This window comes from Phascolarctos cinereus, unplaced genomic scaffold, assembly GCF_003287225.1.
Source record: "Phascolarctos cinereus isolate Bilbo 61053 unplaced genomic scaffold, phaCin_HiC Scaffold_2;HRSCAF=192, whole genome shotgun sequence".
NCBI lineage: Eukaryota > Metazoa > Chordata > Mammalia > Diprotodontia > Phascolarctidae > Phascolarctos > Phascolarctos cinereus.
The window spans coordinates 58,852,037-59,111,643 of NW_027555625.1; the positions used below are offsets into that span (position 1 = coordinate 58,852,037).

The following is a 259,607-nucleotide window of genomic DNA, read 5'->3' on the forward strand; positions in this document are numbered from 1 at the left end:
AACTAAAGACATTTAACCTGGAAGAGAGAAGACTTGGCAGAAATATTGCAACTGTCTTCAAGAATCTGAAAAGCTGTCTCCTATGAGAGAAGTGAAACTTTTGTTTGTCTTTGGAGGACAGATTAAAAGCAGTTATGAATCAGTCAGCACTGATTACTCATCTACTATGTGTTGGACTAAGAGCTAAGTGCAGGAGAGACAAAGAGAGGCAAAACACAGTTTCTGCTCACAAAGATCTCCCCATCTAATGAGGGCACAACTTGGAAGCAACTATTACAATTGGGATGCAGACAGGACAAATCAGAGATAATTACAGAGGGAAAACACCAAGATGGAGGAGGATCAGGAAAGCCTTCTCACCAAAAGTGAGACGTTAGCTGAGATATGAAGGAAGCCAGGAAAGATAAGGAGAGAGATAAGAGGAGGGAGAATTCTGGAGAGCAATTTGGAACTATGCCCGAAGGACTATAAAACTGTGCATACTCTTTCATCCAGCAACACTACTACCAGATCTGCATTCCAAAGTGATCATAAAAAGGGGGAAAAGACCTACATATACAAAAAAAATTTATAGCAGTTCTATTTGTGGTGGCAAAGAATTGGAAATTGAGGGGATGGATGCCTACAAATTGGGGAATGGCTGAACAAGTTGTGGTATATGAGTGTGATGGAATACTATTGTGCAATAAGAAATGATGAAAAGGCGGATTTCAGAAAAAGCTGGAAAGACATGAACTGATGCTGAATGAAGTGAGCAGAACTAGGGAAACATCACACACAGTAACAACAATTTTGTATGGTGATCACTGTGAAAGCCTTAGCTATACTCAGTAATACAATGATCCAAGACTGAATCTGAAGGACTTATGATGGAAAATGCTATCTATATCCAGAGAAAGAACTATAGAGTCTGAATGGAGATCAAAGCATACTATTTTCTCTCTTTTTTTTCTTTCTCATGGTTTTTCCTTTTTGTTCTGATTCTTCTTTCACAACATGACTAATGTGGAAATATATTTAATATGATCATACATGTATATACTATATCAGATTGCTTGCCATCTTGGGAAGGGCAGAGGGGAGAGGGAGAAAAAAAATTGGAACTCAAAATCTTATAAAAGTAAATGTTGAAAACTGTCTTTGCATGTAATTGGAAAGAATAAAATGCTATTAAGTGGGGAGAGGGGAAGAGAAGAGGAGGGAGAGAGTTTCAGGCATAGAGGACAGACAATGAAAATGATATGATATCACAGGGTGATGTCTTAACTTGTGCATTAATCGGATTTAAGTGAGGCAGAGTCGCACAAAGTTGTCAGCCTCACTCTCTCTTTCTGAGTCATGGAAGTCCAGTGGTAAGGCAAAAGTCAAGATGTCTGGCTATGGCCCAGGATGCAGTGGGTGACCCTGTTGTTTGTGACATCTGACCAAGCTCTAAATGCTCCATAGCACCTGCTTCAGCTGAATTTGTGGTCATTGGAACAAATTGTTCTCATATGCCCATTCTGCCAGGGGAAGTCTTCACATGCTTGGAGTAGACATCCCCCTAACTCACTGATGGGTTTCCTTCAACCTGGTTTAACCCATCTGCTGAGACAGTTTCCTGGGGTGTACTTGGACAGCTCTTTGGAGCCACAGGTAAGAATTAGTTGCAGGTGGGCACCAAAGGTGGTCTGGAGATATAGTATCTTATGCAAGGAACAGCAAAGAGGACAGTGTCATTGGAACACACAGTATGTGGGGAGGGGGTGAGGTGTGTAAGGGGTAAGAATACTGGAAAAGGAGGAAGGGGCCAGGTTACTAAGGTCTTTGACTTTCAAACAGGATTTTGAGTTTGATCCTGGAGGTAATAGGGAGCCATTGGAGTTTATAGAATGAGAGTGTGACATCATAAGATGTGCATGAAGGAAGATCAGTTTGAGTGGAGAATGGACTGGAGTGGGGAGAAACTTGAGGCAGGGGGGGATTAACTTAGCAAGCTATTGCCGAGTCCAGGCACAAAGTGAAGAAGGCCTGCATCAGAGTGGTTATAGTGTCAGAAGAGAGAAGGGAGATAATAAAAGAGATGTTATAAAGATAGAAAACAACAGGATTTGCCAACTGATTGAATTACAAGGAATGATAAAGAATGAGGAGTCAAAGATAACACTTGGGTTTTGAGCCTGGGTAACTGGGAAGATAGCCCTGCCTCTAGATAGTAATAGGGAAATTAGGAAGAGGGGAGAATTTGGAGGAAAATGAGTCTAGTTTTTGGTGGCTAGGTGGTGTAGTAGATAGAATGCGGGGCCTGAAGTCAGGAAGACTCATTTTTGTGAGTTCAAATCTGGCCTCAGATACTTATTAGCTGTGTGACCCTGGACAAGTCACTTAACCCTGTTTGCCTCAGTAAAATGAGCTAGAGAAGGAAATGGCAAACTACTCCAGTATCTCTGTAAAGAAGACTCCAGATAGGGTCACAAAGAGTAGGACACAACTGAACACCAAGTTTAGTTTTGGACATATTGAATTTAAGATATTTACAGGATATCCAGATTGAGATATCTCAATCAGCAGTTGTAGATGTAAAAATGGAGATCAAGAGAGAGATTTAGGGCTAGATAAGTAGATCTGAAATCATCAGCACAGAGGTTGTAATTGAATCCAAGACAGCTGATGAGATCACCAAGTGAAATACAAAGAGAAGAGAAGAGGGCCCAGAACAGAGCCTGACAGCACCCTCACTGTGAACAGGTTGGATGAAGCTCCAGCAAAGGAGACAGAGAAGAGGAGATCAAAGAGCTAGGAGAAGAACGGGGAGAGGGCAGTGACATGAAAATCTGGAGAGAAGAAAATGATCTTCCTAGAGGAGAACAGGATGACCAACAGTGTCAAAGACTGAAGAAAGGTCGGGAAAGATAAGGATTGGGAACAGACCATTAGATTTGGCAATTAAGGGATCATTAGGAACTTCAGAGAGCAGTCTTGGTTGAATGATGAGGTCAGAAGATAGAGTGAAGAAGAATATGAGAGGAAAGAAAGTGAGGGCATCTATTGTGGACAGCCTTCTCAAGGTTAGCCCCAAAAGGGCAGAAGAGATGTGGGATGACAGTTATCAGGGATGGAAGGCTCAAGGGATGGTTTTTTTGAGGATGGAGGACACGTGGGCATGTATAAAAACAAACCACAGGGGCTTGTTAAATACAGAACCCCAGGAGCCTTCAGAAGATGGGAGGGTCCAATGCTCCTGATGCCTTTTATGGTCAAAACGGTTTTTATCCCCATAGAAATCAGAAACCGTCAGCCCAGGGCCTGCCAGGAAATAGTGGGCTGACCCTATAGCAGTTCCTTTTGCAAAACCTGAACTCTAGCACAGGCAGTAGGAAAGCTGCCAGAAGACAGGGAGAGATTGAAGATTAGTGAGAGTAAGGATGAGAGAGGGGATATCCACTGGAGAAAAGAGGATGGAATGGGGTCAAGTGGAATGTGCAGGCAGAGGGGTTGGCCTTGGCAAGGAGAAGAGTCACCTGTTCCTGTGAGATGGAGTGAAGGAGGAGACAGTGGTCAAAGGCATCTGGGTGATAAGCAATGAAGGGGGAGAGGAGAAGAGGGAACTCTCAGAAAATGGCCGCCATTTTGTCCAGTGAAATATGAGGCAAGGTTCTCACCTGAGAGAGGAGCCATGTTCTACCTGTGACATATTCTGGTTGTACGACCCTGGGAAAATCATTTAACCTCTCTGTGCTTTAGGCAATTATCTAAAACTATAATTTGCGGAGAAATGGGGCTCTGCATTAGGGTAGAGGGAGTTTCCTCACCTGAAAGTTCCTTACCCTAAAGAAATCTAGGGTCCAGTCCCTATTCCCATACAGCTCCTCCACTAATGTCCTGTTCTGAAATTTCTTCTTGGAGCAGAAGTGATCCTGAATTCTTGAAGACAATAGAGGCAAATACAGGACCTTTACCAATGTGTCCCACTGCACTGGAACTTTGATCGGAGCATAGTGGGTTTTACTGGAAAAACTCTGCCAATTTTACCTGTGCAACCAGAACCCCAACATAGCCCACACTGTGCCATGGCCTTTGGAGGAAAGGGAGCGGATGCCCTACAGCCCTGGCTTTTCTGCAGAGACAAATGCAATGTCTGTTGCAAAACCACAACTTCCTCTCCGACTTACATGTGACCTTGTAATCTCCTTCCAGCCTGTAGGCTTTTGAAAAAAACCATATATGGCAATCCCTTGACAAGCTAGCTAGGCAGGTAAGCAAGCCACCAGCTAAATGGTGGGATAGCTTAGAAGCAAACCACAGGGGCTTGTTAAATACACAACCCCGGGAGCCTTCAGAAGATGGGAGGGGACAATGCTCCTGATGCCTTTTATGGTCAAAATGGCTTTTGTCCCCATAGAAATGAGAAACTGTCAGCCCAGAGCCTGCCAGGAAACAGTGGGCTGAACCTATGGCAGTTTCTTTGCAAAAACCTGACCTCCAACAACACTGAAGTCAATGGGGTCATGATACTCCACCCCTATTTCAGCGAAACCTGCAAGTTCTAAGAGCCAAAACATAGTCACCATAAACTGTTTGTAAGGTCCTTCCACACCCTCACCCCAACTCAAGTGCCTAGTGCAGTACCTGGCACATTGCAGATGCTTAATAAATGTTTATAGATGGAGTCACTCACTAATGAGTGAGAGTTTCCAGGCCAGGCTCATTTGCACAACAGCAATCCTAGGAGCCGAGTGGTTCTATTTTCAGTAGTTATGTGGTCTGGGTAGAAAGAGATGCTGACTTTGGGGAAACTCAGTACAAAGTACCCTGATACTTTGACTACCACCGTGACCTTGGATGAGTCATATCACCACTCTTGGACTCAGTTTCCTCATCTGCAAACTGAGTGAGGTTGGCCCCAGTGGTCTTTGAGATGCCTTCTAGTTCCCCCCTCCACTCACGTATGCACACCGCCATCTGTCCCAGTAGACTGTAAGTTCTTTGGGAGGCAGACTCTGTTGTTCATCTCTGTGTCCCCGGTGATTTGCACCTAGTAGGGGGTAATAACTGTTCGATTTGTTGTTGACTAAGAAAGACAACAAAACACAAGTTTTTAAACTCCTGCTAGGTGCAAAGCTGTGTGGTCCCTGTCCTCAGGAAGCTTGCCATAACTATACAAATGAGTACTACGAAAGGTAGAGTGTGACAGAGGCTGAGGAAGAAGATCAAGACTGACGCCATCTCGGAGGAACCTTGACAGTTACAGCTGATGTGAGAAGAAGCATGTCCTTATGAAATCACAAATCACAAATGAGTCTTAGAATGTAAAATGTAGATATCACAAAATTAGAATGAAAACATAGGAACGGCAAAATGTCTAACATCTCCATTGCTTAATCTATTCCTTCTTTGAACTTATACAACTGTAAAGCCAAGGCATGGACAATTGGAGCAATTTGACTCTGTTTCCCCTTGTTTAAAATGAGTAAAATCTCTTGGCTAATAGACTTTTACTTGGTCTGTTTTTTTGTTTTAAACAGAGCAAAGGATCGATCTAGGAAAAGTACCATGGGAATATTTGTGGAGGAAAAGAGTGACTTCAGCTTGAGATGGGGGTGGGGGTGGGGAGAGAGGATCAAGGAGGGCTTCTCTGGAGAGGTCTCCCTGGAGCTCAGGGCTGACTGAGGAAAGGATTCTGAAAGGAGATGAGGAGGTAGTGCAACCTAGCTGTGTGGGGAACTGGTTAGATGTGGGCAGGGAATAAGGATGGGTGGTGTTCCATGGAGGCAGGTCCAGACAGAAGAGTCCAGGGGAAAGGTACAGACCAGTTTGGCTCTCTTTAGAGGGCCATCCATTAGAGTCAAGGAATGGGCAGAGGCTTGGAGATCATTCAGCCCAATTCATTCATTTTACAGATAAGGAACCCTAGATCTGGAGATGAATTTACTCACCCCAAGTCACACAGTTTTCTATCTCCTGGAGGATCTAGGATTTGGAATTCTAACCCAGTCCAAAGTTCTTTCCACTGTGTGTACAATTTAAAGAGGCATTAAAATTCAAGGGAATATGTAATCAGGCAGCAGTATAAAGTAGTTGTAATTCCTCACAGGGCTCTGCTTAAAATTCAGCAGGGGTCTTTAACCCTTTCGGCAGTGTGATGAAGCAGATGGACCCCACTTAGAATCATGCTTTTAAAGGCATAAAACAAAGTATATAGGATTACAAATGAAACTAATTATATTGAAATAATCATATTTAAATATGTATGTCTATATGTGTGTATATCTGCATGTGTATGTGTATATATATCTGTATGTATACACACATGTGTTTATATATGTGTATGTATGTATACACACACACACACACACACACACATTTAAACAAATTCTTGGTCCCTGATTAAAAACTCCTGACTTAGAGTTTGATGGGATCTGGCACAACACGATCTTTTTGATCCCCACAATTGTGACTGCAGGTCACAATGGAGAGGAGCGTTAGTGGAAATGAACTGCCTGAGGAGCTTGGGAAGGAAAAGATGGCCCAGAAGTTCAGTCCCAGGAGTGGGCAGAGAAAATAGGGGAATCTGTTCTGTCCTTGCTCCTTGGTGAAAGGTAGGTGAGGGTTAAATACAAGCGTGATTGGACACATACAGGACTTAGGTTATTTTGAGCACCAGCTGGTGAGAGCCTCTTATCCTGCTGAACTGAAGCTTTCCCGAGTCTTCCCTCACCCTCAGGCTCTCTCAAGCTCAGCTGATCGTCCCCTGAACAAGAATTTCTCCCTAAACTCTGAGATGCTACAGGGCATTTGGAGGGCCAATGGGACTTGAAAAGATGGGGAAAATAATTCACAGATAGAATGAATATAAAAAAAACAAAGCACATGTGGGCTGTAACTTGGATGTAGGAGGTCTGTATTCAAATCTTACCACTGCCATAATGAGCTGTGAAAGCAATGACAATTTACATCATTTCACAGTTTTCTCCATCTGTAAAGAAGGTAAGATTCTCTCCAAGGTCCCCTCTAGCTCTATGAGTCATCAGAAAGAATGATGGACTTGGAGTCAAAAGAGGACTGGGTTTGAATCCGGCTTCCAGCATGTTGTTGTTTAACTATGGGGTAAGCAGTCTTATTTTTCTCATCTGTAAAATGGGGATGACCATGCCTTGTAGTGAGAGACAGTGACTTTGTGCAGATCAGCTTTGGCATCAGGAAGATCTGGGTTCAAGTCCTGTCTCTGATGCATACTGGCCATGTGACCAGGTCACTTAAACTCTCAGCGTCCTGGGCCACTCTGACTATAAACTGTATGTTTCAAATGAATTGCTGATCTCATATTTCCCCAGCACTTTAAGGATTACAAGTTACAACAGCCCTGTGAGAGAGACAACGAAAAAAGCAATCAATCAACAAACTTTTATTTAACATCCATTACGTGCCATTTTACAAATAAGGAAACTGAGACTTAAATGCCTTATTTGCCCATGGGCACATTGCCAATTAGTGTGAGTCAGGTCAGCATTTGAACTCAGGTCTCTCCTACCCCTAAGCCCAACACTCTTTCCACTACAACGTTCTGTCCCTCTCTTTATGCATGGCCTTTGTACGTGAAGGTGGCCAAACTGAAACAAAGTCACCTGCCTGAGCCAGTACTGAAGGCAGGGACGGCAGGGAAGCAGAAATTCTCTAATACACATTCCCGCCACGCCCCTATTATTTTATTTTAAGCGCGTTACTGCCACCTCGTGGGCAAACGCCAAATTTAATGGCAGCCAATCTACTCCAAAGTCATCAGATCCAGACATGCATGCATTTCAAGTAGGGAAAATAACCAAGACTCTTCCTAGGTATCTTGTCTGGAACTGTTCTGGAAGGTGATGCCTTATGAAAGAGCCATAGGCTCCGAACCTCTTGGCATCTTATCAGTCTTTTCAGTTGCATGCTGCTCTTTGGGATTCCCTTTGGGATTTTCTTGGCAGAGATATAGGAGTGGTTTGCCATTTCCTTCTCCAGCTCATTTGACAGATGTGGAAACTGAGGCAAACAGGGTTAATTGACTTGCCCAGGGTCACACAGTGTGTCTGAGACTGGATTTGAATTCAGGTTTTCCTGACTCCAGGCCTGGAGCTCTATCCACTTCGTCACCAAGGTTACTTCTTAACATCCTAAATCATAGCAGATGACTCCCTGGCTCTTCTGCTTATAGGTTGTACATTTAGCCAAATAATTTTCCTTCAGTTTCCTTATCCGTAAAACTAGGGGACTGAAAAAAGATCTCTAAGAGTCCCTGAGAGCTCTAATGTTCCATATAGAAGCATTATGGGAAGTGATATGAACCTGAAGTCTCAGGAAACTAGGGTGCCTCTGATATGTATTAGTTTGTTAACTTGGGCAAGACATTTCACCTCAAATTCTTCACTGATAAGATGATGATGATGATGATGATGATGATGATGATGGTGGTGGTGGTGGTGATGGTGATGATGATGGTGGTGGTGATGATAATGATGATGATGGTGGTGGTGATGATGATGATGATGGTGGTGGTGATGATGATGGTGATGGTGGTGGTGATGATGATGGTGATGGTGATGATGATGATGGTGGTGGTGGTGATGGTGATGGTGGTGGTGGTGGTGATGGTGATGATGGTGGTGGTGCTGATGGTGATGGTGGTGGTGATGATGATGGTGATGGTGATGATGATGATGGTGATGGTGGTGGTGATGATGATGATGATGGTGGTGATGATGATGATGGTGGTGGTGGTGATGGTGATGGTGGTGATGATAATGATGATGATGATGATGATGGTGATGGTGATGGTGGTGGTGGTGGTGGTGATGGTGATGATGGTGGTGGTGCTGATGGTGATGGTGGTGGTGATGATGATGATGATGGTGGTGATGATGATGATGATGATGATGATGATAGTGGTGGTGATGATGATGGTGGTGGTGGTGATGGTGATGGTGGTGATGATAATGATGATGATGATGATGATGGTGATGGTGATGGTGATGATGGTGGTGGTGGCGATGATAATGATGATGATGGTGGTGGTGGTGATGGTGATGATGGTGGTGGTGGCGATGATAATGATGATGATGGTGGTGGTGATGATGATGATGATGGTGGTGGTGCTGATGGTGATGGTGGTGGTGATGATGATGATGATGGTGATGGTGGTGGTGATGATGATGGTGATGGTGGTGGTGATGATGATGGTGATGGTGATGATGATGATGGTGGTGGTGGTGATGGTGATATTTCTTATACTTACCTTATAGTACTGTTGTAAGGATTAAATGAGACAACATCTGTAAAATACTTTAAAAACTCTTCGTAGTTATATTCTAAGGCAGAGGTATCAAACATGCTGCCTGAGTGCTGCATGGAGCCTGCAACACTCCCAAGTAAAACCTGAACCAGACTAAACTGTAATTGGGAAATATTTAACAAAATAAACAAAAATACAATAGAACATAATGTGAATATGTAGTTTTCTAAGTCAAAATGCTGCCTGCAGGCATCCCTGTGAAGAGATTAGTGGTCCCCATTTCTATTTGAGTTTGACAGCACTCTTCTCAGACACCTTCAGCTTCACAGTTTGTTCTTTGGGTCCTGACAACTCTAAATTCTTTGATTCTACAGCATTTTATGCTTGCAATGTTCATTTGTGCTGGAGCCAGCTCCCACTGGCTCTAGAGAGCTGACTGCTAAATTTTCAGTCTGAGTATTCAAACCTTGGAAATCAACAAATGCAACGCACAAGGGTTTGCCTTGTATAGGACGGACAGAAGACTCTAGCATCCCACCCATTATAACAGCATGCAACAGGTACATAGGGAGGCATCTTAAAGAATCATCAGCCCCCTTCTCCTGCTATGGAGAAGGCCCTAAGAATATTGTAGCCAAGACTGGTGACGTCCTCCATTAATTGAAATATGGTAGCATTCTCACTCTCCAGGGATTGACATCAGGATGGATCATTTGGCCTGGAACCTCTCTTGCTGCTCCATATTCCTCGGGGTGTTTCAGTTTGTGCCTCAAGTCTTCTATTGTGTGAATGAAAATACACGGGCAATCGAGGCCTGTTGCTTTGTCCTAGGTTTGCATTACTGGCCAGTATCAGTCTTCTGAGAAAGCTTATTGGCTTCTGAGGCAGCTGCAACGAACTGGAGCATTTCTATTAGGATAAGTAGAAAGAAGGTAACTGTAATTCTGCTATGGCAAACAGTGCCCCCTCCATTTTCTTCATTTCAGACTGGCATAGAGGAGAGATGTTTAGAACTCATAAGGCATAGAGGTGCCACGCACCTACTGTGCAAGCTTGGGCAAATCATTGCTCCCCTCTAGCCTCAGCTCACAGCGGATAGAGTGCCTGCCCTATCATTTAGAGAAGGAAATGGCAAACCTGTCCAGCACCTTTGCCAAGAAAACCCCAAATGGGGTCACGAAGAGTCGGATACAATTGCATAAAGACTGAACAGTAACTGGTGGAGCTAGAGCCCAGGATCTGGAGTCGGGAGGACGTGAGTTCAAATCTGGCCTCAGATAAGTACTAGCTGGGTAAGTCATTTAACCTCTGTTTGCTGTTCCCCAAACACAACATTCCATCTTTTGCCTCCCTACAAAGCTCTCTCGGCATAGCTAGAGACCCATACCTGGCTGCATTTTTTTGCTTGCCTCATCCTAAAAGCATTGGTCAAGCACTTTTCACGTGCCAGGCACTGTGGCGGTCATGGAGGGGAAACAAAGATAAGAATTAGACAGTCCTTTCCCTTGAGTATCTTACATTATAATAGGGATACAACATATGCAAAGATAAGTAAATATAAACTGTAGACAAAGGTAATGTTAGTGCACATCTCCAATTTATGAGCATAGTCATTTGCATGTTGACTCCCCCCGTTAGATTATAACTCCCTGAAGGCAGGGACTCTTTTTCCTTTCTTTATATCCCTAGAGCTTAGCACAGTGCCTGGCACTGACTAAGAAATGTTTGTTGACTGATTGGTTGACAAAGTTGTTCCAGAAGAGATGAGGTCAAACTGGGGTGGAAGAGGGAAGCAGGCGAGGACCTGCATGTCTAGTTTGGTACTTGAGGAGAACCTTGAAGAACCCTAGGGAGTCTATGAGAAAGAGGTGAGGCAAAGGTTTATTCCAGGTATGGGAGACCGTCTGTTCAAAAGGTACAAAATGGAATATTGTTTAGAAGGAAGTTAGTATGTAGGCTGGTTTAGTCAGTCAGTCACTTAATAAGCATTTATTAATCACTTACTATGTGCCAGGCACTATGCTAAGTACTGAGGATACAAAGAAAAGCAAAAGATAGACCCTGATCCCATGGAGCTCACAATCTTATAGGGGACAGGGGGAAGGAAACATGCATTTATTAAGCACCTAGTGTGTTCCAGGCACTGGGCTAAGCACTGAAGATACAAAGAAAAGCAAAAGACAGTCCCTGCCCTCAAGAAGCTCCCAGTTTAATGGAGCTTGCAATCAACTATGTACAAACAAAACCTATAAATAATAAATTGGAAATAATCAACAGAGGGAAGGTAGTAACATTTAGGAGAACTGGGAGAGGCTTTTTGCAGAAGGTGAGACTTTAGCTGGGACTTGAAAGAAGCCAGGGAAACCAGGAGGCTGAGATGAGGAGGGACAGCATTCTGGGCATGGTGGTACAACCAGAGAAAATGCCCAGGGTCATGAAATGGAATGCCTGGTGGGAAGAATGCCAAATAGACCTTTGTCTCTGGATTGCAAAGTACCTGTAAGGTGGAGAAAATAAGGTGTCAAATGACTAGAAAGTGGGCAGTCTATGAAGGGCTTTAAAAATTGATCAAATGATTTTATATTTGATCCTGGAAGTGAAGAGTCACGGATCAGACCTGTGATTTAGGAAGATAATAATAATAGTAGTGGCTAACATTTATATAGCACTTACTATGTCCCAGGCACTGTGCTAAGGGCTTTCCTTGCAAATAAGTATCCAATTCTCACAACAACCCCAAGAAGCACGACATTATTATCCTTTCTTTTTTTTTACAGATGAGGGAAATGAGGCAAACAGAGTTTAAGGGTTTGCCCAGGGTTACAATAGCTAGTACATGTCTGAGGATGGATTCAAAATCAGCTCTCCTGACTCCAGGCCCTGGGCTCCAGCCACTGCTGAATCTGTTGTTGTTGAATCATATCAGTCCTGTCTGATTCTTCCTGACCCTCTTTGGCATTTTCTTGGCAAAGATACTGGAGTGGTTTGCCATTTCCCTTCTCTAGCTTATTTTACAGATGAGGAAACTGAGGCCAACAGGGTGAAGTGACTTGCCCAGGGTCACACAACTAGCAAATGTCTGAGGTCCATTTTGAACTCAGGTCTTCCTGACTCCAAGCCTGGTGCTCTAACCACTGTGCCGCCTAGCTGCCACTGGCCACATAGCTGCCTGTACTCAATTTCACCACTAATAGATGGACTGGAGTGGAGAGAGACTTGAGGCAGGAAGATTAATTAACAGGCTAATATAAAATCCAGGCATAAGGTGATAAGGACCTGCGCCAGGATAGTAAAATAAATAACCAGCGTCAGAGGACAGAAGTGTTATGAGAGACGTTACAAAGGCAGAAATGATTGGACATGGCAAGATATGGTGGCATAAGAGAGAGTGAAGAGTCAAGGATAAAACTTAGGTTGTGACTCTGGGTGACCAGCTGTGAGGATGGTGGTACCCTCAACAGTAATCGAGAAGTTAGGAAGACGAGAGAGAATTCAGTTTTGGACACAGGACATGCAGTTTGAGACATCCAATAGATAGCTGGAGGTGCAAGACTGGAGGTCAGATATATTTGGGCTGGATAATTAGATCTGAAAATCATCAGCGTAGAGATGATCACTGGATCCATGGGAGCTACAGAGATCACCTAGTGAAATAGAATAGAAGGAAAAGAGAATTGCGCCCTGGGGGATACCCACAGTTAGAGGGCCCAACCTGCATGAAGATATAGCAAAGGAGACTGAGGAGAAGCAGTCAGATAAGTAGTAGGGAAAGAACCAGGAAAGAGTAACGCCATAAAAAATCCAGAGAAGAGATCATCAAGTAGAAGACGGTGATTGACATTGTCAAAGGCAACAGAGAAGTCAAAAAAGATGAGGAATAAGAAAAGGCCGTTAGATCTGGCAATTAAAGGAGCATTGGTAACTTTGGAGAGGGAAGTTTTAGTTGAATGTTGATGTTGAAGGCCAGGGTATGAAGAGTTAAGAGTGAAAGAAGTGGCTTCATCTATCGTAGCCTGCCTTCTCTAGGAGTTTAGCCGCAAAAGATATGGGACAATGGCTAGCAGGGATGGACAGATCGAGTGGATATAAGGGGCAAGGAAGAGGGAGAAGTTCAGGATGACTCTGAGCTCACCTTGGGCTGATCAGCCACAGTCAGGCACACCAAAACTTGACTCTGACATAGTGATGTCATTTTGGCTCTCTTCGAGAATGAAGGACAATAAAGGTTGGGAATCTAGGTGAGTTGGAAAGTTAGTGGTGCCCTCAACAGGAAACAGGGAAAATAGAAACTGGGGAGGGGTTATAGAGAAAGTCAATGAATTGTTGTGGACATGTTGAGTTTACATGCCTGTAAGACATCCATTTGGAAATGTCCAACAGTTAGGTGGAGAAAGAACAGAACTGGATGAATGAATAAGTATTTATTTAGCACGTAAGATTTTGACAATTGTGCCAAGAGCTGGGAATATAGAAGCAAAACTGAGACAATTCCTACCCTCAATGGGCTTCTATTGTAATGAGGGAGACAATACACATATTGGAGAGGTTGCCAGTGTGAGGCATTATTTGGGGATTAAAGGAGCTAATCTATAACGGCAGCTGATTGATGAGCCTTTTCCTAAAACAATGGTAGTGCGTGTTACTTTTGAAAATTAAGGGGGCAGCTAGGTGGCTGCAGTGGATAGAGCACAGAGCACCGGCCCTGAAGTCAGGAGGACCTGAGTTCAAATCTGGCCTCAGACCAAACACTAGACACTTACTAGCTGTGGGACCCTGGGCAAGTCACTTAACCCCAACTGCCTAAAAAGAAAAAAAAAAGAAGAAAAAAAAAGAAAATTAAGGCAAGCCAGGAATTATATGAACACAATTACAAAACACTTTTCACACAAATGAAGTCAGATCTAAATAATTGGAAAAACATTAGTTGCTCATGGGTGGGTTGAGCTAATATAATAAAAATGACAATCCTACCTAAGCTAATTTACTTATTCAGTGCCATACCAATCAAACTACCAAAAAATTATTTTATAGAATTGGAAAAAATAATAACAAGAGTCATTTGGAAGAAAAGAAGGTCCAGAATATCAAGGGAATTAATGAAAAGAAATGCAGAGGAAGGTGGCCTAGCCATTCCAGATCTTAAATTGTATTATAAAGCAGCAATCATCAAAACTACTTGGTACTGGCTAAGAAATAGAGTGGTAGACCAGTGGAATAGGTTAAGTATGCAAGACACAGTAGTCAATGACTATAGTAATCTATTATTTGATAAACCCAAAGACCCCAGCTTCTGGAATAAGAACCCACTCTTTGACAAAAACTGCTGGGAAAACTGGAAAAGAGTATGGCAGAAACTAGGCATAGATCAAAATCTCACACCATATACCAAAATAAAGTCAAAATGGGTTCATGATTTAGATATAAAGGCTGATACTGTAAGCAAAGCCGGAGAGCAAGGAATAGTTTACCTATCAGATTTATGGAGAACAGAAGAATTCATGACCAAACAGGAGATAGAGAACATTACAAAAAGCAAAATGGATAACTTTGATTACATTAAATTGAAAAGTTTTTGCACAAACAAAGCCAATGCAACAAGATTAGAAGGAAGGTAGAAAATTGGGAAAGAATTTTTACAACCAGTCTCTCTGATAAGGGCCTCATTTCTAAAATATATAGAGAATTAAGTCAAATTTATAAAACACAAGTCATTCCCCAATTGATAAATGGTCAAAGGATATGAACAGGCAGTTCTCAGATGAAGAAATTAAAGCCATCTATAGTCATATGAAAAAATGCTCTAAATCACTATTGATTAGAGAAATGCAAATCAAAACAACTCTGAGGTACCACATCACACCTATCAGATTGGCCAACATGACAAAACAGGAAAATGATAAATGTTGGAGAAGATGTGGGAAAATTGGAACACTAATGCATTGTTGGTGGAGTTGTGAAATGATCCAACCATTTTGGAGAACAATTTGGAACTATGCCCAAAGGGCTATAAAAATGTGCATACCCTTTGACCCAGCAATAGCACTTCTAGGGCTATATCCCAAAGAGATCATACAAATGGGAAAAGGACCCACATGTACAAAAATATTTATAGCAGCTCTTTTTGTGGTGGCAAAGAATTGGAAATTGAGAGGATGTCCATCAATTGAGGAATGGCTGAACAAGTTGTGGTATATGAATGTAATGGAATACTATTGTGCTATAAGAAATGATGAACAGGCTGACTTCAGAAAAACCTGGAAAGACTTGTATGGTCTGATGCTGAGTGAAGTGAGCAGAACCAGGAGAACATTGTACACAATAACAGCCACATTGTACAATGACTAATATTGATAAACTTAACCCTATCCAGCAATACAAGAATGTAAGACATCTCAAAAGGCCTCATGTGGATGCTATCCACATCCAAAGAAAGAACTATGGAGTTTGAATGCCGACAGAAGCATGCTATTTGCTATTTTTTTTCTCCTGTTGAGTTTTGTTTCATCTTTCTGGTGGTTTCTCCTATTGGTTCTAATTCTTACTTATAACATCACTAATATGAAAATATGTTTAATAGGAATGTATATGTATAGCCTATATCAGATTGTGAGCCATCTTGAGGAGGGTGGTGGGGAAGGAGGGGGAGAAAAATTTTAAACTCAAAAGCATATGGAAGTGATTGTTGAAAAATTAAAATAAATTAATTAAAAAAAAGAAAATTAAGGTAAACTGAGAGACAATGGTCCAATCATGATCAATCAATTAGTTAGGCTAGCAGTAACCAAAGTGAAATGAGCAGAAGGAGAACATTATACACAGCAACAGCAATATTATATAATGAAGACCTGTGAATGACTTAGCTATTCTCAGCAATCCGATGTTCCAAGACAATCCCAAAGGGCTCATGATGAAAAATGCTATCCACCTCCAGAGAAAGAACTGATGTTGTCCAAATACAGGCTGCAGCACACTATTTTCCTTTCTTTTCTCTCTCTCTTCTTCCATCCTTCCTTTCTTCCTTTCCTCCTTCCTTTCCTCCTTCCTTCCTTCCTTCCTTCCTTCCTTCCTTCCTTCCTTCCTTCCTTCCTTCCTTCTTTCTTTCTTTCTTTCTTTCTTTCTTTCTTTCTTTCTTTCTTTCTTTCTTTTGTCAGGACGACTGGTGATGGCCCTGGCCTTTTTTTTTTTAATAATATTTTTTCCCAATTACACGTCAAGACAATTTTAGCATTATTCTTATAAGATTTTGAGTTCCAAATTTTTCTCCCTCCCTCTCTCCCCTCCCCTCTTCCTAAAATGGTAGGCAATTTGATATAGGTTATATATGTGCTTTCATGTAGAACATATTTCCATATTAGTCACAGTTGTGAAAGAAGAAACAGATCAAAAGGGGGAAAAAACAACAAAAAAGAATAAAGTAAAAAAAAGTATGCTTCAATCTGCATTCTAGGTCTATCAGTTCTTTATCTGGATATGGACAGCATTTTCCTTTGTTAGTCCTTTGTACTTGTCTTGGATCATTGTGCTACTGAGAAGAGCTGAATCATTCATAGTTGATCATTATACAGTGTTGCTGATACTGTGTACAATGTTTCCCTGGTTCTGCTCATTTCACCTTTCTTTCTTTTCTTTCTTTCTTTCTTTCTTTCTTTCTTTCTTTCTTTCTTTCTTTCTTTCTTCTTTCTTTCTTTCTTTCTTTCTTTCTTTCTTTCTTTCTTTCTTTCTTTCTTTCTTTCTTCCTTCCTTCCTTCCTTCCTTCCTTCCTCTTCCTTCCTTCCTTCCTTCCTTTCTTTCTTTTCTTTCTTTCTTTCTTTCTTTCTTTCTTTCTTTCTTCTTTCTTTCTTCTTTCTTCCTTCCTTCTTTCTTCTTCCTTCCTTTCTTCCTTTCTTTCTTTCTTTCTTTCTTCTTTCTTTCTTTCTTTCTTTCTTTCTTTCTTTCTTTCTTTCTTTCTTCCTTCTTCCTTCCTTCCTTCCTTCCTTCCTTCCTTCCTTTCTTTCTTTCTTTCTTTCTTTCTTTCTTTCTTCTTTCTTTCTTTCTTTCTCTTCTTCCTTCCTTTCTTCCTTCTTCCTTCCTTCCTTTCTTTCTTCTTCTTTCTTTCTTTCTTTCTTTCTTTCTTTCTTTCTTTCTTCTTTCTTTCTTTCTTTCTTTCTTCCTTCCTTCCTTCTCTTTCTTCCTTCCTTCCTTCCTTTCTTCCTTCCTTCCTTCCTTTCTTTCTTCCTTTCCTTTCTTTTCTTCCTTTCTTTCTTTCTTTCTTTCTTCTTTCTTTCTTTCTTTCTTCTTCCTTCCTTTCCTTCTTCCTTCTTCCTTCCTTCCTTCTTCCTTCCTTCCTTCCTTCCTTCCTTTCTTTCTTTCTTTCTTTTCTTTCTTTTCTTTCTTTCTTTCTTTCTTCCTTTTCCTTCCTTCCTTCCTTCCTTCCTTCCTTCCTTCCTTCCTTCCTTCCTTCCTTTCTTTCTTTCTTTCTTTCTTTCTTTCTTTCTTTCTTTCTTTCTTTCTTTCTTTCTTTCTTCTTTGTCTTTTCAAGTCTTCTTGCACAAAATGACTAATATGGAAATATTTTACAAGATTGCCCATGTACCACCTATATCAAATTGCTGTCTCAGGAAGGGGGGAAGGAGAAATAGGAATCTGGAATGCAAAACCTTACAAAAGAAAACAACAAATGTTTAAAAAATGGTTTTTACATGTAATTGGGGAGAAAAAATGTTATTTAAAAAAAGAAAGATCAAAAGCTTGAACTTAGATTTATGTAACTATATATATATATAGATCTTGGAGAAGTCCACATAGAAATAATATTTAAAGCCTTGGGAGAGGATGAGATCATCAAGAGAAAAGGTTTAGGGAGAAAAGAGGACCAGAGACAGAGCCCTGGGGAATGTCCACCATTGGAGAGGTGGGATGTGATGATGACGCAGCGGGGGACACTACGGAGTAGCTAGCTAGGTAGGTAGGAACAGAACCAAGAAAGGGCCATGTCACAAAAACCAGGGAAGAGGAAGCACGTAGGAAGGCAGAGGAAGGTCAGCAGAGTCAAATGCTACATAGAGAACAGGAAAGATAAGGACTGAGAAAAGGCCATCGGATATGGCACCAAAGGGATGACTTGGAGAAAGTCCTATCTGTGCATAGTGAAGAGGCCAGATTGCTAGAAGTTGAGAAGTGAGAAAAGGGGAGATTGATTCCAGAAATGTAAAAAGCTTTTTTTCCTAGGAATTTGGCTGTAGACAACACCCCCTTGATGTATAGTGAGCCTACTCCCACTAGGGGTAGCACACAGCTGCCCACCCATTAGGTTGTCCTAATGAAACCTAGCAATGCTCAGGGGTTTCCTAAAGAGGGGTAGGCTTTTGCTGAGGGTCATTTGATTGGTTTTACACCTCTGATGTCACAGTCAGTGGGCACCAGGGATTGGCAGAAGACCTTCCAGTATAAATTTCCAGATGTGAAGGGTTTCAGAAAAGAGAGGAGTGGCCTGCTTAGGGCAGAGACAGTCTGTGTCTCCCAAAAAGCTGAGTCCAGATACCAGAGGTTTTGCCAGACTGCCATGAGAATGTCTCCCATTTTCAGCTGAGGAAAAATCACAAAATTTTATAAGCTCTGGTTTTATCTGAACTCAGATTTTTAGGGGTGGAAGGGTCCTAGATAATTCGAATCCTCAATTCCATAGCTAAGGAAACTAAAGAAAAAAGTAAAATGACTTCTCCAAGGTGACACAGATACTAAGTAGGATACTGAGATGTGAATTCAGGTCCTTTAAATTAAAATTCAGTGCTTATAGCAGTATGCCTGTATTGTATAACCTTCCTAGACTTCAGTTTATTTATAAAATGAGAGGCTTAGACAGTCTAAGAGGTCCTTGAGCTCTACTAATTTCTTCAGTTGTAAAATGGGGATAATAATAGCACCTATTAACAGGATTGTTGTGAGGATTATATGAGATAATATCTATAAGTGTTTAGCACAGTGCCCGGAACATAATTTTTGTTGGTGTTGTTGTTGAGATCTTGTTTGGAGTTTTCTTGACAAAGATAATGGAGTGGCTTTGCCATTTCCTTCTCCAGGTCATTTTACAGATGAGAAAACTGAGGCAAATAGAGTGAAGTGACTTGCCCAGGGTCACACAGCTAGGAATGATCTGAAGTTAGATTTGAACTCAGGGAGATGAGTCTTCCGGACTCCAGGCCCTGTGCTCTATGCACTATGGCGCCATCTACCTTCCCCCTGGCACATTATAGATACTACCTTCCCTTCCCTTCCCTTCCCTTCCCTTCCCTTCCCTTCCCTTCCCTTCCCTTCCCTTCCCTTCCCTTCCCTTCCCTTCCCTTCCCTTCCCTTCCCTTGCCTTCCCTTGCCTTCCCTTCCCTCCTCCCTTCCCTTCCCTTCCCCCTTCCCTTCCCTTCCCTTCCCTTCCCTTCCCTTGCCTTCCCTTCCCTTCCCTTCCCTTGCCTTCCCTTGCCTTCCCTTGCCTTCCCTTCCCTTCCCTTGCCTTCCCTTGCCTTCCCTTCCCTTCCCTTCCCTTCCCTTCCCTTCTCCTTCCCTTCCCTTCCCTTCCCTTCCCTTCCCTCCTTCCCTTCCCTTCCCTTCCCTTCCCCTTCCCTTCCCTTCCCTTCCCTTCCCTTCCCTTCCCTTCCCTTCCCTTCCCTTCCCTTCCCTTCCCTTCCCTTCCCTTCCCTTCCCTTCCCTTCCCTTCCCTTCCCTTCCCTTGCCTTCCCTTGCCTTCCCTTCCCTGGATTATTTTCAAGTCTCCCATCCAGCCCAGACTAAATCTCCAAACCTCTCAGTGCCCCCAGGCAATTCTCTAAAACTAGAAGTTATGGAGAAGTTGGTGATTTGCATCAGTGGTTTCTACTCTGGGTAAACTCCCCACTAAAATGAACATCCCAGTCTAAAACAAACAAAAAGATTGTATTACAAATAAGATGTTCTACATAAGTGAATGTTCAGGAAAACTGAAGTTTACTTTTTAAGTACCAATCTTGAAAAAAATTAGTCATTTTCGAATGGAAATTTTTTTAGATGTATATTACACATTTCTATACCTCCTTAAATACAGTAAATTAAATATTTTTTTACTTTTTTTCCCTACCTCAAAATCATTGAGAAAGTGTGGTCAGACTGACCTTTCCCTAGAGCTAGGAAGGGGGACACTTTGTCAGAAATAGAGTGACTAATGAGTCCTAAAATATATCCACTAAGCACCAAATTAATTTGACCATTCGCCACACCTCCATCTTTACCTAGCTTTATTCAGGATTGGAATACTTAAAAGCACCTTGCAGGGTGGTTAGGTGGTGCAGTGCATAGAGTACTTGCCCTGGAGGACCTGAGTTCAAATATTACCTCAGACATTTTTTTTTAACTGTGTGACCCTGGGCAAGTCACAACTCTAATCCCTCCCCCACCTCAAAAAAAGAAAAACAAAACAAAACAAAACAAAACAAAAAAAAAACAAGCAAAACCCAGCATTTGGTCCTGTTTACCCTAGATCAGTGAATATTTAAAGGAAGTCATCTCTCTACACTCCTAAACAGAGCTATATATAATAGGGCAGAGCAACTGGGATTTAGGGCTCATAGCTTTATTATTTCAGCAGATAGAAACTACTGAGCTTCACACCTGTCAGCAAGAATAATTAGTTAAAGTAGGAAGCTCCCAGATAACCACCCTGTTGCCTTTATGGGCATGGTCCATGGGACCTCGTTGTGCCCAAATCTGAGGTTTTTTCCTTCTGACCCCAACTGAATTTGTTTTAGAACTTGATTTGAGTGTTCTGTTCATGTTTCCCTGGACTCTAATCTTGAGCATAAAAGATTTTCAGCCTCAATTTTCAGGAGTCACTTAAGTAAACTGTAATTTTGACATGGTTAATTCTTCTTCTTTTCTTCTTCTTCTTTTTTTTTAGTGAGGCAATTGGGGTTAAGTGACTTGCCCAGAGTCACACAGCTAGGAACTATTATGTGTCTGAGGCTGGATTTGAACTCTGGTCCTCCTGACTCCAGGGCCGGTGCTCTATCCACTGCACCACCTAGCTGCCCCATGGTTAATTCTTGGTTGTATTTCACATGTACTATGACATCACAAATCTGAACAAAAGGGACCCTGGGGACCGTTAAAGGTACAATTTTTCCATTCCTTTGTTTTAATATCAATATAACTGAGTTCCCTGTGATTATGACCTATGGCTCTTTTCCCTAAATACAAGCAGATCATTATAACCATAATTATGAATATCAATTGCTATGTGTTATAGTTATAAATAGAGAGAAAAAAAGAGGGAGGGAGAGGGAGAGAGAGAGAGAGACAGGGAGGGAGGGAGAAAGGGAGGAGAGACAGAGACAGAGACAAAGACAGACAGTATATATATGTATATACATACATACATATATGTATGTATATATATACATACATATATGTATGTATATATATACATACATATATGTATGTATATGTACGTGTGACTCTGTGTGTATGTGTATACAATAAGGCCTCTTCTGGCACTATTGAGGTATAAAAAACTGCCCTATACCAAATGGCTTAAACCTGATGAGCTTTGGGAGTTCTCTGGTTTGCTTTTCATAGTTGTTCTGTCTCTCCCAGTATCAGGTGTTATTTCTCTTTGCTCTTAGGTACTCTGTCTCTAGTAGACCCCTCTTCCTTTCTGATTTGCATAGACTGGCTGGGAATACAACTAATCAAGTTTATTAGAATTACAGCTATCCCTTCCACATTGAGGGGGTTAGGGACGAAGCACCCCTGTGCTCTGGAAAATCCTTGTAAAAGTTTTTGGCCCTCCCTTCGTACCAGAGAAGAAATCTGAATTATTATAGTGTTAAAAGATAAAATATGTTCATATTATACTATACATATATTTTATGCATTTCTGAGTTTCTAAACTTTTGCTTTCTTGTCTGCTGGCCTTCATGTGCCATCTGCGTCTTCTACAAAACTCCCCAATAATTCCCATTTAATTTCTTATGCTGACCCATGATGTATTAAAACTGCATTGGGGAAAGTCTTGATGAGGAATGGATGACTGTGTGTCAATTGGGACTTATAGGGACCTAGACACTTGTATTGGTAAAGTGTATCTTATAAAACACACAGACACTGGTTGCTCAGAGACTTTTTTATTTCTTTTCACGGATAATTTGAGTTTGCCAAGATAACCTTGAAGTTCTAAAATCCTATGATCTATAAGTATATCATACTTTATTATGTTATCATTGTTGTTCTGTTGTTTTCAGGCATGTCCTACTCTTCCCTTTTGGGGTTTCTAGGCAAAGATACTGGAGTAGTTTGCCATTTCCTTCTCCAGCTCATTACAGATGAGGAACTGAGGCAAACAGAATGAAGTGACTTGCCCAGGGTCACACAGCTGCTAAGTGTCTGAGGCCAGATTTCAACTCAGGAAGATAAGCCTTCCTGACTCCAGGTCCAGCACTCAATGCACGATGGAGCCACTGAGCTACCCACTGTATGATGTAATCTGTTTGTTCTTTTGTTTGTTTCTCCAACGACATCATACCAAAATGAGAAGAGAATTGACAGTAGAATCTAAAGACTTTGGTTTGAGGCCTAGATTTGCTACTTATTGTGTGTTTGGGTAAGTCATTTCCCCTTTCTGAGCCTTTATCTATGAAATAAGAATGCTTTCTTTTTGTGCTACATACTAGCTACAGAGTTACAGTGAAGAATTAACTTGGTAACTAAATATTTTCATTTAATTTCTAAACCATAAACCACTATATAAATATGCTATTATTATCACTACATTCTGCCTTATATTATTCAACTTTTTATTTGAAGCTTTATTCATCTCTCCCCAATCTAATCTAAGTGACACTGTAGTTTGGGACTTGTAGTCAGGAAGCTATGAGTTAAAATCCTTTCTTAGACACTTACTAGCTATGTGACTCTGGTCAAGTCATTAGACCTCTCTGAACCTCACTTTCTTCATCTGTAAAATGAAAGGGTTGGATTCAGTGGCCTCTAAGATTCTCTCTGGTTTTAAATTGATCATTCTATGAACCTGATGAAAGAGAGATTAGAGATCTAAAGTTCCAAGACTCTTAACCTTTTTTTGTTTTTGTATTACAGAATCCTTTGACAATCTGGAGAAGCTGATAGATTCCTTCTTGGAATCATGTTGTAAAATATATCAAATAAAATACATATAGTTATAAAGGAAATCAATTATACTGAAATGCAATTAACAAAGTATTAAATAACACAAATGTTACACACACACACACACACACAAAGTCCACGGACCCTAGATTAAGAACTCTGGTATTCTCATTCATTTCAACAAAATAAGGAACCTTAGGCCCAGAAAGGGAAGGTGAGTTATTAGATGTCACTGATGGGGTTAATGACATAGTTAGAAGCCTTCCTTGACAATTCTAACTCTTGGAGATCTCTTCTTTTGAAGTCCCTGAATTGGCAATCTAGTATATAGGACTTGAAATACAAAGTATATGATTTTGAGATTCTTTTAGGCTAAATGCTGGCACCCATTTTCACTCATCTTCTAATTTATTGTGTTAGGATAATATTATCTAAAGAGTAATTTTGTCTTATCTCTTAAGGTTAGAGGGTACACACCCTCTGGGTAAGTGTAGCAAAGAGAGGGCAAAAGAACTCTTTTTAAAATCAAATGAAAAGAAAGAACCTTCTATTATGCCTAGAAAGCAAATCCTTAAGAACTTTGGACCTGTTATTGTTTAAAACAATTTTTTCATTCACTCAAGTACTCTTTTGTGACTTGGCTTATTGTGATTAGGAAGCTGTAGGTATACTGGGAAATGTTTTTAACCATTAGCTTTCTGAAAAAAAATTTTTTTGGAGAGATATACTTTTAAGTTTAATCTATATTATTAATATTTTCTCTATCACTTTCTTAAGTCTAGATAACCAACAAAACAATAAATCAAGCTCTGACTTGTAATGTTTGATGATTTTGGAAATGTGAACACACACTAAAAATTTAGCAATCAGCTCTCAAGAGGCCATCCAAATTGACTGTTTGCTACACATCCCTAATTGGAGGTCACCTTAGTTTCTGGAAGAGGATTCCAGGAGATCTGGTAGCTCTGGCTGGCTGAAGTGGTAGTGATGGTGTATGGGCCCAAGCAGAGACTTTACCCCTCACCCCAAAAATAATTTGGGTCCTATTTGTCTACAAGCCCTAGAAAACCTAGGACTGCCCTTGAATTCTCTTACTAGGAAATCTCTAGCATTTGCCTAAGGCTATAATCCTATCAACTGGCTTTACATGATTTCCTATGCCCAATCTCCCAATTCTCTGTTACCCTTAACCTAGCCCAGCCTTCCATAGTCTTATTAACTCCAGATGCCCCCCACCTCCCACCCTTGATCCTATCTAGACCCCATTTTACCTCCCAGCCACTCCCATCAAGATCATCCCTAGACCCCTCCCATAGTCTTTCTGTATATAAGGTCCATCTCATCTCCATTAAGGTGCTCAAATTCTTATAATCTAGCCAATAGCTCACAAAAATGTTCAGGTTCTTTAAGAGTCTAGCCAATATGGTGGATCTTTAATAAACCTTGCCTTTGGCTGAAAGAAGGCTTGGATCAAATTCATTTGGGCAGGACCTGCATGTTGTGATTTTGGGGTCCCAGCACCCCTAAACCTCAGCAATAGATGTAGTATCTACAGTGTTGAAATCATAGATCCTTGAACTATGTTTAGGTGAGCTTTTCAAGTTGGCAAGGCTGATGAAGTCCCTCATGTTGTTATTGTGTAGGACAGCGACTTTAAATCAATTAAACTCAGAGACTTCTGAAGGTGGAAGAAAAGGTTACTTTTTATTATAATCTCGAGAGAAGGGGCATCTGCTCCCCTGGTGCACTTCCAGGAGGAGAGAGGCAAGGCACAGAAATCGAAATGAGATTATATATCCTAACGCAAACAAACCTCCACCCACCACTATCCCTTATTCCCATTGGCTGGGGAGGTGGGCTTACATTCTTAGGCACAAAAATTCAAAGACAAAGAACGAGGAAACAGGGTGTATCCAATACAAACATACATGTCCTTATTTAGTAAACCTAATGCTGACGTATCAGTGGTGCGGTGATCAGGAGGGGGTTTAGGGCCAAATTCCCATGAGTTAGGTAATTTCTGGGAAACTGAAATTTACTGCAATTTCCCCTCTCTAACCCCCTTCTCCCTTATCCCAGAGACAAGAAAAGGTGGGAAGCTTTAGAAGGGTAAGCAGTTCAGGTTGGGGGCAGGGCTATTCTTTCTGCTAAGCCTTAAAAAAAAAAAAACCAGGGTCTGAGCAGGGAAGGGATTTGAAAGCAACAGTCAAGAAATATTAACAAGAACTACTGATTCCCTGAGAAGGCTTCACTTTTGAGAGATCATCTCTCACATTATTGTTCAGTCTTGGCAAAGATATTGGAGTGGGTTGCCATTTCATTCTCCAGCTCATTTTACAAATGAGGAAACTGAGATGAAACAGTGTTAAGAGACTTGCCCAGGGTCACATAACTAGGAAGCGTCTGAGGCTAGATTTGAACTCTGGAAGATCAGTTTTCATGACTCCAGGCCTGGCACTCTATCCACCTACCTGCCCTTTATGTAATAAGAAAGCAAATTTTCACTATTTTTTATCGGTGACATTAAAAACATAACGATAATAATAAAATATCTTTTTGTAATATAGATTTACTAATGAAAAGAATGGATTTTTTAGGGGATATCATTTTGCTTAATTGAGGTTCAAAGTTAGTATTCCCTACCCTCAAAACTGATTTCAAATGTTCATCTGTTAATGCTGATCTGTAATGAGGTTTTAGGTATTTATCTTTGAAAATATCTTTTCATGCTGATATGTACTTCTAAATATTGATATCAGTCCAGGAGCATATGGTTCTGATCGAACATATTCACTGCTTGGAAGGCTTCTTGATATTTGCCATAACATAGTACATTAATTACATTGCAGATGAATCACTTCCTCTTGAAGTCAATGACTATTCAATCTTAGTCTTGAGGGCAGTTTTCCAAGTTCAGAAAAATGTCAATCGTAGCCCTGAGCTAAAAAAAAAAGTTGTAATTAAACTTTTGTTCCTCTAATTTTCTTGCTTTGATAAGTATTCACTGGTAATAAAAATAATCAAATGTCATGGTAAAGCAATGCACCTGGCACTCAAAATGCTGGCCAGTTATAACCATCACTGCAATTTGCCATGTGCCAAGCCGTCAGAAATGATTAGAAACCATGTATGGTCTCTGTCCCAACTACCAATTCTGCCATGGTAGAAACAAAAATGGCCAGACAAAAAGCAACCATAGATAATATGTGCTCAAATGAAACTTTATTTTTAAAACTATTTAAAATTATTTATTTTAACTATATTTTTTTAATTAAAAAAAATTTAGCTTGCAGGTCTGTAGGCCATAGTTAGCTGATCTGTGCTCAAAGGAGGGAACAAAATAGACCTTTGTATGACCACTAGAGGGCCCTCATTTTGTCCCCTGTGAGTGTAACAGAGCGTTAGAATTTTGCTTCCAGGAAGCCTGCTTCTGACTTGTCCTAAGCTATAGCAAATCACAACTTCCCTTGGAGAGTTTTCTAAGACTTGTCTACCAAGTTGTTGATGGTCTGGTCATAAAATGAAAAAGTCTAGTGTCCTTTAATTTGTTTTTGGTAAAAAAAAAAAAAAAGTCCTTCATTCTGGACCTCTTTCCTCCCTCTACTGGAATGGAAAACTTTTTGGTTAAACCTGTACATTGTAGAGATTTTTTTTTTAAATTCAGTTCCTATTCAAATCTGGCCTCAACTCCTGACACTTACTAGCTGTGTGACCTTGGGCAAGTCATATAACCCTGATTGCCTCACCAAAAAAATAAATAAAAATCAGTTCCTAATTAATAAGAGAAATGAACATCAAAATACCTTCAAGGTTTTCCCCAGTACCAAACAAGTTAGCAAAGATGACAAAAGATGGAAAGTCTATGTTGGAGGGGTTGTGGCAAGAAAGAGTACTAACTAATACCCTGTAGATTGAGCTGGGAAGCATCCCAATGATTCTGGAAAGCTGATTCTGGAATTCGAAATTATGTTGACAGAGTGATTAAAATATCTATACCCTATGATCCAGAGGGCCTATTGCTAGACTTGAGCTCAATGAAAAATCCCAGACAACCAAAATATTTATTGTAGCACTTTCTATAGCAACAAAACGATTGGAAACAAAATAATTTGTGATTGGTTTGTGATTGTGAATAAACAAATTCAATATGTGTGAGAAATGAATGAGTTAAGTTTCCACATAAGTAGATAAGAATTCAGCACAGAGACAGGCTAACTTCTCTGTCCAGGGAGAAGTGATAATTCTAGGCACATAATGTATGTTAGGGGTGGGGCATATAAGGAAGATTGTAACCCAGAAGGATTAGGACCAATCCTAATCCAGAAGGGAGGAGTTAGGCAATTACTAACTATAAAGATTGCCCTGGCTTCTTTTACCCCCTGCATTTCTTTCCTTCCAAGGAGGTGCACCTGCATCTCGAGAGAATCGAAATGACGCACTTCAACCTCTTTAATAAAAAGTCTTTGAGACACTAGTCTTCAGAATTGAGTCTGGAGTCATCTTTATAACATAATGGAAGATGATTATGACTAAGCAGCGAAGAATATAAAAGACAGACAGAAGCCAAGAGAAGTAAGCAGAAAAAGGAAAACAGTATCTAATGATTATAACAATGTAAAGGCAAATAGTAACAAGAATAAAAAACCCCTAAGCAGCTTTGAAAAACAATGTACCTCTCTCCCCTCTTTGCAGAGGTGGAGGACAATGGGTGTACAACATTGCATAGACTATCTCACACAGTTGATCTTGTTTAGTTTTGCTGGGCTCCTGGCACTGTCTGGTTCCCCACCACCCCCACGTCCCCCTCTTCCCACTTTTTTCTTTTTAGTTAAGGGGAGGTTCCATAAGTAGGGTGAGGGATAGATTTAGAAATACAGATGATGTAAAGACAAGATATGAATGAACATCTTAAAAGAGGCTAATTTCTAGAAGTACAATAGAAAGTGAGGTGAATTTGGAGCCAGAGAACTTGTGTTCAAATCCTGGTTCTGATGTGGTTTAGAGGTTCAGGGGTGCTGGGACCCCAAAATCACAACACGTGAGTCCTGCTTGAAAGAATTCAACCCAAGCCGTCTTTCAGCCAAGGGCAAGATTTATTAGAACATCCATCATATTAGGCAGACTCTTAAGGAGTCTGAACATTAGTAAACTATTGGCTAAATTATAAGAATCCCAGCAGCAGCTAGATTATAAGAATCTAAGCACCTTAATGGAGAGAAGATGGACCTTATATACAGAAAGCCTGTGGGAGGGATCTAGGAGAGGCCAAGTGGTCCATAGAATTACCAAGAGTGGGAAATGGCCTGGTGCCATAGGGAGGCAAGACAATGGAGGGGAGATTGGTGTAGTCACAATGAAAGGCTAGTTGATGGGATTATAGCCTCAGGCTAATGCCAGAGACTTGGCCTTGTGGGAAAGTCCAGGGTTTTCCTTTGTATAAAGTATATGTATATAGTAAAATATATTGGATTACAAAGGGAAAACATTGAAAGTTATCTATATGTATATATACACACATACATACACACATTATATATATGTATTTATACATACATAGCTACATGCATACATACATCCAATAAGTTCATGGGTCCTGGGTTCAGAATATTTAACCTAGACGATGTCTAAACAGTGAGATGGCTCAGTGGATAGACAGCTGGGCTTGGAGGCTGGAAGAGCTGAGTTTAAATTCACCCTCAGACACTTACTAGCTGTGTGACCCTGGGCTAATCACTTAACCTCAGTTTGCCTCAATTTCCTCAACTGTAAAATGGGGGGAAATAACAGCATCTACTCACCAGGGTTGCTGAATCTGACACTGATGGGGTACAGCTTGAGACCTTTGCCCCTCACCCCAAAAAGAATTTGGGTCCCATTTATCTACAGCCCCACAAAACCCTTAAACTTTCCTTGAAATCACTTAGTCAGAGGCTATAATTCACTCAACTGGCTTTCCTTATCTGTCTAGGCCCAATCTCCCAATTTCTTTATTATCTTGATTAAGTTTAGCCCTACATGCAGTCTATGGGGTGGATGACCCCATTCAGGCTCCCAGACACTCCCATTAGGATTCTCCCAGGACCCACCCCCAGTCACTCCAGATTCAAGATCCTCCCTAAACGCCTCCTCCTCTAGTACTAGCCACTCCCATCAACATGCCCCTTCTGCCAGGCACCCCGCCCAAGACACCCTAAAACTACTTGACTGCTCCCAGATCCCTCCTATAGTCTTTCTGTATATAAGATCCTTTGTAGCCACCATTTAGGGCCTGAGACTTCCTCATGCCCCCTTACAAAGCATCACAAATGTCCTTAAGAGTCTGGCCTATATGGTTCATCTTTAACAAACCTTGTCTTTGGCTGAAAGAAGGCTTGGGTCAAATTCTTTTGGGCAGGACCCACGGCATCCTGATTTTGGGGTCCCAGCACCCCTAACATCTGAACCTTAACAACACAAGATGATATTTGTATAGTACGGTGCCCGGCACAATGTGGGTGCTATATAAATCCTTATAATACACACACACACACACACACACACACACACACACACACACACACACACACACACACACACACTATAAATAGGTTACTCTGGATTGTAAGACCTAGGAGGTGAAGCACCCTATCAGTATGCCACAGAACGCCCAGCACGCAATTAGCTTTCAATAAACGTCAAATGACCTATAGAATCAAGGTCTCAAGGCTGGCATAGCTGTGCCTCGGGCAAAGGCTCTCCCTGTCTCATTTTAAACTGGAAGGACTCAATCTGCACGTGGGAAAATAAGGTAGAGACTACATTTCCCAGGAGGCTGTGCATCACCTCCCCTCCCTCCTTTCCCCATTGGACGAGCCCATTTGTGGCAGCAGCCTTTAGTAAAATAAATTTTAAAATAAACCAGGCTCCACCAGCTCCTATAATCTTTTAAAAGATGACCTCTCGTCACTCCACATATTTAGTTACTGGAGGACGGGGGCTAACAGAGTGGAAGGAGCCTCGCTGGAAATAGGCCATATCCTTCCTCCCCTCAAAATTTCTTCCTAGTGAGTCCTCCGTCCTGCCTTCCGTTACCAATCCAAGCCTAAACGCCCCGGCTCCCTCCCTACCTGCTGCTTGTTTGACCTATTAGGCCCATCCTCAGCACAGTTCCATTGGCTGGTCTCCCTCGGATCCCGCCTCCTATTCGTTTCCCCTCCAATGAGAGCGAAGGCCGTCCGTCAGAGGCGTCTCCAGGTAACGAGGGGCGGAGAGCATGGAGCGGTGTGCGGCTCGCGGAGTTTGTCCTGTCACGGTTGGAGGAGCGGCTTGTATGGGGCGAGGAGGGCCGCCGTGGCCCGGCGCCGCCGTCAGGGCCGGAAAACCTAACAACGGAATGCGGGCGCTGCCGGACGGGCCCGAGGACTCGGCTTGAGGCGAGTCGGCGGCTTCAGGTGGGCTCCTGAATTATGAACCTGGGACTTCTCCCCACCAACTCCTCGGGGTCGGGTTCTTGAATATTAATGAGACCTCATGATTATTCATTAGGGAGCCTGGAGGGGGTGGGGGAGATCTCTCAGAACCTGCGGTCTGGAAAGAGGGGTAGCCCCGGCCTTCCCTGCCCTTACCTATGGCGGGGAGGGGAAGGAGAGGCCCAGATCGGGTGAATGAACCAGAGCAGTCAGTCTGGTGCAATGGACAAAGGGGTAAATTTGGAATGAGGGAGAGGTCTTGGGTTCGAGTTCTGTGCCCTGGATCAAATCGCTTCGTCTAGAGGCACGTATTAAGGCAACAACTATTTAATAAGCGCCTACTATGATACAATAATAGCCAGTATTTATACTGCAGTTTAAGGTTTGCAAAGCGATTTGCAAAGATCATCTCAGTTTGATCCTCACAACTATCCTGGGAAGTGGATGCTTATAATTTTCCCCTTTTTATAGATAAGGAAACTTGAGGCCCAGGAAAGTTAAAGTGACTTGTGTTAGTTAATAAGTGTCCCGAGACCCAGGCCTAGTGGGTGAACTGTTTGCTTTACCAAATAATTTTAAAATATTTACTTTGTACATAGACTTTTGGATATTTTAAATCTTACTAAATTAAACTTTAAAAATTATTTAACATTATTATTTATTTATTTTTAACATTCTTTTTTTTTTTTTTAAAGTTTTGAGTTCCTCCCGTACTCATTGAGAAGGCAAGCAATATGATCTCAGGTATACTGTGAAATCATAGAGACTTTTAAGATGAAGTACCTGTATCACCTCTTGCAAAGGTTTGAGAATGCCAGCAAACCTCCTCTGATTATTTATGTTTAGTATGTTTAGAATGGTATACTGAGGATGTGGACAGGAAGTAAAATTAGGAGTCCCTTGTCCTAGAGATATAGAGATATAGGCTAAAAGATATTGCTAGAAGTAATTAGGGAGCAGGTAAAGATTAGTTTGGCAAGATGCTACCAGGAACAAGAAGAAGCATTTATCAAGTACTTATGTGCTAGGGGCTGAAGATGCAAAGACGACAGTGAAAAACAGCCTTCATCCTCAAAGAGCTTACACATTGTTGGGAGTATTGCATTTCTACAGGCAACTAAGTACGAGATAATTTCCAATAAATTGGAAACAGTTTGTAAAGTGGGTAATGTGAAATAGAGAATTTCAGTCACCCGGATTTGAAATCCCAGAAGCATCTCCACCATTTCTCTCTTTCTCGCTTCCCGTCTCTGTTCAGTCTATTGCCAGGTCTTGCCTGTTCTCCGTTGGCATCACTTTTCACCACTAGCTGTGCCTATTCAGCCCCTCTCTCTAGGCTCTCCCTTCTAATCCATTATCCATGCAGCTGTGGAATTGATGTTCTTCAGGTGCAGGTCTGTCCATGTCACTCACTCCCTTGCTCAGAATGCTTCGGTGACTATTTGCCTCCAAGATACTTTTCACAACCTTTCTCCAACCTGTCTTTCCCGGTTTATTTCATAGTACTCTCCTGAACAAACTCTCTTTTCCATCAGATTGACCTGTTTGCTCTTCCCATCAAAAGTGCTTTTGTTCCGGCTGTTCTGTGTGCCAGGAATGCTCCCCCACCCCCCACCTCCACCCCTCTGCCTCTTTGGAATCCTTTGGCCCATCCAAGGCTTGTGTCAGATGCCATCTCCTACATAGGGACTTCACCAGTCAAGGGGGATGGCCCTGCCCCCACACACAATTACTTTGTATTTACCTCTGTGTTTACTTTCCTGGATCCCTGTTCCTTCTTCCCAAGACGGTATAAGCACCTGAGGGAGGGCAGAGATGGCTTTAATTTTTATCTGTGTCCCCAGTGCCACAGTAAATACTTTAGAGAACGATGGCTTATTGAATTGTCGAAAAGGAGTATAATCCATCGCCCTTTCTCCTTCTCACCATCGATGAAAGCCAGTTAGTCAGTTGGTGCTCAGGAAAAGTTGACTTGTCCTGATAGTCATTTTAGGAAGTGATCTTCCCCTAAATTGCATAGCTATCAAATTGTTTGGAATTGAAGGTGTTGAATTTCCTGATAGAATATAAGATCCTGTCACTTTCCTTTTCCTCCTTGTTGCTTATTTACTTACTAATTTCTCTGAGCCTTTTCCCTCCTGGTAGATCACTCCATGATTCCTGCCCTACAGCCTCCAGAACAGCCAGTAGTCAGTCTGATATTTTGCTATTGTGACATACCTTGAAGCCTGCTGCTTTTGGAATTAATGCTGCAAGTACTTCCTTTTACACCTTACCCTGAGTCTCTGATGCTGCCTGGCGTGATGACAATTTCCCAATATCCTGGCACCTGTCCATTTGGTACTTATTTAAAATCTAGTTCACTCCGGAGGAAGCGTGGTGTGTGTGGTGGTCTGAGGAGACCTTGGATCCAATTTCACTTCTGCCTCAGAACCTCAGTATCCCAAGCTGTAAAATGAGGGAATCACATCCCATGACCTTGATGTTCCACCTTCTCAAGTTCTAAAAGTGTGATTTATTTTCGGCAGAAATGAAGAAACCTGTTTATATTATAACCAGTAGGCCAAGTCTTTGTTTAGGAAAACAGAATGCGTGGGAGGTGAAGCCCGAAGTTTTGTTGACTGGGGCTAACACCGTTTGAGTAGACGAGGCGCAGTTATTTTGAAATTTTGCAGGCCTTGCCTTGGACAGGACTCTCATTTAGATAGTGGCAGCTTGAGTCAGGAGGGACCTGGGTTTGAGTCTTTCTTTGGACATATCTGGTGCTGTGCCCAGTACCAGCAGTGACAAAATAAAATAATGAAGCATGTAGACTTACAATAAACCTTACAGCTTTTCACCTCTTTAAAAACTTTATGTAATATGTCCTTCTTTTGCTAGAGTCACTTGTTTTATATGATTTGACATTGAGTTCACAAGACTTTGACGTGCGTTCCTTAATTCTTTATCATGAAACCATGCTCATCACACTGGATATTAAGGGTACCTTTGACAAATAGTCCATTTCCCCAAGCTAGCCTTGATTATAACCTATTGGTTTTCAATGGGATTTAAATCAGGTGAGTTCCATGGCTATTGAAGCATATTTATCCCTATCTCTTGGAGAAATTGGTTAACCTTTGGTGACATGTAGGTAGGTTGCAATATTCTGTCTCCCTTTGGGAATGTTTATAATTCTGGAATAGTCTGTCAATATTGGAATTCATAATTCCTCAATAGAGATCACAGTTCCAGGCCCACTGAAAGTAAAAAGTTACCAGGGCCCCATTTTGGTTGGGTTTACAGTCTGAGGACGACGTCCAGCTTGTATTGGCTCACTTGGACTTTTTTATGAATACAATTTTGATAGACTTGAGTGAAAGTGTCCACTTTCCCATGCTCCAGTTTTTCTATTATATTGCCCGTGACAAGTTTTTTCCCCCCATAGTAGGGTTAGCACCTTTAAAAAAAAACCACATCAAAACCAAAAAACCTGGTATTCTCATCCTTGTGCCAACTTTAAGAAGCCCAGGCTTCATCTGTGGCAATGCCTCCAGCTGCCAGGGGCCTCCGAAGGCCTTGCTTGCTTTTTGAGCATTAATTAGATTGTTTATCTGCAAGGCTTCTTGTCACTTCTTGGTGGTTTTCCTTTCCTTTCTTTGTTGCAACTGATTCTTTTTTGTGGTGAGTTTGAAATCTTGAACTTGAATCCTTAAAACCCTTGACTTCTCCATACCAGCAGCTATGCAGTATTGTTCATGGTCAATGCTGTGTGCTTTTTAAGATCTAAGTCAAGCCAATAAGCATTCCCCCCCCCCTTAGGCAGTTGGGGTTAAGTGACTTGCCCAGGGTCACACAGCTAGTAAGTGTCAATTGTCTGAGGCTGGATTTGAACCCACGTCCTCTTGACTCCAAGGCCAGAGCTCTATCCACTGCACCACCTAGCTGCCCCTCAGCAAGCATTTTTTAAGCACCTCCTTTGTACCAGGTACTGTGCTAAGAGCTGGGGATACAAAGAGGGGCAAAAAAGGCAATCCTTGCTCTTAAGCTCACAATCTGACGGGGAGACGACATGCAAACACCCATGTACAAATAAGATAGGTACGGTATAAATTGGAGAGGACCACAAAAGGAAGCCACTAGCATGAAGGGGATTCGGGGAAGGTTTCTTATAGAAGGTGAGATTTGAGCTGGGACTTGAAGGAAGCCAGGAGATGGAGATGGAGATGGAGAAGAAGAGAGTTTGGAGCACAGGGACAGCCAGTGAGAATGCTCCCAGACCAGAGATGGATTGTTTTCCAGCACCAGCATGAAGGCCACTGTAACTGGATGTCACGGTGCTTGGCAGGGGAGGAAGGGGTAAGAAGACTAGAAAGGCAGGAAGGAAGGGATCGGGCTACAAAGGGATTTTATTTTTGATCATGAAGGCACCGGGAGCCGCTGGAGCTGATTGGCTGGAGGGCCGACACAGTCAGTCTTGTGCTTTAGGAAGGGCTGTTGGGTAGCAGAGTGGAAGATAACAAGTTGGGAAAGGCTGGAGGCAGGGAGACCATCCAGAAGGCAGTAGCTACACCTTTTGTGCTGTTTCTTTAGAGTGATGACATTATTAAAAACAGTAATAGAGAACAGTGAAACAAACACACACGTATGGCATGACTTCCAGCATTCAAGAACTAACTGAAGGTGGAGAAATCTGTTGAGTCTGCTTTCATCCAGTTAAGGTTGCCTGTTGTAAGTAGAAGCACACGTTCATGACCATTGTTGTCACAAAATGAAGCCATTTCAGGAAACGCCCGGCTTTCAAGGAGCCCAACATCTAATGTGGGAAACAGCTGAGTACAAACAAGATGAGTATAGTACAAATTTGGGAGTCATCTCAGAGGGAAGGCAGGACAATTGAAGAGGACCAGGAAAAGAAAGACTTCTTGCAGAAGGTGGGATTTTATCAGAGAAGAGAAGGAAGCCAGGAGGGGAAGAGGAGGAGGGAGTGGTTCTAACAGTAGAGGACGAAAATTCCCTGAGACTCTGGTCTGAGTCAAGAGGTGGAGATCTAATGTAAGGAAGAGCAAGGAGACCTTCACTGGCTGGAAGAGGAGGTGTCAGGGAATAGGGTAGAAGAGGGGGCCAGGTCACACAGGGCTTTGAATGTTAAACAGAGCATTGGGTGTTTGATCCTGGGGTAATAGGGAGCCACTGGAGTTGATGGAACTGGGGAAGGGGCTTGATGTGGTCAGACTTGCATTTCAGGAAGACTAATCTGACAGCTGAATGAAGGATGGTCTGAAGTGGAGAAAGCCCGGAGGCTGGTACATGCAAACGGGCAAGTGAAGGAGGAGGGGCTGCTCCAGGCTGGTAGCCACGTCAGGGGAGGGCAGGCTCATGTATTGGAGAGAGAGTTCTCCAATGATGGTATCCAGGTAGACTGTGCTCCACAGGTGGGCCATGAGGATCAGATGAGCACGGAATTGTGTGGGACTGAATAATTATACATAAGATACTTCGTAAACCTGAAAATGAATGAGTGTTAACTATGATTGTAGGGGGGAAGTAAGTTTCATTTAAACCTGATTAAAATCCTATTAATTTTATTACCTTGGAGCAGAGTTGAATTACTCAGATGGAAAGTGCCTCTTCTTAATGCCTGGCCCAGAGGGACCTGGGGCTGGTAGAGTTTTAGCTCAGCAGCAAAATCCTTGGCTCCAACTGAGCTTTCAAATAAATACCCTGTTGTCTGTGATGGGAGAAAGTATGAGCTGCCTCCTGACTTGACCCCCCACAAGGTCTCTCCTCTTTGTAGGTGAATGCCTGGCTGCCTCTAGTTTTTGTCTGTAGGAGCTGAATTTGACTCTGTATTCATGAGTCAGAATAATTTCTTCCATTTTGTAAGTTGGTCACAGTGGTAAACTAGGAAGCTTCTCCCATCTCCAGCCAATAAATATTATTGACCTCATTTCTCTACAGTTGTCTTATGTTAAATGACGATTTCATGTTTAGTGTCTCTGACCATGGGCAAGTCACCAAATCTCCCAGGCATCTGTTTCCTTATCTGTAAAGTGGAGGTTGGACTAAGTGTGGTCTTTTATAGTCCCTCCCAGCTCTAGAGCTATAATCTTGTTTAAAAAAATTTTTTTTCTGTCTTCCTCCTAACCCATCCCCTTCTGGGAAAAAAAAATGAAAAGAAACAAAGCCCCTGCAACAAATAGACACAATCAAACAAAACCACATTTATTCCTGCATCTGCATATCTAGTCTATCACCTGTCAGTCAGGGGGTGGGCAGCATTCTAAATCCAGTCCTGGAATCTCATTTGATCATTGCATTTCCCAGAGTTCTTAAGTCTTTCAAAACTTGTTTGGTTTTTATACTGTTGTCATACTATAAATTGTTCTAGCTCTGCTCCTTCACACTGACTAGCTCAAAGGAAAGTTCAAATGACAGCCTGTCCTTCCTTCTTCCTCATTTGTATAGACTTTTTGTTCATTTGTTTCGGTTTTGTCTGACTCTTTGTGACTCCATTTGGGATTTTTTTTTTTTTGGCACAGATACTGGAGTGGTTTTCCTTTTCCTTCTCTAGGTCATTTTACAGATGAGGAAACTAAGGTGAACAGGGTTAAGTGACTTGCTTAGGGTCACACAGGTAGTAAGTGTCTGAAGCTGGATTTGAACTCAGGTCTTCCTGACTCCAGGCCAAGCGCTCTATCTGCTGTGTCACCTAGCTGCCCACTTGGATCTTGGGCTGGAAAGACGACCCACTGTAGTTTGTCTTTCAGTATCCTTATCACTACTCAGTCTGCTGTTTTGAAGATCTTTGATGGGAGTAGTTGAAGGTGGGATGGAGCTGGGTCTTTCTCTTTTTCTGCCATCATGGCTAGTCTCTGCACTACAATCTCTTGGGGGAAAACTCCCACTCGATATCTACTTTAATCCTTCAGGATATCCATGATTTCAGATTGGGTGTTTGTTCCAACCGATCGAATTGTAGCCTATGGTGCATTTCATCCTGTGTAGCTCCAGCCCTTGTCTTCCCCTTCATTCTTCACTGGGTGAGCCCACTTACCCTACCTGTGGACCTTTCCTCGGCTTTCTTGGTGTTGTGTGACCAGCAGGCATTCTGTCCATTGGTTATCCCTTGCTCCATATGGATAGTGTATCGTATGTAATCCCTTGCCATGTGTATAATGAATTAAAAATATTTTTAAAAATTGAAGGGACTTCCTCAAGGAGAGTAAGATAATGTTTTGGATTGGGTCCATGAATGTGTTTATGTCATGCTTGGAGATGGAGGAGGCCTTTGCGGTCATTCCCCCTGCCCCCCCCATTTTACAGTTGAGGAAACTGAGGCCCTAAGATCATAACGCAGTAAGTGGCAGAGGCAAGATTTGAACTCAGATCCTTTCACTCTGACTCTAGCCCCCTTTCCACCATCCCACACAGAAGGTATGAGAGACTCAGTCATTTACCAGCTGTGAAATCTTCAGCCTTGACCTCTTGGAACTTCCATTTTCCATCCGTAAAATGAAAATAATATTTGCACTACATACTTCACAGACTTCTTGGGAAAGTGCTTTGTAGAATGACCCATTTAATCCTTTAATTAATTAATTAATTAGTTTTTAGTTTTCAGCATTCAGTTTTATCAGATTTTAAGTTCTTAAACTCCCCCCTTTTCCCTCCCCACGAGAGCATTCAATCTGATATAGGCCATACATGTATATTCATATTAAACATTTCCATATTAGTCGTGTTTTGAAAGAAGAATCAGAACAAAAGAGGAAAACCATGAGAAATAAAAAACAAAAGCAAAAAAAAGTTGATAGAAAATAGTGTGCTTTGATTTGCATTCAGACTCCATAGTTCTTTCTCGGGATGTGGAGAGCATTTTCCATCATGAGCCTTTTGGAGTTGTCATAGATCCTTGCATTGCTGAGAAGAGCCAAGTCTATTAAAATTGGTCATCGAATGATATTGCTGTTACTGTGTACAATGTTCTTCTGGTTTTGCTCACTTCACTCAGCATCACTTAATGCTCATCATTTCTGATGGAACAATAGTATTCCATTACATTCGTATACCACAACTTGTTCAGCCATTCCCCAGTTGATGGGCATCCCCTCAATTTCCAATTCTTGGCCCCCACAAAAAGAGCTGCTCTAAATATTTTTGTACATGTGGGTCCTTTTCCCTTTTTTATGATCTCTATGGAACAGACCTAGAAGTAGTATTGCTGGGTCAAAGGGTGTGCACAGGTTTATAGCCTTTTGGGCATGGTTCCAAATTGCTGAGCAACCCTGTTTATATAGCACTTTCAGTCACTCAACCAATAAACATTTATTAGTTACCTAGTATATGCCAGGCACTGTCTTAAGTGCTGAGGATATAAAAAGATAAAAAAGGCATTCCTGTCCCTCAGAGAGCTTATAATCTAATAGGAGACACAGCTTGCAAACGTGTATATGTGTGTGTGTGTGTAGCAAGCTAAATAGAGGAGAAATAGGAAATACTTAACAGAGGGAAGGCTTCCTGTAGAAGATAAAATTTTAGCTGGGACTTGAAGGAAGCCAGGGAGATCAGTAGTTGGAGCAGAGGAGGGGAACGTTTCAGGCGTGAGGGACAGCCAGAGAGAATGCCTCGAGCTGAGATCTGGCCAGAGGCTGGTGTGAGTGTATCGAAGAGTACTTGGTGGTGAGTAAGACATAAGAAAACTGGAAAGGTGGAAAGGGGCTAGGTTATAAAGGGCTTGGAATGCCAAACAGCATTTTGTGTTCTGTCCTGGTGACAATAGTTTCACTGGAGTTTATTGAGTGGGCCGGTGATATGGCCAGAAAATCACTTTAATGGCAGAATGGAGGATGGATTGGAGTGGGGAGAGACTTGAGTTAGGCAGACCCACTAGCAGGCTATTGTAGTAATAGAAGTGTGAGATGATGAGGATGGTGGTGGTGTCAGAGGAGAGGAAAGGGTATATTCAAGACATGTTGCAGAGGTGAAATCGAGAGGCCTTAGCAACAGAGTGGATAGGGACGGAGGTGACAGATAGTGAGAATGACTTGTACATTTTGAGCCTGAGAGACTGTGAGGATGGTGTTGCCCTCTACAGTAATAGGGAAAGTAGGGGATGGGGGTGGGTTTGGGCAAAAGGTAATGAGATCCAGTTTGAACATCAAAGACATCCACTTTGAGATGTCTAAAAGGCATTTGTAGATATGAGATTAGAGACCAGCAAGAGAGTTTTGGGAGAGATAGATTTTGAGAGTCATTAGCATAGAGATGGTGATTACATCCATGGGAGTTAATGAGATTGCCAACTGAAGTAGTATAGAGGGAGAAGTGAAGAGGATCTAGGACAGAGCCCTTAGGAATACCTATGGTTAGAGGGCATGGTCTGGAAGAAGATCCATCAAAAGAGACAGAAGGAGCAGTCAGGTAGGATGAAAGACATGAGAGAATGTTCTAAAAATCTAGAGAGAAGACAGTATCAAGGAGGAGAGGTGTCAGAGGCTACAGAGAGGTCAATGAGAATGAAGACAGGCCATTGGACTTGGTAAGTAAGAGATTAGTTTGGTAACTAAGAGAGCAGTTTCAGTCGAATAATAGGGTTGGAAGCCAGATTGTAAGAGATTAAGAAGAGAGTGAGAGGAAAGTTGAAGACATCTATAGTAGATGGTCTTTTCGAGTTATCTACAAAGAGCAGAAGAGATCTAGGATGGTAGTTATTGGTGATAGAAGATCCAGTGAGGGTTTTTGAGGATGGAGAAAACATGGGCTTGTGTGTAGGCAGTAAGAAATGAACTAGTAGACAAGGAGAGAGAGAAAATATGTGAAAGAATGGGGATGACAGAGGAGAAATTTTGTTGGAAGAGACAAAATGGAATGGGATCACTCTGATAAGGAGTAAGGCCACTTCATGTGAGACAGGTGTAAAAGAGGAGAGAGGGGCAGAAGATACCTGAGTGTTAAGTGGATGAGCTTCTCCCAACTCTTCCTCATATAAGGCAAGGTTCTCAGCTGGGAGAGTGGGGGGAGGAGAAGCCATGGAAGGTTTGAGGAAGGATAAAAAGGTTTAGGAGAGCTGCTGTGGAGAGTGGGATAGTGAATTGATGAGGGAGGTGTGATAGGCTTGCCTGGCAGCAGGGAGAGCGAGATTGTGTAACATAAATTTGTAGCGGATCCAGTCAGAATGGTCGTGTGATTTTCTCTGCCTTTGTTCGCCAGTACCTGTTTAGGCACTAAAGTTGAAAATGCTAAGAGTGATCCGAGGCTGAGGCTTGTCTGGGCATAGTCAGTGATATAAGGAGCCTAGGGATTCAAAGAGAAGATGTTGTAGAGTTGAATTGCTTCACTAAGGAGGCAAGATAAAGAAAAGAGGAGAGAATGGTTAGTGTAGGTGAGAAGGCTTGGGAGAGAATGGATGGGTTAAGAAATTGGAGGTTGCAGTGTAGACAAAAAGCAGAGTTTTGTAAGGGAAGGCAGATGGAGAAGTAAAAAGTTGATAGATTGTGGTGGGATGAGGCAGTTTCAGAATTCTTGAACAAAGAAGTGTGGTGCATTTGTGGGTGATGGCAAGATCGAGGGTGTGACCATATTTGTGTGTGCGACGGAGGTGAGGCTCGTGAGAAGTGGTTGAAGAACTAAACAGTTGGAGTATTTGAGGGAGAGTCAGTATGAATGTCAGTCTCCCAGTTTGAGGGCAGGGGAGAAAAATTGTGAGCTAGGTATTGAACTCATTGAGGAAGGGCGGGGAGTGACCTGGGAGTCCATAGCCAGCAGCTACCAGGATTTTGATTGGGTGGCAGATGTGAATCGAATGAACCTTGAAGAAAGAAAGGTTACTGAATGAAGGAGGAAGGAGGAGAATCTGGAAGTGGTAATGGGGAGCAAGGAGTATTCCAACTCCCCCGAGCTCAACCACTGAGCCAGGGAGAATGGGTAAAGATGCAGCTGATACTGGAAAGGGAGGCCAAGGAGGCCATGTCGTCACAGGGGAGCCAGGTTTCAGTAAGCTAGCAGATGGAAGGAATGGGAGAAGAAGAGATTTAAGATAAAGTGGAGCCGGTTGCCTATGGAACAGGCATTCCAGAGGTTACAGTGGAAGGGGGGGGTAGTGTTTGGTTGAAACTTTAGGGTTTGATTTAGGATTGAGGGGGATAAGAAAGAGAAATTGGGTGGTAGGGGGTGAGGAATGGGGTTTGGATGATGACCTACAGGTCAGAGTCACCCGGATGAGGGGCATGACCAGGTATGAGAGTGTTCATCGTCGAGTGGAGGCCACCACCTCTTCCCAGCAGAGCTTGGAGATGGGGTTGGAGGCAAGTTCAGTGAGATGGGAGGCCCTGCTTCACAAGTCGTCTCCCTCCAAAAGCTGAAGATTAGGTTGGAAAAGGGCATAGCTGGAGATGGACGTTGGACCTGCGCAATAGGAGAAAGAAGTCCCATTCCCCACCACCTTTCTTCTCCCCTCAGAGGATGGGTGCAGAGCAGAGGGAGGGCCTGAAGCCAGAGGGTAGCTTGCTGTTGTTTGCATTGGAGGTTCTCCACATTCCCATTGAGAGATTGGGCTGGCAGTAGGAGGTGGAGGTTGCTTTGTCCTGGCACAGATGGAAGTCGTTGCTTTGAGGTAGATGGAAGATGCCTTCCTTCAGGGAACGTGCTACACCCAGCAAGAGAGAAGGCCCAAGGCCTCCAGAGGTCTGAGCTCTTCTTACCCAAGGAAGCTGACTTTGAGGTGGCTCCAGGAAGAGGTAGACTCCCTGCACAGGGGGAGGGCATGTTAGGCAGATGGATAATGCCTTCCCTCCAGGGACACATTGCACCCAGAAGGAGACAAAAGGCACAAGGTGCTTGCCCCGTCTGAGGAGCTGTGCCTCCTTTTCTCACCCGAGGAGAGTGGCAGTAAGGCACAGCAGGAAGTGGACTTGAAAGTTTACAGATTACACTTACATTATGTGTATATACATATATATATGTATATATATATATATATATATATATATGTATATATATATATATGTATATATATATATATGTGTATATATATATATATACACACACACACACACACACACACACAAGTACATATGTTTATATACATATAAACACACATATAATGAAGGATGGACAGCTCTGGAGTCAAAAGACCTCAGTTCAAATCCTGTCCCTGAAATGCCCTGTGTGATTTTGGACGAGTGATTTAATTGCCCTGGGCCTCCATTTCCTTATCTGTAAAATGAAATTGGACTAAATGTTCCAGATCTCTGATCCTCTGGTTCCCCTTTATAAAACTAAGGCCTTTGCTTTAAGTCTGTTTTTTTCTTTCCTGCACCATTTTGGTTATTTTGGAGGAATTGCTTTTGTTCTGTCAGGGGAAGTTGGAATCAATTAGAAGATGTAACTCATTGAGAAGGGGCTAGAAGTGGTAGATTTAGGAATACAGAGATAATGGTATTGGTTCTGCTGAATGTCCAGGAGACCCTTATTCATTCTGCAAAGTCAGGAGTGAAGGCCCTTATAATTAACTTTGGAACTTGGTTGAGCTTCGGAGACTTTGCTTTCCCTATGGAAATTAGTTTGTATCCACTTTGTACATATGTTGTGTTGTGTGTGTGTGTGTGTGTGTGTGTGTGTGTGTTTCTGATAGAATATAAGCTTTTTTTTCTTTTTGGTGAAGCAATCAGGGTTAAGTGACTTGCTCAGGGTCACACAGCTAGTTAAGTGTCTGAGGCTGGATTTGAGCTCAGCTACTCCTGACTCCAGAGCCAGTGCTCTATCTATGGCACCCCCTTAGCTACTTCTTGAATGTAAGTTTTTTAAGGGCAAGTACTGTTTTGTTCTTTGTCTTAGTATCTCAAGCATCTAGCACAGTTCTTGGCACATAGTAGAGACTTACCAAATTCTTGTAGAATGAATGAAGAATAATTCATATCCGAGATTCTCTTCTGGGTGTTTCTAAGAATATTCATATTTATAAGTATTAGTGTATTAGTTATCACAGTTAGGTGGCACAGTGGAGAGTGCCTGAAGTCAGGAAGACTCATCTTTGTGAGTTCAAATCTGGCCTCAGACACTTATTAGCTTCGTGACCCTGGGCAGATCACTTAACCTTGTTTGCCTCAGTTTCCTCATCTGTAAAATGAGCTGGAGAAGGAAATGGCAAACTACTCTAGTATCTTTGCCATGGGGCCCTGAAGAGTTGGACACAATCCATGGGGCATCCAGGTGGCACAGTGGATAGAGTACTTGTCCTGGAGTCAGGAAAACCTGAGTTTAAATTTTCCTTCAGATACTTAACTGTCTGTGTGACCCTGGGCCAAAAAGCCACTTGACCTTGTTTGCCTCAGTTTCCTCATCTCTAAAATGAGCTGGAGAAGGAAATGGAAAACCTCTCCAGAATCTTTGCCAAGAAAACCCCAAATAGAATGATGAGGAGACAGAAATGACTGCAATGACTCAACAGCCACAGCAGTGCTAATTATCTTGTGACTCCCAGAGAAGTAGAATCTTTGGATGGTAAATTAGCTGAAAATTAGACTTGTCACAGCAAGGAGCACGGCACCTTGCTACGTTTAGGAGGGGGCTCGGTAAAAAGAGTACTTGTTATGTATTGTTGAATTTGCAAATTCACTGATTTTCTCACTGGAAAACTTGAAATTTTTTGCTGGTAATAAACCAACATTCCGTTTGTTAAAGTTCTGATTAAAACTTCTTAGTGATTTTATATGAATTGGCTCTCATTGAATTTTTGGTTTTCAGATAATAATGATATATTATTCTAAGTTCCCACTTAAAATAGAAAAATTGGGGCAGGTAGTATGTGTGGGGGGAATTTCTATTTCGAATGAGAAAACCTTATCTCTTTATCTTGAAGAAAAGTTAGATTACTTAGGAGGAAATTAAGGTATTTTCTTGGTATTAATAATTACTAATATTTTACTCTTGCTAGTAGTAATGATGTTTCCAGGTCATGCCTTTCCGTGAAGCCCTCAAATTATTTTAAAATTATTATAGCCTATGTATGGAGATGGCAGAATACATTAAAATATTGATAATCACCATCATGTCTGATTCTGCAGTACTCTTTCATCCTTCCCCAAACTACATGCAGTAACCTTTAAAATTAAAAAGCTCTCACACAAAATCAATATAGTTAGAATAGAGGGGCAGGGTGGGGGAAGCTAAGAATTGGGGGGAAATCATTGTATTTAATAACTTAAAAATCTTTAGGGAATTGTTACAAACCTTTTAAGATTACCATTCATTTAGAATCATATAATATTTCAGACTTGGAAGGAACCTTAGCAGCCACCACCCAGTCCTTCATTTTAGTAAAAGAATGTCTTTTGCAAAATATCTGAGAAGTGTTCATTCAACCTTTTCTGGTAGATTTCCAGTAAGGAGAGAACCCATTGTCTTCTGAGGTGATCCGTTTGAGTTTTGCATTGCTAGGAAGTTTTTCTTTGTAGCAAGTCTAAATTTGCTTCTAGTTCTGCCCTCTAGGGTCAGCCATATGAAACCAGGATGACATGGCCATACCTTTGATCCAAAGATCCCATTACTGGCAAGTACTGAAGGGAGATGAAAGAAGAAAAGAAAGGTCCCATATACACTAAAGTATTTTAGCATCACTTTTTGCAGTGGCAAGAAATTGTGACCAAAGTATATGCCTGTCATTTGGGAGATGGCTAAACACATTGTGGAACATGAATGTAATGGAATCTTAGAGCCCATTAGAAAGGATATGAAGAATTCAGAGAAGCATGGGAAGACTCAGATGAACAGATGCAGTCTTCACGCCATTGCCTGCCCATCCCCATGCTTGAGATAGTCCTTCTCTTTGTTTAAAATGTAGCTCAGTTTACTTACTACGTCAAGCATTTCCTGGTCTTCCCAACTACTAGTCACATCCATCTCAGACTTCTTTGTATCAGGCAACTAGGAGGTACCGTGAACATAGTGTTGGACTCTATGTCAGGAAGTCCTGAGTTCAAATACTACCTTAATATATTTACTAGCTGTATGACCCTGAGTAAATCACTTAACCTGATTCAATCTCAGTTTTTTTATCTGTAAAATGGGGTTAACAGTACCACCAACCTCACAGCGTTGTGAGCGTGAAATGAGATATGTAAAGCACTTTGTAAACCTTAAAGAGCCTGGTTCTAGTTGTTAACTACTTTGTGCTTTGTGTTTATTAGCCTTATATTTATGCAGCGTGTATTGTTAGGTGCACTTAGTTGACTCCCCAGTTAGATTCTAAGCTAACTGCAAATAGAAACTGTTTTTATTCTTTGTACTTCTGTCCCCAGTGCCTTGCACATAAAAGGCGCTTAATAAATACTGATTTATTTTAGAAATCAGAACCAGCAAAACAATACATGCCACTACAAAAATTTAAGCAAGAAAAGCTGAACACTGAGTAATTAAAGTGACTAAGCTTGTCCTTGGAGAGGAGTTGAGAAAGGCGCTTCCTTCCTTTCATTGGAGAATTTGGGGACAAGGGATAGGAATATGGCATATGTTGTTAGGTATGGTTGATAGGGTGGTTGATTTTACTGATCTGCTGCTTTCTTTTAAAATCTTTATTACAAGGGCTGGGCTTAACTGGGCCCAGGAGGGACGTACTCGAAAATGGATGCTATGTAAAAACAAAAGACATCACTGAAAAGTTAAGGTAAAATAAAAACGTGTTTAGTGATTTAGAATGACTGTACAAATTGTAGAATGTAAGCACTCCCCATAAGTAGGGTAAATATGAAGAATTTAGAGAAACTTTGGGAAGACTTCTATGAAGAGATACAAAATGAAGAAAGCAAAGCCGAAAGAATAATGCTCCTGATGACTGCAACAATGTACATTAAGTGTTCATCCAGAGGCAACAAAAGTTGGCTTTTTCTGACCAGTTAATGTTGAGATCTTGCCAGAAGTGAAGGGTGAGGCCCCGTTTTCTGTGAGCAGTCACTTGTTTTGGGGAAGTGGATTTTATAAAGGGCTTGTTTTGATGTTTGTTGGGAAGTATCTTGTTTCAAAATAAAACGTTAATAAATGTCTTAAAAGAAGTAAAACGCCAGATTTGCTGAAGTTAATAACATAATCACAGGGACTTTGAAGGCTAGTTGATCAATAATACTCTATTAAGCTCAGTACTGTGTGCTGTACATTGGGGATACAAAGAAAAGAAGCATGATGAGCCCTGCCCTCAAAGATCTTACAGTCTAAGCCGGGGAAGCACCGCAATGCTGGTCACTAATGGCCAACATGTATAGCACCTACTATGTAGCAGGTGCTGTGCTAAGCACTTTACGGTTATTTCAATTGATCCTCACAATAACCCTGGAGGAAGGTGTTATTATTACCCTCATTTAGTAGATGAGACTGAGGCAAACAGAGGTTAGGTGACTTGCCTGGGGCCACCCATCTAATAAATGTCTAAGGCAGGATATGAACTCAGATCTTTCTGACTCCAGGCTCAGTATGCTATCCATTGTACCACAACAAAATGCATAAACAGATGTGTCTATCTATGGGTACGTAAATAGATATAAATTAGACATAAAGTCATTTCAGGAGGAGTACACTTGCGACTGGTGAAATTGGGAAGTGCTTTGTGTAGGTGCTGGCATCCGAGCTGAGGTTAGATGGAAACTAGCCATTCTAAGAGGCAGAGGTGGAGGGGAGTGCCCTTCATGTGGGGGAGGCAGCCCAGGCCAAGGCCTGCAAGTAGGAGATGAATGGGGCTGCGTGGAGGTACAAAGAGAGAGAAGGCCAGTTTGGCCAAGGAAATCATTTAGAATCAGCCTGGAAGGGGAGGCGGGGCCAGGTTGTGAAGGGTTTTAAAGTCAAATCAAATTGCTCATATTTGATCTTAGAGGTAATGGGGAGCCAATGGAGTTTATCGCCACTCTAACCATTCATTGCATGGTTAGATCTGCGCAGCTGTGTAGAGGAGTGGGAGGGGAGACTAATTAGGAGGATACGTGTATTATAGCTGTTCGGTCAAGAGGTGATGAGGGTTTGGCCTAAGCTGTTGAGTCTATGAGTGGAAAAAAAGGTTAGAGATGTGAAGGGTCTTTGTGTACCTTGGAAAAGTCATTTCCCTTATCTGAGCCTCAGTTTACTTCTTTGTAAAGTGGGAATAATGGTACATGATATACACTACAGAGTTATGGTGGACATATGTCAAGTGCAGTGGAAGTGTAGGCTCTGATTATTATTTTTACTTTTGCATAGAAAATCAGGGTTTTAAAAGACATTTTTTTTTGCACAGACAAGAGCAATGCAACCAAGATTAGAAGAAAAGCAGAAAATTGGAGGAAAAATTTTTACAGCAGGCCTCATTTCTCAACTATATAGAGAACTGAGTCAAATTTATAGAAATAAGAGCCATTCCTCTATCAATAAATGGTCAAAGGATGTGAACAGGCAGTTTTCAGAAGAAATCAAAGCTATCTATAGTCATATGAAAAAATGCCTTAGGGGCAGTAGGTGGTGCAGTGGATAGAGCTCTGGCCTTGGAGTCAGGAGGACCTGAGTTCAAATGTGGCCTCGGACACATAACACTGACTAGCTGTGTGATCCTGGGAAAGTCACTTAAGCCCAATTGCCTCACCAAAAAAAGCAAAAAAAAAAAAATGCCCTAAATCACTATTGATTAGAGAAATGCAAATTGAAACAACTCTGAAGTACCGCTCCACACCTATCAGATTGGCTACTATGACAGAAAAGAAAAATGATAAATATTGGAGGGGACATGGGGAAAGTGGAGCTGTGAACTGATCCAACCATTCTGGAGAGCAATTTGGAGCTATGACCAAAGGGCAATCAAACTGTGCATACCCTTTGACCCCACAATACCACTACTGAGTCTGTATCCCAAAGTGACAAAAATAAAAGGGGAAGAAGGACCTATTTGTACCAAAAAAATACAGCTGCTGTTTTTGTAGTGGCAAAGAATTAGAAATTGAGGGGATGTCCATCATTAGGGAATGGCTGGATAAGTTGTGGTATATGGTTGTAATGGAATGTTATTGTGCTATAAGAAATGATGAACAGGATGATTTCAGAAAAACCTGGAAAGACTTACATGCTGAATAAAGTGAGCAGAGCCAGGAGAACATTGTACACAGTAACAGCAACATTGTGTGATGATCAGCTGTGAACGACTTAGCTATTCTCAGAAATACTATGATCTAAGACTGGAGCTGAAGGACTTATGATGAAAAATGCTATCCACGTCCAGAGAAAGAATTGATGGAGTCTGAATACAGATTGAAACATGCTATTTTTCATCTTATTTTTTTTGTGTGTATGTGTTTTTGGAGGGTGGTCTGTGTTTTCTTTTACAACATAACTAATATGGGAATATGTTTTGCACAACTGTACATGTATAACTTATAGTAAATTATTTACCATTTCAGGGAGGTGAAAGAAGGCAGGAAAGGAGAGGGAAAATTTGGAACACAAAATTTAAAAAAAATGAATGTTAAAAATTGTTTTTACATGTATTTGGGGAAAAAATAAAATATTATTTAAAAAAAAGACACGTTTCCTGTTGCCATCTTTTGTTTTTCCACAGGTAGATAGGCCATCCATCCTCTTTTTCACTGGAATGTCACATCAATGAACATCCCCCCCGCCCCGCTCCAGCCCCATTTGGTTTATCTGGTAAGGAGATTTTTTTCTTCATCTTTGCTAGTCTAGAAGTTACTTCTTGTCTTTGCTTGCAATCTCATCGTGCCTTGCCCCATGATTCAACTCCAGAAGATAGAGAGAAGTGGCATCACAGAGTCAAGTTTCTCTCCTTTTTTGGAAAGAAGGGGAAGGCGAGGAGATCAGTAAGCATTTATGTGGCACCTAGTCTGTGCCAGATGCTGTGTTTTATAAATACTATCTCATTTGATTTGATCTGTACAACAGCCCTGCAAGGAAGGTGCTGTTGTCATCCCCTTTTAACAGCTGAGGAAACGGAGACAAACAGAGGGTAAGTGACTTGCCCAAGGTCACACAGCAAGTAAATATTGGAGTCCTCACTTGAAGTCAGGTCTTCCTCCCTCCAGACTAGCTCTTTAATCACTGTACCACCTAGCTGCCTAAGTATTCCCCTTCTCCTTGTTTCTCTTTTTTATGTTTTAGTCATATACACCTACACACTTAGTCTTAATAATAACCACCCTCTAACTACAGATCTGCAGATGTATGTATATGCATTTTGGTCTGGCCCTGTGATTTCCTTGGTGTGGGGAGCTCTGACTGAATGAAGATTGGCCTCTCCTCTGTCATTTACAGTCTTGGAGAATTGTCTAGGGCTCTGAAGGCATGGATGACTTTTTGTGACTGTGGTCACACAGCTTGTGTGTTTCCAGCAGGACTTGAATCTAGGCCTTCCTGGCTTCAGGTCTGCCGAGAGAGAGAGAGAGAGAGAGAGAGAGAGAGAGAGAGAGAGAGAGAGAGAGAGAGTGTGTGTGTGTGTGTGTGTGTGTGTGTGTGTGTGTGAACCTTACTGGGTTTTTTTTTCCATTTCCCTCCCAAAAAAATCATTTTAATATAAAACTGCTTTCCAGTGATAGGTGGTTTTCTTAAATTATGTACCATGACCTTTAATTTGTACCATTTAGAAAACTGTCATTACACTGGTCTGATGCATTTTAGCAGCATTTCACTGCTGAAAATGACTATTTTCACCTTGGTTATATGAATAATTTTTATCTATTTCCAACTGTATGTCTTTCACTCCTTTTCCTTGTAGGATTCTGGCACAAGTAAAAAAAGATGGGGAATAAGCAAGCAAACTGCCGTCACAATTACTTCTCACAGTTTCTACCTGAAGAACAGGCTGAGATTGATGGATTGTTTGCTGCCATATCAGGGGGTTTGGAGACGCTGTCCTGTGGAAAGAGCAGAAAGTCTTTACCAATCCCTATCTCTTTGGAAATGTTAAAGGCAAGAATAAGAGATAACTTTGGGTATTCTGGAGTGGAGTTTTTCAGTTTAACGCATTGGTTTGTGCCATGCTCAGGCTGGAAGCGCTCGACCATGTGTGTGACCCAGCAGGGCAGTTGATATGTTTTGTGTTATATTCATACTGTGGACAGAGTTACTTTTGAATGTAAATATGTCCTATATCCTGGTAATTTCATATCAGTTCCAGTGAAATAACGAAGCAACATATTTTAAGACCCAACTTAGGAATAACTAAAATGCCATCATCCTGCTTCCTCATTTTAATCTCTGTGGGCCACAAGTTCCTCGTCTGTGCAGTGAGAGGACTGGGCTAGAATGACCTCTAAAGTCTCTTCCCCTTTAAATCTATGATCCTAGAACTAAACAACGATCGGCCTCTGTCATTTTAGGAAATTAGCCATTGACTGTTTTCAGTCTCTGCCTGGCCAAATGTGTGATATTTATTTACTCTGGTAAGCCTGAAGCCTGACTAGTAACTAAAATGCTTACGAAATATCAGCTTCTGGGTATTATGTATTTCTAAAACAGCATATTAAGATTGAATCAGTTTCTTAAATAATCATTTACTAATTGATATTTTTAAAACTGTCATATGACGGTAATGGTAAGTTGTGTATTATTAAATTTTGCCCCTTTGGTGTACAATGAGAAAGCAAACAAAATCTACTGAGAAAGATATATAGTAAATTAAATCCCAATCAAGAATGTGGCAAATAGAATAGAAAAATCAGAAGAAAAGATGGCTCTAAGGGAGTAAAGATTGTCCGTGTGTTGATTTCATTGGTGGTCATCTTTTATTCATATGGCTCTCACTTCATGGAAGGAGCAGTGTGTAGTATTACAGCAGTAATGGCACCATGTTCAGTATTCGGACACCAGATGCCAGAGTACAACATAGTCTCAGTCCAGGCTCTTGGCTCTCCTGAGTCGGATCCACTCCCTTTTGGGGTTTGTTTAGCTTCTTGGTGCCAACAAACCCAGAAGCCTGAGATTGTGATGACAGCAGTGACTGGGGAAGGTAGGTGGGTTGTAATCAGTAATAAAACAGGCCCATGTGATTTTAATCACTTTTGTAGCCCTTGGTAATATTGTAAGATTTTCTCATATGGCCTAGGTAATAGGTAAATTTAGCCACTTTGATAATTTGGTGAAACTAGGGTCTCATCACTGTAAATACTCACTCAGAAATAATAGATTAAAACCCATTTCTGCCATCTTCTCCTCTTTAATGTGATCACTCACAAATCTCAATGGGGTTCCCCACAACATATGGAGGATCTCCTTCCATATCTCTTGACATTGAGGGGATACCAGTAGAGCACAGGAGATATATGTTGTTTCTCCTTTGTTTTTAATTGCACCCATCTCCTTTTTGCATCATTCATCTGACTTCCTTTATGCTGCTTCTTTTGTTCAGCTGTTCACTAGGAATAGGATATAGCCTACTTCTGACCACCATGTACTTCTGACCTCTCTGTTGCCCTTAGGTCAACCCATAACTTTGGTGACTATAGTATTATATCACTAGCAGCCATACAGCATCGTTTGGAAGAATATTGATGTGAAGATGGGCCTTTGTTTCAAAGGCAAACTTGGGGTCATTAAAAATAGTGTAATTTCCCAAATGCAATCCAATCTGCTTTTCTCATCTTATTTGATCCTGGGCTCAGTTTATCATCCATCTTTAGTGTCCCTCCAAGATCTGCGGACTGATGAATGAACTCTATGGGCTGTCCATGCAACTGAATACCTTCTCTGGACAATAAACATTCTTCTTTTTTCTAGGAGAAAAAAGTAGATGGTAGGTGGAATTACTCTGAGTAATTATGGATCTCATTTAGGAGGCTTTGCAGTATTCTGGGGCTGTGTTGATCAATATGGTATCTTTTGTAAATAGGAAAATATAGAAGATTTCACCATCTATAGGGAACCCATTTTTGATTTGGACACTGCCATGACAATAGTAAGCATATTAAACAAATTCTCTTTTGGAAATAGTCAACAGTGAACACCATGGGCACTTGTATTCTCTGTGCTATTTTATTCTCTCATGCAATCATAATGATGTGGCCTGTCTTAGAATGCTGTTTATGAAACCCACCCGCTACCTTCTCATAACTTCTTTAAGGACAGGCAAAGTAAACATATAGGTCTGTAGTTGTTTATTTTCTCCATAGCCATTTTTAAGAAGCAGTAATAACATTGATTTTTTTTCTAACATTTTTGTATTTGATATTCTCCCCTGTATTGATTCTGCCATCAATCTCCTGTGTGTAGACATCTTCTAGTCTAACTGCTTTCCCATCTTACTTTTCTTTCATATCTTTTCTACTTCTCATCTACTCTCCAAATGTGGTGGCTCTACCATCATTAACCAAGAGGAAGGTTTGTCATAGAATCTTGATATAGCTTTTCCACTTTTAAATATTTGTCTTCTGACTTCTTCCAGTGTCATTTTTAAATGCTCTTGGGTTGATATAGTTTAATCGCGTCTCTCACCAAACTTTCTGTAAACTCGGTTTTTTTCCCTGTACTGCTTCTTAATTTTTTTACAGTATGAGATAATACTTTGTCCCAATCTCAGTTGATGAATGTTTACTAATTAGCACTGTGCTAATCTGCCAACATTTTCTTCCCTAAGACTTTATACACAGTTTTCTATCTTGCCTGCATAGCTTACTGCTTGGAAAAGGCAAGAAAATCAATTTCATTTTATCCGATACTTTGTCCTTGTCATGTCTAGTGCCTCTTGACTTTCTTCTTGAACAAAATGCTTTATAACAGGTAGTATGTGGTGCTTATATGTAGTTTATAAATCTTTGTCCTGTCTTTATTTCTTACACTGAACCAAGTTTTATCCACGCTTGCTACAGAAATGCAATTCAACAAGGAGTTAGCTGCCCACAATATTCACAAAGAAGTATTATGGGGAATATAAAAACAGTATCTCATCCTGTCCTCAAGGAGCTTAGAGTCCAACTAAGTAGATAGCTTTTGTAAGTGAAGGATTAGAGGGCTACATGAGGCAGAATAGACTTAAAGGCCAGAATAAAAATATCATGGAAAGTAAAAAAGGGAAAAGTTCAGAGTACCCTAAATGTGCTCTCTGGAAGAAATGGGACTTAAGCTGTCCCTGGAAAGATGAGAACTGTGAGAAGTGGGGCCATAGAGTCCATTTGCATTCTGTGGCCTCAGGTTAAGGAGGAGGGTCTCAGGGTCAGTGATGAGAAGTGGAAGGTACTTGTGGCCAGGTAGTAAGACAGATGAGGATGAACGATTCAGGAGTTTAAAGAGGACTTGGAAGGCCCAGAAAGGGAATTTAGACTTGATCTCATTGGTAAGGAGGAACTATTTCATGTTCTTGAGCAGGGATAATAATAGCATCTTATCTGATTTTAAAAGTTCTGTGAAATGACTTTATGGCAGTGGGAAGTTAATGTTATAAGACTATGTCATAAATGGAAGACCAGCCAAATACCCATCCATTACATTAGGGTTTTGAAATTTACATTGAAATTTAGTTTTACTGATGTTACTGGAGAATCACTTTTGGTCAGAGCAATTTATGTATACCTGTCAAATGAAAGTGGTTTTTATCAATCTTGATGCTATAAGCTATTTTGACATTTTTAAAAAATTTTCTTTTTTTCCCCTTCTCTTCACTCTAAATAGGCTTACCTTGGGGATGCCTTGCCGGAGAAAATGACAGTCAGGCTCTATGATGGAATGAGGAATATTGACCTGGTGGGGACTAACATGTGTCCTGCTGACTATGTCACCAAAGAGCAGTTTGTAATTTTGATGTCAAACCTGTTAAAAGGCAGCATAGGGGAGAAGAGCAACATAATCATGAAAATGTTACATGTGCCTGTTGAAAATGTGAAAGCAAGTCATATCCGACAGGTAAAAGAAAGATGAAGACCATTTCAGAGAAATGCCCATTTTCTTGTTTTATTATCTGACACAGAACCCCAAGCCATATGACTGTTTGGTTCAGGTCAGAACTCTAATGCTTTTGTCAAAACTTCTAGAGCAGTCTTGAAAATAAATTGGGAGGCTCAATTGTGATTTCAGAGTTAATCAGATCATCAGTCACCATATGAGTTTTGTCTGTCGCATGTGGTTTCGGTAGCAAATACAATAAAATCTCCCCCCCTCCACCAGTATGTAGGGTTGTAGTATGTAGCAATGGTGGGAGAATCTGCCTTGATGAGCTCACAGATTCATTAGAACAATGGTGTCAAATTCAGAGAGAAATCAGGGCCATTAAACTATACATCAGTACCATTACAGACCACATATTCACTTAGTTTGAAATGTGATGTTATATGTGTTTTATTGTCTTTTTAAAAAAATTTTGTTAAATATTTCCCAATTATATTTTAATCTGGTTTGGGCTGCCTTGAGTGGTGTGGCCTATGTGTTTGACCTCTCTGCATTAAGATATGGAGATTCATGCATTTGTTTTGTTAGAAGCTTTTTTCCCCCCAGATCAGAAAATGCTTAGTTATCAGGGAAAACAAAAAGTGAGATCTCAGATAGAGGTGTTAGTTTGTTTCATGGGACAGGAGAGTAGAGAAGACCATTTGAAGCTGAGGGGTGAGCACCTAAAAATTGAAATGGGTAGAAAAAAGGGAAGAGTTTGACAAAATTGGCCCTCGTTCCCTTTCGCTAAAACAAATGTATGCTTTTCCTTGTTGCTAAGGCTCAGTCAAGCAAGGTCATTGCCACTTATACTTGTCAATTAATTTTCTTTTGTATTTCTTCAGCCATTCTTCCTTTGCGGCTTCCCTTCTGTGTAAGCTACAGATTAATATGCACTATTTCAAATGTCCTTCTTCCTTCTGAAATTTCCTTTGTTCCTAGAAATTCACTTGTGATAATGTATTGTATGGTGTATCATACCCTGTCGGTCTCTAAAATCACAGTTGAGAGGGACCTTAAAGCTCACCTAGTTCCATCCCTTACTTGAAGCATGAACCTCTTTTAGAGTATCCCTGATAAATGATCATCTGGTTGAGCACCTATAGTAACAAGAAACTCACTATCTCTCAAGGTAGTCATTCCATTTTTGGATTTTTCTAATTGCTATATTTTATATCAAGCCCAGATCCTCTTCCATGTAACTTCTACCCATTAGTTTTAGTTTTCTCCATTGGAATCCTGTAGAATTGCCTTTTGTAAGTATCCCCTGAAATTTGCATGTGTCTTATCTTTTTCTTTGTATAGTTTATCAGGGTAATGTTATTGTTATTATTAATTACAAGGTTGTCATAATTTGAGAGACCCAATTAACATTAAGAGTTTCCGTAATAGCTGGGTTATAGTAGTTGGCAGTAGTGGGAAGCAAAGTTTCTTCTTGCTGTTTCTCATGCTGAAATGAAATTTATTCTTGGCCTACAGTGAAAATGTTATTAATGATCAAGTTTTGATCTTAAAGTTTACAGAGGATCTGATTACCTCGGTGGTACATGTGTTGGACTACAGAAATGAACTGAAAGGTTGGAATGTGAAGAAAACTCAAGATTTTAGCTCCGGTGTAAAGGAATTGGCTATTCAACTGTTCTCAGCACTGAAACGAGGTAAGTCCCCTTTTAGCCCCTGTCCTTAGAGATGTAAGTGGCTGGATACAGGGCGAAATCAGGCACTCACAAGGTCCCGTTAACTGAAGATTAGGAGAGGGGGCTATGTAAAATCATGAAATTGTCGAGTTGTAAGGGATCTGAGATCACAGCTATCACCCTAAATGTGGAGCACATCACTGATGTCCCCAGGCCTCACTTGAAGACCTTTTACCATCACTCCTTCCCATGTCAGCCTGTCTCATTTGGGCGCAACTCTGATTGTTAGGGAGTTTGGGGGAGGGGGGTTTCTTCCAGTTCTGCCCTCTGTGACCAACAAGTCTAATTCCTTTTTGTTGAAATGCTGGTAGCATCAAAGAAATCCTAGATATGAACTCAGTAGACTTAGATGTTAACATTTACTTTCCCCCTTTACTTTGACTAAAGTTGGTTTATAGTTCGGAAATGGGAGCTGAGGTGAGCCTGTTGTACAAATTGCTCAGAGGAGGAAATGCAATTTAGATATGTCTCTCTCTATTCAAAAAGTGTAGACCATCCTTTTATTTTATTTTATTTATTTAATTTTTTGGGTCAAGGCAATTGGGGTTAAGTGACCTGCCCAGGGTCACACAACTAGTAAGTGTCAAGTGTCTGGTCTGAGACTGGATTTGAACTCAGGTCCTCCTGACTCCGGGGCTGGTGGCTCTATTCACTGAGCCACCTAGCTACCCCCCTAGAACATCCTTTTAAAAGAAGGATCCTGGGAGGCAACATGGAGAACAGGATAGAGAACCTGGCTGGGAATCAAGATACCTGGGTTCAGATTCTGTCCCTGACCCATAAAGGCTCTTTCACCCTAGGAATTCTCAGTATTCTAGGCAGTTCTCTTAGGATTGTAAATTGCAGGATAGTTGTCGATCTGCATTGGTAGATGGAGTATCCCTTCCTTCCCTCCCTGGACTTCCCTGCCTCTTGCTCCCTAGCCCAGTGAAATCATAGGTATAGAATTTTTAAAAACAACAAAAAACAAAAATAACATTTAAAAAATGCAGCTGGCATAGTGGATAGAAAGCGGATCCTGAAGGCAGGAAGAGCTTGGTCCAAATTCTGCTACTGACATATACTGGGCAGAGTGACCCCAGGGTAAGTCACTTAACTTCTTAGTATTCCAATGACTGGATGGTGCAGTAGATAGAGCACTGAGCCTGGAGTCAGGAGTTCAAATCTGGCCTCACTCATTTACTAGCTGTGTGACCCTGGGCAAGTCACTTAACCTTTTGCCTCAGTTTCCTCATCTGTAAAATGAACTGGAGAAGGAAATGGAAAACTACTCTAGTATCTCTGCCAAGATAAACTCCAAATGGAGTCAAAAAGATTTAGACACGACTGAAATAACAACAACCCTAGTTAATAGCAGCAAAACTGTTGCTGATTTACGTTGGTCCAGGGATTTTCCCAACAAGAGGAATATTGGGTCTGACCCCAAATCTCATGTTTGGAACAAAACAAAAAGAAAGGTCATGCCTAGGATGTCAAGAAATGGGTAAGTAGAAAGGAAACTTTACACAGTAACATTGGTATCTTTTAGCAAATTATAATGAGCAAAGTCATACTCAGAAAAAGACATTTGTTCTATTAGAACAAGCTTGAAAAAATTCTTCTGCAAAATATGTAGTGTGTAATGGATCCTTGTATGTATTTTAGAGATCTCAGCATAGTATAGTGGAAAGAGGGTTGATGTGGAGTCAGAAGAACAGATTCCTAGCTCTGGCTTTGCCTCTGACACCTAAGGCTTCAGGGTTTTAACCTATAATTTTAAGAGATTTGAATCAGCTAACACATTTTGATTCTAGTATCATGGCACTGCTTCCCATTGTTGCTCCTTCTTCCCTCCTGCCTTCTACTGTCTTCCTTAATGCTAGACTATGAAGAGACCTTTTCCATATGGCAAGTACCAGTATTAACTGGAAGTTAAGGCTCTGAGTTCTACTCTTGGGTAATAATAATAATTAGCATTTATATAGTGCTTGAAAATTGGCAAAGTGCTTTGCATATTTTAATTAACTTGGTTTTGTTAACCATCTGATCCTAAGTAAATCACTTCTACTCTCTATGGGCTGATTTTCTATTCCATAAAATGAAAGGTTAGTGATGTGATAGAGTGGTAAGAGCCCCAGATTTGGAATCAGAAAACCTGTGCTAGGTGATGGAGCTACTGATCGACCAGTGCATGGTTCCTGCCCTCCTAGAGGACAGGCCAATAGGTGACATGACAGATATACCAAACAACTCTCATACAAAGTAGAAAGTAGAGGATTTGGGAGCCTTAGATTAGTAGTCTAATGGGAGGAAAGCTCACTCCCTCCTTGGTGTGCTCTGGGGAAAGGGAAGCAGGTAAATCATCTTCAGAAGCTAAGTCCTTTCCTATTCTCAGTCATACCTTTATCAGATCCTGATCTCACAAAAGGGTCAGAGGAACCCAGTGGTAATAAGATATAAATAAAGCTGAATCCCTTGTCAGGGTTGGGGTGGGGAAATGTAATATAGCACAGTTGTAGCTGAGTGCAATATTTCAGTCCTCTGGGAGCATAAATTTAAATAATAAATCGGTCAAGTTAAATAAAAACCTTATTGATGCTTGTGGACAGGTAGGTGTGTCATACATGTTCCAGGGCAGTGTTCCCAAAAATATCACCTGAAATATCTCCAGAATAGATTATGTTTGTCCGCAGACTCTTGGAGGTTAGGCAGGGCTGGCCTGGCTGCCATTTGTCTTTGTGTTTTTAGCCTTTCCCTTTAGCTCCCTTATTAGGTGTCCAGTATCTTCCAGCAGTCCGGAACCCCCCTTCCTATCAGAAGTAGAAACGACTTGATTTTCATCCATTTATGTTTGTTGGCTGATTTATATTTAAGTGTGAACAAGTTTCCAATAATGTTGCCTTAACCGTGGTTACTTTAGCCTTTTAGCTCCCTATTTTAGAATGAAAAGCTTTGTTTCTCCAAAAGACATTTCTGGCGTCAGCAAGTTGGCAGAAGTAAACTTCAGTGGGGCTAGATGAACCCTGAAATTACTCTGTGGAAAACCAGACCAGATCATAGGATTTAGAGCTGTAAAGAACCTTAGATATCACATGGGTTGGTCCTTTTTATTTAAGGTGACTGGAGTGGGAGGTGCAGAAGAAATGATCTCCAGGGTCTTTTCCTCCCTCTTCCCATGCCTCCTCTTGTGAGGTCAGTCAACCAGCAGCATTCATTAGCTGCCCGTTATGTGACTGACATTGTGCTAAGCACTGAGAATACAAAGGCAGAACTGAAACAATACCTGTGCTGGAAGAACTAACAGGATTCTGGGGAGATATCAGAGCCATGTCTGTGACCTAAGAGGTCATCTATTCCACCTCCTTTATTGTATAGATGAGGAAACTGAGGCCCGGAAGGAAGACGTGTCAAAGCCCAAGGTCATACGAGTAGATTAAATGGGTGAACTGGAATATGAACTTTGACTCCAAATAGCCTGTGTACCAGAGAAGTAGTGCTGGTGCTGCCCATTCTTTGAAACTGTCAGGGCAGAAGAGTTACTCATTCAGACTTCTTCCGGGGTGTGGAGTCTGTCTTGTTCTAACATTGGCAGATGCTTGGCAAACCCTTTCTTTCCAGACTTATCTCCACATCATTCCCTTCCTTACTTGAGACCTTCTACCTTAACCCATCTCTCTGCTCCCGTAGCTTTCAAATATCTGTCTTGATTAGCTGCATAGATTTTATATATATGTATATATATATATATATATATATATATGTATGTATATATATACACATACACACATATATATGTATATATACACACATACACACACATATATATATATACACACATACACACATATATATCTATATATATACACACATATATGTGTATATATACACACATACACATATATATGTATATATACACACACATATATATGTATATATACACACATACACATATATATGTATATACACACACACATATATGTATATATACACACATACACACACATATATGTATATATACACACATACACATGTATATATGTATATACACACATACACACATATATGTATATACACACACATACACATATATGTATATATACACACATATATGTATACACACATATATATATGTATATATACACACACATATATATGTATATACACACACATATATATGTATATATACACACACATATATATGTATATATACACACACACATATATATGTATATATACACACATACACACACATATATATGTATATATACACACATACACACATATATATGTATATATACACACATATATATGTATATATACACACACACATATATGTATATACACACATATATATGTATATATACACACATACACACACATATATATGTATAGACACACACATACACACATATATATGTATATATACACACATACACACACATATATGTATAGTATACCCATATACATGTATATGTATATATACACACATACACATGTATATGTATATATACACACATACACATGTATATGTATATATACACACATACACATGTATATGTATATATACACACATACACATGTATATATAATGTTCCCAGCACATTTAATATTATTTTAGTTGGTGTTTAAGATATCTTCATTCCAGAATCCCTTACCTTCCTTCTGATGTTCTAGAATTCATCTCTATCCCTTCTATATTATAATAATGCTGTTTATTACAGTATCATTAAATCTCAAAATCTTTGATAACAAAATTTGGCTACAAAGTGTGTTGAAACATGTCTTCTTTATAGAGAGACATATTTTTGGATTTGCATTTTAACCAGCAAAAGGTTAAAGCCAATAGAACAAGTTGTTAATTGTGGAATTTCATTTATCAGTAGGCCTTTGGGAGTGGTGTGTTTTGGCATCTGTTAAGGTGATATCATATAGGTGACTTCTTAATTCTACCCAATCCTAAGCCTGGCCCTGATCCACTGGTCACTTAAATTTCAAAATTATTTTTAGGGGCTTAGTTAGGAACCTAAACATCAATTAACACTGTCTCTGTTGGAACATCCGTAGCAGTCTATTTTTTCTTTTGTTAATCTGAGTATTTCATATTTTTGTGAGCATTCATCTGTTTCCTTACATGTAATGCATGTAATTGGGCAAAATAGTTTCTGATGATTTCATTTATTTCCTCTTTAATTTCTCCATTGTAAGTTCTCCTTTTTCATTTTAGGTATGAATAATTTGGTTCTCTTTTTTAAAATCAGGTTAGCTAATTATTTTATTATTTTTTAAAACTAGTTCCTAATTTTATTTATCAATTTAATGGTCTTTTTGCTTTCAATTTCATTAATCTCTTCTTAATTTTCAGAATTTCTAGTTTGACTCAGTTGGGTATTTTTAATCAAACATTAAAAACTACAGGCCCAGTTGATTACTTTGTTCTTTCTTTTGTTGCTGAAAGTGTTTAGAGACACAAATCTTCCCCTCAGAACTACTCTAGCTAACTACGTCTTTTCAGTTTGTTATGTTGTCTTATTGTCACCTGCTTTGATGAAATTTTTTAGTTTTTCTATAATTTGTTCTTTGACCAACCAGTTCTTTAGAATTATTTTAAATGATTTCTTTATGGGTATTTTATTGAATACTATTTTTATTGCATATGATCTGTAAATGATTTCCCTAGTATTTCTGCTTTTCTACATTTTTTGGCTGATGTCTTCATGTCCCAGTACATGGTCAGTTTTTTGTAAAGGTGCCATGTATAGCTGAGAAATACATAGATTTCTTTCTATTCCCATTCAGTAATTGCCAGAAATCTGTCATCTTTAATTTCTCTAATGTTCTCTTCAGGTCCTTAACGTCTATCTTGTTATCTTTTTGTTAGATTTGTCTGTGTCTGAAAGAGGTACTTTAAGGCCCCCACTATTACAATTTTACTGTCTATTTATTTCTTCCTCCAATTTGATTTACTTTTTCCTTAGTATTTAGATGCTATGGTATTAGGTGAATATGTATGAAGTATTAATATTAATTCATTATCTTTACTACTTTTTAGCATAATATAATTTCTGTAGTTATCTCTTTTTTTAACTTTTTCTATATTCACACTTATATGAAACTATGATTACTACTCCTTTTTGGAATTCAGCTGAAGCATAATAGATTTTGCTCTAGCTTCTTATTTAAATTTTGTAAATCTTTGTGTTTCTTGTAAACAAAATATTGTCAGATTCTGTTTTCTAACATGTTCTTCTGTCTTCAATTTTATGAGTGATTTCTTCCCGTTCTGCTCTGGGGTACACTATGTATATAGTGATGTAAATGCAAAATATTTTTAAAAAATTTTATTTTTATAATTAATTTACTTTTAGTTTTCAACATTCACTTCCATATTTTGAGTTTAAAATTTTTCTCTCCCTTCTCCTCCCCCTTTCCCAAGATGGCATGCAATCTGATATAGGCTCTACTTATACATTCATATTAAGCATATTTTCACATGAGTCATGATGTGAAGAATTAGAACTAATGGGAGGAACCACGAGAAAGAAGAAACAAAACAACAAAAGAAAAAGAGAGCAAATACTATGCTTCGATCTGCATTCAGACTCCACAGTTCTTTCTCTGGATGTGGATAGCATTTTCCATTGCGAGTCTTTTGAAGAGATCTTAGATCTTTGCATTGCTGAGAAGAGCTAAGTCTATCAAAGTCAGTCCTTGCATAGTGTGGCTGTTACTGTGTACAATGTTCTCCTGGTTCTGCTCATTTCACTTAGCATCAGTTCATATGAGTCTTTCCAGGTTTTTCTGAAGTATGCCTGTTCATCATTTCTTTTTTTTTTAAATTTTATTAATTTATTTTAATTTATCAACAATCACTTCCATATGCTTTTGAGCTGAAAATTTTTCTCGCCCTTCCTCCCCCCCCAACATGGCGCACAATCTGATATAGGCTTTACATTTACATTCCTATTAAACATATTTTCCAATTAGTGAAGTTGTACGTAAAAATTAAAATCAATAGGAGAAACCATCAGAAAGATGAAACAAAACTCAACAGAAGGTAAAAATAAGTGATAGCGATTCAACTTCCATAGTTCTTTCTTTGGATGTGGACAGCATTTTCCATCCCAAGGCCTCTGGAGATGTCTTAGATCCTTGTAATGCTGAGAAGGGTTCAGTTTAACAATATTAGTCTTCGCATAACATGGCTGTTATTGTGCACAAAGTCCTTTTGGTTCTGCTCACTTCACTCAGCATCAGACCACATAAGTCAGCCTGTTCATCATTTCTTATAGCACGATAGTATTCCATTACATTCATATACCACAACTTGCTCAGCCATTCCCCAATTGATGGGCATCCTCTCAATTTCCAATTCTTTGCCACCACAAAAAGAGCTGCTATGAATATTTTTGTACATAGGGGTCCTTTTCCCATTTGTTTGATCTCTTTGGGATATAGCCCTAGAAGTGCTATTGCTGGATCAAAGGGTATGCACATTTTTGTAGCCCTTTGGGCATAGTTCCAAATTGTTCTCCAAAATGGTTAGATCATTTCACAACTCCACCAACAATGTATTAGTGTTCCAATTTTCCCACATCTTCTCCAACATTTTTCATTTTCCTGTTTTGTCATGTTGGCCAATCTGATAGGTGTGATGTGGTACCTCAGAGTTGTTTTGATTTGCATTTCTCTAATCAATAACGATTTAGAGCATTTTTTCATATGACTATAGATGGCTTTAATTTCTTCATCTGAGAACTGTCTGTTCATATCCTTTGACCATTTATCAATTGGGGAATGGCTTGTGTTCTTATAAATTTGTCTTAATTCTCTATATATTTTAGAAATGAGGCCTTTATCAGAGAGACTGGTTGTAAAAATTCTTTCCCAATTTTCTACCTTCCTTCTAATCTTAGTTGCATTGGCTTTGTTTGTGCAAAAACTTTTCAATTTAATGTAATCAAAATTATCCATTTTGCTTTTCATAATGTTCTCTATCTCCTGTTTGGTCATGAATTCTTCTGTTCTCCATAGATCTGATAGGTAAACTATTCCTTGTTCTCCCAGTTTACTTATGGTATCAGCCTTTATATCTAAGTCATGAACCCATTTTGACTTTATTTTGGTATATGGTGTGAGATTTGGGTCTATGCCTAGTTTCTGCCATACTCTTTTCCAGTTTTCCCAGCAGTTTTTTTCAAAGAGTGGGTTCTTATCCCAGAAGCTGGGGTCTTTGGGTTTATCAAATAATAGATTACTATAGTCATTGACTACTGTGTCTTGCATATTTAACCTATTCCACTGATCCACCTCCCTATTTCTTAGCCAGTACCAAGCAGTTTTGATGATTGCTGCTTTATAATACAATTTAAGATCTGGAATTGCTAGGCCACCTTCCCCTGCATTTCTTTTCATTAGTTCCTTTGATATTCTGGACCTTTTGTTTTTCCAAATGAATCTTGTTATTATTTTTCTAACTCTATAAAATATTTTTTTGTTAGTTTGATTGGTATGGCACTGAATAAGTAAATTAGCTTAGGTAGGATTGTCATTTTTATTATATTAGCTGGCCTACCCATGAGCAACTGATGTTTTTCCAATTATTTAGATCTGATTTTATTTGTGTGAAAAGTGTTTTGTAATTGTGTTCATAGAGTTCCTGGGTTTGTTTCGGGAGGTAGACTCCTAAATATTTTATAATGTCTACAGTAAGTTTAAATGGGATTTCTCTTTCTATCTCTTGCTGTTGGGCTTTGTTGGTAATATATAGAAATGCTGATGATTTATGTGGGTTTATTTTATAGCCTGCAACTTTGCTAAAGTTGTTTATTATTTCAAGTAGTTTTTTACTTGATTCTCTAGGATTCTCTAAGTATATCATCATGTCATCTGCAAAGAGTGATAGCTTTGTTTCTTCTTTGCCTATTCTAATGCCTTCAATTTCTTTTTCTTCTCTTATTGCTAAAGCTAATTTCCAGTACAATATTGAATAACAGTGGTGATAATGGACATCCTTGTTTCACCCCGATCTTATTGGAAATGCTTCTAGCCTGTCCCCATTACATATAATGCTTGCTGAAGGTTTTAGATATGCTATTTATTATTTTAAGGAAGACTCCATTTATACCTATGCTTTCTAGTGTTTTTAATAGGAATGGGTGTTGTATTTTATCAAAAGCTTTTTCTGCATCTATTGAGATGATCATGTGGTTTCTGTTGGTTTTGTGTTGATATGCTCAATGATGCTGATAGTTTTCCTAATATTGAACCAACCCTGCATTCCTGGTATAAATCCTACCTGGTCATAGTGTATTATTCTTGTGATAAGTTGCTGTAATCTTTGCTATTTTGTTTAAAATTTTTGCATCTATATTCATTAGAGAAATTGGTCTATAATTTTCTTTCTCTATTTTGACTCTTCCTGGTTTAGGTATCAACACCATATTTGTATCATAAAAAGAATTTGGTAAGACTCCTTCTTCACCTATTTTCCCAAATAGTCTATATAGTATTGGAATTAATTGTTCTTTAAATGTTTGATAGAATTCGCATGTAAATCCATCTGGCCCTGGAGATTTTTTCCTAGGGAGTTCATCAATGGCTTGTTCAATTTTTTTTCTGAGATGGGGTTATTTAAGTATTTTACTTCCTCTTCGGTTAATCTGGGCAATTTATATTTTTGTAAATATGTATCCATTTCACTAAGATTGTCAAATTTGTTGGCATATAGTTGGGCAAAATAATTCCTAATTATTGTTTTAATTTCCTCTTCCTTGGTGGTAGCTTCACCCTTTTCATTCTTGATACTAGTAATTTGGTTTTCTTCTTTTTTTTAATTAAATTAACCAAAGGTTTATCTATTTTATTGTTTTTTCATAAAACCAGCTCTTAGTTTTATTTATTAGTTCAATAGTTTTCTTAATTTCAATTTTCTTAATTTTTCTTTTGGTTTTCAATATTTCTAATTTGGTGTTTAGTTGAGGATTTTTAATTTGTTCTTTTTCTATTTTTTTAGTTGTATGCCCAATTCATTAATCTCCTCTTTTTCTATTTTATTTATGTAAGCATTTAGAGATATAAAACTTCCCCTAAGAACTGCTTTCGCTGCATCCCATAGTTTTGGTATGTTGTCTCATTATTGTCATTCTCTTGAATGAAATTATTGATTGTTTCTATGATTTGTTGTTTGACCCAATCATTTTTTAGGATTAGATTATTTAGTTTCCAATTATTTTTTAGTCTATCTTTCCATGGCCCTTTATTACATATAATTTTTATTGCATCATGATCTGAAAAGGATGCATTTAATATTTCTGCCTTTCTGCATTGGATTGTGAGGTTTTTATGCCCTAGTACATGGTCAATTTTTGTGTATGTGCCATGTACTGTGAGAAAAAAGTATATTCCTTTCTATCCCCATTCAGTTTTCTCCAGAGGTCTATCATACCTAACTTTTCTAATGTTCTATTCACCTCCTTAACTTCTTTCTTGTTTATTTTGTGGTTAGATTTATCTAGTGCAGAGAGGGGAGGTTCAGGTCCCCCACTAGTATAGTTTTGCTGTCTATTTCTTCCTGTAACTCCCTGAACTTTCTCTAAGAATTTGGATGCTATACCATTTGGTGCATATATGTTTAGTAATGATATTACTTTATTGTCTATGGTGCCTTTTGACAGGATGTAGTTTCCTTCCTTATCTCTTTTGATTAGATTTATTTTTGCTTTTGCTTTGTCTGAGATCAGGATTGCTACCCCTGCTTTTTTTACTTCAGCTGAGCATAATATATTCTGCTCCAGCCTTTTACCTTTACCCTGTATGTGTCACTCTTTTTCAAATGTGTTTCCTGTAAACAACATATTGTAGGATTATAGTTTTTAATCCATTCTGCAATCTATTTCCATTTTATGGGAGAGTTCATCCCATTCACATTCACAGTTATGATTACTATCTGTCTTTTTCTCCATCCTTTTCCCCATTTATGCTTTTCTTTCTCCTTTTTCCTTTCCCCCTTCACTAGTGTTTTGCTTTTGACCGCCTCCTTCAGTCCCTCCCCTTTTATTATCTCTTTCCCTTTTCTTCCCCTTTACTCTTACTGCTTCTTCCCTCCCTTTTTCCCCCTCTCCCTTTTCTTTCCCCTTTTCCCTCCTACTGCCTATAGGGCAAGTTAGATTGCTATATCTAACTTATTATATTATGCCCTTCTTGAGCCAAATCTGATGAGAGTAAGGTTCAAACAATGCTCCCCCTTCTTTCCCTCTGCTGTAATAGGATTTTGTGTCTTTTCCTGTAATGTAATTTACCCTTGTCTGCCTCCTCCTTTCTCAGTACATTTTCTAAGATCAGATTGATCCACTTATTTGGATCCATTTAACCCACTTGATTAGATTTTTTTTATCATTACATCAAAGTCAACTAATATCCACCCTCTTTATGTATACTCCTTTAACAGGTGTAATAACAATACAGTTCTCAAGGGTTGCAAGTCTCATATTCCCTTGTAGGGTTTAAACAGCCTCCCCCCCCTTATTAACAACATATTGTATCTTTCTGTCCCATTTACCTTTTTAAGTCCTTCTTGAGTCCTGTACTTGAAGATCAAATTTTTTGTTGAGCTCTGGTCTTTTTATCAGGAAAGTTTGGAAGTCTCCTATTTCGTTGAATATCCACCTCCTCCCTTGAAAAATGATGCTCATTTTTGCTGGGTAATTGATCCTTGGCTGCATTCCAAGCTCCTTTGCCTTATGGAATATCATGTTCCACCCTGCGTCTTTTAATGTAGAAGCTGCAAGGTCCTGTGTAATCCTGACTGTGGTTCCATGATATTTAAATTGTTTCTATCTAGCTGCTTGCAGCACCTTCTCTTTCATCTGGTAATTTTTTAATTTTGCTATTATATTCCTTGGCATTGTCAATTTAGGATCTCTTTCAGGTGTTGATTGGTGGATTCTTTCTATGGTTATTTTCCCTTCTGGTTCTAGGACTTTTCTTTATGATTTCCTGAAAGATACTGTCCAAGCTCTTTTTTTCATCATGATTTTCAGGTAGTCCAATAATTTTTAAATTGTCTCTCCTGAATCATTTTCCAGGTCAGTTGTTTTACCAATGAGGTATTTTGCGTTTTCATCTATTTTTTCATTTTTTTGTTTCTGTTTGACTGATTCTTGCTGTCTCCATGTTAGAGGAACAAAGGACTTGGAATAGAATTACAACAAAAAAAATAACCTACCCAGCAAAACTAAGTACAGTCCTTTGGTAGAGGAGGGAAGGGGTGGGATGGATATTGAATGAAACAGAGGACTTTAAAGCATTCATGATGAAAAGACTGGTGCTGAATAAAAAATTTGACATTCAAACAGAAGATTCAAAGGAAGCATAAAAAGGTAAACAGGAAAGAGAAACCATAAGGGATTCAATAAGGTTGAATTGTTTACATTCCTATATGGAAAGATGATAATTGTAACTCTTGGAAACTTTATCATTATTAAGGCAGTTAAAAGTTTATATGGGTAGAAGGCATAGGTTTAGGTTGATTATGTTGAAATGATCTCCAAAAATAGAATAAAGTTGTGAGAAAAAGGAATGCACTGGGAGAAAGAGGAAGGGAGAGGTAGAATGGGGAAATTTTTCTCACATAGAAGAGGCATGCCTGGAAGAGTTTTTACAGTGGAGGAGGAAATGTGGGGGGGGGGTGGCAGCCAATGCTTGAACCTCATTTTCATTGGAATTAGTTCAAAGAGGGAAGAAAAAAACATATCCATAACACATACACATGCACACACTCAGTTGTGTATAAAAATGTAACTTACCCAATAGGGAAATAGGAGGAGAAGGGAGGGTTATGAAAGTGGATTAAGGGAAACCGTGGTGAGAAGCAAAATAGACTTTGAAGGAGGGACAGGATAAAAAGAGAGAGGAAGAAACAGAAGATAATGGGATGAAGGGAAATACACACTAATCATAACTGTGAATGTGAATGGGATGAGCTCACCCATAAAACCGAAATAGAGGGCAGAATGAATTAGAAAGCAGAACCCAGTGCTGAAAGACACAATGGAGTTAAAATAAAGGGCTGAAGCAGAATCTAAGATGCTTCAGCTCAAATAAAAAAGGCAGGGGTAGCAATCATGATTTCAGACAAAGCAAAAATAGACCTAATTAAAAATGGTAATCAGGGAAACTACATTTTGTAAAAGGTACCATAGATAATAAAATAATATCTAAAAATTTTACAGCAAGTTTCTGTGATAAAGACTTCATTTCTCAAATATATACTGAGTATAGAACTGAATCAAATTTATATAAATAAGAGCCATTCTTTAATTGATAAATGGTCAAAGGATATAAATAGGCAGTTTTCAGAAGAAATCAAAGCTATGTATAGTCATATGAAAAAATACTCCAAAACACTATTGATAAGAAAAACGCAAATTAAAACAACTCTGAGGTACCAACTCAGACTTATCAGAGATGACAAATCCTGGAGAGGATGAGGGAAAATAGGTGTAATGATGAACTATTAGTGGAGTTGTGAACTGATCCAACCATTCTGGAGAGCAATTTGGAACTGTGCCCAAAGGGCTATAAAATTATGCATACCCTTTGACTCAGCAGTACCATTACTAGGTCTGTACCTCAAAGAGATCAAAGAAAAAGGAAAAGCACCTATGTGTACAAATATATTTATAGCAGCTCTTTTTGTGGTGGCTAAGAATCGGAAACTGAGGGGATGCTCATCAGTGGGAGAATGACTGAACAGGTTATGACATATGATTGTTGAATTTACTTTTTTTTTCTTTTTTGGCTAGGCAGTGGGGCTAAGTGACTTGCCCAGGTCACATAGCTAGTAAGTGTTAAGTGCTTGAGGTCGGATTTGAACTCAGGTCCTCCTGAAGCCATGGCTGGTGCCCTGTCCGCTGTGCCACCTAGCTGTCCCTTTAATTTTGTTGAATTTACTTTTTTTTTTGTCATATTATTGTTGGAGTACTGTGGTCCTATAGGAAATGGCAAGGGAGATGGTTTCAGAAAAACAGAGTAAGACCTATAAGAACTGATACAAAGTGAAGTGAGCAGGACTGGGAGATCATTGTGCACAGTAACAGCAACATTGTAGTGATGATCAATTGTGAGAGACTTGGTTGCTCTGATCAATATGGTGATCCAAGACAATTCCAAAGGATTCATGATGAAAAATGCTATCTGCCTCTGGAGAGAGAACTGATGATCTCTGATTGCAAACTGAAGTATAATTTATTACGCTTTATTTTTCTTCCTTTATTTTTTTTGACAGTATGGCTAATATAGAAATATGTTTTGTGTGATTTCACGTTTATAATTAAGATCATATTGCTTGCCTTCTCAGTGGGTATTGTATGGAGTGGGAGGGAGAGAGAGACTTTGGAACTCAAAATAAAAGAGTGTTAAAAATAAAAAATTAAATTTTTTAAAAAATTAATGGAAACTGAGGGGGTAAATGATACGGTTCCCTTCTGCTGAAATTATATTTGAATATGGTCAAAAATTATTAATAAATTTTGACATGTTTTTCAGAATGTTGTGTTTGTAATGATTTGGGCATTTCTGTGTTGAGAAAGGGAGGAATGTGGCGGAAATACTGTTTCCTGGCTACTTGTTACCTACTTAAGCTGGGAGGGCCTACAAAATGTTAGGACTTCTAAGTTGCTTTGTGAACTGCCATAGTTCAGAAGGTAATTCACAGCATTTCAGGGGTATTTAAGGAAGTTTTTGTCTGAGATTTCTGCTAGTGTATGATTTGTCTTAACTTTCATTTTGTATTCCCCACCAGCCCAGGCACTGGGAGCCAGGAAACAATTCACCTTTATTCTTTTAAGAATTCTGAACAACCAACATAACATTTTGCATGCTTAGTGTTATATACTGATATTTATATTTTTATATATAAATAAAAGAACACTTTCTAATTGACTGCCAACTTCATTAGGATTTTTGAAATATGTATGCTATAGGGATTTCTCATTGAATAAAACCAGTATCCAAGTCAACAAAGCAGTATTCCTAGTGGCGTGGGAATCACCTTGGTATATGTAGAACTGCACCTCGCTACATTTGCCAAAATTGGTTCTGTCTCGTTTCCTTTTTAGCCCTAAAAAACTGGCTGTTTCTTTGTAACGGGATTCAGTTCTTTGGTTGAAATATTTTCATTGCACTATGAATAGTGTATAGCACAGTGGTTGGTGATTCCAGTAGGGTCACAAAGATAACTGAACTTTCAGTGTTTACATATAATCACTTATGTGAGTGTAAATTTGGTGCTCTTGGTGTAAATTAGGTACGACTCCCATTCTTGTAAGTAAAACTTAAGCTGTGGCTGGCTGAAACATTTCCATCCCTAACCATTTAATATATGTTAAACCGTTTAATATGCAAGACACCCATTAGAATAGAGCCTATTCAAAACTTTTGAAAATGATGATAATAATAATAATAATAATGATAATAAAAGCTTCTGGGTGTCTGATTCTGTGCCAAGCATTTTACAAGTGTTATGTCGTTTGACCCTCATGGCAACCCTGGCAGGGAGGTGCTATCACTGCCTCCGTTTTTGTTACTGAGTCATTTCAGTCATGTCTGACTTTTCTTAGCCCCATTTAGGTTTTTTTTGAAAAAAATACTGGAGTGATTTGCCATTTCCTTCTCCAGCTCATTTTATAGATGAGGAAATGAGGCAAGCAGGGTGAAGTGACTTGCCCAGAGATACACAGCTAGTAAGTGTCTAAGGCCAGGCCTGGCACTCTATTCATTGTGCCACCTAGCTGTCCCCATTTTACAGATAAGAAAACTGATGGTGTGAGGTAAATACTATCCTATAGTGGTAGGCTGGCTAATTGCCAGCATCAGGAAGAGAAATAGGTCTTAGATTTCTTCTGTGCCTGTGTGTGATTGTTCATACTCGGGGAGCACCTTGTTGGATTTGCTAAAATGAGGGAACACATTTCTATTAGAGTCTAAGATACAGTGATTGTTATTTCCTCTGCATGTATGTGTATTTGTATACTAATATTGCTTGTAGTTTCTTGGGAATAGAAATCATATATACAGTAGACAAAGTACCCCTTGGGTTGGAGACTGGAGTGTTTTGGTTTCTATATGGTAAAAACATTAAATTTGATAAAAACCTATTAGAGTCCCTTCATCATGTTTGGTTTTTTTTTTTGGGGGGGGGTATTTTTCCTCAAAGAAATGAACCTAATATGGCAGAAGACCTATTGGGATTTTGAGGAAAGCAATTGGACAAGTCCTGGAGAATGTAGGCACTTTCTTTCTGGAACTTTTTTTTTTAATAATCTAGTTTTAGTTTTAGTTTTCAGCATTAACTTCCATGAGATTTTGAGTTTAAAATTTTCCCCTCTCCCTCTTCCCTTTCCCCAAGATGGTCTGATAGAGGCTCTACTTATACATTCATATTAAGCATATTTTCACATTAATTATGAGGTAAAGAAGAATTAGAACTAATGGGAGGAACCACAAGATAGAAGAAACAGAACAAAACAATTAAAAAAAAAGAGAGAGCAAATAGTATACTTTGATCTGCATTCAGACTCCATAGTTCTTTCTCTGGATGTGGATAGCATTTTCCATCATGAGTCTTTTGGAATTGTCTTAGATCATTGCATTGATCAGAAGAGTCTAACAAACTCAGTTATTACACATTGTTGCTGTTACTGTGTATGATGTTCTCCTGGTTCTGCTCACTTCACTCAATATCAATTCATGCAAGTCTTTCCAGGTTTTTCTGAAGTCTGCCTACTCACTATTTCTTGTAGCACAATCATTACATTCATATACCACAACTTGTTCAGCATTCCCTCAATTTCCGATTCTTTGCCACCATAAAAAAGAGCTACTATAAATATTTTTGTACATTGGTTCCTTTTCCCATTTTTATTATTTCTTTGGGATACAGACCTAGAAGTAGTATTATTGCTGGGTCAAAGAGTATGCACAATTTTATAGCCCTTTGGGCGTAGTTCCAAATTGCTCCAGAATGGTTGGATCAGTTCACAACTCCACCAACAATGCATTAGTGTTCTAATTTTCCCATAACTTCTCCAACATTTATCATCTTCCTATTTTGTCACATTAACCAATCTGATAGGTATGATGTGGTACTTAGAGTCATTTTGATTTGTTTCTCTAATCAATAGTGATTTAGAGCATTTTTTCATATGACTGTAGATAGCTTTAATTTCTTCATCTGAAAAGTGCCTGTTTATATCCTTTGACCATTTATCAATTGGGGAATGACTTGTATCCTTATAAATTTTATTCAGTTCTCTATATAATATATTTTAGAAATGAGGCCTTTATCAGAGACACTGGCTGTAAAAATTGTTTCCCAACTTTCTGCTTTCCTTCTAATCTTGGTTGCATTGTCTTTATGCAAAAACTTTTCAACTTAACATAACCAAAGTCATCCATTTTGCATTTCATAATGTTGTCTATCTCTTGTTTGGTCATAAATTCTTACCTTCTACATAGATCTGACAGGTAAACTATTCCTTACTCTCTCTTTGCTTATAGTATCAGTCTTTATATCTAAATCATGTACCCATTTTGACTTTATCTTGGTATAGGGTGTAAGATATTGGTCTATGCCTACTTTCTGCCATACTGTTTTCCAGCAGCTGTTGTTAAATAGTGCGTTCTTATCCCAGAAGTTGGAGTCTTTAGATTTATCAGATAGTAGATTAGTATAGTCATCGACTGTTATATCTTGCATACCTAACCTATTCCACTGATCTACCACTCTATTTCTTAGACAGTACCAAGTAGTTTTGATGATTGCTGCTTTATAACATAATTTAAGATTTGGTACAGCTAGGCCACCTTCCCTTGCATTTCTTTTCATTAGTTCCCTTGATATTCTGGACCTTTTGTTCTTCCAGATGAATTTTGTTACTGTTTTTTCTAGCTCTATAAAATAATTTTTGGTAGTTTGATCGGTATGGCACTGAATAAGTAAATTAGCTTAGGTACGATTGTCATTTTTATTATATTAGGTCAGCCTACCCATAAGCAACTGATATTTTTCCAATTATTTAGATCTGACTTTGTGTGAAAAGTGTTTTGTAATTGTGTTCATATAGTTCCTGAGTTTGTTTTGGGAGATAGACTCCCAAATATTTTATAATGTCTTTAGTAACTTTGAATGGAATTTCTCTTTCTATTTCTTGCTGTTGGACTTTGTTAGTAATATATAAAAATGCTGGTGACTTATGTGGGTTTATTTTATATCTTGCAACTTTGCTAAATTTGTTTATTACTCCAAGTAATTTTTAATCGTTTCTCTAGGATTCTCTAATTATACCTTCATATCATCTGCAAAAAGTGATAGTTTTGTTTTTTCTTTGCCTATTCTAATTCCTTTGATTTCTTTTTCTTCTCTTATTGCATATAGATGCAAAAAATTTTAATAAAATATCAGCAAAGAGATTATAACAACTCATCTCAAGGATAATACACTATGACCAGGTAGTATTTTATACCAGGAATGCAGGACTGGTTCAATATTAGGAGAACTAATCAGTACAATTGACCGTATCAACAACAAAACTAACAGAAATCATATGATTATCTCAATAGATGCAGAAAAAGTATTTGATAAAATTCAACACTGTTAAAAACACTAAAGAGCATAGGAATAAATAGAGTCTTCCTTAAAATGATAGGTAGCATTGATCTAAAACCAACAGCAAGCATTGTAGGTAATGAGGATAAGCTAGAAGCATTTCCAATAAGATCGGGGGTGAGATAAGGATGTCCATTATTGTCACTGTTATTCATTATTCTCAATCAGTTAAAAACCTTCTGAATTCCAGGAGAAATGAGAAGTATTTAAAAAATAAAATTTAATTTGAAATCTAAAAACGTGAAGGGATTTCACAAAAAAACAATGAAATGGTTAGAAAGTGCTTGCAAAAATAACTAGATTTTTAAAGCTGCTGTGATAAAAATATAAACCTTATGTTTTCTTTGATTCTTTTAACTAAGACAATAAATCTAAATGAGAGACTGAATTGGTGTGTTATTGTATCTTAAAACTGTAGTTTGGTTTGGTCATGGTGGTTGTTTTGAGACTGGGCGTTCCTGTTTCTCCTGGGCTTGAGGCATAGCAACCATTTACAGTATTTATTGGAGTGGAAGCTTTGACCTGCTCCTATTTTTCTGACCTGAGCTGGTTTGCCCTCCTAGAGGTAGCTTGTCCTTTCTTTCCTGGGGTTCACCAAGTTTATGCTCTGGATGCAGTGTGGAAGCCCAGTCAGCATAGCCCGCTGTAGCTCAGAACTCCTGAACTCCAGCGATCATAAGTCTCGGCCTCCCCAGCCCCTGGGACTACAAGTGTGGACCATCATGCCTAGCAATACTCTAATTTTTATAAGAATAAAAAGTCTATCATAGAATGTAGAGTATCTGAAGTTCTTAAGGAAATGATAGACCAGTGGGCTAAACTTACCTGGTCATGATCTTACACTTTCTAGGTGCTAGTTGTTTTTAGTTATACCAATCAAGACTGAGGTAGCTTCCCCATGCCTGCTTTGCACATTCATCCAGCTCTTTGATACCAAGATGAAGAAGGCAGTGAAAGCTTAGAAGGGCAAGTCTAGGCTTGCTGCTTCCTCAGTTGCCTCAGTATGGGTGAGCTGCTGTCTTGCTGCTCCTACTTTCCTTCTCTGCAGATGAAGTGGCTGGATCTTCCAGGTGCTGTCCAGTTCTAACACTCCATGAAGTCCTCAGAAGTGACTTATGAAGCTATTTTCTTTTTTGTTTGATGACCTCAGACAAAGCAGCTGTTGGGTGCTGGTCCATGGGCCTTTGGGGTTTACTATGATACAGATTGTTCAAGGGTTGAGGGCGTGGGCTGCTGTGAAATTAAAAATATCACCATCATGTCTGTAATGGACTTTGCTGCAGAGAAGAAAAGTAGTTTAGAAGTTTGAATAATCTAGTAGGAAAATTTTGTGAAACTGAATGTCTTTGCCCTATATTTCTCTCCCCCCAGGCCCCTCAGATGAAGAGACAGACAAAGACAATTTGTGCTGTGACAACAGTTTGATCGAAGACTGGCTGCTTAAAGTGCCCCAGATCTCCACTTTCTTAAATGTGGTCATCAGGCGAGGATTCCTGGTTTTGCATTCTCACACAGAGCTGGCCAATTTCATCCCAGAATGTAAAGATGGCAAAGAATTCATGAGCCTCTTTAACATTCCTGCCATCATTTACATCAACTCTCACCTGCCTATAAAACTACAGTACACGTGGAAACGGATTTTTTCTTCTCAAATTCATGGCTGCAATTTTGCAAAATTTTGTGGGAATATTATAGACAAAGGTCCGTGCTTATTAGTGGTAAAGGACAGGGATGGTCACGTATTTGGTGGCTTTTCATCTCATTCCTGGGCAGTCAAGGGCCAGTTTCAAGGTAAGTCTGCACGTTGTCACAGTGAACCCTGTAATTGGAAATTTTCATCACATGGACATCTGTAGCCAGAAGGCTATGATCTTCTTCCTGCTGATTTTTCCTAGCATTTTGGGAGGCTAATAATACCTCATTTTTGTGTAGATCTTATGTCGCTTGTAGAGAAGTGAGGCCCTCTGTAGGGGGAGGACCAGGCTGCACAGCCTGTGGAGTCCCTTCTGATTGTAAAGGCTCTGAGCCTCGTAGGAACCCTTAGAGCGTAGGATGTAGGGCAGGTCAGTAGGGATTTTCTCCATTTTAGAGAGGAATAGAGAGAGGAGAATTTCCTTAGACTCACTTCTTCATCTTTCATGTTAGTTTTCAGTCATAGCTTAGTCGGTGCTTAATCCCACCGACACTCGTGATGCACCTGTGCTGGGTTTGAAGTGCTCCAGATCTTCCACCTTACTGGTAACATCATCAATCTTCTTCAGAACACTCCTCCATCCACCAGTGTGGCGGAAGAAAGGTGGAGGTCAGCTAGTATGTATTTGAATTCCTAGAAAAAAGTCCAGCAGAGGGTGACTTTACATTAAAGGTTACAGTAGGGCTGAGCATACTCTCTCTCTCTCTCTCTCTCTCTGTCACACACACACACACACACACACACACACATATGCACGCACACACACGCACGCACACACTATGAGTACTTATTGGAAGCCCACAGTCCAAGACAATAGCAGTATAGCCAGAACCACCTATCCTGCAAATGCTGAATTCAGAACCTTCTGAATCTTTCCCTTACTTGTCTGTAAGACAGAACTACTAAAAGAAACAGTGCTTCATCAGTGATAAATCATGAATAGGATTGCCTCTTGTTTTCTGGAATTTATATTTTGGGTAGATTCTGTTAATTGCGTACTCAGTGATACAAACATGTTTTAATTTTTGGCTATTTTTAGGGGACAGTAGATCCTTCCTGTTTACCATTTCCCCCAACATTGCAGTGTATACATACAGTGGATACAATGATCATTATATGTATTTGAATCATGGACAACAAACTATACCAAATGGATTGGTAAGTGACAATGAATTTGTAGAGTAATGGATTAAGTTCTCACCTCTCTGATGAGAGTCAACAGCTCATCCTCAATGAGAATCTCTCCTCACATTTCCTTGGTGCTTGGAGGTAACCCTGAGTTTTAAAAGGTGGCACTGGGGAAGTCTAAGCTTTGGCGGGTCTTGCCAGACTGGGAGGACCCCTGTCATAGGCCTGGGGACAAATGGTGTCTGCTGAGGACCAGCCTTGGGAAGCATGGAGGAAGTCCCCACTGGAGATGATGGCTAGTTTAGTTCTTTGAGCACTGATTGCCTGCTCTGGGCTCAGTGCTGGGAGTGCAGAAGCAAAAAAAAAAAGGAGTATTAGTTTGATGTCTATATTGGGGATGGGTTAGAGAAGGGGAAGATTTGAGGCAGTGATACCAATTAAAAGACTATTGCAGTAGGTAGGTGAGAGATGATGAGGTCTTGACCCAGGGAGTGGCCATATGAATGGAGTGAAAAGGACAGATTTAAGAGATGTAGAGGCATATACTGAATAGGAATTGGCAGCTAATTCGGTGTGGAGGGCCAGGGAGAGGGAAGAGTTGAGGATTATTCTAGCATCTCAAACCTCATTGATTGAAAAGGTTGCACCTTCAGCAGATGTAGGGAAGGTAGGGAAAGGAAGGAATTTCCAGGGGAAACTAGTTCTGTTTTGGACTTGTTGAGTTTGAGATACCTACGGGACGTGAAGTAGTTGTAGAAACGGTGCTTGGAAGAGGAGGGGGCCAGAGACAGAGAGATCTAGGCGTCATCTGCACAGAAAATGAGTTGGAGCTAATGAGAGCACTCAGAGTGTAGAGAGGAGAGGAGCCAGGGCAAAGCCTTTGGATATGCCCATGCATAGTGACTGAGACAGACATGATGTCCAGCAGCAGGACAACCCAGAAGAAGACAATAACAGGAAAGCCCAAGGAAGAGACAGTGTCTAGGACGAGTGTTCTTAACCTGGGGCTTATTCCCCTCACAACCCTCCAAGGAGCCTATGGAGAGATTTCAGGAAGTCTGTAAACTTGGGGTGGAAAAAAATTTACATTTTAATTTTCACTAACCTCTAACTGAAATTTAGCATTTCCTCTCATTATGAATTTTAAAAATTATTCTGGGTAAATGTCCATAGGTTTCACCAGACTTCCAAAGGGGTCTATTACACACAAAAAAGTTCATCCCTGAACTAGGGAGAGGTTAGGAAGAATGAGAACTGATAAAAGGCCATTGGATTTCTCAGCTAAGATGTTGTTGGTGACCTCTGAGAGAGATTTCAGTTGAGTAGTGGAATCAGAATCTAGATTATAGGGAATTGAAATATTAATGGAAGGTGAGAGAAGTGGAAGTGAGGAATTCAGACAGATTTTTCTAGGAGTTCAGTGAGGAGATATCAGGGGCAAATGAAGGTGTTTTGTTTTTGTCTTTTGAAGAATGGGAATGATCTGGGCATGTTTGTGGGCAGTAAGGAAGGAACCAGTTAGAGATTTTACAGATGAAGAAACTAGCCAGAGGGCTAAAGTCGCTGACCCAAAGTCACATACCTTGTTGGTGGCAGAGCTGAGAATGGAAGAAACCTATGTCTTCTGAATCCTTCTTCCAACCTCCCCCTTCCCAAATCCTGGCTAACTCTCACTTTGTATTTACTTTTCTATTTTCAAGTGTTAGAATGCTTCTGGTGAAGTAAGAAAACTGTGCTGCCTGGCTCCACTACAAATTTTTGGTCTGTAGCTGGATCCTTGGTTCTTTAGGACTTATTGACTGTCATATTCCCCATAATGGCTGTTCTATATCCTGTCTTCTCTCCTCCATACCCATTTAACCCTTCTATACTGTCTTGTATTATTCTCTGATTGTTTACAATACATAAGTATTATTTTTCCAAGTAGACTTGGGATTTAAGGGCATGATGGAGCCCACTTCTGCCTCTCCTCTTCACTGCCCCAGTTGAAAATGATCTTTGCTTTTTCTCTTTTCACATGTCTGTCATTATACTTTCCTTGGACTTCTGCATTATATATTCAGCCTTGCACCATAGTTATGGATGGATGGATGGATCTTGTTCCAAAGGAACAGACAGAGTCTTTCTTCATCGTTATAACCCTAGGGCTTGGTACAGTCAGTCTGTAAACATTTATTGTGCCAGGCACTGTGCTAAATGCTGGAGATAAGAAAGGCCAGTTCCTGTTCTCAATGAGCTCACTGTCAGTTGAGAGGAATCAATATGCAGACAACTATGTACAGACAAGATATATACAGGGTAAACTGGAGATAATCTGCAGGGGGAAGGCATTAGCATTAAGGGAGATTGTGAAAGACTTTTTGTAGAAGGTAAGATTTTATTGGAGACTTGAAGGAAGTCAGGGAAGCCAGGAGGTGGCGATGAGCATGCAAAGAATCCTGCAGGCATGGTGGCAGCTAGTAAAAATGCCTGGAGTCAGGAGGTAGTGGAGTATTTTGTTCAAGTAACAGTAAAGAGGACCAGGGCTATTGAGTTGCAAAGTATATGAAGAGAGTGAGGCATAAGGAGACTGGTAAAGTTGGGGGAGAAAGTGAGGTATGAAGGGCCTTGACTGTCTAACCCAAGGTTTTATGTTTTTATCCTAGAGGCCACAGGGAGCGACTGGAGGTTTTGGGATAAGGGATGACCTGGTGCTGAAAGATAAGACTTGCTTCAGTGAGGGTCCCATTGAAGTCACATAGCATAAATTTGTAGTGCATCCAGTCAGCACAGTTTTACAATTTTTCTTCAGTTTCCATTCAGCAGCACATAAGTAGGAGGGAAGGCAGCTGATTGAGGCTTAGCAGGGCAAGCTTGGTAATAGGATAAAGGAGTAAGGGACTCAAGAGAAGAGGGCAGTGTAGAGTTGAACTGGTTCACCAAGGGGTCAAAGTGGGGAAGGGAGGAGAGTAGGGGCAGTTTAGGGGTGATAGCCTAGGACAGAACTAAGGGCTTGAGGGACTGGAGGTAATGATAAGGATGAAGACTAGGGCAGAGGGAGTGCTGAAATAACAACATTGTGATCATAAAAGGGAATTTCAGAATTGCTGAACACAGAAGCTTTACATTTGTGGATAATGGCCACAGGTGGAGATTGTGACCATTTGTGTTTAGCCAAAGTGGTATGGAAGAATAGGTAATGGGAAATTAGTAAGTTGAGGAAGTGGGAGCTAAGGTATTTGAGGGATTATCAGTGTTTATATTAAAGTCCCCTAGTATGAGGGCAGGAGTTGGGAAAGAGAGAAGCATTGTAAGCCCAGGCACTGAACTCATTGAGGAAAGCGTGTCCTGGAGGTTTGTAGACAACAGCTGCCAGAATGTTGGGTGAGTGGCAGATAGGAATTAAATGAACCTCAAAGGACAATTTACTGAATAATGTTGGTAGAAAATGAGCTTGGAAATGGCAGTGGGAAGTAAGAAGTAATCCAAGTCCACTACCTCAGCCTACAAGTTGGGAGATCAGTCTCTGTCTCCCTTGCAGGTGGGAAGAGGCCAGCCTAGGCAGCTGGCATGCCACGGAATCATCACAGTGCTCTGCACATTGGAGGCACTTAAGTGGCTGATAAATTGAAAACAACCTCTGGTGCTCTTTGGTCCTGGTCTTACTTAAGATTATTGTACCTGTGATTTTGTCGGTTTGGATACTCCCTTTCCTAGAATGGATTGCAGTGTTTCAGCAGATGATCCTTCTGAGCCGTTGGACCTGAAAATCCTCCCCTTTGGCCAATGAGCTGCTGATGGGCCTTTTAGCCAGGCTGAATTTAGTCTATTGCCAGGCTCATTCTTGGCCCATTTCCAGTATGGCATAGCCTTTGAGAACCCAGGGTCATCTCCATGACATGAGGAAGCATTGCAGGAAGACTTCAGTAGAGACTCAGTATTATAAGTCTAGTTTTAAAAAGATCTAAATAGGTGCTGCTCTTTTCTTTTTTTAAATGATATTTTTTTTCTGAGTTTTGAGTTCTAAATTCTATTCCTCCGTCTCTGCCCTCCCTCTTCTCTGAGATAGTAAGCAATCTAATATAGGTTATACATGTGCAGTCATGTCATTTTGGGCAAGAAAACTTAAATAACAATAACAAAAAGAAAGTGAAAAATAGTATGCTTTGATCTGCACTGAGGTGACATCAGTTCTTTGGAGGGAAATAGCATTTTTCAACATGAGTCCTTTGGGATTGTCTTAAATCATTGTATTGCTGAAAACAGCAAAGTCATTTATACTTGTATGAATCGTACAATATTGTACTGTGTACAACATTTTCCTGGTTCTGCTCATTATATTTTGTATCAGGTTTTTCTAAAATCATCTTCTTTGTCATTTCTTATAGCATAATTATATTCCATTACAATCATATACCACAACTTGTTCAGCTATTCCCCAATTGATGGGTATCCCATCAATTTCCAATTCTTAGCCACCACAAAAGGAGCTGTTATAAATATCTTTGTACAAATAGATATCCTTTTCCCTTTTTAAAAAGTCTCTTTGGGATACAATAATATTTCTGGATGAAAGGGTATGCACAGTTTTATAGCCCTTTGGACATAGATCCAAATTGCTCTCCAGAATGGTTGGATTGGTTTACAACTCCATCAACAATGCATTAGTGTTCCAGTTTTCCCACATCCCCTCCAAAATTTGTCATTTTCCTTTTCTATTATATAAACCAGTCTGGTGGGCATGAGGTGATACCTCAAAGTTTTTTTTAATTTGCATTTCTCTAATCGATAGTGATTTAGAGCATTTTTTCCCATATGATGATAGATAACTTTGATTTCTTTGTCTGAGAACTGCCTTTTCATATCTTTTGACACTTACAAATTGGGGAATGACTTATAGTCTTATAAACTTGACTCAGTTCTCTATATATTTGAGAAATGAGGCCTTTGTCACAAATACTTGCTGTAAAAACTTCTCCGGTTTTTGGCTTTCCTTCTAATTTTGGTTGCATTGGTTTTGTTTGTGCAAAAACTTCTTATTTTTATGTAATCAAATCATCCATTTTATCTTTTATTATGCTTTCTACATCTTGTTTGGTCCTAAATTCTTCCTTTATCCATAGATATCATAGGTGAACCATTCATTCCATACTCTCCTAATTTGCTTATGGTATCATCCTTTATGTCTAGATCTGTACCCATTTTTACCTTATCTTGGTATACAGTGTAAGATGTTGCTCTATACCTAATTTCCGCCATACTGTTTTCCAGTTTTCCCAGCAGTTTTTGTCAAATAGTGAGTTTTTGTTCCAAAAGCTTAGATCTTTGGGTTTATTAAACACTAGATTACTATGGTCATTTACCACTGTGTGTTGTGTACCTAATCTATGCCACTGATCCACCACTCTATTTCTTAGCTGGTACCAGTTTGTTTTGATGATTACCATTTTATAAGTCATTGTTCTTTTCAGGGAAAGAATCACATGACCTAGGATTATGTTATTTTATGTTTTAAAACTAAGTAATAACGTGTCTTTCTGGGATGGATGGATTCACTTATGTGGATTTGCTTGCTATTCCATTTCATTTGCAGGGCATGGGAGGTCAGTTTGATTACTTTGGGCTTTGGATTGATTATGATTTTGGGAAAGGACACAGCAAAGCAAAACCTAGATGTTCTACTTATAACAGCCCTCAGCTATCAGCCAAGGAAAATTTCGAGTTCGATATCCTAGAGGTATGGGCAGTTGGAGATATTTGTGCAAATGAGAAGGTAAGTGACTAAAACTTTCCAAGCATGTAGCCATTGTCTTGAGCATATAACCATCACCCTATTTAACCAGTCTTTTTCCTTATTCCCTCCCTCTAATGTGTCCCCTGAAGCCAGGGATAAATTACTTTAAATCTTATAATACAGGTGCTTGGAAGGAGAGACCAAGGACTCATAGACTTTAGAGCTGGAAGCGATTTGGGGGATCATTAAACATCCTCATTTGAAAGATGAAGAAATGTTGACTTAGACCAGGGAAATGACTTGCCCCAAGGCACACAGGTTACTGAGCCCTGTTCTGAACAGGGGTCCTTCAGCTTTAAATACAGAGCTTTTCTGTTGTGCCTCATTATCTTTCAGTTATTCCTCAGCTTTTTCATGGCCTCTGCCCACCACATGGGGTATTCCCAGTGTTCAGACTCACTTCACTAATACAGATTCGCAACTTAAAGCCCCAGCTGCTCGAGGGTGGTGATAGCTTAAGTGGTCACACAAATAGAAGGTGGCAGAGACAGTGTTGAAGCCTGAAGGTCTTCTGACTCCAAGACTGTCCTGTGTTCATTTTGCCATGTTGATTTCTGGGGAAGTATTTATTCATACATATTTGGTTTGGGAGGCCACCTCCTAACTTAGGTCCATAAATTTATTTCTTTCTCTCCCTGAACTATCATTAGCTTTTAAAAGATCATTTTTATTCATTAAATATTTCCCAATTATGTGTAAAAATTTTATTAATAATAATTTTTTAAAAATATTGAGCTCCAAATTCTCTCCCTCCCTCCCACTTCTCCCTCCTAGAGAAGGCAAGCAATTTGATATCAATTATATATGTAAATTCATGCAAAACATATTTCCATATTATCCATGTTGCAAAAGAAAACACAAACCAAATAAAATAATAAAAATAAAGTTTAAAAAAAGTATGCCTCAGTCTACATTCAGAGTTAATCAGTTCTCTCTCTCTGGAGGTAGATAGCATTTTTCATCATGGGTCCTTTAGAATTGTTTTGGATCATAATTTTGCTCAGAATAGTGAGTCTTTCGCAGTTGTAACATCCTTACAATATTGCTGTTACTGTTTACAATGTTCTCCTGCTTCTCCTCACTTCACTTTGCCTGAGTTCGTATAAATCTTTCCAGGTTTTTCTGAAACCACTGTGCTTGTCATTTCTTGTAGCTCAGTAGTTTTCCATCACAATCATATACCACGAGTTGTTCAGCCATTCTCCAATTGATGGGCATCCCTTCAATTTCCAATTCTTTGCCACCACAGAAAGAGCTGCTTTAGATATTTTTATACAAATAGGTCCTTTTCCTTTTTCTTTGAACTCTGTGGGATACAGATACAGTGGTGGTACTGCTGAGTCAGAGGGTATGCACAATTTTATAGCCTTTTGGACATAGTTCCTAATGGTTCTCCAGAATGGGGGACTAGTTCACAACTCCACCATCAGTGCATTAGTGTCCTAATTTTTCCACATCCTCTCCAGCATTTATCATTTTTTTTCCTGTCATGTGAGCCAATCTGACAGGTGTGAGTTATCTCAGAGTTGATTTAATTTGCATTTCTCTAATCACTAGTGATTTAGAGCATTTTTTCATGTGGCTATTGATAGCTTTGATTTCTTCTTCTGAAAACTTCTGGCTGAAAAGTCATATCCTTTGACTGTTTATCAACTGAGGAATGGTTTTTATTTTTATAAATTTGGTTCCATTCTCTGTGTATTTGAGAACTTAGATTTTTATCAGAGAGACCTGCTGTAAATTTTCTCCAGTTTCCTGTTTTCCTTCTAATTTTCTCTGCATTAGTTTTGTTTGTGCAAAATCTTTAATTTCATGCAATCAAAATTATCTGTTTTATTTCCCGTGATCCTTTCTGTATCTTGTTTGGTCACAACTCTTTATCCATAAATCTGACAGGTATATTTTTCCATGCACCCCTAATTTACTTATATCACCCTTTATGTCTAAATCATTTGTCCATTTTGACCTTATCTTGGTATACAATGTGAAATATTGGTCTATACCTAGTTTCCATTAAACTGTTTTCAAGTTTTCCCAGCAATTTTTTGTCATATGTTGAGTTCTTACCCCCAGAAGCTTGGATCTTTGGATTTATTAAAGTAGACCATCATCAGCTTTCAAAGGAGCAACCCAAACCTGCCTTTACTTAGGCCCCTTTTTTCTTTAATCAGATTTTCCTTGATCAGTTCTACTTGTAATTTTAGCCTGTGTAGCCCTAGCAGACTGAGATAGCAATCTGATGGTAGATTCTAATTTAGTTTTCATGGCTTCCAAGTTCCATAGAAAAGTTCATGGTTTTTTCCAGTAGACTGCACCTTCTCTCCAGCAGGGCAGGATGGGGTCTTCTGACAGACTTTCTCTGAAAACTCAAAGCTAGGTTTTTAATGATGACTTATTATTTACAATGTTATTAGAATAAGAAGGGAAAACCAGATTATCTAGTCCATTTTCTTTCCTTTATGGCAATAATATAGTTAAGCCTATTTTAATAAGCTTGAGAATTATTAATAGGTTGGCTTTTGTCCATTCTAAGCTATTAATTACATGCATCTCTGTTTGGGTGTTGCAAACATATTTAATCCTCTGCTTTTTCCTTAGTCATCCAATAAGAAGACTGTTCTGGACAGTAACATTGAGGCACATTGCTTGTTAGAAATGGTTGGGAAAAGTCGTTTTAGTGATGGACTTCGAGATCCGTGTGACGATGAGGAAACAGATGAATAAGGTGCCATCTTCAGCTGCATGTTCTTCATAATTGGGATCTGATCATCCTGGGACTAAGTTTTTACCCCCCTCTATCCTAATTTCAATATGTAATGAAACCCTCCCCACTGGCACCATATCTAGGTTCAACTAACTCTCTGGGATGGGGCAAGAAGGCTGTTGGCTGGATGAGTGAAACAATGCCCTTTGTGTCTCCTCTCTATAGCCTATTGTTATTTCAGAAATTTCTAATAGAGATCTTAATTATTCAAGTAATCAGGGAAAGTCTCTCATAAATAGGCTACATTTAAGTGTTTGAGTATAAAATAAGTCCACTAGATGCTAAGATTTTGACATTTCAGCTAAAAAATATTTGACGTCAATCCACGCTTTCCAACATTGGATCAGTGTTGCAAGCACAGTTTGCATTTCTAGAGTATCTTTACTGAGGGATAACATCAAGGTGATTGATGTTACTAAACAAAATGTTATAGAAGCTCCTTTAACCTAAGCTGTCATTACTTAGAGACTCAGAATATTAGATCCTGAAGGGACCTTAAAGTTCAGGGAATCCAACCTTTGGTTTCTTTTATAGTAATAATATATTAGGTTTGTATTAATCAGCCTTTTTATACCTTTTTTTATTTTCATGTCTTTTTCATTTTCCAGATGGAAAAACTGAAGCCTAGATAATGGAAATGCCAATGGGGCAAAATACTGCATTGTAATAAACTGGTAATGTAGACACAGGTGTAGAACAATTTGGTACCTTGCTGTAATGTGACTCACAGTGGCATGAAATTACACTATTGCAGAGGGTCTGTTTTGTATTTCACCTAAGGGATTTAATTACTAGAAGCACCCGTAGAACTTCCCTAAAGTTGGGCTCAGTTATCACTAATAGGTCCTAGACATAGTTTTCTACAGATGTGTACATTGCTGAACTGTGATTTAAAAGCCATCTCTATGGGTTTATAGAGGACATTCCTCATAGCAGCCCTGTAACAGATACTGGAGTATAAGCATTCTCATTTCTATTTTACCACTAAGGAAACTGAGGCTTATGGAGGTGAAATGATCCTAGATTCTGTGGCTGATAAATGGAGGTTGAGCTGAAGTCCAGTGTTTGGACTCCCAGTCCCTGTCCTCAGTATCCAAAACTTATCCTCTTTCTGGCTCTAAGATTGGCCTTCATTCTAACCATCTTTTTGCAGGGGTCTGGGTATTGGTGTTAGTATCAGAAGAATGAGAATTTAGGCCAAGATGGTCAATTAGGGGCAGTCATCCAGATGAATTCTCCTAACATTCCCCTCTGAACAACTTTAAAATAACTCATCAAATTAAATTTTGGAGCAGCAGAGCCATCAAAATGGGGTTGAAGTGAGACAGTTTTCTGGCCTAAGAAACTTAGGAGGTCAGTAAGAGAGGTCTGTGACACTAGGGTTGAGGCCTGTCTGGAGCCCGCTTGTGCATCATCTGCAACAGTGGCTACAGCAGTTCTGAGAGCTGTCAGCCCAGAGATGGTAAGGGAGTCAGACAGCTGGTCAGAAAGAGATTACAGGGGACCCTTTGCTGGCACTGGGTGCAGCTATCACTGATTGGCAACTCTATTGCCCATACATAGTTTTAAGTTGCAGTTTTACAGCAGAGAGGAGTGCTGTGGAAGGGAACAGGGGCCCTGGTCATAGTTCCAAATCAAAGAGGAGTGCTAGCACTTAGAGCTGTAGGGGACTAGGAGCTCTTCCTGGGTAAAGACCAGAGCATAGTTCAGGCGAGCAGTGATCATACCTCACCCTAAAGCACACCACCTTAGAAGCACCCAAAACTCGCAGTTCCCCAGAACTAGCTCTGAAAACAGCAGCACAAAAAGAGCCTGAAGCTAGGCACAGCACCTCCTCACCCCCAGTGAACAGAGCCCAATTTTGACGTAAAGTTCAAAGTCAAGAAATAGGCTGGAAAAATGAGGGGAAAAAAAATGGGCCATAAAAAGCTACCACATGGGCAGGGAAGAATGAGACATAAACTCAGAAGAAGGCAGTAATGTGAAAACAGCTACCCAAAAAAAAGGGCCTCAAAGAAAAATCCTAATTGGATCTAAACCCAACAAGAATTCTAGGAAGAGCTAAGAGTGGTAGGGGGAAAATTGGGAAAAGAAATGAGAGTGATGCAAGAAAATTATGAAAAGAGAAGGAACAGATTGGTAAAAGAGGCACAAGAAAATACTAAAGAAAATAACACCTTAAAAAAGCAGAATTGGCCAAATGGGAAAAGAGGTACCAAATATCACTGAAAAAAATAATTCCTTAAAAATTAAAATTGGGCAAGGGGAAGCTCCATGAGACATCAAGAAACAATAAAACAAAGTCAAAAGAATGAAAATACATAAGAAAATTTGAAATATCTCATTGGAAAAATAATTGACCTAGAAAATAGATTGAGGAGAGATAATTTAAGAATTATTGGACTACCTAAAAGCCATGAATCAAGGAAATAGCCTAGATATTATATTTCAAGAATTTATCCAAGAAAACTGCCCTGATATCTTAGATCCAGAGGGCAAAATAGAAATTGAAAGGATCCATTGATCACCTCCTGAAAGAGATCCCAAAATGAAAACTCCCAGAAATAATATAGCCAAATTCCAGAGTTCCCAGGTGAGTGAGAAAACATTTTAAGCAGCCAGAAAGAAACAATTAAAATATCATGGAGCCACAGTTAGAATCACAAAAGATTTAGCAGCTTCCATGTTAAAGGATTGGCAGAAGGCTTAGAATACAATCAAGAATAACCTACCTAGCAAAACTGAATGTAATCTTTCTGGAGAAAAATGGATATTTAATGAAACAGGAGACTTTCAAGCACTCCTAATAAAAAGACCAAAGCTGAATAAAAAATTTGACATTCAAATAGAAGACTCAAGAGAAGCATAAAAAGGTAAACATGAAAGAATAATCATAAGAGACTCAATAAAATTAACCTGTTTACATTCCTACATGGGAAGAGGATACATGTAATTCCTAAGAACTTTGTCATTATTAGGGTAGTTAAAAATAGTTTACATAGATAGAAGGTATGGGTATGAGTCAATTATTAGTGGAATGATCTAAAAAATGAAAAAATAAGAAAGAGGGATGCACTAGAAGGGGGAAGGGAGGTAGAATGGGAGAGATTTTCTCACAAAAGAGGTGTGCAAGGAAGAACTTTTACAATGGAGGGAAAAAATGGGGGGGGGTTTGAAGGGCTGGTGGGCAATGCTTGAACCTCACTTATTAGAGGGAAGAATATACATACATACATACATACATACATACATACATACATACACAGATGCACACTCAGTTGTGTGACTTATCCAATAGAGAAATAGGAGGGGAAAGGAATAAGAGAAAGGGGAAAAGTGATAAAAGGGAGGGCAGATTAAGAGAGGCAGTGTGGGCAGGGAGAGAGACAAGAAAATGGGATGGAGGGAAATACATAGTCATCATAAATGTGATGTGAGTGGCATGAGCTCACCCATAAAACAGAAGCAGATGGCAGAATGGATTAGAAACCAGAATCCAACAATATGTTGTTCACAAGAGACACACTTGAAACAGAAAGATACACCCAGAGTTAAAATAAAAGGTTGGAGCAGAATCTCATATGCTTCAGCTAAAGTAAAAAAGGCAAGGGTAGCAATCATGATCTCAGACAAAGCAAAAGTAGGCCTAATTAAAAGAGGTAATCAGAGATATTACATGCTAAAAGGTACTATGATCAAGGGGCAACTAAGTGGCACAGTGGATAGAGTGCCAAGCCTGGAATCAGGAAGACTCTTCTTCATGAGTTCAAATCCAGCCTCAGACACTTACTAGCTGTGTGACCCTAGACAAGTCACTTAACCCTGTTTGCCTCAGTTTCTCATCTGTAAAATGAGCTGGAGAAGGAAATGGCAAACCAGTTCATTGTCTCTGCCAAGAAAACCCCAAATGGGGTCACAGAGAGTTGGACACATTGAAAAATTACTAAATGAGTATAGACAGTGAAGTAATATCTATATTTTTACAGCACGCTTCTCTGACAAAGGCCACATTTTTCCTTTTTTTAAAATTTATTTTTAGTTCTCAACATTCAATTTTATAAGATTCTGAGTTCTAAATTTTCTTCCACTCCCTCCTTTCCAAGATGGCATGCAGTCTGATATAGGCTGTACATGTATGATCATATTAAACATATTTCCACATTAGTCATGTTGTAAAGAAGAATCAGAACCAAAGGGAAAAACCATGAGAAAACAAAAAACAAATAAAAGAGGAAATAATATGTTTCGATCTGCATTCAGACTCCATAGTTCTTTCTCTGGATGTGGGTAGCATTTTCCATCATGAGTCTTTTGGAATTGTCTTAAATCATTGCATTGATCAGAAGAGTTAAGTCTAACAAACTCAGTTATTACCATTGTTGCTGTTACTGTGCATGGTGTTCTCCTGGTTCTGCTCACTTCACTCAACATCAGTTCATGCAAGTCTTTCCAGGTTTTTCTGAAGTCTGTCTACTCACTGTTTCTTATGGAACAATAGTATTCCATTACGTTCGTATAGCACAACTTGTTCAGCCATTCCCCAATTAATGAGCATCCCCTCAATTTCCAATTCTTTGCCACCACAAGAAGAGCTGCTATAAATTTTTTTTTGTATATGTGGGTCCTTTTCTCCTTTTTATGATCTCTCTGGAATATAGACCTCATAGTGCTATTGCTGGATCAAAGGGTGTGCACAATTTCATAACCCTTTGGGCAAAGTTCCAAATTGTTCTCCAGAATGGTTGAATTAGTTCACCACTCCATCAACAATGGATTAGGGTTCCAATTTTCCCACATATCCAACATTTATCATTTTCCTGTTTTATCACATTAGCCAATCAGATAGTTGTGATGTGATACCTCAGAATCGTTTTAATTTGCATTTCTCTAACTGACTATAATATCATATGACTATAGATAGCTCTAATTTCTTTTTCCCAAAGCTGTCTCTGCATATCCTTTGGCCATTTATCAATTGAAGAATGACTTGTATTTTTATAGATTTGACTCAGTTCTCTATTTTAGAAATGAGGTCTGTGTCAGAGACACCTCCTGTAAAAATTGTTTCCCAGCTTTCTGCTTCCCTTCTAATCTTGGTTGCATTGGCTTTGTTTGTGCAAAAATTTTTCAATTTAGTGTAACCAAAGTCATCCATTTTGCATTTCATAATGTTATCCATCTCTTGTTTGTTTATAAATTCTTCCCTTCTCCATAGATCTAACAGGTAAACTATTCCTTGATCTCCTAATTTGCTTATAGTTTCACCCTTTATGTGGAAATCATGTACCCATTTTGACCTTATCTTAGTATGGGGTGTAAGATGTTGGTCTATGCCTAGTTTCTGCCATACTGTTTTCCAGTTTTTCCAGCAGTTTTTTGTCAAATAGTTCTTATCCCAGAAGCTAGAGTCTTTGGGTTTATCAAACAGTAGATTACTATAGTCATTGACTACTGTGTCTTGTGTACCTAACCTATTCCACTGATCCATCACTCTGTTTCTTAGCCAGTACCAAGTAGTTTTGATGATTGCTGCTTTAAAATAGTTTTATATCTGTTATGGCTAAGCCTCATTTTTCAAATAAAAATAAAAGCCATTCTTCAACTGATAAATGGTCAAAGGATATATAAACAGGCAACTTTGAAAAGAAATCAAAGCTCTTTATAGTCATATGAAAAAATGCTATAATCGCTATTGATTAGAGAGAGGCAAATTAAAACAGCTCTGAAATTCCACCTCACACCTATCAGAAATGACATGCTGGAGGGGATGAGGGAAAAATAGGGACATTAATGGTTTACTGATAGAGTAGTGAACTGGGCCAACTGTTCTGGAAAACAATTTGGAACTATGCCCAAAGGACCATAAAACTGCATATCTTTTGATCCAGCAATACCACTACTAGGTCTGTATCCCAAAAAGGTAAAAGAAAGAGAAAAAGACCTGTTTGTACAAAAATGTTTATAGCAGATCTTTTTGTGGTGGCAAAGAATTGGAAATGGAGGGGATGATTCTCAATTGGAGAATGGCTAAACAAGTTGTGCATGTGATTGTGATGGAGTACTATTGTGCCATGGGAAATGACAAGGTGGGTGGGTTCAGAAAAACATGGCAAGACTAATGTGGATTGATGCAAAGTGAAAGAAGAACCAGGAGATCCTTGTGCCCAATAACAGCAGTGTTGTGATGATCAACTATGAAAGACTTGGCTACTCTGATCAATACAATGATCCAAGACTATTCCAAAGGACTCATGATGAAAAAATGCTGTTCACCTCTTGAGAGAGAACTGATGAACTCTTGAGTGCAAACTGAAGTATAGTTTTCTCATTTTATTTTTCTTTTAAAAAAAATGGCTAATGTGAAAGTGTTTTGCATGATTTTACTTTAATAATTGATATATTGCTTGCTTTCTCAGTGGTTGTGATAGGGGATGGAAGGAAGGGAGAGAATTTGGAACTCAAAATTGAAAAAGAAAAGAGTGTTTAAATAAATAATAAATTGTATTTTTTAAAAGTAATAATTTATTAGGGTATCACAAAGGGCCAAGTGAAAAGTAGGAAGGAATCGCGATTCTTTGTAGAGCCTAGGTGAGACCATCTCTTCCCTTCCAACTACCACCAGATGGCTCTTTTAAAAAAGAAAGATACATACTTTGAATAAAATAGGAATTGAATTTATAAAAGTTCAGACTGTCTTAGGTGTGAAAACATACTGGGATACTTACCACTTAGAATGTCTTTTTAGAGGGCAACTACATGTTACTTACAAAGCTAAGAGAATTCATTTAGTTTTTCAAGTAATCACTAGTCCTCGCCTCTTGAGCATTCATGTTTATTGAACCGTGGTGCTTCCCAGACTATTGACAACATGATACTGGTTTTCAGAAGTGGTCCGATGTTTTTGTTATAGGTGACTGATCTATTACCATCCTTTCTAGCGCTTTACACATTTTAACTGTCATTTCACATACATTTTGTTGTTTTGTCAATTAGTTGTGTCTGGCTCTTGGTGACCCCACTTGGGGTTTTCTTGGCAGAGGTACTGGAGTGGTTTGCCAATTTCTTTTCCCGCTCATTTGACGGATGAGGAAGCTGAGGCTTCACAGGGTGAAGTGACTTTCCCAGGATCACACAGCTAGAAAGTGCCTGAGCCTGGATTTGAATGCAGGTCCCCCTGACTGCAGGGCCAGCACTTTATTCACTGTGCCACTTCACTGCCGCTTCACATACCTACTTTAGCCCATTTCAGCTTTACAACCACCCAATGAGCCAGGCAGGGGTGCTCTACACTATGTTTGACGAATGAAGAACTAAGTTTGAGAAGTTCAGTGACTTGCTCAAGATTACACAGTTAGTAAGTGGAAACAATTAAGGCTGGGTCTGTGGACTTGGGAGTCTAGTGTTCTCTCTACTACTTTTTACTTCTTCATGAATCTACAAGTATGCATCAGATATAAAGGGGGGATACCTTTTGGCCTCCTTAAATCAGTCTGAGAATTCAGATAATTGATTAGAAAAGATGTTCTTCTTCTCAGTTTAATATATTTTATTAATAAAAACCACTGTAATTTAATAAATAAGTAGTGTGAGATTTCTCTGTCAGGCACAGCACTGGTGCCCAGCATGATAGCCCTTACGTGTATTGAATAGCACATTGTGGAAACAGGGCCTTTGCTTGCTGTAGTTTGGAACCATTCAGAGTAAACTGATGTAGGTTATGGCAGATTTTTCAAAGAAGAATCTAGTCTGGCAGCCAAGTGGTCATCAACATAAGTGATGTTGTTATCTAAAAATATGTCTTTGTGTGTATCTCTGAAAAAAACAGGTCACAGTTTCAGCAAAAATATACACTATTTATAAAAATGTTTCACTGGTTGGAATCCATTACACTGCTTCGGGGTAAGTCTTGACTATCTCAGTTCTGCAGCAGTATTTTTCACATAGTTTGATGAGCTCTGATAGAATGAACACAGATGAAGCCAAGCCCGTTAAAAACAACAAGTCTGCCAAGAAGTAAAAAGAAGAAAAATCATAAATTACAAATTTTGGAGACAAGTGTAAAAAACTTTTTTACTCTTCAGAGGAACTACCCATCTCAGTTCTTATGAGGTCCTAGCAACTTGTATTAAAATTCAAAGGCAATTCACCTCTCCCCCACCCTCAGACTTCTTCATGAAAAGAAACCCAGAGAACATGGCCACCAGCTTGATCAACAAGAGTTGACTCTTGTCCCTTCCCCCAATAATTCTGAGGGTTAGGTGGTCCTTCCATCCTTCTGAGCTCTGCTATTAGGCTTTGTCTTTCCCTCCTTTCCCCCTCCCCACCCTATATTCTCATCAGCTTCCATGGATTCATTTATGCTGACAATTCCCAGATCTGTATATTCAGCCCTAGATTCTTTCCTGCACAGTCTGCCTTTGGCACATCTCAAACTCAACATGTCCAAAATGGAACCCATTATCTTCTCTCCCAAACCATCCCCAAATTTTGAACTTCATTATTATCAAAGATGCCACTATCCTCCCAGATACTCAGGCTCAGAACCTCAGTGTCATCCTCATCTCTTTCCTCTCTCTCAAACTGACCATATTCACTTCTACAGCTTCAGTTTTCAGCTCTTGCCAAGTAAGTGATGTGATGAAAAGTGCACTGAAATTGGACTCAACCAAGACATTGATTTGAATCCTGGCGATGCCCCTTATCCCATCCATGCGACCATGTCAATTCTCCAACTATAAAATGAGGAGATTGGATTAGATAATTGCTAAAGTCCCTTTCTAACTTGATCTATGATCCTTCTTGATCCTTCTGCAGCATTTGACACTTCTGAACTCTTTATCTTTTGGAGATTCTCTAGGTTTTTGTGATACTGCTTTCTTGGTTTTCCTCCCCATCTGACCCCTCCTCAGTTGTCTTTGTTCATCATCCTTTGTGTATAGCTGAAGTCTTAGGCCTTTTTCACAAACAATCTGTACCATTTATTTGGAGATTTCATTAGATCCCATGATTTTAATTATCTATGCCAATAACTCCTAGACTGCTATAACTAGCTCCAGTCTCTCCTCAACTCTAATCCTAAAATTCCAATTGTGTGTTGGACATTTCAGACTCAACATTTTCAAAACATAATTCATCATTCTCAATCTACCCATCTCCTGAATATCTCCTTCCTCTTCCTCTTTCTCACTGCCACCACCACTTTCTAGTCATCCAAGCTTACATTCTCAGTATTGTCCTTGACTCCTCATTGTCCCTCACCCATCTACCCAATTAGCTGCCAAATCTTGTCATTCCTACTTTTGAATCTTCTCCCTATTTGTAGGGCCTCTCTTCTACTCTCTTCTTATATTTTAGGGCCACCACCAGGCCCTTATCACCTCTTGCCTGTACTACTGCCAGAGCCTCCTAGTTGGTCTTCCTGCCCCCAGACTCTTTCTAATACATCCTCCTCATAGCTAAAGTGCAGGTCACTTCCCTACTCAAATTTTGATGGCTTGTAACCAAATATAGATTCCTCTATTTAGCATTTAAAGTCCTTCACATCCTAGCCCCAATCTACCTTTCTAGTCCTATCATAAGCATATATTTGTATGTGTGTATACACAGATAAACATATACATATATATATATATATATATGTACATGCAAATACATACATACATGTATATTCATACTATCCCGGTTATGCCCACATTTAAATTTTTTCTGCCACTGAAAGAGTCCCAAGATTTTCTTGTGATTCACCCCACCATAGACCAATAAAACCATCCTTTCTGCTATTTCTCATACATACCTTGCCTTCTGCTTTTATGCCTTTGCACAGGCTTCCTCCATGTTGGAAAGTATTGCTTCCTTATCTCTACCTCTCAGAAGGAGATTTTACCTTCAAAACTCAAGGCTTGCATGAACTCCTATGAAGGCTTTCCTGCCTACCTCATCCCCTATTGCTGATGCCATCCTTCAACAGTATCTAGTATTTATTTTGACAAGAACTTATGACCCTTTGAGGAGGCTTCACTTCTGAGAGATCATCTCTCACACTACCATGTTCTACCAAGCACTGTGTTAAATGCGAGGATGTTCCAATACCCAAATGGACCCGTGATTTCATGGATTTAGGTGGTCCATTCAATGATGGCAGATTGCTACATTTTCTTGTCTTATTCTATATGATTTTCATCTGGCTTTTCAATCATGCATGCTATTTATGACACCCTTCATTTCATTTCATTTCATTTCTTTTTTTTTCAGCCAAAGACAAGGTTTTTTAGAACATCCATCATATTGGGCAGACTCTTAAGGAGTCTGAATGTTAGTGAGCTATTGGCTAGATTCTAAGAATCTAAGCCTATTTATTTTGTCTGTACCTATATATATACATATTGTCTCTCCCAATAAAATGGCATTGCCTTAAGGGGCTAGTTCACTTTTGCTTTTGTAAACCTAGCAAAATTCCTTGCGCTTCATAAATAGTTGTTGCTTGGCTGATCCTGTATATCCAGCCCTAGCTGTTCTTGGAGCTCTTTTCTAGTTGCCTGCTAGACATTTCTACCTGGTTAGGTCCTGTTAAGACTTCAAACTATCATTTTCCCTCCCGAAATTGTCTTTTCCTTTGACATGTTTCCATTAAAGCAGCATTGTTCTAGTCACCCAGGCCCCCAAATCTTGGAGTCAACTCTTCCTGTTTTCCCATCACCCATATCGGATCACCTGCCAAATACCTGTTATCTTTGTCTCCTTAGACTCTCTTGACATTTTTTCCCTTGTACACTTAGCATCATTACCCTTTTTACACCTTACCTGGACTATAGTAGCTTCCTAACTGGTTTCCTTGCCCTTCTGTTCTTCATCCAGATGCTAAAGTAGTATTCCTAATGTAGAATTCTAATCATATCACTCCTCCACTCATAAGCTCAGTACACTCCATATAAAATGTGAGTCATCATGGAATAATGGAGACAATGCTGGCCTCAGGGTCAGGGAGTCCTACGTTAAATCCTGATGCATACTAGTTGTGAAACCCTAGATACATTATTTAACCCACGGCTTAGTTTCCTCATCTGTAAAACAGATAATGATAACAGAAATCTCTATCTCACATAATTGTGAAGAAAATATTTTGTAAATATTAAGGTACTTAATCTGTCTCCATCCTAATTTAGTGGTGTTATTCTAGCCATCTTGGATAACTGGCTGAGCCACAGTTTTGCTTACTCTTACTGCCACACATTTTCACACACTCTTTCCTGTTACAACCTAGTATTGTATTGGCTTTGGCCAGCAACATTCCTGACTCACCATCCTGTTTGTTTTCCATAATTTTCCTCATACCGCACTAACTTACCTAGGGCTCCCAAATTCTCAGTTTGGAAGATTTTCTGTAATGGTGGAATGTAGATGACAGCCAGCTGCCCCAGGATGGATCCTAGCACTGAATATAGAAACATGTGGTTTCTGAAAAACCCGATCTCAAATATCAGCTTTGTCTGTATGGTGTAAGGAGAAAAAAGAAAAACACTGTTTTTAGTCTTTCAGCCAAAAGTGAAAAGACAAGCACTGAAAATGTGTCTATTTGAAACCATAGAGCAGCTCCTAGAAACTGTACAGTGGTAAGGAATCAGAGAAATCATTTATTCATTCTCCTTATTTTATGAATAGGGGAACTGAGGGCAAGTCATTTGAATGACTTTCCCAACAATTTCACACACACATATTCAGAGTTAGACTTGGGGCTCAGTTCTTCTGATTGGGTATCCAGTGTTCTTTGTACTCTCCCACTGTCTCCTGCTAAATCATGCTGTATATTCTTTTGGGCACAATACATTTATTGCTTCATTGTCTACAAAAAACAGAAAATGCTTCTGATTCTATAGCTGAAACAATCAGGCAAACATCTGTCTCACCTGAGAACGGCACGTCAAGGCATTGAAAAGATCAAAAAACACAAAACAAGTGAATGTCATCGTCGTCGTCCTTGGTGTGACTTCCTTGCCATCAGGAATCTGGTAAAATGTATGTAAAATGGAATGTTGCAAAAGAGGAAAAATTATTAGCCTTGAAGCAATTCATTAATGGAAGAGTCCATCAGAATATTCCTGGATAAGGATGAAGACAGAGATTTCCCCCTCCTTCTGAATCATCTTAATACACCAGAATTGAGTTAATAGTTCAATTACACAATGATGCCCTGAAACTAACAGACAAAAGATGAAAAATCACTGGAACCAGATGAGACTGTTTTGTGAGCAGTGAAGGAATTCTTGGGTGACAGCATGGCCCTGTTGGCCAAAACATACAACTTGTTGCAAACTAGTAAACTGGAAGATGGCTTTTTTGATCTCCACTCATTAAAAAAAGATAACTAAAAATAACTAGTAAACTGGAAGATTTTTGACCCCCACTCATTAAAGACTAGAAATAACTGAAAACTAAAAGTCAATAAGGAATAGAACCACTGAACCTAGCAGGGGAAAGGCAATATGATTTCTATAAAAGGAAATTGTTCCTGGCTAATCTATTTGAGTTCTTTGAGGAAGTAAAAAATGGAATGGATAAAATATTGATGCCATATTATCTATTTAGATTTTCTTCTAAGATGCCTATGCCAAGGAACCACCCAATTGTTTTTTAAAAATTGAGAGAGAGACTCTGGGTAGGAAACTGGCTTAGAGACAGAGGAAGCAGGGAAGAGCTGGCATTTCTTTTGATGGAGAAATGCAAGCAGTTGGGTTCTCAATGGAACAATATTCATCACCAAATTCTCAGTCTGGAAGATTTTCTATAGTGGTGGAATGTAGATCACAGCCAGCTGCCCCAGGATGGATCCTAGCACTGAATATAGAATATACTTCTGTGTAGCTTTGCTTCTATATGTAATGTCTGGAAAAAGGAGTATAGGAAAGTCTCCAAGTCTACTGGTAACACTGAGCAATTCTAAGTAGCCAAAGACCAAATATTGAAAAGCACCATTGTGAGCATGTGTGGCTTGTACTGTGCTTAAAAGAGAACAGAGGAGAATGGGTTCAGATCCATTCCTTGTGACCCAGGAAGTGACCTAGGTGTCATTGTAGACTGTTCCTTGTACATAGTGGTCCAGTGTATTACGTTCAGAGACCAACAAAATGCCAAAGCATTACAAAGATAATATTGGAAACAGAAGATGTCATTTTGCCCTTGGTGTATGGGAACCTGGTATGCCCTGTGTAGTTCTGATCATTGCCACTCAAGAGAAAGAAGATGATGTTGGAGGAACTTGAGAGGAATAATTAAAATGGTGGAAAGGACAGGGAAAATTCTGTGTAAGGACAGATGGAGAAGATTAAGATACTTCTGCCTGGAAACATGCAAACTAAGAGGGAGTGTGATCAATATTTATACAGTTATGAATGGTTTGGGTAAGGTAATAATGGACTTATCATTTCCCAGAACACTAGATTGAGGACAATGTCTACCCAACCCTTCCTGGACCCTTTAACAATGTAATATAAGAAACATCAAAGAAAATACCATTTTGTGCAATAGCAAATGCGAGCTTAGGGAACTCATTACCACAAGGCAGAAAAGGCTGGAGTTCCAAAGAGATTATAAAGGCTTAAGTGAAGGTATTAATATTCATGCTGGATTCCCAAGGGAATTGGGATGTGAAGAACATCACTAATCTTTAAATTTGGCCCAATGAGAATAGCCATACCCTGTCTACAATTTCCCCCGTGGTGTGCAAGTCAGAGACAAACATTTTGCTGGATGGACTCTGCCATGGGGTCTGATAATTCTAAAAGCCACATTTTAGTATGGACACTGACAAATTGGAGAACATCTAGGCAAAGGTAATCAGGATGGTAAGAAGCTTCAAGATAATGTTGTTGAAGGAACCCCGGGGAGGTTTTGTCTAAAGAAAAGAGGATTTAGTGGAGACTTCAGAGCTGTCTTCATCTCATCCATAAAATAGAGATATTATCACCTACTCTTTTTATTTTATAGGATCATTGTGAGGATTAAATGAGATATCTTTGTGAGAACAGACCAAGAGTAAGGCCCTTCCATCTGGAAATAGAGGCTTAGAGGAGAAATGATTGAAGTCTAGAACTTTATAAACAAAGTGCCTTACAAATGTGAGGGACAGTAATCTTTATTTGTTTTAATTGCAGTGGGACAACAGGAGATTATGAGTCGATAGAGCAACTGGATTACCTAGGCCATGTCAAGCCTCAGTTGGTATTTTCACAAGATGATAATGAGTCATTCCAGAACCTACGAGTGGGAAAGGGACCTTAAAGATAATCTGGTCAACTGCTTATTTTGAAGAGAAGGAGACGGTCCCAGAGAGGAACAGTAACTTGTCCGAAGTCACTATCACCACCTCCCACTTGTACAGCTCTGCATGATTTATTCCCCAGCTGTGTGACACCTCCCTCCATAATACTCTGTACTTGCTATATCTCTCAGTTATACTTATGACTTCCCGCATGGCTTTTGCTAACTGTTCAGCTGCTGAGCCTTGTCTGAGTACCTGGTCTTATTTTTCTTGGCATCTGCCTCATTGCCAAGCTATTGTTGATTTGACTTGATCTTTAGAAATGTCCTAAAGTTATTTGGAGACTAGTAATTAAGAGGAGGGGTTACAATATTGGTTAAGAAAGATGCAGTCCAGCACAGCTAGGGGGCACAGTGAATAGAGCACCGGCCCTGGATTCAGGAGGACCTGAATTCAAATCTGGCCTCAGACACATAACACTTACTGTCTGTGTGATCCTGGGTAAGTCACTTAACCCCATTGCCTAGCCAGAAAAAAAAAGAAGGATGTAGTCCTACAAAGTAACAAAAGTCATTTTCTTACGTGATTTAGCTAGCTCTAAAAACAGTTTCAAAGAGGAATCCCGAGCACTTCATGCAGTGCTTAGTGTAGCAGAAGGTACACTTAAGTCAGAAGACGGGTTTAAGCACCAAGGCCTACACCTCAGCTCCTGTGTAATCATGGGCAAGTCATTTTGTGTCTGAAGACCTGTTTCCCTATCCATAAAATGGTGACAATAATGCTCACAGTGTCTGTCTCAGAGGATTATTGTGCAGAAAGCCCTTGGTAAACTGTATAATATAATTGGGGGTTCTCCCCAACAATGAAAACAGTAACTATAATAATAGCTGCCATTCATATAGTGTTTTATGGTTTGCAAAGAGCTTGATATACATGACTTCACTCGGCAAAATCATCTTCCAAAGATAGTATAAGGGGGTGCTCTTTTGGGCATACAGGTTCTGACTGGTTTGTTACAGCATCAGCCTCTTCTTTGCAGTGACAGCTTGAATTAATCTTTTTTCCAAGTTTTACATTCCACCATGAGACTTTTGTTTTCTTGCACAAAGCATGGTCTGCCTTAGGTCATTAGCTGGAACATGGAGGACTCACTCTGTGGCAGTTCCAGGCACAAAGCCAGGGACAAATAGGGACCTTAGATGCTTTGGGATGAGGACAGGAGTGGTGGATAACTATGATGAAAGCAAAGCAGCCCTTCTTGGGTGGTAAAAAGTTTAGCAGAGTCAGAATCTGTTTTGAATCTGGCTTCCAAATGGAAAAAGAACCTCAGAGTGTTTGAGAAATTAATGTACATTGTGGGAACCTGTAGTTAAAGCTACAAACACAACCTCTCCAGGACCAGGTTCAGCTTATTTGCGATCTAAATTCTGCAAGTATTTGTATTTGCCTTTGTGGGAAGGCAGGCAGGAAGGCTGGATTTCTTAAGTGCCTACTATGTGCCACACACTGCCCTTTACAGATTATTATCTTGTTTGATACTCACAACAGCCCTGGGAAGCTGTTACTATTAGCCCTATCTGACAGTCGAAGAAACTGAGGGAGATAGGGGTTAAGTGACTTGCCCAGCTAGGAAGTGTCTGAAGCTGCATTTGAACTCAGGTCTCCATGACTCCAAGTCCAGGGCTCTTTCTATTGCCCCATCTCCTTGCCTGGTAGTGTTACAAACACTGATTTACACCCTGTTGCAAAAACAGGACCCAGTGAATGATGGGTTGCCCCCCTGCCTGGAACACTCTCCCCCCTCACATCCTCCACCTTCTTCAGATGAGAAACTCCATTTTCTCTGTCCCCCTGGCCTGGCTTGCTCTCTCTCCTCCTCTCTGCCTTCCCTGTCTTCCTTCAATAGCCAGCTAAAAATCCACCTTCCAACAGGAAGCCTTTCCTGAACCCCTCCCCCTTAATCTTTCCTTTATTATTTCCAATTTATCCTCTACTTTGCTTGTTCCTGTATAGTTGTTTACATGTTGTCTTCTCCATTACACTGTGAGCTCCTTGAGGGCAGGGACAATCTTTCTTTGTGTCTCAGCACTTAGCTTAGTGCCTAGAACACAATAGGTGCTTAATAAATGCTTACTGACCGCTTTCCTTCAATCCTCAGTTCAAAGAGTCCTTTCCCAGGTACCCTTTCTCTCCCTCTACCCTGCCACTGATAGTTTCTTCTGAGATTATTTTCCATTCACCCTGTCCATATCTACTAGGTACATGGTTGTTTGCATATGGGCTCCTCAGTTAGAATGTGAGCTCCTCAAGGGCAGAAGCTGTGTTTTTGCCTTTCTTGGTATCCTCAAATCTTAGCACCATGACTTACCCATAGTAAGCGTTTAATAAATGCTTGTTGACTGCCTTGAAGAGGAATTTTGGTGAAGAGGAATGTGAGTGAAAGCTGTTCCTTACCTCCTTCCAGAAGATAAAGAGGGTTCCACTGATGATAATGACAGCAGATAATAGAATTTTCGCAATGAGTGCTTTACTGAGAATCGTGTCTTTCACACTCCTAGGGGGATGTTTTAGGGCATCTTTGTCAACTGGTTCCACTCCCAAACTATTCAAAACAAAATGCAATACTTTGAAATGCCACCCAACAAAAGGAAACACAGAACGTTGATTCATGTATGAAACACTTATTATGCGCCTACTCTTCACATCAGTGGGCCAGGAGCTGGGAGTGATGCAAGGTGCAAGGCCACCACCAGTCTTCCCCTTAAGGACTTTACTGCAAACTGGAAGGGTTCGAGGCGTCGTGGTATCTTGTCTCACACATTGGTCAGAGGTCGGTAGACCTGAGTTCGTAGTTTGGTGTGAGTAGGAAACTTAGAGACCGATTGGGCCAAAACCTTCGTTTTAATGCTGGGGAAACTGAGGTCTGTTGAGAGTCTGTTGGGACCTTGGGCAAATCTCTTGGCCTAGAATTCAGGAGTGGGGAACCTGCAGCCTCAAGGCCACATGTGACCCTTTAGGTCCTCAAGTGTGGCCCTTTAACTTAGTCCAAACTTCATAGAACAAATCCCCTTAACAAAAGGATTTGTTCTGTAAAACTTGAATTCTGTCACAAGGCCACATCCAAGGACCTAGAGGGCCACACGTGGCCTCGAGGCCACAGGTTCTCCACCCCTGGCCTAGGTGATCCCTAACTTATCCTATGACTTTATTCATAAAAACGGAAAGATCTTTTCACCTTTGAGCTGGTGGGCCGTCCATGATAATGTTGATCCAAAGAATCTGCATTGCATTGAGAGGGTTGGGTAAGTTAAACAGGGTGGACAGAGTAATCAGGCTTAAAGCGGAAATGCTCCTAGGAAACAAAACCAGCAGAGAGTGGCAAGGTACAGAGAGCTACTTTCATGGAGGGGAAAGAAAAAAGGACAATTTTTACCTGACGTGCATACAAGTCTGTACTCACGTGCTGAGCTGAAACCGTACAAAATTTTTTATGTTATAAAAAATTCCTTTTCCTTCCTCTACTGCATTCCTGAAAGAATAAGAGAGAGCAAATGGACAAGATGCTTTGTACCTCTGATGCATTTACCATGTGAAACTTTGCATTGTAGCTATGTATGTTGACGCCTTTATCCCTCTACCAGACTGTAAACTTCACAAGGCAAGGATTGAGTCTTATCATAGTTTTGCTATCTCCCAAAGCACCCAACATAGTGCTTTCCTGGAGTCAGGAAGACTTGCAGTCCAATCCTGCCTCAGACACTTACTAGCTGGGTAACTCTGGGCAAGTCAGTTCACCTCTGCCTACCTCAGTTTCCTTTTGTAAAATGGGAATAATAATAGCATCTACTTCACAGGGTTGTTGTGAGGATCAAATGAAATAATATATAAAGTGCTTTGTAAACCTCAAAGCACTATATACATCATGATGATGGTGATGATGATGAAGATGACTACAGTTATGACTATGACTATGGAGCCAGGAGATGGAAGGAGGCCAAGGTCACCAGACTGCAAAATATGTAGAGGGGAGTATGGTATAAGAAGACTGGAAAGGGAGGAAGAAGGCAGGTAATAGAGGGCTTTAAAAGCCCCGAACAGAAATTAGGTATTGGATCCTAGAGGTAATAGGGAGCCACTGGAGTTTACTGAATTTGTGGGGTGGGGTGATGTGGTCAGACCTCCATTTTCAGGATCACTCTGATAGTGGAGTGGAGGATGGACTGGAGTGGGGTGCATTGGAGTGATAATGGGCCTGACTCCTGGTATAGCTCCTGATTGTCACCTAGAAGCCCAGAATGGGAAGTGACCTCAGAAACCTCACCCCAAACCCTGAACCCAAGTGTTCTTAAAGTGGGGGTTGTTGCCTGCCCTTTTGTCATGGGTCTATGGTTCCCAGCCCTAGTTAGACTATAAACACCTTGATGTCCACAAGCAGCAAGTGTCTCCTTTATTTTAAAGTCTCCCCTGGTAGCTAGGAGTGGTGCCTAATGTCTAAGAATCCCTATTCAAAGATGGAAATGTTGGCTTCCTTTTGCCCCTAGTGAAGGTTTATTAAAGACCCAATGGGGAAGGAAGGGAAAGCTGAGGGGATTATGCTAAGCACCTTGGCCTTTGGAAGGATTTTTGTAAAAATCTTTTTAAAATTCAGTCACATCATTAATGAGAATAAAGATGCCTAATTTTTAGAATTAAAACACAAATGAAGTAGGATATGTTCATTGAATCGTGCAGGTATAGCCTCACTTGGTACAACAGCATTACAAAATTCTGGGGTTTCTAACTGGAGAGAACTTTCAAGATGACCTGGTTCAACCCTGCTTTTTTATAGCAGAGAAAACAGGTTCAGGGAAGGGAAAGGACTTGCCCAGGCCTAAGCTGGTTAGCAGAGTCTGGAACAAAGCCCAGGGCCCTTGATGACAAATGCAGCACAATTTCCATTGACACCAGTCTGCAGCTGAGGCAGTTTTGGAGAGTTGTGTATGAATGTGCTCCTGCAAATATTTATTAGGCAGGTGCTTGGTGCAGTGGATGGAGTGCCAGGCCTGGAGTCAGAAAGCCTCATCTTCCTGAGTTTAAATCTGGCCTCAGACATTTATTAGCTGTGTGTCTCTGGGCAAGTCACTTAACCCTGTGTTGCAAAATGAGCTGGAAAAGGAAATGGCAAACCACTCCAGTGTCTTTGCCAGGACAACCCCAAATGGGGCCATGAAGAGTCAGACATTACTGAAATGACTGAACGACAAAAATAGAGGTAAGATACTCTTGTAGGTGCTATAGAGGATACAAACCACATCTTACATGAAGTTTTTTATTTAGAAGATTCTCACGTTAAATTACATTGCAAAACAAAACATCACCCTCTAGTTTAACTTTCGTGAGTTAAGATTTTTATATATCAGAATTGCTTATTAATACAGCATATCCATATAACTGAATGTGCAGGTCAATCTAGTTAACTATGCATTCACTCTACCTGTAGACCCCAAGCACCGCTGAGTGTGTATATCAAGTGTCAACAGTATATGATACAAGGCAGTTTGTGAAAACTTAGCCCATCTCTGCCACTTGAAACCTCTCTTAACATGATCCTTGGTGTCTGAGCCACTTGGCTACATCGGAGCTGAGAACTGGTCAGTGTAATGAGGCCAGTGCCGAGTTGGGTATTTTTAGTGCCTCCCTGGGGAAGAGGTTCTATCCTGGAGCCACGCAGAGGAAACACCAATCCCCCAAAACGTGTTTCAGATTCAATATCTGTATCTGTGGTTAGATGTTTTTAACTGTCTCAATAGTAACCAACTCTGGATCCGCTCTTAGAGATCCTGCTTTTTTTTCTGAAAGTTTAAAGATTTGGGATCTAATTTCATGCTTGCACATAGTGAATCTCATGCAAATGATAATAAATTGTGACATGTTACAAGTGCTTTGCAGTGTTTTTTTTTTTACAGCCTTTGTGTTCTTTTTATTCTTTGGCCACATTTTAGAGGCTGAAAAGTTGTAAGAAAAGAAACAATGGACTTGGAGTCAGAAGAACACTTAGATCTTAGATTTTAGTAACTTCTCTGTGCCTTAATTTCCTCATCAGCAAAACGGGGATAACTGCCTACGTTAGAGGGTGACTATGGAGACAGTGTTTTATGGACTGAAATATGCTATGAAATGTGAGTTTTTATTATTACCATTTCTCACAAGTATTATGGAAAGTAGGCATGACAACTGGTATTCTCTCCATTCTACAGATGAGGAAATTGAGGCTCAGATGCAATGATTTGTCTAAAGTCAAATGGCTAGTTAGTAGCGGAGCCAGAACTCCCAGACAATCATCTTTTTACATCAGAGAAAAAGCATCTATGTGAATCAAACGCATTTTTGTTGTTAACTGAGAACCTTTGAAAAGCAACTCACATTATAGTGGAGAAGTCGTCATCTATTAATATCATATTGGCAGCTTCTTTACTGACATCTGTTCCTGCTTGCCCCATGGCAATTCCAATGTCAGCAGACTTCAGTGCTACTGCATCGTTGACACCGTCCCCTGTCATCCCCACGATAGCACCAGATTCCTGCAGCGCCTTGGGAAAGACAGAGGGCAATCAACACTAATTCCCACACTCTGAACTTGCATACTTTTTGGTTCTTGGCAATCTAAACCTGCTAGTGTAAAAAAAAAATACCGTGTACTTGACAGTAGAGAAATTGTCCATTTGTGATGAAATTGTCACCATTAACCTTTTTTTTTCCATCATCAAATGAATTGTAATATCTGCTTTGTGGAATAAACTGCCCAAAGACTTACTAACAGTGTCTCAAAGTTTTATGCTTTCATCATACAGCTCTCATCCTCTTTACAACCTAGTAGGTACTTCTCATAAACTGCCATGGCTGAAAAACATAATCTCCCTGAAATCAACATGGTAGCCACCTGTCTGCTGAATTGATTGTGCACTATTTTGTATTTTGATAATCAGTGTATGTGGCATATCCCCCAGTAGACTCTAAGCTACATGAAAGCAGGCACTGTATTCATTATAATCTCACCTAACCTAATGAAATGTTCTGCCCATAGTAAGTATTTCCCAACCCTGTATTTGATTCCAGTTCCTGGTTCAGGGCATACCTTTATTATTTTGAGTTTGTGCTTTGGGCTTGTCCTGAAAAATATTGACACCTGAATAACAAAAGGGGGAAAAAGAGAGAGAGGCATAACTCTGAAAACAAGTCCCAGTTGCAGGCAACTTCCCCCTCTGCTCCTTCCTCACCCCCTCCTATCCCTACATACACATCCACCGAAAAAGGGTTATTACCTTTCTGACGTTGGCTGAGAGCTCAGACTTCTCCATGTTCTCCACTTCTTCTCCTGACATGGCTTTTAAGTTCCCATTGCACAGGCCAATGTTTCTGCCTTTAAACGAAAGCCTGTCTAAATGATATGATCTAAAAGTACTCTCCAAAGTCTGGCCCTGTCAAGAGTTTGGGAGTCTTTCCTTCTGCTTTTCCCTAGCTCCTCTCTCCTTCCCTCCCTCAGTCTCTACATCCAATGTAAAAATTCTGAAATAAAGCCCAGCTGATTAACAGGCTGTCAATGGAAGACAGAATAGGACCAACCACTCTAGGAATAACAACTTATAGAGTCATCTATGTTAAATAGATATTAATATATTAATAAATATGTTAATAGACATCCATGTGAAAAATATCTTTTGGAAAGCACATGAGCCATTCAGTTATTACTCATGACCATCTTTCCAGTGCCCTGAATGTGACCCTCCAGAAAGTCACAGAATCACAGACTATTAGACCTGGAATAGGCCTTACACATCTCCTCATCTTAGCAGAGGCCACACTGGTTTGAAGGACAAAGCCCTTTAATAGAAGTCAGAAAATATTCAGTACCTTGCTACAGAGTTTCTGAAACTAGAATAGTTTGTTATCTTTGGGCCCTGGGTTTTTTTTTTCATTCTGAAGAAAAAGAAGGATGTTTTCATTCCCCATATGGTGATGTCTTGGAAATTCATGATCTGTTGGGCTTAATTTTGGAGACTGGGGGAGTAACATTGCCTGTCTGAGGACATAAATACACTCCAAGATTGAGGCCCTGGACCAGGTCTCCCAGAATCTTCAAGATCTCAGAGGAAAGGCACACATGCCTAAGAAGGACACAAAATACAAATAACAGATCCCTATTTCTAATGCTGCTGGAGGTACACAAGGAAGCAAATGCACTTTGGGTCATAGTAAGAGCCATGCGATGCAGCATCACACACACTTGAGGATACAGTTTCACTTGTAGCATGATTGACTCTACAAAATGGGAAGGTTCTTAAATTATAGGAGTTTACAGCATGACTCAAATCAATCATTTTTACCCTAAGCCATAGTGAAATTATGTTGTAAAGGAGACTGGTGCCTTAAGATAGGTGCTTGACTCCAAAGGTTCCTTCTGATTCTATGAGTCCATGAAAACCCCTGGGGTGGACTGTTCCCATGACGAAGATATTAAACTCTTCGAAGGTTCCTAAAGGCTGGCTATTTCCTCAGTATCCCATAAGAGTGAATTTGCTTGATATGGTCACTCCACAGCATCTTCTTTTACAGCAGATCGCTGTAAAAGGTAGGGTTACTCTGCTGAGTTCTTTCAGGAGTGTCTCAAGCACCCAAACCAACATTTTTCAGGGCTACTAAAAAGGGATTTGTTTTCTTGCTAAGATGGTGCTCTGTGTTCTTCAGGACGAGAAGCCCAACACCACTGGTTTGTTACCTATAGCCAGAGCAGTTTCCAGGGCGTCCCCCGTTATCATTTTTACAGACACGCCTGACTCAGTAAGGACCTGCACAGCTTCTTTGACTCCCGCTCTTGGAGGATCGATTATTCCAACGAGGCCTAAGAATGTGAGCTTACCTAGCTCTGGGCCTGAAGCAAGAGCCAGCACTAATACAAGAAAGGAGGAGAAAAAAAAGGCAGTTGACAGTGAGTTTCCATAATGTTCAGGAAACACTGATACCTTAGGTTGTTTCAGATTGTAAGCTCCATGAAGGCAAGGACTGTGTTCTTTCTATTTTTGTATGTGTCCCCTCCCCCCTTGCCATGGCCTAGCACAATGCTCTGCATACTGTATGTACTTAAATATTTGTTGAATGAATATGCTATGTAATAGATGATGTAAAGAGAGTTGGTACTCAGGTTTACTCTCTGTACTCCATTTTCATGCTCAAAAAGCATCAAAATTGTAGTCAAAGGACTTGAGTATGAATGCTGGCTGTATTACTTATTTACCTGAGTGGCCTTTAACCTCTCTGGGCCTCAGTTTCCTTAGGTGTAAAATGAGGTGGTTGGACCAGATCATCTCCAAGGCCCCTTTTGGCTCTAGGCTTATGACTCTAATGAACCTTCTCTCTTCTACCAGCACTTACACTGGGGGCTCTGCCAAGAAACCTATTCAGAATCACTCGAATAACAGTAGCATCCCTACCCGGATGTTGGGAGTGCCTTAGTTCTCCTACCATTTGCTTGTCTTTGCTCACAGCTCCTCCATGTCTGGAATGTCTTCCCTGATCCTCTTTACCCATCCTACCTTGAGAAAGTGTTGCACAGTGGTAAGGGCATGGACTTGGAGGCATGAACTCCTGAGTTCAAATCCCAGCTCCAAAGTTTACTAATTGTGTGACCATGTCACTATATCTTCTGGCTCTGTTTCTTCAAACTGTAAAATGAACCCAATATGTACCCATAATATCGATCTCATTATGGCTATTATAAGGATCAGATGAAAATGATTGTCTTCTATTACCCGTCCTTTAGAACCAAGCTCAAGTCCATTGTGGAACTTTTTCTGATCACCCACTCTTTCCTTCTCCCAACTCCTGAGCAGTTATTATTTATCTATGCTATTGACTGGCATTATTGCCCTTGAAAATAATTAATATTAATTAATTGATTAATATTAATATTAGTTGCCTATGTATATACATATGTATTACATATCACTATATTATCATCTCTATGAAGGTAGGGGCTGTATCCCCCACAAGCACTCAGTCTTGCACATAGGAATTCAAACACAGTGGACTGATTAAATGATTCTTGGCATTCCTTTTAATTTCAAAGCTAGAAATAGAGCTTTCAGTGTATTTTTAAAAGCCCAACTAAGTGTCACCTCCCCTCCATAAATCTTTCCCCAATCTTACCCCTCTAAGTTTCTGATGTAATTATAGCTACTGGGAGAGGTATCTTCTCTCCCAACTAGACCGTAAGCTCTTTAAGGGCAAGGAATGTGTCATGCTGGATATAAGCTTGTATTCCTGGCACAGTGCTCTCTCTGTCTACTACAAGTGCTTAATAAGTGATTATTGAAGGCAGCTCTGAATTAATACCATGTTGCATGCATATTATTTATGTATGTATATGTGAGATATTTCTTTCTTTTTTTTTTTTTGGTGAGGCAATTGGTTGAGTGACTTGCCCAGGGTCACACAGCTAGTAAGTGTCAAATGTCTGGTCTGAGACCGGATTTGAACTCAGGTCCTCCTGATGCCAGGGCTCATGCTGTATCCACTGTGCCACCTAGCTGCCCCCCTCTGTGTGATATTTCTCGAGCACTTTGGTGTTTATGAAATGCTTTCCTAGCTAGCACAAATATTATCATTCCTACTTTACAGATGAAAAAATTGATGCCCAGTGACTTGACTAGAGTTGCAACAGAGACTCAGATCAAGATATTCAGGGCCAGGGCCAGTGGCTAGTTACATTAGCATATGGCATCCCACTCTGTATACTCTTGGATTTTGAAGAACCTGTGGCCTGAAGCCTTCATGGCCAGTCCATTAAGGTCTTTACACTCAGCTTCATGACTTTGCCAACTGGTTGGATTAATCCCATTCTCTTCCAGCTCTGGGATGGGGATGTGCAGCTGTGACAGGGGTCAGTCAGTATTATTGATTCATTTAGGAAACTGTTAAGTGACTTAGGCTCAACGTGGAGGGACTTGTGATGGTCATGATAATCTAGCTACTTAGGACGTGTTTAGAGTTTTGTTCAGCTCAATAAATAAGTGAGTGCCTACTATGTGCTTAGAAATGAATAATGTGCTGTGTGTTATGGGAGGAGAGAAGATACAGCCCCTGCCCTCAAGGATCTTAGTCACATGCAGGAGACAAAATGTATGCACATAGTGCAGCTATAATGTTTTTAAATCCTTGACATATCACAGTCGAGAAATCATTGAACAAATTATGCTTCATCATGTCAAATTCCTTTAGTCTAATCTTAAGAATCTTCTTAAGCAATCAATATGTCAATAAGAGTATAGATGGCATTCTATATGTCAACCAACAATTACTTATTAAGTGCCTAGTGTATGCGAGGCATAGTGATAGGTGCTAGGGATACAGATACAAAGCACAGTTCTTTGTGGTTGCATTAGAATGATTTTGGTTAAAAAACCAAATCCCAGCATAGGCAATAACTGAGCAGAATATGTGAGCTGTGGTATACTTAGCATGTAGGCAAAAACCTTTTTCCCATGGTGCAGGAAACTGGAACAAGGCAAGGCAAGAGGGGACAGCTTCTGCTTCTCCTGATGAGGGCACTATGGGCAGGTGGTGAGCCAGGAAAGGGGGATTTTTGTGATGAAGCCACCAGAGAATGTAGAGCTGGGAAAGGTCTTAGGGACCATCTAGTCCAATCCCTTCATTTTACAGAGTGGGGCACTGATGTCCAGGGTCATAGATAATTAATAATAACAATAGTTGGCATTTAGATAGCAAAGTTTGAAAGGTGTGCAAAGTGCTTCACATGTATTATCTCACTCAACTCTCACAACGATTGTGTGAAGTGAGTGCTATTATTTCCATTTTATGGTTGGGGAAACTGAGACTTAGAGAAGTTGGCTTAGTAGATGGAGCATTGACCATGTTATAATTTCAAATAATTTCAAATCCTGCTGCAGACACGTACTTATCTGTGGGACCTTGGGCAAGTCACTTGACCTTTATTAACCTCAATTTCCTCATTTATAAAACTGAAGATGAGTCCCTATCTCTCAGGATTGCTGTGAGAGAGCAGATAGAACATCTCTCTCTTTTTTTTTTAGCATTATCTATGTTTTGTTGTATTTTTATTTATTTTGTTAAACATTTACCAATGACATTTTAATCTGGTGAGGCTGTACTCCTTTTGTGCAGCATGTGACTAGCAAGTTTTACACCTCTGACTTCAGTCATCCCTACCAACTGCAGAGCAGAGAATATCTTATGGGCAAACTAAAGGGGAGAATAAAAGCTCTTACTGAAATTCAGATCTACTGTTTTTCATACAGCCATTTAATTTATCCTTGAATTTTGCCATGGGTGTGGTGGCATAGATCTGAAATACTCCTGGAGGAGGTTGAGCATGGCGGATCACTTGAGCTCAGGAGTTCTGTATGAGCTTCAATAGGGTGGAAGCCAATCGGGGTCTTCACTAAGTCCAGCACCGATATGGGAAGCCCCTAAGATGGTGGTGGGTAGTGGTAGAGAGAGGGCCCCAGGTTGTCCAAGGATTACAATTGACCCAGCTTAGAAATGGAGCAAGTCAAAGCTGCAGATAGAACATCTTAAAGTACTACATGAATATTGATGGTGAGGGTGGGATGGCCCAGAGTCTCTCTGTCTCTGTCTCTCTGTCTCTGTCTCTGTCTCTCTGTCTCTGTCTCTGTCTCTCTCTCTCTCTGTCTCTCTCTCTCTCTCTCTCTCTCTCTCTCTCTCTCACACACACACACACACACACACACACACACACACACACGGGAATTGTCTACCACAGATTTCAATCTCAGATCTACTTGTTTTAAATTCATCACTGTACATGATGCCACCTAGTTCTCTTGGAAGCAAGCAGGCTAGATGAAATGTGAATACAGATCCTTTGAGCCCAAACACAGTATTTGTGCTATACAACATACTTGGTGGTGGTGGTAGTGGCGGGGGGCACTATTAGTAAGGCAGAAAGAGCAGCTTATTTAAGAGTCACAACACCTGAGCCTGAATCCTAACCCTGCTACTTAATAGTTGTGTGACCTGGAGCCAAACTTTTGACCCTCAGTTTCCTCATCTGTAAAATGGGGAAAATAATACTTGTACACCTAGCCTCAGAGGGTTGTGGGGAGGTAGTGTGTGTAAAATGCTTCCTATATATGAAAGCGCTGTAAGCTAAGATTGTAATTAGTAATAATAATGTGAATTTTAAATATGAACAAGTAGAATATATCTTAGGTACAATGAACATTATACTTGGAAGCCCTCTTTATTAAAAAAAAAATTACTCAGAGTATGCAGAGCTAAACCACACTAAGGGGATGGGTTGGGAAGAGTTCTTTTTTTTCTTTTTTAAGGCTGTCTATTCACTTTCTTTTCCCCTTTAAGCCCCAGACAGGATGCCGGTCTGCTCTGCAGAATGAATCTAGCTTCTGAGCTGACTGTTGACAGCCTGCAAGAAAGTTGGTGCTGCAGAGATGGGCAGAATGAGGACTTAGAAGCTATGTGTGACTGACCTCGCAGACCAAGGGAGCCCATCCTCTTCTCTTCCTGCAGGCAGAAGGATTTCTGCTGGGGAGTCATCTGGAGGGGGATGCCCCCATTGTTATACATGGTGCAGTAGCGAATCACTTCTTCAAAGGCCCCCTTCATGAAGTAAACTTCTTCCTGTTCCTTGGGGAAAGAAAAACCCAACAACCCCCAAACCAATTCTTTGAGCAGCTCACAGTGCCTATCTACAAATTAAAATCAAACAAAACGAGCAACAGTAGTCTTGCTATTCTAGGACTTGCTCACCCTGACCAGTAGGTCATAGGATCAAGAATTTTAGAGTAGGAAGGGGACCCCACAGACCATCTAATTCAACTCCATTTTATAGATGACACAACCAAGGCGCAGGGTCCCCCAGCATTAGAAGCAGAGTGGGACTAGAACCCTGGACCCCTATCTCTTTTCTCTGTTACCACATCTGTAGTGGCAGGATCTTTCCCTCGCCCTCCTCCCTCAAGGAGGAGGAGGTTACTTTGTTCAGGGACTCTGGTGGGAAGGAAGACAGGCTCTCATGGTAGGAAACATGCAATGGAATGGCCTCTATTGTGCCCCTACAGTGGGTATGGAGGGATTAGATGACGGTGCAGAATTCTGAGACTGAGTTCTCAAGGGCATTAGTGCCCCTACATAATTAATAATTGCTCTGGATAACAATCTGATACTGGTTAGCCTTCAGCGGTTATTGGTATTTTTCTTACTGGATAAATAAAAACAGAATATTAGAGCTGGAAGAAATTTCAGAGACCATGTAATTCCAATCCTCTCATCTTACAGATGAGGAAACTGAGTCCCAGGAAGAAAGAGTGACTTCCCTTTAAGCCACCTAGTAGTAGAATCATGACTAGTACTCAGAGCAGACCTCCAGACTCCAAGTTTGGCATTCTTCCCACCATCTGAGATTGCTCCATGTGCAGGATAGCCTTTGTCAGGTATCTCAGCCTTCCCAATGAGTTAAAAAACTGATTAATTTAATCTTAGAGGACCCATATTAGATTTTTCAAAATGTTCACCAATCCAGACCCTTCAGTCTTCACGCCGTCATGATTCACCAGTGCCACTGAGGATTGAGTGACGTCAAAGTGCTGTTATATTGATGGATTTCCATATAGACAGTGGGCCATGAGTGGTCACTAAGGTCTCTGCTGTATTGATGGAATTCTGCTCAGTGACTGAGAAAGACTAAAAAACACTGGTTGCAAAATTCTAATTTGTTGCCCCAGTGGGTCTGTCTTGTTCCTCCACCAGATTCCTAGTCTATGCCTTGTCATGGTGTAGAAGAGACCCCAGGCTCTTGTGAGAGAACACAAATGATGGAAGGCCCTCCCCTAAGCCACAGAGGCTTCAAGTCCAGGCCCCACAGTGTATACCTTGTCCTAGGACCAGCTGAACGGAATGCAGAGGAGTTAGTTCATCAGAGCTGCCGAGACAGTCAACTGAGACGTGGAGGAGCTATACATAGTCTGCAGCGAGGCAGAGAGCGCTACCCTATGGCCATAATGAATCCATAAGGTTCTGAAGTATTATTAACATAATTGTAAAGGGTTACATAAGCCTAAGAAAATAACAGCCCATCTTCTTGTAACCTTTTATAGTTTACAAAATAATTTGCTCACAACGGTATCGTGAACTAAGTCTGGCAAGTCTTAGTCTCCTTTTATAGATGAAGAAACCAAAGATCAAAAAGGGTGTGACTTTGCCAAAGTCATACAGTAGAGATGGTGAGGCAGGCATGGCAAGAGGGAAAAAGAAAACCACCTGAAGTGTTTGGTTATACCGAAACATGAGAGGGAAACATTAAAAGATGCCCCCCAGAGCAGGAGACTGAAGTGCCCTGTCAAATGAAGTGGAAGAAGAGCTGGGAAGATCTGGCTTTACTGAATTACCCCTGAATGAAATAAAATGTTTTTTAAAATACATTTTAAAAAATAAAGACTATATTTAAAAGTATATTTTAATGAAGCCCTTTAAAAGATGATCTGTCAGTATGAAAGAAGTGTAATCTGTCAGTATGACCTCCCTGACCAGTGGAAGGCTTAAAATTGTCTTTACATCTATCTGTTGGTAAAAGTATAATCGCTCACAGGAAAATCCCAACCTCTAAAAGGTCCTTGTCTCATGTTCTGTATTCTCCTGACAGGTTGTTTTGGCCTATTTAAAAACAAAAAGCCACTCATATAAATAAAACCACAGATAAGGCATCTTCCTGATGACTAGGAGTCACGGAATCTCAGTGACATACAGACATCCTCACAGAGGAGGATACTTTTTTTTTTGGCTAGGCTATGGGGTCACACAGCTAGTAAGTGTCAAGTGTCTGAGGCTGGATTTGAACTCAGGTCCTCCTGACTCCAAGGCCAGTGCTCTATCTACTATGCCACCTAGCTGCCCCAAGGAGGATGCTTTTGCTTAAGATGTTCATAAACTCCAAAGAGGGGCAGACCTGAAGTAAAGTAGAGGCAGAATATGCATACATATACATATACATATACATATACATATACATATACATATACATATACATATACATATACATATACATATACATATACATATACATATACATATACATATACATAGGTGTGTATGTATGTGTGTGTATACACTGTATGTGTGTGTGTGTATATATATGTGTATGTATGTATGTAAGATCTTCTGACTTCTAATAGTAAACATTTTTGAATCCTTTTCTATTAGGATAGACTTGGACTGTAAGAGGTTAAGACTCATAACTGAATCATGTTAGAAAGGACCTTAGAAATCATCTCATTCAACTCTATCACTTTACAGAAGAGGAAACTGAATCCCAGAGAGGAAAGTGACTCATTCAGCCACGCAATGAGTTAGTGTCAGAACTGGCACTGGAACCTTTCCAAGGAGCTTCAGCTAACTTCAAATTGCCCATCTGTTTTTAGATGTTGGGGCTATCAAGATGTGTTACTCCTACAGACCACATGATTTCATATGGCATCTCACCAAGTCCCAAATCACTATCAATGAGATTTTTAAAAGGTGGAATCTGGAAACTAGAAGTTAGCATGGCAGAGTATAAAGAACATGGGATTTGGACTCAGGGGACCTTCATTTAAAGCTTGTCCCACCCAGCTTTTGCTACTTAATAAGTGCATGACCTTGGACACGTCCCACTGGGTATCAATTTCCTCTATAAAATGAGTTTTTGGGTTAGATTATTAGACTCTGATGTCTGTTCTAGTAGAACAATCTGCTTTTTAAAGCTCTTTCTGTCTCTCATATTGTGTGTCCTAAAAGCTCTTTCATCTCTGATATTGTATAATGTCTCTTCTAGCTCTGAATCCTGTGATGCCACAGTGGCATTTTCTCCATTATCTTATACACTGTTATTAGATGGCCCAGCCGTCAGTTTAGTCCTTTAAGATGGCACCAGGCAGTTGAATGTGGTTAAAACACCACGTTATTACTACTACAATGAGAATGTACAGCGAGACTTATAGCCTGGGTGAATTTCAGGCCTTGGGTTCAATATGTCAATTCAATCCAGTTCAACAAACACTAATTGATTTCCCACTATTTGCAAGATGTGGGATAGAAGGCTAAAAAATGGCAGGCTGCCCTCAAGATGCTTACGATCTACTAGGGAAGATAAGATATAATTAGGTATAAGATGTAACATGCAATGTAACATACAAGGTAGAATGTGATTGGGGCAAGAGATCCAGCCCTAGTGTCCTTAGCAGAATTACATTCTCCCACTGGTTATATGACCTTAATTCCTACCACTTAACTGAAATCGGCCCCCTCTCAACTGCTAAATCCAGTGGCTTTTCTCGCTCCTCATCATACTTAAACCCTCTGAAGCTCTTGAAACTGTCCACCTTCCTTTTGTCTTGAAGAATTGCTTGTCCTTGAAAGAGACACAGAATCCCATGGACTAGAATTCTGTAGGAGCTGTCAGGTCAGGAGGAATGGGAAATGCTCGAGAACAAGATTATGAAGACACCAAGGGAAATAATTCCAGTGAAGAAGAAAAATGGGAATTTTGTGAAGAGACAAAGTTACACAGGGAATATAGCATTAGATTTGGAAAGAAATGCACAGAGAAGGAAGGGAGGATGAATATTTAAATGCGGCACAGTCCTGTAAAAACAGTGTCGAGAGGGGCAGCTAGGCGGCACAGTAGATAGAGCTCCAGCCTTGGAGTCAGGAGGATCTGAGTTCAAATCCAGCCTCAGACACATGACACTTACTAGTTGTGTGACCCTGGGCAAGTCACTTAACCCCGATTGCCTCACCAAAAAGCAAAAAACAAAACAAAACAAAACAAAAAATAATAAACTAGCATTAAGAGTGCTAAAGCTAAGGCCAAAAAAAGTTAGAGACAAGGAGGGCTTTAAAAATGGAGAATAGGACGGAAGAAAGGATGGGACAATAATAACTGACAACCGAGAGAAGGAAGAGCTGCTTGAGTCTTCTCTTGCTTTTGTTTTCTCTGTCAAGAAGAATGACCTTCGCAATGGAAATGATAGAACCAAAGAGGCTAACATGAAGTTAATATCAAAGATGAATAAGAGTAACCAAGTTGCCCTTATGAATTCCAGTCTTCTGCCCAGATGAGCTACAGTATTGAAAGGACCAGAACAATGGGACCGCTGAGCTATTGTCAGAAATATCTGAATGGGCAAGGAAAACAGGACAGTTACCACCCACTTGGAGAAGGGCAAGTGCTCTAGTTTTCAAAAAAGAAGAGAACAGAGTCTACAGGTCATAAGTCAGGACCTTAACTTTGAATTCCTAAGAAAAATTATAGAAAGGGATGGTTAGTAAATATCTAGAAATGGAAGTGGTGATTCCAATGAGTAAGCAAAGTTTCATCCTAATCTGGTCATGCCAGATCAACTTTTATTTCTTTCTTTTAAAACGGGATTGATAATCTTACAAATGATAAGAACACTGTTGACATAATTTGTCTGGATTTTAGCATAGCATTGGGTAAAGTGTCTCCTATTATTTTTGAGAAGAACATGGAGAGACGTGGATTAGATGGATGATCATACACTTAGATGAATTCAGAACTGGGAGAATGGCCAGACTCTAAGAGAATTTGTTTGGGGCAGCTAGGTGGTGAAGTGGATAAAGTGCAGGGCTTGGAGTCAAGGAAGACTCACCTTCATGAGTTCAAATCTGGTCTGAGACACTTACTAGCTATGTGACCCTGGGCAAGCCACTTAATCCTGTCTGCCTCAGCTTTCTCATCTGTCAAGTGAGCTGGAGAAGGAAATCTCTGCCAAGAAAAGCCCAAAAGGGGTCACAAAGAGTTGGACATGACTGAACAACACAACAAGAGGATTTGTTAACAGTTGAATGTCAATATGGCAGGAAATCTCCAGTGGCAGGATTCATGGATCTGTTCTTGGCTCTGGGTTGCTTAACATTTTTATCAGTGACTTGAATAAAGGCACAGGTGGTGTGCTCATCAAATTTGTGGATGTACAAACCTTGGAAGGATATGTGACACAGTGGATGACAATGTCAGCACCCTAAAGGATCTTAACAGGCTAAAGCACTGGACTCAATCTAATACGAAGAACTTCAGTTGTGATACATGTAAAGTCTTGAACTTAGCAACAAAAAAAATCAACTTCAGAAGTATAAGATGGGGGAGGCATAGATAGACAGTAGTTCTGAAAAGTATCAGGGGGTTTTAAAGGACTGTAAGCACTAGATGAGCCAGGGGTATGATGTTGCAGCCAAAAAAGCTAATGTAATCTTAGGCCATGTTAGGAAGGGCATAGCTTCTAGGAGTAGGAAGGTGATAGTCCCACTGGATTCTGCCCTTATCAGACCTCATCTGGAGTTTTGTGTTTGGGTCTGGGTACCATCATTTCAAAATGGACATTGATAAACTGGACAGCTGCCCTTCATGACAATGAATGTCCTTGAGTTCATGACAGATGAGGATTGATTGGAGGAACTGGGCAGGTTTCGCCTAGAGAAAAGAAGACTTGGGGGAAATGCTAAACATCTTTAAGTATTTGAAGGGCTGTCATATGCCCAAAAGAGTATAAGCTGTAAAGTGTCAGGAAAATCTGGTCTCAGACTTAATGTCAGGAAAAACCTGCCGACAACTGGAGTTCTCCCGAGGTGGAATAGGCTGCATTAGAAGGTGGTGGGTTCTTCTTCACTGGAAGTCTTTGAGCAAGTCTGGATGACCACTGGTCAAGTAGGCCAGACTTTAGGTGGAGGTTGGACTCAATGCCTCTGAGGTCCCTGACAAGTCTCAGATTCTGTCATTCTGGTTACACAGATGCAATGCCCATTATAGAGACCAAATCAAGAATTATGGAAGCCCTCCCCTCCCTTTAGACAGTAAGCAGAGGACCAGTTCTTCCCCATCCCCACCAATTCAAATACTAAGAGGGAATGACTTTGAACAATGTCACACCCTCCTAGCCAACTTTCTCTTCTGTAGTAGCTAACAGATATATTCTAGAAACTTCATATTCATTCCTATTTATTTTCATAATTTTTAAGAAAATAGAAATTTTACCTCATTTTTAAGGCTGCATTTTACTGCCATCCACTTCTGTTCTGAGCTAAATGGGATCTCTTTTTTTCTGATGTAGGAATCTTTTATGTCATTCAAGTCCATCTAGAATAATGAAAAAATGTGGATGTTGGGGAAAAAATCAATGAAACATCACAAATTAATCTGGAGGCAAAACTCTATAAAGTGGAATTATTCATTATTCAAATCATCTGGCATGGATGAGAAGTCAAAGCATTTGGCTCCTGGAGACAGAGAGACCATTTTGTTTCTTTTCAATGCACTTAACTATTTAAGTGATTCTGGGTCTTAAAAAAGATGCTTTTTTTGGGGAAAAAAAAAAGACTTGGTCCACAGCCGTAGGTTTGTTATTCAATGGTTCCCTCTTCTAGATTTTATAATCTTTTCCTAATGGCAGAGCCTCATGGACTTGGTAATAATTTGCAGCTTTTAAAAGGCCAACCACAATAAATACTAGGAATTAAGTGTAACTTTTGGAAAGTGGGGTAGAAAAGAAGGAGGGGTGCTTTTAGAATTCTCAAGATTCAGCAATTTCCCAAAATTGTGCTTGACAGGTACTAGGCTAGATTCTATTCTAAATGTCCAAATTGAGCCTTAAAAAAAACTAATTGAGGCTGGTCAAATTTGGAATGAAGAGGGTCTGGATTAAAATCCTGGCTCCGCTACTTACTAGCTATGTGACTGTGGGCCAGTCATTTCTCTTCTAATCCTCAGTTTCCTGATTGTAAAATAAGGGAGTTACGGGAAAGGCTGTCTAAGGGACTTACGTCTCCAAATCCTAATATCTCAGGATGGTGTTTGTGATTTTTATGACCATCTCTCTTCTCTACAAAAGCACATTTTCTCTATGTGGGACCAAAAGTTGATGAGTTGACTTTGGAAAGCAGGAGTTCTAATCCTGGCTCTGTGTGAGGGCAGATACTACTGTATTTTCTTCATAGTTGCATCCCCCATCCTGACAAAGTTTCTAGTACAGTGCTGAGCACATAATACTTCAATGTTTGCTGAACAAGTGAATGGCTGAATTTCTCTAATTTGGGCAGTGTGGATTTCTAAAATAGTGTTTTGAAATGTTTGAAAGGGGTTGAATAAGTTACAAGTAGTTGTCTGTAGAAATCAGCTCTTCTAATTTCATTGGGGGTGGGCTGGGGAAGTAATGTAAGGCCCCCACCACCTCCATTTTTTCACTCCCTGAAGTATTTATTGGAAAGGTGACTGATTCTAAACTTAACTGCAATAAGGCAATAGAGAAATAAATCAGGTAGGCCAGGCAAAGGAGAAGTATTCTTCACAGTAAGCACCTTTTAATTCTCTTTCTTCATTCTCTCTCTCTCCTCTTTCCCTTATACTCTCTTCTATTTCCTTCTTTAGCCTTCATTCTTTTCCTTCCATCACTCTCTTGTCCTTCCTCCTATTCTCCTATTTCCTTTCCTCATCTCCCATTGTTCTCAGGCATAATTATTATTACTACTACTATGAATAACCCATGGAACTAATGGATGAAAGCAATACCTACAAATAATTTGTTCACTTTCAAGCAAAACACATCAGCATTAACATATCAAAGAGAAGGCTGTTGACAAATACATTAAACAACTTACTGACATTCTGAAATCCAAAGTAAATGGGAAGAACAGACTTAAAGCAATTAATACAAGTGCAATGCCAATATTAATGAACATGTCTGGAATTATAAAATGGACCATAAAAGATTGGAAAAACACCATAGCAAACACCCATACAATGTTAACAAATATAGATAAGTAAGAAATATAAAGCCCATCATCCTAGGGTAACTACAGAAAGATAAATGCTCCCAGATGCCAAAAAGGAGGAAAAGGATTGATGGACATTTTTCGAGTACCTGATGAACAGGTCAAAAACTTACTGAAATAATTTTAGATTAAGTGTTGAATGAATGGCAGAGTGATATATATTTGTTAAAACATATTTACAATAGCAATTAAGGATTAGCTCGTGGCTACTAGAAACTAAGAAGGGTTACCTTTAAGACTTAGTAATCAGTAGACTATAAAGTCTGATAGGGGTGGGGAGCCTGCAGCCTCGAGGTCACACGTAGTCCTTGGGTATGGCCTTTTGGCTGAGTCCAAGTTTTGCAGAATAAATGCTTTTATTAAGGGGATTTGTTCTGTGAAGTTTGGATTCAGTCAAAGGGCCACACCTGAGAACCTAAAGGGCCACATGTCACCTCAAGGCCACATGTTCCCCACCCCTGGACATACTGAATACCTATCAGAAGCTTGTTCTCTTTCATGGACTGATGGACAACAAATACCAAAATAGACCTCAGCCTGTAAACTGCATGGAAACTAGAACATTATCCCAGTTGTCTTGCACAATCACTCAGATAAAACATTGATTCAAAAAAAATCTAATAACATTTTAAATAGATGCCATCATCAAAATAAAACCCCTAAGGTACACGGATCAAAAAAACCCACCTTCTTAGGTTTTCAAAAAATGCAGGTCTGACCTAGGAGCTCAAAATCCCATGGAAATGAATGAGGTACATCCATCCCTGTTTGCTTGCTTGCTACTGGAATTTTGCTGAGGATGCTGGCACTGAGCCTACAGAACTGAGCTAATATCCTAATACTTTTATTCAACTACAGAAAAGGAACTATTTTATCAACCTGTGCAATAGTCCACAGAACAGGGAACATAAAGGAATAACTGAATAGCAACTTGTCTTGGGATTATTTCTATCCAGACTCTACAGAGGAAACAGGAACATGAGAGGAGGAGGATAATAAAAATGATCTGTTCAAAGCCCAACCCATTGTCCATATCATGGGGAAGGGGAGTGGGACAAGGACTTTATACTGCTTTTTGCCATTGGTACCCTCAGCTCCAACTCACATGGTATACTGCTGACCACTACATGGCAACCATGAAAAAACCCCAACTTCATTCCTATACCTCAATTAGATGAAACAAATAAACTGAGGGTTTATTAAGATATGAAAAAGGGAAAAGGGGAGGACTCTGGGGTTGGAAAGTCTTTACTTAATGCAAAGTCCAGAAATTACACTCATAATAAAACAGATGACAAAAACAGCAGAGATAGCTCGGATGATTTTGAAAGGAATATGGGCAGACATAGACTGGAATTCTGAAAATTCCTTTTTGCATATTGCATATAATTGCACAGAGAAATTATATCAAAACAGAATCATTCCCAAGAGCTGATATTGGTTATAACCATCACTAAGGAATACATTCTCCTACAGAATTTAATCAGTAGATGAATTCATAAGTCAAAAAGTTGAGATACACAGTATCAAAGCAGTATAAAGAATAAAATTATTCAACATTAATTGAAAACTTTACAATAAAGAATAGAGAAGTAAAGAAACAAGAGAAAGAGGGGATTTCCTGAAGGATGATGGGAAACTCTACCTTCTCTACAAAACTGGAAAGCAATACACTCATATTGACTCAAATGATTCACAGTCACATGGATCACTAACAAAGCATTAAGCCAGCATCTTCTCAGATGGAAGCCTGATCCCATCTTTCTTAACAGAAGGCATCACTAACCTATTACCAAAAGATTAGAACACCAGTCACCCTTCCAAATATGTGCTTTAAACAAAGCATCCATAGTTTGTATCACTAAAAAAAAAACCTCTTTAAACAAAAACCCCAATATATTGCTTTAAGAGCAACAATAATAAAAAAAGAACGTACCCCCAAATTCCCAGGGATATACAGTGTAACTTACTGTTCATTTAATAATTATTGAACAAAATTCCCCAAAGTGCTACCATATTTATGCTGCCTTCATTGATCATTACAAAGCCTTTGACTCACTTCTGCACTCATGGCTTATGTGTGTACTACAAATTTATAAAATGAGCCCAAGTAGAGTGAGAATACTAAAGTATTTGGTCGCTGCATAGAAAATGTCTCCGTTTAAAATACACTACCAACACAATAATATTTGAAAGAATAATTAATATGAAAAGTGGCATTTTTTCAGGCAGTTTAAGCCCAATATTATGTAGGAGTTACTCCAGGGATGCCCTCTGTTAGCCTACAGAATAGAAGGCTAGGTCCTAGGGCCTTTCCTATCTAACTTCATCAAAGAAGATGAGAAGAAAGAGATAATAATACAACAGCAGGGGTACATTCCATCCCTGTCTTCCTGTCTGCTACTTGTGTTGTCCCAAAGATGCTTTCAATGACTCTCCAGATGATGACCTCACACATCAATTCTCATTTAATTACAAGAAGCTGCCATTTTATTCACCTGTACAATAGTCAGTAGAACATATTTTAAAAATTGGGTGATAATGACTTGTCCCAAGACCATTTCTATCTGAACCCCACCAACAAAAGATGAAATAGTAATGATGTTGATAGTAACCAATATTTGGATACTGATTTTTAAATGTCCTGCAAAACATTTTACATGCATTATCTAATTCGATCCTGGCAATCGCCTAGGAAGACTATCATTATCTATGTTTTATATAAATAAGTAAACTGAGGCTCAGAGGTTAAATGACTTGCCTAGTGACACAAGCTAGTAAGTATCTGAGGTAGCTTCCAAGCTTAGGCCTTCTTGACACTAAGCCCAGCACTCCATCCACTGTGAAACACTACATCATTTGAAGTTGGTCTACCCATTGCCACTTCACAATAGGCTTAAAGAGATTTACCAGTCCAGAATTAGGTGTATTGTAGGGTATGATTATAGAATCTGGTGCTAGAAGAGATCACCTGGTCCAGGGGTATGCAACCTGCGGCCTCAAGGCCACATGTGGCCTTCTAGGTCCTTGGGTGTAGCCTTTTGGCTGAGTCCAAGTTTTACAGAACAAATCCTTTTATTGAAGGGATTTATTCTGTGAAGTTTGGATTCAGTCAAAGGGCCATACCTGAGGACCTAGAGGGTCTTAGGTCCTAGTCCAACTTCTTCATCCAGAGACTTCTGAAAAATGGCAACCCACAAAACAGGGATCTTCAGAGTCAATCCACATCCATGCTATATTGGTTCAGTGCTATTTTCTATCACAAAACAAGCATTCCATTCTACGTGTAAATAGCCCAGAAGGTCTAGTTTTGCCAAACAACCCAACTCTTAGACTAGTACCATACACAAAGAAACCAAAACCCTCTTACCTTCATTGCGAGGGCAATCAAGGCTCCCTCTGTTGGTTGGCCCATCACCATGTTCTTTCTGATCACGGCATTGTTTGCTACACACCAGCCTGAAAGCCAAGAATTGCCACAGATCATTTTTAGCCAGATACAGAGCTGAGTTCTCAGAGCCCCAATCTAGCTCAGGCATAGGCATGGGAAACACTAGCATAAGACTCTGCTATAACTTCTGAGACTGGGATTTTTGTTTCAAATATCAGTTAGATGTCATTGTGGGGGAGTGGGTAAAGAGAGGTCTTGGAGTCAGGAAGGCTTGGATTCAAGCCCTGCCTTTGGCATGTAATGCCTCTCAGGTGACTGGGTAGGTCACCTAATCTCTCAGTGGCTTAGACAAGTCTCTAAGACTAAATAGATGTTTCCCAATCAGCATTGATAGAGGGCATTTCCTTACTAGGACATTTCAGTGTTAAAGAAATCCAGGTCTGCCCCTTCTTCCTTCAAAAGAAACAATCTAAAGGGGCAGCTAGGTAGCACAGTGGGTAGAACACCAGCCCTGGAGTCAGGTTCAAATCCAGCCGCAGACACATGATATTCACCAGTTGTGTGACCTTGGGCAAGTCACTTAACCCTGATTGCCTTTAAAAAATGAATGAATGAAAGAAAGAAAGAAAGAAAGAAAGACAGACAGACAGACAGACAGAAAGAAAGAAAGAAAGAAAGAAAGAAAGAAAGAAAGAAAGAAAGAAAGAAAGAATCCAAGAGCAAAGCTGAACATCTAGAGTCTCAGGCAAGGAATGCCTAAGACCAGCCCTTGTCCTCAGGGGGTTTACACTTCATGTAACAGTATAAGACTAATAGCAATTCACATTTCACCAAGGCTTTAGTATAAAGCACTCTCTTCACAACAACCCCAGGAGGTATGAGTTTCGTTATCCTGATTTTAGAAATGAGGAGCTGGGCTTAGAGATGTCAAGTGTCTTGTCCAGGAGTCGCACAGCTAATTAGCGTAACAGCTGGCATTCAGAACCAAATCCCCAGACACCAACGTCTACACTCTATGTGTATGTTACTGCAACATTGCAGTAACAGAGAGGTAGCTCTTCTTGCCAAAGCCAACTCTCCCTCTAATTGTACCCTTGATCCCTTCTGCTCCCATCTCCTCCAGCAGACTGCCCTCACAATTATCTCCCCTCTCTCAAATCAGTCAACAGATGTTGGTTCAGCACCTGCTATGTGCCAGGCACTGGGGATACAAATACAGAAAAGAGAGACAATCCCTGCCCTCAAAGAGCTTACAATCTAATGGAGGAAGACAACATACAAATGGAAGCTGAAAAGCAGGTGGGGTGGGAAGGAAAGAGAAGGTACTTGCTTTAGAAGCGTGGTAGAGAATTCCAAAGGAGTGTAGCTGGGTGAGAAACAAAGATGTGGCTGGCCTTGGTGCTCTCTTTAAATGGAGGCTTGGGGAGGAGCTCTCTCTTCAGCCTGTAATCAGAGGGGTGCTGGGGCTGAGGCACGAGTATTAAGGCTTATGTGACCTTGTGGGATGATGAGGTTGTGTCTAATTTCTCTCTATTTAAAATGGTTCCTTTCCTACTGAGTATAAACACTTTCAGGCTTCTCCTACACTTCAAAAAATATCGTTATCTTTCTTCCTTTTCATAGTCAAACTCATAAAAAAACTGTCTACACTTAATGTTTCCAGTTCATCTTTCACTTTTCAGTCCCTTGTGATGTGGCTTCCAACTTTGGCACTCAACTGAGACTGCTCTTTCCAAATCTCTAGTCCTCTATTCATTGCCAAAACTGATGCTGTTTTCTCAGTTTTAATCGTTCTCAATGTCCCTACGGCATTTCACACTTGACAGTCTACTCCTCTTGGATACTCACCTCTGTGTTTTCATGATGCTGCTCACTCCTAACTAGTCACTTCTTCTCTGTCTCCTTCGCTGGATCTTCAACAATACTCTATACCCTAAAAGTGGGCATCCCACCCTCCAATACTCTGCCTTGGCCTGTCCTCTCTTTCCTCTATACCCAATGATCTCACCATTTCCCTGGATTTATTTATCAGCTCTATACAGAAGATTCCCAAATCAATGTAGCTTTCCCTGGTCTCTCCTCAGTGCCAGTCCTGTATCACCAGCTGCTTGCTGGAAGCTCCACGTTGAATGTCTAGTAGTCCATCTGAAATTTGACATTTACCCCCAAGTCCACCGCCTCCTTTTCCAAACTTCACTATTTCTGTTGAGTGTACCACTATCCTTTTAATTACTCATCTTTGAAACCCTGGAGTGATCTTTGACTTCTCACTTTCACCCAACAGATCCAATCAGTTGCCAACTCTTGTCAAGTTTTCCAGCGTATCTCCTGAATCCATCCACTTTGCTTCTCTCCATTTACACTGCTATCATCCTAGTTGAGGCCCTCATCACCTCTCCCCTAGACTCCTGTTATATTCTTCCAATTGATCTCCCCTCAAGTCTCTCCCTTTTCCAGTCTCGGCTCCACAAAGACTCCAAAGTTTTCTTGTTTAAAGTCCATGTAGGACTACATTGCTCCTCTTCTCACTAAGGTCCAGTGGCTATAGGATCACACAAAACCACTTCTGACTTTTAAAACCCCTTTTTAATTTTTAGGCAATTGGGGTTAAGTGACTTGCCCAGGGTCACATAGCTAGTAAGCGTCAAGTGTTTTTGGTCTGAGGCCGCATTTGAACTCAGGTCCTCCTGACTTCAGGGCTGGTGCTCTATCCACTGTACCACCTAGCTGCCCCTTTTAAAACCCTTTTCAATATGCTTCCAGGCCTAGGATGCATTACTTACCTTCACTATTCTATAGTATTATAGGGTCCAGCCGAAATGGCGCTTGTATAGTTTTGGACACAGTACATTCCATCACGTATCTGCCATCTCCGTGCCTTTCTACAGGCCCCCTCTCATGCCTGCACTGCCTCTCCTCCATATTTCTACCTTTTAGAAGTCCCTAGTTCAGAATTCAGCTCAAAGGTGCCCTCCAACATGAAGACTTTCCAGATTCCTCCTAGGCACTGGTGCCTAGGGACTTTTCATTTCTGTCTTGATATCTTGCATGTATAGTACCCTGGCATTGTACCACAGTGCTTGGCAAGCAATAACTACTTAACAAATATAGGTTGTTTGAACACTCACACAGGAAACAATTAAATGCCAAATTGTATGACCTTGAACATAATGTATGGGTTATACTTATGAACTTTATTGCAGGATATTTAATTAGTAGCTTCTCATTCATTCTCACTATTGGTAAGGAATAAAGTATTGGTAAGTTCAGGCTTTTGTAACTTGCTTTGTGACACATTTTTCATGATAGTAAATAATGCCAATAGCCCTATTATAGACAAAAGCCTTCTGTCTCAGCCATTACTTTCACTGATAGCATATTTCTATAGTATTTTTTGGTTCATAGGATCGTAGGATATCAACCTGGAAGGGAACTTAGAACTCACTGTGCTGTAGCAGCCAGAGAGCTGGACTGGGAGTAGGGAAGACATGGGTTCTGGTGCTTCCTAGCTCTGTGACCCTGATCAAGTCACTTAACTTCTCCTGGCCTCAGTTTATTCATCTGTAAAATGGGGATAGCAATGCCTGCCTCATCTACTTCATGGCATTGTCGTAAGGATCAAATGAAATTATCAATGTGGAGTATATTACAAGCTTTAAAGCACTGGGAATAATGGAGTCCAAAGTTCTCATTTGCAGATGAGGAAAGCCCAGTCTGCTTAAGTGATTTGATCAAGGTTACAAAGGTAGCATGTTTATAAAGTGCCTACATAACCACCCTACAGGGTAGGCCACACAAATACTATTAACCTCATTTTATAAGCTTGAAAGTGAGAGTCAGATAAAGGAAGGGAAGGGAATAAGTAATTATACAGTGCCTAGCATATGCCAGGAACCAAGTCAAGTGCTTTTTATGATTCTCATTTGATTTTCATAACAACCCTCGGAGGGAGGTACCCATTTTAAAGCTGAGAAAACTGAGGCAAATGGAGGTTAAGTGACTTGTTCACAGTCATGCAGTTAGTAAGTATTTGATCTGAATTCAGGACCTCCTGACTTGGGGCCCCATTTCCCCACCCTCAGTTGCCTGAGAGAGGGGAACTGACTTGCCTATAGTCCCCCAACTACTAAGTAGCAGAGTTGGAATTTGAACACAGCTCTTCTGACCCTGGGGCCAGTACTATTCCCACTATATCACCCTATCTCCCAGCTTCAAACAGAGAGTTCCCCTCCACTCCCATTTCATGCTTACCTCTACTAATTTTCCTATTGAAACATTAGAAAATTCCTTTATGACTTCATTCGATGATAAAAGACACACGGTGCCTATTCCATTATATCCAACACCGCTTACCTAAGAGAGAGAATAAATCATAGGTCACAACAGATTTAGCTCACGTATTCAGGTAGCAACATTTGTGGCTTCACACCATCTCCTTGAGTCCTGGGTTTTCAAAACAGAGTGGAGATGTAGTGATAACAGATGATAACACAAGGAATTTCTCCAGCTATGTCTTTCCCCCTACATTTCTTCCAATTGAAACAGATATTTTTCAAACTCATTTTTATTTTTTCATCATTAATAATAAACAAGAGGCAATATGGCATAGCAGGGAACCAGATTATCAAAAAGATAAGGGTGCAAATCTGGCCTGTGACACATCATAACTGTAGGACCCCTGGACAAGATCTTAACCTCTCTGTGCCCAGGCAACTTTTTAAGCCACCAAGTTCTAGACTAGAACTACATCAGAAATCATATGCCTGGACAAAACAAAACAAAAGTAAACAAAAAAAAACCACTTTGTCTTATGACTCTAAAATGTGCTTATCATGTAATATATAATGTATCATTAGATATTATGCATTATATTATATATGACACAATATAACAATAATCTACTATAATATTAGAGTTATCTATAATTGTATCATATTCCACAACTAGACTGAGAGCTCTGTATCATCTAAATTAACTGACTACAACTCCCAGCATGGTATTCTTCACAGAGCAGGCTTAACAAATGTTTATTTTTACAGGGCAACTGGCCCAAGAGGTCTCAGTCCTAATAGCACATATAATATTACCTGCTTGCTGCCAATCAGTATGGAGGCTTGGTGAGCCTTCTTCTAGCAATGCACTTCAGAGATGGTCTAGGTAGTCCGTTACCATTTCCTGTTAGCTTACTGGGTGGTGACAAAATTGCCTTTTAACTTGTTATTATTAAGCTGGAACTGAGTGTTCAATACAAAAGGCCTAAAAGATACACAATTTTGGGCAGCTAGGTGGTACAGTGGATAGAGCACTGGTGGTAGAGTCAGGAGGACCTGAGTTCTAATCTGGGCTCAGATTAGCTGTGTGAACCTGGGCAAGCCACCTAACCCTGATTATCTCCAAAAAAAAGATACACAATTTCTCTCTCTCTCTCTCTCTCTCTCTCTCTCTCTCTCTCTCTCTCTCTCTCTCTCTCTCTCTCTCTCTCTCTCTCTCTCCCCCCCTTCTCCCTCCCTCCCCCTCTCCTGCTGGCAAGGGCCACCCTCCCTCCCCAGCGAACTCTCATGTGGACATGACCACATGGTACTGATGCTGCTTCTTCTGTCTGTATTGTATTTATTCTTTCCTAATCTTAGGTGAATGAGTATTGGAGACAGAATGGACCAGTTATGAATTTGTGAGCTTCAACAATTTAAAAGAAACCTTCAGAGGTCCCATAAGCAAGCTGAGCTGGTAACAGTTAGTAGCGGAATCCAGTGAGGAGGCTGTCCTGAGGAGCGACCCGAATGATCGAGCCCAGCAGTGAACTGACCTGGTGGCTAAGACAACAATTCCTGCAAGTAAGAAAACCACCCGCCCATTGGCCATGCCCCATCCAGAGCTCTTGATGTAACTGATGTGTGGTAGCAGCCCCCGTAAGCTTGAGCTCACTTTGCCTAGGTGGCAGAATTTGCTTTTGGTCTAGTGAGGGATTATATTTCATCTCTTGCTATAACTTCTCAGTAAATAACCTTTTGTAAAAGCTAAATTTATGCTAACTGATTAAGTGATGTTGGGGAGACATTAACTGGAGAATGGTGTGTGTGTGTGTGTATGTGTGTGTGTGTGTGTGTGTGTGTGTGTGTGTGTGTGTGTGTAGGGGGAGAGAGGCAACAAAGGAAAGGAACAAGCATTTATTAGGCCACCTACTATATGCCAAGCACTTTACAAATATTATCTCATTTGATGCTTACAACAACCCTGGAAAGTAAGTGCTATTTATCTCCATTTTATAGATAAGGAAACTGAGGCAGTCAGGTAAAGTGGTCACAGAGAGCTAGTAAGTGTATGAGGCTATTTTTGAACTCATGTCTTCCTGCCTCCAGGCCTGGCATTTTATCCACTGAGTCACCTAGCTGCCTTTGCAAGCAGGATCTCACACTAAATAGGGGCTCATGATCAATAGTACAAGCAACCACACACATACCTCCTGACCCCTCAGAGTTCTGTCCGCAACCCTGAGGGGAGCAGGAACTAGATTCTCTCTGGGGACCCAATTTGCTACTCTGAGAATGGGTCGGGAGATGCATTTTTTGTGTAGTTCTTTACAGTAAAAGCAATGTCATAGATTTTATCTCATTTTGATACTCAAAATGGCCTTCTTTGTAAGTTAGTCACGCAAGCGTTGTTATATTTATTTTACAAATGAGAAACAAAGATTCAGAGGTCAAGTGATGGCGTCCAAGGTCACAGAAAGTAGATGGAAGGGCCAAAGAGCCAACCCAGAACTTCTGACTCCAGGTCCAGCGCTTTTCTGACTATCCCATGTGTCCTCTTATCAAGTCCTTCTCACAGCATTGGACAGGGTTAGCTTTGTCCCACACCTTATAAATTGGCGGTAGGCTTACCTCTGCCTGGAGGCCATCAGATGTTACCAGCTGAGTTACCGTCATTTCGTTGGCCGTCAGAGTGCCTGTCTTATCTGAACAGATGACATTGCAGCAACCTGGTGGGAGAAAATTGCTCTTCAGAATTTACAGAGTAAATAATTCAACAACTCTCAGGACAGTGATGCCCTGAAGGAACATCTATAAAGTACAAAATGTCCAGTAAATTCTACAAAACCCACACTCACAGTCAACTCATTCATTAAGAGGTATGTTAACAAAATAAGTGGCTGATGCTATTTGTCGATTTTGAGAAAAATCGGCCAATCCAGCGGCCAACATTTTGGAGAATGAATTTACGTTACACCACAATTTATGCTAACTTTGGGGTGGGCAGATACCTTACCTAGGGTCTCCACGATGGGCAGCTTCTTCACAATGACTCGCTTCTTTGCCATCCTCAGGACACCCAGAACTAAAGTCACCATGACAACAATGGGCAGGCCCTCTGGGATGGCGGCCACAGCAAGGCTGGATTGAAATGACAAATTGGGGTCACCTTTTAGTCACTGTGTGCTGTGGACTCTGCTCATCATATCTAGGACCCGCAGAATTGGGAAATTGGTGAAGTTTGCTTTTGGCACCCTCGGCCTCCATTTTCCATACCTTGTTCTCCTTTCTGTGTTATGTTCCTCAGACCTTAAGAACCTATTATTCTTCTGCACTCCCCCAGAGTCTGCTTCTATACTTGGGAGCAGTGTGACCTTAGATAAGTCATCTGACTTCTCAAGGCCTTGGTTTCCATATCTGTAGGAATAATATTTATACTATCTATCTTATAAAATTATAAAGCACTTCTTAAACCTTAGGGTCACATAAATGTGAACTATTGTTATTTTTCTCTTGGACAGATTTTGTTGGACTCTTATTTTATCTGTGTGGCAAACTTTGGGTCTTCCTGTCACTGATGCTTACTATCTGTGTGACCTCGGGGAAGTCACAACGTCCTTGGGCCTCTGTTTCCTTTTCTCTAAAATAGGAAGGTTGGACTTCACAAGATGGCCTCTGAGGCTCTAACTCTAGGCCCATGATCTCAAGATCATGGATCTGATGCAGAATGGCAGCTTATCTAGGCTAGGCTAAGGTTAAGACTAACCTTATAGTCTTAGAGGGCTGGTGGCACTAAGGGGTTAAAATGTCTTGCTCAAGGTCAAAAACCAGTATGTATCAGAGGCAGGATTTGAATCCAGGTCTTTCTGACTCTTAGGCCGGCCCTTTATTCCGATGGTGCTCATTCTTCTTCTTCCCCAACGTTCTGCTCTGATACCTCATCGGGGGTGGAAGTGAGCATAGGTTCTTGAAGACTAAGCCAGTACTTAGGAAAGGCCGATTCAGGCAGAGCCCAACAGGGTGAAAAGGCTTCAGGCATTGGCCTGGTGAGGGATGGTGTGATAGCTGTCTGAGGAACAGCCTAGCTCAATGCAGAATAATTATATAGATATAGATATAGATATAGATATAGATATAGATATAGATATAGATATGTATGTGTGTATATGTGTGTATGTATGTAGATATATTATGTATTTCTATATACATACACACACACACACACACATATATATAATATATATATATGTCTCTGAAGAAGGAGGGGAGGCAAGGAGGGAGAGGGAAAGAGAGGAGGAGGATGAAAGATGAGGAGAGAGAGAGATGGAGAGACAGTGGAAGAGAGAAGGGAATGGAAGGAGGAAGGAGAGGGAGGGAGGGGGGAGACAGGGAGAGAAAGAGAGAGAGAGAGAGAGAGAGAGAGAGAGAGAGAGAGAGAGAGAGAGAGAGAGAGAGAGAGGAGAAGAAGAAGAAGAGGAGAGAGGAGGAGGAAGAGGAGGAGATGACAGGAGAGGACAGGAGAGAGAAGGGAGAGGAGAGGAGATGGGGAGGAGAGGGAGGAGAGGGGAGAGGAGAGGAAAAAGAGGTGAGGGATGGAGGGAAATAAGGAGAACATTAATTAATTAAGCACTTCCTATAGGCCAGGCATTGTGATTAGCACTATGAATAAAAATACAAGTAAGTGAGAAAGTCCCTGGGCTTAAGGAGCTTCCATTCCCATTGGGGGAAACACCATTCTAATAGGAAAGACAGAAGGTCTTTAGAAGTCATCTAGTCCAGCGCCACCCTTTTACAGATGCAGAAACTGGAGGACAGATGAATTTTTCTGATATAATGATTCAAACCATATTATAGGGCAGGAGTTCTAAAACCTTTTTTTGGCACCATGGACCCCTTTGGCTGTCTAGAGAAGCCCAGGGACCTCTTCTTAGAATCATGATTTTTTACATGCATAAAATAAAATACATGAGATTACGAATGAAACTAATTACACTGAAATACAGTTCTCAAAAATATATTTTTAAATGTGCTAATATTATCACATTTGATCCTCACAACAACCCTGGGAGGTAGGTTCTGTCGTTATCCACATTTTACAGATGAGGAAACTGAGGCAAACAGAAGTTAAGCGACTTGCCCAAATTTGAATTTCGGTCTTCCCAGTGCTCTATCCACTATGGCCCCAGCTGCCAGTGTGCACACACAGCTGTGCTTTGTACTGTGTTTCACAGTCATGAAGCTGTGCTAGCAACCTGGATAACGTGTGATTATCATCTGGGGATTAGAGATAAAGGTTAGTCAGAACAAATGTTTAATGTTTTAAGTTACACTGCCCCATGTGTCATGGGAAACTATTGATTTCTTGATTAAAAATACCACAAAGTTAGTAAATAGAATATGCTACTAATAAAGTTTCTCTCACTCATTAATAGTCTATATACTTGTGTGTGTGTGTGTGTGTGTGTGTGTGTGTATATATATATATATATATATACACATATATAAATTAATCAACAAGATATATAAATTAAGTAGCTCTTAGATTCAGTGAAATCAGTCAAGTTAAAGTGATCATTTAAAAAAATCTATTTAGAGACACACATGGGAGCTTCAAGGGGGCAAGATACACCTTATTTTGGGCAAAAATTGGCTTGTTTCCCACAGGAAGTAAAATCTAGGGGTTTTTGGGGGGGTTGGGGAGCAGGGGACTGGACATAAAGCTGCAGTCATTGAAGTTTGTGGTTGATGGTGCCAGATGCTTAAAAATACATTAAAAAATGAACAAGGTCAGTTCAAAGAAAGAACCTTAACATATTTACTTATTGTTATGTTTAAAGATATAGAATCTCAAACTTCACATACTATCTCCCATCTCCAGCTTTTGTATAAGCCTTCCCCCATACCTGGAAAGCCTTCTCTCCCTGTCTCTGCTTTTTAGGATACCAAGCTTTCTGTAAGGCTCACATGAAATATTTTTTCCTAATCTTCCCCCTCCCTTCAGGTTACTCATGTAACCTGAATTTACTCTGCCTCCTGAAATTACTTTCTGTTTACTGATCTGTGTACATGTATTCCTTCAGTAGAATATGAACTCCTTGAGAACAGCCAGGTGGTATAGTGGATTGAGAGAGCACTGGAGTCACTAAAGACCTGAATTCAAATCCAGCCTCAGACACTTGCTAGCTGTGTATCCCTGGGCAAGCCACTTAACCTCTGCCTCAGTTTCCTCAACTGTAAACTGGGGATAATGACAGCACCTACCTCCCAGGATGGGATCAAATGAGATAATATTTATAAAGCACTTTGTAAAACTTAAAGAGCTATACAAATGCCAGCTATTATTATCACTGAGGCCAGAGTTGTGGTTGTCTTTGAAACCCCAGCATCTAATATGTCTTGCACATTTATACAATGTTTCTGAACTAAAGGGCTTTGAAAAATAGGGAAAAGATGGCGCTAGATGAGAACAAGTCATAAAACTGTAGAGTTGGGAAGGACCTCAGAGATGAGCTTGTCCAATATGCTTATTTACTGAGGAGGAAATTTGCCCCAGGTTTCACAGGTGACTGAGACCTGCTATTATCTACTCCCAGAAGAATTATTTATCTTGAAGGGCGGAGGGGGAATAGTTTAAATGAAGTAGTATTGGAAAGAAGAGGCTCATACAAAGTCCTTTATACCTCAGCATTACCCAATGCCATGTGAATGGTGATCTTTTACCTTGGGCGACAATAGACATTTAACTACATGTAATATAAACAGTTTATTACCAATTACTGTATTACTATATTTGAACATGGGGCAAATAATTTTTTTTTTGATGTGAATAATTTTTGATTCTCTAACAAAGACTGATAAGATTGCTAAAGCTAACATTTGTAGAGGATTAACAAGGTTTTTCCTTTTTTTTAATTGGGTGGGAAGGGCATATTAATAGAGTACACTAGGATATAGCAGTGAAAAAAAAACCACTCCTGAGCTCCCTTGAAAGCCACTAGTCAGTAAGTGAATGGAAAAGAGGCTCCTTGAGGGCAGGGTCTGTCATTTTGTCTTTGCATCCTCTGACACATAGTAGGTGCTTCATAAATTCTTGATGAATTGAGCATGTTAAAAGAACCAGACTTGGTTTACTTCTCTCTCTCTCTCTCTCCTCTCTCTCTCTCTCTCTCTCTCTCTCTCTCTGTCCTCTCTTTAATCAGAAAACTAAAGACTAAAAGAAGAAAACCTTTCAGTGTCTTCTGGACTGTCTGCTCTTTGTCCTCTCGCACTCTAGTAATGGGAATTCCCTTCCATTTCCTCTTCTGTCCTTTTCCCTCTCTCAGGGAATTCACCCACTTACATAGAAGTCAACTATTATTTACCTAAAGCTGAAGATCCTCAGCTTTTTGTCTCCAGGCTAGGCCTCTCACCTGAGCCCTAGCTTTCCAACTTGTTTTCTAGTGAAGCAGTATGGTAGGGCAAAGGATAGAGCCCCAGATCATGCCAGGAAGAGCTGAGTTCAAATCCAGCCTCAGATAACTTCCTACCTGTGTGACCTTGAGCAAGTCACTCGACCTCTGTCTGCCTCAGTTTCCTCAGCTATAAAATGGAGATAATTATAGCACCTACCTATAAGAAACAAAAAAGGTAATACTTGTAAAGCACTTAGCATGGTGCCTGCCATAAATGCTTTATAAATGCTATTGTAATATTAAATAATAAAATGAATGGAATTGGATTTCTTGACTACTTCTTTGCTTCTGAAAGACTGCTATGACTATTACTCTATTACGCTACAAAAAGTGTTCATCTTTTCTGAAACCATGCAGTCACATGTCATTTATCAACATCCCGGTTGCATTCTCTTAAAAAAGAAAAAAACCAAACAAAGCACTTTTAATTGCTCTATTATGTTTCGGCACAACAAACTCTTCCTAGCTAACACCTGAGAGACTTTCTGCATTCTCCTTCCTCTTGTCCTCCCACTCCCCTGCCACCCCAGTTCATCTCCCAGCCCCCTACAAGGGGGGGAAGACAGCTGCTTTCTTTCCTTTTTCCTAAGACCTGGCAGATTAGCTGCTGAAATTCTTTGCAGTGTGGTTTTAGTTCCTTCGATGTTGTCTACCTTTTACCCCCAGAAGGTTGGCTACCAGGTGATGAATTGGGGGGGAGGCATAGCAATTCATGAAATTGTCTACTAAAGGGTTGACCACACCAATGAAATTAGAAATCTTTTAAAGTTATTTACTTTAGGACCTTGGGATCTGGAAGAGACCTACTTGGTCCTTTAAGGGGCAGTGTGGTACCAAAGATCAGAAATCAGAGGACCTAGGTTCAAAGCTGGCCTCTGTCTTGTGTGACCTTTGAAAAATAAATCCCTTCATTTCCTTTGGCCTCCATTTATGCATCTGAAAAATGAGGGGATCAAACTGAGATGGCCAATAAGGTGCCTTCCATTTCTATCATCCTCATCTAACCCTCCTCATTTTTCAGATGAGCCAAAGTGACAAACCCAAGATTACCTACCTAATAAGTGATTGATGGTGATTCAGACCCAGGCTCCCTGATTCAAGCCCACTATGCCTTTCACTGGTCCTTTGAAGGCTCAGCAGTGAAGCAAAATCATTGAGATTAAAAGCTTGGCAAGTTCTATCGGAGTATTGAGATTCACCGGTTCTGAGACATGAAGAGCAACCTCACTGGTTAGGAAAAACCTGACCGCTATGTCAAGCACTGTGCTTTTTGACCATGGCAGCTCATGATACATTTGTTTTGGGAATCTTCTCTGTCCTGATGGGTGACTGTTCCCCCTTCCCCACTAAGCAGGCCCTAGGTAGGCCTCCTTTCAACATCATTCCCTACCTCCCCAACCACTTTGCCTCTGTTTTCTGTTCTTATATCCTCACCACCTTCCCACCAGCTCTAAAACCAGGATAAATTATCATTTGCTCCTGGAATGAGTTTACCAACCCACTACCACATGACCCCACTCAGCATCTCTGTAATGGTCTGGACCAACAACCCCCAGTCCTGGCCACCACTTCCACATGTGTGTTGTCAGAATGTAAGCTCATTGAAGGCAGGGACTCTCTTTGCTTTTGTATTTGTATCTGTGATGCTTGGCATATGGTAAACACTGAAATGAATTTTCATTCATTAATCCATTTTGGTTTTAGTGAAATGGAAGGGCCAAAGGAGAGGAAGAAAAGGATGGAAGGCATACTAGAGAGGGCTCTGGTGTGGGAGATCTGGAGGCCTGCGTTCTTTTCTTTCTCTTCTCCTCATGTCTCAGTCTCTGTTCTTGTTTCTAGCTGGTCACTGAGCTGTCTTATCTGGGGCAAGTCAATTCTGGGATCTGGGCTTCAGGCTGCTTTTCTGTATAACCAAAGGTTTTAACTAAATGATCTTTATTTAGCTTTTCTGGGCAGCGAGGCGGCTTAGTCTATAGAACATCCCTGGAATCAGGAAGATGAGTTCAATCCAGCCTCAGACACTTACTAGCTGTGTGACCCTGGGCAAGTCACTTAACTTCTGTTTGCCTCAGTTTCCTCAGCTGTAAAATGGAGATCATAGCCTATCTTCCCAGGGTTACATAAGGATGATCCAACCCAATATTTGTAAGGTGTTTAATTAGCACAGAGCCTGGTATATAGCAGGCATTTAAATGCTTATTCCTTATCCCCTTCCCCTTCTCTCTGTATGCTTCCTTCTATCTCTGATGTTAACTGGCAGCTCCTTGAGTCTTTGATGCCATATTATTTTGAGTCCTTTTCTACCCAGCATTGTAGTGGTTAGTGCTTAATTACTGTTTATTGAACTGAACGGTGCTTTAGGAAGGAGTCACATGAAGGGCAGCATGGGAAGAGGAAGCCCCCATAAGTGGTCTCTTCCTACAGGAAGAGCAGGACCAAAAGAATGAACCAAACACCTCTGAGATCTTCAGACTTTCTCGACTGTTCTTTGATTACAAACAGGCCACCAAGGGTCAGCCTCTTACCTACCTCACTCCGATAGTGAACATACTGAGAATTTGTTTCCCTTGAAGCCAGCCAATTAGCATAATTAAACCTGGTAGAAAAACAGAGGAGATTACAGGGAACATTCTCTAAGAGCTGGAGGAATTTTTAAAAATGCACTTCCTTGAGGACACACACACACACACACACACACAAACACACACACCCTGCACATGGAAGTGCTTAGTAACATATTGTCCTCTCCATCTGGCTCACATTCTCCTAACTAGGGGAGGTCATTGGCTGCCCATAAAACAATTATAATAAGCTGCCATCTTTGTGGGAAAACTTCAAGGCAGGTCCATCACCAGAGGGCTGGCTACCAGATGATGGAAGTCTTTGGTGACAACAGTTTATGACATTACCCAATGAGGTGTAAGGGAGTTGGGATGTTCACCAGCGCAAGGACCACCCTTGCTGACAAAATCTTGTCCTCAAGTAATATGATATTCAAGGGTGGGGCACAGTCTTCCCCCTCCTTTTGGGGGGGTAGAGAAAGCATTATTAAATAGTACTGTGTGGAGGAAAATTATTTGTTTAACAATACATTGAACTGGAATAGAGTTTTCTCTCTAATTAATTCAAAGTTTTTTATTATTAGTACTGTAATTACCACCTATAAGCACTTATTGTTTATCATAATAATACCAACTATTTATATAGCATTTTATAGAAAGGCAGTGTGTGCAGTGCTGGACTTAGGGTCAGGGAGACCTGGGTTCCAATCTCCTCTCTGATACTTCCTAGCTGTGTGACTATGGGCAAATATTAACTTCTCTGGGCCTAATATTATAATATTCTCTAATATTTACCCTTCAGCACTTCATGGACCCACCAGCGTGGGTGCTATCTTTCATCAATAAAGACTGTGACTCCTTCCACGCCTCAGCAGGGAGCTTCATGAGTTTATGTAACTAAGATAATTTTACCATTTTCTGGCCAAACCCTCTGCTGATGAGGGTGGCCTTAACTCAGGAGGACAAGCCAGAGCTTGTTACTAGTGTTTGGGAAATCAGGCTCACCTCTGCGTGAGAAAGAGCCTCAACGTGGGACGTTAGTGAATGAATAATAAGAATTGCCTAGTAAATGTTTCAGTAACAGCCTCATTGGCATTAAAGTGGCGTTTTGCAACTAATACTTTTTAAGCCCTCTCCAGGTATGGAATCATCGGTCCCACAGCTGTAAAGGACCTCAGAGGCTGCATAAAGCATGTTCTGTAGCTGGAGATCCAGTAGGAAGGCATTACCTACGTGTGACTCAGAGTTCAGACATTCTGACTCACCCTCCTTATGGCATGAGTGTCATGAGAACAAAAGTGGGGAAAATGTTGTGAAAAACTCATGTGGTTACACTGAGATGAAAGTCAACCAGTTCAATCTATATCCTGTCAGGAAGGCTTAGATACCAATAAGAGTTATTTTCTAGGCATGGTATGGTGGGAAGAAGACTGGATGGCTTGAAGTCACCACTAGGTCACTAATTAGCATTGCAGTGTCTACCAAGTGGCTTCCTTCCCCTCTCTGCGTGTCAGTTTTTTCATCTGTAAGATGAAATGGCCCCTCCCAGCTCTGAATTTATGACCATACCTGATAGTACAGTTTTTTCATCTGTAAGATTAAATGGCCCCTCCCAGCTCTGAATTTATTACCATACCTGATAGTACTGTTGTAAAGAAAATGCTTCTAAACCATAAAGATCAGTTGGTCAACCAATAAACATTTATCAAGCAACTACCATATATTAGGCACTGTGCCAAGAACAGGGATGCAAAAAGAAGCAAAAGGCAATCAAGGGGCTTACAAGCTAATGGCAGAAAGGAAGAAGGAAGAAATGAAATGTTAGTTACTGCTGCTACTGCTACTACTACAACCATTACTACTATTGGCATAGTAGAGACAATAATGCACTTAGAATTAGAAAGACTGGAACCCAAAGCCCATTTCAGATAATTCCTAGCCAAGACTGTGGGCAAATCACTTTACCTTTTGTATCTCATTTTCTCATCTGTGAAATGAGGATGATAATGGAAGAAATCAGGAAGGGACTGGCCCTATACCTTCAGTGCTGTCTGGGAGCTCCTGGGGAGGGGCTGGCACCTTGTCTGCAACTTGCCCTCTTAGAAAGCTTTCTAGCAGTTCCTCAGTTGGTGAAGCAACTTGCCCACAGTTACTTGGCCAAAATGTGTCAGAGAAAGGACCCAAATCCAGGTCTTCCTTACTCTAAGGCAGGCTCTCTACCCTTTTGCATCACATTCACTGTCTCTGCTTGATGTGGGGGACAGTGATGATATTGGTAACACCAGCCTCATGGGGTTATTGTGAAGTGAAGCTCCAAAAAAAGCGTGTGTGAAGTGGTTTGTACACCTTAAAGCATTCTATTAAACATGCCAGTTATTATTCTACCGCAATTAGACTGACAGATAGCAAATCCTGTCTTCTGATTCTCAAGTGGGAGGATAATTGTAAAGCACTTGGAACAGTACCTGGCACATAGTAAATGCTAGATGAAGGCGGCTGTTGTTATTATCATTCTTCCAAATCTAGTTCTTTCCTCTCCTTGATCTATTATGAAGTGATTCCTGTTAACCAAGCCAGTAATACTGAAGGTCATACTGGGGTGGCTGCAGTGAGAGACAGAGGATGTCTGTTTCCTTCTGTCTTTTTGCACAATTAGAATATTATTCTATCTCCAGGGTAACAAAGAAGATTAAACTCACTGGTTCAATTTTTAACTTATCAAGAAGGCTGACACCTTGTAAGTGTTATTGCTTTAGGCAAACTCAAAAAGAAAAGGATACCACCTAGGGGCAGCATTGACTTAAAAACCATAAATTAATCTTATCTGTGTTGTATGGCATTTTTACTTCTTTTGTTCACTATTTCCCAATTACATTTTCATCTGGTATATGGGGGAAACCCTCTGGTGTTTCACACTTCTGGTCTAGACATATCAAGAGAGATAGAAGAGATCATTTCATTCAACATACATTTATTAAGAACTTTCTTTGCCCAATGTACTGTGCTAGGTATAGCAAACAGTCCTTGCCTTCAAGAAGCTTACAGTCAATTGGACAAGGGGACTTGGCCAGATGGTAATGTTCCATATATGTGAAAGTGAGCCTTTCAAGCAACTTCAGCCCTCTAGAACATTCCAAAAGCTACAAAGTTCAATGTCTTATTCTCTGCAGGAGGAGCTTAGAGTAACCCTGAAGATACAAGAGAGTGTAAAATTAACTTATTAGTGTCATTAGTTGGTAATGGAAAATAAGACCTGTAAGATGAGAAGTGGGACTGAGCCCTTGGGGAAGAGGAGGAGATTGTTAGGAAGGGCTTAGCAACTGATACCCAAGGAAGAGAGTGCAAAGCCAAAGGAATCATCAGCTTCCAAACAAACAGCCTCATGATATTTCCCAAACCCCAGGAAGTGGCACTGTATGACCACCCCCACATAGCAGCGGATGTTCATAACAATAACAGCCGTCCAGGGTTAAATGGTGTTCAGTAGTAGAAACTCATAAAACACTCAACTTCTCGTGAAAACTTAAAGAGATGATTTCAGCTAACTCCCCCTTTTTACAGGGGAGGAAACAGAGGCACAGAGGGGAAGGGACTTGTACAAAGTAAAAAACAAAGCCAGTGGCAGAGCTTCAGATTTTCTGCCCAGTGGTGCCATACTGCTCAATATGGAGCAGTTTTAAAAGCCAAGGGAAAAGAGCAGGTCAGAGAGGTATTTATCAAGAATTATTAAGATAAAGAAAGTTTGGGCTTTGAAAGCTTCAGTTATGCCTAAAATTCACCCTGAGTAAACAGGGGACAATGCTGGACTGGGACTGTGCTACCAGAGGAAAGAAATTCTGGACAGCTCCTTGCTAGCAGGGCAGGGACCCCAGCAACTAGCACACTGCCTGACATACAGCGGGTGTTTAATAAGTGCTTATGGATTGATTGATTGATGAGGGCCAGGAAATTAGTGTTCTAGCTCCAGATCTGCAATTCATTCATTCAGTGACCTCAGGCAAGTCCCATCCCCCATCAGGGTCTCAGTTGCCTCTTCTGTAAGATGGGAGGTGAGTTTGCTACAGCCACTTCTGCGAACACCTTCAGTCCTTGATGTATGAGGTATAGTTTAGAATATGACTGAGAAGCAGACCTTAATGCCAAATCTCTGGTTTGACTCGAAGACAAAGGTCAAAGAGATGCCATGAACAGAAAGGGTCTATTTTCCCCATAGGAATGGAGCATTTTATAGTGGGAAGGATCATTAAGGGTCTTTTAGGCCAACTTTCCAACCAATAATGCTAGAATATGAAAGATCGTTAACTCACCAATTATGCCAAATGAGAAAAGTGTGAGTTGTTTGCCCAGTTTGTCCATGCTCTTCTGTAAGGGAGTTTTGGGAGTCTGGTGGGGTAAAAAAAAGAGTCATTGGCTTCATGTAATAACACCAGTAACAGGACTTTTCAAAGAATCTTAGAACTGTACAATTTTATAATTGAATTCTGCAATTCCTCAGCAACCTGCCCACCCTCCCAATCTCCTTCCCTGTGTTGAGAGCACCACCAGGTTTGCAACCTTAAAATCATCCTCAACTCCTTACTCTTCCCTCATCTCATGGATCCAGTGAGTTACCAACTCTTACTGACTCACCTCCACATCTCTTGCACCCAGCCCTTTCTTTCTACTCTCAGCACAACCACCCTAAATAGATAGAGCATGGGTTAAGTGAAGTTAGACTCTGTTCTAAGTATTGATGATACAAATGTAATATAGGAAGGTAATCCCTGCCCTCAAGAAGCTTATATTCTAATAGGAGAATACTACAAATAAAGGGGACCTTGAGGGGGGAGATCTGCATGGCAGCATGATACTGGGAAGTATCATGGAGGTCTGTTGGGGATAAGTTGAAAGCTCATCTATTACAGCCCAGCCTCTCAGGGGTGGAATCTAAGGTTTCACTAGCAGGAAGATGAGTATATTTATTTCATATACTTCTGATTTTTCCTTATGCTTACTGGTGAGTGTGATAGCTCTTCCCAGTAGAATCTAACTTTCTTAAGGACAGGCAGGGACTGTGTCACTTTTGATTTGTATCCTCAGTACCTGAGCAGTCTCATGCCATACCTGGCAGACGGTAGGCACTTAATACATGTTTGCTGATTGACTGAAATTTTTATCCAGCCTTGAGTTAAACCTCTTCAGTAAAGGGGACCTCAGTATCTCCTGAGGCAGCTAGACTATCTTAAGAGTTAGAAAATTCATCTTCATTGAACTGCATTTTGCTTCCATATTTTGGATAATCTCAAGATTGTCTCCATCTCTCTACTTTGGACAATTCGGACAATCTCCATATTGTCTTCATATCTCCACTTCAGACAATTTAGACAACCTCCACATTGTCTCCACATCTCTGCTTTGGCCAATTTGGCCAATTTTGGACAATCTCCACATAGTCTCCATCTCTCCACTTTGGTCCTAGTCCTGCTGCCTGGCTCTCCGGAACCACACAGAATAACTTTGCTCCATCTTCTCTGTGCCACTCCTTTGTTATTGGAAGAAAATATCTGTGTCCCCCAAAGCCTCTTCTTCTCTAAAACTAAACACGACCAGTTAGAATTACAGATTCTCAGACATGGAAAAGAACTCAGAGGCTGTCTAGTCCAAATAGTACATGGATAGGAAATTTCTCCGTAACATTTCTGATCTATGGTCACTCACCCTTCACCTGAAGGTACCTGGGCAGCTGGGTGGCACATTGGATAAAGCACTGGGTCTGGATGACCTAGTTCAAATATAGCCTCAGATACTTCCTACGTAACCTTGGACAAATTACTTAACCTCTCTCTGCCTCAATTTCCTCAACTGTAAAATGGGGCTCATAATAGCATCTACCTGCCAGGGTTGTTGTGAAGATCAAATGAGAATATCTATAAAGCACACAGAAGGTACTTAACAAATACTTATTTTCTTCTCTCCCTCCCTGAAGATCTCCAATGACTCATCACTTCTGAGGCAGCCCCTTTCACCTTGAGACCAGTCATCCCACAAATCATCAGATGATACAACCCTATTCTCTTCTTACCTCTTCAGCTTGCATCATTTTGAACACTTCTCCAAACTGAGATTTTTCTCCAGTTCCAATCACTACTCCCTGCATTAAGGAAATAAAAACAGTAACTACAAACAGTTTTTAGGAGAGATGGGTGAAAATATGTCAAGTAAACAGAAGAGGACTTACTCTCCCTTTTCCATACTGGACTAGTGTTCCCATGAACACAATATTGTTCAGTGATGTCAGGTCCCCTCCCCCTGACGAGGGGCCATCTGTTTTGACGCAAGGCTCAGCTTCTCCCGTAAAACTGGACTCATCAACCAAGAGCTCTGTAACCTAAGTTAGAAGAAGAAAGAAAAGTAATTCCACTTCCTAGCACACATTAACTGGTTTGATTTTATACAACAATATTTAAACCGTTGGCATTGTAAAACAAGACACAGATGCTGGAGATAGGGGGGAAGACAACATATTTCCAAATTCATTCAATGATGAAAATATTTTAAAGGTCATCTGCAACAACCTCCTTCTTTTACAGATAAGGAAACTGAGGCTGAGAGAGGGGAAGTCACAGGACCAAGATCATGCAGCTAATAAGTGGCAAAGTTGGGATTCCAATACAAATCTCTTAACTCTCATCCTCTGTTTCATCCATAAAGTGGGAATAATAATACTTATACTGTCTATTTCATAGCTTACTAATGAGGAAAGGGCCTTGCAATCTGAAAAGTACAACATAAATTTGAGTGACGATAATAACAATTATAATTTCTTTGAGGCCATGTGACTGTACCTAAAGAACACTAGACTGGCTTCTCACCTGAGCTGTGGCTGTGACCGAGGATGAGGAACGGTGACCTTCCTCTCCAGTCTTACTTTAAATTATGCTACTTCCCATATCCTACGTTCCAGCCAGACTGGCTGTTCCCTCAACATCACACCTTGTCTCCTACGTCAGGTTGTTGCACAGGCTGTCTGTCCTCCAGGCCCGGGAAATCCCCCTCCTCACCTGTCTCTTAGAATCCATAGCTTCTTTCAAGGCTCAGCTCAAAGGCCATCTCCAGACCTATACAAAGCCTTTCCTGAGTGCCACTCCCCTCTCTCTGCTTAATGTTCATTTTCTCTCTCTCTCTCTCTCTCTCTCTCTCTCTCTCTCTCTCTCTCTCTCTCTCTCACTTCTCCCCTCATCTGCCTCTGCGTCTCTCTGTCTCTGTCTCTCTCTGTCTCTCTGTCTCTCTCTCTCTCTCTCATTCTCTCTCTCCCTTCTTCCCCCTTCTCTGTCTCTCTGTCTTTCTCTCTGTCTCTCTCTGTCTCTGTCTCTCTCCTTTCCTCCTTCCCTCCATCATCTTTATCCTCTTCCCTCCTTCTCTCTCTGTTTCTCTCTCTCCCTCTTACTCCTCTTCCTCTTCTCCTCTCCCTCTCCTCTCTTCTCTCTCTTTTTGTCTGTTTCTCTCATTGTCTTTCTCCCTTCCTCCCCCATCTCTCTCCCACTCTTTCACTCTCTCTCTCTCTCTCTCTCTCTCTCTCTCTCTCTCTCTCTCCTTTATCCCTCCTCTGCCTCTGTTTCTCGCTCCTCCTCTTCCTCCTGTCTTCTTCTTTCTCTTTCTTTGTCTCTCTCATTCTGTCTCTCCCTTCTTCCTTTCTCTCCTCTCCTCTCTCCTCTGTTTATCTCTCTCTTTTCCTCTCCTCTCCTTTCTTCTCTGTCTGTCTGTCTTTCCCCACCCCACTCCTCATCCCTGGTGGCAAGCAAGAAAAGAATAGCAGAGCTGTAAGCCTCTCTTTCTCTCTAAATCACTTTGGATTGATCTGTCTCTGTGTAGGATGCTGGAAAAGCTGTATGACATAGAGAGCTAGCCTCAGCCCCAGACCTCTAACACATCTTAGCTGGGTAGCCATGATAAAGATACTCTGCCTCCAGACAGTCCTCTAAGACTATAAGTTGTAACAGTTGCTGATAGAAGGTATTTCCTCTCCAGGAATTCCCAATCCCAGTGAAGTCAATGGTTGTACTTCCCAATAGAATGTAAGTTACCCAAGGGCAGGGATTACTACATGTTTGCCTCTGCATTCCAAGCATCTAGCAGAATACCTGGTACATAGAAGGTGCTTAATAATGTCGAATGAATTCAATTCAAGAGAGCAGCCTCAGTAAGCAGTAGGAATGGGAGCCAGACAGCCAGGATTTAAGAATGAAATGTCAAGAAGAGGCAGCTGGGGTTGATATAGATCAGAACAAGTGATCAAAAGGAAGGAAAGAGAGTGACAGGCAACTACAAAGACAGGCCGCACTGTGGCTCTGATGGCAAGCAGGAGGAATTGGAAAAGATAGGGTATGGTTGAGACGGACAGCAGAAAAGAATTTGCAGTCATTTTCTCCCTCAACCAGACACAAAGAAATGAGTTTGCTTTGTCACACCCATGTTCTTAAATAGTTATTTCCCCAGCTCCAAAGACAAAGCATTACTTGGAGTTCTGACAAATTCAATTCAAGTCACCTTTTATTTCATGAATGTCAGAGAAGAAGAAAGCTATGACCTGGTCTTACTGGTTGTACCAGGTCAGCCTATGCGGCTGAGGTCCCCGTCCTTTGTCTTCCACTGTGAAGAAGATGGTGTTTGGTTAACCCCCAGTTCTAGGGCCCATTCTTTAATATACTGCTTTTTGAAACTGGAATGGTTTCAAAACATATTTAAACCCATCCCTGACCACATTTTCCTGGTTTAACAAGTAGTTTTACAGTTCCTATTGTAAATAAACAAACTTATCGGCTTTTACATCAGGCTGTAAAGTGTCAGAAGTAAAATCTGCAGACTATGACTATGAGATCGTAGAATGTCAGAGCCAGAGGGCTTAGAACACAGAATGGCAAAGCTAGCAGGAGGTTTACAACACAGATGTCAGAAATGGGAGTGGGTTTAAGACAGAATGTTAGAGCTGGAAGGGACCATAAAAGTTACCTGGTCTAACCTTCTAATTGTATACATCAAAAAGTAAATCCTGGAGATAAGAAGTGACTTGCTCAAGGTCACCTTGAGTTTCAAATGACCTCCCTGGCTTCCTTTAAGTCCCAATTAAAATCCCGTCTCCTATAGGAAGGCTTCCCCAATCCCTCTTCATCCAGTTTCTTCTCTCTGTTAATTATTTCCTATTTATCCTGTAAATAGCTCAGTTTGTATATATTTGTTCACATATTGTATCCCCCATTAGACAGTAAGTTTCTTGAGAGCAGGACTGTCTTTTGCCTCTTTTTGTAACCCCAAACCTTAGCACAGTGCCTGGCACATAGTAGGTGTTTACTAAATATTTATTGATTGATTAATTGACTGACTAAAGAAAATCCATGCCATATTAAAGCCTTGAGAAATTGTAAACCATTAGAAGTTTCAATTTGGCCAGTAAATGGACACCATCACTTTTCATGTTTATTGGTCTGCCCTCCTCTTTATTCGCCATTCCTTACTAGGTCAGGGTTTGACAACCTTTCAAAAACAGTCCACCATATTGCTAGCGTCTATTATTTTGGCACAAAGGCTTGGGCTGGAGTGGTAAGGAAGCATGCCAATGTTTGCAAACTGTTGCTGAGGACAGTAGGGAAGGGATGGGAAAGGAAGGTGGGGTAGAGGCACTAACGAACTGAGACTATCACTGGAAATCAGCCCTCACTGTCCATGTGCACTGAGGTAATGGCTTACAACTAGTATGTTGGTATATATGCCTTTCAGGTCTGCATTGCAAAGAACTTGTTTCTGTGTCAAGAACTTTATCTGGAGCCAGAAGCATCCTGGGAGTGAAGAGTTAGAGATCAGAGGCTTTTAGATCTAAAGGGGATCATAGGGATCATCCAGTCAAAGGATCATAGACTGAGATATAGAGCTGAAATGAACCTTAAAGGTCTGGTCATCCCAACCACTTCATTTTGCAAGAAGAAAAGTGATGAAAAGAGGGAGGACAAGTGACCTGTCTGACGTCCCATCGGTGGTAAGTGGAAGAGGTGGTTTTTTTACCTCAGTCCTCGGACTCTAAATTCAATGTTTCCCAACTGTATTCACTGCTCCCATATTTTATCAAGGAGGAAACTACTGGCCAGAGAAGAGAAGTGACTTATCCTAGGTCATACTGCTAATCAGGAGCAGAACTAGGAATTAATTTCAGATCTTTTTGACTCCAAAGCTCATGTTTTTTCTAATATACCACAATTCAGGGTCATTGTCATAGATATCTGTCAATACTACAATATTATATTATATTATTCTTAAAATCTTGTAGTACATCAATGCTCTCAAGTACCACTAAGCTATATAGGACTGTTCATGCCTACACTAAATGGTGCCAACAATACCCTTTTCCTTCTGATGTGCTGCTTCTAATCAGTCAAGGATTGGAGAATCAAATAACCATAATTGTTTCAGTTCTGAATAAAGTTAAGAGTACATAGGTCCTGGGGCACCTCGGTGGCTCAGTGGATAGAGCGCTGGGCCTAGAATTAGGAAGACTCGTCTTTATCTAGCCACAGACACTTACTAGCTGCGTGACCCTGGGCAAACCACTTAACCTTGTTTGCCTCAGTTTCCTTATCTGTCAAATGAGCAGGAGAAGAAAATAGCAAAACGTTCCAGTATCTTTGCCTAGAAAACCCCAAATGGGGTCACTAAAAGTCAGACACGACTCAGTAATAGCAACCTGGGTTTTGAATGAAGGACTTTGCTGCAGATGGAGCCCAAAGTACTTGAACCTAGTAAAATGTATTTAGCTTCTCAAAGGATTTATAAGTCTCCTTTCATTTTCCACATTGTATTCTCAGATTGCCAGAGAAGCAATCTCAGCATGAAGTCTGCTTTATTTTGTCATAGGAGATCTCTTACAAAGTGAGTAATTTGTAAGTGTATGTAAGGTAAAAACAGAACACCAACACAATTGAAAGTGACCAAAACAGTACACTGTGTAACGTCTGCAAAGCTGGGCGTCCTTACCTCTATCAGTCGGATGTCGGCAGGAACCCTGTCTCCAATCGAGAGGCACACAATGTCTCCGGGGACAAGATCTCGGGCAAGCACACGCTGCACTTTCCCCTCTCTTATGCTGAACATTCGAATCAGATAGAAAACAAGAGCATCCATGTTGAAAGAAATGTATTTTACCTACTAACGATGACTGCACAAAAACAGATCTGAAAGAAGAGTCCTTTTCATTAACAAACTTTTTTTTTTTTGCTTTAGGGGTCGATCATTGGTAGAAAGATCAAAGAATCAAACATTTTCTTATTCATGACCAAAGAGTATTTCTGTTACATAAAAAATTATTGTGAGAAAAAAAAAAGCTAAAATTGCCCTGTTCAAATAACATTGATTTAAGGTTTACAAAGTGCCTCTTCCTGATAACCCTGTGAGGTAGATGGCACAAATATTATCTCCATTTTAGAGATTAAAAAATAGTGAGACCCAGAGAAGTTAATTGGATTGTCTGGGAAATGTCTGGGTCAGAATTTGAACCCAGGTCTTCATTCCACATCTACAGCTCTTTTCACTACACCACACACAAAGAAATGTCCCACAAAAGATGCACATACATACAACTATTGTTTTTCTTTAAAACATAACTATCTTACCCTTTTAGAACACTCAGCCATACATATTTATTTGAGGAAACTGAGAAAGTTTAAGTGTAATTAAGTTGTTGTTCAGTTGTTTCAGTCACATCCAACTCTTCATGATCTCATTTAGAGTTCTCTTGGCAAAGATACTGGAGTGGTTTGCCATTTCCTTCTCCACCCATTTGATGGATGAGGAAACTGAGGCAAACAGGGTGAAGTGACTTGGCTGGGGTTACACAGCTTGTAAGTGTCTGAGGCTGGATTTGAATTTGGAAAGAGGAGTCTTCCTGACTCTAGGCCTAGAGCTCTGAATTATTCACTGCACCATCCAGCTGCCCCCAAAGTGGCTTGTGCCACATCTCCAGGTCAGGAGTCAGACTAGACAAATGAACACCTAAAACATGAGCCCCGAGGCCAACTGCTAGACTTCCAACATCTCATTCTTATTCTCTCCTTTCTTTCATGGCTGCCCATCACCACAGCCCTGCCACCCAGAGAAGTCACAGATGGGAGCTGGGATTTTCTTGGGCTAACTTCCTAAATCCAAACACTTCTTAACAACAGAGGCCTCATGGCCTCTCCCGAGCTCCAGTGTACTGTGGCTCAAGTTTAGAGACAGGTTGAGGAAGGCTTATGTTTATTTTGGTGCTGCACTTGATTTCTGGGAAGAAAGAAACAGCAAATTCTGACAGATTTTCGTATTTTCATTATATTGTTCAAATTCACATTTCTGTTCCAGAATTAGGCTGAAGTTGGAAGAAAGAAACTAAGGATTAAAACATTCCACAGTAAATTTGAGGAACATAAACCTCCCTGCTTAAAATATGAATAACTGACGGCACAGATTAAGACTTTGGCCTGTTCTCTCACAAAGGAAAAACTTTAATGAACTTAGCTCCGTCACAGTGAATTCTAAAGACGTTAATACCAACATAATTGACATTCGATAATGAATTTCCAAGGGAGTCCTCCCTTGACTCTGACCACAGAATTTTAAGGCTGGAAGAAAAATAATAAGGGGTCACCTTCACTTTCTGGGCGAGGACATTGAGACCCAGATGAATTAAATGATTTGTCCAAATAAATGGCTTTCTGTTGTTGCTCAGTCATTTCTGTCACATCTGACTCTTCACAACCCCACTTTGTGTTTTCTTGACAAAGATACCGGAGTGGTTTGCCATTTCCTTCTCCAGCTCATTTGACAGATAAGGAAACTGAGGCAAACAGGATTAAGTAACTTGCCCAAGGTCATACAGCTAATAAGTATCTGAAGCAGGATTCGAACTCATGACAATGAATTTCTGATGCCCACTCCTCCATCCATCATGCCACCTAGCTGCCCCAAAGACATGGCATAGAAGGCACTGAATCATGGGCCTTCTGGCTCTTGATCCACCATTTCCCCTACGGCCTTGCAGTGATCTCTAAGTACAAATCACTTTCTTGCTTATTTTTCAAAACTACAATAACTCCCAAAATCAAATAGGGGCACATATAGAGAAACCCAGGTCTAAAAGAGTCTCCTCCATAACAACGAGATTCAGAACACTGAGGCTCTGCTGACCTTCAGAAAATCATTCTCCTCCTTTAATCTTCAGTGGCCTTATCTGAAAAGTGCAGGGCATTGGATAACATGACTTCTGAAGTTCCTTTAGCTCTAAACCATATGCTCTTGATCAATTCTCTTTACACATGAAAATGTGCTCTAAAAGAAATTTTCTTTGTGAACAAAAAACCTACCAATAACCTGTAGCCTGGCACTTAATAAATGCTTGTTGACTTGATAATTAACTAATTATTGTTAATTATAATAGTAACACGACTTGTCCAAAGACACACAACTACTTGGTTGCAGAGTCAGTACTAGAGTTCAGGTCTTGATTCCAAGAGCAGTACTCTCTCCATCAAACCACACACGTCTTTGGGAATGATTTTTGCCATTAAATTTATTGGTTCATTAATTTATACAATTAATGTGTAAATTCCTAGGAACCATCTCACTTACCAGTTACATTCTGGAGGCACAAGCTTGCTGAGTTCTTCCAGAGACTTCTCAGATCGGTATTCCTGATAAGAAGCACATGATAAAGGTTGTTCCAGAATAGAACTTCTCTAAAGTTGGACAGCTTCATGGAGTTACCAAGACAGCATGCTTCATGGAATAACTTACCTGAATGAAGGCTACTGTAACCACAATCAGTACGGCCTGAAAACAAATTGGGAAAATAATTAACTTTGAAATGGGTCAGGATAAAAGGGATAGGGTATAAATTGCTCTCTAGTATTCCCTGACAGTTCTATAGGCCTTTGGGAACAGGAAAACTGAAGAGTGAAGTGGGTGAGGTGAGATGCAGTTCCAAGACAAAAGAGAAATTGCTTCTATGAGCTATAAAAATATCCAGAACTACGCTTGGCTAATCCAGTACACTGCCCTGAGGTCACATACTCAAAGAGGCTCATGTGAGAGGAAGCTATGAATTACAGAATTTTAGAAAAGGAAGAGAGTAACTAGTCCAGCTTCTTTTCAGAAAGGAAGAAAACTACAAACAGCAAAAAAGCCAAAAAAAAAAAAAGGGGGGGCAGCTAGGTGGCACAGTAGATAGAGCACTGGCCCTGAGGTCAGGAGGACCTGAGTTCAAATCTGCTGTCAGACCAAACACTTGACACTTACTAGCTGTGTGACCCTGAGCAAGTCATTTAATTCTGATTGCCTCACCAAAAAGCAAAACACAAAAACAAAAAACAGAAAGGAAGAAAACTTAGCTTAGTGATAAAAGATGGCAAAGTCATACAAGCTAGTTAAGTGGCAGAAAGAAGGAAGGGTGTGAACAGTCATTGAGCCCTTGTTATTTATGTAATCTCATCTGATTCTCACAACAACTCTTTGAGGTAGGTGCTATTATCCCCATCTACAGTTAAGGAAACTGAGGCAGCCAGAGGACAAATAACTCTATCAAGGTCATGTAACCAGTAAGTGTCTGAGACTAGATTTGAACTTAGGTCTTCCTGATGCCAGACCCAGTGCTCTATCCACTGCACCACCCAGCTACTGTTTGTGAGAGGCCAAACGAAAACAGATCTTGAAATTCCTAGTCTACTGTGATACTTACTACTAAGAAAGTAGGCAGCTCTATTGATTTCTAGTCCTTGTTTACGGCTTCTCATCAACTCACCATTGTGATGCTCACGGCGTCTTCATATTCTTTGGTAATCACGCTTACTAAGGCAGAACCCAGAAGTAACAGGATAAGTGGATTCTTAAACTAAGGAAAGAAATAAAAAGTCTATACCAGTTATGCTGGTCCGCATTGAAAAAGAGAAACATACTTGTGGGTAGGTATTGCTTGGGAGTGGGGTGGGATACGAGTAAGATTCTGTTGTCCAAGCTGTTGCCCAGCTGTTTCTATACTGCCTTCCAATTCATCTATGACAGTAAACTTTCATCAAAGGCATTTTTCAAGTATTTTCATTTCAAATACCAATACCCACCTATGGTTTGAGAAATACAGCTGAACAAGTTGTGGAATGCTACTGTATAATAAGAAATGATGAGCTCAATGATCTTAGAAAAACATGGATAGACTTGCATGAAATAACAGCAAAATGAGCAGATACAGTGACAGAATGTTGTTTTAAGAACAACTTTACGGGCAGCTAGGTAGCACAGTGGATAGAGCACCAGCCCTGTATTCAGGAGGACCTGAGTTCAAATCTGACCTCACATAACAATTACTAGCTGAGTGACCCTGGGCAAGCCATTTAACCCCATTGCCTAGCCAAAAAAAAAAAAAAGAAAGAAAGAAAAGAACAACTTTGAGCGAATAAGTCATTTTGACTATTATAAATACCCAAATTAACTACAAAAGATCTATAAAGGAAGACACTATCTGCTTCCAGAGAAAGAATTGATAAATAGAGGCACGTATAGGATTGTTTTACATACATACATACATACACACATGCATTTATGTCTCATGGCAGCCATCTCTAAAGTGATGGGGAGGGAAAAAAAAGAAAAAAAATTGACATAACTTTATATTTAAAAGAAATGGCAAGTTGTACATAATAAATTTGCAGTTTCATATGCAATCTTTTTTTTATTATCTCATGTTATAGAAATGCTTGTTTTAATCATAAATTAAAAATAAAATTAATTTAAAAAATCTACAATATACTCATAGTAACTTATATCAAATTATTTACCATCTTAGGGAGGAGGAAAGGAAGGAAGGGAGGGAAAGAATTTGGAACTCAAAAATTTAAAAACAAATATTAAAAGTTGTTTTTACATGTAATTGGGAAAAATAAAATATTCATTAAAAATAGGAAACATTTTATTACAAAAATATTTATAGTTGGATTTTTTGTTAGAGTGAAAAATTGGAAGAAAGAAATCTGTATGTCCAACAACTGGGAAATGAATAAATAAATTATGACTTTTACATAATGAAATACTACAGTCCTATAAAATATGAATACCAAGAAATAGGGAAAGTGATATGAAACAAGAGAAAGCAAGGTCATAAAAATGACAAGAGCATACAAATTGACTACGATCACATAAAACAAAAGGCAACATGTCTTTAGAAGTACACAGATATTCTTGGAAAGAGACAAAAAGCCAATATTCTGGTATCATTCTTATTAACACAAGTCATATTTTTTGAAATCTAAATGCTCAGCTGGATGTCATAGAGACATCTTAAATTCAATCTGAAAAATTCAAATTGAAAGACAACTCAATATTCCCCCCAAGAACTCACCCCTCTTCCTAACTTTTTTATTACTGTCAAGGACGCTGCCATCCTCCTACTTACCTGGGATCACATCCTTCGTCACACTCAGTCACATTCCTCCCACATAGCCAATCTGCTACCAAGTTTTGTCATTTCAGCTTTCACAACATCCCTTCACATAACCAGCATCCTGGTGCAGACCTTCAGTGTCTCGTGTCTGGACTACGGCAAGAGCCTTCTGGTTGGTCTACCTGCCTCAAATCTTTCCTCACTACATTTGCCAAAGTGACCTCCCATAAGCACAGGGCTAACTATGTCACTCTCCACCAAATCCTCTCTGCTAAACTCCAATGGCTTCCTATTACTCCCAGCATCAAGTATAATATCAGTACATCTTGAGAATAGTAACAACTATCAATTACTTACAACTTAGTGTAAGCTTGTTTGCTGCTGTGATCATTTTCTTCCTAGATTTTGAGGAAAGAGGCAGCTCTCAAGGGAATTTGAATATAGAGGGGAGTTGGAAGGTAATTATAGGGCATGGGGCACTTGTATTTAAAAAAGAAAACGAGGCAAAGAATGACACATACATGATATAAACATCACAGGGGTTCTGACCAATACCATATCTATTCAGGCATGAGAGAAGGCTTCATGGGGAAGGTAAGATTTGAGCTGGGATTTAAAAAACGGGCAAGATTTAGAATAAGAGAAAGAAATGTGGAAAAGATTTCAGGCAAGAGCATTACTCATCCCAAGATGTGGAGGCTAGAATGTTCAAAAAATATTTGGAGGGCAGGTGAAATGGCCATGTTGGAACAGTGGATCTATGTCCTAGAGGGATGAAAAGGTGGAATGGCATCTCCCCAACTTCTCTTGTGCTTTGTGTGCCCCCAGATTCTGGAAACTCCACGAAGGCAAAGGAGATGATACTTCTTTAACTTCCTCTCATATACCTAATCAGCCTCCTTCTTGCCCAAACCTATCCAACAAACAACTACTATGTGCAATGTTCCACAGTAAGAGCTAGGACTGCAAAGACAAAACAAAGGGTCCTGCCTTCACAGAGCTTACATTCTAAGCAGTGCCCAGCCAATAAACACTCTAAAGAGCAACCTCCATCTAAGGTCAAAGTCCATGCCCAGGAGATGCCCCCTCCCTCCTTCAAAGTTGTCACTAAACTTTTTTTTTCCTTTATAAATTTATTTATTTTTAGTTTTCAATATTTACTTCCACAAGATTTTAAATTCCAAATTTTCACCCCATCTTGCCCCTCCCCCCACCCCAAGATGGCATGCATTCTGAATACCCCTTCCCCTAGTCTGCCCTCCCTTCTATCTCTCCCCCCCTTCTCTTATCCCTTTCCCCTTCTATTTTCCTGTAGGGCAGGATAGATTTCTGTACCTCATTTCCTGTATTTCTTATTTCCCAGCTGCATGTGGAAACATTTTTTTTAAACATGTATTTTTAAAACTTTGGGTTCCAAATTTTCTCCCTTCCTCCCACCCCACCCACCCTCATTGAAAAGGCAAGCAACTCAATACAGGCCATACATGTGCAGTTATGCAAAACACTTCCATAGTAGACATGTTGTGAAAAACTAACTCTATTTCCCTTAATCCTATCCTGCCCCCCATATTCTATTCTTTCTTTTGACCCTGTCCCTCCTCAGAAGTACTTCTTTCTGATTACCCCTTTCCCAATCTGCCCTTCTCTCTATCATCCCCCTGCTCTCTTGTCCCCTTCCTCCCCTATTTTCCTGTAGGGTAAGAGTATGTTATTTCCTCTTTAAGCCAAATCCTATGAGAATAAGATTCACTCATTCCCTCTCACCTTCCCTGCTTCCCCTCCACTGTAAGAACCTTTTCTTGTCTGTTTTGTGTGAGAAAATGTATCCCATTCTACCTCTCCCTTTCTCCTTCTCCTAGTATAATCCTCTCTCACCCCTTAATTTTATTCTCCAGATATCACCCCTTCATCTTCAACTCACCCTGTGCCCTCTATCTATCTATCTATCTATCTATCTATCTATCTATCTATCTACATACATACATATAATTTTTTCCTCCCACTACCCTAATACTGACAAAGGTCTCATGAGTTATAAATATCATCTTTCCATGCAGGAATGTAAACAGTTCAGCCTTAATAGGTCTCTTATGATTTCTCTTTCCTGTTTACCTCTTCATGTTCCACTTGAGTCTTGTATTTGAAAGTCAAATTTTCTATTCAGCTCTGGTCTTTTCATCAAGAATGCTTGAAAGTCCTCTATTTCACTGAATGACCATTTTTTCCCCTGAAGGATTATACTCAGTTTTGCTGGGTAGGTGATTCTTGGTTGTAATCCTATCTCCTTTGCCCTCCGGAATATTATATTCCATGCCCTCTGGTCCCTTAATGTAGAAGCTGCTAAATCTTGTGTTATCCTGATTGTGTTTCCACCATACTTGAATTGTTTCTTTCTGGCTGCTTGCAATATTTTCTCCTTGACCTGGGAACTCTGGAATTTGGCTACAATATTCCTAGGAGTTTTCCTTTGGGGATCTCTTTCAGGGGAGATTGGTGGATTCTTTCAATTTCTATTTTGCCCTCTGTTCTAAATATCAGGGCAGTTTCCCTTGAAATTTCTTGAAAGATGATGTCTGGCTCTTTTTTTGATCATGGCTTTCAGATAGTCCAATAATTTTTAAATTCTCTCTCCTGGATCTATTTTCCAGGTCAGTTGTTTTTCCAATGAGATATTTCACATTGTTTTCTAATTTTTCATTCTTTTGGATTTGTTCTACTGTGTCTTGATTTCTCATAAAGTCACTAGCTTCCAATTGCTCTATTCTAATTTTTAAGGAAGTATTTTCTTCAGTAAGCTTTTGGACTTCCTTTTCCATTTGGCCAATTTTGCTTTTTAGGGCATTCTTCTCCTCATTGGCTTTTTGGACCTCTTTTGCCATTTGGGTTAGGCTATTTTTTAAGGTGTTATTTTCTTCAGTATTTTTTTGGGTCTCCTTTAGCAAGCTGTTGACTTGTTTTTCATGATTTTCTTGCATCACTTTCATTTCTCTTCCCAGTTTTTCCTCTACTTCTCTTACTTGCTTCTCAAAATCCCTTTTGAGCTCTTCCAAGGCCTGGAACAGATTTGTATTTTTCTTGGAGGCTTTGGAGGTGGGAGCTTTGACTTTGTTATCTTCTTCTGGTTGTATGTTTTCATCTTCTTTGTCACCAAAGTAAGATAATATAGTCTGACTCTTTTTGCGAGGTTTGGTCATGATCCCAGCCAACTACTTGAGTTTTAAACTCTTTGTTAAGGTAAAGTCTGCTTCCAATGTGGAGAATGTACTGTCCCAAGCTTCGGGGGTTTGTGTAGCTGTTTTCAGAGATACTTCTAGGGACCTGTAAATTTTCAGTTCTTCCAAGGTGGTATGATAAGGGGCGAGGTGTTTACTCTTTTCCTGGCCTGTGCTCTGGTCTTTGAGTGACTGGCCACAAGCAGTCTTTTCTCTCTTGGAACTGTGAGGGGGGTTTCCTCTCCACTGGCCACTACAAGCTCTACCGCGCCAGTGCTTCTCCTCACCCCAGGACTGCCACCCCAGAACTGTGACCCAGATCCAAGCAAGGGCAAAGCAAGAGATTCCTATCTCAGCACTGGCAAAGAGATCCCTGCAGTCCCCCTCTGATCAGCCACCCGATTCCCCCTCAGTCTGTGGGCCAGAAGTTCAGAATGCAGCCACCGCCCTGGTGCCTGTGCTCTGAGCTCTGCACTCTGGAGCTGGCTCTGACCTATCTCCTCTCTCAGCACCGCAGAAACAGACTTTTCCCACTGACCTTCTAAGTTGTCTTTGGCATTAGTGGATTGAGGAGTCTGGAAACTGCCACAGCTCCCTGTGTTTCATTTCTCTGAGGCCTGCTCCAGGTTCACTGTGGCCTGCACGCCCATGCTGAAATGCACTCCTCTTCCTGCCCGGTGTGATATGCCTTTCTGAACAACCATCCAGGCTGTCTTGGGCTGGAAATTTGTTTTACTCTATCTGGGTTCTGCTGCTTTAGAATTTATTTAGAGCCATTTTTTATGGGTATTTGGAGGGGTTTGGGGGAGAGCTCAAGCAAGTCACTGCTTTCACATTGCCATCTTGGCTCCGCCCCTTGTCACTAAACTTTTTACTAGCTTTTAACTGAAATTTAGCATTTCCTTCAATGATTTAAACACATGATCCTGAGGAGGGGCCCCTAGGTTTCACTGTACTGCCAAGGGGACCCATGACACAAAAAAGTGCTAAGTCTTTCTCTAAAGAGTAGAACTATGGGGCAGCTAGGTGGCTCAGTGGATAGAGCACCAGCCCTGGAGTGAGGAGGACCTGAGTTCAAATCCTGACTCAGACACATAACACTTAACTAGCTTGTGACCCCATTGCCTAGCAAAAAAAAAAAGTGAAACTATTATAAAAAATTTGGGTAATGCCTTGAGCCCAAAGAAAAGAAGACAGAATTGGAAGACACTCTGAGTGAGAGGCTTTATGTATCTATCAAGAATCCATTTATTAAGTATCTACTGTGGAACAGAGTGTTGGATGCTAGAAGGAGGAGTTCAGTCTAGACAAATCCCAAAAGACGAGGGGAGAGAGTGTATGTGGATACATGTACTTATATCACCTTCCAGGAAGTAACATCCAAGGCCTCCTGCTTTTTTACTGCTAGTTTTTATTTCAGAGTAAAAAATAAAATAAAATAAATCAATGAATAAAAAAATTTAAAGGTTCAACTTTACATCAACCAACCCTGCTGATGCTTGTTAAGACCCCCAAAAAAATTTGAAATTTTAACATTTCTCTGACTGGCTCCTGTAGTCTACATTGGCACAACATTTGCAAAACCATTTCTATCTTCTTCCCATGCTGTGCCAAATAATCAATTTCCCCCCCATTTTATTCCAATCAGTATTACTCAGTTTGGTGTGATTCCACAGTAGTAGTGATTATTTCTGTCATAAGGGTCTGTATATTAAGCCCCAGCACTTTGAACTCCAGATTTCAAGTTCACCTGCTTAACCACAAGAAGCTAACCAGAGGACTACCACCTTAATGGCACAGTCACAGCGACCAAGCCCAGCGTGGCAGAGCTGACCTAATGATACGGAAAGTCTCCCAGCTTGTTTTTGTTCCCTCTATCCTTCCATCATATTGTGTAACATGAGGAAATGGCCACAAGCACTTGGCCAACAGGTGACCCTTACATTGCCCATGCTATGACCATTGTACTAGTCATGAGCTCATCCGCCCTATGCTGACGGAGAGAGTACTGGATTTCTGTCGTGAAGACCTAGGCTCAAGTGCTGACTTTGACACTTCATACCTGGGTGACTGTGGGTTAAAGCTGCACAACCTTTCCACATGCCTCAGTTTCCTCAAAATTCAAAATGGGGACAATAGCACTACCTCAAATCAAGGTCCATCTTTTAGCCGTCAGTATTCTTATTTATTTACTTATTTTTTTTGGGGGGCAATGGGGTTAAGTGACTTGCCCAGGGTCCCACAGCCAGTAAGTGTCAAGTTTCTGAGGCTGTCTTTGAACTCAGGTCCTTCTGACTCCAGGGTTGGTGCTCTATCCACTGCGCCATCTAGCTGCCTCTAGCATCAGTATTCTTCTAGTGATTGTATAGGGTTCGAAGTCACAGAATACCACAGTCACTGAAAAATTAAAGCAGTAGGTCACCTAAAGGACAGTGGAGAGGTACCCTGTTGTGTGAGCAGACTGTAAAAGATTAATCATGAAGAATCATGCCAGACAAGCAGTGGCCAAGGATATTCTCAGAGGGATTTATGGCTGAAAAGGGAGGTGGACATGTCATGTAGCAAGAGCAAGGGATGGCTGATGGGCAGCCCATTTTTCCCATCGGTATTCATGCAACATCAAGAGATCTATAGGAATGTTCCAAACATACTGGGTAGACCTCCTGTTCTTGGAAGGATATGGATGAGTTGCACCCATATGATTGAGACTATCCTAGTTGAGGGAATATGAGGACCCACATGGATGAGAAAAAAGCCCCAATGAAATATCAAACTAGTATAATAAATTATTTATACACAATTTTCATAGATTCAATAATAGTCTCTAAAGAATATTGGAGAGAGTCCAAACCTATGATTTCACCAGGGAACCAAGAGGTTAAAAGACTTGTCCATGGTCACACAGACAGTGTATGTCAGAATGAGGACGTGAACTCAGGTCTTCCTAACACAAAAACAAATTTTCTTCCCACTACACTACATTGCTTCTCTATAAATAAGGACTTCTTAACCTGGGATAGATTTCAGGGTGTCTGTGACCTTGCATGAAGAAAAATTACATCTTTATTCTTACTACCCTCTAACTAAAATTTAGCATTTTGTTCAGCTATTTGAATATGTGATTCTGAGAAGGGGTCCCAAAGCTTCACTGTAGTGCCAAGGGGGCCCATGAGACCAAAAAAAAATACTAAGTCATTCTCTAAAGAGTAAAACTATTAAAAATTTGGATAATTCTTCATGATGTACATGGTCAAATGAACAGATGTACATGGTCAAAGGTCAGACTCATGCTGTGGGATTTATGTTTGTAAATACTTCTAAGAATTAATTTTTAAAAATCCTGCCCCCTACCAGAAATGCTTTAGGACATAGACCTTTTAAAATTTTATGTATTAGATAAGAATACCCAAATTTCTGTTTCAATCATCAGACTTCATTTATATTCTGTGTATGTGGATTAATGCCACACTATGTAGGTATCATTCATTTCAATTCTTCATTGAAAATGATTATTCAAGCAATTATTTGCGTAACAGTTCATAAGATCTTTAGAATACTCGCACTGTGTTATCAAATGTAGAAATTGGGATCTGATCAAACAACCAATGTCTAGAAGAGTTTTTGATTACTCATGCCTTATAGAAATACAGTAAGCCTAGGAGATAAGAGATGCACACAAACATAAAACAAAGATCAGGAGTAGAATTTGTTAGGGGAAGTATATGTTTATGTATGCATGTATTTATATATGTATGCATGTGTATATATGTATATAAGTATGTATATATCTATATATAAGTATATCCACTCTTAACTATAGCCTTTGGAGTGGAGGGAAGGGGAAAAAAGAACAAAGTAAAAAGTGCACAGCAGAGAACAAAAGAAAACTTACAAGGAAACAAAGAAAAGATGGATAGTTCTCAACACAATGCATAGTACTTATTATGGAAATGGAAATTTATTGCTGTATATTTTGAGTCCTCCCTTACAGTCTGCTGTGAACATGACATGATTTTTTCTTTTTTCTTTTGTATTTAAATTTTAATATTTAAGTATATAATGTGTTTCTTTTTCTTTTCTTAGAAAAACTAAAATTTTAAAATTTTAAATAAAAAAAATACAATAACATATGTGGACTTTGGAATACAAGAAATGAATAAATTAGGGAATACTTTGTAGGCTGTAGAAATGTCCAGGGCTCCTGTTCCACCTCTGTTAGGGGTTGTCTTACTCCTAGCCTAGTCCCAAGGAAGACTGAACTAACCTCAGCCGTGTTTGTTGGCAGCTCTCCCTAAGCAGAATAATCTTTCTTAGCAATAGAAAGAAAGGGAGCTCACAATGGAAAGGCAGGGATCCCTAAAGTTGGGGTGTTAGGGTCCTAAGAAGGTCCCATCCTCCCAATTCTTCAATCTCTAATGTTCACCCCCTTCTCATTTCACAGAGGGAGAAACCAAGGACTATAAAGGTTAAATGACTTGTCAAAGATCACACAGATAGAAAGTGACAATGAGGCAGAATTCGAATGTAGCTCAAATTCTCTTTTGCCTATTCTGCCTTCCCCAACCCTAGCTAAAGACTGAAATTCCAAATCAGTCCTTTATCTCTCTAGCTTCAGGCTCTGATCACCATACTAGAGGAAATTTCCTTGGAAGGGGATACTCTGTAATTGTAGTTCCTGATGCCTGAGGGTGCCTGTTGGGGTTGGCTGCAGGTTTGGGGGGAGGGAGGCAGAGAACAAGACTATGCACACATCTCCTGAGGGGTGATAAGTGAGGAGGCCAAGGGCCAAAACCAAATTGGCTTCTTTCATCATTTTGCCTGGGGCCTGGCCTGCAGAACAGAGGAGGGATCTTGTAGCAAGCTGTTTTCTCCTCCATGACGCTTTTCTGTGAACTACAGTTTCCAGAAGTTCCTAGAACCACTTTCCATTCTCTAAACTAAGCTTCTTGGAAGTTGTACACAGAGCTATTAACTAGCAATTGTTGCACCCAGGGGAAGGAGCACAAACTACATCCTCAAATACTGTAGTGGAGATGTAGGTAGGTAAAGGGAGGGGGCAAGTAGTCAAGGAGAGAGGAAGTAGCAATTCATAGAGTAGCTTCCTAGTTTAAATATTCTTAACTAATTCTCCTTGCTGAACTCAGATGTTTCCATGCTATGGAGGAGCTCAAGTGCAGTAATGCCCTCTAAATTTTGGAGCCCTGGGACAAAGTCATCATGCCCTAGTTATGACTCCAGATATATGCTGTCCCAAGATACTGATTATTCCCACATGCCTTTCTTCAGGGACATTAGGGGTAGCAGTTGGAAATCATAGAATGACAGGATAAACTTATAATTTAAAAAGATTGCAAAGACAATCTATTCCAACCCTTTTGTTTTACAGAGGAAAACTAAAGACCAGAAAATGACATGTAAGAGTACATGAGAACAGGTTCAAGTGAGAGCACAGAGACTGAGTGATCAGTCAGTAGCCAAAACAACCATAATTCATATGTCTCTATCACTTTAAAATGAAGAGCTGTGGACTGATAAGAATCTGATTCCAAGGATTTTCATGAACCATGACCTCAGTGCGAGCCAGTATTAATGTAATTTTACGGTGCATTAATAGAAGCCTAGTGCCCAAGACTTAGGGAGGTGACAATCCCACTTACTTTGCCCTGGTCTGCCCATGTTTGGAATATCACATTCAGTTGTGGGCTGACAAACAGCCAGAGGAGGGTGACCAGGAGGGTGAAGGGTCTTCAAATTGATGTTAGAACAGGATTGTTTAGAGGAATTAGGCTCCCCTTCCCCCCATTTGTTGCCTGGAGGAAAAATGAATCATGGCCAGATGTGATAGTTGTCTTCAAATATTTGAAGACGTATGGGGTGGAGAAGGAAAGGGAAGAAGCATTTGTTAAGAGGGCAGCTCGGTGATGCAGTGGATAGAATGCTGGGCCTTGCGTGAGGAAGGCTCATCTACCTGAGTTCAAATCTGGCTTTTGGGCACCTACTAGCTGTGTGACTCTGGGTAAGTCACTTAGCCCTGTTTGCCTCAGTTTCCTCAGCCGGAAAAGGAAAATTGCAGGCCACTTCAATATCTTTGCCAAGAAAACCCAAAATAGGGTCAAAAAGAATCAGACGTGACTGAAAATAACTGAACAAAAACAACCAAAGTCATTACGCACCTGCATGTGCCAGGTGCTACACCATGCACTTCACAAACACAACCTCATTTGGCCTCAGAGGACAGAACAAAGGACAATGGGTAGAAGTCAAAAAGAGACAAACTTGGGCTTAGTATATGAGAAAACTTTCTGATAAACGTGACCATCCCAATTTGACCATGAATAAATGAGCCGAGCTCTCTAAGCCTCATTTTCATTTTCTGATAAGTAAAATGGGCGTAAAAATACTTAGTGCTTCCTGCCTCACAGTGAGAAGCAGCATGGCGGAGTGGATAGGCAGCTGATCTTGGAACCAGAAAGACTTGGGTTCAAATCCCGCCTGACACATGCAGGCTGTGTGATTCTGGGTGAGTCACTTAACCTCTCAGTGGGGGAGGCAACTTTCTAAGGCTGTAGGTTGTGGAGAAGATGCCCATATGCATAGGCAGAGGGATCACAGAATAACAGAATTGGAGAGTTGGAAGAGGCCTCAGTAACCATCTAGTCCAACCCATATGTGAAAGAACTCAGCACTAGAACATCACCTAAAGGTGGTCATCTAGCATGTGCTTGAAGTTCCTAATGACAGAGAACTCACCTCTTGAAGCAGACCATTACACTTTCAGGATAGCTTTAATTCTTAGGAAGTTCTTCTGGACATCAAGCCAAAATCCCTCTTCAAGTCATGCCTTTTCTACTTGGACCATCACCTCCTTCCCCATGCCCCACCCCAAGCAACTTTGCCCCTAGGTCCCTCAGCGGCTATCATTCTTCCTTCTGTGGCTATTCTCTAGATTGGGGGTGGGGAATCTGTGGCCTCAAGGCCACATGTGGCCCTCTAGGTCCTCAAGGGCAGCCCTTTGACTGAATCCAAACTTCACAGAACAAATCCCCTTCATAAAAGGATTTGTTCTGTAAAACTTGGACTCAGTCTACAGGTTGCACCCAAGGACCTAGAAGGCCACATATGACCTCGAAGCCGTAGTTCCCCACCCCTGCTCTAGAACATTTAACTCTGGGGATAAATATCCACAGGCAATCTGCCTCTTCCTCCATTCTTTTTAGTTTAATACCTTTTCAATTAGATCTGCAAGAAACCTGGTAAATGCATTCTTATTCACCTTTATTAGCTGTAATCCATCTCTGGCCAGGAATTGATCACCCTTATATATAAGCTATGATCCAGAAATCAAATTTCCATTCTTAGACATCATCTTCTTCAGCCAGCTGCCCACTTACAAAATTAATTTTTATCTTCTACATCTTTTGCCTCCAATGGACAACAACGAGTAAAACAAAAATCTATGTGCCTAGTGTCCTCAGTTTCTCATCCAAGACTTTATAATCATTGGCAATATTTTCTAGGTTCCTTCTAATAATGTCATTTGTGTCCACATGAATCACCCAAAGTACATAGTTGTCATCCACTGGGATAAGCCTTGGGATGTTCCCTATTATGTCTTGGAGATATGCCGCAGGAAGACAACGGATCTAGCTATTGTTGTCATCGGGTCAACAGCAAGCTGTCTTTGGAACTGAGCTGGAAACGACCAATTACTACCATTCTTCTCTTTTTCCTCTGCCCCTCAGTGGAGGATCTCTCCCCCTGACAGTTTCTTTGATTCTTTCATATCATTCTTTGGAAGACAAAAAGCTTTTTCTTCCAACTCTCCCCTTCAGGAAGTGCCTCAACACCATCTATGAACATAAACACTTGTACAGCTGCCCTTTCTCTTCCTGTTCTCATCCGTGCAATATTTCCATTCTCTATCATTCCAATAAGGTGCAGGTGTTTTTTCCCTGCTTCAGATTCCTTCTTTCCCCATCAAAACCTTACATTTTTCCAATAATAATAATGATGATGACAAACTACCAATAACGATAGCTAGTATTTATTTATATAGTACTTTAAGGTTTACAAAATGCTTTATAAATATTTGATCTTCTCAGAGATTGTGACTTGCTCAGGACCAATGAACTAGTAAGTGTCTAAGGCTGGATTTGAACCCAGGTCTTCCTGACTGTGCCACCTAACTGCCTTCAGAATCTCTTCATTCTTCCTCACTGCTTGGAAAGTGGAATGACAGTCTTGGAGCACCTTCTCCTGCAGGAGGGAGATCAGCCTACCCTTACAGATAATAGTCACTGGACTGTAGCAGAAACCCAAACTTTACATACAAGATGCAAGTGACAGTCCAATTTCCCCTATTCTCCATGCTTGAGATTTCCAGCCTTTTCTTGAAATTACTTCAACCCTAAACACTTGGTTAAATTTTTTTTTGGCCTTTTTTTTTGGGAGGGGGCAACCAGGGTTAACTGACTTGCCCAGGGTCGCACAGCTAGTAATTGGTTAAATTTTTTACAGCCAATTGTCACTTCTTAATAACTTGACAAAATCATCCAAATTCCTTTCCTTCATCTCAACAACCTCACTGCCGCAGCCATACCCACATCCCCTTCAGCTTTGCTCCAATTTCTCATCTGTTTCAACAATTTGCCCCACCTACCAATACGCTCTATCAATATGCTTAACCCACTTACCCTTTCTCTCTTACCTTGTCTTGCCACCTACTTTCCCCTTCTCCTTCTTGAGTCTAACTCTTCAGGTTCTACTCCCTAGTCCTTCTTGATACTCCTTAATCATTTTTATATCTCCTTGAATTGTCCTTGATCCTGCATCATTTATAAACCAGAAATAGGATTTGGCCCAGTATAAGAGCCTAGAGATTGTTCTTAAATTTTCTCTTCAATTTCTGCAAAAATTTCCCAACTTTCTTACCTTCATCTTTAGCCTCTGACCAAATCCCTCCATGTCATCTTTGTGCTTTTTGCTTCCTTTTTATCTGGCTTAAATCCTTTTCTCTTCTGCTGTTCTCTCCCATAAATTTCTCCCATGGAATCCAAGAGTTTCTTCATCAAGGATTCCCTATACTGATGAAATCACAGATCCAGGCTCTACCCTTATGTATCTCACAGGGCTGTTTTAAGGATAGACTCTATCTTAGGAGACAGAGACTCACTATTCGACAAAAACTGTTGAGAAAACTAGACATCAATATGGAAGAAATTAGATTTACATCAGCACATCACATCTTATACCAAGATAATGTCCAAATAGATTCACAGCCTAGATATAAAAGGTCATATCATAAACAAATTAGAGAAACACAGAAAAAATTTTATGTCAGATCTATGCACAGAAGAAAAGTTCATGATCAAATGAGGGACAAAGAGAATCACAGAACATAAAATGGAAAATTTTCATTACATAAAATTTGAAAAGGTTTCCCACAAATTCAAAAAAGCTAATATTAAAGGGGAAACAATTAGCTGGGAAAATTTTTTTGCAGCATGTTTCTCTCATTTCCAAGATATATAAGGAACAGATTAATATTTATGTGAATTAAAGCCATTCCACATGGTAAATGATCTAAGGTTATGTATAGGCAGTTCTCAAGGAAAGAAACCCAGGCCAACTATAGCCAAAAAAAAAAAAAGATCTAAATCACTACTTATTAGAGAAATGCAAATTAAAGTAGTTCTGAGTTTCTATCTCATATCTGTCTAAGATGACCAAAAAGAGTCAATGGTAACTGTTGGAGGGACCATGGGGGGGGGGGATAGACAGAACTGTTTATGATTCCAGAGGATCAGTAATGAAGCATACCATTCCCCTCTTGACAGAGAGGTAATAGATTTTGTGCGCAGAATGAGATGTGTGGGTATTTTTATATACTGCCAATGAGGGGATTTGTTTTGCCTGACTACACATCTATGTTACAAGGAATTTGTTTTCTTTTCTCTTTTCTTCAATGGGGTGGAGATGGGAGGAAGAAAAAATAGATTTGTTGTTCATTTAAAAAAAAATTAAAAATAGAGGTGGGGTGCTATGCTTGTGGAATATTGCAGGCACTTTCAGATGGTCACTACATTGTTAGTTTTATTTAATTGTTTCACTTTGTTACAGAAAACCTCTCATAGAATGGGGGTAATCAGCAAACGTTTGTAATATGAAAACAAACTATACCAGTAAAACTTTTTTAATAAAAAAAATAATAGAATGTAACCTCTCTGAAGGCAAAGAGTTTGTTTCTTCTGTATGTCTAGGATCTAGAATTTACTTAATCAAACCTTATTGATTGAGATAGGGAAGGACATTACAAACTGTGATGAGCTATCGAAATACTTGCTCTTGTGAGCACTAATGAAGGCAGGATTCCAGACTTAGGTACCTTTGTATCCCACACTGACCCTGCCCCAGTCTAAATAAGCGCTTCTTACGTTGATCAATGATTAGGAATCATGGATTTAGTCACACTGTGCTCTCCAGGAAGACTTCCCTCATTACCTTGGCCCCCAGATTCCTTCATTCTCTGGACTCCCATAAATTACACCACTTATTTCCCAGTTCTCCCTCTCTCACTTTACCACTCCTATTTTATGTAAATTAAATCAGGCTTAAACTAACAAGAACAGCCATCAAGAAGAACAATAATAATGATGTGATATTTCTACTATTACATATCTATTACATTTGATCCTCACAATCCATTGAATAAACACTAGTTGATACTGGGATAGAGTTGGAAAGGAGATATAAATGTGTATAATTTGGAATTTCTGTCCTCACTCCTATAAGATAGATACCATAGGCAATATTACTGAAGTGAGGATTAGAAATGTTAAGCAACTTGCCCAAGGTCATGCAGCCTAACTGTCAAAGACTGGAGTCTAGGTCTTTCCTAATTCTAAGTCCGACACTCTGTCTACTACTGCCCCACTGCCTAAAAGGTCTTCCTGCTTCTCTCACTTCCTTTCTCCAAATCATCCTTGACACACCCAGCAACTGATATTCCTAAAACACAAATTTGACCATGTCACCCCCACCCCCACTACAGAACCCTTAGTGACTCCCTATTGCCTCCAGTATAAATGATAAACTTCTTAGCCTACTGTATTTTTTTGGTTTTGTAGCCTCAGGACCCAGCAGATAATAGACACTTAATAAATGCTTCTTGAATTAAAATTAAATCCATGCCTTTAATAGTAGTAGGGAATTTGCTCAATGTATAATAGCCTCTATGGTCTTTTTCATTTTCAGCTGGCAGAACCAAACCTACCTTGGTACCTGAAATACTCATCAGTTGTCACAACCAGAATCTTTCTCTCCTTAAAGTATATTATCCTAGGATTTAGAACTGATAAGAAGCTTAGAAATCATTTAATCCAGCCCATGGGGTTTAGAGTAATCAATACATCTTAGGTTCTGCTCACTAGTACTACTGATTACATTCTTTTGTCTGTTTTCTATCTTCTCAAACTAATTTGTATCCCAGCCACCCATGTGCTTGCCTCCATTCCCTTCCCACTGGGGCAGGGACTATGTCTTCTAATCCTTATATTCCCTCATGGCTCCAAGAACTGTGCCTTGGACATGAAAAAAAAACACGACAGATTTTTTTCATTGTTTTTCTTAAATAAAACATTTACATCTGTAATTAAATTCACTCTGTTGAAAATTTCCAGCCAAACACATAGAAGACAAAATTATTCATCACCAACACACCAAGATTCTCTGATTCTTTGACTGAGTCTGTGGCTGGGGTGATCGCCAGATCCCTGCTTCTTTGCATTGAAGTATCCTATTGTCTCTCTCTTAATGCTGGTGAATTCATTACCTGTTCCTTTAGATTTGCAAAAATGATTCTGCTGGTTTATTTCCTAGAAGCTTAGTCTATTAGCACAATACAAGGAATGAAATATTGACCTTTATCCCATATCTGATCTTACCTGGTCTAGGTATTTCTTCCACACTGGTTCAGTGTTGTCTGCTATGAATTCATTCCAGCCATGGATTAGCCTGCGTTGAGTCACAGAGAATTCAGATAGCCCACTTTGCAAATCAACCTGAAAGAACATTGAAAAGCTATCATATCAAAGCAATGAAGAGAGGCAGCATTGCTTGCTGGAAGGAGCTCTCCATCTGGAGTTAGGAAGATCTGAGTTCAAATCCCATCTGTGACATTTAGCTATGTAACCACGGACAAGTTATTTCCTCTATTAGCCAATTTACTCAATAAGAGAGAGGATAATACCCATAGAACTTAACTCTGAGGGTGGTTGTAAAGATCAAATAAGATAGTAAATGTAAAGAACTTTGCCAACGTTAAAGCACTACATATATATATATATATATATATATATATATATATGTCAATTACTACTGTTATTTATACACTATGACTCCAGAATCTTAAATCACTAAGTGTTAAAGCTAGAGGGCCCTTAGAACATAGATTTTGAGAGCTGGGAGGGTCTTAAAGATCACTGAACTCAACTCTCTCATTTGTCAGCAAGAGAAAAAGAAGAAGCCCAGAATAGTCAAATGACTTCTTTAGCATCACACAACTAATTGTGGCAGGATCATCACTAGTACTCACTCCACTATGTCCATGGAATATTTTCAGTTACAGACATTATCTAATGTTAGATTATTCTTCAACTTCTAAGGTTCCTTCAACCTTTATGTTAAATCAAATTTATTTTAAGGATTCTTTGAGGATTTTATAATCCCTCTTAAAATAATTGTCAATGAGCTCTCTTTTCTGTTATTTTGCCTGTTTGGGGGGGTTATACGTTGTGGGGTGAGCAGCTGGGAGGTAGATGGGCTTTAAGCGCTGGGTCAAACAAAATTTATTAATTAAGAAAAAAGGAAATTTGGCAACACTTTGTCATGTCATAAAACCAGAAACGGGAATTGCAAGGATAGCATTGAGGATATCCATGTACTGTATCTGGGGAAGAAAATGTGGTGGAGCCTTAAGTAATCAGAACAACTGGAAATAAATAGCATTTCATAACATAATACAAAATGTACTATGGAACTTGTCTGAAAGCAGTTTTGCCCAGTGAGTATTGGTTTCTTTTTCTCTTAAAGACCATGCACCTCTCTCACAGACTACTTACGGACAGTGCTTTGGCCAAGTCTTCTTTGTGACACTTGGAAGCCTCTTTGGGTGGCAAAGGTATCACTGACTTTTCTCTCTCAATGGATTTCAACTCGCATTGTTCTTCAGCCTATGAAACAGATGCAGCCATGAATGATCAAAGAAAGATAAAACATGGGATAACAAGCCAAAGCATGGCATGGATAGACCTGGCTTTAAGGAATCTTCCCTTATAGAATTTGAACTTAAAGAAATATTAATGTAGAGAAAAATCATTCATTTGCAGTCAGTCAAGCAACTACAAGTTACCAGAACCCAAAGCTTTGAACTTGGGAGATTTGCAGGCTCAAATACGTGAAGTGTTACACTAAACACGCAAGGAAAAGGAGAAGGACAGTCCAGTGCCGGGATCACAAGAAGAGGATAATGGAATTTTCAGGCATAAGAGAATTTTCTATGTGCTAGGAAGGACTGTGAGGTTCTGGGTGTGGGAAAGAATGATACCAATAGGATTAGGATCATCTCAGACTTTAAAAAATGCCACAAAGTTTTGCAAAACAATTTTCAGAACTATTACAGGGACCTGAATATAATATTAATTTCTTCCTTGACCAAAAAAAAAGTCTTTTTTTTTTCTTTTTGGTGAGGCAGTTGGGGGTTAAGTGACTTGCCCGGTGTCACACAGCTGGTAAGTGTCAAGTGTCCGAGGCCAGATTTGGACTCAGGTCCTTCTGACTCCAAGGCCTGAGCTCTATCCACTGTGCCACCTAGCTGCCCCCCCCCACCAAAAAAATCCTTCAGCAAGTTGATTAGGAGACATTTCCTTTGAAACTTACTTCCAACTACAAAATAGAAACCAGTGGAAAACTAGAATTCACTTAATGGAAATTCACTTCATAGTCAAGTTTTCTCATTTTAATTTAAGTAGTCATTTTGATTGACAGAGATCCTTCCCTATTTTTTCTTTAATTAATATGAAGGGAGTTGATCTGGCAGTGCCTTACCAACTTGTACAATTTCCTAATTCATTTGATGAGATTATAGGGAGTGAACCTCATCTAAGGAGCACCTCACTAGAGTGAGTCAGCATGGATGAGCCTTGCTGATAATACATAGACAACTTGGATTGATTCACAGTGCCTAGGGCTACTTCCAACGTGACTGGTGACTGAGGGTCGGGGGACAGTATCTTATAGGAAGAGTGGTCTATGTAGAAGGCCTTTGCAATGTTGTTGTTCAGTCCTGTCCAACTCTTTGTGACCCCATTTGGGGTTTTCTTGGCAAAGATACTGGAGTGGTTTGCCATTTCCTTTTCCAGCTCATTTGGCAAATGAGGAAACTGAGGCAAATAGGGTTAAGTGACTTGCCCAGGGTCACCCAGCTATTAAGTGTCTGAGGCCGGATTTGAGCTTGGTTCTTCCTGACTCCAGTCCCAGCACTCTACCCATTGTGCCACAGGGTTGGGCTAGTTCATCTTGAATCAATCAATCCATCTTTAAGGTCACTTCTAGATCCACATCCCATGATCCTAAGTCAACTTTGAGCTTTTTCCTTTGGCAGAAATGACATGCCTATGTGTGGTTTGGTTTGGTTTTCCTCTCCCTATTCTTGATCCCTGCTCCTTCGGGCACCACCAGAGATCTAAGTCAATTATGAACACTGCTTAAGTTGCTTAATCACAGGAGACAGGTTCTGACCCCTTTAATACTTGAGCATTTAACTCTTTTCTTCACATTTCCCAAGGGAAATGAAAAACCATCTTGCTGCACTGTAGAAGACAGGCTAATGGGCAAAAGGCAAAAAGAAGAGAGTATGTGAGACTGGTGTAAGCAAGAAAAAGTGAAGTGGCCAACTGACCCTTTTGTCAAACTAATTTGTCAGGTCGTGGTGATATGACTTCTTCTAAATGACTGAAAAATTAATGTGGTCCATGAAGCAACATTTTAAAAATATAAACTAGGAATTTCCCAGTAATAAAACATTGGGAAACACATAGGGCAGGGTCCTTCTTGTCAGGGGTGAGGACCTGCAGAATCCACAATTACAGGCTGGCAACTGGCAGTTCCTGGATGAGGCGTTTAGACCATCTAAGACTAGGGAGTATTTTTAGTCAAAATAAAGGAATCCGTACCTCTGTGTTGTCTCAGCCAATTAACGAGTAAATATTATACTTAGCAGCAAGCCTCATTTTTAACCCCCCATTGCCCAGTAGAGCAGCCATGGAAGATCTTGCTTGAGCTCTCCCTCCTTAATTGATCCCTCATTTGGCAAATTTCTGTGCCCTGAATCTACCTCCATTCTTGTTCTTCCCAAATTCCACCTCCCCACCCAAACAGTAGCCCCTTGCTTCTCTCCTTCACTGACTTCTAAGGTCCTTTCTGTCTACTTACTCATCACCTCAGGGTCAGGCTCTCCCTCTTATCCAAGGTAATAACTGTTTTTCAAACATTTCAACTGTGTCCAACTCTTTGTGACACTGCCTGCCCCCACTTTGGAGTTTTCTTGGCAGAAATACTGGAGTAGTTTGTCATTTCCTTCTCCAGTTTATTTTACAGATGAGGAACCTGAGGCAAATAGGGTTAAGTGACTTGCCCAGGGTCACCCAGCTAGTGAGTGTCTGAGGCTGGATCTGAACTCACAAAGATGAGTCTTCCTGACTCCAGGGCCAGTACTCTATCTACTGCTCCACCTAGCTGCCCAGGGTAATGATTAGTCAGTCTGACAAATTCATTGCACCAGGGTGCTACGGGAAAAATAAGAGCCCCTTTGCACCCTGTCTAGTTCTGAGACTACATACATGGATTAAAACAAGAAACTACTGGAACGAATCAATGATTTGGTCATTCTATTATTGTTATCTCATATGAATTCTGTATTTATATGGAATTCATATGAAGTTGGTATTTATGGTGGCACAGTAGAAAGGAAAATTTGGAAAATTTTGGGAAAAATTTTTTTCAGGGTTTATGCTCTACTTTTATTTTTTTCTTTCTTTTTAAATTTTTTTATTAATTTATTTTGATTTATCAACAATCACTTCCATATGCTTTTGAGTTTAAAATCTTTCTCCCCCTTCCTCCCCACCACCCTCCCCATGATGGTGCACAATCTGATATAGGCTATACATATGCATTCCTATCAAACATATTTTCACATTAGTGATGTAAGTGAAAATTAGAACTAATAGGAGGAACCACCAGAAACAGGAAACAAAACTCAACAGAAGAGGAAAAAAAATTAGCAAATAGTATGCTTCCATCTGCATTCAAACTCCATGGTTCTTTCTTTGGATGGATAGCATTTTCTATCACAAGGCCTTTGGAGATGTCTTAGATCCTTGTATTGCTTGGAAGGGTTAAGTTTATCGATATTAGTCATTGCACAACGTGGCTGTTACTGTGTACAATGTTCTCTTGGTTCTGCTCACTTCACTCAGCATCAGACCATACAAGTCTTTCCAGGTGAAAATTTTTTTTGAAAAAAAAATTAGAAATAATGGAAAAGTTGACACCTGAGGATCCAGGTTCAAATCCCAGTTCTGTCACTTACAGAGAAACAATAATGTACCACAGCATATATTATAAATGTGTTATATATGTACATATATTTTGCATATATATATATAATATATGTATTTATGTTATAATTATGTTTTGTAATAAGTACAAAACAAAGTGTAATAGCCCCCAGTGACAGGGGTAATCAGGGAAGCCTTCATGGAGGAGGTGGTCTTCATTTGTTGAATTTCTCTTCAACCTTTTAAAGTCTAACCTAAATGCCAACTAGTTTAGGACATGCTGAATTTGAGATACCAATGGGCTCTCCAGGCATTGTTGTACAGGCAGCTGGAGATGAAAGACTCTAGCTCAGAAGAGAGGTCAAAACTCAAGATAAACATCAGAAAGTCATCCTCATAGAAAAGGCAGCTGAAACTGTGAGGAAAAACGAGATTACCAAGGCAAGGCTAGCTGAGAGTGAGGAGCATACATCAGCAGGTTGACATAAAAATCTTCTTGGCACCAAACGAAAAACAAATATGGGTGTGTGTATGTATTTCATCAACCCATGGGGAAAAATGGCTCTTCTCAATTTTTCTTTGTTTGTTTGTCAGGCTGATGCTTTAATGGTGTGGGCTACTCCAAGTATAGAAAGTCCTTTCACTGATATAGACCAGCAGCTTGTCTAGAACAACCTTATGTAGAAAGCTGGCCGTGGGGTTGAGCAGGTAAGTGGTGTGTTAGGGTTCCAACAGGTAGGAGGTTTCAGACCCCGGACTTGAACTCATTTCTCCCTGACTCCGTCATCCTTTATCAATTACACCGCATTGCCTCTCATTCCCACTGTTAAGAGCAATAAATATAATTGTGTGACTTTCTGAGGGAGAGAAGAGAGAGGCAGAGTTGCTGCTTCTGCAAAACGGCCTTAAGCACTGAGAGAGGGTAGTGGGGGTAGGTGAGGGAGAGTGTGTCTGTTCTCATGGCAGGTGTCTCCCAGTTTTGCCCTCATATGCTTCCCTAACTGCTTTCCGTAGGTGTATTTGCACCAGGGACCGGCAATAACTCTTGGTAGCTGACAGTGGCTGCTACCAGCTGAAATTCTGCCCATCCTTCAAGACCCAGCTCAAATGTTACCTTGTCCGTGATACCTTTGTTGATCTTCTACCAGGTTAGAAATGTTCCCTCCTTCTGTGAAATACACAGTACTGTTTTTGTGCCCTTCACCCACTTATTACATTCTTTTTAAAAAATCTTATTTCTGTGCCATACCCCCCTATTGTTTTCCTTCTCTATCCCCACTCCTGTAGCTTCTGGAGGATTTGCATCTTGTTTGCCTTGACAGAGGCAAACATCATCAGTAGGGAGGGCACCAAAAAATGAATCTTTTTCTCTCAATTAGGGCCTAGCACAGTGACTTTGGTTCAGAGGTTCTATGCCCAAAAAAAGGGTAAAGCCCTGCCCATGATTACACAGGTAATAAGAAAGAACTGAGCAAGGATCTTCATGCACATCCTCTGTTTCAAAATCTAGTGTTCACATAGTAGGCATTTAATAGATGTTTATTGAATGAAGGATCAAATGATCCTGATCCTGATAGCTTCAAAAGACACCAAGTATTCCTGGGCTTCAGTGATATTGTCCTAGATCCTAAGACACACAGATAGAATTTGAGAGAACATCTAATAAGGGTCAACTTTAGGAAAAGCCAAGAAGAAGGCAAGAATGGAAAATTTAAAAAAAAAAGAGTAATCTACACAAAGATTCTTTGGCCAGGCATATAGCAGGGCATTTGATAAATCTTGTTGACTTGATAAGAAAAATTACTAGTTCTTTTTCTTTGGACCAAATTTATACTCTTTCTTATTCTTTCCAAATTATCTCTCTCCTAGCTCTTCATAATGACTCAAACACATTCCTCATGACCAATTTGATATTTTATTAAGCCATGAATATTTTAAAAGGTTATTGTTAGTATTATCTCTCCATTTGCTAAAAATCCAGAATTATCTGTTTTCTTCTTGACCAAAAATTAAGATATATATATATGGAGAGAGAGAGAGAGAGAGAGAGAGAGAGAGAGAGAGAGAGAGAGAGAGAGCATGCTCTCATAAAAAAATCATGAAATAGATGCTTTAAGAATAAGAATAAACTGTAGCACAAAATGAATCTTTTCTCCTCTTTCACAAAGTCCAGGAGAGGGTTAAGAGGAATGTGAAGTAGGGGAAGAGAGTGACAGGGAATGAGAGAATGACTGTTTCCCAACAATAGTGTACCAGGAAGCGCAACAGGCAAACATCATCAGTAGGGAGGGTATCGGAAAATGGGTGGAAGTTAAAAGGATGTAGGTTTTGGCTTAACATCAGGAAAACCTCCTAACAATTAGAACTCTGTGACAATGGAATGGATTGTCTTAGTAGGAAGGGAGCTCCCCATCCTTGGAGGTGCTCTATCAGATGCTCAATGACTACTTGTTGGAGATGTGGGAGGAATTTGTACTCCTGACAAGGTACTGGACTAGATTCCCTCCAAGATCCTTTTCAATTCTAGAAGTTTATGATTTTATGTACAGAGAGTATAATCATGTCACTGAGCAGAAAATTAGAGTACATGTCCCTGGAATACCATGAACTCTTCTGACAACCGTATCTCAATACAGAGGAATGGAATAGTCGAGTGGGTCCAGATTGTGGAGGTTACTGAATATCAGACAAAAGAGTTAGAAGTTTTATTGGTGGGTAATGGGCAGCCATTGATGATTTTTGAGCAGGTGATGAAATGGCCAGATCTCTGCATGAGAAATATTATTGTGGAAATAATATAAAAAATGGATTAGAGAAGGTAGGAGTGGAAGAAACAGAATGAGATGGAAACAAATTATGGTATAGGAATATGGAGAAATAAGGAATATAAAGAATTCAAAGAAATATGGAGTGATTTTCATGAAGTAATGTAGACTGGAGGTAACAGCCCAAGTAATAATTAACACAATGATAACAATACTACAAATGATGACAAGGTAGCCTAATGCTGATGAATTGTAATGAACAACCTCAGTTCTAGAGACCTAGTCCTGAAGCACTTCTCTCTCTTTTTGGTAGAGAAGTGGGGGCTTATGGGTGTAGAATATGGCATATGCTGTCAGATACAATCAGTGTGTCTATTGGCTTTGCTTAATTACAAAAAAGAGCTCAGTGGGGCCAGGGTTAAGTAGAAATGATTAGAGCATAAAAAACAAAAGGCAAAGATAAGACTTTAATAAAAAAAAAAGGGGGGGGGATTGACATACTGGATACTGGAGCTGGCAACAGTGCAGGGATGAACCGGTAAAATGATCAAGGTAGCACCAAATTCTAGAATACCATGAGTCAGGGTCCTTGAAGTTTTAAGGAGAGATTTGATCCAGCTAACATTTACATAATGTAGGAAGGATGACAAAGTTTCAATGAATTTGGGTGCATGCCTCATCTCTACTTTTAGACAGTAACTTTCTGGAGCATATCTCTGTATTCCCCACCAGTGCCTAGCAAAAGACCTCACAATGATGATGGTTGAACTGAAGTCTGCTTTTACTTACTAAGTAGAAGATGCAAGGGAATTTGATCTATGAAGAAGCTGGACAAGCTGAAAAGGTAAAAGTTGGGTCAAAACCAGTTTGGATTTACCTATGAATGAGAAACCTGAGCTAGGCTATAAAGGGGAGTCAGGAGTGCTCTGGGTAGATTCCTGACCTTTAAGGCATGACAACCAGCACTCCCACCCCAATCCTGGCAGGCCAACATCCAAAGCAGAACACAGAGCTGAGCAGACTATGGGACAAATTGGTGAGACGCTGCTTATATCTGGCCTCACTAGAGGACAGAAAGATCCAACTGCTGGAGAAAGAAAAGAGAAAGAGGAGTAGAAAGGAGACCAGACCAGGGAAAGGAGAAAAACTAAGAAGCCTGGAGTCCTAGATATGGGGGTGGGGGTTGGGGGGAGTAGGACAAAGCAGAGAATGAGCCTCCACTGTGTGCTGCTCTGGGAATCATGCCTCAAGCTAGATAGCTTGAACATTGGCAGTGGGGGCACAAATCCAGAGACAGATAACATATAAGCTTTATACAATATTTCTCATATACATTATTTCATTTGACCTTTACAACAAACCTGCAAGGTAAGTAGTACAGGCATTATTATCTCCATTTTACAGGAGAAGCCAATAAAATCCAGAAATGTAAGTGATTGTCCTAAGGTCACAAAAGTATTAAGTGACAGATAGGATTTGAACCCATCTGTCCTAACTCCAAGTGTGGTATTCCTTCTACCACATCATGTTGCCTCATGGGTCAATAAAATGATCAACAGAAGGAAGAAGCTTTCAAATGAGATAAGAGAAGATGGAAAAACCCTGTCAGCCCTACTTGACCTTCCTCCCCTACCCTGCTTTCTCTCTCTCTCCAGCACTGCCGGTCTCTCTTCATTGTCACAGTCCTCTTGAGCACAGCTTTTGGCCTCTGACACTGCTCTCCCTTTTCAATATTTCTGCCCACATTGGATCCTCAAACCCATCACAAGATGGGGAAAAAGAACCTAAAGTGGCAAGTCAGCAAAAATGTTTAAAATACACGTGTAAAGAGTCTCTACCAAAGTTCTCCTCCAATGCCTGCTAATACCAAAAAATAACAGTGAGCTTTACCATAGAGCTTTAAGCTTTATAAAACACTTTACCTGGCATGTCATTGAATCCTTGCATCCACCTTATGAGGTTGGTGGTATTGTTATCCTCATTTCACAGATAGGTGCCTGGGTTATCCAAGTCTATTCTAGGAAAGTCTAAGCAGTGGCAGGTGCTGCCAAGGTATAAAGACATGCCAAGGCACGATGGTCTACCCCAGTAACAACCTATCTGTAGTATCAGGTTTATTTCTGGGTGGCACTGTTGAGGAAGGGCTCTAATGAGCTGGAAAGAGGCCAGAGGGCACCTAGGATGGAGGAAGGCTTGAGTCTGTGAGGAGCTGGTGATATTTAGCCTGGAGAAGACCCAGGGGATGATGGGATACCAATTTTTAAATATCTGTAGGGCTGCCATGTGGAAGGGGGATTAGATTTGTTCTCTTTAGCTCAAGAGGGAAGAACTAGGAAGAAAGTGGAAGTTGCAAAGAGGCAAAATTGGTCTTGTTAGAAGAAAAAACTTCGTAACAATTAGCATAATGTGTGTGTGTGTGTATGTGTGTGTGTGTGTGTGTGTGTGTGTGAGAGAGAGCGAGAGAGAGAGAGACAGACAGACAGACAGACAGACAGAGACAGACAGAGATAGACCATATGTTAACGAAAATAATGACAGGTCTACAAGCATTTATTAAGCTCTTACTATGTACCAGATGTTCCGCTAAGCTCCGGGAATACAAATTCAAGAAGAATATTGCAACAGAGGAAGCCAACACAGAAAAAAGAAGATGAAAAAGTGGGGAGGGGTGGAGTGGAGGAGGAATACTTCTCTCGGGCACTGAGGAGCAGTGTGATCCAGAAAGAACGCAGGACTTCAAGTCGAGAGCCCTGGGTTTGAATCCCAGCTCTGACATTAGCTATGTGATATTGAACAAGCCCCACCAACTCTCTGAGTTTCTTTGCTCTCACTGTAAAGTGAGACTATGACTACTTGTCCTTCCTACTTTACAGGGCAGCCAGGTGGGGCAGAGGATCTGGAGTTGGGAAGACCTGACCTCAAATTCAGGCTCAGACACTTACTCTGGGTAAGTCACTTAAGTGACCCTGGGTAAGTCACTTAACCATTCTCTGCCTCAGTTTCCTCCTCTTTAAAATGAGGAAAATTATAGCACCTACATCCCGGGTTTGTGTGAGAATAAAATGAGATATTATTTGTAAATTGTCTTATAAACCTTAAAATACTATGTAACTGATACTTATTATTTTTCAATAGGCAGGTAGATGGTGCAGTGGATAGAACACCGGGCCTGGAGTCAGGAAGACCTGAGTTCAAATTTGGCCTCAGACACTTACTAGCTGTGTGTCCCAGGGAAAGTCACTTAACCCTGTTTGCCTCAGTTTCCTCATCTGTCAAATGAGCTGAAAAAGAAAATGGCAAACCACTCCAGTATCTGCCAAGCAAACCCCAAATGGGGTCACAAGGAGTCAGACACAACTGAAAGAACTGAACAACAATTACTTTTTGAGGGTTGTTGTGAGTAAAGCGCTATGCAAATATGAGTGGTAATAGTTATTCTTACCAATATCATACCATCATAGATTTAGAGCTGGAAGGGACCTTTGAAGTCATCTAGCCCAATCACCTCATTTGTACACATGAGAAAACGAAGAACCAGAGACATTTAGTGACTTGCCTGAGGTCACACAGATAATAAGTGAAAAGGCAGGACTTGAACCCCTGTCCTCTGGTTTCAAATAGACCCCAATGGAGATAATAATGCCTATAGTATTTAGCTCACAGGGTTGTTGGACCTTCAAGTTGGGAATCTTTAAATTAGAACTATCCCAAAAAGGAATGAGTTATCCTGGGAGGTTGTGGCTTCTTCCTCATTGAAGGTTTTCCAGCAGAATCTGGATGACTAGTCGTTAGGTGTCATTTTGGGTATTGCTTGGCCTAGGTGACTGCTGAGGTCCCTTCCAACCCTAAAATGTCATGATTCTTTGAGGATGGCTCCAGGGATGGCCCATGAGTCTGTTGTCTGACTACCACCTCGGCTAAGGCCAGAGAACCTCAATACCAGAAGGCTGGCCATCAGGCGATAGCCAGAGTAACTCATAAATACTATAATGAGGTGCAGAAGTCTTGTTACCCGCATCAAGGGAGGTCATCACTTCATCAATGCATTCACCATGCCCAGACGTAAGTGAACACAGAGATAAGTTAATAAATGTATATTAAGCACCTACTATGTTCCAGGAATTCCGCTAAATGCTGGAGATACAGAGAAAGGCAAAATCAGTCCCTGCTCTCAAAGAATTCATGGTCTAATGGAGGAGACAATATGTAAACAACTATTTACAAAGAAGATGAATGCAGGATAAATCAGAAATAATCAATAAAGAGAAAGCACTAGAATGAAGGGGGATTAGGAAAAGCTTTGTAGACAGGCTTTTAGCTGGACTTGAAGGAAACCAGGGAAGTCAGAGGAGATGGAGATGAGGAAGAGCATTCCAGGCAAGGGGAAGAGCTGGTGAAAATGCCCGGTTTGGGGAAGTGGAGTATCTTGTGAGAGAAAGAGGAAGGAGGTCAGTGTCACTAGGTGGAAGAGAATAGGGAAGGTGGGTGGAGTGAGGAGGAAGCAAGACGAGAGAAACCTGGAAATGTAGGAAAGGCAGTGCTTAAAAGGCAAGCAGAGCCTTTAATATTTGATCCTAGAGGCAATAGGAAGCCACCGGAGTCGATTGAACAGGGGAGTGACATGGACAGAAGATCAATTTGACAGCTGAATGGAGGATGGGATGGGGATGGGATGAGCTTGAGGCAGGGAAGCCAACCAGAAGTCTGTTGTAATAGCCTAAGTGTGAGGTGATGAGGGTCTACACTAAGGTCATAACAGTATCATAGGAGTGAAGGAGGCAGATGTTATCGAGATAGAATTGACAGGTTTGGGCAACTGATTGGATATGGGCGGGGTTACTAGAGAATGAGAAATCAGGGTGACCCCTAGGTTGAGGGCTTGAATGACTAGGAGGATGGCAGTGCTCTCGACAGTAATAGGAAAGTTAGGAAGAAGGGAGGATTTTGGGGGACGAAAAATGATGAGTTCAGTTTTGGATGTTAACTTTAAGATGTCTAGAGGACATTCAGTTTGAGATATCCCACAGACAGCTGGAGATTCAAGACTGGATGTCAGGAGAGAGCTTTGGGTTGGATAAGTAGATCCGAGCATCATCAGCATAGCAAGGACAAATGAATCCACCAGAGCGGATGAGTGCAAGCCAAAGAGTGTAGACTGAGGAGAGGGCCCAAGACAGAGCCTTAGGGGACACTCATGGTAAGTGGGAGCCAGAAAAGGCAGCAGTGACATACAGGAGCCCAAGATGCCTGACTGACACACAGGAGCCCGGAGAGCACTGCAGTCAGGACACCTGGGTTCCAGCTATGCTACTTTACCTTGAAATTTCATCATCTATAACTAAAGAAAAAAATTCTGCCAACTATTTGCAATTGGAAAAGGGACTGAATCTGTGGTTTCCTTCATATAAAGAACTCCTGGGTGAGGAAATGTGCCCTATCAATCTAATTAAAGCCTTCTCTACAACTTAAGTCTTTTTTAAAACTTAGTTTTTTTTTCTTTTCACTTAAGTATTAATTTTACTCTATACCCCCCCACACACACTTTGTAAAAGAAAAACAAAACCCTTGTAACAATAATCATAGTCCAGCAAACAAATTTCCACATAGGCCATGTTGAAGAATATCCCTCTGCATATGAGTCCATCACTCTAGCATGGGTGGGTAGCATTCCTTATCAATGGGTCTCTGGAATCACCATGCTAGGGAACTCTTGTTGCCCAGAACATGGAGAAGGTGATTTGCCCGGGACAACACAGCCAAGTATATGTCTTTTGCAAGACTTGAACGCAAGACTTGAGATTGGTGCTTCTTTCATTAAGACACACTTCTCCATCAAACAATAATATTGGCTGACATTTTAAAATGGCATGGACTGGAGAGGGGACGTAAGAGGGCACTGCTATCAATCAAGTCCCACACAATTAACTTGATAAAATTACAGTTTGGCTCTCGGTCAGAAAGAGAGCTACAGTGTGCTCTGGTTCTATGCTGAGGGACATTCTGCTTTGTTGGGCTGACCCAGAAACTGCCAATCTTTCATAGTAACTGGAGGGAGGCAAGGCAGGAAGTGGGCAAGTGCTACATCAAAGATGATGTTTGATTGAGTCATGAGATCTGTCTAGAAGAAGCACGAGGAGAAATAGTTGCACCTCTTTGGGGTCCCCCCATTACACAGCTTTCTCTCCCTTCACCTTCCAGGTGGGAATGGGGGGGAGGGAGAAGAATTCTCTTCCCATCGCCCTCAGCACTGATGGCAGCTTGCAGCCCATGCACATCAGAGAGGGAACACTGAAGAATTTTTACGTGTTACCTCACTTTTCCAGGGCAGAAGAGGTATTTTTTTGAAGGGTGTCTGTTTCTAATTCTGCCAGAGCTCCCTTCTTCTCCCACACTGGTCTCTGACATCTCCTCTTAGCCCAAGTGGGGCCTTCACACTCACAGCTGGGGTGAACCAGTCAATCAATCCTGGCCACAGGCTGATGCTAAAAAATAGAATAAAATTCTCTGGCTGCCCCTATGTCTAAAGTGAAATGTTATTCTCACTCCACCCCCAAACCCAAAATCCCATGATCTCTATCCTCCAAATTTTCTCTTTCCATGCCTCTCAAAAATCAAGGCATTTGACCCATCTTACAATGTGATTTGTTCCAGGACTGCCCCATCTAGATTCCTTCCTAAGGAATGTCCAGAAGGCTAATGACATTAACTTCCCTCTTTCCCTCTCTCTCCCCTAATTCGTTCTTTCACCTGGTAAAACTGAGTCCAAATTCTAGGCTAAATATTCCAATATTGTCCTGATTCCCATTTTCCATTTTTCTCAGACTGGGTAAGGAATTACTTTGGATATTAAAATGCCTAAAAATAGACCTGATAGAAGATGAAAAGTCCAGGGCTTTTGAAATTCAAAATACAAAATGCTAAATCTATCTTACTTTCTGGTCATCTCCACACCATGCTGCCTCCACTCAGGTCATCATTTTCTTCTCTGGACCCCAACTTCCCATCCTACACTCCCTCAATGCCTGCCCACCACTTTCCAACTCCCTTTTATTCAGTGACTCCTTCCATTAGGGTATAAGTTCCTTGAGGCAATCACTGTCTCACTTGCTTGTACTTGTATTCTCAGCACCAACTACTATTACATAGTGTCTGCCTTGGTTAGATTGTGGGAACTCCTTGAGGCAGTGACTACTTTTGCCTTTCTTTGTATCCCTAGCACTTAGCACAGTGCCTGATACATAGCAGGCATTAATAAATGCTTGGTGACATAACTTAGGAAGGAATGCAGTAAGCTCTTAATAAATGCTCTATCTATCATATCTACAACCATTACACAGAACTAGAACTCGAATTTCCTGCATGCTGGACCACTTTTCCACACCCCCCCCTTTTTTTTGCTTCCCAAAGCATTGTTTACCTGGGACAAATAGAGTTTTTGTCAGTATGTCAGAGTTCTGAATGATGAATGGTCCTTTTTATAACTGAGTGCCTCAAACCAGGAAACTGACCTTCAGAGAATACCTTTTCACATTATTTTCAAAACTCAGCGATGGCTCAAGACTTCAATTGAAGCATAGAAATAGAGTGTCATTTGCTGAAAGATTAGTTAGCTAAAGCAAGTAACCATTAGGTCATCTTCCTGGAATATATCCTTGTTGGACTTTTCCGTGCAACTTGAACACAAATATGCTATTGACCACCTAGTATTCCTTATTCACTATGGATTTCAATTACATATTGACCAACCCCAGATGGTATGGTTTAGTGAATAGAATTGATCTGAGAGTCAGAGTTGTGCATTCAAGTCTTAGCCCGGAGACATACTGGCTGTGTGATCCCTACACAATTCTCCAAGACTATAAGTTACAGAGCAAGTTCTGATTTGGATTGGTAGAGGGAATTTCCTTACCTAGAGTTCTCTATATGGATCTAGTACCAAAAAAAAAATTTTAATTAACAAACCCTATAAAAATGAGCAATTCTATGAAGGTTTTCCTTTTTCAAGGTTTCTGCATAGCCTGAATGCCTTTCTTTCCATGACCTAAAAACCATCCCACCTATGGCTTTAGCAACCATGTGCCCTTCTCTCTCCTATCCATCCACACACAGCTGTATCCGCCCTCTTCCAGTGACTGAAACCTGAATGTTTCCTTTGCCCAGGAACCCTCGTCTCTTGTTCCTGACTTTGAAATGCTTCATCCTAGGCCAGAAAAGAAGATGAACATGTAACACGTAAACACCATGTAGTAGAGTGGAAAGAAAACTTTGGGTTCTAGTCTTGGCTCTATCACTGGCAAATCCACTGATTGTAGATAAGTCCCATGCTTCTCTGAGAATTCATTCCCTGATCTGAAAAATCAGAGTGAGTGAAAGTGGGACAGGACGGAATGTGCACTCACACCTAAATTTGAACCTGGATTCAAATTCTTAAGAACAAAGGAGAGCAAGAAGCTCAGAATGAGACACAGAAAAGCAGGGAGGCTTTGTCACAATTTGGTTAAACTGAATATATTTTTTAAACCAAACTGTGTGTAACAAGTTCATATATAATCATCTTTTCTGTTCTTCTTTGTTTATTGCAATGTTCCTGCTTGTCAAATTCATATTAAAAAACAATTTAGTCACAAGTGCAAGGAATTTCACACAGAGAAACTGGGCTTCTTTTAGAAAATGTATCAACAGAAAAAGGAGCTAGCTGAAAGGAGAACTTTGTGGTGATTCTGCTGCTCAGGCCAAGGTTAGAGATGGTTCATTCTGTTCAGGGATAACCCAGCAGATACAGAAGACACTGGAACTGGGCTAAAACCATGCTGGAAAGCATCGGCAGTTCTTGTAAAAAGAGGCAAACGGGGTTGAGATTTAGACTGAAGAATTAACACCATTGTCCTTAACTAGAAAGGAGAAATGTGGGAAGGCAAGGAGGGAGTTAACTACCTGCAAGATACTTTTCAAGGAGGGATCAAGAAAGTTGCTTGCTCGTCTCGGGGAGAGTCACAAGATGTGTGGCTCAAGAAAACCCATGAATGCAGGGTGTTTCCAGGAAACAAACTGAACAGTGCTTTGGGTGTGAATATATAGATAGCTATGCCTTATGCCAAAAAGCTATGTAACCTTTGTACCCAGGAAGAGCACATTTATTTAAAATGCTGAAGATCAAGTCATATTAAAGGGGAGGCAAGCATAGCTAAGCCAGCTGCAAGGCCTACCCCGAGTAACAGAGAAAATGAACTCCTCGGGGCCAGAGGAAACATCTACCCTGATGAATACAGGGAAGGTGTTGTTGCTGTCATTCAGGTCTTTTCGGTTGTGTCCAATTTTTTCTGATCCCGTTTGGGGTTTTCTTGGCAGAGGTATTGGAAAGGTTTGCCATTTTCTTTTCTAGCTCACTTTACAGATGAGGAAACTGAGGTGAAAAGGGTAAAGTGACTTGCCCAGGGCCATACAGCTTGTAAGTGGCTGAGGCCAGATTTGAACCCAGGAAGATGAGTCTTCCTGACTCCAGGCACTCTATCCACTGCGCCACCTAGGATTTAAATTTCTGGACCACACTTTAATATACAGGGAGATGGGCTCTTGATTAGGAATGGGGAGTCCCTAAGCAGGGCTAGGAAAAATGTATTTGCTTGTTATCTTGAAAGTTTACTAAAAAGGGGGGGGGCTTTTGTCTAAAAAGGAAGAGGGAAGGAGAAAATCACCGATGTATACACATAAAGGTAGTTACCACAAAGAAGAGTTACAACATAGCAAGGAGAATAATAACAGAGACACACACAGGTCCATAGGAGACAAAATCCAAGAAAGGAGGTGACAGGAAGACCCTTGATCTCATATATTCACACACCAACGCACAAAGCATGGTTAACAGGCAAAGTGAACTAGAGTCTCTAATGCAAGAGGCAGATCTGCCATCATAGTTGTCAGTGACCTCCACAAAGGGTTCCTCTGATCCCTCATTGTGGTATGGAGGTCACCGGGGCTTTTGAAGACCCTACCAGAGGAATCCAAGCCTGGGAGATTCTACCAGGCTGTGGTCCCAGACTCTGAGAAAGGTCCCTGAAACAGACTAGTTCTGCTTTGCAAGAAACAGCCAAGGTCAGCATGAAGGAGGTCATCATCAGTGGGCTAGCCATTTGGTGACAAAGTACTTGGCCAAGGCAATCCACGGAAAAAAGGTAAATTCAAAAATCACACTCAGTGCTATGTCCCCACCCTGCTTCTGTGGTGACAATGGCAGAAAAGGGGGCAGAGTGTTTTAAGAATCCCACGATTTTTAGATAATCTATAAACATTGATCAAACTCAATTCTCTATATGTGAAAACTCTGTCTGGTAACTAACAAGAAGACATTAAATTCCTTCAATAATATAATAATGATGATGATTTTGGTAGCTAACATTTGTATGGGGCTCTAAAGTTTTTTACAAATATTATCTCACCTGATCCTCATGACAACCCTGGGAGTAGGTTCTATTATAACCATCATTTTATGGATGAGGAAACTGAAGCAAGCAGACCTTAAATGACTGAGCCAGGGTTGCACAGCAAGGAAGTGCCTGAGGCAGGATTTGAACGTAGGTCTTCCTGACTCCAAGTCCTGTGTGTTACCCACTGTGTCACCTAGCTCTGGGGAGACACCACACCCGGTTATATAAAAACAAATAGTTATTTATGTTACAGTTTTGTTATTTAAGGGTAATCTCATGGATCTGGATTCAAATCCTGACTTTGCTACTTTACTTAGTTGCATGAATACAAGTAAGTCATAATTAAACTTCTGTGAATCTCATTTAGAAAATTGGGCCAGTAATTCACATATGACCTACCTTATGGGATTGTGGTGATTGAAGTATTTGACAAATTTAAGAAGACTATGAAAAATCTGAGCTGCTACCAGTAAATGAGGGGCCTGTGGGAGGTTTCCCAGCAAAGGAATGGCATAGTAAATGCAACATCTCCAGCAGAGTGATTTGTACATCTGTATGTGTGCAGCAGGAGGGGAAAACAGCCAGTCAGTCCAGCGAGGAGGCTGGAATCCAGACATGAGGGTGCAAGAACCCCGACCAGGGTGGTGCCAAGGACACTGGCATGGGCAGTACACTTTGACAGAATTAACAAGACTTAATGACAGACTGACCATAGGCATTGAAGGAGAAGAATGAGTCACCTCTGAAGTGTCCTGTCAGATTGGGACAATGGGGCCAGAGACAGAAATAGGGACAATTCCCTTTTCAGAGTGAAAACAAACAGGATTTAACACTTTTCTTTCCTCTACTGCCCAAAGAATATGGCCCAATAAAGGATGCAACAACAGCAGGGAAGGCAGGATAGATTATAAATCCTTATCTTAAAGAGATAATTTTGTTGATTTGCCCATATCCTGGTAAGCAATTTATGCTGTTATACACAAAATACTCCATATGAGGAATAGATTCTTTCCTCCATAGGCTTGCAATGTCATATGCTACAGTTGTAGTGTGGCAAGAACAGGATTTGAAGTCAGAGGACCTGGATTTAAATACCAGCTCTGTTACTTGCTCTCTGCTGATCTTGGGGAAGTCATTTAACTTCTCTTGGCCTCAGTTTCCCCATCTGCAAAAGGAGGGAGCTGGACTAGATGATCTTCTAAGTTCCTTTCTAACTCCAAATCTATGATTCTAGTCTTCATTCTAATCATTGATCTCACACTGATTGATTTGGAAGAGGTCCATTAAACTTGAAATAATTTTATTCTGCACTTTCAGTACATACAATTCACTGTATACAATTTAAAGAGGAATTTTATTCTAGTTCTTCCAATGGGCAATGACATTCTCCTTAGCATGACACAGTGGACAGAGGCCAGAAGACCCCTGGCACATATTAGCTGTAGGACCCTGAGCAAATCACAAAATTTCTAAGTGCTCTAGGCAATTCTTTAAGATTATGCCTTTTAAAGCAGGTGCCAACCTGTCCTGGTGGGGAGCTTCCTTGTCTGAGAGTTCCCCATATCAATAAAATCACTGGACCAGTATCTATCCCTCTTCTCTTTGTGCAACAAAAGAGACAATATGGGGAAGGATTCATTTTTGTCCTGAGGGTCATTGGCTCTCCAATTTAGGAGCTATACACAAATGAAAAAGCAACTTAATTCAGTTGTTTTCCTCAAAATAAGGTAAGCCATTCAATTTTTTTTTAATCGACAAAAGAGAGCCCTCAGAACTTCAACGGGTCCTCATATCAATATGGCTATTCCCAATAGAATAGGCTGTGATTTATCTGCAGCTTATCTTGTCAAAGTCATGTCCTCACTCTACCGTAAGTCTTCCAGAAGAGTCTACCCAATGTTCTAGAACTCTTCTTCTAGGTTATTTGAAATTATGTGGTTATTAATGCAGTACCAGGGCTGCCCATTTCTCATTTTTTGCCCTCTTTGTGAACCGTGTACTTCCTTTTCTGATTGTTTATTTTCTGGATATGTTTTAGACCATTTCTGTGACATATAAGTCATTGCTGGTAATGGCTTCCAGCCTATTTAGGCCCAACATTTATTTCTCCATTGCCTTGTGGGTTGCCCACAAGTTTGCTTCTTTGAAGAATGTGGCATTCCATGAGTTGTAGTCATATTGTATCAACAGAAGAATGTTGTTGCTAAAAAGATGAGTTTTTGTTCCAAGGAAAAAGCAACCTGGGAACACTGACCATCCTGCAGACATGCAGTTCTGCCTAATCTCTTTCTCATATTCAATTTTGGACTCTGCCAGTGAGCAGTCTGTCTACAGAGGCCAAGATATACGTGCTCATAGATCAACTCAATGGACAGTCCATCCAAGAGGAAACAGAACATTTTGTTCAATATTTGCAACAACAATGTCGACAAATATTTTTAAAAATTAAGGGAGAGAAGAGAGAAATAAAAAAGATAATAAAGAAAGAGAAAAGATAAAAGAGAGAAAGGGGAAGTAAAAGGATAGTTAGAAAAAAAGCTAATGAGACAAGAGGGAAAAGACAAAGAAAGACACATAGAGGACAAGAGGGGAAGGATAGAGAGGAAAAGGTGGAGGTTCTGTGGTCTCTGAGATAACTTAAATGGAGGCAAGTTGTTGTATTCACACCCTACCATTCAGTGGGCTGTAGGATTTAATTACTCAGTGTTGACAGCTTGGCACCTGCTCTCATCCTTGAAGGATGTTAGCCAATTTCTGAAAGGAGCTGGGAAACAATTCTAGCTTGAGCAATAGCACCCTCCTCTCTTTCTCACATCCCTGTATCAGAGATGAAATAGAAGTCTCAGCCTTTGCCATATTCAAAAATACCCAAATGGATCTGTGATCTTCTCTACGTAGATGGGTGTTCCTTTCAGGAAGGCAAATAGTTGCTGTTGCCCATGTCCTATCAGGAATTTGTCCTACCCAACATGTTAGTGAACTTTCTCCATTTCTTCTGACACCGAGAGATCACCAGTGCAGCACACAGACTGTGCATCAGTTAGCCCACATACATACCTGTGACCAATCTATCTTCCTCTTCAGTCATGTGTTTCTTTGATACTACCTTTGATACTACCACTTCTGTGGAGGGCTCAATTTGTTACATGTTACAGCCTGCTTACACCTACCACGTGCATCTCCATTGACTTCTGAATGATACTGATCTTCAAAAGTACGGAATTAAAAATCCAGATAGTGTTGCATAGTTTGCAGCCTTATTACAATAAGAGCAAAACATTGATATTTTAAAAGGCCTTTTGTTTTGAAGAAAAGATTAGGATCATTAAAGGGACTTTGAAATTTCTCAAAGGAAATCTTAAATTATATTTGAAAAATAGAACTAAATTAAAAACAATTCTACAAACTACGGAAATATCTTTGACACTCGTGATGTACGGTATTTGTCCTGGCTTGTCTTGGTTATTTTTTTAAATTAACTATATTCATATGAGCATGGCATCACACTGCTTTGTTGGATACCAAAGTAGACTATTGTAAATATCGTTCCTCCAACAATTACCCTCCCAAAGGGTAGACAATCTTTTGGACATAATTTGTCTGGCAAAACCTCCAATGAGAAAGTATTATTGTCCTAGATTACATTATCTTTTAATTTCTTAAGCTTTCCCTCACATTATTTATGATTAATTGATTTCAATTTTGCATCCCCAACACCTAAAGCACTGCCATGCACATAGTAGGTGCTTGATAAATGCTTGCTGAATTCTTATCAGAGCCATAACTAGGAATATCTTTCACCTGGAGCAAAAATGGAGAGGAAAGGGAAGGGAACAAGCATTTATTAAGTGCCTACTATGTGCCAGACACTTCAAGTGCTTTACAAATATTCTCTCATTTGATTCTCTCTCTCTCTCTCTCTCTCTCTCTCTCTCTCTCTCTCTCTCTCTCTCTCTCTCTCTCTCTCTCTCTCTCTCTCTTTTTGGCTAGGCAACTGGGGTTAAGTGACTCACCCAGGGTCACACAGCTAGTACATGTCAAGTATTTCATCTCAGGTCAGATATGAACTCAGGTCCTCCTGACTTCAGGACTGGTTCTCTATCTACCACACCACCTAGCTGCCCCTCGTTTGATTCTCACAACAACCCTGGGAGGTGCTATTATGATCCCCATTTTACCACTGAGGAAACTGAAGTTCAGTGACTTGCCTAGGGTCACACAGCTTGTAAGAGTTTGAGGTCTTCCTGACTCCAGGCCCAGGACTTTATCTCTTTCACTGCCAAGTTTCCTCAACTAAATTTCCCCGCATATTTTTTTGGGGGTAGAAGGAAAACAAAGATCAAAATGATGATGTTAACGCAATATGGATTAAAGAACCTGTTTCAAGAATTTTCCCCACAGATTGAGAACTACCACCCTAATCCACACCCCTGCCCCAGCCCCAGCCCCATTTTTGTAGATGAGGGAAAGGAAGCCCAGAGAGAAGATCAACTGTACATATGCCTCATCCTGTTATTAAACCACAAACTCCCTGAGGGCAGGGACGATGTCTTATCTAAACATTCTCTACTCTAATCCACCTCCAGAGTTTTGAAGATTGCTCTTCTAACCAGGGGCTCTCCCTCCCCCCTCAAGCTTCTCAAGTCCTGGCTACACACCCGTAGGTCCCGCAAGAGATCCTTGGATGGCATCAGCTAAGGAACCTTCACCATCCTCGGTGACTTCCCTGGATGCTCCCTAGGTTATCAATGTCTTTCCTAAAATAGGGTTCCTGAGAACTGAATATAGTATTCCAGGTATAGACTGACCAGATGGATGTCAGAACTGTAGGTGCCTTTGGAATACACATCAGAGCTAGAGTATATCTAGGGTACTCCCACCATCATCGTCATCATCATTATCATCATATATAGCATTTCTATACCCTAAAGAGCTTTGTAAAGTACTTTACAAATGGAGGTAATTACTTATTATTATTCCCATTTCATAGATGAGGAAACTAAGGTAGAGAGGTTAAGCAACGTGTGCAGGGTCACATAGCTATCGTGTCAAGCAGAATTTGAATTCAGATTTTCCTGATTCCAAGTCTAAGGCTCTATCCACAGCATCACTCAGCTGCTTAACACTTTCATTTACAGAGGGAAAAACTGAGGTCTGGTGAAGGGAAAGGACTTGCCTATGTTATTCTACCATGTCTTACCTCTCCTACTGGACTAGAAGCTGCAGGAGAATAGAACTGGGTCTGATCAGTAACCCCCACAGGCTGTAATGCCAGCCTTATAACTCAATTCAACTTCATGCACATTTATTAGGTGACTACTGTGATAAAAGCACTGTCCTCAGTGCTGTGGGAGATAGAAAATATGGGTAAGATATGGTCCTTTCTTTTAGGGAGCTCATGGCCTGCTTGGAGGTGGGGTGTGTGTGGAAGATATACAGATAAGTACAGTACAAAATAAAACAGGGTAAGTGTACTGGAGAGAACGAAAGCAAAATTGCTGGGACAAACCAAGGAAGGCTTCCTGGAAGGGGTGGCATTTTAAAGGTTGGTTGGAATTCAACAACAATTTAATTCTGTCTTCCTGGCTTTCTTTCCCTTTTCCACTCCTTTCCATCTCTTCTCTGGTCTTTAATTAGTAGAAAATAGAAAAGAAGCCTATTTTTACATTACTTGTTGAATAAATTGGGTAAAGTGCCAGACCTGAAGTCAGGAAGACTCACCTTCATGAATTCAAATCTGGCCTCAGACATTTACTAGCTGTGTGACCTTGGGCAAGTCATTTAACCCTGTTTGCCTCAGTTTCCTCATCTGTAAAAATGAGCTGGAGAAGGGAATGCCAAACTACTCCAGTATCTCTGCCAAGAAAACTCCAAAGGAAGAGTCAGATATGACTGAAAAGCAATTGAATAAATGGATATATTTGGTTTAAAAAAAGATCACAAAAAGAAAACTTCTAATCAATTTGTGTGGGAATGGAGAGGGAAAACAGGACATTCCAGGTATAAGTAACAGTGTGAGCAAAAGCAGAGAGGTTAAAAAAAATTTTCCATATAGGAGACACACAAGGGATCGATCATAAAGTGTAGAGAGGGAAAGTAGTGTGAGATAAGACAGTATCAGACTGTGGAGAGCCTTGAGTACCAAGCAGTTTTGAACTTGACTCTAGCATCTGAAGAAGGGTTCTGAGGAAAGAACTGAGTTGATTGGAGGGAGAAGAAAACAGAATGACCTGTTAGGAAACTATACAACTGTGTAAGAAGGAAATAATGAAGGCTTGCCCTAGGAATGAAAAGGACTACTCAGATACAGTCATTGAAATCAATGTTGAATGGAAAAATGAGCATAATGAAGGGTTAATATGTGGTAAAGAGTCCTATAGGAAGGAATCCAAGAGAAAGGGAGATTAGTGAAGTCCAAAAGGACCAAGAATGGTTTCATGGGGGGGAGGTGGAATTTCAGCTGGACTTTGAAGGATAGGTAGGATCTGGAAAGATGATGGGGAAAGAAGAATTTAGGTGACAATTTGATGGAAAATTTCCTCTGTGATTTTTGTGATATATAGATACGTACACATATATACATATGTGACCATGTGGAATATATACATATATTACAAAAATCACAGAGGAAACCATTTCACATACATACACACCTATGTATGTATGTATGTATGTATGTATGTAACCAACTTCTGCGTGAGCTTAGAGATTTTTTCATGCTAGGTAAACCAGACTCCTAATTGCCAAAGACAGCTAAGTATAATGCTTTCAACCTGCAGAAAGCACTTACTGAGTTGGTTCCAGAGATAGTCTAGGAAAATGTGTGGGAAGAGAGATGCTGCAGACACATAGGGGAAACTGGCTCCTCCATGTGTCACTGATTTCCAACTTGCTTTGCTAGAGACTTCAGAGAGAGGGCTTCCCTTTGAGTGAGATTCAGCCTTCTTTCCTTGGTTGAGCTGAGATCTTATCTTGCTCCCAGATGAAAAGCTTATTTACTTTTGTATATTTTGTCTATTCTAACTTCTCTGACTTATGTTTGCTGTTTTGCTTGAGTAAGTGGGTTTACTCACTATTAGACTTTTGTGATGGTGTTCATGTAATTAAACTAAGGACTACCTCCTCCTTAAGAGTGATCAGGGAAGGGGTTGTGTTCTGAACTTATTTATTACTCCCTAGACTACCAATATTGGAGAAGGGTAATACCATCCCCTTTTCTGGAGGAAACAAAGTCCAGCCTTGGTGCCCTCCTGGGGATTACCTTCCCTCTACTCTTCCCAGCTAACATGCTGCCAGTGCAGACATTGCCCTTGATATTCCTACTCCTTCAAAGAGGCCAGCCAAGACCTCAGATCATATCTATTGATGCTACCTGTGAAATATAAATAGAGAGACAGACAGACAGATAGTCAGGGGGAACCTTGTAGAGAAAACCTTGCCTCATATTTTACTGAAACAATGAAGTCATTTGCTGAGAGTTCCCCCTTCTCTCCTTCTCCTCATCCCACAGCACCCAGATTTCTTCTCTACTATCGCCTCCTTCACCCTAGTCTTATATAACAAGATGGCCCTTCTTCTTGCCAAGGCACACTACTCTATATGCCCATGTGATCCCATTCTATCCTGTCTTCTCTAGCAGATTGCCCTTTCCATCATACCTACTCTCTCACTTACCTTCAGCTTCTCACTGTCTACTGGCTGCTACCCTACTGTCTACAAATCTGCCCATGTCTCCCTCCTCCTCAAAGACCCTTCACTTGACTAATCTTTCCCTCCTAGTTATCATCGTGTATAGTTCCCTTTTGTGGTGAAACTCCTAGAGAAGACTGTCTATGATCCTTTACTTCCTTTCACTCCTTTGTAACTAAATACAGTCTGGCTGTTGATGCCATCATTCAACTGAAACTGTGCTTTCCAAAACCGATCTCTTATTTGCCAAATCTAACGACAATCTTCACCCTTCTTGACCTTCCTGTGGCATTTGACACTGTCAATCAGCTTCTAGTATGCTGTCTCCAATCCTGTCTCCACACAGCTGCCAAAATAATCTTCCTAAGACACATATGACTCAAATTTTCCTGCTCAAATGTCTCTGGGATAAAATGCAGACTCCTTAGGCTCACACATTTACATCCCCCTACAATCCAATGCCAATCTACTTTTGTTATTGTTTTGGTTTAGTCATTTTTCAGTCATGTCTGACTCTTCATGACCCATTTGCAAAGATATTGGAGGGGTTTGTCATTTTCCTTCTCTAGCTCGTTTTACAGATCAGGAAACTGAGGCAAACAGGGTTAAGTGACTTGCCTAGGGTCACCCAGCTATTAAGTGTCTGAGGCCAGATTTGAACTCAGGAAGATGAATCTTCCTGACACCAGGCCCAACACTTTATCCACTGTGCCACCTAGCTGTCCTCAGCCTACTTTGCTAATCTAAATTCACTTTATTTCTCATCACAAACTCTGCATTCCAACAAGAATGGATTATTAGCTGTTGCCCAGATTTAAGAATCACTATCCTGCCATCATGCATTCTCACAAGGTGTCCCCAAATCTGGAATGCATACTTTCCTCATCTCTGCTTTTCTGAATCTTCATTTTCCTTCAAGGCTAAAGTATCATCTTCTCTGTAAAACCTTCCTTACTACCTCCCCCCAACCACCCTGCCCCAGTTAAAGTGGCCTTTCTCTCTCCATGTTTTCCTAACTCACTTCTCCTGAATCTCTCCTTAGCCCCTATCTGTTTTGTATTCTATTGATCTGTGTACATGTTGCGTCTGTACCCACCTGTTTCCTTCCCAATAGAATGTAAGATCCTTGAGGTCAGGAACTGTGCCATTTTAATATTTACATCTTCAGTGCTTATCAGTGCCTTGCACAAAGTAGGGCATATAACGAGTGCTTGGTGAAAGATTATTCTTTGCCCCTGAATATTTGTATATTTTGTTGTGGTTTACCTCTTCATCTGCTTATAAATGTTTCTTTTTCAAAATCATCTAATTTTTCTGTATTGCCTACTACCCAATATACTCTCTACTCCTCCTTCTCCCAGAGAGCCATCCCTTTCAACAAAAAATATAGAGGAAGAAACCTTTTCAATCAAACTAGCCAATTCATTAACCAAATCTAACATGTACAATTTTCCACATCTAGAGTCCCCTGATTCTGCACAGAAGGAAGAGAGGAATAATATTCTATTTCATCTTTGGGGCCATCTGGACATCATAATTTCACATATATACTCACATCTTGTCCCCCCAGCTGCATTTTAAGTTCCTGGAAGGAAAGGACCATGAATACCACATTTATGTGCCCCATTTGGTCCTGACCACAATACAGATGATCAATTATTGGATACTGATTTAAATCTGCAAATCATTTCTGAGTTCCTAAGGGAAAGGCATTATAGTTACTTATTATAGCCATCTAACAATTACCCAGAATTAGGGAAAACTTCAAATAATTTTCCAGAATCATAGGTAATAAAAAAAATCTTCATATTTGGGCTCCAATTCACTGAATACAAATTTCCTTTTACAAGTCAAGTCAACAAGCATTTATTAAGCACTCTCTGTATGCCAGGCACTGGGCTGCCATTTGTACTGACAGTTCAAAGAAGACATCAAAACCAGCCAAAGACATGGTCAAAAAGAAAGACCTCCAGAGAGAAGGACTCTGTTCTGGAGGACACTGTACCTTTTCTCCCAGGACTCTTCCAGAGTGAAGGGGCTAGGGAGAACTTCTCTTTTCTCCACCCCATTCCCCGCCTTGGTATCTTGAAGCAGAGCAACCAATCCAGTAGGAGACTCCATGGCTGAAAGACAGCAGGCCCAAAGAGGCTCAAGCTTGAGTCTAGCTGAGCTGGCCTAAGAAAGGAGAATGGGCCTGGTGCCTGGGGGAGGGGCCTTGCTGCAAAATGCTATGGCGGGGGTACGGGAATTAATAATAAGTGGAGGGATAATTATCACCAAGAGACAAAAGAAATGCTTTTGTCTGGAATTTGAGTCTAGCTTTAGGAGACAATAGAATGCAGTAATGGAAATTTTGCACCCCGGTTCTACTATTCCCTAGCGATGTGATTTCAGTAGGTTATTTCCCCTTCTCTTTTTCAGTTTTCACTTGGACTTTGAAGATCTCTAGGCTTCCTTTCAGCTTTAAAGTTATATTTTGGCAGAACAACAGCTGCTCACATTCAGGTGCACAGGCTGTCCTAATTAACCCCTTCTTTTGACTCACTGCTACTACTTTGTCAATCTTACTGGTTAAGAATTTCCCACTTCTTGGAGCAGTTAGGTGGTGAAGTGGATACAGCACTGGCTCTGAAGTCAGTAGGATCTGAGTTCAAATCTGATCTCAGAACAAACACTTGACACTTAATAGCTGTGTGACTCTGGGCAAGTCACTTAACCCCAACTGCCAAACAAACAAACAAGCAAACAAACAAGTAAATAAATAAATAAGCAAATGAATGAATGAATGAATGAATGAATGAATGAATGAATGAATGAATTCCTACTTCTCCAGTTCTGGAAAACTCTGACATCTAGAAAGGTGAAAGAGCTGCTGGCCTTTGGAGTGAGAAGGTCTGGGTTCAAATCCCGGCTTTGCTATTTATAATCTGTGCAATATTGGGCAGGCAAGTGATTAATTTCTCAAAGCCTCAGTTTTCTCATCTGTAAAATGAAAGGTTTATACTCTATGATCTCTTAAATCCTTTCTAGCTCTAAATCCATGATTCCCTGGTCACTTAATCTCTCTGGGCCTCACTTTTTTTCATCTTTAAATAAAAGATTTGAACAATGATAATCTCTAAAGTCCTTGCCAACTCTAAATCCTATGACCCTAAGTTGGTTTACCTTTCTGGGCCTCAGTTTCTTCCTCTGTAAAATGGGGATGATAATACCTATGCAATCTACCACAAAGACTTGTTGTGAGAAAAATGTATGATAAACCTTAAAGCACTTAGCAAACATGAGATATTACTACAATTTAATTAGATCTTTGCAAGCTGGCTTGGGAACCTAGTTACCTGGTAATAGCAATCAATAGCAAATGATTTCAAATTCCAAACAAGGATGACCTTACAAATGACCCTTTGGAACACAACTTGTTCATAACCTTGGAACTGCCTGATAACTCTTTCTTCCAAGGAGTTCTCAGTCCATAGTCTGATTCAAACCATTACTAAGTGTCCACTATGTACAAAGTCTTGTGCCAAGAGCCATGTAGTCTACATACCTGGTATAGTATAAATGTGTTGGACTTGGAACCAGAGGACCTGAGTTCAAATCCTGGCTCTGTTCCTTACTAGCTCTGTGTCCTTGGGTAAATCCCTTAGTTTCCTCATCTGTAAAATGAAGCAGTTGGATTTGATGGCCTCTCAGGTCCCATCCAGCTCTCTGATCTCATGATAGACAAACAGGTGTGGTAGCTATTAGGTTCATTTCACAGAAGGGAAAGCTGAGGTACAGGGGGGAAGCCTGAGTAACCTTCTCAGGACACACCCTGAATCATCAGAGAAGGTGGAATTTCTGGCTCATTATTCCAGTCATGAGCAGTTGTCAAGGTACTACTACCGAATGGTCCAATTTTTGGTCCTTTCTTTCTCCAAATTTGGTCCATTTCTTCCATGAAGTAGCAAGAGTGGGTTTCTCTGACAGGCCTGTCTGTGTTAACAAAGGGGGTGAGGTAAGCAAGTCAACTTCATCTTCTCATCATTATAACTGTCACCAAAGAGAAACCTCCTTCTCCTCTTGCAGTTTACCATTATGTGACCACCTCTACTCCAATCCTTCTCCCAAACTAAGTACTCTGGGAGCTAAGAGGTCAAAATAGCGGTTGTACAGGCCTTAAGAACACAGAACGTCAGAATGGAAACTCAACACATTATGCCGGGGACTCAAAAACAAACAAACCAAAAAAATGAACCTTCTTAAAGGAACTTCTAGACGTAGAACCTAGAAGGGCGGTATTGGAAGGATCTTAAAAGATCCTCATTTTAGGGATGAAGAAACAAGTTCAGAGGAATGAAGTTACTTGCCCCAGGTTACATAGCAAAGTCAGGGTTAGAACCCAGGTCTCCTGACTCATAGATCAAAACTTTTCCCGCTATACTGTTGTTCCTGTTCAGACCAGTCTGACTCTTTATGACCCTGTTTAGAGTTTTCCTGGCAAAAACACTGGAGTGATTTGCCATTTCCTTCTCCAGCTCCTTTTACAGATGAGGAAACACAGGCAAACAGGGTTAAGTGACTTGCCCAGGGTCATAACAGGTACTAAGTGTCTGAGGCTGGATTTGAACTCAGATCTTCTTGACTCCAGGCCTGGAACTCTATCCACTGTGCCACCTCCTGCTACATAGTACAGTGGCCTAAAAAGACAAATCATTGTAGCTCTTTGAGTTTTACCAGTGAACGTAGTATCCTGTTTGTGCCATCTTTCTTCCCTTCCACCTAACTTTTGAGGTAAAACAACTTTTAACATGTCTTTCTTTGTACACATACACACACACAAGGCTATGTCATGTTTTCTTTATGCCTGTCTCATCATTTTAGCAAGGCAGTTGGAGGTAGAATGCCTTGATTCTAGGATTTTGCCATTGGCTGGTCATATCTCTTTCTTCCATATACTAAAAAACACCTCTTTGACCAATCAAATATATGTATAACAGTTTTTCAAAGACTTTCACATACACAAGCTCATCCGATTTTCAGAACAGAGAGAGACAAGGCAGGAATTGTTATCCCCATTTCACAAATGAGACAACAGAGGCTCATAGAAATCTGAATGATTTGGACAAGCTTATAAGACTAGACATAAGATGCAAACCCAAGTCCCCAGAATACGAATCCCATCATTCCATTCTGTGCATCAAAAATCAGGACAGCTGGGTCCTTATCCTCCTTCTGCCACTAACTGGATATGTGACCTCTGGGCCTTATTCATCTGTAAAATAAGGACTAGATGATCTCTTACATCCCTTCCAGCTCTAAAAGTCTATGACTTTATGAATCTCACCATATGATACCTTATCAAAACAAGTTAGAAACAGTCTTTTTTTTGCATAACTCATTTTATAAAATTAGAAGGTAAATTAAAACAATGTGTCTTCACACTGAGATCCATGTTAATATTCAGTGTCCCCTTCATTACTCGGTTGAATGTAGACTCTCTGGAAGCCAGAACAATCTCACTTTTGTGCTTGTATCCTCAGCACCTCAGACCAGTACTCCGCACATAGGATTTAATCAATCTTGTTGACAGATGGATGCTTGTTCATTACTACCCATTTGTGGCATACTAAATATTTTAGTTATGTTCAAATGTTAAGCAATTGTCAAAACAAGGCAAAAGCATTTTGAACAATCTTTGGGGAAGATTACACTAAATATATAAAAATGTTATAAGTTATATAAATTATACATTATGTAAATATATACAATATTACCATATTTTCCAAGTTTTCTCTCTACCTCTCAAATAAGAGATCCTTAATTTGTTCTTTCAGGGAAAAAATGTAATTGTCAAGTTGCATTTCTTCCCCCATCACAAATAATCTTAGAGTTGGAAGGCATTTAGTAGCAAATGAGCTACTATTTTGTAAAGTATTTAGCACAGTGACCTAAGTTCAAATTTGACCTCAGACACCCACTAGCTTTGGGACCCTGGGTAAACACTTTAATCCTCTTTGCCTCAGTTTCTTCATCAGTAAAAGTAGATAGAGAAGGAAATGACAACCAGTTCCAGTATCTTTGCCAAGAAAACCCCAAATGGGGTCACGGAAAGTCGGACATGGCTGAAAATGACTGGACAACAACGATAACTGGCACATAGTAGGCACTTAATAAAGACTTATTCCCTTCCTTTACCCTTTCCCACTTCAGTGGTCATGGAGTGCAACCCCCCACCTTAGTACAGGTGTCCCCTCTACAGCATTCCTAGCAGTAGTTAGTTGAAACTAAGCCCTCTTTCACAGGATCGAGGTAAGTCGAGAAATATAATTTTTAAACAGTTAACACATACCAGGACTGTGCTAAACTCTGGGTATGTAAAGAAAAACAAAACAAACAAACAATCCCTGATCTCAAAGAACTCACGATCTGATAGGGGAGATAACATGCAAACAACTACGTATAAATGAGGTAAATTGGAGACAGGAAAAACTGGGGATAATCATTCAAAGAAGAATTCAGGAGGATCAGTTACTGCTTTCTGCAGGTCAAATTTCAGCCGGGACTTGAAGGATGCCGGAGAACTAGGTGAACCCCTCTTACTGATTTTGGCTGTAGATACTTTCGCGTAACGGTAACATTAACAACCAGAACCTAAACATTATCTCTTTTTGTTAATGTTTGTCTAAACTAGTATTTCCCAAAGTAGGCAGAGTTCATTTAAATCAAGAAATTGTTCATCTCATGCTTCTTTCATCTACTGGACTGTGGAGCCCATGACAGGGGAGTTTTATTTACACTGCGCTTTGCTCAGTGTCTGCATAGTTCCCTAATACTTACTAGGGACTGACTAAATGTTGTTTCATTGATGTGAGTAACATTTCATGTTGCATTACGGTTTTTGTGTACTTGTCTTATGTGCACTAGGAACCCGTAACCTTCGTAAGGGCCGAGATGGCTTTCGAATTTCTTAGCCCAGTGCCTGGTGCATAAAAAGTGCCTAATAAATTCCCTAAAAATAATAGAGATTTAATCACTTCTTACCTCGAAGGGCTGCTGTCCAGAAAGTACTTGGCAAAACTGAAAGAGGTATCAGAAAGGGGAGTACTTTTGATTCACCCGCTTCACCACATCTAACCGTGAAGGCATGGACAAAGAATCATCCAGAGAAAGCCCTGAGCTGGGTTACAGTCTGAACAGGTGGAGGGAGTGCAGCCAGAGATGAGAGTAGGCATGCGTTGAAGTATTTTATGAATAAACGTTTCCTTTGAAGTCTCCATTGCCTATTTTATGTTGCATTCTGGTTTGTTTATTTCAAAATCCTTAGGGAGAGCCGGATAACCTGGTGAAATCCCGAGGCGTTGATTAGCAGCCTCACCTTCTGTTTGGTTTGGGGTTTCCCAGGGTTCCCGGGTCGCAGGCCCTGAGCGGGTCATGCAGGCAGCTCCCTCGGTGCCCATGCCTGTGCCCGGGAAAGCGAGCGATCTCCTGCCCGGTCGCATCCCCGCCTAGGGCCGGCTAGGCGCCGGAGAGCCTGCACGCACCTCCACTGTCCAGGTTCGCTCACCTGCAGTTGGACAGCCCTGCCCGTCCCAGGGACGTCAGACACCTACGGGCCACACACCCACACAGCCTCTCAAAAAGACCTTAGCTCGTGTACGGGCACTGCCCGGCTCGCAGCCTCCTTTTCCGCCGTGGTCCCCTTTAGGAGACACGGAGGAGGGCATCAGCCGGGCCGCCGGAGGTCTGGGCTGAGCCGCGCTGCGGCAGGGAGTGCAGGACCCCGCCACCTCGCCGCTGGTCCCTCGGGGGTCCCCATCCCTTCTCCCCGCCCGCCGAGAAGCCTCCACTCACCACCAGCCCCTCCAGCTCCGCATCCTCCACGGGCTCGTACTGGCGCGTCAAGCTCAGCAGGGAAAGTTTCTGCAGGAGTTTGGAGAAGCGTCTCTCCACCATCTCGATCCCGGGCGGGGGGCGCCGCTCCTCGAGCCGGCTCCCTCCTCGGCTGCTGGAGGCAGAGCGCGGCAGCCCCGCCGGCTCCCTCGCTCGCTCGGGCCAGGCTAGGCTGCAGCTGGAATTGCCTCTTTAGCGTTCTGGGGGCAGGGCTCGCACGCCCGAGCGAGTCTAATAGGCTGAGCCTAGGTTACCTGGTGCCCGTCTGCCGGCAGGTGATGCCCCGCCCCTTGGGGTGGGGGAGGAGCGAGCGAGCCTCATCTCCTTCCCAGGGCGGCGGCGTGCGTCTTTCCTTGGGCCAGTGGGGCAGTCCCCAACAGCTGCGTAGTGGGACGCGCTTGGATGGCAGACCCCTCTGCAGGAGAGGAGGGGGCGGGGAAGCCCGGGTGCGCAACCCAGCGCTGGTGTGCAGACACCGCCTTCTTCCTCCCCGCTCCCCCTGGGGCACGCCCTGAGGATTTCCTGAGGGCAATCCCTGGTGGGAAGGGGGAAAGTGCTGGAGGAAAGGGGACCTGCAGCCCTCGGGGCCTAGCTCAGGCGGGTGGGGAGGGAAATTAGAAGCTCCTGCCCTCTCTCCTTCATGATAGCTCCCATTTCTAGAGAGTTTTGGGATCTGTAACTCAAAGGATGTGGAACTGGAAGGGACCTTAGCGATTACCCCTTCATTCATTTTTGCTCTTGTTCGGTCATGTCCCATTCCTCGTGACCACATCTGGGGTTTTCTTGGCAAAGATATTTGAGTGGTTTGCCATTTCCTGCTCCAGCTCATTTGACAGATATCTTATTTTCTATTAGACTATGAGCTCTCTGAGGACAGGGACTGTCTTTTGCTTTTGTCCTTTACACTTAGTACAATGCCTCGAGACATGTAGGAAGCCCTTAACAAAAGTTTAGTAAGCCCTTAACAAAAGCTTAGGGCTGCTAGGTGGTGAAGTGGATAGGGGGCCAGTTCCATAGTTAAGAAGACTTGTTTTTCCCCCTGAGTTCAAATCTGGCCTCAGACACTTACTAGCTGTGCGACCCTGGGCAAGTCACTTAACTCTGTTTGCCTCAGTTTCCTCACTGTAAAATGAGCTGGAGAAGGAAATGGCAAACCACTCCAATGTCTTTGCCTAGAAAACCCCAAATGGGAAAAGTCAGACTCAGCAACTGAACAACAACAAAATAAATGCATATATGGAATGTGGTGTAGAGGAAAGAATGCAGAAATTTGAATCAGGAGAAACCTGAAGGGCAATATCCTCGATGACTAGCTGTATGACCCTGAGAAAGCCTCAGTTCTATACCTCTCTGGACCTTAGTCCCCATCCCATAAAGTGGTTCTGAGTATCAAACATGGAAAGAGTTTTGTCAACCTTAGTATCCATCCAAACATTTTCCTAGTATTCCTAACCTGGAGCCTGAGAACTTCAAAAAAATTGTTTTATAACCGTATTTCAACATAATTGGTTTCCTTTGTAAGCCTATGTATTTTATTTTATGCATTTAAAAGAAGGACTCTGAGAAGGGGTCCTTAGACCTCACCACACTGCCAAAGGACTCCGGGACATAGGAAAGGTTAAGAAGTCCTGGTAGAGTCATAAACTGCAGTCAGTGGAAGAGCTAGCATTGACACCTAGGTCTCTGGCTACAAATCCAGCTAGGTGGCACAGGCATAAAGTGCTGGGCCTGGAGTCAGGAAGACCTGAGTTCAAATCCAGTCACACATACTTATTACCTATATGACGCTGGGCAAGTCGCTTAAACTCAATTTCCTCAAGTGTAAAATGGAGATAATAATAGCTCTTGACTCCAGGATCAAATGAGATGATATTGTAAAACACTTAGGATATAGTAATAAGCTTAATAATTTTTTTTGCCTTCCCTAAGACCCTTTTCCCATTCCACCAGAGCCTTCCTAGGCAGCAAAGGTGTGTTATCTGGGACAGTCACTTGTTAGCAGGTCCCTTTATCTTTTAAATCCTTAGTTTTCTCATCTGAAAAAAAAACCCCCAAACTCATGCTACCTGCCTCACAGGCAGGGTTGTTGTGAGGAAACTGATTTATTAACCTTACAACACTCTAGAAATTTGAGCTATTATTTTACAGATAGGGAAATCAAGGCTCCTAGAAGTGAAATGCCATGCCCCACTCCCTTCCTTCCATTATGTAACTAGAAGGGACAGAAGCAGTGGGATCTCAAGCCAAGTCCTGGAGTTGCAGGGCCAAGCCGTCTTTCCACTAGACCAAGTAGTAGCTTCTCAGCTAGGGAGGGGCCTCTGCCCATCCCAGTAGAAAGAGGCAGAAGGAAAATGATCTCCACCCTCTCCTCCCTCCTGCTTGTCCTCTGGCATCTGTACTGTGTGCACAGTTAATAGTGCTTTTCCTGGTAGAAACCTTCTGCAAACAGCATCCTGGCATCTGGGTCTTGGGCCCAGCTGGAGGCCAGTGGGTGAGGGTAAGTCAAGTGGACACCTCTAACCTAATACATATGGAGCAATGATTGCAACCAGGAATAAGACCTATTAAATGCCTGAGTTAATACAGGCTGTGGAGTATGTGCAAAAGAGATTTGGAGGATTGTTGATTTTTGGTCTTTGTGAAATAGGGATTTAATCCCAATTGGCAGCATTGAGCTAGAATGTTGGAACAGAAACCAACAGACAATGTGATATCAACTTGAAAAAACAGCAATAAGAACCAAAGGGCTGGGATTCTACATGATACGAAACATATTTTAGGATTTAGAACAAGAAATGACCTATTCATCTATTTCAAAGATCACCTATTTCAAATTCTTACTTATAGTAAAACTGAGGCCCAGAGGGAAAGTGAATTGATGACACCAAATAATAAGTAGCAGGTCTCAAATCTGAAGGCTGGTTCTCTGGTTCCACATTCATTGCTTAATACTCTTATAGATGAGGAAACTGAGGCCCACAGGGGGGAAGTGACTTGCTCAAGGGAAGTGGCAAAGTCAGGATCAAACCCAGGTGTTCCGACTCCAGATCCAGTTGTCTTTCTTCTATGTTTATTGCTTTAAGAAAGGCACATAGAAATCTGAGGTGCTTTTTAGCTGCTTGTATTCCTATCTAATTGAATGGAAGGTCTCCCACCCCACCACTAACCCTTCTACAATGATTTGAAGTTTTGAATGTCAACTCAGCCAATCAATAAGAATTTATTGAGGGCCTGTTACATGCTCATTACTGTGCTATTTGCTGGTGGAATACCAGAGGATGCAATTCCTGCCCTCTGGAATTATAGAATAGCAGATTTTCAGAGTTGCATTCAGCCTTCACTTGAAGGCTTTCAGTAATGGGGAGCTAAAGAAGTCTTTGGGTCAGCCCTAAGTATAAGGAACTTTTTTATTTCAACCTCAGATGTGCCATTCTCTACCTTTTACATATTGCTCTGCCTTGGGGTTGAATCTAATCCCTTTTCCATATCACAACCCAAATACTTGAAGATAGCTAGCAAGTGCCTGCCCTCTTCCTCACTTCCTTCTGTTCTCCAGCCTAAAATGTCCCTTAGATATCTCCAATTTTCTGTCCATCCTAATCATTCTCCTCTTGTTTTTTTTTATCCATTTTATCATATTATTTTATTTTATCCATTTTATCAATATCTTTCCTACAGTGTGATACCCATAACTGAACACAATGTATTCAGCCTGAGCATGGCAGGTGATGATATGACTATTGCCTCCCTTTTTCTGGATGCTATGCCTTTCAATGCAATCAAATAGAATCAAATAGGAGGCTTTGTGATCTAGTTGGAGAGATAAGACTAAGATAAATGAAGCAATTAGAGAGCAATACTGAAAAGGACATATGGTAATTAAGTGCCAAATGATATGTTGAAGGTAGTAAGTAAAAGGGACGTCCCTACCTGATATTTGTGCTATAAAAATATGATCTTAAAAATAGCTGGCATCTACAAAGCTTTTGAAGGTTTTCATAGGGGTTTATGTACATTATTTGCACAATCCAGCCCTGTGAGGTGAGTGCTATTATTGCCCCATTTAACAGATGAAGAAACTGAGGCTCAGAGCTGTCATGTGGCTATCCCAGAGGCACATAGACACAGCTGGTGTCAGAGGCAGTAACTGAACTCAGGTCTTCCTAACGCCATGTACAATAATCTCTGTGTTATACTACATTGCTTTTATTGTTTCGTCTTAGGTAAAACAACATTACAGAGGGCAGTTAGTGCTACAGGAAAAATGTAGTTTGCATTTTACATGGATAATTGACTGGCTAAACAGTCTTACAGTGAGTTTCTTGGCTCTACAGTAGGATTTGGTTATAGTGTGTTAATATCATTATTGAAAAGATAACATTAGTTCTAAGGTTTTACATGGAGGAGGGACCTTAGAAATTATCTGATTCAGTGGTGTCAAACTCATACTGATCCCTGCAGACCACCTTTGACATTGCTATTGTTCAGTAACAACCAACTCTTCATGACACTATATGGGGTTTTCTTAGAAAAGATGCTGAAGTGGCTCGCCATTTTCTTCTCCAGTGGATTCAGGCAAACAGAGGTCAAGTGACTTGCCCAGGCTCATGCAGCTAGTGGGTATCTGAGGCTGGACTTGAACTCAGATTTTCCTGACCCCAGACCTGGATCTCTACCCACTGAGCCATCTAGCTGCCTCCTAGGCACCATATTAGAGCCATTAAGTGGCTTAATGGATAGAGTACCAGGCCTGGAATCAGGAACACTTATCTACCTGAGTTCAAATGTGGCCTCAGACACTTACTACCTATGTGATCCTGGACAAGTCATTTAACCTTGTTTGCCTCAGTTTCCTCATCTGTAATAACAACAATAAATCTGCCATATTTTCTTAGAAAAACACAAATTAGCATTATCTATGTGTATTTTATTTTGTTAACCATTTCTCAATTACATTTTAATCTGGTTCAAAGTACTCAAGAATTTTATGGCATCATGAGTTTGAAACCTCTGATAGTCCTCTCTCCTCACTTTATGGGTAGGAGGCCTACAGTACTTAGATTACAGGCTGTACCCAAGGACACATAGATAGCGAAAGAAAGATCTGAACCCCAAACTTCTGTCTCTGTTCTTCACCACATTCTTCACCATTCAGTGTTCTTTTCACTATGTTCTACTGCCTTTTGAGGCAACCTTATATTGTGTATGTCTGTAAGGTAGGAATTCAGAAAATCAGATAATCCCCAGACTTTGGGAAAAGCTTCATGGAAGAGAAAAGACAAATTGGGGCTTAAAGAGCATTGAACTTTGACATTAAAAATCTGGACTTGAGTTGCAGCTTTGCCACTTAATAGCTCTGTCAGTTTGGACAAGTAATTTCCTCCCTGGAGCCTCAGTTTTCTCATCAGTAAAACAAGGGAGCTAGCCTGGATTACCTATACAGCCCCTCCCCACTTAAAGTCCAGGATACTGTGTGACTGTAATCTTTCAAGTCCCTTCCAGCCTTAACTTTCTGTTATTCTATAGACAGAAAGGATTTGAAATTGGGAGAAAGGTGTGGGGGTAGCAACAGCATAAACAAAGGCAAAAAGGTGGAAACGAACATGCTATGTTACAGGGATGGCCAGGTAAATCTAGCTAAATGTCAGGACCTACATCAGGGACATGGAAACTGAAGTTCACCGTGTATAATGGTTCCAAATTTGGGGGAGAACTTTGAAAACTAGACAGTAGAGTTTAGACTTTGCCTTTTGTGGAGGGAGAAACTGTTATTGTTTGTCCTTCATTTTCAAAGACGAACAATGACAGCATAGGGTGATGTCTTCACTTGTGAGAGAACTGGATTTAAGTAAGGCAGAGTTGCAAAAATTGTCAGCCTCACTCTCTCTTTTTTTTTTTCTTGAGGCAATTGGAGTTAAGTGACTTGCCCAGAGTCATACAGCTGGTAAGTGTCAAGTGTTTGGCCTGAGGCCAGAGCTGAACTCAGATCCTCCTGACTTTAGGGTCGGTGCTCTATCCACTGCGCCACCTAGCTGCCCTATCAGCCTCATTCTCTTCCAGAGTCATTGAAGACAAGGCGAAATTGGTAGTGGCCTGGGATGCAGCGGATGATCTTGGTGCATTAGATGTCTAGCCACGCTTCAGCCGCCATATGGCCATTGGAATAAATTGTTCTCATCTGCCCAATCTGCCAGGGGAAGTCTTCACATGCTTGGGGTAGACTTTCTCTTAACTCACTGATAGGTTTGAGGCCTACCGGTTATCCTCAGTCTGGTTTAGCCCATCTGCCAAGACAGTTTTGCCAGGGGGTGGCTTCTGCATAAGCTATAGTTTCTTGGAGCCACAGGTGAGAGTTGGGTGACAAGTGGGCACCAAAGATGGGTGAGCAGCCCTGAAAAGGACTAGGCATTGGCAAACCTTCGCACCAGAGGTGCAAGTCCTCCCTGAATACCCCATACATCCTAGGGCAAAACTAAAGGCAGGGAAAACATTCAGGAAGCAGCTGTAGTCATGAAGTGTGGTGAGGGCCTGAACTAAATTGGTAGTAATGGCAATGGAATAGAAGGGAAGACACAAAGAAATATTTTAAAGGAACAGATGAGTTGATTTGGCAACAATTTGAATCAAAGAAGTGAAGATAATGGAAGAATCAAAAGTGACTTCACAGTTTCTAGACTGGAAGGATTTAGACCACTAACCAAGATGGGATCGTTGAGAGACAGAGCTAGGTTTTAAATTTCATTTCGAATATAACAAATTTCTAGAGTATTCTGAGGTTTAGAAAGGGCTTTCTTCATTAAAAAAAAACCCAGCAAAATAGCTAGTTATTGTTTCCATTTTATAGTTGAGGAAACTGAGACTCAGAGAAGAAAAGCAATTCACTGATGGCCAAATAAGTAGGAAGTGTCAGAGCTGCGAAGCCAAGCCTGAAGAGTTCAGGCCTGGCATTCTTTTTACCTTATCGCACTGACTGTCGTGTTGATTTGTGGTGATGACAGGTCATCCAAATGGAAATGTCCAGAAGGCAGTTGGAGATATGAGACTAGAGAAGTCGTCAGGACTTAAATAACAAATCTGGGAATCATCCACATAGAAGAGAGAGTTGAATCCATGAAAACAGATGAATTCACAGAGGTAGTGATTATAGAGAGAAAAGCAAACATAAGGGCCAAGGGTGGAATCTTGAGAGGAACCTACATCGAAAAGTCTTAGGAGAAGGAAGAGCCAGAAAGGGATCGAAAGAAGGAGCAGCAGAGAGGTGGGAGGTCACCTAAGATTCCAGGATGCCTATAGCTAAAAGATATGAGAGTTTTAGGTCATAAAAGATCAACAACACTGAATGCTACAGAGACTATTCGTAGAAATAAAAGGCTGCAGGATTTAAAAAGGAGATCATGACAGAGAAGACATCTTTCTCTCTAGGGCATCGATGAGTATATATTTTAATCCCTCCTACTAAACTCTAAAGGTATGGAGGAGAGAGATTCGTTTTCCCTATCTTTAAAATAAGGAGACGGACTGCTTACTAGATTATCTGCGCCACCCCTCCAGGCTCCAACGTTTTGTAGTCTAACCTCCCCTCCTAACATTCACTGATTCTATTTCTTTTGTATCTTCTTTCCTAGTCCTGAATAGGGAGTTCCACACAAAGCAAGTAAACTTGTTGCTGAGTGATTGTGTTACAATTATGATACTTTATATCTGGATGGTGCCTTTTTAACTCTTTCAAAGCACTTTCCCATCTCCTATCATTTTACCTCAACAATAACCCAGTGACAGACAGAAGGTATTATGATCCTTTGTTGACAGATGAGCAACCCGTGGTCCAGGATTGTTTGAGGTCACAAACTGAATGAATGGCTGAGGCAAGGCTGGAACTTGGCTGTCCTGATGCCACCAGTGGGTTCCCTCAGTCCCTTTCACAGTTATTCCTCTTGGAGTTGGGCACCAAAAGCTTCCCTGCCTTGGTTTCATCAGTTTCTACAGTCAGATCAACCCTAAGTGCCACAGGGCATTAACCTATCCAAGCTCTTCCTGCTAATCCTGAAATACCTGCTAGTCCCACATTGTACAATGTCAGCAACACCTCCTTGCTTGCATTGCCTTCTTATTCATTCTTGGTATAAAAATGGTGTGATTTCATCACACACAAACTGTCTTCAGCTGGTGAGCACTGTTGGGAAGCCTTGGGAGAATGCTGCGGAACCTGACATTTGGTTAGGAATAAATTTCACCCACGAGTTTTAAGGCCAACATCCCATTCATAAAGGGCGTAGCCTAACCCAGTACTACTTCCTAATTCTAAGAGGTTTGATATTAGAACAGGTTTGTGGAGACCCTAAAATAAGACTTAGATCTCATTTTTTTCTCTGTGACTTACTGCTCATATAATGACAGTCAAGTTACTTTCTCTTTGTCTCTGTCTCTCTGTCTCTGTCCCTGTTTCTATTTGTCTGTCTCTTTCTCTGTCTCTGTTTCTTTCTGTCTCTGTCTATTTCTGACTCTCTGTGTCTCTGTCTCTTTGTGTCTCTGTGTGTGTGTGTTTGTGTGTGTGTGTGGTTCTGTTGGTCTCTGTCTCTGTCTGTTTCTCTCTCTCTCTCTCTGTTTCCTCATCTGTAAAATGAGGAGGCTTAGAAGGTTCCTTTCAATGAAACCTATGGAATCTTTTATTTTTCTAAAGTGTCTGAAAGCTGGGATTACCGCACTTATCCAATGATCTCCTGCAGGAGTCTACTGAATACATGCAAGCCTGAAAGGAACAATGAGTACATTTGCCTCAATCCCAAGCTATATTCCAAGTTATATTTTTATTGTCGCATTTTCTTTTGAGGGTTTATTATATGTGAGGCACTGTGGGAGTTCCTGGCATATTCAAGGCACTGTGAGAGTATAGAGACATAGAAAACATGATCCCACTCCTCAGAGCTGGAGGGATCTGAGAATGTTAAAAATGGCCAAAATCTTATATATCATCTAATCCAATCTCATTTCAAAAATGGGAAGCTGAGGCACAGATAAGATATGGTATGGCAAAAAAAAAATTCTGGAAGGGGAGTCAGAGGAGCTGAGTCTGAATTCCAGCTTCCCTACCTGCCAGCTGTGTGACCTTGGGCAAATCACTTGACTTTTCTGGCCCTTTGTTTTGTCATTCTTGAATGAAAAGGTTGGACTACACAGCCTTTAAGTTCCCTTGCTGCTCGATATCTATGATCCTAAATGAATTAAGAACAACTTTCATTCTTATAGATTTTTAGGCTTGCAAAACACTTTCTTGCAATTATCACCCTCTGAGCCACGAAGAGAAAACATTATTATATTCATTTTACAGATGAAGAAACTGAGGTTTTAAAAAAAGTGAAGTGGCCTGCCAAAGGTCATACAGTAAATAGCAGAGCTAGAATCTGGGCCCAGACAAGAGGCATCTGGTTGGCTCAGTGGATAGAGCTGGGCCTGGAGTCAGGAAGACTTTGGTTCAAATCTGGCCTCAGGTACTTAACAGCTGTGGGTCTCTAGGTATGCCCCTTTACTTCAATTTCCTCAGTTTATCAGCCCTTTCATCCTAATGTCGCCTATCCTTTTCTCAACTTATCAGCCTCTCTTATATTCTGTCTTATATTCTCCCTAGGTTTAAAAGATGTCTTTCTGACAACACCCTTCACTGTTGTTTTCTCAACTGTAAAATGGGGTTGATCATAACATCTGCCTCCCTGGATTGTTTTGAGGATTGACTGAGATAATATTTGTAAAATGTTTGCACATGGTCATTGTTTGTCCTTCATTCTCAAAGAAGACCAATGACATCAGGAAGATGATATCTTGCCTTACAAGTGAATTGGATTGAAGTGAGGCAGGCCGTGCCAAGTCACCAGCCTCACTTTCTCCTCTGGAGCCATCTGGGTCCAGTGGCCAGACACAGATCAGCATGACTGGAGATGGTCCAGGATGCAGTGGGAGACCTTGGCCTTTTCAAGCTAAGGTTTTCCCAGGTCTCATTTTGTCTGAGGTGCAGTGACTGAGTCTAGGTAAGAAATGAGGCAAAAAATGGCCTCTTTTACTTAGTCAAAGAAAAAAATCAGTCTGGGAAGGGAATCAGGTTTCTGGCCAAAATAGAAACAATTGCTATTTATACTCTCTCTGAGCCATCAAAACCCTAACAATGACCAAGTGAGACTTGGCCTGGGACCTGTTGTTGGCCAGTCAGTGAGAGTCAGAGCGATTTGGGTTTAAGGCATTGTTTTTTAAAATGATAGAATAAATAAGGAAGAGAAAAAAGGAAATCTAGCCCATAAACCCTAAGATACCTTGTGAGGTTTCAGCAACCAAAATTTGTATTCATTTGGGCAAAGCATTCACAGGTAAGAATATGTATGATTCCCTGTATGGACAGAGGGAGAGGAGGGAAAGGAGGGAAAAGAGGGAGAGGAGGGAGGCAGCTGGGTGGCACAGTAGATAGAGCTTCAGCCGTGGAATCAGGAGGACCTGAGTTCAAATCCAGCCTCAGATACTTGACACTTACTAGCTGTGACCCTGGGCAAGTCACTTAACCCCAATTGCCTCACCAAAAAGCAAAAAAAAAAAAAAGGGAGGGAGAGTAGGGAAGGAAGGAGCAGCATTGCCCAATTGGAATTGGCCAGTTGGATCCCCAGAGGGGCAGCTACTACTACTCACAGATTGTTATTTGTCCTTTGTTCTCAAAGAGGACCGACACACCAAGAGGGTGAAGTCTTGACTTGCAAGTGAAATGGAGTTAAGTGAGGCAGAGCTGGGTAAAGTCACCAGCCTCGCTCTCTTCTCCAGAACCATCTAGGTCCAGTGGCAAGATATAGATCAGGACAACTAGAGATGGTCCATTTGGCATATAGTAGGTGCTTAATAAATGCTTACTTCTTTCTGGCTCCTCTAGCTCCTTGTACAGAAAGCACCCGTACATGAATTACAAGGTACCCTTAGAAAGGTACCAAGAATATCTTTTTGGACTGGGAATCACCCATCAGCATCTTATAGATTATTGGGACAGGTGGCTATTGTCAGAAAGGCATCTTTCAGACCCACAGAGCCAAGGGAAGATGAAAGGGGATGATAACCATGATGGGTTGGATGGAAGAACATCTCCATGTCTTTATGATCCTGACTACAACTTATTTTCTTCTGTTATTTTTCTTTTTAACTCCTTAGTATATTAATACTTAGATGGATCTATGATCTCACGGATGTAGACAATCCCTCCACCAATGCAGATCCAAACCTTGCCATGCCTTTGAGGCCATGTCTTTCCATAAATCTTCCATGCCTATCTATTCAGCCGGAGGTCTTCCTCTGGTTCTTCTAATACTATATGGATCTAAAGGAAGACAACAGGTCTAGTCTCTACTGTGGTGACAGTGGTGGATACAGTGTCAAAAAAACACCTGGGGGGGCAGCTAGGTGGTGCAGTGGATAGAGCATCGACCTTGAAGTCAGGAGGACCTGAGTTCAAATTTGACCTCACACCAAACACTTGACACTTACTAGCTGTGTGACCCTGGGCAAATCATTTAACCCCAATTCCCTTTAAAATTAAAAAAAAAAACACCTGGGGGGAATCCCAGTTTTCATACTCACTAGCAAATCTCTCAGAACCTTAGTTTCTTCATCTGCAAAAAGGGAGTAATGACACTGTAGTACTTTCCAGAGTTGTTGTGAGGCTTAAAGGAGTACATACATATACATATACATATACATATACATATACATATACATATACATATACATATACATATACATATACATATACATATACATATACATATACATATACATATACATATACATATACATATACATATACATATACATATACATATACATATATATCTATATCTATATCAGAACCTCAGTTTCCTCATTTGTAAAAATGGGGTAATGACACTATAGTCCTTTCCAGGGTTGTTGTGAGGCTTAAAGGAGCTTATAGTGTGTGTGTGTGTGTGTGTGTGTGTGTGTGTATACACATACATACATATACACACATACATAAAATATAGTTAAGTACTTTGCAAATGTTAAAGGGCTATATGAATGTCAGGTGTTATCATTCCTTATTCTTGCTACTTGACTAAATTATATTTCCAGTCACACGTTACTTTCTTGTCACTTCTCACAGGCAAATAATTATTAGTAATAGATTGTAGCTATGTATCCTTTCAATGCCTTCTACATCACTCAAGATTTTATCAACTCATTGAACTGATAACTAATTCCCCAGTAAATTTATTTGAAGTCCCTTGACTCCTTTGGGCCTTAATTTCCTTATCTGTAAAATGAAAAGTTTGGACTAAACAATCATGAAATCATCCAGCTGAACATTTGAGGAAACTTGTGACTCTTCTTAACTTCTCTACCTGTTCATAAAATTTTAAAATTAGATGGGACCTTTTAGAAGAAGTTGTGAGGTATGGGAGATAGAGTGTTTGACTTGGAGTCAGGAAGACATGAGTTCATTTCCAGCTTCAGACTCTTACTGGTTGTGTGACACTAGGTAAGTCATTTAACCTTTCTGTGCCTCAGTTTCCTTCTCTATAAAATAGGGATAATAGCACCTACCCTCCACCCAAGGTTGTTGTGATGATCAATGGCATATTATTTGTAAAGGGCTTGCAAACTTTAAATTGCCATATAAATTTTTAACTATTATTGTTATTATTATAACATCTATACTAACATAAAGAGTCTGGTCTGGTCTCATGTACAGAGTCAAAAAACCAAAGCCAAGAGATAAGAATTAACTATCTTAAGGTCAATTAGTTAGTGGCAGGGATAGTATTAGGACTCAAATTTCTTTACTTTCAGGACACTGTTTTTCTCCATTACATAATACTTGTTAAATTTAATTTCTTCTTCCGGGACTCAACTTCAATGCTACCTTTTCTATGAAGCTTTATCTGATTTCTTAAAGTATGAATGACCTCTCCTTCCCTAGACCTTCCATACTGTATTATGTTGGTCTCTATTTCCTTAGATCTCTCATACCACTCTACATGGAACTCTCCTTCCCTAGATCTTTCATACCTTGCTATATGGATTTCCCCTATGTACTTTTACCTTGTTCTAACTTCCAGAGTCATAACGATGAATTTTTTCAGATTTATACTTTAGGAAAATTGTGATGGTGGCTCTAATGAAGGATGGAATGGAAAGAGGAGAGATGTGAGGCAGGGACACCAATTAGGAGGCAATTGAATCAATGAAAAACTGTTCAGCAAGCATATTAATGTGCCAGCTATTGTGTTAAGCATTGGGAATGCAAAATAAGACAGTGTTTGCCCTTGAGAAGCTTCCATTCTAATAGAATGAGATAACACTTATGGGGGAGTGGTAACTACCAAAGTGTGTTTTGGTCAGGCAAGCCACAAGGATGGTGGGTTGAGTTCAAGGCAAATGATTAACATGTCCTATTGTAATAGCAAGAGGTGATGAAGGCTTGAGCTAGGGCTGTGTTCATGTTGGGGGCAAATAGGGGATAAAATATGAGAGATGTTATATGGGTAGAAATGACCTGACAACTAAATGGATATGTGTGGGTAAGGGAGAATGAGTTTAGGATAATACAAAGACAGTAGATTGTGACTGAAATCCTGGTGATGCCCTCAACAGGAATATAACATTCAGAAGAAGGGTGGCTGAAGGGAGGGGAGAGAAAGTGAAGATAATAAGCTCTGTTTTGGTCATGTTGAGTTGAAGTTGCCCATAGGACACCTGGTTTGGAATGTCCAATAGACAGCTGGTAATGAGAAAACAGAACTCTAATGGAGAGACTAGGGACATACACATATATTTTAAGAGTTAATTGCATAAAGATGATCATGTGGCAAAATTTTACAGTGAAAAAAATCCTCAGAGGTTTCTAAGAAATTTAGTCCTCAACAGATAGCATTGGTTTTTTTTCCCCTTCCTAGAATAAACATAGAGACTCTAGAGGGTGATCATATAAGACAAAGGATTGCAAGACAAGGAAGATGTGTTTCCAGAGGGAGCAAGATGCTGCAGGAGGTAAAAGGACAAGATTTCTCTGCCATGGCAGCCTTTCTGTGTGTTCATGGATGCATTTGAACAGGAGAGGTAGAGGAAGAGGTTCCAGAAGTGTCATTTTCATTTTTGCTTTTGGTTGGATGCTAGAGAGACAGGCCAAAGAGGACTGGCTACCTGTGGCTAGTGTTGAGAATGATCAGGCTCCCTTGTGGCAGCCAGCGCATTCATTCACTTAGGCAGATGGGATAGCTGAGATTGGAGTATGGGTATGTCCCTTCAGTGGTAAACTGATTCACCGAAGGGGAATTTATGGGAAGAGAGAGGTGCCTTTCCTTTCTTGCTTTCCTGAGAGTGCAGCTGTTAAGTCCAAAGTTTATTTCTCTTATTCCAATCAGCACACAAGCCAATCAATGTAGATAAAGAAAAAAAGGTGGTTCCTAACTAATGAGATGTTTCTATGGATCCTTCTAGCCCCAAGTCCATTATCCTGTTATCCTATGATCTTGATGGTGTAATTCATTACCTGTGAAGGGGAAAGCAAATAGAGCGTGCAATGAACCTACACGGAAAGAGAAAAAAAGGACAGAAGTTTGAACCCTCAGTCCAAAAGCTAGGTTTCTATCCTGGCCAGGGGCTCTGAGCTAAAAGAGAAGGAATCTTATTGAAACTAATTTATTTGTCTTTATAAACATCCCAAAGTAAGTATGATTGCAGCTGGGTGGTTTTTGTTTGTTTGTTTGTGCCCGAAGTGAAAGGCAAGCTGATCACCATTGCTGGTGTTGTGAGGGATGAGCACTGTTAGGCCAAATCACTTTCCTCCATTGTTGGCTGACCTATAAATGTGCAGAGAAATCTCTGTGGGGAGGAGAACCTAGAGTGGTGATCAAAGAATAGGTCTGGCTTGGTTGGAGGAGAAAAAAGAGTGGATAGGAAACTCTGGCATGTTCACTTTCCAAGGTGGGGTCTAGAGGAGAGAGTCAAGTCTCCTTCCCTTTCACCTATAACTACTCAAAAAAGATTCTTCAACCCTTGCATGGCTTCAATAATTAAATCCATGAGTAAGAAGGCATATTGATACTTATGTAAAATCACATTATAGTTACTTATGGTCATGCCTTATCTTTCCTACTTAACTATGAACTCCTTAATGGTCAAAATATGTCTCATTTCATATTTGTATCCCCCCAAAAACCCTATGCATGGCAAATGCATAATAATTTTTTGTTGAAAGCTGACAGAAGAGGCTGAAAAAAAGGAGTCAATAGTTTAGATTTGTGACTCTTCTTTTGAAGCCAAAATGAGAGCAAGGGGCTGTAGCAATCTCTTTTCTCCTTTAGCTTATGAATAATTCCTGGGAAGTTGGTGTGTGGATCTACAAAGAAATGTGTCTATTTATGAGAAGTAAGACAGCAAGAAGAAAACAGAATTAGAATAACAGGGATGCTATGACTATTTTAAAGATGCTCCTTTTTTCTTTTAAGTACTTGTGATGCCATTGGCATGGACACTACTATTTCACAACTTACCTTTCCAACCTTAATATGCATAATTCCCCTTTCTGCACTCTAGGGTTCAGTCAAACTGTCTGTCTTGCTGTTTCTCACACATGACACTCCATCCATCTCCCCTCTCTGTACCTTTCTATTGGCTGTCCACCAAGGCTAGAACACATTTTCATCTCATCACTGCCTTTTAGAATTTCATTTTCTTTAGATGCATAGAATCTTGGATAAGCTAAATATGATAGACGTCTGTAGAGAATTGAATGGGAATAGAAAGGAATATACCTTTTTCCCAGAGGTGTATGGCACCTTTATAAATAAAATGACCATATATTAGGGCACAAAACCCTTATAATCAGATGCAGAAAGTCAGAAATGTTAAATGCATCCTTTTCAGATCATAATGCAATAAAATTGTTTAACAAAGGACCATGGAAACAAAGATTAAAAATCAATCTGAGACTAACTTAGTATTAAAGAATAACAAATCTTAGAAACAACAAATACTTTTATTAAAGAGAATGATAATAATGAAACAATATACCAAAATGTATGGGATGCAGGAAAAGCAATAATCAGAGAATCTCATTTCCTTCAAAACTGTTCAAATTCCATCTTGTAAATGAAGTCTTTCTTGATTCCCTCAGGCCCTAATGTCCTTGGCTGCCTCCTTCAATGTGCTTTGTATTCATTTGTATATTATTTGTATATGTATGTGTTGCCTTCCCCTAGAGAATGTAAGCTTCTGGAGGGCAGGGAGTGCTTCATCTTTGTCTTTGTGTCCCCAGCACCCAACATAGTGCCTGGAACGTGGTAGGTCCTTAGTAAATACTTGTTCAGTTGATTCCTTCACTAAAGTACAACAAGCCACTCATCCCTAACCTAGCAGACACATACTCACCCACTCACCCATCTGTATAGCAGATCACTAAGAGTGGACATCACTGAGCTTCTTTGAATCTAGCAAGGCTGGTGTTCCATTGACTAATGCTTGGCCCATCACAGGCACTAGCATAGTATTTGGCAACCCAGTGTCACTTCTGTGCTGTGATGAGATTTGGGGGAAGATTTTAGTGGGGAGGGGCAAAAAAGAGCAACAAAACCTAGAAAGTCCTGGGGGGGGAGACAGAGAGAGAGAGAGAAAGAGAGAGAGAGAGAGAGAGAGAGAGACAGACAGACAGACAGACAGACAGACAGACAGACAGAGAGACAGAGAGAGAGAGACAGAGAGAGAGAGACAGAGAGAGAGAGAGAGACAGAGACACAGAGACAGAGAGAGAGAGAGAGAGACAGAGGGAGAGAGACAGAGAGAGAGAGAGAGACAGACAGACAGAGAGAGAGAGAGACAGAGAGAGAGAGAGACAGAGACACAGAGACAGAGAGACAGAGAGAGAGAGAGAGACAGACAGACAGACAGACAGAGAGACAGAGAGAGCACTGATGGGAACAAAGCAAGAAATTATTTTGTTAAAGTATATATAATATTCATATATGTGTGCATGCGTATATATATGTATATATATATATATTTCTTTAATCACAATAATGAAATATGTTGGCTTCTAATAATAGCTAGCTATAATATATCACTTTAAGGTTTGCAAAACTACCTGTATGAATAGGAGCAATTTATTAAATTCCTCTAAACCTCAATTTCTTCATCTTCAATGTGAAGATACTGATATGACAGCTACCTTAAGGATTTAAGAGAATTAGATTAGCTCATCAATAAGCATTGATGTGTATAGCACCGTACTAAGTGTTAGGGCTACAAAGAAAGACAAAACCAGTTCTTGCCTTCAAGAATCTTTCCTTGTAATGAAGAAAAACAACATGGAAACAAAAGGCATATCAAAAGCTAACATAGAGGGACAGCTAGGTGGTGCAGTGGATTGAATACCTGCCCTGAAGTCAGAAGAACCTGAGTTCAAATCCAGCCTCAGACCAAACACTTGACACTAGCTGTGTGATCCTGGGCAAGTCACTTAATCCCAATGGCCTTTAAAAAAAAAAAGGCTAATATAGGTAAAATATTTTTCAAATCTCAAAGCACTAATTAAGTGCCAATTATTATTACTCTTTTTTTTGATAGTGTCCAAGTCCTTTTTTTCATTCATTTTCAGGACAAGTGCTCAGAAGTAAAGGCTTCATTTGGAAAGGGGGGCTGGCTGCATGACTGGGGACTAAAGGGGATAGGAGGTGAGCACAGGAGTCCTGGTGGAAAAGAGTTGCCATACCTCTGGTGTAATAAGAGAATGTTGGATTTAGAATGAGATAGACCAGGGTTCAAGGCCCAGCCCTGTTGCTTACTCCCTTTGTCTTAAGCTCCAACAAGCATTTCTTTAGCATCTACTGTGCTTCTCTTCCCCTACTGGGGCCTCAGTTTCCTCATCTTAAAAAAGAGAGGATTAGATTAGATAATCTCTAAGATTCTTTACAATTCTAAATTTGATGATCTCTGAAGTTGAAGCCTTAGTTCCTGGAGGGAAGAGGATTACACAGCTAGAATCTGTTTTCAGAAGAGTTCAACTGGGAGCAGGGATATGACAGAAGGGCTGATTCTCAGCTCTGGGTGGGTCCCTCCACTCCTGTTAATAATCACTCACCTTTCTAGAGTGATTGATAACTTACAAAGTACTGCATCACAACTCTGAGCTTGGTAATTCAAGCATTTGTTGTTCAGTCATTTCAATCATATCCGACTCTTCATGACCCCATTTTGGGTTTTCTTGGCAAAGATACTGGAGTAGTTTGCCATTTCCTTCTCCAGCTCATTTTCCAGATGAGGAAACTGAGGCAAATAGGGTTAAAGTGATTTGCTGAGGGTCACATGGCTAGTAAGTGTCTGAGGCAGGATTTGAACTCAGGTCTTCCTGAATCCAGGACTGACACTCTATCCACTCCATCACCCAGCTGCCCAATTTGAGCATTATTATCCCTATTTTAGAGAAGAAGAATTTCAGTTCAGAGGTTAAATGACCTACCCACAGTTGCCCACCTAGTTAGCAGCAGAACCAAGACTATAGCCAAGGGCTTCTGAATCTGAATCTGATGATTTCTGAACTTAAATCCCTTAACATAGTCACTGAGGGGAGGTGATTATCCACCTAAAATGTCAATGGTCCATTTTAATCCTTCTCTGATGTAGATTGGTTTAAAATATCAGGGTATCTGACCTAAAATAACAAAATTAATCCCTCTATGAGTAGGCTTCTTTTGTACAGAGGAATGGTTCTCAGATCTCAAATGAAATGCTATGCTTAATGATGGTAAGCACCTATTATATACTACTGTGCTAGGTGTGCTAGGCTCTGGGATTGCTCAACACTGTCATCTGTCTAACAAGGAAAACAGCTAAGAGTATTTCCTTCTGGCAGTGATTTGGAAATATGCATATGTGGTCAGGGATTATTATCATTTCATAGATGAAGAAACCAAACTGCCCCCAGGGATCAGTCCTGGACCTGCTTCTCTTCTTCCTTCATAGGATTTCACTTGGTGATTTCATCAGCTCCTATGGATTCAATGATCATTTCTATGGCGATGATCCTCAAATTTACTTATCTAGCTCTAAACTCTCCACTGATCTCCAGTCTTTCATAACCACTGCTTACTGGACACCTCAGACTAGATGTCCTGTAGGTATCTTAAATTCAACATGTCCAAAACTGAACTCCTTTGTGCCTCCCTGTCCCCAAAATCCTCCTCTCTTCCTGTCTTTCCTATTACTATTGAGAGTACCACCATCTTCCCAGTCTCCCAGACTTACAACCTAGGTGTCATCTTCAACTCCTCACTCTTTCTCACTCCCCATTTCCCATCTATTGCCAAGGTAATAATACCTCTTAAATATGGTCCCTTCTCATCTCTTGACGCTATCACCACCTTGGCACAGGTGATCACCTCCTGCCTGGACTATTGCAGTAACCTATTGGTTGTTCTCCCACAAATCTCTTCCCACTGCACACCATCCTCCACTCGGCTGTTAAAGGGATCTTCATAGAGCATAGGTTTAACCATGTCACCTCTGTATTCAACAAATCCCAGTGCTTTCCCCATCAACTCCAGAAGCAAATATAAAATCCTCTGGTGTTCAAAGCCCTTCCTAACGAGGATCTGCTTCTGCCTTTCTAGCCATTTTACATCTTACTCTTATTCTCCTTGACCCCTACCAAGTGCTCTTACAATCCAGTGATACTGACCCTTTAGTTCTTCAAACAAGACATTTCTTCTCCAGAAACTAGGCATTTTTAGCAGCTGTCCACCATGCCTGGAATGCTCTCCCTCTTCAGCCCTGCCTTCTAGCTTCTCTGCCCTTCTTCAAGTCCTAGATAAAATCACAGCTGCTACAAGAAGACTTTCACTAATCCTTAATTCTAGTGCTTTCCCTCTTCATTATTTTCTATGTATCTTGCATGTAATTCCTTTATATATAATTGTTTGCATGTTGTCTCTCCCATTAGACTATGAGTTTCTTGAGAGCAGAGTGTTTTGCTTTTCTTTGCATCTCCATGTTCTGGTGCATAGTAGGTTCTTAATAAATGTTTATGGACTGACTGGGGATCATGGGGACATTAATTTTAGAACACTGGACTTGAAATCAAGAAATTTATGTTCTGATGCTAGCTCTGCCTCTGATCAGATCTGTGACCCTGAACAAAGCTCCTCAAACCTCAGTTTCCTCACCTGAAAAATAATAATTCTTATAGAACTGTTTTGTAGGGTTGTTTTTTAAAATAATATTTTATTTTTTCCCAATTACATGTCAAGACTATTTTTTAGCATTCATTTTTACAAGATTTTGAGCTCCAAATTTTTCTTCCTCCCTCCTTTCCCCCCTCCCCTCCTCTGAAAATGGTTGGCAATTTGATATAGGATATACATGTGCTATCATGTAAAACATATTTCCATATTAGTCACAGTTGTGAAAGAGGAAACAGATCAAAAGAAAAAAAACACAAAAAAGAATAAAGTAAGTGAAAAAAGTGTGCTTCGATCTGTGTCCATCAGTTCTCTATCTGGATATGGATAGCATTTTCCTTCGTGAGTCCTTTATACTTGTCTTAGATCATTGTGTTGCTGAGAAAAGCTGAGTCATTCATAGTTGATCATAACACAATGTTACTGATACTGTGCACAATGTTTTCCTGGTTCTTCTCATTTCACTTTGCATCAGTTCATACAAGTCTTTCCAGGTTTTTCTGAAATCTGCCTGTTCATCATTTCTTATTGCACAATACTATTTCATTACATTCATATACCACAACTTGTCCAGCCATTCCCTAATATTGATGGCCATCCCCTCAATTTCCAATATTTTGCCACCATGAAAAGGGCCACTATAAATATTTTTGCGTGTGTAGGTTCTTTTCTCTTTTTTATGATCTCTTTGGGATTCAGACCTAGTAGTGGCACTGCTGGATCAAAGGGTGTGCACAGTTTGATTGCCCTTTGGGCATAGTTCCAAATTGCTCTCCAGAATTGCTGGATCAGTTCACAACTCCACCAACAGTCCATTGGTGTCCCAATTTTTCCACATCCTCTCCAACTTTTACCAGTTTCCTTTTTTGTTATATTAGCCAACCTGATAGGTAGGAGGTGATACCTCAGAGTTGTTTTAATTTGCATTTCTCTAATCAAAAGTAATTTAGAGCACTTCTTCATACGCCTGTAGATATCTCTGATTTCTTCATCTGAAAACTGCCTGTTCATATCCTTTGACCATTTATCAATTGGGGAATGATGTGTATTCTTATAAATTTGACTCTGTTCTCTATATTTGAGAAATGAGGTCTTTATCAGAGACACTTGCTATAAAGATTGTTTCCCAGCTTCTGCTTTCCTTCTAATCTTGGTTGTATTGGTTTTGTTTGTACAAAAGCTCTTTAATTTAATATATTTAAAATTATGTATTTTACATTTCTTAATGTTCTCTATCTCTTATGTGATCCTGAACCCTGTAACTCACTTGACTTCTCCTTTAAGAATTTGGATGCTATACCACTTGGAGGTGTATATGAGAGAGTTACAGTGATTTGCTGCTTACTCTTCCATCTTGGCTCCTGGAAGTCTTTCTAGGTTGCTATCAAAAGCATGCAAAGTATAGGATACCATGGTACAGGAGACAGGGCAGGCTGATCTAACCCCTCTTTCAGTAGCATGATGAAATAGGAGTCAGAGTTCTTAAGTTCAAATACCATCTTCCATATTAACTACCTGGTTGGACTTAGGCTCATACCATCCTGGGCATCAGTTTCTGTAAAATATGTGTATTTCTATAAAATAGGGTCGGGTTATCTGGTCACTAACTTTCCTCCTAACCAAGCTCTAGGATTCCTTCCCTTTAAGCAGGCCTCCAAACTTTCATTTAAGCTTGGAATCCAAGATGATTAACAACAATGCCTTAAAATGACCTGAAGCTTATAAACTGCACTGAAGGCAAAGCCCTACCTTAGATTATAGGCAGGGGTGTTGTACTCTTGCCTCATTATCCCTGTTCAACCTGTTCTAATAAACCTCAACTATATTCAAAATGAACCTGAAACCTACACTTGCTGATAACAGGAAGACAGCATGGGAGGGGAACACTGATAAGAAACATATAATGCAGCTTTGTGCCATAGAAAAGAATAATTTTTTTGTGTGTGTTAGAATCTAGGGGTTTAATGGAATTTAAGCCCCCATAGGAGTCACAAGTGTGATATATGCTCTTAGACTATATGGAGAGAGACAGATCTTCCAGGAATAAGGAATAGTCTCTCTGTCAAGGTCTCCCACTGCATCCAGGGCCATCTCCAGTTGTTCTGATCTGTATCTTGCCACTGGACCCAGATGGCTCTGGAAAAGAAAGTGAGGCTGGTGACTTTGCACAGCCCTCCCTCCCTTAAATCTCATTCCCTTGCATGTCATGGCATCACCTCCCTGATGTCATGGTCCTCTCCGAGAACAAAGGGCAGTCAACAACAACAACAACAACCCTGGTCAGACCACTTATAAAAGACTGTGTTCAGTTCTGAGTGCCCATCTCAGGAAGGCTGGAGCATATCTAGAAGTAAGCAATCAGTATGATGAGGACTTTGAGATCACATCATATGGGGAACAGCTGAAGGTACTGGAGCTGCTTACAGAGGCAAGAGACTTGGCAGGAAGGGGGAACATTTGATTCAGTTCAACAAATATTCACTAAGTAACCAGTATGTGCAGGGTGCTATGTTAGGCATGCAGGATATAATGACAAGGAGCTTATATGAAGACCAAATGAGATATTTATAAATGCCAGCTATTATCATTATTCCCCTGTAGGGATATACACACATATGCATATAAGAATGCATATATAAGGAAATACAGAGGAGAAAGGAAAAAGAACCACCAACTAAGACAAAAGCAGGGTAGATTTCACAGAGAAGGTAGAAGCTGAGCTGAGTCTTGAAGGAAGACATGTATTCTCAGAGGAAGAAATGGAGAGAGGCTGCATTTTAGAAATGGGAATAATTTGTGCAAATGTACAGTGGTGGGAGATGGGATATTGAGTTCAAGGAACAGGTAATAATCCAGTTCGACAGGAAAATGGAGTTTATGGAGGAAGTAATACGAAATAAGGTTGAAAAGGGAGGTTAGATCCAAATTATGGAATGACTTAAATGTCAGGTAGAGAAAGTGGTATTTTATTCTAGAAGCAAAAAAGTAATTATAGGCTTTTGATCAGGGGGATAGCATGGTCAGACCTGTCTCTTAAGAATGTTATCTTTGGGGGCAGCTAGGTAGTGTAGTAGATAGAGCACTGGCCCTGAAGTCAAGAGGACCTGAGTTCAAATCTAGCCTCAGACCCTTGCTAGTTGTACGGGCAAGTCACTTAACCCAAATTGTCCCCAAAGGGAATTATTATTTTGGGAGAGATATAAAGGATTCTCTGGAGAGCAGAGAATGGAGACAAGAAGACTAGTTATGAAGCATGTGATGATGGCCTGAACTACTGGTTGTGGTGTGGGTGGAGAGAAGGGCATAGATTCAAGAAATGTTTAGGAAGTAAAACTGGCAAGACATGATAGCTACATTCAAGTATCTAAAGAACTGGTAAGGGGCAGAGGAATTGGACTTTGTAGAGGCAGGTCTAACATCAATACACGTTAGTTCAGGTTTGATGTTGGGACAGAACGAGGCACTTTCAAATCATTGAACAGTTCACAAAAGAAGGTTTATTTCACTTTAACACACAGCAAGGATATGTAACAAAGAAGGAGAGACATTTTAACTTCTGTAGACTTACCCCCACCTCCTCCACACCATAAGGAAACTCATCTAGTTAGTAGGGCAGGGCATGGTGACTCACACAGTCTTCAGAAATCCACCAAGTCGGAGGGATACCAAATTCTCAAGGGTGGGACTTTTTATGTTCTCAGGTGACCAGGAAGTTCTGTCAAGGGAGGCAGAGACTATCAGGTTCCAGAGAAAGCTTTGTTGCCTTATGGGGAAAACTAATCCCTTTTGTAGGGAAGTGGGGGAACCCTGGTACCATCACAGACTTGTTTTGCTTGGGACCAGAGGGCTAAACTAGGTAGAGGTAAAGGGTAGAAGTTGCTGAAGTGAATTTTAGATTTGATGCAAATAAGAGCTTTCTAAGAATGAATAGCTCCCCGAAATATAATGGGCTGTTTTATTAGGTTAGTTGTTCTCTTGTCTTCAAGCAAAAGCTGTGTTACCATTTAGCAGAGATGTGGTAAAGGAAGTTCAACCTGTGTGGTCCCTTCCAGCTCTCTGAGTCTGGGATGCTGTGGGCCCATCTCTCACTTCTTCCCTGAACTCCATTTCTGCATTTCCAGTTGTGTTGTTGCTGGTGTTCAGTCATGTCTGATTCTTCGTGACCTCTTGGGCAAAGATACTAGAGTGGCTAGCTTGCCATTTCCTTCTCCAGCTCATTTTACAAATGAGTAAACTGAGGAAAACAGTAAAATAACTTGTCCAGAATCACATATCTGAGGCCAGATTTGAATTCAGGGAGATGAGTCTTCCTGACTCCAGGACCAGCACTCTATCCACTGTGCCATCTAGCTGCTCCCAGTTGCCTTTGGAAATTTATTTCCATTCAGATATCCAATTAGTGCCTCAAATTCAACATTTTCCGCCTTAAAAAAAAAGACATTTTCTATTCTACCATCTTTATAAATTCTGTTGATGGTAACACCATTCTCTCATTTATCCAGGCTCAAAATCTCAGCCTTTGCCTCTTCCTTTCCCAGATACACCCCCCCACCACACACACACCTTGTGTCCCTCCACATTTCTTAAATCCATTTCCTTCTCTCTACTTACTCTTACAACCTATGAGCATTTATTAAGTGCCTATCAAGTATGTATCAAGTCCCTTGATAGTCACTGCAGACATACATTTAATGAAGTAATCCCTGCTCAAAATATCGCCATAGTCCTATTGTGTTAGTCTCCTAACTGATTTTTCACTACTCCTTTCCTGCCATAATCCCTTCTGCATACAGCTGATAAAACAATCTTCCTAAAAACCAGGTTTGACTATATTATGCCCCAGCTCGAATACCTTCAGAGAATTCCTATAGCCTCCAGGATACTACCAATCTCATTGGTCTGGTTTTTAAGGTCATCCACAATCCTGAGCCAACTACCTTTCCAGCTATAGTTCACGTTATTCCTCACCATCCAATCTATATTCTAGCCAAGGTAGACTCTTAGCTCTTTCCTAAATTGGAATCAGGAATCTCTTATTTCTGTACATCCATGTAAGATATTCCCCATACCAATAACGTGTCCCCTCCTCGTCCCTGACTTTCAGAAGCCTTATTTTTTTTTTAGTGAGGCAATTGGGGTTAAGTGACTTGCCCAGAGTCATGCAGCTAGTAAGTGTTATGTGTCTGAGGCCAGATTTGAACTTAGGTCCTCCTGACTCCATGGCCATTGCTCTATTCACTTCACCACCTAGCTGTCCCAAGAAGCCTTATCTTACTAGTAACTTGCTAGTTGCTAGTAACAAATAACTTGCCCAGGATCATTACAGCTGGAAAGTGTCTAAGGCTGGATTTGAACTCAGGTCTGGATTAGAGGTCCAGCACTCCATCTACTTTTCTACCTAGCTACCTCTAGCAGCTAATCCAAGTAGTCTGCAAGCTTTTTGAGGGCAGGGTCTATGTTGGTCTTCACCTTTGCATCCCTAGCTGGGGAACAATACCTGACATACAGCATGCACTTAATAAATGTTTGTGGGATTGGATCTCAACTTTTTTCTTCCTAAGTGTTCTCTTATAAAAGAAGAGAGGTTTTGGGGGGGAAATACAGCAAATATTGGCAGCTCTATAGAGGGAAAAATCCCACAAGGAATATATTAATGTTAGCTCTACTGAAGAACAAAGATTTTTTATTTTGAGGCTCTGCAGACGGCTATGATTTGTGCTGCCTCTGAATGGCCCTTGTCCTCTACAGAGGGCAAGAATTGTTTCTTAAGAAGGCTTAGGCAATGTTGCTCCCAGCTGGCCCCAGTCCTTATGGTTTCCACACTAATCTAGATCCTCATGAATCCTCTGTTTCACTCGAAAGACAAAGGAATGCTCAATTAATTTTAGCTGAGCTTATTTTTAGAATGCTGTTTGCTTATCATAAAAAGGTAAACAATGCTACTTACCCTTCCCCATATCACACTTATTTCCCAAGTTCCACAAACACTTTTTTGCCTCCCCCCCAGCCAGGTATACCCTGTTCCTTCTATCTGGACAAGAAAGAAACCATCCCACAAATCAGGTAGAGGGTAAGCCACAAAATTTCAATCTTTCTCTCAGTGTGAGCATCTGTGCTATAATGGAAAGTACTAGGGACCTAGGAAACTTGGGTCTACTAGTATTATGCTTAGAATACAGAACTTAGGTGGAAAATGCTATGTAGTCAAATTCCATGTCTGACACTAACTAGCCAAATGACCTAGGGCAAGCCTCTTTACCCCTTTCACCCTTAGTTTGCTCACCTGTAGAATGAGGGTATTATCTGTGTTGTATGCTTCATAGGGTTGTTGTGAGGTTTAAATGAAAGTTCATGCAAATGACCTTAAAAATTTGTGGTTTTTTATTTATTTTTTTTAATTTTTAAAAATAAATTTATTTATTTTTAGTTTTCAATATTTACTTCCACAAGATTTTGAATTCCAAATTTTCACCCCATCTTTCCCACCCCAAGATGGCATGCATTCTGAATACCCCTTCCCCTAGTCTGCCCTCCCTTCTATCTCTCCCTCCCCTTCTCTTATCCCTTTCCCCTTCTATTTTCCTGTAGGGCAGGATAGATTTCTGTACCTCATTTCCTGTATTTCTTATTTCTCAGCTGCATGTGGAAACATTTTTTTTAAACATGTATTTTTAAAACTTTGGGTTCCAAATTTTCTCCCTTCCTCCCACCCCACCCACCCTCATTGAAAAGACAAGCAACTCAATACAGGCCATACATGTGCAGTTATGCAAAACACTTCCATAGTAGACATGTTGTGAAAAACTAACTCTATTTCCCTTTATCCTATCCTGCCCTCCTCATCTATTCTATTCTTTCTTTTGACCCTGTCCCTCCTCAGAAGTGCTTCTTTCTGATTACCCCTTTCCCAATCTGCCCTTCTCTCTATCATCCCCCTGCTCTCTTGTCCCCTTCCTCCCCTATTTTCCTGTAGGGTAAGACAGATTTCCATACCCAACTGAGTTGTATGTTATTCCCTCCTTAAGCCAAATCCCATGAGAATAAGATTCCCTCATTTCCTCTCACCTTCCTCTGTTTCTCTTCCACTGTAAGAACCTTTTCTTGTCTGTTTTGTGTGAGATAATGTATCCCATTCTACCCCTCCCTTTCTCCTTCTCCTAGTATAATCCTCTCTCACCCCTTAATTTTATTCTTCAGATATCACCCCTTCATCTTCAACTCACTCTGTGCCCTCTATCTATCTATCTATCTATCTATCTATCTATCTATCTATACATACATACATACAATTTTTTCCCTCCCTACCCTAATACTGACAAAGGTCTCATGAGTTATAAATAACATCTTTCTATGCAGGAATATAAACAGTTCAGCCTTAATAGGTCTCTTATGATTTCTTTTTCCTGTTTACCTCTTCATGCTTCTCTTGAGTCTTGTATTTGAAAGTCAAATTTTCTATTCAACTCTGGTCTTTTCATCAAGAATGCTTGAAAGTCCTCTATTTCACTGAATGACCATTTTTTCCCCTGAAGGATTATACTCAGTTTTGCTGGGTAGGTGATTCTTGGTTGTAATCCTATCTCCTTTGCCCTCTGGAATATTATATTCCATGCCCTCTGGTTCCTTAATGTAGAAGCTGCTAAATCTTGTGTTATCCTGATTGTGTTTCCACATACTTGAATTGTTTCTTTCTGGCTGCTTGCAATATTTTCTCCTTGACCTGGGAACTCTGGAATTTGGCTACAATATTCCTAGGAGTTTTCCTTTGGGGATCTCTTTCAGGGGAGATTGGTGGATTCTTTCAATTTCTATTTTGCCCTCTGGTTCTAAAATATCAGGGCAGTTTTCCTTGATAATTTCTTGAAAGATGATGTCTAGGCTCTTTTTTTGATCATGGCTTTCAGATAGTCCAATAATTTTTAAATTCTCTCTCCTGGATCTATTTTCCAGGTCAGTTGTTTTTCCAATGAGATATTTCACATTGTTTTCTAATTTTTCATTCTTTTGGATTTGTTCTACTGTGTCTTGATTTCTCATAAAGTCACTAGCTTCCAATTGCTGTATTCTAATTTTTAAGGAAGTATTTTCTTCAGTAAGCTTTTGGACTTCCTTTTCCATTTGGCCAATTTTGCTTTTCAGGGCATTCTTCTCCTCATTGGCTTTTTGGACCTCTTTTGCCATTGGGTTAGGCTATTTTTTAAGGTGTTATTTTCTTCAGCATTTTTTTGGGTCTCCTTTAGCAAGCTGTTGACTTGTTTTTCATGATTTCCTTGTATCACTTTCATTTCTCTTCCCAGCTTTTCCTCTACTTCTATTACTTGCTTCTCAAAATCCCTTTTGAGCTCTTCCAAGGCCTGGACTGATTCATATTTTTCTTGGAGGCTTTGGAGGTAGGAGCTTTGACTTTGTTGTCTTCTTCTGGTTGTAAGTTTTGATCTTCTTTGTCACCAAAGTGAAATAATATAGTCTGACTCTTTTTGTGAGGTTTGGTCATGATCCCAGCCAACTACTTGAGTTTTAAACTCTTTGTTAAGGTAAAAGTCTGCTTCCAATGTGGAGAATGTACTGTCCCAAGCTTCAGGGGTTTGTACACAGCTGTTTTCAGAGATACTTCTAGGGGCCTGTAAATTTTCAGTTCTTCCAAGATAGTATGATAAGGGTCGAGGTGTTTGCTCTTTTCCTGGCCTGTGCTCTGGTCTTTGAGTGACTGGCCACAAGCAGTCTTTTCTCTCTTGGAACTGTGGGGAGGGTTTTCTCTCCACAGCCACTACAAGCTCCACCGTGCCAGCACTCCTCCTCCTCACCCCAGGATGGCCACCCAGAACTGTGACCCAGATCCAAGCATAGGCAAAGCAAGAGATTCTGCCTCAGCACCAGCAAAGAGATCCCTGCAGTCCCCCTCTGATCAGCCACGTGATTCCCCTTCAGTCTGTCGGCCAGAAGCTCAGGAAACAGCCACCACCCCAGTGCCCATGTTCTGTGCTCTGTGCTCTGGAACTGGTTCTGACCTAGCTCCTCTCTCACCGCAAAAACAGACTTTTCCCACTGACCTTCTACGTTGTCTTTGGCATTAGTGGATTGAGGAGTCTGGAAACTACCACAGCTGCATGTGATTCATTCCCGTAAGGCCTGCTCCATGTTCGCTGTGGCCTGCGCGCCCATGCCGAACTGTTCTCCTCTTCCCACCTGGGGTGATATACCTTTCTGATCAACCATCCAGGCTGTCTTGGGCTGGAAATTTGTTTTACTCTGTCTTTTTGTGGGTTCTGCTGCTTTAGAATTTGTTTAGAGCCATTTTTATGGGTATTTGGGGGAGTTTGGGGGAGAGCTCAAGCAAGTCACTGCTTTCACACTGCCATCTTTGGGTTTTTTTTAAATGAGGTTTTATTGAGGTCTTTTTTTAAGCATCACCATTGTTTCTCCCAGAATCCCTTAACCTCTCCATCCCAGAGATCCATCCCATAAAAAATAATGTTTCTTAAAGATAATAAAAAGAAAAAGAAGAGGGGAAAATCAGCATAACTGATGGATACATTGAAAAAAATCTGTAAATATCTGCATTATACACCTGCTTCTGCGCAGTGCTGGGGATGGGAATGTCTTCTCATAGCTGTTCTTTTGAGCCATATTGTTTTCTTCAAACTTTTATGAGATTCACTTTTGATTTTGCCTTTCTGGTTGTTCTATCCATTTCCATTGTTATAGTGATGGTGTATAATGTTCTCTTGACTTTACTTACTTCACTCTGCATTATGGAACTTAAAAGACTTTAAATTATCATTAAAAATCAGAGACTATTAGTATTTCTTTCACGAGTGGATGATACATTGGATCCATGGCATGGGCCTCAGTTTCCACTTCTGCAGATGAGTGTAATGAACTTAGTGATCCAAACTGAGGTCACTCTCTATTGAACCATTCTGCTACTCTCCAACTGTGATCACTAACCCGGTTAAAGATAGGCTCGAGAGAAAAGTTGCATCATCTACTTTGAAAACTGCCTAGTTCTGGCAGGATCCTTTAAGAATCCTTGCCCGCTGAAAAGCGCAACAATAAATTTTGCCACCTTGGCTTAAAGAATGCTTGAGTCTGTGAATTCATTCCAGATGACCCGTCCTGTACTCCGGTCTTTGAGGGGTCACAACCTCTCAACCTCTTAGCCCGCAACATTTATGGCACCCAACGTGGGGCTAGTCTGAAGTCTCAAGCCTTCTTCGACCCAAGTTCCTTAATTAGATGTGACCAGTATGCAATGTCAATGGTGAAGAGATGCCTGATTTTCTATGTAAGGAAATTTGGAAATGCATTCAACAGAATTGGAGTCATCAGATTGGTAATGTGTTTCAAGTTTTAAACACCTAGTATTGTTCCAAATTGGTAAACTTTTGCATTGTTTTGTCAAGCAGTTTTTCATAATTTGGATGTTATTAAAGTGTGAACTTAGAGAAACTACAGTGGAAAAACTGTAAAACCAGTTATATTACTTTGTCAGCCCTGCTAACCCTGTCCTATAATGTTTTATAACTGTCATTTAGTAAACTAGGTATTTTCACCTTTACCTGTAATTAAAGGAGGGTTTGTAGCTAAAACAATTTGACTATCACTTATGAAAGTTATGAGATTGTTAACTAAGTTATTTGAAGTTACTGTTTTAATGTTAAAACCTAGCATTGTTAATTGATTACTGTGTGTAAAGGTGGGGATTGGGTAAAAGCTTTATCCAGATCAGTTCTGCTTATTCAAAACGGTCCTCCTTGGGATAAAGAAGTCGGCAGGCAGGGGCACCAGGATTAGCCCCTCCCTGGGGTATAAGGCAATTCCCCTCATTTTGTAAATTTGCCCCAGTCTCTGGAAAAAATCTATGTGGGCAATGTCATCTGCTTCCTAAACAATGAACTTGCCTTGCTGAGAAGTTGCAAGTTTATGTACAGTAGATAGAAATGATTTCTAATGATTGGCTTTTACACCAGGACAAGTTTAAATTTGAGAAAGAAAGATGCCTAAGTGAAATCTCTTATGTATGTGAGTCCTGGTAAATATTGCTTATTGCAACTCTATGGGAGTAAAATTAACTGTATCTGGCTTTAAGCTGTGATTAGTGAAACTTGCTGTTTGGGGTAAAAGGCTCTTGGGACTATAACTAATTTTGTTTTGAGTTTGAATTTGGGTATAATTGTCTGCATTAAATCAGTATCAGAAATGCCACAAGCTACTCAGAAGAGGTGGATGTCTGCATCTGGGAAAAAGCTGTGAGGACAATCTTAGCCTCAATCTAGGATGGTATCCTCCTGGCTCAGTTTCCCCATTGTGTTCCTTTGAGAAGGAATGTTTCCCACCTGACCATTCCTGAGTCTGGCTATGCTGCGGAATTGATACTGCATGATTGGAGAACTGTAACTGTTATCTGAATTCAAACAGAGCTAAGGATATTCTATCCTGTCATATTTAGATGTCACATGTCCCTGCCTTTTCCTTTTATAGTAGATTTCTCTGATCAGAGCAAGTGGTCAGTAAAAGATATCAGCACAATATAAGTATGTGAGATCTTGCTGTTTTGATCTGAATTTGTAGTCATCCCATGGCCTAAGTAAGAGTAAAATCAGTATTTGAATTTATCATATGTAAAAGATTCAATTTCTGAAGTATAATTAGAGAAGGATAAACAAGCTTGCGGAACAAGATTGTGTATCTATTCAGTTGTGAGGTTAAAGTTAGGAACCTCTTTTGTTTAAGGCAGTTTTTGCAAGAGCCCCCCCTCCTCAATGTAACCACCTCAGAGGTCTTTGCCATCCCTTTTGTACTGGGCACTCCTTTATGGGAAAATTTTTCTATCTCAACATCCTGTTTCTCAACAGGGAATTATTCCCTTGCTTGGGAGACAAGTTCTATGGCCACTATACAGGTAAAGAACCTTGCCAGGGGAGGGATTGTAAATGTCTCTGCTGGTCTCTTGACTTGCACCACCTGTAATGATGCCTGCAGTGATGTGTCCCCAGAACTTTACCTCCGCCAGCTATACCACCTGTTCTGAGGGAACACTCCCTACTTGCACCTATGACCAAATTCCTCCTGCCATTCTCTTAGTAGGTATTTCCTATTTAACCTTCTCTTCCTAGCTGACACACCATATTATTGCCCCCTACTAGCAGTAACACTCTTATTGATTTTTGAAAGTTTCTCTCTTACCTGTAATATTGGCATGTAATCATACTGATCCATGGGGGCATCCATGTTCAGTATCTTTTATAAACAGGTCCCATCTGTCCCCTAAGGGATACTCCTTCCTTTGTGGGATGGGTGGGCCAGGTGGTGAGGATTCTGGGGAATAAGTAAAGCAAAATGCCACTACTTGGCAGGACCCCAGGACTGTTGTTCTAGCCACCCAATGTTTAACAACTTATAAGGATTTTGGTGTGTGTTCCCTTGGATTTTTGGAACCACCTCTGACCATTTTCAATATTACTACACCCAGTACCTTCCTCTAACAAGAGTGAAGCATGGGTTCTGAGACAATGTTCTCTGGTACCTTAAAAAGGGAGTGGAGTATCTCATGCCTTGGTGTGGACATTTACAACATGAGTTCATTCTTTCAAACCTGACAGGGACCATTCACCAATTGGCAAATGACACAGCTTATAGTCTCTGGGATATTCAGCAACCTCTGTATTCCCTGGCAAATGTGGTCCTGGATAATCAGATAGCTTTGGATTATCTACTTGCTTAGTGGAGGTATCTGTGCCCTGGCCAACACCTCCTGCTGTATGTATATTAACAACTCTCTATAGGTGGAGCTCAACAGGACTGGGAGAAAGTCACCTGGATGTGAGACATCCATAACAACCCTTAGTACACCAGTACATCCTCTTCTTGGGGATCCTGGTTTCTCTCTATGTTAACCCCTCTATTCTTGTCTCACTCCTGATTATATTCCTTTTACTTCTTTTTGGCATTGTCTGCTTAATCTCCTTGCCAGATTTGTCTCCTCTAGGCTCAGAGTCCTCCACTTCTGGATGACTGCTCAAGCTGGGTACCAACCTCTGTCCCAGACCACAACCCATCACCCCTTGGACCTGGCATCGGCCAAGTTCCAGACACTGGCTAGAGAACCGACTCCTTGACCAGAGGGACCCCAGGAGGCAGGGACAGCTCTATGCCCAAACCCAGCAGGAAGCAGTTTCAGAAGCTGAGACCATCGTCCCTAACCCCAAAAGATTTTGAGTCCCATCTGTTTAAGAGGGGAATGTTGGGGTGCTTGGGTGCTTATGTTTGGGTGCTTGTACTTGGACGCCAATTTCTCCCTAGCCTCAGAAACACTGTCCCTTGATAATCATTTGGGATCAATTGGGCCCCAGTGAGGGCCAAAACCCTAAATTAATCTTTTTCTCTCTGAGTGAGCTAAAAACACCCCTTCCTGTATCAGCAAATTCCAGGACCAGACAGAGCTGATCAGTATTCTTCCTGTTTGTTATCCCTGGGCCCAGGATGTCTGGGACCAGATACTGTCTTGAATAATGGGATTTTTCTTATCTTGAGTTTCAATTGAGAACTGACCACTCCTTAACCACTCCCTAATCCCTCCCTGGATCACCTAGTTAGCATATTTGACACATGTTTTATTGCATTTTATCCTATATAAAATTTACCTGTACTCTCTAAGGTTGCAGGATCCTTTAAGGATCCTTGCCTGCTGAAAAGCATAACAATAAACTTTGCCACCTTGGCTTAAAGAAAAAAAAAAGAAAACTGCCTAGTTCTGAAGAAGTCCTTTGAAAGTGATTCAGAAAACTATCCCGTGCCAAACATCTAGAAATTCAGACACCTGCTAAAGTTGAGGTCAAAAGTAGGGAGAGGGAGGAAGGGCTTGTGGGAAAAAAAAAGGTGAAACCCTGAACAAATGTGTACAAAAATTCTAAAGAAAACTGTCTTTTAACAGATTCTAGAAGCAGCTAGGTGGCACAGTGGATAGAGTACCAGATCTAGAGTCAGGAAGACCTGAATTCAAATCCTGCTTCAGACACTTACTAGCTGTGTGACGCTGGGCAAGTCATTTAACCACGTTTGTCTCAGTTTCCTCATCTGTAAAATGAGCTGGAGAAGGAAATGGCAAGCCATTCTAGTATCTCTGCCAAGAGAACCCCAAATGGGGTCATGAAGAGTCAGATATGATTGAAACAACTGAACAACAAGTACCTTACAAGCATAGCAGGGACTATAATTTTTTTTTCTCCCTAGTGACAGTGTGCTAGAGGAAGATTTCCCTTTCTCTCTCCTAGCTTCCTCCTGTTTTACCAAAAGCAGACTTGGATGATTTGAATTGTTCTGGATGACTATCTCAGGAAGAAGCTCAATGAACTTAGAGGCAACTAGGGAAAGTCTGGAATGCTCTCTCCTCCAAGCCTTGAAAACTGAGAGTCTGTGGGAAGCAGTGACAAAGGCAGAATATGTTACTAAAAGAATGAAGGCATTGGACTTCATTGTTACCCTAAGCTAACTGAATACTAGACAAGTTGTTTGTGAGGTTCTGCAAGAACCACCTGTATGTAGTTCAGAAACAAAAACACACTGAATTATGATGCAGCATGCAGGAATTCTGAAGATGGACAGCTGGTCCCCTGTGAAAGGGAGTGATTGCCATCTTCTGGCAACTGAAGAGAATTGCAGAAAAGCTGAGCTACCTAGCAATGTAGGCATAGAAAGAGCCACAACAGGGAGCAATATCTGCTGACAGCTTCTAGAGGTATAAACTGTAGGAAAAGTGACACATCAGGGAAGGTAGCTATGGAAAGAAGTACCAGTGTGGAGGAACAATCCCCCTCCCTCCAGGGCATCCCCTGCTGGAGTCCTACACAGAGCAATATTGCTAGCAACTGTGACAGTACAGGTTTTTAAGAAGGGGGACATCCACTAGGATCCACTGATACAGACTGTTTCCCTCCAACGAGGCAGCTAGGTAGCAGAGTGTACAGCATGCTGGGCCTAGAGTTAGGAAGACCTGAGTTCAGACAGCAGTTGTGTCACCAAGGGCAAGTCACTTAACCTCTTCCTGTCTCAATTTCTTCTACTGTAAAATGGGATTAATAACAGCACCTAACTTCCAGGGTTGTTGTGAGGATCAGATCAGATATTTATAAGGTACTTAGCACAATGCCTCGCACATCATAGGAACATTAATACATGCTTGTTTCCTTCTTTCTAATGGTCTCTGATTTGTATTGTATTTGCTCCCCTTGACCTGTAAATAATCCTTGTGAACCTGTGTTTTTTTTAAATTAAATATTATTTTCCCCCAATTACATATCAATAAAATTTAGCATTCATTTTTACAAAATTTTGAATTCCAAATTTTTCTTCATCTCTCCCTGCCTCTTCTGAAAATGGTAGGCATTTTGATGTAGTTTATACATGTGCTATCATGTAAAACATATTTTCATATTCATCACAGTTGTGGAAGAAGAAACAGATTAAAAAAATAAAACCATGAGAAAGAATAAAGTAAGTGAAAAAAATATGCTTCAATCTGCGTTCTAAGTCTATCAGTTCTTTATTTTCCTTCATGAGTCCTTTGTATTTCTCTTGGATCATTGTGCTACTAAGAAAAGCTGAGACATTCATAGTTGATCATCATAGGATGTTGCTGATACTGTGTACAATGCTATCCTGGTTCTGTTCATTTCACTTTGTATCAGTTTGTGCAAGTCTTTCCAGGTTTTTCTGAAATCTGCCTGTTCATCATTTGTTGTTGCATAATAGTATTCCATTACATTCATATACCCCAGCTTGTTCATCCATTCCCCAATTGATGGGCATCCCCTCAATTTCCAATATTTTGCCACCTCAAAATAGGCTGCTATAAACATTTTTGCAAGTGTAGGTCCTTTTCCCTTTTTTATGATCTCTTTGGGATTCTGACCTAGTAGTGCTATTGCTGGATCAAAGAGTATGCATGGTTTGGTTGCCCTTTGGGTGTAGTTCCAAATTGCTCTCCAGAATGGTTGATTAGCTCACAACTCCACCAACAATGTATTAATGTCCTAATTTTCCCACATCCTCTCCAACATTTGCCATTTTCCTTTTCTGTCATATTAGCCAATGTGATTGGTATGAGGTGGTATTTCAGAGTTGTTTTAATTTGCATTTCTCTAATCAAAAGTAATTTAGAGCACTTCTTCATATGCCTATACATACCTTTGATTTCTTCATCTGAAAACTGCCTGTTCATATCCTTTGACCATTTATCAATTGGGGAATGGTTTGTATTCTTATAAATTTGACCCTATTCTCTATATATTTGAGAAATTAGACCTTTATCAGAGACACTTGCTGTAAAGATTGTTTCCCGGCTTTCTGCATTCCTTCTAGTCTTGTTTGCATTGGTTTTGTTTGTACAAAAGCTTTTCCATTTAATATGATCAAAATTTTTTATTACACATTTAATGATGCTCTCTATCTCTTGTTTGGCCCTTAATTCTTCCTTATGAAGGCTTGAAATCCTTCTATTACATTGAATGACCACTTTTCCCCTTGATGTGTTATACTCAGTTTTGTTGGAAAAGTGATTCTTGGTTGTAGTCCTAGCTCATTTGCCCTTGGAATATCATGTTCCATGGCCTCCAATCCTTTAACGCTGCAACTGCCAGGTCCTGGGTGATCCTTATTGTGACTCCTTGATATTTGAATTGTTTCTTTCTGGCCACTTGTAGTATTTTTTCCTTGACCAGATAGTTCTGAATGTACATTATTCCCTCTTTATTCTCCCCATAGATCTGACAAATATGTTTTTCCTTGCTCTTCTAATTTGATTGCTTCATTGTTTATTATCTATGGTATCTTTTAGCAAGATGTAGTTTCCTTCCTTATCTCTTTTAATTAGGTCTGTTTTTGCTTTTACTTTGAGATCAGGATTGCTACCCTGCTTTTTTTACTTTAGCTGAAGCATAATGGATTCTGCTCCAGCCCCTTGCCTTTACTCCATATATGTCTCTCTGCTTCAAGTTGTTTTTCATAAGCAACATATTGTAGACTTCTGGTTTTTGATCTACTCTGGTATCCATTTCTGTTTTATGGGAGAGTTCATCCCATTCACATTCACAGTTATGATTACTACCTGTGTATTTCCCGCCATCCTATTCTTTCTTCTGTTTGTCCTCTCTCCTTTCACCCTTTCCCACCTTACCAGATTTTGCTTTTGTCTACCACTTCTCCTGATCTGCCTTCCTTGTCACTCCTCATCCCACTCCCTTTACTTAATCTCTTCCCCTCCTACTTTCCTGTCAGGTAAAATAGATTTCTACATTCAACTGATAATGTGTATTATTCCTTCTTTGAGCCGATACCAATGAGAGTAGGGTTCAAGCGATGCTATCATTGCCCACACTCCCATCTTTCCCTCCACTGTAATAGGTCTTTCTCACCTGTTCTTCTGCACCCTTTGTACTCCTCTTTCTCATCCCTTAATTTTTTATGTCATTCCTTCAAATTCTCTTTATGCCTGTATTGTCTGACTATGCATATTCCTTCTATCTATACTGTTAATGACACAATTTTTAAGAGTTACAAGTATCATCTTCCTGTGTAGGGATGTAAACAATTTAGCTCTAGTGAATCCCTTATGTTTTCTTTTCCCTTTTTACCTGTTTATGCTTCACTTGGGTCTTGATATTTAAAGTAAAATTTCTGGGTTAGTTCTAGTCTTCTCCTTAGAAGGCTTGAAATCCTTCTATTTCATTGAATAGCCATTTTCCCCCCTTGATATGTTATGCTCAGTTTTGTTGGGTAAGTGATTCTTCGTTGTAGTCTTAGCTCCTTTGCCCTCTGGAATATAATGTTCCACGACTTCCAGTCCTTTAATGTTGCAACTTCCAGGTCTTGTGTGATCCTTATTGTGAATCCCTGACATTTGAATTATTTCTTTCTGGCCATTTGTAGTATTTTTGCCTTGAGCTGATAGTTCTGAAATTTGGCTATAATGTTCCTTGGAGTTTTTATTTTGGGATCTCTTTCATTTGGTGATCAGTGGATTCTTTCCATGCCCTTTCTGGTTCCAGGACATCCAGGCAGTTTTCCTTGATAATTTCTTGAAAAATGCTGTCTAGGTCCTCCTTTTGATTGTGGCTTTAGGTAGCCTAATGATTCTGATATTGTCTCTCCTAGATCTATTTTCTGGATTAGTTGTTTTTCTCATGAAGTATTTCACATTTTCTTCCATTTTTTCATTCTTTTGAATTTGTCTGATTGATTCATGATGTCTCATAGAGTCATTAGCTTCCACTTGCCCAATTCTAACTTTTAAGTTATTGTTTTCCTTAATTAGCTTTTGTACTTTATTTTCCATTTGGTCAATTGTACCCTTTAAGAAGTTGTTTTCTTCAGTGGATTTTTGTATCTCCTTTTTCATTTGGCCAATTCTACTTTTTGAGCAGTTGTTTTCTTTTTCTGAGCTGTTGAGTCTTTTAATTCTCTTGTATCACTCTCATTTCTTTTCCAATTTTTCTTCTATCTCTCATATAATTTTTAAGTTCCTTTTTGAGCTCTTCATGAGATCTTTCTGGGCTTGGCCCACTTCCCATTTTTCTTTGGGGTTTTGCCCATAAGTGTTTTGACATTGTCCTCTTCTAAATTTGTGTCTTGGTCTTCCCTGTCACCATAATAGTGTTTTATGGTCAGATTTTTTGTTTGTTTGTTTTCTGCTCATCCTTTTTTTTTTGTCCTGACCCTCATGTCTAGTGTTGTGTTGAGGGAGTAAGATGAGGGGGTTGGCTGGCACTATTGGAGGTTGTAGGGGTTTGGCAGCTTACCTGGTATTGAGCTGGGGTCCTGGTGATGGTAGCTGGTGTGTGCTGAGGCCCAGTGGGGTGTTTCTGCATTTCCTCATGGCTACACTGAGGCACACAGTGGTCAGGCCTCTGGAGGCTGCCTGTTTGCCTAGGTGGGCCATGCTGGCTGGCAGCTCCCTGTTTACTTAAGCACACATAGGGTAGGAGTCTACCTGTTTGCCTGGGGCCATGCTGAAGCATGTGAAGGTCTGGCAACTGGAGCATTCCTGTTTGCCTGGGACTACACTGAAGCACATGGTAAGTACATGATATTATGTGCCAGGCACTGTGCCAAGTGCTGGAAGTAGGGGGAATGACCTGGTCAGATCTGTGCTTTTAGGAATATCCATTTGATAGCCATGTGGGAGATGGCCAATCAAAGAGAGAAATGACTAGATGCAAAAAGACCAATTGGGAGGGTGTTGTGGTGGTATAGTCAGGAGCTGACGAAGGTCTGAACCGAGGTGGTTGTGGTATTAGCAGAGGGAAGGGGAAGGATTTAAGGGTCAGTGAGGAGGTGGAATCAATAACACTTGACAACTGATTGGGTGGGAGAGGAGTGTCATTTATAACTCGAACATGAAGAATTTTGCATTTTAATTGATGGTGGGGCAGAGTTAAGATTCCCTGTAATAGTTTCAAATTGGGAGCTGATTACCTCATCTCACGATCAGGCAGTCTGAGCTAAAAATGCTAAAGCCTGGCTAGAGCTGAACAGTTAGGGGCTTGGTTATAGGTCAGCTGTTATAATTGTCTACTAGCCCCTATTAGATGATCCTCCTGGTCAAGTGGGACCTATTCAGAGCAGGGGTCTTGCTCAGGGGGAAGGAAGATTTTCTGAACCCGGAAATCCAAGACCTGAAGCCAAGGTCATAGCAATGAATCGCAGCCAAACTCCACTGTCCCCACAGAAAATCAAGGAAGGGTCCTGCAAAGAAGGGTCCAGCGCCAAACAGAAATTGAGGGGTTGGAGAGAGACAGTCAGACAGAGACAGAGGCAGCATTTGTCAAAGGCTTGCTACATGTCAGGCATTGTGCTAAGCCCCAGCAATACAAATACAAATTAAAAAGTGGGCATGGCTTGGGTTCCAGGCTGTTGGACTACAGATAAGTCACTCAATTTCTTCAACTATAAAATGGTTATAGAAAAGCAATATGATATATAGGGGATAGCCCAGCACCTGGGTTCAAATTTTACCTCTGCTATGTAATGACTGTGTGACTCTAGTCAAGTTACTCAACACCTTCATGGTTAACTTCACTAAAAAGCAGCTAGATAGCACAAGTGGATAGAGCTCTGGACCTGGGGTCAGGAAGACCTGAGTTTATATATGGACTCACATACTTACTGAGCTGTGTGACCCTGGACGAGTCATTTAACCTTTACCCACCTCAGTTTCCTCATCTGTAAAATGGGGATAATAATAGCACCTACCTCCGGAGTTGTGAGATAATCTTTGTTTTTTTATTTTTGGTTTGTTTTTATTTGAAAATTTTTATATTTTTTCCAATTACATATAAAAATAATTTTTAACATTTGTTTTTTAAAATGTCAAGTTCTGAATTCTCTCTCCTCTTCCCTCCCCTTCCAGCTCCTTGAGAAGGCAAGCAATTTGACATAGATCATACATGTTCAGTCACACAAAACATGAGATAATATTTGTAAAAAAAAAAACACTTGGGAACAGCTAGTGCAGTGGATAGAGCACTAACTCTGGAGTCAGGAGGACCTGAGTTCAGATCCAGCCTCAGACACATAACACTCACTGTGTGACCCTGGGCAAGTCACTTAACCCCAATTACCTAACCAAAAAAAAGATCACTTAGTACACAGTACCTGGCACATAGTAGGTGTCAAATAAATGCTCGCTTCCTTCCCAAAACTATAAATTGTAGAGGAGGTGCTGATTTTCAGGAGAGGAAGTTCTTCATTTGGAAAGCCTCACACTGAAGAAATCACGGGTTTGGTTTTTTTTTTTACAAATGGGCATAATAACGCTAGCAATAAGTCCCTTACAGACACATTATGAATATAGTACTTTGTAAACCTTAATGTTCTGTACTCCGCACTCAAAGCAACCCCAAGTGACCTACGATTTCATTGCTGTGGGTGTGTCTCTGGTGATGCCATCCCGACTTGTCTGTGCCTGCCCATCCTGGGAGACCTTTGTCTGTGTCCTCCCCAGAGTTCTTTCCACAGAGTAGACTCAGAGCTCTGGGAGGCCATTTCTCTTAGCACCTTTGGAGACCAGGGGAGCCTGAAGGCTGTTCCTTGGTTAGTTCCTGCTCGTCATATAACAGGACTGTCTTTCTTCTTTTTCACTCAGGCATTTTTTGGTTGACATCCTTCACACCCCCCCTCCTTCTTAATTCCTTGTCGAGATGTGTTGTGGCCATATGGCAGTCACTTTCTGCCCCTTTTATTGTCCTTTGGTTTATCCCCAGCTTAAATTCTTTGTGGCTGTAGTGTTCCATGACTGGTAGCCATTCAATAACGTTGAAAGAACACTGATGTTATAAAGATGGGACTTTATTTTAGGAAGAAGATTAGGGTCATTAAAAGACCTTTACAGTTTCCTGAAGGCAAACCAGCCTGTTCTTCTCCTCCTATTCAATTCCGGGCAAGACTCATCATCAGTTTGGAGTGTCCATCATATACACAGATGCATACATACATACATGTATACACACATATATACACGCACACACATAATTACATATATGTGTGTGCGTGTGTATACACACACACACACACACACATATGCACACAAATGGATGGCTTCTATAAATTGTTCATTCGACATCACCCAGGGTTGGGGAACCTATGGCCTAAAGGCCTTTTTTTTGACTGAATCCAAACTTCACAGAACAAATCCCCTTAATAAAAAGATTTGTTCCATAAAACTTAGACTCAGTAAAAAAAAAAGCCACACCCAAGGACCTAGAAGACCATATGTGGCCTTAAGGCCACAGGTTCCCTGCCCCTGTCTGGACCATATGCTATTACTATTACTATTACTATTACTATTACTATTACTATTACTATTACTATTACTGTTACATTACTATTACTATTACTGTTACTGTTACTGTTACTGTTACTGTTACTGTTACTATTACTATTACTATTACTATTACTATTACTATTACTATTACTATTACTATTACTATTACTATTACTATTACTATTACTATACTATTACCACTTAGTTTTTCCTGTGTGAATAGTTAGACCAAATTCCTTTGAGTGCTTATAGATCTAATTAAGGAGGTTCTACAATGTTCCAGGCCTTGACTCAAGAAGTACAATGCCATGCAGAAGAAGAGCATCTGGAAGTCCTCATTATTAATAGGAAATCCTTCCTCAACTTGCATCCTCTGCTGGATGTTACTATCCAATTGTTGTACAACTTTGGGGCATACCACTCCATTTAGTACCCTGCTTATTATTAATCAGAAGGTCATTGATCAAGGTTATCTCTGTTATGCATTTCAAAGAATCTTGTTTAGTTTTAACAAATATATGAGAGTCACCTTGGAGGAAGATAGGCCAGGTGGTATGTCACACTCTGAATCAAATGCCTTTTTATGGTAAACAAACCAAAAAGAGAAGGATCTTGTACTCGGCATCTTACAATCCATTATGTAATAATAAAAAATAAATGCCATGGAATATTACTTGTAGAATGGTCTAAATGTCTTGGCTCTGCCATCTTTAATGATAAAGAGAATTTATTGTTTGTTTTAAACAAACAGATATGCCAAACTTTTAATCTATTTGTTGACCTTTATTTTCACCCTTAAATGCCCTTAGGACAACTTTGATTATTTCTATCTCTTGCCAAATTCTCTTCAAATTGGACTTTTCCTCCACTTCCATAAAGTGTCCTCCTATAAAGCTTCTCATTGTGTTTTATGATGCAGTTATTTCTAATCTTGCAGTATCCTATTCATAAGATTTTACAAACAAGTTTACATTTTAAACAAGTATTGTCCTTGGCTACGTTTAGTCATGTTATAAAAGGAGAATCAGAACAAAAGGGAAAAGCCACAAGAAAGAAAAAAAAAGTGAAAATAGTATGCTACAATCTGCATTCAGACTCTATAGTTCTTTCTCTGGATGTAGATAGCATTTTCAATGATGAGTCTGTTGGGATTGTTTTAGATCATTGTATTGCTGAGAACTAAGTCTATCAAAGCTGGTCATTGCACAATGTTGCTGTTACTGTGTACAATGTTCTCCTGGTTCTGCTCACTTCACTGAGCATCAGTGCATGTAGATCTTTCCAGGTTTTTCTGAAATCTGTCTGCTCGTCCTTTCTTATAGAAAATATATCTACTTAGTCAAGTATTTGCTGACTCAGGTGACTTTTAGATTCTTTGCTCTTCTTATTAATAAAAGTAGTATGGGAATATGGAATGTGAGTAGTTACCAGCAATGAATTTGTTGTATTACATCTATATAAATCGCCGCTGAGATACCTTATTGCTTTCAATTGAGTTCTTTGTTCTGAGAGGAAGCTATCTCTCTTTCTCATAGAAACAAAACTCCATGTCATTTTTAGTCAGTCATGAATTTTAACACTCCACATCCTTGAAAATTATTGATTGTATTTTCTATTTTTTCGTGAATTTTAGACACAATTCTCCATGTTAGGCTGTCAGAAAAAGTGATACTATGAAGGTTAAATTTAATGTGTTAACTCATAGAAGGTAATGATGCCTGCCACAGAGTTTTATTTTAAATGCTTTGGGTTGAATTTATTCCAATAAGACGTAGATTTTTGTCTTTTAAAAAACAAGTGCTTATGATTGCAGTGCAAGAGCAAAGACTGCGATGGTTTTGCAGATAATAGCACAGTGTATTCTTCTCACAAACTTATCACAGTCTACAACTCAATCCTTCAATAAATCTTTGATGTCATTGATGGCAATGTTCTTTCCGAGCCCCTTACTCATCTCTTGCAATTCTTAGCCATGTTCTTCCATAAGCTCTTCGTATAGAGTATCTACCCAATGTACTAATACTTCTAATCTCATATATACATTACCAGTATAGTACTCAGGCTTTCTGTCTATTTGCACAATGTATGACTAGCCCACCACATTTTCTGAGCATATATGCCATAAATAATATATTTTACACCACTTCTTGTCTGGCCATGTCACTGTTCTCCCCTACTCAGTAATTAACTCCAGTGTCTCCCTATCACCTTCAGGAACAAATACAAAATCCTCTGTTTTACATTCAAAGCCCTTCATAATCTGATCCTCTCCTACTTTTCCAATCTTCTTGCAACACAGCCCACCCTATACTCTTTGATTTGGTGACACTGACTTTTTTTGATGTTCCACAAACAAGACCCTCCATCTTTTGGCCCTGGGCATTTTCTCTGGCTGTCCCCCATGCCTGAAATGCTCTCCCTCTTCTTCTCCTTCTGATCTCCTTGGTTTCCTTTAAGTCCCAACTAAAATCCCATCTTCTACTGGAAGCTTTTCCCAACCCCTCTTAATTCTAATGCCTTCTTTCATTTAATTATTTCCTATTTGTCCTATTTTTATATATTTGTTTGTACATTGTCTCCCCATTTGACTGTGAGCTCCTTGAGAGCAGGGACTATCTTCTGCCTCTTTTGAATTCCTTGCTCTTAGCACTGCGCCTGTCCCATAGTAAATGATTAATAAATGTTTCTTGATTGATTAGGAAGGGGCTACAGCCGTATATGGTGGGTGTAAGTAGGCAGCAGCATATTATTAATGACCATATTTTAATTTAAATTGTATGTATTTGTATAATCATTTTGACCTCCTTACTGTAAGCTCCTTGAGCAAAGGATTAATACCTTTTTTTTTCAATCTTTGTATCTCCTCAGCTCCAGAACAGTGTTCGACATGTTAATAGGGATTTAATAAAGGTGTTCTGTAATAATGAATGCCATTAGTAGATAGTGAGCTAAATTCCAAAAGGGTTGCTTTTAAAATGATTGAATGAATTTAATCTTTCTCATCCCCAAACCAGTTTTATATGTGTCAATGCCACCTGACAGTGAGGGAGGGGTTTTCAGGGACTATGTGTCCCTGAAAACCTGTGTCTAAATCATGATAGCATCAGATTTTTAAGCACACTTTAGATGGATACTTGGCCATGTTAAATGACATATTTGTTAGTGATCAAAGATCTGCTTGTTTGTTGTTATTTAATCATTTCAGTGGAGTCCGACTCTCTGTGACCCCATTTGGGGTTTTCTTGGCAAAGATACTGGACTGGCTTGCCATTTCCTCCTCCAGCTCATTTTACAGGTGAGGAAATTGAGGCAAACAGGGTGAAGTGACTTGCCCATGGTTGCCACAGATAATCTGAGGACAGATTTGAACTCATGAAGATCAGTCTTCCTGAGTCCAAGCCCAGTTCTCTAGCCATTGTGCCACCTAGCTTCCCCAAGACCTACTACAAAGCTGTAAATCATTAATACACCCAAGACTCGGCATAACTATACATTAGATATTAGAGCTGGAAGTAACCTGAGAGGTTATTTAGTCCAACTCCCTCATTTTACAAATAAGGGAACTGAGGCATACGGTAATTAAGTAACTTGTCTAGAATATGCTGCTAGTGGGTATTTGAGGCAGGATTCAAACTCAGGTTTTCCTGATTCTGAGCCCAGCACCCTATCCAATATACCACTTAGTTGTCTATCATGGCAGTGGCTGCTCCCAAAGATGAAAGTATCTGAAGATCTCAAATGTAGAAGGGACTTAGAGATGATCTAGTCCAATCTCATTTCATAGATGAAGAAACTGAGGCCTGGAGTAGAAGAAGTGATTTGTCCAAGGGCACACAACTACTCCTGCCAGAACTGCTTTCCAGCTCTCATGACCCCATGTTCAGGTCTGCCTTGTGGACTTCTTGTTATGCAGTGGAGCCCTCACTGGGGCTGGAGTTCAGGAGATATTTGGTTTCACATCATAACTTGAGCGTTCTTTTTGTGGTGCAAAGAATTAGAAGTTGAGGGGATGCCCATTATTGGGGAATGGCTGAACAAGTTGTGGTATGTGATTGTGATAGAATAATATTGTATTATAAGAAATGAGAAACAGGACGGTTTCAGAAAAACCTGGGAAGACTTACATGAACTGATGCAAAGTGAAGTAAGCAGAACAGGGAGAACATTGTATACAGTAACAGCAATATTGTAAGGATGATCAACTGTGAAAGACTTAGCTACTCTGATCAAGACCACGACCCAAGACAATTCCAAAGGACCCATGAGAAAAATGCTATCCACCTCCAGAGAGAGAGAACTGATGAACTCTAAGTATGGACAGAAGCATACGTTTGTAAACTTTCTTTATTTTTCTTGTTTTTTTTATCTGTGTTTTCTTTTGTAACATGGCTAATATGGAAATATGCTTTGTATGACTTCACATGTATAATCAATATCAAATTGCTTGCCTTCTCAAAGAGAGGGGAAAGATGGGAGGAAGAAGATAATTTGGAACTCAAATTTTGTGAAAATTAATGTTAAAAGTGTTTACATGTAATTGGGAAACATTTAACAAAATAAATAAAAATTATATTGGAAACAATAACTTAAGCATTTACTATCTGGGTAACCTTTACTAGTTCACTTACCCTACTCTGTGCATCAGTTTCCTTTTCTGTCAAATAGGGATAGCAATACTTGTACTACCTACCTACCTACCTCAAAGAGTTGTTGTGAGGAAAGGGTTTTTTTTAAAAAAATTAGCATTCTGTGGAAAGATAAGATTAATTATTGTTAATCATTAATTTTTAAGAAATGAGAGGATGCTGCAGGGAAGGCAGTGAAGTTAGAAGGCTATTATTTGTAGTGCTACAGAAATGGAAAACTTTGAAAGCCACATATTAGCTGGGCTCTTGGTTTAAAGTTAAGAGGGAGGGAGCATTAAAACATTTCAAGGCCTGTGTAAAACTTATAACTATACACATGCCTTATACAAGTGCCCTTCCTTTCGGAGGCATACTTGGAAGGTCTCCATTTCAGGAAAGATTAAATTCTAAAATTCCTTTTTAGGATTTATTCATTAAAATGTTTGTTTTTGAATCACTGCACGACCACACTATCCCTTGGAAATATATTTTCTAAAGTATATTGAAAACACTCATATTTTAAAAGTCCAAAATTTGTCAAAACAGTCTGTCATCAAAATCTCAATAAGAGTCAAATCAAATGCACCTAAAGAGAATTCATGAATCTTATACCTTAATTTTCTTTTGATTGACAGAGGCAACTCTGGTATAGTAAAATAGTTCTTATACTCAAGAGACCTGAATTTAAATACTAGCTCTGCCAGTATTTCACTACGTGGTCCTGGAAAATTGAATCACTTGTCCTCTCTATGACAGTTTCCCGTTTGTAAAAGAGGGATAATAATGGTTTTACTTATAACCTAGCTTTATGAAAGGACTTTTATGTTTTGATTATTACTTTTGCATTTTTTCTAGTAAATGTTTCATGTTTAAGAGTTAATGTGTCATTGTGACTGATTTGTATAAAGGGGAAGAACACTGGTGGGGGCTAACAAGTTACAGTTTTTAGTTGGGATATGTAATTGTCTTAGATCAGGCTTATCCCTAGGAACCTGAGAGTGAATTATAGCCAAATAGTAGCCATGGCCAAAGCTTTCCAAATGAGAAAATCTCTCATAATTAGCATTTTGGGTATAGGTTGGAATGAGTAAGCCAGTCCATAAAGAGAGAGAAGGGGAATGTGGATGTGTGTATGAGGGGAAAAATAAAAACACTATCCATTTTCTGTAAACTAAACATTCTAAAATAGGACTTTCAGAAAGTAGTTAGAACCTGATTAGCATGACTTTCACCAAGGAAAAGAAGACACTACATAAAATTAAATATCAATTAATGATGGAGTATTTGGAGCTTAAATTTTTAGAATTAAATTGGAAGGAAAAGCTATTTAAAATATTATAAACAAATCTAGATGAGAACCAGATGAGAAGCCAGTGACCAAAGAAACACAGTCTAGGAGACATATTAAAGAAGCCAGGACATAAGAAAGCAGAAGAGAGAACACTTTAGCCTGTACAACTGTGAAGTCAAGGGGCTGAAAGGCTGCCCAGGAGGTGCCACTCTTGAGGCAGGGAGCTGATCTGATAGGAGCTCTGCTCTTTCAAAGAAATGGTTAGAGGAAAGAAAAACCCTCTGTGATGAATGAAGAGCTGACTGGAGGATAGGATTCCTTGTTCTCTAGCATCTATAGGTAGAGAGAGGGGAAATCCCTCGAAGACTTGTCTGTTTTGCCATTTTCTATGTTCCATGTCTTGAGAGAGGCTTGAGAAAACCTCAAAAGCCTATAGAAAACAAAAACCTGAATAGCTTCACAGATCCCAGACGTAAAGGGTTCCCCTTTTTACTGAATGAGAGTCACACTTCCTCATGACCTAGCCAAAGTAGCAGACCTTGGAAACTCTGAAGACCTCAGGCCTAAGGCTGCTGTTAGCTAAAAAGCGTAATGCTACTTTAGTGGTCCAAGAGTAGTAAAGAAGTGCCTTTAGACAGTGGAGAAACCCAAAAGAGGAGTGGTCCCAACCAACAAGTGTAGATTATTGTAGTGTAGATTATTCCCTAAAGAGACCCAGGCCCACAGTCTGGATTTCCTTATTCATGTATCTCCCTGTTAAGTTTCTTCTGTAAGTTTTGTCCACTTCTTCCCCCATCCCCCTAACATTGTGTGCACTGATGGAAGAGTATGACCCAGATTTTTGAAGAGAATGTTATCTTTGAGCAGTCTTGATTTTGTCTTCTATTGTAATATTTATGATTATCTTTGCTTTTGTCTTCTCATTTAGTAGATGTTTGCGACTAATTTAAGTAAATGGAAGCTATGCCTATGAGTGTAGACATGTAACCCCCCATACCAGAATTATCCCTAAGACTGACCCCTAAGAGTGAATTGCATCTGAAAAATGTCCATGGTAGGCCTCTCCCCTCCAAAAAACCTTTTTATACCTGGCATCACGAAAATAGGTTGGGGAGAGTGAGCCAGTACAGAAAATGTTCAAAGGGGAGTGTGGTGCCATGTGGGGCACCACATTTGGCTAACATGCTACCTCCTTTATGGGGCTGCTCAGAGGGAAGCATTCTGCAAACCTCATTAAATTATAGAAATGTGAGCTATTATTAGATATGGGATTAATATTTCTTCCAGGTGGCGTGGTGTAGTTGAAAAACACTGGACTTGGTGCCAGGGGATCTGGGCTCATGATATTATGGAAAGAGTAATGGATCTGGAATTATAGAGGTGAGAAGTGGGGGCATCCCCTCCTTGGAGGCCTTGGAGCTGTGAATGGGCTGGATAACAACATGCTGGACGTGAGACAGTGAAGATTCCTTTCCTGTCTGGTGTGGGTTAAATGGTGGCTGGGGTCTCTTCCAATTCTCTGTGAATCTCAGCGGGGTTTGAGCCCCAACTCTGCAGTTACTCCCTGTAGGGTTTGGAACAAGTCACTGGATGACCACCATACTGTGGAGGGCAGGCATGTTCAGGAATGGGTTGGACCAGGTGACTCTTTTATAATTTAGTCTTTTCATCAGATGTTAATAACTAACCAGAAGGAAAAAATCCCTCAATCTCCAAGTGCTGTGGATTTTATTAAGATTTTAATAAGAGATAACAAAAGAGATGCCCTGATGCCCTAAATCAAACTCTTTCCCTTCAAGGTCATAGCTGAAAGTGTCAGGAGGCTTCGTTCACTTTAACTAATTGTTTGGTCAGAACATACATGGCCTTCATCTTCTTTCAGGATGATTGGGGAAGTGGGTTGATCAAATATTCTGTTTAACTAAGAGTCCCAATCCCCTTGCCTTAAATGACCTCCCTTCTGCTACATACAGGGATGTTGGGGGAGGGGGAAAGTTTAGCACCCAGGGTAAATCACATTAGTACTTCCTCTAATGCCCCATCGTGCTCATCCTCATCCTTCTCATCCAGGTCACACAGGAACCTTGGACTCACTGGGGAAAAAATAAAATACTATTTAATAAATAAATAAGAAGAGCCTTGGACTCTCTACCTGTGAAATCACTCTGGAGTTTGGTTGTTGAACTCCGCCTTATTTTTACAAGAACCCAGACCTCTGGGTCACATCCAGGCCACCATTTCCAAACCATGCTGCCACACTTATGACCCCACCCTTATCAATCAACCAATCAATCAATCAACATTTATTAAGCATCTACTATGTGCCAGGCACTGGGGATACAAGAAGAGGCAAAATACAGCCCCTGAACACAAGGGCAGGGAACTTACAATCTAACAACATGCAAACAAATATATACAGAGCAAGCTACATACAGGAGAAATAGGAAATAATTAACAGAGGGAAGGCATTGGAATTACAGGGTTGGGAAAGGCTTCCTGTAAAAGGTGGGACTTGAGTTGGTAGTTAAACAGTCAGGGAAATCAGCAGGTAGAATTGAAGAGACAGAACATTCCAGACATGAGAATTTGTCACACATACCCCTTTCCTGTACCACTTTATGGATTGTCTTTTCCCATTAGATTATAAACTTTTTGAGGGCAGGAACTATCTTGCTTTCTTGTATTTATATTCTCAATGCCTGGCAAACATTAAGTGCTTAATAAATGTTCTATCATGGTTATCATGATCATCAGATTCAGAATTGGCCTTCAATTGTCTTTTATATGGAACTCTGTACTACTTACTGCACAGGACGCTACATAATAAAAGGGGAAACATCGATGCTCTAACCATTAAGATAACTCAGTTCTAGCCCTGGCTCTGCTGAAAACAAGCTGTGTGACTTTGGTCAAGCCACATCTCTCCTCTGGGCTTCACTCCTCCCATCTGCAAGGTAGAGATGTTAGACAAGATGCTTCCTGAGTTTCTTCCAGTTCTGACATTCTACGTAAAGAAGGCATGCCTGGGAAAGGGTTGGATGTAACACATCTTTTTTTTTTTTGGCCAGTGTTTGTTGGCAATATTGGCAATAGCTTTCTGCTGTTCCCCAAATCAAGAAGCTCAGGGATAGACGTGTCCATGGGTCCATGATTCTATAAGCTAGCTCTGTTCAGTGCCTGAGCGGGAGCTGAAGAGAGGATGTAATGGACACATCTTAGTTGACTGACCTCAGAGACAAGCTCTGGTAGGGAGTAATGAAAAGAAGATTGGGTCCAGCATTACAGGAACTGGTTTCAAATCCCAGCTGTCCCATATATATACATACATACATATACACACACACACACACACACACACACACACACACACACACACACATATATATATAGCATGTGTATATATATAGTGTGTGTATATATATGTGTGTGTATATATGTGTGTGTATATACAGTGTGTGTATATAGATATGTGTATGTATATATGTGTGTGTGTATATATATAGTGTGTGTATATATGTGTGTGTATATATACATATAGTGTGTGTATATATGTGTGTGTGTATGTGTATGTGTGTGTATATATATAGTGTGTGTGTATATATGTGTGTGATGTATGTATATATGTATGTGTATATATATAGTGTGAGTATATGTGTGTATATGTGTATATGTGTGTATGTATATATGTGTGCACGTATACATATATGTGTGTATATGTGTGTAGATATATGTGTGTGTATATGTGTGTGTGTATATGTGTGTGTGTGGTGTGTATTCACCTTAAGAAAGTAATTTCTACCTTCCAAGCCTGAGTTGGTTCTTGCATAAAAATAAAGGTATTTGATTAGATGATGACAGTAAGAAAAAGGCAGATTGAGAGAAAAACTACATAGTGTGATTTGAGAGGATCCTTCTAAAAAGGGCACCCAGTCCTCAAAATATCTTCCCAGTGACCTGAAATTCTATCATTAGAATAATTTCTTAAGATCTTTCAAACATCTTATTACACCAGAACTCCAGAGAAATGTTATTTTTTTGTGGCTCATTCGTTTTTCAGTCATGTCTGATTATCTGTGACCCCTTTTGGGGATTTTCTTGGAAAAGATATTAGGGTGGTTTGCCATTTCCTTCTCCAGCTTATTTTACAGATGGGGAAACTGAGGCAAATAGGATTAAGTGAAAGGTCATACTTGGAGACTAACACAGGAATAGGTTGATAACTAGCTGAGTGAGGAGACTCAAAATGAGTAACGGGGAGGCAGAAGCACTCAGACGGAAAAAAGGAACAGGAAGGAATGCTGTCTCCTTTACCGTTATATTGGGGGCCAGCACTCAAAATGGCATATAAGTATGTGTGCAGACCCCTAGGACCCATAGATCATACCTAACCTGAATGACAAGTTTAGGTATTCATGGATAAGAAGGTAGCTTAAATGCTGGGGGGGGGTTGGGGGGGAGAATTTTCCGATTTTATGCCTTCATTGTTTTTCAAACAAAGCCTAAGCTTTGCTAACATGCCTTTGCTCATGATGTACCCCCTGCCTGGAATCCCCTCTTCCCTGTTTCTTACTTATTGAAATCCTACTTATCCTTCAGGCTCAGATCAATCTCCCCACCCCTTCCACCATGAATCCTTGCCTGCCGACTTCATCCTAGGTACTCTCTCCTGTCTCTGCCATTCTTTGGGCACTTGGCCCATACTCCTTTCTACTTTGTGGTATCTTTTCCCATGTTAATTTCTGTAGTCCTTCAACTGGACTGCACACTCCCTGAGGGAAGACACTGCTGCTGATGAGGCTTTGCGTCTTGCCTCCAATGCCTACTGCATATGAAGCATAAATTCAACTGAGAAGACCATATGGTATACAGGAAAGAGTACAGATCTGGAGTCTGGAATCAAAGGATCTGAGCTGAGTTGCTAGTTCTGCTATTTGCCATGTTTGTGACCTTGGAAAAAAATGCGACCTGGGACAAGGTTTCTTCCTGTAAAAAAATTCGGGGACTGAACTAATTCTAAGTCTTATTCTGATCCATTTCCGATTTCTCTCCTTGCTTTTTCTCACCTCCTCCCCAGACAAACATTACCCTCTAAATCTACCAGCACTCAATATTCAATTTAATCTGGAACAAAATGTGAAAGTGGAGGAGGCATACATGAGAGAGAGGGTTAGGTATAACATAACCTTTTTTTTTTCTTTTTGGCCAGTGTCTAAGTAGCCAAAAGTTGAAAACTGAGTGTTCTCATATATTTGGCCCAAGGAAAATCCAGTCTGGTGGGGTTTGCTCTTTACTTTATCAGACACAGCAACAACATCCTTAATAAATCATGCTGAGTGCAGCAGAAGGGGAAGGGAATAAGTATTTATTAATCCCCTGCTGTATGCTTGGCATTATACTAAACACTTCACACATAATATCATGTTTGATTCTTATAACAGTCTTGGGAGGTAGGTGCTATTATGGTCCCTATTTTACAGTTGAGGAAACTGAGGCAAACAGAGGGTAAGTGATTTGCCCAAGGTTACAAAGCTGGTGCCTGAGGCAGAATCTGAGCTCAGGTCTTATCGATTCCAGGTCCAGCATTCTCTCCACTATACCATCTGGTTGTCTCCTGCTAGAAAGGAGACATGAGAATTCTCCCAGCCTGGGGTCCTGTTGACCCCAGAAGAGGCAAGAAGCTTGGTAAAATGGAAAGAACTGGAGTTGGAGCCCAAAGATTTAGAAGATTCTGGTTGAATTCTCAACTCATATTGGGTACATGACTATAGGCAAGTTATTTTCCCTCTCCCGGCCTCAATCTTAAGTGCAAAATTAGAGTTGGACTAGATGACCTCTAAGATCCTTTCTTGTTCTGATACTTTGTGGGATGGTGACTTCCCAAACTGGCCCCCAAATCTGCATCAAGGGACTATTACTATCCTCTCACCTCTGTGACAGTGAGGGTTAGTGGTCACCCCTATTCAGGAAGGATACAGGGAAAAGGAAGAAAAGAGCTCAAGAGAGTTAGAGAACATTCTTGAGTTTTAGGTCCAAAGACATAAAGAATCTGTTCATTCTTTGAGACTCAATTCCAGTGCCACCTTGTCCGTCCTGCTTTCTTTGTCTGCTCTTTGCCCCGGATTATTCATTTCTCATCTACATGACCGAGTGCTTACTCTGTACTATTCATATGAGGGCAGTGCATGGTTTGGGGACGAATTTAATGTGACATTTAAGGGCTCTTCCAATCTGAGATACTGTGGCTACAGCATATGGAATGTCTATAGTTACCCCATAAACTCCTCTAAGGCAATAATAAAAAGTCGGCCTAATGTAGTGAAAAGAAGGATAAATTAGAGGCAGAAGACCTGAGCTCAAATCCTGACCACACCACTCTACAACGGGACCAAGTCACTTACCTCTTTGGGTTTGAGTGTTTTCATCTGTAAAACGAGAGGGTTGGGCTAGCTGGTCTCTAAAGTTTCTTCCAACTTGAAATGGACAATCCTAAATTTATGGACTATTAGAATC

At 40.4% G+C, this 259,607-nt stretch overlaps 2 protein-coding genes across 5 annotated transcripts; one reads left to right on the top strand and one right to left on the bottom strand.

Moving 5' to 3' along the window:
- The first annotated feature begins 30,629 nt into the window (after nucleotides 1-30,629).
- Nucleotides 30,630-87,058, top strand: MEAK7 (MTOR associated protein MEAK7). 4 transcript variants are annotated; one of them, XM_020989258.2, is made up of 11 exons: nucleotides 30,630-30,801; nucleotides 31,515-31,563; nucleotides 49,364-49,452; nucleotides 50,534-50,727; nucleotides 54,421-54,651; nucleotides 56,189-56,330; nucleotides 76,384-76,803; nucleotides 77,745-77,863; nucleotides 83,406-83,585; nucleotides 86,205-86,331; nucleotides 86,979-87,058. In XM_020989258.2, the coding sequence occupies exons 4-10, from the start codon at nucleotides 50,557-50,559 to the stop codon at nucleotides 86,328-86,330; spliced, it is 1,389 nt and encodes a 462-aa protein (XP_020844917.1). In that variant the 5' UTR covers nucleotides 30,630-30,801; nucleotides 31,515-31,563; nucleotides 49,364-49,452; nucleotides 50,534-50,556; the 3' UTR covers nucleotide 86,331; nucleotides 86,979-87,058. The 4 variants fall into 4 exon arrangements, with proteins under 4 accessions (XP_020844917.1, XP_020844915.1, XP_020844916.1 ...); XM_020989256.2 differs by lacking the exon at nucleotides 31,515-31,563; XM_020989257.2 differs by lacking the exon at nucleotides 31,515-31,563 and having other exon boundaries at nucleotides 49,368-49,452.
- Nucleotides 87,059-93,186: 6,128 nt separating this feature from the next.
- On the bottom strand, nucleotides 93,187-205,536 carry ATP2C2 (ATPase secretory pathway Ca2+ transporting 2). Its single transcript, XM_020989260.2, has 27 exons — nucleotides 205,116-205,536; nucleotides 172,907-173,017; nucleotides 171,731-171,847; nucleotides 154,945-155,034; nucleotides 153,942-153,977; nucleotides 153,777-153,838; nucleotides 151,152-151,260; nucleotides 146,368-146,517; nucleotides 146,212-146,280; nucleotides 144,458-144,533; nucleotides 140,119-140,185; nucleotides 133,155-133,279; nucleotides 132,770-132,867; nucleotides 130,136-130,241; nucleotides 125,868-125,956; nucleotides 120,705-120,806; nucleotides 114,148-114,304; nucleotides 109,380-109,550; nucleotides 107,926-108,023; nucleotides 107,739-107,789; nucleotides 107,027-107,193; nucleotides 104,085-104,153; nucleotides 103,860-103,976; nucleotides 103,079-103,226; nucleotides 98,274-98,372; nucleotides 97,715-97,856; nucleotides 93,187-94,373 (listed from the first exon to the last, which is right to left on the bottom strand). The coding sequence occupies exons 1-27, from the start codon at nucleotides 205,215-205,217 to the stop codon at nucleotides 94,255-94,257; spliced, it is 2,847 nt and encodes a 948-aa protein (XP_020844919.1). The 5' UTR covers nucleotides 205,218-205,536; the 3' UTR covers nucleotides 93,187-94,254.
- Between the last annotated feature and the right edge of the window lie 54,071 nt (nucleotides 205,537-259,607).

Excerpts from the sequence above, each read along its gene's own strand:
- MEAK7 (XM_020989258.2), top strand. The coding sequence starts at position 50,557 with ATGGGGAATAAGCAAGCAAACTGCCGTCACAATTACTTCTCACAGTTT. Across the intron at positions 54,652-56,188 it reads AAGCAAGTCATATCCGACAG|TTTACAGAGGATCTGATTAC; the intron begins GTAAAAGAAAGA and ends TTGATCTTAAAG. Across the intron at positions 56,331-76,383 it reads GTTCTCAGCACTGAAACGAG|GCCCCTCAGATGAAGAGACA; the intron begins GTAAGTCCCCTT and ends CTCTCCCCCCAG.
- ATP2C2 (XM_020989260.2), bottom strand. The coding sequence starts at position 205,217 with ATGGTGGAGAGACGCTTCTCCAAACTCCTGCAGAAACTTTCCCTGCTG. Across the intron at positions 151,261-153,776 it reads GTGCCTCCAGAATGTAACTG|CATAAGAGAGGGGAAAGTGC; the intron begins GTAAGTGAGATG and ends TCGAATGTTCAG. Across the intron at positions 107,194-107,738 it reads ACAAACTCAAAATAATAAAG|GCGCTGCAGGAATCTGGTGC; the intron begins GTATGCCCTGAA and ends GTCTTTCCCAAG.